The sequence below is a fragment of the Diadema antillarum genome, unplaced genomic scaffold, assembly GCF_040938485.1.
Source record: "Diadema antillarum isolate AM-2024a unplaced genomic scaffold, OU_Dant_1.0 seq00000510_RagTag, whole genome shotgun sequence".
NCBI lineage: Eukaryota > Metazoa > Echinodermata > Echinoidea > Diadematoida > Diadematidae > Diadema > Diadema antillarum.
In genome coordinates this window covers 570911-839755 of record NW_027271464.1, presented here as the reverse complement: position 1 = coordinate 839755, position 268845 = coordinate 570911, and the positions used below count along the sequence as shown (strand labels likewise).

At 38.7% G+C, this 268845-nt stretch overlaps 8 protein-coding genes across 8 annotated transcripts in view; 4 read left to right on the top strand and 4 right to left on the bottom strand.

The window, feature by feature from the left end:
• Positions 1–13597: 13597 nt before the first annotated feature.
• On the bottom strand, positions 13598–49791 carry LOC139734098 (two pore calcium channel protein 1-like). The gene is made up of 19 exons (XM_071644911.1): positions 49561–49791; positions 44570–44652; positions 43803–43923; positions 41218–41346; positions 40068–40190; positions 38961–39079; positions 36590–36694; positions 29107–29233; positions 28626–28827; positions 27599–27743; positions 26577–26741; positions 25363–25427; positions 24233–24311; positions 21860–21929; positions 19656–19887; positions 18730–18820; positions 15781–15894; positions 14818–14939; positions 13598–13746 (listed from the first exon to the last, which is right to left on the bottom strand). Exons 1-19 carry the CDS (start codon positions 49789–49791, stop codon positions 13598–13600), a joined length of 2472 nt encoding a protein of 823 aa, XP_071501012.1.
• An 8146-nt stretch (positions 49792–57937) lies between these two features.
• LOC139734097 (iron-sulfur cluster assembly 2 homolog, mitochondrial-like) lies at positions 57938–60459 on the bottom strand. Its single transcript, XM_071644910.1, has 3 exons — positions 60367–60459; positions 58784–58899; positions 57938–58112 (listed from the first exon to the last, which is right to left on the bottom strand). The coding sequence occupies exons 1-3, from the start codon at positions 60439–60441 to the stop codon at positions 57938–57940; spliced, it is 366 nt and encodes a 121-aa protein (XP_071501011.1). The 5' UTR covers positions 60442–60459.
• Positions 60460–67932: 7473 nt separating this feature from the next.
• On the top strand, positions 67933–218597 carry LOC139734110 (calcium-independent protein kinase C-like). The gene is made up of 15 exons (XM_071644927.1): positions 67933–68621; positions 123240–123300; positions 161477–161633; positions 175952–175983; positions 178136–178218; positions 182900–183029; positions 190295–190428; positions 193055–193214; positions 201454–201644; positions 202538–202711; positions 210533–210687; positions 212255–212393; positions 213071–213259; positions 214405–214551; positions 217448–218597. Exons 1-15 carry the CDS (start codon positions 68253–68255, stop codon positions 217619–217621), a joined length of 2295 nt encoding a protein of 764 aa, XP_071501028.1. The 5' UTR covers positions 67933–68252; the 3' UTR covers positions 217622–218597.
• An 11882-nt stretch (positions 218598–230479) lies between these two features.
• On the bottom strand, positions 230480–237506 carry LOC139734096 (probable RNA-binding protein EIF1AD). Its single transcript, XM_071644909.1, has 4 exons — positions 237415–237506; positions 235054–235162; positions 234048–234156; positions 230480–230902 (listed from the first exon to the last, which is right to left on the bottom strand). The coding sequence occupies exons 1-4, from the start codon at positions 237499–237501 to the stop codon at positions 230527–230529; spliced, it is 681 nt and encodes a 226-aa protein (XP_071501010.1). The 5' UTR covers positions 237502–237506; the 3' UTR covers positions 230480–230526.
• Positions 237507–240122: 2616 nt separating this feature from the next.
• Positions 240123–243473, top strand: LOC139734094 (complex I intermediate-associated protein 30, mitochondrial-like). Its single transcript, XM_071644908.1, has 3 exons — positions 240123–240727; positions 241200–241385; positions 243193–243473. Exons 1-3 carry the CDS (start codon positions 240260–240262, stop codon positions 243391–243393), a joined length of 855 nt encoding a protein of 284 aa, XP_071501009.1. The 5' UTR covers positions 240123–240259; the 3' UTR covers positions 243394–243473.
• Positions 243474–249913: 6440 nt separating this feature from the next.
• Positions 249914–258689, bottom strand: LOC139734093 (glucosamine 6-phosphate N-acetyltransferase-like). The gene is made up of 6 exons (XM_071644907.1): positions 258647–258689; positions 255680–255842; positions 254612–254674; positions 253699–253829; positions 253348–253409; positions 249914–250091 (listed from the first exon to the last, which is right to left on the bottom strand). The coding sequence occupies exons 1-6, from the start codon at positions 258650–258652 to the stop codon at positions 249914–249916; spliced, it is 603 nt and encodes a 200-aa protein (XP_071501008.1). The 5' UTR covers positions 258653–258689.
• A 760-nt stretch (positions 258690–259449) lies between these two features.
• On the top strand, positions 259450–263214 carry LOC139734104 (uncharacterized metal-dependent hydrolase YcfH-like). Its single transcript, XM_071644918.1, has 3 exons — positions 259450–259564; positions 262221–262536; positions 262602–263214. Exons 1-3 carry the CDS (start codon positions 259450–259452, stop codon positions 263212–263214), a joined length of 1044 nt encoding a protein of 347 aa, XP_071501019.1.
• A 2872-nt stretch (positions 263215–266086) lies between these two features.
• LOC139734092 (probable cardiolipin synthase (CMP-forming)) overlaps positions 266087–268845 on the top strand; it is an 8880-nt gene continuing 6121 nt past the window's right edge. The window contains exons 1-2 of the mRNA XM_071644906.1: positions 266087–266726; positions 267323–267460. Coding sequence (XP_071501007.1) covers positions 266313–266726; positions 267323–267460 — 552 coding nt within the window. The 5' untranslated portion in view covers positions 266087–266312. The remainder of the gene's footprint in view (positions 266727–267322; positions 267461–268845) is intronic.

Genomic DNA, 268845 nt, shown 5'->3' with positions numbered 1-268845 from the left:
GGTTAAAATGATATCAATGACGTAGAATGGAAGGATTATTCATCAGAATAGGACATTTGATTAGAAAGTTGTGGAAGTTTTTCGTGTTATTATGATAAAGTGATCGACGATCGCGTATACGGGGTCATCCCACGAGCCCGACACCCACGGGTCATACGGCCCATGATCTAGACAGTCGAAGAAAAAGGGGCTGCGAGTCATACGGTCCACGACCTAGACATTGGGAAAAAGGTCCGCGAGTCATTCGGCCCACGATCTAGACATTGGAAAAAAGGTCCACGAGTCATACGGCCCACGATCTTGACATTGGAAAAAAAAAGGGCCACGAGTCATGCAACCCACGAGCTATTAGACACCAAGTAAAAGAAGCCCACAAGCTAGATACAGCCCATGAGCTAGACACTAGAAAAATAGGACCCGTGAGCTCGACACTGGGCAAATAAAGCCGATGAGCTCGACACTTCTTTCTTAAAGCCCCTTGATGTAATGACGAGCTCGCGGGCCTTGTTTGCCTAGCGTCGAGCTCATTATGGGCCTTACTTGTCAAGTGTTTAGCTCGTGGACCGTGTAGCTCTTGGGCCTATTTCAGTTGAAGTTGAGCTTGTGGAACTTGTTCACTTAAGGGGAAATCCCTCCAAATATAAGTTAGTCTGATAAGAAAGAGTAAAGTATTACGAGTTCAACGGTAAAATTTTGATCGAAATCGGATGAAAAAAAGGAAGTTATGACATTTTGAAGTTTCACTAATTTTTAAGGAAACAGTTCTTGAACGGTCAATATGAATATGCAAATGGCAAAGTGAGCATGTCATTCCCTCACAACTTGCCATTTATAGTTTGTACATACAATTTTTCATTCAAACGCAATTATGCCCGAGGCTCAAATCCCGATATATCTAACTGATCACTATTCTGAAGTTATTCAACCAGGAATAACATCATGTTTCAGACTTTAATGACAGAAACATTGAATTTTCGTCATTTTTTGTTGTTGTACAAGATCAATGGAGAATTGTGAGGTTATGACATGATCAGCTCACTCACTTGCATATTCATATCAACTGTGCAGGAACTGTTTTGCAGAAATTAGCAAAACTTCAAAACTTCATAACTTCCTTATTTCTTTCATCCGATTGCAGTTGAATTTTTACTGTTGAACTCGTAAGATTTGGCTGTTTTTATTAAACTAACTTATTTTTCGACTGGATTTCCCCTTTAGTGTCTAGCCCGTGGGCTGTGTGACTCGTGGGCGTCGAACTGGTGACGTGCACCCGCATCTATACAATATCAGTGTAAATGAGAGGAGGCAACGGCGCAGCGTCATCTCCTCATAAGGTTCTCAATGACACGTGACAAAAGGTCTTTAATCCTTCGTGTGTTTTAAGTACCGATTGGCACGGAAAACTCGATTGCATTGTACACACTGTCGAAAGTCCCTCGTACAAAACGGTTAAATCTAACTTTTGGTTTTAAAGGGAAATTAAAAAAAAAAGAGAGAATGAGTTCTACCTTTCCCGTGAAATCACACAACTGTAATGTTTGAATAGACTGCTAAAAGGAAAATTGTTCCAGTTTTAAGATTGTCATCTTCAAAAAAAAAGGGAAAAATACTTGTCAAGTAATAGCCCGTTTCCCTTTTCCATTTCGCGTACGAATTACACCTAGTATATTGCGACTAATATCATCGTTTAGTGCATAACCTTAACATTCAGCATGTTCAGTAACTTTCTTACGTGCGATATCAATGAAATGTCCACCTTCAATTTGAATATGGTGTGACAATGGATTTTAATCCGTTATATGGTTTCAAGTGTTTTCATTAAAAAGGCAACCATGGCTACATCACGGAATTCGACCCCCCCCCCCCATACAAACAAATTAATATATATATATATATATATATATATATATATATATATATATATGATGTCTTTCAAATCAGTTTAAATTGGGCTGTATAGGACTCTGTGTACTAATTTTTTTTTTTCCGGTTAGGATACCACGGATACATGTGACGAACGAAGATATTACACTATACCGAAGCCTCAGAATTCCAAACGTTTTGGCCATTTCAAGGAGTGTCGTCATAATCGTGTCCTAGCTGTATTATTGTAGAATTAGGAGCAGTCGTGAGGTACAATGAATATCAGTAATTGCGATTATATCTCGATGGATCTCGCGATGTGAGTGTAATTCTAATATTGTAACAGTTTTCTTGAGTGTTACAAAAAAAGGGCTCCAAACATCAGATTAAACTAGAAATGTCGCTATGGCGACTGGTATGCCTCCGCCATAATGCATGATTCTCCTAATAGGTCTATAGTACATGTGGACAACGTGTGATTACATTTTCACAAAATTGGCAAAATATTAAAATGACATGTTTGTCACAAATGTATTGAATGTTTACCTTCCTTGCCCTATATTTAACTGGATGAATAGGAGAGCATGTATTTGGGGATTTAAGAACTTTAACTTGACTTTGACCCTTTCATAAGTTTATGCACTGAGTAATTTTCAAGGTAAGGAGAAAAAGTGCAATTTCTGCATTGAACAGTAATCATTTTCATCTCGCCTTTGATTTATAAGAGAATCACTGTCAGGTAGAACATACATAAATATGTATTAAGTTTCAAGATAACTTGAGCCACTTCAGAGATATGGAGAAAGAAGTAAGTTCAGCACTTTCACTTGATCTTTGACCTTTTGACCTTTGACCTTCTTGGCACAAAAAAAAACAACCAGAGAATCTCTATTGGGTTATACATGCATACATCAAGTTAAAAAAAAATAATCCTGCTGGCATTGCATAAATATAAGGAAAATAGTAACATTTTGAAGTATTGCCCTTGACCTTTGACCCCTGACCTTTGACCCCATGAACCCTAAATTCCCTAGATAACCACTGCCAGTCAGTACATGCATATACTATGTTCCATGAAGATACCTTGAACAATTTCCAAGATACAGAGAAAAAAGTGAAATTTTAACATTTTACTTGACCTTTTGACCTTTGACCTTTTGACTTCATGACCCCAAACTTTCACCAGAGAATCTTAATTGGGTAATACATGTATACACTAAGTTTCAAGAAAATATCTTCAGGCATTGCATAGATATGGGGGAAATAGTGAAATTTTAAGCATTTGACCTTGACCTTTTGACCTTTGACCTTGAGCATGTGCACCCAAAAGTTGATAGGCACAACTTCAACCCCTAATACACATACATGCCAAGTTTCATTAGGATACCTCAAAAGGTTCTGGTAGTTACCCTGTCCACAAAATTCATTACGGACGGACGGACGGACGGACGGACGGACGGACAACCCGAAAACATAATGCCTCCGGCACCACTTCGTGGCGGAGGCATAAAAAAGGAGAAAGGAGTGACGCTGAATACTGACCTTTTCTGATATTATCTTCGAGAAAACAAAGGGTTCCACTTTTTTTCATTTCATCTTCTCAGCAGTGACAACAAGTTGAGAAGTGTAGGTCCACCCTTGCGTGTTAATACGTCACTAATTAAAACACAGGACCTTGCGATTTCTCGAGAAACTGCAAATACAAAATGCGGAGCTGTTATGAGAAATATATCGGCCACTATTGTATACACGCTGCTCTAAATATAGCCCCTTTCCGTTCCAATTAGTGGAGTCTCAATATCTTATTCTCTCTCCCACAATCTCTTTTCTTTTTTTCTCTCTCTCTCTCTCTCTCTTTCTCCCTCATCCGTATATACTCATTATATGTTCAGAGATTGTCGTACAAGGCGAGATTGTAGGATAGATGCGGTCTCAGTAATAAAGCACAGCACTGCTGTGACGTTTTGACAAAACAATTAAATCAGGCTATTACCTCGTACTTTGTTCGAGATATATCTCTAACACTTATAGTAGGCTCTTCGATCAAAAAAAAAAAACAACAACAACCCGATGATGTAAGTTTATTATAATAAAGATACATATAGATATGAACATAGCTTGTGTATGTATACATTATGTTTGTACATATACTGTATATATGTATAAATATATATATACATACATATATATATATATATACTGAGTTTATATATATATGTCTAACCCTCTACTCCCGACCCAACACACCGCCCTGGGCTGGGGCTACCAGCGGCAGGGGATGGCTGGGCTCGCGCCCGGTCTGTAAGACGCGAGGGGATTTGGTTAGTGCACTCTTATAAATAGACACACCTGCCACATCATCAGCAATTCATTAAATTAATTTACGGACAAAAATTAAGAAAACGTTACATCAAATTCATAAAATTGATTGCCTTTTATTCAAGGGGAAAATCTCCTCTTGTTCAATCAATTTCTATCAATGATTACTTGACACTGGCGATTCAAACACTATTTCACAATTTAACTGGGCATGCGCATTACAATCTCATCTCGGTTATTGTACTTACATACAGCTTCGGGTGCAAGTGCAAAAAGGGGGGGGGGTTAATTGGGAGGGGAAATTGTCCGTGGATAACTGCAGTCATGTACGGAAGTCCTTCCTTCGCTCAGTCCTTTTCGCTAGCGCTACATGTAACTCTGCTGATGGCTGCCTTCGTCGCCTTCGACCCGTACCGCTTCCGTCGCACCGGCGGCTCGTCGCAGCATCTCCCTGACGGCTAGTATGCGGCTGCGTCGATCTGGCTGTCTGGGCTTCGCTTCACCTGCTCCTCGGCCTCATCGGGATATTAGTGGGCATCAGGGGTGGGGGTTGTGCACAATTCACAATCACTTTTTACACGGCAACTCGTCGGACAGTGGTACGGACAGGCGTTCCCATTCGCATCAGATTCCGATTGTTCCGCTAATTATATTGTCATTCGGAATTGCAAGCCGTTCCCCACATCAGAAATTAAAGTCGGCCCCCGGCACTTCATATTAATAAATAATCTGGCAAAAATCAATCATTGTTCAGGACGACACCCCACTGTAATTCAATTCAGTCCACCCGCGTGTTGCCAAACTCGGTCTTTCCCCACAAACGTTCAGAAGGAAATTATGCCAACGGGCTACATCTTCAAATCTGCTGCTCTGAGGACTTCATCTTTGCTAAACTTAAATATCTGACAGAGTTCTCTCTCGAGCCGGGCAAAAGTTCTCGCAAAAATTGCTCGCAGAAATCTCTCCAAAATGTGTGCGGAAATCCGGGCGAAATTTCCCCAAAAGGGGTGCCGAAAGTTCCGTCCACAAAATCTGTGCAAAAATCTATCTCGAAGTGTGCAAAATTCTCCTGAAATCTCAAAATCTTGTCTTCTCCCTACAATGCATGCCCTTTTAAACTAACCCTTAAATCCCTCCTACAATTCCATTATCCAATCATTTTAATTAATTTCCCACACCTGAATTATTGACACCCCTCTTTCGACCAATCCGCTTACCTGTCCCCAATTTGACCCTCTCCTCTCACCTGCGTAACCTACCTGCGTCTCGAACCCAACCTGACACTCTCCCTTCCTCCTAATATTTATAAAACAAAACCTAGCTTCGCTACGAGCCCTTTAACTTACTCCTCCAGTAGGATTCCCAATTTAACTCGCACTACCACAATATTCTCGTTAAACACCTCAACTCCTCGTCAAACATCTACTCCTAACATCCTGCCGGTCCTATCTATTTCTTTATTCCCTTAAAAATCACCTGATGTCTATCAAATGTCCTTCTTCTTTATTCCCTTTGTCTGATTCCCTACACTGTCCTACCATGCCCTAAGCCCGCTGTCTGAACCTTATTCCCTTCCCTTTTATTCTCTTTACTCCTTCACCCTGTGCTTTGCCCTATCTTCTTCCTGACCTTCTAAATTTTTATTATTTTCTTTATAATACCCATCCTATTCGGAAGCCCCCTATTTTCAGCTCGTTACATATATATATATATATATATATATATATATATATATATATATATATATGTATATATATATTATATTTAATATACTCAAACTTAGTTTACTGGTGTTATAGTACAAATTTATAAAATTTGTAATAAATACGTTAACCATTGGATAGATTTGACAATGAACCCCGAGGGTCAACATTGATCATCAATCAAATCAAAATCCTCTTTATAAAAGAGTATTTTTTTAGCAAATGCACAGTTATAGACAATTAACTCAAAATGCATTTGTGAAACAGCCTTTAATTTTCTTTCCCAAAGCAACAAAAAGGATTAAGTAAAAAAAATCCAGGTTTCGTCAGACAATATTGTTTCCGGTTACGAGCTGGCACCAACTACAATAATTTTCCACTGTATCGCAGGTGACTCTCATTCTTGCTGTAGTCGTTGTTTTTCATTGTGGTGTATCCCTTTGTGTATTTCACTGTCGGGGGAAGTGCTCCAGTGGCGCAAGTGCACATTTCGCAGTGTGTGTGATGCTAACATCTGCTGTGCGGTCAATTCGACGACGCAAACGTGACAGACGCCTGCTCATGCAAGACGCGCCCACACACTCATTGGCTGTGTTGTTGTTGTTTTTAATCGCACCCATCTGTTCACATTTGTATTCATCCGCGACGTCTCGACATCATTATAGGCGCAGGTCGGTAAGTAACAGGGTGTGCGCAGCCCCCGCCCCACCCTCCACCCCATCCCATTCCGCCAGAGAGTTCCTCTTGCCGACAGTGATAATAATAATGATGATAATGATGATAATGAAATAAAGGAATAAGAAAACAGAGATTTGGTACGCCCACCTGTGGCGGAGAATGAAGAATGACAGACCTTCCTTTATCTTATGATTATGAAAACTTTGGTACATACAACCAATACCTTGACGAGTTACGAAACTGTGCTCTACGAGATTTTCACAAGTCAGGTCGAACATAGTCCATTACGTGTTGTCAGCATGAAGGGTTTAGACAACAAAAACAGCAATCGTAAAAAATACATTAACGGCAAACTGTGATTTTTTATTCCTCACAAACATACTTTCATTGGCAAGTACAGAGAGAAAGAAATAGAGAGTGAAAGAAAAGGAGCGATCTGAAGAAGCAAAACTGCTGTTTAGACTAAATCAAAATTTTCATTTTTTTTTTTGGGGGGGGAATGGAATTTTATCTAATCTTATCATGAAAGCTTTTCAGTCACTAAGTCATATAGGGCAAGAGAGATAAGTATATATAAGTATATTTATGAGTATACATAACAAGAGTAAACAAGTATATTTTGTTTCGATCGGAACGAACAAAGTAAGACCTCTCCCAACTATTCTATGAGAATGAAAATTTTTGAATGTTTCGCTTCTAGTGTGATTATCACATCTCTACCGTGATGTAGAAAGGAGCGATATTGATCTTAAGCCCCCCCCCCCTTTCTTTTTACAATGATTTCATGCGAATTATAGGGGAAAAATACTAGATTCCCGAGACACGCGATGCATGGGTGCAGCGTGCAAGCCTATATACGCGACAAGATAACTCCACTCTTCACAGGTCTGACATGAACTAGATCTACGGCCTGACGCATAGACACAGTTAATTGTCACGGCTGGTGTCGTCACCTTTTCCTTGACCTTCACGAACTGCGCAGAGGAGCAGGTCAGAGTGCGGAACGGATTGCCTCCCACCAGATCTTCTCTCTGACCCCCCCCCCCCCCTCTCTCTCTCTCTCTCTCTCCCTCTCTCTCTCTTTCAGCTTTCTTCATATAGCTCCCTCTCTTTCTCCCCCACCCGTAGTCATTTTCGAAGGCCCTCATGCCGGTATGAGTTTTGAGTTTAGTTAATTAAAAGCAAAACACATTTACATGAAAATATCAATGCATGATGCGCACTTTTTTGGGGGGTGGGGGTGGGGAGGGGGCATAGATAAGCATGTGAGTATGACAATATCATATGATATGAATATAATAAACAAAGATTTATGCACAGATATAGATACATAATCATAACACTTATAAATTTATCTTGATTGTTTAGAAAATTGTTGTTAAAGGGAGAACCTAAAGTTAGTTCAAGTCCTAATCGCTAATGTTTCTGTAATCATTTTCTACATTGACGGAAAAAAATCATAACATGCATGTAGTTTAAACCTGTAAACTTAGTTCAAAATTAACTTCACTTTTATCGTCAACCTTTGTTGATGAGATCTTAGATTTGTCCGAAATGAGAACTTTGCTCTTGCCTCTCGAATACTTCACTGCAAAACGATTCAAAAACTTCGCTCCTGCAAAGGACATAGAATGCGTATCACGGGTTATTTAACATTCTAGGGGGTCTTAGCATGGAGTGTTCTTTGCCTATGGTTCCGTAGGTATGATTCATCATATCGCAATATTGCATTAAAGAATGCAGTAAATGCCCTTTGTGTATAAAGCGTATACAAAATTAATGTTGATAATGCAAGTTCATGAAGCTTATGAACAACCGATACCAGACTAATGAAGAGTGGCTTAAAACTTGTTTAAAGAGGAGAAAATATGATTGATCTCATGGTCATTTTCTGTGCCAGAATGATGTACAATACAGTTAGGTGGCTTAACCCCTTTCCAATATGGTATAACAGTTGGCTAGATGTGAGCCTAGTGGTACTGCTTACTATTGGGAGCAGTGATTTTAAAAATGTTCGAGATATCACATACGATGCAGATGTATAGGTTAGTTGTACACAAAACATCCCTACCATATAAAGATTTTGCAAAAAAAAAGCCTAAAATATAAGGAGATATCATTACTTTATAAACCATAACTGTAGACGGTTTAGTCTAGAAATATCTTTATCATAACTATTGTATATTTAACAATACTTAACATTGAATATACTGCATCAGATTTTTACATTGGTTGTTTCTATCCCTATCTCACATTCTAGAACTATTTTGAAGAACAAAAATGCGTTTTTGTTTCATCTGCAAATTGTAAAAAATGCCTCTAAAGCTAGAGCGCCGAAGCTGAGTGCACTCTACAGGCCTAGATTTGTTGCCGGTTCTTGCCTTTTACTGGTGGTTGTTCTCTCCAATGACGACCCTCTACTTCACAATTACGGCGAGACGGCTTTTGATAATAGTTACAGACTCTCTGTATGTCTGTCTCTTCCCTTCCTCTTTTCTTTTTCTCTCTCCTCTCACTGCCTCTCCCATCTCACTCATGCACATATCAACACCTACGCACATTATGTCTTACTCACCGTCAGAAAGGTAGAAAGTTTCTTCGCTCCAAGATCTGCACATTACGTTGCAACCTTCATTAGAAAAGACGTTCCGTTATCGACAGGTTTAATACTTACGTCAAGTAGGTCCAAACTGCATGCGGGTTTGGCGACAATAGCAATTCCATGAATTTTACATTTGCTGCCCTTCTCAGAATACCAAATCATCTTCCAGTTGAGATATCAAAAGGATATCATTTTCCTGGTATAATCTATAGTAGATGAGAAATTATCGCGTACACCAGTCATAGTTGGGTATTAATTAAAAGGGAAAATCGTTACTGATTAGTGAGATGCCTTTCACTTAAGAGGGCAACGATAACATTAACAGCTGATGGCTACTTCCAGCTAGTCATAAAAATCAATACGACGTGTGTGTGTGTGTGTTTGTGTGTGTGTGCGTGTATTTGTTGAAATACGTTAGGCGTGTGTACGCGTGTGTGTAGCCTGTGTGTGTATATCTTATGTGTGTGTGCGTGTGATGGGAGGACCTCAAACAGAATAATAATTTCCGGCAGTCCTCTGTTTTTTTTTTTTTTTTTTTTTTTTTGTAGCTTTCGAACCGTGATCGTCATGCAACTTTGGCGCCGCGCAATAAGGATTCATAGGCCCTATCTTCAGACCAGCGGGTAAGTGAACTCGAAATACGAAATGACTTAATATCTATTATCTTACTATGCTGTTGCCAATTGCCTTTATATACATAAAAAAAAAATATGTAAACGTGTTCTGCCGATACGTTAGAAGATACACGACTAAGCCTTGCATAGATTTGGAAAACGAGTGCCTCTGTCCTTTTTTTTTTTTTTTGGTCCCTGTAACGCGCGAGATGGCAAGACGAGAAAACTTAACTCTTCATCCAAAGCTGGCACAATGATGTCCCTGTGGTAATTCGTTGTTGAATCGATATCCAGCTCCCGTTCACGATGAGTCAAGGGTCTTGTCAACAAAGACGCGAGAATGATATTATGTGTACTTTGATTGGACTCTCCACATTCTGGAGTTTGCATTTCCTTCTTTCTCGAGGAAGATAGTAATGACGGTGTTCTTCTTAGAAGTCATTGCTCATCCACAAAACGAACCAGACGAATTACCCTACTTCCATGCATATGAAAGTCAAGACGCCAAAACATTACACACATCACCTCGTGACTTTCTATACTCTCTACTTCTACTGCTACTACTACTACTACTACTACTACTACTACTACTATTACTACTAAAGCTACTACTTTTTGTACTACTACTACTACTACTACCACTATTACTACTACTACTACTATACTACTACTACTACTAAAGCTACTACTTTGTACTACTACTACCACTATTACTACTACTTCTACACTGTACTACTAAAGCTACTACTTTGTACTACTACTACTACAATGTATTACTACTACCACTACTACTATTACTACAACTACTACTACAAAAGCTACTACTTTGTACACTACAACTACTACTACTCCTACTCCTACTACTACTACTACAACTATTACTACCACTACTGCTACTACTACCACTACTACTACTAATAATAATAATACAATGTACTACTACTACTTCTACCACCACCATTACTACTACTGTACTACTACAACTTTGTACTGCTACTACTACTGCTACTACTACTACTACTACTACTACTACTACAACCACTACTACGACTACTACTCTGCTGCTACTACTACTACTACTGATGATGACATTGATTATAATGAAGATACAGATGATGATGATTTTGATGATGATAATGATGATAAATACGATGATAACGATCATTATCATAATTATGCTGACCTAATTAGTGATACTATGATTATTAGTGTCATACTTGCTTATTATCTATACTGTCTTGTAAATGGTATTTCGAGATACATTAACACTGGACTAAAGAGGATGCCACACAGTATTTCATGTTTATATTAAAATGTCTCTTTATTCTTTCATTCATCACTGCCGTGAAAACACTATCATTATACCTAAAGTAATGATAAATCTAATCAAATACAGACATACATTCATTACAACTAGTAGTGTCACAAAACTGCATTGCGATGGAGGTATCAGTACTTCACATTTACTAGTAAATCAAAATGTGCCTGTATCATTTTATTTGATACTGCCGTGAATGCATCATCATTATACCTCTAGTGTATATAGTCATGATAGACATAACCAAATACAGGTATACATTCATTACAAATAGTAGTGACACAAAATTGCATTGCAATGGAGGTATCTGGTGATATTGTATGCTCATTGCACACAAAGAAATAATAAAAAATTGTGATATAACGAAATGCATCTACTACGAGATACTGTAGTACATTATATATGCAAGATGTGATACAAGGAAACTATGCAAATAGATTATCATCACATTTTCCCCCATCCCCCACCACCACCCCTCAACCGAGGGAAGACCGCCATAATTACTGTTGTATGGCTTCCTATTAAAGGCCCGTCATCTTGTCTGGCACTGAAAAAAAAAAGTCCGAACACAGCAACAACAAAAATTCCCTCCAATTTGATCACATACGCAAGTCCTCACTCTGTTAACAAAAGCCAATCCTCTGCATAGTGAGAGTGTGCATGCCTGAATATGTACACAGAAATATCTTTAATTATGTACAGTATATGGCCCCATGGGTAACAAGGACATATGTACACAGTCATTAAAGAACATGTAACTGTTGGGCAGTAACCCCGACGGCAATGGCTCTTCCTTTCCCCCTCACATCTTCTTTTTCTTCTTCTTTTTCTTCTTCTTCTTCCTCCTCCTCCTCTTCCTTCTCTTCCTCTTTGTCATCTTATCTAAACAAACTGATACAATGAATCATTTTGGTGGCTGATCCAAAAAATTAGTGTTTTAGAACTCACCTCGACATAATGATAAACTTAAATTTCGACTATGTGTTGGATGATTAAGACCTGAGAATAATAGTCGACGAAAACCGGTTGCAACTGGTTTGTAGCAGTCATCATTCACATATGCATACATGATGGCAGATAACTGGATAACATCTTTACAATCTCCACAAAAAAATTCTCCCTTTTTTCTACCTTTTAACCACAAATTGGCAATATTACCATGCAAAACACAGGAAACACAGATGCACATAATCTATCCAACTTTATACATCACTCTAAAATAATCACATGAGGTCTTAAATTCACATTCTTTTATGTTTCCATAAAACAATTCTATTGAGGAAATTCCCATACAAAAAATGCATTTTCCTCTTAAGTTTGGCAAGTGTTCTCAGAAAACAGAAGACTTCTTGTGTAAAGAGTATAAATGTGTTCAGATTAATGAAGTTAACACATTTCTGACAAATCAGTAGGCCTATAAGGAATATTCCATTATAAACTGTGTCTGCACAATTGATTGAAATGAGGTGTTTAGGTTCATGTGCCAAGTAGGTATTAGTATAAAAGAGTTGATGATAAGGACATGATCAGCTTTTATGATATAAGTACAAAATTCAAGAGAACAGAACACAAAGAACACCAGCAAAAGTTAAATAATAATTTGAAGGGGTGAAGTTTGTTTCAAAGATAGGAAAATTGTCAAATTGTGGCTTTTTGCATACTATCAAAACCATTGTGCATTTACTGGTAATTCTTCTTCTTTTTCTTTTTTCTTTTTTGGGGTGGGGGGCGGCTTTCATTTGGCTCTCTTTAGGGAAAGTTACGATCACCCTTTTTAAACTGACATCAATCATAAGTATTACATTTGAATATCACTTCATTTGACAGCAGTCCGTATAAATAGCTGTCCTCATTCCTGAAATTAAAACTGTCATCCTTTTGAAGTACTTATTCAATCCTTTCTCCTGCCTCAAATATATGTACACTTATATCACTCATAAATAAATTGATAGAGTCAATTCATGATTAGAAAATAATAAAATCAATTGAAAAAATTTCAAAGAACTGATCAAAATAAATAGGTTAATAGAGTGGTAATGCATTATATTTTTTTTATGGAACATACTTCTTTTTAAATTTTTTTGTATAAAATGATATTTTCATGGTTCAGATATGCTCTTGTGAAAACTGAATAGCAAGAGAAGTCATTGATGTACCATTATGACCATGACAAGCAATTGTAACACGTCAATACTGATGGATGGTAACTTTTATGATTATGCAACATCATCAACTCCAAAAAGAGTTTGGGGCTCAGGTGAAAAACATCAACATCTAAGAATAAGCGGACAAGCGCCCTTCAAGCCTTCATTGCAATTACAGCACTAATTCTGAAGCGGGCAGAAGTGGATAGCACGAAAATGATGTACTTTTAACTATTTCTGATTTAATGCCAAGATCTCCGCGTGTGTAATACAATAACAACATCATTCATTACAGAAAAGAATACTGTACGAAATAACTGGAACAAACAATGCATACATTTGTGGGTTGTAAAATGCTATGCAACATTGTCCAGTGAAAAAGGTACTGGCAAAATGTCTTGGACAGGAATGTCGTCCACGTTTTCTACTTCTTCTGGTCCGATGTCCTCGTCGTCGAGTTCGCCTTCGAACATGGTCTGGAGAGTCATCTGCATTGATTTGCTTCCTGTTTCAACGGAAATACAATCAACGAACTACACGTTAAGAGGGGAAAAAACCTATCAGAAACTGCAATCACATGGAGTGGACACAATTTTGAGAGGCCATCTTCAGCGGCAATTTCGAAGAAATCTAATCTTTATGTGGCGGTTGGTGTCAACACATCGAGGACAAAGAGAAGTACATTTGTATAGATGAAGTTATGTTTACAATCTTTGGAATTTTCATTAAGATGTGCTCTCATATGAGTGGGAAATATTCCCTCATGAAAAAAAAAGAAGAAGATGCATCACGTTTATTATATACATGTACAAGTATAGTAAAATGTGCTTTGTATCCACATTGCAGAATTTTGGTTGATCCCTGCTGGAAAGAAAACAGTGTCCTACAGTGTGTTCACATAGTCATGTAACAGTGTGAAGATGACTTCACATTACGGCGTGATTTTTACCAGAGAGTTCACATAGTAACGTTCTGTTTCACACTGAATTGATGATTGGCACTGCAAACTGATGATTCACAATATCAAAACACTCAAATTTAACAGTGTTAAGATATTTCACACTGTGTCCACAATGTGTTCGACTGTGTTCAACACTGTGTTTAACACTGTGTTTCACACCGTGTTCTTTTCAGCAGGAATATCCCCTTCCCACTGAAGCAAACATGAAAATATTTTCACTGTTCTCAATATGAAAGAATTTAACCCATCAAAACAAAAACAAACAAACAAACAAAAAAAGCACCAGAAGACATGTACTTTGCAGACACCTCACTCAGTTCTAATGTAATATCTTAATACATGACAGTAGACTGAATATCTGCACAATTCAAATTGCATGACAAAAGTATGGAAATAATTCCACATCTATATGACTAGAGACAAATAACAGAGTGGCGATTGAACAATTTGCTTGAAATCTTTGATACAAATAAACAGCCTGCTCCCCTTCACAGCAATCAAACTTCAGAAACACACTTGCAACAAATGTCTACAATCACATAATCCCATCTTAATACTGGATTTTCATAACAAAGATTGATCAAAGAGGAAAGTGAGGACTGAAGGATGGCTTACGTTTGCCGAGTCTGAACTTGAGGATTTCATCGGTATTGTCTGGGTACTCTTGTTCCATGTCGGTGACGAGTTCCTTGCGGTCCGGCTTCCTCCTCCTACGGTTGGCTTCTTGCAGGTCATTTCTGGAAGAGATGATGACCAGTACTAGCAACAGACTTATTTGAATGCAGTTGAATATGTAAATGAATAAACACACACATATATCAATATTATATATTTACCTTTGCTGGTCCATTTGGGCCACTAAAATCTGGATATTTGAAATATTGGTCGCCTGAAAAAAATAAAAATGTACTGGCCTAAAATAAAGGGAAACATGTTTGGCAACAATCAATTTTGAATCTTAATTGCCTGATTAGGTCACCAAAAGATAACCTCATTGGAAATTTGATGGCCTGACATCAATTTTAAGTGGCCCGAGCCATATCAGGCAACTGCTGATGTCGAGCCCTGTATATATACACCTGCATATATATTGTAAGCACACATATATGATGGTTAGAGAGAGAGTTGGAGATATTGATACAGAGAGACAGGGAGGTAGTAAGATTTTACAATATGTAAGGAAAAACATTTCAGAAGAATTGTCAAATACTATTACTAAACTTATTTTCGACCACCTTTTGACATATTTTAGTAAATTTTAGCATCTTCAAGGAAGAGAGGTTTTTAGAACCTATCAGTACTTGAGTGGCTTTCAGGTGAAGCTGTGCCAAAGTAAGCAGTAAACTTCCATATTTTGTAAATAACAACAATCACACAAAGTGTGGACAATTGCACAATACTGAAGTTCTTGGTAGTGGTTTTGAAAGTAATCTCTAATATGTCAGAAAATCTTAGATCTACAGTATGTGGGTTCGCACAAAATTAATAAATGGAAGTGAACTTCTCCCCAATGTGTGTGTGGGTGTATGTGTGTGTGTGTGTGCATGTGTGTGTGTGTGTTTTATTCATTCCTCTTACATTTCCTGACTTAATCCCAGCTCTTCAACAACTTTCTCGAGTTCACTCTCATACTTAGTCTTCGACAGAGAGTACTCTACCATGAAGACCTCCAGGATGAATGCGATGAAGATACTGTGGGGGAGAACAATGAAGTACAAAACATATTAAACTAGAGAGGGGCCGTCAAAGGCGGCAGACCCACGCCTAAGTACAAAGTCGGGGTAAACATAATGTGCATTCGGTCATCTACCAGAATTCGGTCACTTAATTGCCAGTGTGCTTTATCACCAGCCAGTGAGTTCTACCAAAGATCGTACACTGAAGTGTACGATCTTTGGTTCTACAGTCACATCACACGCAAATCACATAATTACACATACGGTATTAACACTCATTCACGTACAGGAAAGTCCTTAAGTCTCCTCCAAAAATCCATCGAAAATCCCAAATTCCACCGTCAAAAGTGCAGAATCGGAACTTTTCCAAGCGCGCGCGAATTAAGTCCAGTTTAATTGTCTACGCGACGGGTCGCGGAAAAAGCGCTAAAAATCGAGAAATACGCCGTTTTCTTGCGGGATATTTTGATTATAGCAAGCCGAGAGTGTGATGATATCAAAGGTCGTATGAGTGTACGATCTTTGATGGTATCCACAAAAGCAAAAAAGAAAAACAAAATTTACGTACCCCCTAGGCAATTACCCCTATGATTAGTGTCTACGGGAATTATTCAATGCAAGGGTTGAATGCAAATGTCTACTGCACCAGTATTCGGCCACCAACGAGCGCCGCAACGTCCCCGGTGCAATTTTGCACCAACAGTGTAGAGCGCGATGCATTTTCAGCGGCCTTGCACACGCATTGACATTGAGCACGCATATCGTGCAGTGTGACTGCGACCGAGCAAAATGCTCCTCCAACGAAAAAAACAATCAATGTTAATTTGAAAAATCATCAAATATCAAAGGTCGTATGAGTGTACGATCTTTGATGGTATCCACAAAAGGAAAAAAGAAAAACAAAATTTACGTACCCCCTAGGCAATTACCCCTATGATTAGTGTCTACGGGAATTATTCAATGCAAGGGTTGAATGCAAATGTCTATTGCACCAGTATTCGGCCACCAACGAGCGCCGCAACGTCCCCGGTGCAATTTTGCACCAACAGTGTAGAGCGCGATGCATTTTCAGCGGCCTTGCACACGCATTGACATTGAGCACGCATATCGTGCAGTGTGACTGCGACCGAGCAAAATGCTCCTCCAACGAAAAAAACAATCAATGTTAATTTGAAAAATCATCAAAATACGGGCCAGTTTGTGATGACGGAGAACGAACTTTCATAAATCTAGAAGGACATAGTCCCTCAAATAGGCCTAAACGTAAATTTCGGAATTCTTACGAACATTTGAGCAGCGAAGTCGGATCGTTGGGGAGTTTATGTCTTCGTATGGTAGCGGAAAATCGCAAAGTGAGAAACGGGAAATTTTCGGAATGGTCACTATACCATGGGGTCAAAACTTCAAGGTCACACAGAATTTGCAAGGGTCAACCGATTATCACCAAAATCTAATCGATTCTTTCCTGTCATTATCCAAACATTCCCTGAACATTTCGTGCAAATCCGTTTACCCGTTCTCTTGTTATCTTGTACACAAACAAACAAACAAACAAACAAACAAAAAAAAAACCAAAAAAACAAACAAACAAACAAACAAACAAACAAACAAACATACGGAACCCTTTACATAACCCCCTGCCGATTTTCATCGGCGTGGGTAAAAAAATCACATCACTTTAGTAAATGAGAACAAAAAAGGCAGAAATAAACCTACTGAAAACTGCTTATTGCATAGTAGGGGTGAGATTACAGAAAAGAAAGAAATCTTTGAATTGTTTTTTTTTTCCACACGCCTAATCCCAAGCTTAATCCTGGGAATACATCCAAATATTTCATACAGTCTTCCTCAAATGATCTTATATCAGATTACTGATCGAAATAATATTCTGAGTGAACTTGATCTAAAATCTACAAAATCTGAAATCTTAGTCATGGAGTAATCGCAGTGTCCTCTTTTTACAGAAAAATGAACAGCAGTGTGACTCAAAACATGCTGTCTCGGCTGCCTATGACTGTGTGAGTCCTTTGACAACTATTTGCATATTTTTCTACTTAATGGCTGCTCCCTCAAGTGCCATATGGTAAGTGATTTACATCTATGGCATCAACAATCAATCAGCCTGAATTTCAGACTATTGAATTTGCTCTGATATAAAATTTATCTAAACATTCTTCTGTTCATTTTGGTTATTTATGTATGAATGTGTGTATCTGTGACTACGTTTATTCAAATTCACATTCAAATGATTTCATTTCCATATAAAGTAATATATGGTTATTCATTATACATAATACTTACATGAGAAAAGAATTTCAATCCCATAATTTTCAATACATGATACCGTCATAGTAATTTAATATTTATTTTTCGATAAAGGAACAATAAAGCAACAAAAATTATATATTTTTTTACTGTTTATGGAAAAGAGAAATCCACAAGAAAAGCATAGCTTGTAAATTTTGTTAATTACTCTAGAAGGGCATGTCAAGATCTGTCAGGGACTCCAAGTATGAACATTTTCTTTTCCTATATCTATATTCCTATATCTTTTCCTATATCTATCTATTCTTTTCTTTACTTGTTTATATATTCTATTTTTTATGACCCACCATTATCTATGTATTAGTTACCAAAATTCATCAAAATGCCAATACAGTTTGTAAGTGGAATATTGAAAAGATATCATTTCTACATTAAATCAAATGCAGCGATGTATGTCTCAAGAATCATTTGTGTCAAGTTGTAGGGAGCCTTTACGTCTGTCTGATGCCCTGAATATATGGAGGTTTGCTCCCTTAAATGGATTTTAAAATCTACTTTTCTGCTTTTTTTCTTCTTCACCACTTACTTGATGATGACAATTACTACTGATATATGGAAGAGCAGGAAGAAAATTCTGGAACCCTTGTTTGTGACCAGCACGAAACCTTCCGAGATAAGTGTGACAAGTTAAGGAAACAAGAATATTTTTATTCTTGGATGCAGAAATGTAAGTTTCTGCCTATAGAATATACATTATTTCCAAATTATTCCCCTGGCAAATCTATTTGAATCATTATGGAGGAAAAATGAAATTTGCCTGACAGCTTTACTACAAATGAGCATAATACATAACTTGTCAAAATGATAATTACATATTATTCTTTTTTTCAGAAACATTTCTCAAAATTTATTACCTTTATTTAGATAACATTTGCAGCACAAGATCTAACCTCTAAGTGTTCACTCGACACTTCCTTTAACATAGTCCTTGCCAAACCTCCTATTACATGGCCGGCGGAACCGTGGGGGCTGTGGGGGCTCAGGCCCCCACACTTTTCGTGCATCATACAAAGGAATACATAAGGTGTCATCACTTTGGGCCCCCACACTTTTTTTAACCCGAAAGTACGTAAGTGGCACTACATAGAAATAGATGGAAATCTTGAAGTGTGAGCGCGGTAAGGTTATGTTTTTCCACTGAAGACCTTTTTTTTGTCAGCTGAAAAAAAAGTGGAAATGGAAAGGGAGAGATGAGCTGAGGACCTCTTTTTTTTTTGTTTGTTTGCTTGTCAGCTGAAGAAACCCGGAAATGGAAAGGGAGAGATGAGCTGAGGACCGTTTTTTGTTTTGTTTTTGTTTTTGTTTTTTTGCTTGTTAGCTCATGAAACCCGGAGGAAGTGGGCCCCCACACTTTTGAAAACGCTCCGTCGACCCTGTATCATGCATTAAGACTGTAACAAGGATACAAAAAGCTTCATAAAACATTAAAAAAAAAGAGATTTCAAAGGATATCATGCCACTGGTTGACGATCATGAGTTCGATGAGGGTGACGAACGCCTTCAGGATGTTGTTGAAGTTGTTGTTGCAGTAGTGGTCGCGGGCGAAGTGAGACCCGTTCAGCAGCGGGTTGCCGCAGTAGAGTTGATCTGGCGTGAGCACTGCCCCGTCTGACTCGTAACCATAGTAATTGACCTTTCCCTTATACAGTTCCATCCCAATAATAGCAAAGGCGTAGAATACCACCTGGCAAATATAGATTGCAATGGAGATTGCATCAATAACGACAAGACATACTTAAAGGCATATTTTACCATTTGCAGAAGAAACAAAAACCCAGCATAAGTGCTTTAAAATAGTTCTACAATTTGAATATGTATAATCAATGTTAAGTATTGTTAAATATACAAAATGTGAACAATGTGAAAAGAATTAAAATGGTAGGATGTTATGTGATACAACAGGCCTACAACACATATGCATCAAATGTGATATCTTGTACATTTTTTATATCACTGCTCCCAAAGGTAAACAGGACCTTTAATACAGTGCACTCCCATTACAACGAACACAGTTGTAACAAAATTCCTGCAACAACAGAGCAAATATTCAGGTCTCAAAATTATCATCTATCCATCTTTATGTACTAGTACTTTGCTGTACAGCTGTAACAAACTTTTGATATGAAGAAAGAAAACTGCCGATCCCTAGGATTCTGTTATAACAGATGTCACCGGCACAATAAAGACTACAACAAGGGTAAAGCCCAACATGCAAAAAGATAATTGCCTGTTGCTACGGTTCACAGAAAATTTCAATCAAATTAAAGTACTGTTTGATAATGTTCCCAGTACTATATGCGACAGGAGCCTCTGAAGTTGTGTAAACATGAATTCTGTGAAGATTGAAAGCTACAAATAGATGCTAACTGCTAAAATAAATTGAAAATGTGTGATTGGCATGAATAACCATGCTTAATATTTCCCACAACAAAGCACTGTTTGAACAAACCATTCAATAAACAGGACTTTTGCTTTGTGATATTTGCTCATACAGATCTCTTCACAGTGGTGCCATATTTCTCTTAACTTTGGTATGCCAAAGTGGAGTTTTTTTTCTTCTTTTTTTAAAACATTTGAACATCATTTCAAATCAGTCAACAAAGTTTTACAAGAGTTTCAAGACGAATTAAGCACCATTTTTAAGATTTCAAGTTAAGTATATCATCACATAGAGCAAAATTAAAAGCTTTCCAGTGATACCTCAATTCGTCGGGTGCCCGTGCATTGGCCGCTAACGCAATACAATTTGTATTGCGTTAGCGGCCAATGCACGGGCACCCGACGAATTGTTACATAGTAAAGATTATTCTTGAAGCTATGATTAAGAACATCCCATATTTTCCTTGTCCTTGAAAGATTTAATCACAAATATCTCAAATTAACAAGAATGGAGTTAATTCCTTTTGTGATCAAACTCTTTATATATATATATATATATATATATATATATATATATATATATATATATATATATATATTTGCATATATTACTGTATATAACTAGCTATGTACTCTTAGAGGGAAGACATATTTCTTCAAAATAAACTCAATGTCAGCTCCATTAACCTCTAGACTCCATGAATCTGGGTGATTGTGTGCAAAGTCCACAGAGATTCCAGACCCTCGTAGTGAACAGATTAACCCGTCACATGACTCTCACACTGTCACAGTTGTGATAAATAAACCTTTCAAAGCGTACTTGTGTTGACGCCTCATCTTAGGACATGAGCTTCCCAACAAATGTTTAGAGATCATATTGTGACACTAACAAGAGGTCATTATAGTGTATTCAAACTTACTTCGCTGTGACATAATGATGATATTATCAAGGTAATTACTTCCCTATGTGCAATCATTTCTGGTCTCTATTATCAATCCAACACAACTGATTGTGCAAAACTGCTATTTCTGTGTGAAGATACATTGTGTAAAACCATCCACAAATAAGCATATTGTACTTAACCCATTGAGGACGGGCAGATTTTGCTATAACACACATTCCCATATAGACACCTGCTCGAGTATACTCAAGACTGGTCTTCAACAGGTTAAGTATGATTAATACTACATGAAGGTTTGTACCATATGGATGTTATTGCCATATTTATAAAGCTTTATTTCAAGTACCATGTAATTTCAAATACTGGAGTACTTACGAATAAAATTGCACCAAAAGTTATTATGGAAGGTCCGATATTCATCACCGTGGCGACTATGACGTGAAATCTAGGAACAAAGAAAAGAAGACGGGAGTAAGAAGATTTCTTGAGATTCCTCATCAAAGGAATTCAAAACATATGTGATGAACAAAAAACTGCCACGCATATATGCATTCAGGTTCAATGTACTTTTTATGCCAAATGATTTGAAGTAAACCAAGATAATATACAAATAGTGAATGGTCATGAGTGCAATGGTACAATATTTTGCACATGGTGAAAGGTAGAGGTGCTCTATTCAACGAGGTGAAGCCGAATTGAATAGTGCGCCTCATCTTTCATCGAGTGCGAAATCTTGTTCCATTTCACAAGTAAAGACCATACACTGTTTGTTTTATATGCCATGGATGTCAACAGATGTGATCCACACAGATTTTTGAATTTCGCACAGAAATGGCAACCATTTTTGGGAAAGGTGAATGAGTAGCACAGTCAGTCAGTCCAGCCAGTCATGTACTACGTATGCGAAACCGGTTGGTCGAAATACAGTAAAACGATTGTAAGGGCACTTGTTACAGTTGAGTGCGCGCAGCAAGGATTTGTTTATTGTGACGTCAGAGCAATGGAACAAAAATGTCGATCATGAGTTTAACACTGGATTGAGTCAATGGAAATTGGTGACATCAGCCATGCGATATCCATTTTTGCTCAAACAAGATTGCACGGCTGACAACAACAGCCTGCCATGGAACTTTTAACTACATGTCACATGATGGGAAATCGACCAATTGGATAGCTACATTCCTTTTAGGTGTTGTACAAAGGGACTACAATTTCTTTTTTTATCTGCTACCAAGTCATTACATAAGAAAACAAATATGTGATACTGAAAAATTTTCACTTTTGAAAATTATTTTGTCACAGTTCTGAATATCCGCACACATTGTTTTTTTTTTACTGTCTCTGTATACCCTGGCTCACAATGTTATTTTGAGGGAGAAAATGGTTCAATAACCACATTCCTCATTATAATAAAGCAAGAGTACAGCTGCAAAAAAAAAACAACCAAAAAATCGACTATATTTATTAAAAGTGCAAAATATAGACAGTGACATTCAGGACTAATAAGATTCTTTGTTTTTTTATGTTTGCATTTAATAACAACATCAATATTGGTTGCAATATTTGCATTTGATGTGGTGTACTTGTTTACACTTGACATCAATATAACTATATAGTGTCTCCTAACAAATAACTGTAACTGCAGTTTTGCAGTAATAGTTTTTTGTTCATTGTCAACACTTAATAAATACATGAAAATATATCAATTACATATCACACTGCAATATATTTCCAAAGTGATTGATAAAGAGTTTCAAAGTGCTGGTACAAGGTAACAGAATGAGAAAAAAAAGATACACAGAAAAAAAAAAAAGTAGGCATCATGATGATTATGGAAAAGGAGAGAGCAGACAAGACTTGGAATATTATGATAGCTTGAACTAGGACAATCAAGCACTAGTAAGAGTTGTAGACAACAATGGTCTAACTCTGAGAAGTCACTTTAAAATCCCTTCTGTCCTTGGTGTTATGGAGCAAAAGATAAGAAATAAAGAAATAAGGTCATCCAGCATCAATGATATTTTTTACAACAGCTCATGTCCTTTCTAACGTTAGCACACAGGCATGTTTGGTGTGCGTGACTGAAGCAAGGATGCATCAAGCATAATTTATATATTAATGCTGTGACGTCTCTACCTGCATTTCTCACAACCTCGAGTGTAAATTGCGTTCTTCCTCTTCTGCTCGCTTTCCTTTTTTTTTCTTATGCGGGGATGTCAGATGTAAAGACTCACTAACGGCTTAACCTTGGCGTGTAAAGTGATATGGCTTTGGCAAAAGCTCTTCAAAATTCAGAATGAACCGCGAATCCCTGTAGCATCCCTTCTTCACCGCTCAACAAGTGCATCGCCCCATCACAGATACAGAATCAGAAAATAGTGTAAACACACAAAAAAAATGTGCAAATTGTCACAAAAATCTAGATTTCACTCTACAAAACAAATAGGCAGAACAAATGTGGCAATAGTTCTTCAACTGCCTGAAAACACCAATCACCCCCAAACATCAACAAATTATATGTAAACTTCAATTCTGCTTCTCAGTGTTCTGTCTCACCATTTCTTCAAAGGAATGAATTTATCCTTCTCCCAGCTCTCTTTGCTTTCCTGGAAGTTTCAGATGGTTTCATGAAGGACAGCCTTTAAGGAACACCTAATACTTTATCTGTGGTATCAACCCCTCCCCCCCCCCCCAACAACAACAACAACAAAAAATGAGGTCAGGTACCAAAAATTTGGCAAAACATACCGTTCGATGTTGTTGATGATTCTGACCAGTCTTAAAACCCTGAGCACCAACAGAATGTCAAGGGTCATTTCGGTTTCATCTAAAAAAGGAGATGTTCGTCATTTAAAGATTAATTGGAATTGACAAGTAACATATAAGTGATATTACTGTCTTTCATATAAAAAGTTGACAGCAAGAGTTGCACAGCAGCATATTTAAAAACCATTTTTTCATTTGAATCAGAAAGGCTTCTTTAAACCACTCCATTGCTAACGTAGACATGTATTCACAATATTCACAATATCCATAATAATGTAAAGAGTTGATATGTGATTGTACCTGAGACTACCTGCAAATCATTTTAATTGCCGTAATTACATATGCATGTAGGTATTTATCATATCAATGAGCATACTTTATGACACCAGTTTTTACCTCGTGTACAATGTATATTTGACAAGGTTTGATGCTACACTTTGTATTGCTTAAAACGGAATAAGAAAATAATACCCTGATCATTTTATCAACTTGTGATGACATAACTGGTTGTACAGTGTCTCAACCAGCAGGCTGTTATGTCTCTGTAATATTGTACTAGGCTTTAATAAGCTCCGAAAAAAAGTAGAGTTCTCAGTCTAAAACCAAGATTTCACTTTCCATCAGACAAGATATGGCTGAAAAATGCATATTCAACAGCACTAGCTGATCTTCCATGTAGTCTAATTGTATGAACTTGGGGTGGACCACTTCATGCAGCCATGCACCCCGCTCTTTGTGATGAATGAATGAAGTGGAATCTTTTACATGCATTTGTTGTGACTCTCTCATATACGAGATCTCAGTTTATGTCCTATCTGAGGGACAGATCGGGTATTTTTGCCTCTGTTAGTGGGGATGGCATGATAACACTCAACATTGCTTGGTAAGACTCAATGGAATTTGAATCAGTGCTTGACACTTACATGTTCGACTGAGAGGCAATTACACTACTGACTGAACCGCTTTGCCACCAAGTGCTTTCAGAGTGATTTCATGACCAAACTAATTATAGAATTTGGTTGAACTACACAGAATTTATTGTCATCATATGCATATGGGGGGGGGGGGGAAGAACACTTAAAATTTATGTGCAACCATAAATTGAAACTTACTGCTCTGCAAAGCTGCTTCGATGATAGTAAGGATAACAGCAAGGCCAATGACAACAAAGTCAAATCTGTTTTTAAAAATGTACAAAGAACAAATGTGAAATCATTATGATTATAATGCAGCAACTAAGCAACCATCTCGACTTTATTAAACACACTATATCAAACTGATCCCCATAATATTGGTTATGTAAGGCACAAATCACCGCTTTCTGTCATTCTTTTTCTCCCTCTGAATCTCACTCTCTGTTTTTCCTTCTTTCTGTCTCTTACTTTATCCTTTTCTTCAGATGGTAGAAAAATCTCTCTTGTGATCGCGTTTGCAATCTCTATTAGAACAATTGTGATTGTCATTGGGATATTGCTTGCGTATGAAAACAAATTATTGTAATCATAATTCAAGAACCTTGATTTGCAAATTGGAGTCTGGAGGTGTTTCCAAATGTTGATTTGCTTGATTCGTGATGCGCACTTTCACATCTGAAAGGCTTGTCCTCCAAGAGCATGACTTACTAGACAGAGCTTAGCTCTACCCTACATTTACATCCGCCCACAGACGGTGCAGAATATAATGCAATCTGCCAGTGCTGCACTAGCGGGAGTGTACTTTGTGAGCTTGATTGACAGGTCAGGAAGCTAATACCTCTAAAGTCAAAATCAAGATTACAATGGCGATTCATTAAGATGACAAAAGATATTTTTGTATCAGCTGAAAGTTTGTTGTTGTTGGTTTTTTTTTTTTAAACATCTGATAAGTCCACAATTTAAAATGCGATTACAATCGCATTTCACAAAGTTGATCACAAGACGGATTATAATTTTTTTTTTTTTTTTTTTTTTTTTGGGGGGGGGAGTCTGAATGGGCCATATCTCTAAGGTCTGACACAAAATGTTCAGCAAATGGGGAGTTACTTTTTGAATCTACATGGGATGAGACACTTCGAGTGTGAACAGGAACCTGACATTCAATAAGTAACATGGGTAAGATCATTGAGATCATCATGGGTACAATCGTATGAATGAACCATAAATTCTTACTTTGCTGCTGACTTTACTTCACTGAACTGATGCTTCTGTCTTGCCATTGAATATCTTGTGTATATGTAATTGGGGCTCACATATTGTTTTTGATTAAAATACTATTAAAAAAAGACACAAATATAAAAAACCTACTATTGGGGGCCATGCAAGGAGGAGGTAGTGTTCACACAACTCACATATTCCAGAAACTCTGAAAGAACTTGGTGATCCCAAGTGTGTAGATCTTGAGGACGATTTCCAGCGAGAAGAGTGCCAGGAAATACGGCTCCCCCTCATCCAGACTAAACCCAACGAAGGCCGCGTTTATGATGATGAGAACGTCAAAGGTGTACGTGAAAAACCTGCAAATTCAATACATATTTACTTTGTGAAATATTCTTTCATGGCATCACACGAAAGAAATACAACTGACGATTTTTATTATGCAATTTTTTCAAGGAACAGTTTGTATGCATGAATTATTCAGACATTGATGCAGTAAGATGACACAACAATTGTCAAGCAGAAGTCTTGGTGTTACTGGAAAGATGATGTACGGCTTACAAAATTAGCATATTCATGTCCTCCTTTGAACTCCTGAGATATAAAAAAGTACAAATCCAGAAATATAAAACCTATATGCTACTGGCATCCAAATGATATACGAGTTTGAGACTCTAAATCCAACTTACTATTCTACATATTCTAGAATAGAAAATACACAAAGCAAAACAAAGAATCAGTAATAGCACTGATAGAGGTAGTTGCAGTAGCAATCAATGAGGGATTTTGATATGCCTCATCTACTTTTCTTAGAGAACATATGAAAATGCACAATATTTTTAGATGGGTATTATGAGCAATGGAAAATATCATCAGACAAAGTAATATCTTTTACATTATTGATGCATCTTTTTCTCAATATCTATTGACCCTTTTCCTTGTTTTTTCAAATCATCAAAATGGTAAATTTTCATCAGAATTCTATTTTTTCTTTCTTGCTTGTGTTTTTCTTGTTTTTTGTTTATAAAGCATCAAAATGAAACATTTTCATTGGAAGCCTGTCTTTTCTCTTGTGACATTCCACCCTGTTAAGACTGTATGCTTGATTTCTGTGCATACCATGACATCAAATCTGGTCGATTTGTTTCTCTTTCTTCTATTTCTGATAGGGATTTCTCTGATAAATCGAAATGAATACACTCTTCGTTGAACTTGCCTATGACTGACGACGTTCCTGATGAAGAGGCTGACCTTTGAATTGTAGCAGCCCGGACAGTGCTTCTCGGACAGAGGTTTCTGGGCACTCTCCTGGATGACCGGAACATTCAGGATGTCCACTACCTTCATGAATGCCCTCTTGTCTGTCAACAGAAATTAATGTTTAAGAAATTGCTGTCATCTCTGTAAATAAAAGAAGCTTGAGAGGAGATACATGATGACACAAAGATTTCTATTTTGCTCAGCTAATTCCAATTTAGAAAAGGTGAACCTCACCAGAAGAAATTACATTTTGACTAACAAGTGTTTAGTTTTGGAAAACCCCTCTGCTCCAGAAACCCACCCCCCCCCCCCCCCCCATAAAAGAAAAAAGAAAGAAAGAAGGAAAGAAAGAAAGAAAGAAAGAAAGAAAGAAAGAAAGAAGGAAAGAAAGAAAGGAAAGAAAGACAGACAGACAGACGGACAGACAGACAGACAGACAGACAGACAGACAGACAAACAGAAAGAGAAAAGGATGCATGAAAAGGATATTGGACCTGTGAGGTATACTTCTATTGTAGACAAGTAATGGAATTTCTAATAGATGCATCATTCTTGCACAATTAACATTAACTGCATGAGACCATTTCTGTAAGTTTGCACCACAAAATCACTAGTCATAGAAACCCATGAATGGTCAATCACGAATAACACCAAGAAAGAAAAAAAAACAACAACTTAAAACCAAATACATCAAAGATGGAAAACAGAGTAAGGAAAATGCTTGATTACATACTAGGAACATTTCAGGACCTTCCACCCACAAGAAAATATTAAAGAAGAGAATATCTTGATATGCATACCAAGTCTTACCAAATAACTTTGAATGTCTACTTTGGTGAAACTACCAATATCACCATATCTAGAAAGAAAAAGATGTTCAGAATTTATGAGCAACTTGACTGTGGCATCACAGCTAATCCTGGATTCTATTCCCTTACTCAACAGACATCCCCCTCCAACTGTCTGTGCTTTAAGTTCCTCACCTATGAAATTAGTGCCATCCCGGTCCAACACCCTCCAGAACAGCCTGACCACAGCCACGCCCAGCTTGGGGGACACCTGGCCCATCAGTTCCCTCCAGCGGCCCCACGAGAGCAGGAAACGGCCCCCATGCCACTCCTTCAGGATGTCCCAGGCGCTGGCCAGCTTCCTCCGTTTGTTGAACACCGACTTCTGTACCTCATTCTGCACAGGAAAAGCAGTAGTCACAAGTCATGATGATGACCAAGGGAGGTAGTCACATTTGAAAGGGTGAGGAATGGGGTAGTCACAAATCATGATGATGATCAGGCAGGGTACCTGGTCGTCATATTTGGCAGGGAAGTCATAATCATGAGAATCTTACAGATCTAAAAAAAAAGGACCCCCCCCAAAAAAAAAAAAAAAAAAAAAAACAGAAGAAAATAAGCAAAACAATGTTACCAATGTTAAAGCAATATTGTTCGGGTTTAGCTGGGAACAGACCTTTAGATGTTTGCGGTAGTTCTTGTAGATGACAGCCAGGAATATGGACATGAAGATGTAGAGGCAGATAAAGATGTAGGTGATGAAGAACAGCATGTACCATGGATTCCTGTCGTACGCTGGCATCCTGCGGAAATTCAGTGTACAGCCAAGATGCAACATAACCATACAGGAAAAAAACACTACTCCACAAGGACTTGTCATCTTGTGCCTCATGACTCCTGGGCAACATTTCATGAAAAGCTGTCAGTCTCTGATAATCACCATAGTAACAGTTAGTGACCAGAGCTTCTATGCCGATCGAAAACAAGGATTTGATTGTCAGGACTGACAACTTTCATGAAACAATGCCCAGAACTTTAGGATCACAATTGTCTGAAACATTTATACAATTCCCTGTGAGTAATCATGACTACCATAATACCATACTGACACTCTTTAGAGTTTGTAGAGTTGGAACTTGTGCAATGGACTTGTACTGCAAGCAGTAACTGTGTACACTACATTGGCAGCTACAGTGGTAACAAAAAGAAATCTTGAAAGTCGATGGGCTGTTGCTTTGGAGTAGTCCAGTCAAAATACGACAAAAAGTGGGTTAACCCACAACTAATTGCAACAGAAACGATTCCACTTGCATTTGACCCAGAAGAGCTATTAAAATAACATATTAAAAGTTCCCTACAATTCGAGTGGTGGATCAGTGTCTAATTTGCATAAATTCAAAATGGCCGCCATACAACCTATTTATGCCTATATCTCGGGATATATAACCCACAGAAAGTAAATTCCGGTGTCTAGACCTATGTTTTTTAGGTCAAGGAATACAAATATGTTATCTTTAGCAACTTTCAAGCATCCCTTTATATAGTTTTTGCATATATTTGCATATAATTACATACAAAATGGCCGCCATATTGCCTGTGCAAGCCCGTATCTTCGTATTACAGTAATGTAGTACAACCTGACTCAGGTCAAAACCCGCAGAAAATATATTCTGGTGTCTAAACCTTTGTTTTTTTAGGTCAGTGAATACAATAATGATATAAGCAGTAACTTTCAAGCTTCCCTTTATAATTTTCTGCATATATTTGCATTTTGATTAAATGCAAAATGGCCACCATAATGCCTCTACAGGCTTATATCTCTATCTGTAAAAGGTACCCAGTGATGGTGTCTGTGGTCTTAATTTTACTGCTGAGAATCACTGATGTAGAATACGTTCCACTCAGGAATAATTACCTATATTTCACTAAAAATTTGCATATATTTATACATGAATCTATTCAAATTAAGAGTAGCTTATATCCATAAGCTACTCTACAAAAGTTTCATGCGTTTGGACATTAGATGACGATCTTGTCATATCAGGGTACCATGTCACTTACTCACTTTCTGAATAAAAGACCCAGGGGTCCAGCCCTCATCCGAGTATCTCAAGTTCCCCTTCCTTGCATGTTTACAGACTATTACTTGGGAGAAAGGAAATTTGAAGACTTTGGGAACCTGTAGGGCCATATCTGGAAGCCTTTAGGGACCTCCAGGGCCCAGGGAGGCATGATGTCCATATATGCATGACACTAGCCATAAATGCACATACAGTACTAAGTTTGTTGTAAATTTGACCATGTGTTTTCAAAAGGAGGATCACCAATCAAAAGTGGCCTCCAATAATTTGGTCCCAGCCCAAAGCCGGCCGCACCTAGATCAGATTTGAGGTGCCTTTGGGCATCCTGTGGCGGGGGGAGGGGGGGGGGGGAGGGATGGTTCCCATTTTACCGATATTCTACCAGCTTTTTTTTTTTTTGAAGATGAAAGAGTGAAAATTGGTCCCTATTTGGCACTAGCCCCAAGGAGGTCACCCCTGGATTTGCCACAATAATCTTGAAAGTATGCTAATACACTCACTGATGTATTTACTCAATGCTCTTCTGGTTTTATAAAAGCGGCAACTCTAGATAGAGAGGGGGACATTAGTGCCCACACGTAAAAAAAAGAAATATATATAATGACGAAGTAGGCTGGTATTACATTTCAGTCCAACAGTGCTATTTATTCAGACCAAATTTTCGACGAATATATTTGTCTACCTGAAGGTCGACAATGGCAATTCTGAAGAAAGACGAATGTATTCGTCGAAAATTTGGTCTGACTATTAGCACTGTTGGACTGAAATGCATTACCACCCTACATCGTCATCTTTTCTGTACTGGTACTAACACGTGGACTATATATATATATATATATATATATATATAATGCTGGTAGGGTGACAAGACCTTGTACATGTATCTGCAATTTTGGGGAAAATGATTTTTTTAGATTAATGGTCAAATAATGCATTAAGTGATGTCCTGTCCAAATCCCAACTGTTTTACTCCAAAAATGAAGGCACCACGGTATGTCAAAGGAAAGGCTTTCCCCTTTGCCACTGTGCTTTGGCCGCCATGTTTTTTGGCTCTCCTGAACATTTGACATTTTGTAGATACAAGGTCTATCGCCCCAGCGACGATATCTATATATCCAATATATATATATATATATATATATATATATATATATATATATATATACATATACATATATATATATATATATATATATATATATATATATATATATATATATACATGTATATATATATATATATATATATATATATATATATACATATATATATATATATATATATATATATATATATATATATATATATAGTGTGTGAGTCGTGTGTCATCAGCTAATGATGAACCCCTGGGTCGTCGCATCTTTTTTGAGTGTGTATGTAAACGAGAGTAAAGAGGCGGTAGACGTTGCTTAATCCTCACAAGTGAGTTTACTCAAGCTTTCGGGCTTCCTGCCCTTTGTCAAGACTGGGGACAAGATACAAAACATGGATATCATATACACAAATAGAAAATAATAATGATGATCAAAACAATAGCGGAACTGATAACTACAGTGAAGGAGGCAGAGACGGCAGGGAATAATTACACAGGTGGGGGCGAATATATGCATCAATCTTGCATAATATAACATGCAGATATACAATCACAAACAAGCATACAAAATATAAACATTTATAAATACAGTGTACGTATGACTAAACATCTACACACACACAATGGATACGGATGTGTGCGCACAATCACACATGTGAAACTCCTCGCGCATGTCAAAGCAGGCAACCATAATATAAACAATAACGGCAATTAATGAAATCATAATAGCAATTAAATCAAGGAGTGTAAGTATGAATAAGCGGAACATAGGTACACACAAAAAGAGCACATAAGTAGCGTTCTTAACCGGGAATGAGTGTATAATAATGTGACGGCAGGGAATAATTGCACAGGTGGGAGTGTATATGCATCAATCTTGCATAATTGCAAGATTGATGCATATACACTTATGTGCTCTTTTTGTGTGTACCTATGTTCCGCTCATTCATACTTACACTCCTTGATTTAATTACTATTATGATTTCATTAATTGCCGTTATTGTTTATATTATGGTTGCCTGCTTTGACATGCGCGAGGAGTTTCACATGTGTGATTGTGCGCACACATCCGTATCCATTGTGTGTGTGCAGATGTTTAGTCATACGTACACTGTACTTGTAAATGTTTATATTTTGTATGCTTGTTTATGATTGTATATCTGCATGTTATATTATGCAAGATTGATGCATATATTCACCCCCACCTGTGTAATTATTCCCTGCCGTCTCTGCCTCCTTCACTGTAGTTATCAGTTCCGCTATTGTTTTGATCATCATTATTATTTTCTATTTGTGTATATGATATCCATGTTTTGTATCTTGTCCCCAGTCTTGACAAAGGGCAGGAAGCCCGAAAGCTTGAGTAAACTCACTTGTGAGGATTAAGCAACGTCTACCGCCTCTTTACTCTCGTTTATATATATATATATATATATATATATATATATATATATATATATATAATGTGTAATATTTCGAAAAGAAGATAAAACTGCGAAACTTAAAACTATGCAATCTCCAAGATATTCATCTTTATACTTTTTACCTAGCTCTGTTATAACTGGTTCTACTTTGTGTGTGTGTGTGTGTGTGCGTGTGTGAGAGATATTTTTTTAATGATAGATTCCTTAATTTGGGGGTTCTGGGACCTTTTGGACATGGTGTCTATTTGAACAACTTGATAGTCTGTCATCCTTGGGATGCTACTTGCCTAGCTTGTTGAAAATCTGTCATTACATGGGGTCTTAAAAGAGAATCTGAAAATGGTTTTTGAAACTGCATGCATGACTGTCGACGGACTCCAGAAGATAAATGATGGCTATTTGCAATATCAGCTTGAACCTTTTTTTTTTTTTTTGCTGTCTTGAACCTTTGGCTCTGATGAATTTAAAATCTAATGAATCAAAGTCATTGGATTCTAAAAAAAACTTTCTTCCGTTCCAAGTACATCATTTTTATTTTCTGTCTTGCGATAATACAGATACTTAAGGTATGTAATCTGATCTCTGTAAATATAGATCAATGATAAAAGTGTAAAACATGTAAACTCGCTTGCACTCAAAATGTTCTATGCGTTTACCACAAACTCTGGACTATAGGATAGTGTAAAATTGCAGTTGATTAATTTAAAGCAAACAGGATCCTGGCTTCATTTCATACTGACGAAAAGAAGAGTGGTAAGTCTCATATTTGTTGAAAACTGTGTTGATGTTCACGAATGCTATTTATTCCTAGTCACCAATTAGAACAGCATCATCTGACTCCTCACATATTTTAGAAATACAACATTACAAGATGTGTCTGATATTGGCCCGCATCTGCTACTGAAATGGGTTGCGTGCATTAAAATTTGTTTGCCCTGCAACTATACCAGTTGCTAACAGCCTGTCTTGCAGTTGCATCAGACTTCCTTCAAGAGTTCCTTAATAGCTGCAGCTTTGTCTTTAGTGACCAGAACATATTTTTGATTAAACATCTCCCTCAAATCATCCCAATTCCAATGATTGTATAATTTCCCTTCCACTGTTTAACTCGAAGAAAAGCTGCTGCTGAAGTGGAGGGAAGGGACCTTTTGGAAGTGTTAGGAACAGAAAATTATGTTATGTATTTTGTTTTTTATCTGACTTCTGACTGCTTTTTCGCCTGCAAAATTGAGTTCAGTCTTCATGCTGCTCGCATTTCCGAAAAAAAAATTGTGTGTTGATGAAAATGTTATTAGTGCGAAGCCTCAATTCAATAGGAAACATTTCTTTTAATAAAGGTGCAGATACAACACGAAAAATGGTAAAAGTAACACTTATCAGAATTTATAAGCGTTTTATGGGTTTGAAGCCAATGAGAAGGATACTGTTTGTATTGGTCGACTGATGAATCCAGAGTACTAGGAATAGAAATGTTAAGGCATTTCCTTTTTCTTTTTCTTTTTTGTATCTGGCGGTTTTCTGTAAGGCATTGGGTGAAACCGCACAAAAATATGACAAAATCCACTTCCATACGAATTATCACGGTCATATGTTGCTCATTGATAAACATGCCTTTGCCAAAAGTTTTGCAACAAAAGACACAAGTATCGACTAAACATGGATGCAAATCATCGCAGGTAAGGAAAAAGATGTTTGAACAAAATCTGCTGAATGATTTAAGACCAATTTTTGTGTGGTTACACCTTAAGCACACTTTGAAAGCCATATGAGATAATTTGACAAGAACATCCTCTAAACAAATGTCCAAACTCATGAAACTTTTGTAGAGTAGCTTATGGATAATCATGATCTTGATGACTCCCCCCCCCCCCCCCCCCCCCCCCCCCCCCCCTTTGGCAAAAAAAAAAAACAAGAAAAGAAAGAAAAGTATTGCAACATAGACGCAAGTATAATCAGTAAGCATGAGGGAAAATTACACGATATAATACATTAAATATCATGCAATCATAAAGACCCTTTTAACGATTCCTACTACATAATTTGAGACTTTGCTGTTGTGTACCTATTTGAGCACACTTTGGAAGCTAAGTTGAGATTACAGTTGCTACTTACAGTTATTTTCTGTTCTGAGGCTTTATCTCAAGAAAATGTGAGTTTAATGTAATACAATGCTTTTAATCAATGCAAGAATATAAAACTGGGTGTAAGGATAATCATTACGGTTGTGAATGGAATTCTAACAATTTTGCCCTTGAAATATTGGATGTAGAAATTACAGTACAATTAACGTTCTGTAGCTCGTATTCGTATATCTGAAATTATATTCACGATAAAAATTTAAATAGATTTATGCATAAATATAGCTATGCAAATTTTTAGTGAAATGTAGGTAATTATTCCTGAGTGGAACGTATTCTACATCAGTGATTCTCAGCAGTAAAATTAAGACCACAGACACCATCACTGGGTACCTTTTACAGATAGAGATAAGCCTGTAGAGGCATTATGGCGGCCAATTTGCATTTAATTAAATGCAAATATACGCAGAAAATGTATAAAGGGAAGCTTGAAAGTTACTGCTTGTATCATAATTGTATTCACTGACCTAAAAAACATAGGTTTAGACACCAGAATCTATTTTCTACGGGTTTTATGTCCAGATATATAGCGACTTTTTCCTGAGTGTACTACAATAATGATATACGAAGATACGGGCTTGCACAGGCAATATGGCGGCCATTTTGTATGTAATTATATGCAAATATATGCAAAAACTATATAAAGGGATGCTTGAAAGTTGCTAAAGATAACATATTTGTATTCCTTGACCTAAAAAACATAGGTTTAGACACCGGAATTTACTTTCTGTGGGTTATATATCCCGAGATATAGGCATAAATAGGTTGTATGGCGACCATTTTGAATTTATGCAAATTAGACACTGATCCACCACTCGAATTTTAGGGAACTTTTAATATGTTATTTTAATAGCTCTTCCGGGTCAAATGCAAGTGGAGTCGTTTCTGTTGCAATTACTTGTGGGTCATTTCATATTTTGACTGGACTAAGGTACATTTGTGGTATGCGGAGTTACTACCATGGGATTTTTTTCCCATGCAGAGGAGTCTTATAGTAAAATCCCTCACATCAAATACGACCAAAATGATATCTATATATCTACTTCAAAGGAAAACCATGATACTCAACAGTAGGTTTTCTTAGCCATACATAAATCTTACATAATGACAATGCCTTCTCATTCTTTACATTGAGAAATGTACATATATGTACTAAGAAAAGACCACAACATACTCACAACAGCATTTCTCTCAGCTGTCAGCTAAACTTCACCTTTTAACTGCATGATTCTGAGATACCTTTACATCTGTAGCATTAATATAATTTCCTATGCAATGGGTTATATCAGTACCTGCTTTCCAAAGAATCTTAGCTGGTAGAAGTATTCAAGTTGTTGCTGTTTTTATTCTGTTTTGCTTTTAACAGTGTGTGTGGGGGATGGGGAAAGGGACAGGCATTCAGAGTTTGTAATGCCATACTCACATGATATCTGGACTGTTGGCTGTTGTCACCAGTACGTACAAATCCCACCAGATTTCCCAAAAGTCTGTGAAGTATGGCGATTTTTCATCAATCTTTGTCAATCCACTGAAAAATAAAGACAAAACAGACAGTTTTACAACACAAAGTACTCTAATTCAAATGTATTCTATGTGTATGTATCAATATGTAATATGTGAATGTTTTCATAGTTGCTAATCCAGAGATAACTCCAAAAATCAACTACTCAGTTTTGAGGACATCATGACATGTAACACAATTCAGAAAACACATAGTATGACATAAATGATACTCAAGACTTACTTTTCTCCTCTACTTCAAAGCACATACCATATATCGTTGTATGAGAAATGTGGCACTGAATGGTAATATTCAAACTCTGAACATTACTACTGATGGACGAAAACGAAGGCAGGATTTCAGCATGTGGAAAAATTAATACGGGTAAAAGTAAAATACCAGTAGTACATTTGATTGTTTTGTCTTGTTTTGTTTTCATATTCGAAAGAATGTGACCTTCACAATCTTCTCTTTACTGGACAAAATTTGTGGGACTCACTTGACACAGTCACGTGATATATGATATGAGGGACCACACGGAGTTACTCACAGCTTTTGTTGTTTTTGTTGTTGTGAAATGACAGCAAGTGGAGCTGATGGATGAAAAGATGGTACAAATACATAAAGCTGATGGGTGGAATGATGAATACAACTGCAGTTGGAAACAGTGCATTGGAAACAGTGCATTTCATTCTTTGTCTTGCTTACATCTGTGCAGAGGTTTCACATTGCTAGCACCTATAAACATGTAACGTTTAACTTTGATATATGTAAATTTTCTAAGGCTGTAACTCATCACATATTTTTACACTTACTGTAGCCCCTCTGTTAGAATGCAATATTTCTCTTCGAGGAATATCTCATCTTCATATTGCCATGGGAACTACTATATTATTGTGTTTTTGTTGTTTCTTGTGTTTGTGATGTAGTGTGTTTTTGTTAGGCAGCTCACCACAAGCTCTGCTTTTCAAGGTTCTGCCTTCCTTCTACAACTTTATGTATGTGATTTACAACATGAAAATGATGGAAAATAAATGTTTTACAAACTTGAACTTGAACTTGAAAAAAAACTGCCCAGCATCTAAAAGTTGTAGCTCAGCAACGAACAGTGCTTACTTTTTTTTTTTAGAGCCTGACACTTATTGTCTGGAGTTACACAAGAAATGAGAGTGGATGATATATGAGCAAGTACAAATATAATACATGTACAGTATGTCAAAAAAAAAATGCAATCACATTTCTGCATTGATTACTTCAATATGATTAAACTGTCTGAATGCTATTTCAGGGTCTAAAAATGTAACATCTTACTTATATTTTGCAAAATAAAAAACAAACAAACAAACATAAAATTTGGATAAGTGGTCACAGAGAAATGTGGATCGTTGTAAAGCATGTTATGGGTCTGATTCTTCCAAGTTTAGCACTAACTGGACGCTTTTGGAACTGCATATCAATGTGTGAACACAATGGACAGAACTTGGAGGGAAGGGATTCGGAGGGAAGAGATTCCCGACATGATTTACAAAGATCCAGATTTCTCTTTGACCACTGAAGCAAATCGGATAGGGTTTTTTTTGTGAATTGCATTATTGAAGCAATGCTTATAGATATGTACTGTGGTAGCCATCATTTGCATTGCATGGGACTTGGATATCAATGTACCAAGTACAAGACAGCTGCTTTAATTTGTGTTAACTGAAATATAGTTTTACAATTCCTTCGCGTTACAAAGGGGGACCACTCAATGTATGGCATTCTTAAGAATCATGGCATTTGTGGGACCACATTTTGCCTTTGGCAAACAAGACAATGGAAGGAATGACAGGAAGATTCATCTCTGGCAAGAGATTTGACAAAATGATCTGTGATGGAAATTTATGGAATATAAGATTTCAAAGCCTTTACACTGAAGAATTTTTGGGATTAGAAATGAATGGTCCACAGTGATATACAATAACAAATACTTTCAATTTCTCTCACATGCAACATAGAAAGCATGTCGTCACATCAGATGAAATGACTGTAACGGGTGACAAAACAAATTTTGAAAGCTTAATGGCTGACAAACATTTAAATGTGCATTAGCATCCATGATACACACTGTAAGCTGGACATTGTGAAACTTGATCAGATATCAACAAGTGCGTGCATGCATATCTGCATAATGCCAACTTGTACGCTTTCAAACGTTCAGTTGGGTGTGGGGCAGAAAGACATAACAACTGGAAATTGTGCAGTTTGCCTTTGCAAGAAGATTGCTTAGTTTAGTTTGCTTTATCGAGGGACTCACTCGTTTCCAAAGAGTTCTCTTCCCAGCAGTGCAAAGAGAGCAATGACCAGAAAGAGAAGGACCAGAACATTGAGAATCTCCAGCATTGTCTTGCGAATGTTGCTGAAAGCCAGTCGCACCTGTGACACAGTGTGAGGAATTCAAGTTACAGTGTTGAAGTATTTGGAGGTCAGTTCACATGAAATGTAGCACAGCCAAACTTCAGACTCAATACACGGCAATGAACATAAATTATATAGCATAGGTCATGTTTGCTTTTCATGAGGCTATTATACAGTCGTGTACGTGTATGTATGTATTATGTATGCTTGATGTATATATGCATCTATAAATAGCCCTTTATAGATATTGTGAATTATTATCTACCCATTTATCAATCCATCTATCTATCCATGTATCAATCTATCTTTCCAAGTATTGATCCATCTATCCATATGTATTTATCTATAAATCTATGCATCTATTCATCTAGCTATCAATCTATCTATCCATTCATCAATCAATCAATCCATCTATCTATGTACAAATGTATCTATTAATCAATCTATCAATCTATTAATCTGTTGTTAAGAGGGAAAACAGGATTTGTCGTTACAAAGACCTTTTTTCCTTTCATGAAATTTCTGCAATTATACAGCTCGTACATTCAATGAAGCAATCTCCCTAGGTTTGTCTGAGATTGTGTTGAAACTGGTGCATCTCAAAGACTACCAGTTCATGCATACTGAATGAACAATGCAGGGTGTAATCTTTGCCTACATTTACCATGAGAAAGCAGCAATTGTACAGGAAGGTTTCTCCTGGTTTTTTTTTTAACAATGGTTAAAATGACAACAAACCTTTTATACTGCTAAACTTCCAAAACGAATTGAAATGATCGAAGCTCATGCCTGATATTTGCACAAACATCCACTTCCTTTTAATTTCAATAGTCAATTTTGATGTACGAATCTGTACTACCAGGATATTAAAATACTTGAAGCACTACAACATAAAGGATCATAGAATTGATTGACAAAATCTTCATGTCTATTGTATCACTGAAATCTTAATGGAAATTAGAGTTTCCAAGGTGAGAAAAGATGAGGAAGGATGAGCACTTTTTACCAGCTTCATTTCTGCAAAGGAGACCATGAAGATTGGTCGGAGGGGTCTTGACCACCGGACAGCCTTGTCCTCAGCCCCGAGCTCGTACATCATTGCGTACATGATCATGTCGATGACGGTCAACTGGCAAAGGAGAATGGAGAAAGGGAGATGATGACATAAAATTATAATACGACCAATAGAACAATCTACATGTATAAATTGTGAGAGAATAACACCTTGCAGCTTCAGCCTTTAACCAGAAGTCCATGAAATGCTGTGCTACGAGTCGCCTGATTCGCGAGATGCCTCAGGATAACTTGCTCCGATTCGAGCAAAGCAAAAACGTAATTGGCAAAACAACAGACCTGCCTCCATTCTAAATGAATCTTATCTCAGAGGTTCCATACTACTTCAGGGTTTGAATATGTTTCTGTCTTTTTTCATGCTTAATAGGCTTGATGCCTTAAATTGCGGCATCCAAATCATGTTGTTTATTATCTGCTTTTACCTGATTTGATTAATAAGATGTTGACATCCCTTGGGAATGGACAAATTATGTCAGTGACATGATACATTCTATACACACCTAGACATTATCCTTTATATTTCTATGTTGTAAACTTTCTTCCACTGATAGACAGATATATATATATCAGCGGAAGAAAGTTTACAACATAAAAAGATCCTACGTCCTATACGATGACCTACAGACAAAGAGATTAACATGTGAATGACAGATACTTAAAAGCTACAGAGATAAATAAGGAGCCAGGCTATGAAAGATACATTGAGAGATAGACAGACAGACAGATAGACAGATAGATAGATAGATAGATAAATCAATAGATAAATACATACAAATACAGAAAGGTGCAGTGTAGATAGATAGATTGTTATATAAGTAGACAGACAGATACACAGATAGATAAATAGATTGATAGATAGAGAGAAAGAGAGAGAGATAGAGATGAACAGATGACAGACAGATTGATAGACTAGTAGATGTAGCAAGATCGCGGGAGAGAAAGAGATGAGAGAAAAGAAGAGAGGGAAAAAGGGCAAGAGAGGAGGAGCAACTGAACATTTGTACTCCAAAGAAAATAAGTGCAGCAGCTTGGGCAAGCTAGAGCAGACAAGCCCATAATATATCTCACAATCAGGAACTTACAATGATAATTAGAATCCCAACCAGGTTCTTCATGTCTCTGAACCACCAGTTTCCAGACGCGCAGTACCGGCTGTGGACGAGCCGAAAGACAAAGTATGTCAGGCATCCCACCTCCAACAGAATGGTTCCCTGTTATTTAGCAAAAAATATTGGGCAGACACAGTGATCATTATTATCATCATCATCATCTACTCAGCTTGATTGCATACATGACAGGCAAAGATGAAGAATATGAAGGACAAATGATGAGCAAAACTGCATGATGAGGTTTTTGTGTACCTGTAGCCATGTTTTAACAGACCTTACCCTGACAACATCAGGACAACGTCTAGAGAACAAAATTCCTTGCCTCGCCTGTTTATCACAGGAGGCCACAATTTTTTTTTTTCCATATCCACACATAGTGGTATTTTGTGAGGCAAATTGCCTAATGGAAAAGCCTTATGAACCTTGATATAAGTAGAAGAACAACAATAATTAGCCGTGTTTGTATCACATTGCGGAAACAGATTTTTCAAAAACCTGTTAAATTGGGTATATGTATGCGAGACAAGAGAGTGTGTTTGTCATTTTTTTTTTCAGTTTTCATTTTGCATAACTGCAAACCTCATTAAAGTAATAAAAATCACAACACCCTGTGACAACCACGCCAACCACTGACAAAACTTCCAAACTGCTTTATGCAAGGTTGGGGAGAAAGGTTTGGCACACTTTGGCACTGAACAAAGTACAGCACAGATAGCTTGATGATGCCAGATAAGGAATAACATGATAAAAGGACAAACTGTCTAATTTTTATAGACTGTAAGTCCAGGAATTGTGGCTTCATTTAAGTGACAAGTCAAGTAAAAATGACAAATATTGACTGATCAATGAAATAAAAATGAAATATTCTTAACTTCATATGCAAAATCCTACCCTTCCAACCTACTAAGTGTAATTGAAGGAACAATGTATCTTCTAGTTGTTCCTACAACATTCCATACACTGTGGCCTTTTATATAATGGAGATTGTATTTCATTCCACTAAATTTTAAGTGATAGATTTTATGCCTATACAGTAATCTTAATTAATTGATGAACTAAAGTAAACCTGAAAGACAATGTTTATGGGTAGGTGCATTTATGTATGATTAGTATGTTTTGGTATTTATGCTTTACAGTGTGTCTGTGTGGGTCACTGGTGTGTTTATGTATTGTTTGTATGTAGATGTAGCTACATCTCTATTGTGAGCATGTGTGTGTTCCCAATGATGTATTCTACTTTGACATATGGTCCCTCTCTCTCTCTCCCTATTTGCCCCTCCCCTCCAATCATTAATGCTTTATCTCCATAATCTACCTATGACATAACATTAAGAAATATTCCTCAATCAACATTGTGAAATTACAAAATCAATATAAAATATTTTGATAACTTTCTTTTAGTTGATGACAGATTACAGAACAATATGGGAGCTTGGATGCAATTACTTCATACATCATGGCTCCTTTCATATAAGTTTCATATTTGTCATTGTTGTTGCCGCTTACACAAACACCTTTCTGCATCTCCTGTTGTAACTGGTGTAACTGCTATCTTGTCATTAAGAATAATCTGTATTTCTGGGTTTTTTGGAATATTCACCACAGATTTTCACACCAGATAAAAGTAGATTTTGTTATACAACCACTTTACACGACTGAACTTAATAGAAAGTTTTAAATTTTTTATTTTTTTTATTTCATGAAATGCATAATTATAACAAGAGGATGCCAGTAACTTCTGCCATATTTATGAAAATATGTAAATATTGGGTTGAACTGTTCAACAGAACTGGACAGGGCAACTGACAAGAGGAGTGGGGATTCCAGTTTTATTGATCGTTGAATTTCATTTCTTGAGCTTATTGATGTGTCTTTATAGAGACTGTATTTTAAATTCTCTCCAGGTCAGCCTTGGGGTGGATGGCTTTGACCATGACATCATTATACCATATATTATGGGCTACTATCTTTGTATACAGAACCTGACTCATCAAAAATTTGATAGATTTGCCCCTAAGATATGAACAACAATAACAAAAGATGAAATACAAAAAATAGCATGATAAACTTAAGTCATATAGGGAAGAATTAAAAAAAATGATGCAACAAAAGGTACAAAATTAGCAGTTCAACTCCTGAAGTGCAAAGATTTAAAATTACATATAATCTTTTGTGTTCCAGTCAGCATTTTTGATTATGTTATGATCATCATGTAAGCAGGAAGATTTTGATGCATATCAGTTGCTTGAAGTCAGGTAAAGGAGGTATATTTATGTGTATGTTTGGTATGGAGTATGGGAAGGAGCCGGGTAAAAGTTGGTTTCTTTCTTTGTGCAAATCCAAATAAAGGCATGTTCATTTTTGTTTTGTTTTGTTTGTTTTGATATATATTGATAATGATATATTAATGGTGTCAAGCTCTTGCTTATAATTACCATTTCTGTTATGCATCTATATTGTACAAAGCGCAAATGTAATATTTGGTTTAATAATTGGTTTATTCATGAATTATCTGAAGACAAGGAAATTAAGATTTTGGAAAACGAAATGATACGAACCCAGTACTGTAAGCCGAGATTACCAACGGGCGGATCCTCGAACAGTGCCAGGGCAAGGTTGAGAAGGATGAAGAAGTAGAGAACCCATTTAAAGATGGGCATATTGTAGAGCTTGTATAACCTGATGGCATATCAAGAGAGAGAGAAAAAAAATGGCAGAACATGAAATGACATCGATGTCACGTGATTGCAGTAACACAAAGTTATCTATAGGTCTACACTTCGACCTCAACAACATACACAGTGCCAAAGATTGAAAATAGAATAGAATCCTACAGAAAACCGAAAAGACATTCATATTGGTTAAAATTGGTTTCCCATGATTGGTTTCCTGATGTCACAAACAGAATTTCCATGAAATGAGCTTAGATGTGATGTGCACACACAGAAGCACCAACAGTTATCCAAAAAGGTACACTCCGTACATAATACCTATGTACCTTTAAGCTCATATTGGTACATAATATGTACCAATAGAAGTTTAAATGTACTAACAGAGGATCCTTACTGCCCTATTGTACTCTATTGGTGTTGCTGGTGTCAGTTGGAATCCAGCAGAGGATACTAATGGTCCCACTGGTTTTCATTGGATTCCTATAGAAACTAATTTGCATATTTGTACATAATTTCATTATAATCTACATGAAGATTTTACAAAAAGTGATGACTGTGGCATGTATTGAATTGTTTTCATATATGCTGCTACAACGAATGAATGTCATCCACAGGAATCTTTCAACATATGATTTCACATCAAATATGCTTACCTGAGGCGTTTCATGTCGGTGCTGAACTTGAAATTTCGGCCATGCTTAGCATCATTGACATACGTTGCTGCTAAGAGTAATTCCTGTCGCAAGAGCATGAAAGAAACCAAGAGTGTTTATAGAGAACACATGCAAAAGAAAGAAACTGCATGTCAAATATTTAGATAGATTCATTCCATGGAATTGGTCAGGTTAACATAACAAAACAAAACCTACACACACATTCACATAAGTATGTTATCTGAACACATACTGAGCCTTGAAATATATAAACATCCTACCCAAGAAGACTGAAATAGCTCAACAAACCAAGACAAAACAACATCATCAAATTAACAACACATCTTATGCATTTGAGATATTCTTGATGTAAATATGTGCAAATTTTTCCAAATCAGCAAGCAACAAAATAATCAAATTTCCCAAAATGTATGTAATATCTGCAATCACATTTTTTTTTCTGCCTTTAGACAACACTTTTGAACTTTTGAAACAGAAACCCCATATTGACAATAATTGTTTGCAAACCAAAAGCAAGCTTTAGTATGCTTGTATCTCATTAAAATCAGCAGATGGAACACAAACACACACACACACGCACACAGATATTCAAGTATATATTTTTTTCTTTTGCTGTTCAGGCCACTCTGTGCATGAATAAATAAATATATATAATATTATATCTAGACACACATAAACACACAAACACACACACTCACTCACTCACACACAACACACACACACACACACACACACACACACACACATATATATATATATATATATATATATATATATATATATACCTACAAAAAAAGAGAGAGAAAGAGAGGATTTGTTATACGAACAGTATATATAAATATATAAAACAGTTCTTCAAAAACTATTATATGACAGATGATCAAATATGTAAGGAGACACACAGACCATGTGTATATATTTCTGTACATTGGCCAAACAGACATAAAATTTCTCAACAAGGATAACACTATGCAATAGTGGATTAATTTCTAGGAATGTTATTCTTCTCTCACTCTCTCCTGGCCTCCCTCTCTCTCTCTCTATCTCTCTCTCTCTCTCTCTCTTCTCTTACAAAGAATGATTTGTCTCCTCCAGATGTGAAAAAAAGACAAACCATAAATTGAAGATATTACAATATTATGAAACTTTCTCATGCAGGGCCAGTAAAACATTATGGTATTTGAAATTTGTAGAATCTAGCATTTCAATTCATGAAACATGATTAATAATTGACCTAAATGGATGCAAATCATAAATTTTATGAGTTATACATTAAACATATATACAGTGTACTCTCAACGTCAATTGACATTTCCCATCCAAACACTTCAGGTTCTGATCCAAGGGCTTCAATTAACATACAGCCATTTCACTGAGTGGACATACAGGGTTATTATGACATGTTGCTATTAAATGAAGTTGAGCTCATATTAAAGATGGATTTGTTCTGTTCTTCCTTCATTTTATCGTTGAATGGCATTTTCACATTAAAGGCCTGCTTGTTCTAGGTGCATGTGGACGGTCAGATTGACATCATTGCCTTGTTTGAATTGTATATATGTGATTATGATTAACCCGCTGAGGACAAGTTCCGAGTATACTTAGGCAGGTGTCTATGGGAAATGCATGTTGTGGCAAAATCAAACCGTACTCCACAGTTTAATATGATTTTTGGGGGGATGGCCTTGTTAACTTCAGAATGCATTGAATTTTAAGGTGTTTTTGTTTGGTCCAATTTTGATGCATCTTGATGCAAGGTGAACATGAAGTGGAGTTTCCTTTTAACATATTAGTTGCATCTAATGGCATAGAATCTTCTTGCAAAGTTTGAAACTCATCAGTACTGATAGTTAGTATTAATGCTAGAGAAGCTGCAGAAACAGCAAAGCAATCAATAATAATAATAATAATTGACATAAAGCATTAAAGTACATATCTAAATGTAAATCATATAAAAATGAACAGTTTTTGATCTATGCAACTTCCACAGTCAGTAACCCATTGAGGATGAGTCCTGAGTATACTTGGGCATGCAGGTGTCTATCTATGGGAAATGCATGTTGTAGTAAAATGGGTTACTGTTAAGGAAAATAACCAAGGGGAGTTTCTGCAAGATACTTGGCCCATTTTGTCACATTTGTGCAAAAGCAGAGGTTTTCAATGTTCCTGTCATCAAACTTTCCTCAATGTATCAAATCTTTTAACAGTTTTTTTTAATGACCTTTGCTTGACATGATCTACTGTATAGTGTAAATACTTCAGAACACCCAATGACACTTTTTCAATAACAAAAAGGATACAACAACCACTAAATCCCATGTGCTCTTCGTAAGTCAAAGAAGATCGTAAGATAAGAACTGAGAAATAAACCAGACTATTACAGGTAACACACGCACACAAACGTGTGAGAAAGATAGCCTTCCCATTGATAGACATCTTCTCACAGGCTAAGGTATACAAGTCTGTAAACAGAACGAGACTTTTGAACCTTATGCCTCAGCAGAGTGGTTTCACACTTCCAGAACAACTAGTTTGTAACCATGTTTCTGACATGCATTTCTTCAATGTGTTAACATCAAGGACTGTTCACACATTGAAATGAGCATTGCCAAATCTGCAAGTGATATTTCATACAACAGCTGTAACACAAACTCAAAGGCTTGTAAATTGAATATGCAACCATATTATCTTTAGGTGCACATACTTTTAAGAGTACACGATTGTATATATCATAAGCCTACCTAAATGCACACATTATGGCAGAAAAGATAACAAGCACAATAAAATGCCAACCATGTCATTATATTGTAGTATTCTGACGGTTGAAATGGTGAATTTTTGGTGGGAAACAGTATTTATCTGGCTTTGCTGCAATTGACAATATTTTCAATTATATCTGCAGTATTTTTTGCCCCCCCCCCCCCAAAAAAAAAAGTACAAAATATTGAAAAAAAAAGAAAGGTAGCAGTTAGCATCTCTGTACAAGGTAAAGGTAAGCTTCACCTCCTTTAATTACTCAGATTGCAAATATGCACAAAGAAAAAAAAAACCAAAAACCCAAAACGACCAAAAACTGGAGTGGAAACATATCCACACCATGATTGAACAAACATGACTTGAAAGATTGATTCAAAAGCATTATCATACAAGTTTGCTTTCTGAATTTCTCCAAGAAATGAAGAGACAAATTACTCGATTTGCATGAAATGTGTTTCTAAACATGTTTCAAAAAACAAGTTTTACGCCAGTGTGAAAAGGCTCCCAAAATCTGCTATCTACCTTGATTATACGCCGAGGACAGCTAGCTTGTAAAGACTGATAAAAAAAAAAGAAGTACACTGTATGTGTACCTGATGGTGCCTAGAACAGACAGGTCTGAGTGGTACTTAGGTATTAAAGGCAAGATGAACTGCTTCACTTTTATTATTTCTGCAATAAGAGGGGGGACAAAATTAAAGTCAATACACATGGGCTGGTTGTAATGTAAAATTTTTCTCCAGAAAGTGACCTTGGGAAATTTTCTTCTTTTGTTGTTTGTATTGTTGTTTACAATATTGACATCAGTATATCAGATTGTCTTTATATATACAAGTCTCGATCTTCAACAAACCAGAAAAAAATGTGTTAAATTTCACCATCATAATTTTCAATTGTCAGATGGTCTTGCTTTTCACTCTCTTGCCCCTTCATGCAGTTCTGTCAAGTTTCTTTTTCATTTAGCTCATGGCATATGATCTTCTATTCTCAATAATGATGATAATGATGATGATGACGATGATGATGATAATAATAATAATAATAATAATAATGATAATAATAGTAATAATGATAATAATAATAATAATAATAATAATAATAATAATAATAATAATAATGATAATAATAATAATAATAATAATAATAATAATAATAATAATAATAATAATAGTAATGATAATAATAATAATAATAATAATAAGAGGTGATCCCTATTGTCGTTGGAGCACTCGGAACAACGCCAAACCTGCAGCTGCGACGGCACTTGGATGATGTGGGTGTGCCCGATCGAGTGCAAAAAGCAGCATTGCTCGATCGAGTGCAAAAAGCAGCATTGTTCCAAAAAGCAGCATTGCTGGGGATGGCGCGAATCCTGAGAAAAGTACTAGAAGTCTAAGGTTCCAGGATAGAACTTGACATGATATTGATCTCCATGAGATATCTTGTGAAGATAGAGACAATAATAATAATGATAATAATAACAATAATAATAATAATAATGATAATAATAATAATAATAATAATAATGATAATAATAATAATATAATAATAATAATAATAATAATAATAATGATAAATTTCTTTTCTGCTTTCCTTTACACTTCTTAAAAAGGGAAATAAAACCAAAATGTACACCTACATGTGGAATGAGTGACTGCAGCAATTATTAGAACACATTAGCAAAGTTTGAGGAAAATCTGACAAATCATTGACAAGTTACAAATGTTTACAGTTTCTGTGCATCCATCACTGGATGAGAAGACTACTACAGTTTGTGATTTCAAGTATAAATGATGCAAAGAAAATATAAATTCCACATAATTTCATTCTTTATGAAAAGTACACCTTCCCTCAACTTGATACTACTATGTTAAGGGTAATATTATTCCCTCTGCGTTCTGAAATATGTATCAAGTCAAGTGCTCTTTCATTATGCTTGAAAAGAGAAAATATGTTGATTTTTTTTTTTTTTTTTAATATCGTTGTCCATATGTGATGTCACAAAAAGTTGTAGTCTTCTCATCCAGCACTGGCTGCGCCAGAACTTTCAAAACTGGACAGAGTTCCCTAAAACTTCGCTGATGTGTTCTACTTATATTGCTGCATTCACTTATTAAAGCCACATGTAAATTTGGGTTTCATTCCTCTCTTTAAGTGATCAATATATAAACATTCAGATTAAACCAGGAAGTAAATTCAACTCCCGGACTCACCTCTTCCTTGAGAGGGTGCAGAGAAACACTGGCATTCCTTGTCAGTCCCTCCCCATTTGCTCTCGGACCTCCGTCTGTGGATTCTACCTCGCTGCTGGTCAGTTCGATGGATACCTGGGGCTGCACATCCACTGAAATTACTGCATTCTTTTTTGAGGCCGTTTTGGTGCTGTTGGAACGGCCTTTTGTCTTGGGCATGTAGCTGTCAACATAGTCCTTGGGACCCTCCATTCCTTTTTTGTTTGCGGGTGGGGGGGGGGGGGGGGGGGAGGAAAGAACTCTAAAGAGATATTTTGAAGATATTCACTTCATTTGCCCTTTCAAATGAATACATGTCTGTGGTACTGTTAATACAGAATATTACTTTACTTTGATCTGTACCGTTGTCTTTTTCACTTTGTAAATTATGTCAGCATATTCAATACATAAATGAATAAATCCAGATGTGAAAACATAGCATATAGTTTAACAAGACGCAAAAGAAATATGCCCAATGGGTCAAATATTGTGGTAAGTGCCAGTATATTAAAAAAAAAGCACAGGAAAAAAAATGAAGAGATATAGAAATACCTGCAAATTAGAGTCGCTAATGCACACAAATGGATGTGCATATTTGCAAAGCTTTCAATGATGAAGAAACAGACAAAATTCATGTGACTTCATGTGACTATAGGGACATTATCTAATGATGTCTGAGTGGATGAAAAAAACAACAACATTTACGCATTTGAAGTCTTAAAACTTATGCTATCATTATCAAGATATTCACATACAAACATTGCCATGCTGGGAAAATATTTCCAAAATAATAGATTCTAACACTACAGTCCATCACTGAGGAAAAAGGCTTATGGCACATTCATATCACTTTTTTGCAGTATTTAACAAGAATTTTCAACTACAAGTTGCATATTCTTTTTCCTAGCTTCATTTCTACACAAAAACATGAACACTGATAGCACATATGAAGGATCATACAGCTAGAAAATATTTCAAACTGGAAACTAAGTGAAACTATGACCTTTGACCTTAAAAAAATCTAGAAATTTTACAATACAATGATAAAACCATGAAAAATGGGAAAAATGAAAAAAAAAAAAACATTGATGGAATGCAGCTTACCTCAAAACTCTGCATTCACTAGTTGCAAGACAATATGGTGGTGTTATTTCAAGCTATGCTTTCCTGAAGATTTGGAAAGAAAAATGTGGAGGTGTACACATAGACTGATTCCAAAGTTTATTCCACCACGGTATGTTACCTGCTGCTAGTTCATTGCTGGATTGCACAAGAACTCATCAGGCAAATAGCACACCCAACAAAATGATAGCCTGCGCTTTCCAGGCGAGAACCACACACAAAAGAATAAGCCGCTATAGTCGTCTTCCGCCAGCAATCATCGAAAAACGGTATGAATCCTGAATGTTCCACCTCAAGCTGTAAGATCCTGGTTCAAAGTTTGACTGCTGAACATCCATTATGAGCGGCAAATATGATGATCAAGACCACATGAAAATGAATTGCATGATTTCGGCACCACTTGCAGAAAAATCTGGCTGGGCAAACATCTTCGCCCAGCTGACCGATCGTTATGATGTTTGATCCACCGTCCATCAACAGCTCGCTCTCTGTGTTTACTCAATGCAGGTCTCAGGGGGCGGGACATTATTAGCACTGTAGCTCTATGCAAACAATCGTAACAGTTTTTGGTCTAGTCACAGTACTTCTCCCTGCACCAATGACACCAACCATAGCCCCCCCCCCCCCCCCCCCCCTTAAGAGTATGAGTGGGAACTGCAGAGGATGAACTTTGGAAAATGGCAATATAAGAGCGGTGCATTTCAATGCATTCTTTCTTAATCTTTTTTTCTACGTCTATGTCGATGATAACAAAAGGTGAGTTTTTTCCCTCTTTTTCTCTTCCTCTCTCTTTCTTTGAAAAAGAAGAGAAAGAGGTGGAATGTTAATTGCCTGTGTTGACCATCCAATATCTATTACAGAAAACAAAATACCACATGCATAAGTTGTACATTTTAGTAATATCTAAGGCTTGGAGAGAAATACCTCGTCACATTTTTACATGACAGTACTTATGACCTCTTGCCTTAGTGACGTGCGCACATTTAATCCAAACTCGTCAAATCATCAAATAGAAGAAACAAACACATAAATGTACCACAAGATTCTTTATTCTTTATATACACGTGTGTGTGTGTGTGTGTGTGTGTGTGTTTGTGTTTATCACTTTTGAAATTTGCATTAACTACAGGTATTGTTTGAGATGAGTGAATGTGTTTGACTCCATAATATCAGCTAAGTAGCCACATGCTTCAGAGCACACTAGGAAGTTATAATAAATAATAATATGAAATATTCATATAGCGCTTAACACATGTTTCAAAGCGCTTTACAATTATCAAAACAAACAAACAAACAAATAAACATATAAGTCAGCTTCGAAATCAACTAATCAACTATACATAATCATCAGTTCTGTTCTAGAAATAAATGAGTTTAAAGTTTCTTTTTGAAAATGTCAATGGAGGTGGAGGACTGAATATGAGTAGGGAGATTGTTTAAAATAGAAATGTCGCTATGGCGACTGATGCCTCCGCCATAATGCATGATTCTCCCAATAGGGGTATAGTACAATGTCTTCACAATGTGTGATCCATGACAGCTTCACATAACTGACAAAAAAATAAAAATATGACAGGTTTGTCAGAAATGACTTGAATGTTCACTTTCCTTGAACTGGGTTTGCTATAATTGTCAAAGAGTGCAGGTACACATATTTGGGGAATTGAGAATTTTTACTTGAATTCTGACAGACCCTTTTATAAGTTTATGCATTGAGTAATTTCCAAGGTATGAAGAAAGAGTGTAATTACAGTATAAAACAGATTTTTTTTTTTTTTTTTTGGGGGGGGGGCATTGAAACCTGGCCTTTGACCCTTAACCTTTGACCTTTGACATTCTGGCTGGAAATTTCCTGGAGAATCTCCATTAGGTAATGCATGTATATATTAAGTTAGAATATACTAGTGTATGAGGGAAATAGTAAAATATTGAAGAGTTGACCTTGACCTTTGACCCCATGACTATTGACCTATGACCCCTAAATTCCCTAGATAATCTCTGCCAGTCAGTACATGCATATGTACCAAGTTCCATGAAGATACATTGAACCATTTGTGAGAAAAGTGATATTACAACATTTTCACCTAACCTTTGACCTTTTGACCTTTGACCTTGTGACATGAAACTCTCTGTAGAATCTTTATGCAGTAGTACATGTCTACACCAAGTTTCAAGAAAATACCTTGGGGCATTGCCGAGATATTGGGGAAATAGCAACATTTTCAGCATTTGACCTTGACCTTTTGACCTTTGACCTCTTGCCAATGTCACTAAAATCTACTCAACTAATTGTCCCATCATACATCATCCTTGGACCAAGTTTGGTGAAAGCTGCTTCATCCAGTTTTGAGTTATCACATAAACAGATAAATTTCAGGATTTGACCTTCATCTTTGACCTTTGACCTCAGTCCGATTTCACTAAAAAACTAATCAAGTAATTGTCTTATCATACATCATCCTCCGACAAAGTTTGGTGAAATTTGCTCGATCCAGTCTTGAGTTATCGCATAAACGGATACAATTTCATGATTTGACCTTGACCTTTGACCTTTGGCGGATTTCACCCAAAATCTAATCAACTAATTGCCCCATCATATTTTATACTTGGACCAAGTTTGGTAGAATTCAAGTCAATATTACTCAAGTTATCGCGCAAACGAAAGCGGACGGACGTACGGACGTACGGACGTACGGACGTACAGACGTACAGACGTACGTACGGACGGACGGACAACCCGAAAACATAATGCCTCCGGCACCACTTCGTGGCGGAGGCATAAAAAAGGGGGGCACACACGGAGAAAGCGCAGTCACCATAACGGTTGTGGGTGCGAGGGCCAAGTTTGAGCTGAGCTGTAGATGATGATCTGAGGTCCATGCATGTACCCTGATATTTAGCTGGCCTGGGGCCCATTTCATAAAACTTGTTATCCGTGACAAGTTGTCATAACTGTTATAAGCTACTGAAATCCCTACATCTGATTGGCCAAGTGCAAATTTGTCATAGAAATGTGGCAGTTGTCACTGATAACAAGTTTTATGAAACGGGCCCCAGGCCAGTTAAATATCAGGGTGAATGGTGAATGTTGTAAGCGATGAGAAGGATCTTGAACTTAATTCGTTGTGGGACTAACAGCCAGTGTAGATTGCAGATGACAGGGGTGATGTGATCACACCTCCTAGTAAAAAACCCTGAACAACAAAATTCATGATTGTGCATGGACAGTGCCCTCTTTTGCAAACTCTCTCATATACCATCATTTCAAATTTGCTGTTAATTTGTTCACTTGTTTGTTTCTGTGAAAGTGGTATCAAATAGCATGTAAACAAATCAGTGCTGAAACTACCTACATTTTCAAAAATTCATTGTCTTTTTAAATGTCAAATCTCAAATGAATGTTTTGTGCTTTCTGCACCTTTGAATTCTGTTGCCACGCTATCTCATTGACATGTGGATAATTTTCCTTTTCTATGTCAACGGAAGTAAATATTTAGAGCTGCTTTAGCAGTAGAAATTAGGATATCTGTGCTAATTTAGGGAACACAGCATCTGTAAGACTTTTTAAAGATACGATAACCATGACAGCAATTCGTCGGGTGCCCGTGCATTGGCCGCTAACGCAATACAATTTGTATTGCGTTAGCGGCCAATGCACGGGCACCCGACGAATTGCTCTTACAATTAAACCTAAAATTACAGGTATGTCTTGCACATCTAAATCTCAGGCCAATGTGTTTGCCGGTTCCATAGCAGGGATGCTCCTGTGACAATTGCTCCAATGAAATATCTGCATGCTATTAAAGCCAAACATACTACATAAATACTACCCGCAAACATAACCCTAACCCGAATGTTAATCCTCACATCAAGCTAAACCAAAAACCCTATCACTACCCTCACCCTAACATTAAAAGTGCATAGTCCCGGTAGTGTAGAGGGCGCTGTTGATGATACTGCCGATCACCGTTAGCATTGATACAAAGATTACCGAAGTTGAGCTGTCATCAAGAGTAAAGTGTGTAGGCGTTGCTAAGTAACGTTGCCTTCGTTGTCTTCTCTGCGCATCGCGCAGTCTGTAGTAATGCCAGGGTGCGTGCATATGTGCTTGTTATTATGACATCACAAAAGAAGTTTGCTAAAGCTGTCATCCCCCCTCAGCCGAATCATGAGCCGAACTGTGATCCGACCACTGACTACAGTGAATCAGACTTTTTCGGACTCGGGGAAGTGGGCCACAGTGTAAGCGCTAACGAGGAGTCGATAGCATAGGTCTCTATAGGAAACTTGTGCCGTGCGCCCGCGTACGCATTTGACTTAAACACTGGGACCATGCACCTTTAAGTCCTTGGAGAAAATATAACTGGCGCAATTGTAACAGGAACCAATGTTGTGTCACCATGTTTACCATATACATCATTAAAATTGAGAGTACTTCAAAACTTAGAAGAAGCAGTATGACAGGGGACACCCTCAGTACTGGGTTTTGGACATGATAAACAGCCCTAGTTGGACATTGAGATATTAAGAAACAACAAAACACATAGTATTCCAAGAACATATTCTTTTATTTTATACATTTCGAATTGATAGAATTCATTCTGTGTATATATATAAATATATTCACTCGCTGCTCCTTCTAATTGAAGAGACTGAAGTTTAAAGCCAAACACATCTTTCTTCACCATCATTTCTGATCTTTCATCTGGGCCATCAATTTGTGTTCCACAAAACCAATGTGGCATTTTAACCCATTTCCCCATAAAATGCTGAAATCCCCACATACTTTGTACACAGCTTCCAAAATCCACAATAGTAATGGGTTAAATCTCAGACAGATGATACATTGAGTCACCCTGACAGCACTATATCACAAAATACAGAACCTAGATTGATTCCATTTTGCACAGAGACGAAAAGTCATCCATTTTTTTAATACGGATGTGAAGGTACATCAAGTTTGCACAATATATGTATGTTGATACAAATGTAGTTACATTTTGCAGAGGTCAGTGAATATGCTCAAATTCCTGCAGATCTAAAAGACCTACTCAAGATGGACTACATTTTGGATCACTGGTTTTCATAGGGCCTATGCTTTCACTTGCAATCTATTTGGAATATGTGTTTTGTAAATTTGTATTTTTCTTTTGTTGAAAACGAAAATGAATCAATGAAATCTGCAGGTTGGATTGTTGCTGTTAGTTTCGTTTTTGAATAAACCCCTGGAATTAATATCAAAACCACTTTAGCACTTTATTAACTTCTCTGCCCGCTGTATATCAGTTCAGAAAATTGTATGATATTAACATTGAAAAATACTCCTCAATCAGCATTGTGAAATTACAAAATCATTATTATCATTACTATTATTATTATTTTTTTTAAATACTTTCCTGTCAGTTGATTACTTGTTACATTCCACCTTATGAGTGTTTGGATGCAAAGCATACACAGTCAAGCACACTACCGGTATATGAGAATCTGTTTTGGGACTTTACATGAAGAGAACTGGAAGAGAAAGAACTACACCTCTGGATTTACTTAAATGCATTATATCGCGTGCATGAGTTGAGTATCTAGTCTTAGGATGATTTTAGATATTCATGGAGCTTCTACTCACAAGGGGAACACCTTAATGTAAGGTTACATGTAGACAGAAAAATCTGTCTGTCTGGAGGATGTTTTTAATCATTTTTTGACTTTTACGGCTCTCCTCTGCAGGGGATATCATGACGCCAGACGTAGTCTCCATGCAACATATCCCCGACAACAAGATACAGACCGATCTTTCGGTCAAGGTTACATGTACTCTCCTATACCTGGTACTAGAATAGTGTATTGTCACTGATTGCAAAAACTATTAATCCGTTGACATGCAGTCATTGTGTGCATTACTAGGTCTTCCTGCTTTAACACGCCTGCTATGCCTTGCAAAAGAGAAGAATCATTTACCTCTGATGCATCTCTGCACAGTATCTTCAAGCAGTTTTGCCCAAAATGCCAACAAACTTTGCAAGAACCGACTTGTTGATCTTTTGATATGTTATTCAATATACAAAGACATGTCAAAAAATTTTTTTCACTTACAGTTGAACCTCTCGTATCCGGACAAGTCGGGACCGGGGCTCATCCGGATAAGTGATTTGACCGGATACGGGAGACTCAATGCTTTATACATGTACATATACATACACATGTACTGATGTAGCCCATTGTAGTACCACATGTAGTAATGTGTACACTGCAACCTTTTCATTGTTACATTTGGGGATGTTTGGGGATGTTAAAATGTCTGAAGGTAAGCAATTTGGAAGGAAATTTGATGTAATGTATGTTAATCATGTTGGAAGTACTAGTAATATGTAATTCATGTGTGTTTGTGTAGGAGTTCTCAAGGAGTTGGGAATCCCCCTTTCCTCCCGTAATTATTAAAAAAAAAGATCACGGCGAGATTGCGTCCGTATAATAGAGAGATCCGGATAAAGGGAGGCCGGATAAGAGAGGTTCAACTGTATTTCAATTTCAATTCAAGCAATGGGCAATGTCTAATGGCAATGATTTAAACAGCTCATGCAAAAATGCTAAATAGTGCCCTCTCTTGTTGAAATTTTGTCAACTAACATGACACAAATGATAGTGTCTTATTTGCAATGCTGTGGCACTGATGCAGCCTGTAATAATAGCCATCTGTATTCTCTAATATCTTCATTAATAATAATGCAACCAAATATCCCAGCTGTGGAGTTCTGTTTGCAGTAGCTGGAATATAATTGATGCATTTCTATTTGTGAGAGAAAAACCACAAAATAGATTACCCGATATCCAAACATTGATACACTTTACGACACAAGTTTTGTTGTTATCATGTATAAGTGATGAAAACATATGCTTTGTGCTTCGGAGCATTTAGTGACTGGTTTATACCTAAATCACCTTAAATGAGCAGATCTGAAGAATGCCCTTACACGGCTTCATCCAAAATTGCCTCACAGGGGTGCACACTTCACTGTTGTTCTTCCGTCATGTGCCACAGGATTTCTTCATAAGGGTCTCTCATATAGGTTGCTATATAGGTTGCAAATTGGGCAAACATTGCACACAGCTTGGCTGTAAAGAAGGCAATACAGCATGCCACACAAACTATTACCGAGATTACCACTGACTTGTCTCATGTTGCCGTAGCAACATCAAACATCGTTCCAGTTTCTCATGGGGGACGAGGTTCCCCCGACTGTCAAAACTTCAGAGCAAACGAGGCTCCACAGGAGCAGCCCATCTCAGCGCTGGGGTTGTTGATGACCCGGAAGGCGGAGCGGATCAGCTCTTCGTGGTAGTCGATCGTGGATCCTTTGATGTAGTCCAGTGACACGTCATCCACCACGACTTTGGCACCATCACGCTCGAAAACCCTGGAGGGGTGGGGAGCAACAGAGAATGGGCAATAGGCATGACGTTGCATTGGATCAAATATAGTGGTAGAGTACTAATCAAACTCTGTGGTGGTAAAGTTGTAGGCAAAAAGCAGATATCAAATTCCAATGCCAATAACAGCATATTGTTGTAAATTTTTCTCCCAACAAATCAGTTAGATCAAGAAGAGCACGACTTCTGCATGGACTCAATCTCATATTTATCAAACAGTACAAATCTATGCTTCGTGCAGTGTCAGTGTATGCAGCTTTTGACTTCATTCAGGTTATTAAATAAGTGGAAGTCAAACATGCACAATGTGCCATCTCTCTTGCTTGTTTGTCTGTGGATGCAGATCATTTCATGCACAAACGTTTTTCCTCAAAATTCAAACATGAACGACATTTTTTTACAGGGCAATGGTACTTGATGGGGGCGGGAGGGGGGGGGGTGGGAAGGGGGGTGAGAATAGTCTACCTGCCACAAATCTGTACAGTCAATGTATAGACAATTATGAAGATGGGGGATGGGAATAGATGGGTCATTTACACAAATGTCACTACCCCTTCAAATTACTTTTACATTTGCATATAGACAGTGGTGATTTGATGAATAATGACAGAGATAAAAAATAAGGTGATTTCTTGGATAAATTCAATTAACTACTCACTTGTCATCTTCAGTGATCTCAGAATCCAGCTCAAATTTGTACTGGAAGCCCGAACATCCGCCCCCTTCGACAAGCACCCTCAGGAATTGGCTGTCTCCTCCAAGCTTGTGAAGCCTCTGGGTGGTAAGAAAGGTAAACAAAACAATGAGAAAACCAAATAACATTAAAGGGATGGTATAGTTTTTGTTGAGATGGGTATTCAGGTTTTAACTTTTTTTTTGAGCAAGATAATTAGACACCACTTAGACAAAAGAGCATACAATTCAAAGAGGAATTCAAAGTTCATTAGATGAAAATCAGTTTGAAATGGCTGAGATATCCCCAAACAATGTGAAGCTAGTAAATGGTAGGACCCACCTTATATTAGGACCACTTTGTTTTGCTAAAGTTGTTTTTGCATGTCTCATCCAATTCAAAACCAATTTTCATCAAATAGACTTTTAATCTCTTAGAATTGTATGTTCTTTAATGTCTCATTTATATGGTTTCTAATTATCTGGCAAAAAGTTAAAACCTGAATCCCCATCTCAACCAAAACTATACCATCCCCTTTTAAAATATCATTAACATCACTATGACTCCAAAGTCATCATTCATCAGAATAGACCTACATATATTCATATCATTTTCAACTTAATTGGGACACTTCAGATTTAACTCACAATCAATAATGTTCCACTTGCATGAAATGCACTAGCACCAGCAATTCTCAGTAGTTTCAAGTTTTCATCGTCGCTACTGGAAAATTGCGCTGAACCAAAATCCTTAATGTGTGTTTATGGCCATATCTAACAAGGTGACAAGTTCAATCTGTTCTCATCTACTCATATGCCTTATCTACCTGCAGTTGTGTTCTTGATTTTCATTGAAATTAAAAGGCAAAATTATATAATTGTAATACCTAAACTCACTCCGAGACCAACAAAAACCCTACTTTTACAGCCAACAGCTCACTGTAACCTAAACATAACATATCAGGGCCCCGTTGCAAGAAAGTTGCAATCAATTGCAAATAATTGCTAATTTTGAAACAACCATTCTGATTGGCTCAGGGTCTGCCCTATTAAGAAGACATGCATGCAACAATGATTTTGATTGGCCAGTGACAATCAGTTGCAAGTTGCGTTTAAACGCAAAGTTTCTAGCAACGGGGCCCAGATCAAGTACATGTAGCTACAGTTTGCATAGAGATAAAGAAAACCTGTTCAGAAGTGAAGGCATGATAAAAGCATTGATAAGTATGAAATAAAAATTCAAAGCCTTCAGTCATCAATTTCCCTACACAGCATTTCTCACAAAAAAAAAGAAAAGAAACGGAAAACAAGTGCTTCTTCCTCAGTCAGATGTCATCTAGATGTTCCTTAATGATCATTTCTTGAATCTTAAAACTAGTAAGATTTAACTTTAGATCTCCTTAAAAACAACCTTACCAAGGCAAAGGGTGCTACATTAGTTACTTGCCTCCTTGCCTAGGCAACTGAATCTCACTGTTTGACAAATGAAATAAATGGGCACCTGCCCAAGCATACACTTGTACATCTGGGCAAGTGGGAAAATATTTGCTTTATAATGCCCCACCTTACCTTGACACAGCTATCACTGAGAATAAGATCTGCTTGAGCGGCCTTCGCTTCCTTTGGGTCTGTTCCTGTTGACATGCACAGTGCACTGGAACTACCAAGTCCAGTCCGGTTTAACCTGTGCACTCTGCATAAATGAATGATATGAATGAAGTTGCCAAGAACGTAAAGAAGAGAAATCAAAGAGAGCTCCACTACCGCTCTCACAGTGACAAAATACAATATGGTGTCATATTATTATGCTTACAAGAGGGCATCTTTTGGTAAATGAAATGATTGAATGTTAATAATATCAACAGACAAAATATCAAAAGATGGAGAAGGTTTGCTAACTCTTAGTGTGTCAACAATTGATGCAAATTTTATCCTCTGGCTTGATTTCTCTGCTAATCAGCTCCAAAATCGTGAATCTAACCAGCAATAGACAGAAATTACACAGGCTCCTAAATTTCTACTGTGCTGCTTTGCCATGCAAGAGGGCTTATTGGTGATTTCTATCTTTAAATGGGTTTACTTTGCATTAAGTTTTACAGGTCACGTATTCATACTCAAGATGATGACAGACTAGCATACATGTAGCTGACAAGTTAGGTAGAAAAACAAGGTAGCAAATAAATGTGAACTCTCTTCAGAAAAAAAAAAGAAAGAAATGTATGGTTTCAATGAAAATAAATACAACTAAACATGGAGAAAGTGTGGGTATGAATAAATACGATAAAGATGATTCCAAGCTTAATCTTAATTCCTAAAAAACAATTTGGACACTCAACACTGCTCAAGTTTTACTTATATAATTATCACTCTCTCTCCCTCTCTCTCTCTCCCCCTCTTTCTCTCTCTCTCTCTTCAGTCTTTAGTCTTAGTTATGTGGTATATAGAGACTAAATACTTCAAAGATTCTTTTCAAAGAAGCGACAAGATATTGATAAGAAATCGTTATTCATGATCATGGAAGACCACCAAAGATGATGTAATCAACACTCACGCGATAATTCACCCACGCGCAATTCTACGAATGGGACTGTTACGAATATCATAGCCAAATGTAATTGGTTACCTATTTTGCAGCATCACTGATGACCGTCTGCATATCAACGACAGACAGCTGAATGTCCGGCAGCCACTACTCGCCATTTTCTAACCAGTATTCCCTGGGAAAGGAACGGCAAAGCTTTAACAGATAAACATTTCTCTCTAAATCTATGTCGCGTTCATTAACATGAATTGATAATAATGTTATTCACTTCCGGTGAGCCCTTTAATTTTGAGACTGGTGCCCAAACATAGTACGCTGTATTGGATATGCGCCAGAAGAGCTAACGCAACGGTGCTTCGGGTAAGAACCTCATTCCCCCCCCCCCCCCCCCCCCCCCATCCTTCGGTTGATTACTGTAGTTGTTAGTTTTTGGGTTTTTGTTTTTCTGATGAGGAGAATTGATATGCATGACCCTATACTATAAAAGTTCATTATATTTTGACTTTTTAATAATAATAATAACAATAACAATAAAGGACATTTATATTGCGCAGCTACTATAATAATATACTCTCTTACTGCGCATTACAAAATGACATGCATACAAGAAATTCAAACAGAAACTACATTACTTCAAGAGATGACTTTTTAACCTGGCCTTAAACTCATTAATTGTAACTGCTTGTCTTACAAACAAAGGGAGATTATTCCATAATTTTGGTGCATCGTACAAAAATGCCCTGTCACCAAGAATAACTCTTGATTTCTCCGATGGATATTTCAATAATGTTTGATCCCGTGAACTTCGAAGATGATAAAATATTTGAAATAATGTTTTTAACTCTACAAGTTCCTGTATGTACACTGGTGCTGTACCATGAATAGCTCTATATACAATTAGCAGAGCTTTAAATATGATTCTCTGCTTTACAGGCAACCAATGTAATGCACGTAGTTTTTAAGTGGTGATTCATGAGCGTGGATTCTACAAAGTACTTCTTTTTCAGAGACATTCCTTTGCAATTGTTCACCTAGAGTTTCCTTCTGAGATGATGATTTAAAAGGAAAGGGATTACAATTTAGGCCTTGAATTTCTGATTTAAATCTTAGCGTTAACTCATTCCAGCAAAAAAATATTAAAAAAAATATAACGAAATCTCTGCCTAAGGTGACAGTGACGATGACACTATAAAAGTAATCCTCCTCCTCTGCCTAATCATCATTAATAATGATGATAATAATATTAATATTGATAATAATGATAATAATAATAATGATAATAACAACAATAATACTAATGATAAATAAGGTCTTATTTACCAAAGGTAGCCTCTTCAACACTGACGTTTTTTTCCTCTATTGTTAAAAAATATTGTTATGATTACGATGATGGCTCTGATTGTTGATCATTACATACCATGAACCCTTTTGGGCTATTATAACATTTTTTTTTTGTTTGAACATAGTAAACCAAGATGTCATACATTAATGGTTTATTGATCATTAAATTTTGCAGCGGATTGACTGTGAGTTTAAAGTTCAAAGTTCGAATTTATTTTCATTTCCATCAAATAAGAGAGAATATGAGCAGATCATATTTGTGATAGTTGCAAAAACGTAAATAAACAAAAAATACGTGTGATAATGAGTAGCAAAAAGTTGCGTCTGATTTGCAAAGATAGAAGTACATTGAGACAAGATACATATTCTAAACACCAACAAACTAGAATCATTTAAAAATCATACATCAATAGTGGCAATATACAGCTACGCAAATCACTAACTCTCATTTCAAAAAAAAAAAATGGCAGAGTTGTGTCAAAAAAAAAATCAAACCCGCTTTATCTATCTATATCTATTCAATAAAACACACAAACACACTTTTTTTTTGTTTTATGATATTCTTTATTTGAGTTTCATTTAATATCATGTCCATGTTGACAATGAAATTAATATGAACATCAACAAAAAAGCAGCTGTATTCTTCTTTCTTGTGCTGCTAAATCATTTTTTCCAACATACAATACAATATATTTTGAGGTTTTTTTTCAAATCATACCATGTTTATATAATAGAAATACCATGAAATTCTGCATAACTCTCAGAAAAAAGCTATCTTGATTAACCTAATCAAGCCAATCCATATCTGCCTTGTTACACACACACACACACACACACACACACAAACGCACACACACACACACACAAATTGTGCTGCTAAATCACCTTTATTTTAAACATAGCTTTCTCTTCTTCTTTTTTTGCAGAGCACACGCTATATACAAAAAATTATATCAAATTAAGCATAACTCTTAAAGGAAAAATGTCCTGATCAACTTGATCAAATCAATCAATATCCGCTTCATTACATAAACTCTCTTACACTCCCTTGAGAATACAGCGTTTCCCCAAACTTGTCATAAACTGAAAAAAAAAATCATGCTTAAATTAACCAAACAAAACTCATCATTATTATTTAACCTATCAACCTACCCCCTTGTACAAAACAAAATAACCTATGTGTATAATTATCAAAACAAATCGTATTCCTACTTACAGTAACCCCCTTAACTTACACACCATTACTCTACTATACCTAACTACATCTACCTAACCTCGACCATCCTCACTTATTTACACTAACATACCCCCACCCCCCCCCCCCCCCGGAAACTATACTCTCAACCCACACCCGCATGCAAACACAAAGCATCAACAGAAACAACAACAACAAACTTACCCACACGCGCTCACTCACAAACACAAACACTCGCACACCAAATCACAAGACAGTTAGTGTGGTATCATGGTTACATGTTTCCTAGACAGTGGACACACACCAAAAAAAAAAACAACGAAACTAACCAAACGTTTGACGTGGGAAAGAAAAAAAAATGTGACCACCATAATGCTGATAAATACCGATTCCTATATAAACATTAATACGCCACAAGCCGAAACTGACCATACATCTGACGTGGGGGAAGAAAGATTAAAAAAATGACATATCATTCATACCATCAATGTGGACACCTATCCCTGCCAACAGTGTGGATAAATCAATAAAAAATCAATCTCTATAGAAAGCTTCAACTGCTCCCATTTTTTTTTTTTTTTTTTTTTTGCAAATGAAACCCAAGCTTACCTGTTTTCACCGCAATGTTCTTTTCCTCCTCTATAAAATCCAAAGCAATTTTCTTTATCTTTTCCCTCTTGGGTAACTTGTTTGTTCTCTTGACCGAAATATTACAAATGTCATCAAAATTATTAGAGCATTCACACATTTAATTCGATTTGAACTACCTCGTAAGCCCTAGAAAATATATCTCTCCATTCGAGAGCTTTTAACTCAACTAAATCAAAATACTCAATAAGAAACTGCCATATCAGCTTTACTTTAACACAATCGAAAATATATGTGAATAAGTTTCCCTTTCCAATTGGCAATAAGAACAAAGATTATCATTCACAAAACCGAACTTGAACAAAATGTTCCCTTGTGTATATTACCCCGTGTAACACCTTAAACTGAAATTACCTGTGTTTACTAAGTATAAAGTCGTACTTCGAGGTCTAAGTTTCTAATTTCCTTATCACTGAAATTATACTTCATTTCACCATGTCTTATTTCCAAAGTATACATTTCTTGTAAATCTGTAACAAAATACTCATACAATATTTTTGACTTAGTATTTTGGAATTCTGATATTTTACCACGCAAAACCTTCACCTGTATATCATAAGTTGATACATCAATTTGCTGAAACCATACCTGTATGGGCTCTTTCCATTTCTCTGGAAAACATTATAAATATCACTTATCTTACAAGTACATCATTTCCCATAATTCCTAAATTTTGAAAATGCCCAACGGGTTTAATAAAACCTGTTGGTAAAATATGGTGATACCCTTTTCATATAAATCACAATCAAAAATACTCTTTCCTTTTATACAAATATTTCTACTATTAAATATTACTGGGTTCATCACTTCATCTTCAAAATTCCTACATTTATCCATTTCCTGCCATGCCTTAACCATTTCTATATAAAAAGGTGCGATTGGATTTGTCAGTGTCAATCTAGACCAATCATAATCACATAAAACACACACACACACACACACACACACAAAAAACAAAAGACACACACGTATACACACAAACCATTAAAACAAAACAGAAAATTAGGTCAGGGCCATGTACCCCATCAGGATCAGGGTGACTTAATATAAGAGATCCATGCAGTCATCATTATAATATAGACTAATTTTGCTTCTAGCTGTGACCGATCTGAAAAGATCATCGAGACATCATCTTCTGGTGTTTGTTTGTCTCTCTTTTTTTTTTCTTTGTGGAAATATTTGAAACCTTATCATGAAGGACTTTTTTTGGAGGGACAACGTCTTCTGATTTAATTGAAATTATTTTTTTTTGGTTCAATTTGTTTTATCGTAAGATTTTATTCAAATAATAATAATAATAATAGTGGCTACTTGTATAGCGCACAGGTCCACTTTTCAGTGCTCATGGCGCTTCAAAAATGAAAAGATATCATATATTTACATGCATATACATATTCAAACATTTCAACAAAGAAGAAAATGGTAAACAAAAACAAATATATACCAAATAAAGAATACAACATATACCAATTAAAAATACAATATTGATCCAATATTAATGGCATACAGCAATTACGTATTAATACGTATTATTAAACTGTTATCTATATAACCCAGCATGAAATGAATAAATCGATAACGATAAATAGGTTTATTATTGGGTTTATTATTACGTATTATTACGTATTAATACGTTTACTGTCATAAACGTCATGTTGTTTATGTCTTTCGAAATCACCACATACTGATATTACATTGTATTGAGTTTCTTTTATAATGTGACCTCGTAATGTGTGATAATGGTCTAAGATCAAAAATTTGCTTTTACTATAGGCTGTAGAAGAGCCACTTGTTTATGAATCCAACAATTCAAGTTTAAATCTTGATTTGTTAACGAGGTGGACTTAAGTGACAAAGTTCGATGATATACACATGAGCTTCAAGTGCGGAAAGTCATTTACTTGATTTTAAATCTATTGTTCTCCTCTACACTAGCAATAGTGATTGAAAAAAAAATGCATGATTGACAGTTATGATTTGAAGTGAACGAAAAAAAAATACAACTTAATTACCCTGCAGAAGAATTGATCAGGAGTTTATGATTTAAATATAGGCCTATCCACCCACACTGCGCTTAAATCACTTACCGATATAACATGAAATGAGATGAAATGAAAAATTTGATTTACCAAACAATAACATAGGGCCTACTAAACATTTCTTCAAAATAGTTAATAGTTAAAGAACACTGTTGGTAAAAAAGAACCGGCAATAGCGTGCAGGCTAGTCGAGGCTCAAGTCCTTTCAACAAATAACTGTTGCAATATTAACAGGAGCAATGATATATATTATATTATGTACATATTTACAGGTTTTCATAGGAAATTATTTATAAATTATTAGATAAGAAATACTTTCGTAATGATTTCCGAAAAAGCGTTATAAAGGGTATTTATAGTTTTTACAACCTGTGGAAATCCTCTCCAAAGTATACTGCCCGCATGTATGACATGGTGTGTTTATCAGTTTCAGATCTTTTTTTTTTTTTTTGGTTTAGGCCTATAATTCATTTTTTTTAAACCTTGTATCACAATCACGCTCAATTTTAATACAATAATCGGAGACATTGTGCGGCAAATTTTGATGAATTAGGTCAAACATTACAGTTCCAATGGCAAATGTATATCAATCTAATAATAATCTATAAACATCTAGCATTTGTAAACTACAAAATAAAGGGCCAGTATATGCCCTCTAGGTCCTTTGAAACAGATTGCATGCACTAATTTCTTTTGTACAACAAAAATACAGATTGAAGATATGAATGATACTGTACATCCCCAAACTTCTAGTCCATGCATATACAGTAAGTGGTGACCGAAAGGATATAAGGGTGTTGTGGACTGTTAGTGTACGATTTGTCTTGAACAAGTAGGCCTATACTGAAAGTATCGAAGAACATGCGAATTATTTCTCGAGTCTGCATTGTTTCTTTTTGTTGTTGTTCTTATGCAGTGTCTTACTTTAAAGCAAATGAAAATATAAAGAAACAAAAAAAAAAATCCCCCTTCCTTTTCACAGGCGGTGCATGATGCCATTGAGGTACAAACAATTTGTACCTCCATGATCATGATGCCAATAAGCGATGTTTCTTTTGGCCTTTTGACTCATAGATGATATCACCACAACTCTTCTCTCCTCTCACAAACTTTCGCGCTTTTTTTTTTTGGTAATGATTTTAGAAGTCATTATATAGGCACCTATCCTTTCAGATCTCATTTGAGGCAAAACATCAGTCAAAGGGCGCGTTTTTCCCCCAGCGACCAAAAAAGAGCAGAAAACCGAACAGTACAAAACACCAAAGAAATGATTGGTACCAGTCTCCCAGACGTCTGGCATGGATTGTGGGAAGGATTTTCATAAACAACAACAATAGACAGAAAAAGGTAGTCGCTGACATCCCCCCGATCTGCGAAGATAGTCAGCGACACAGCTGGGAGTTCGCCACCCGAAGGCTGGGGCAGTGCGAATGGTGTTATGCTCGGAGAGTCTCGCTTACTCCCTGTGTGCATGCTGAACATCGTTGTATGGCATTACCGTAAGTGTATTCTCCACTGCTTTGGACAACGGAAATTGATGGACGGTCGAAGAGTTCTGCAAAATCCTCACATACAGAGCTGCTTTTGCCTTGCAGGCGCTTCGGAAGGGGCACAGAACCCACTGTAGAACAGTCCCTAGGACTTGCTTGTTCTATTTTGAGGATATACGACAAAGGATTCAGCTCGCAAAATGGTGGTTTTTAACGGCACTCTCCGATTGAAGGTTTGCGAGGCGGTGGATCTGAAACCAACCGACTTCGCTACGCGCTTCTCCAACAAAGATGCGAGCTCCAAGACGGTTACCCTAATTGATCCCTTCGTAGAGGTCAGTGTGGATGATTTACATATTGGGAAGACAACCATCAAGCAGAAGACATTTTCACCGGCATGGAACGAGGATTTCGAGTCTAAAGTGCAGAATGGAGAGAATTTAATTTTCACAGTCTACAACAACTCTATCATCAAGTCGGAATTTGTTGCAAACTGCACAGTGGCAATTGAGGATCTGCTTCAAAATGCCAACAGTAACAAAAACGGATCCTTTTCTTCTGATATCTGGGTAAGAACGAGGCTTTTCTCTGTTTCTTTCTTTCATGTTATTGTACAAAATATTAAAGGATTTTATATTCAACTCAAGAGCAACAAAAATCCGATCTTCAGATCAGAAGCAACAAGAAACATGAAGTGCCCTGCAGGCTGGGTGCAGCAATAGCAAAGCCAAAGGTGTTCTGGGTATGATCTGGAGAAAGGAGGTGATCATCAGAACTGGCACCAAGAAAGTCAGGCACTGATCTTTTTTTTTCCTTCTTCTTCTTCTTCTTGTTCTTCTCCCTGTGTTTGGAGACTTTACACCTACAAGCTGTAGTAGGCCCCACATTAACCATTGTGTATACATGCTGAAAGGCATGAATCACAAATGTTTGTTAAAGGTCTACAATGTACTGTGTGCATACAATCACGACAATAGGTGTTCCAATCATGTCAATTCATATATGATGCTACAAATTGTATCCATCACCTGTGTGCCTTGTTGAATTGCGATCATGGACTGTAGAAATCGTCTTTCCTTACAACTTCCTTACAATCCATCACAGGGTGCTACATAACTTTATTTTACCACTTGCCCAGTCGGGCAAGCAGATTTTCAATTTTGCTGCAAAACACTTGCTCGAACATTAATTTTACTTGCCCGAAAAGAAAGTCTAAAATAGAAGGACATAAAACAGAAAATCATGTGTTAATCGAGGGTTTGATAAAAACGCAATCATTTGAATAAACAGCAAACATTGACTTGCACACCTTAACACAATGGATTAACAATCTTGGTCTGATCAAGTGTTGCCGTTGCATTGCTTTCGGGTTTCTTCACGAAACTGTTCGAAAGTTGCTGAAATGAAATATAAAGTGCATTGCATCACTAAAAAGCCATCATCTTTGGGCTTCTGTATAGTTGACTTTGTGGGTTTGTTGGGGGAATAAGTAGGCCTACAAATGTACAAAAAAAAAACAAGGCGGCTTCAAAACTTTTTGCTTGCCCAATTCGGGCAAGCATTCATTCTTATTGTTCAAAAATACTTGCCCGAATTTGATTTTTCACTTGCCCCAGGCAATCGGGAAAGTGCTTTGTATGTAGCACCCTGCATCATTTATTCCATGTGAAGTAAAAAGCATCTAAAATTTATAGATTAAAAAATCATTTTGAGGTGCTTAGAATTGTTTCCATGTATATAGAGATCAATTATACTACATTTACCATTAATTACTTCCCCAATAGTTGTGTATCTAATCTTTCCAACTCTGTCTATCATGTACATGTACACAGGTCACAGGCACATACTTGTATGCAACATGAAATATGCATACTGTGTGGATACACACATGTGATGTGCACATATCTATACACACTTGTATGCAAAGCTCAACACAATAGCCATTGCCCGATGACCCAGGGCCACTGAAAGAAAATGTTTATACTTTATAGTGTAGAACTTTGTTATATGACACATGAAACTAGATAAATATAAATAGCTTAATAGACTGTCACAGGAGAAGTAGTAGGAGGTACCTAGATCCAGGGACTTTGATTGCTCCATAAACTACATTACTCTCCCTCACAAAGCTAGTACATGTACCGTATGTAGCTCAAGTAACGAGCAAATAAATAAATATGGAAACGACAGTGAATAGTGAAAATATCCTGCAAACAAGTATGCAGTGTATACCATGATATTGTTGTGTTATCACTTGTGCACAGTTCATGTGTTCATAGCCTCCACTATGACATTGAGTTACAACGTTTGATAATTTTTTGAACCCACACTGGACTATATTCATTGAAGGATCAAATTAAGTTGCAATGAGCTTGCTTTCTACATTTTTGTTTTTTACTTTTGTTTGAGGATAGTACCATATCTAGAGACGACTGTTCTGTGCTCGCTTCTTTACTATCCATTGATACACTGTCTGCTCGTCAAGTCTTTGAATGTACAATTACATTAATTGTTGCATAGAAGGGGCTTCAATTCTGTTTGATTGAACAAGGGTGAACACTGAAAAACATACAGATGAAGCACCAAAATAAAGCAATTACTCAGTGGCATTGGCAATGCAGTGACTGCAGTTGTCATAGGAACACACAAAAACTAGTCAGCATTGTTCTAGAATCAATATTGTGTGCTATAGAGTGTATAAGAAAGATAAGAAGTTCTGCCAGTCCACAGTTAAAGAAAACATCAGTCTTGGAGGCAGCACAAATATTCTCACCTCATGACTAGGCATGGTGAAGGTGGTTTGTGCTACAATGTATAATCCTGTATGTACATCCATTGAATTATGAGAGACATTACGTTTATCATGTCCCTGAGAACCTGGTAGAATTCCTTGATGTCACCATAGCAACATGATAATGATCAATGTAGAGAGGGAGAACAAGAAAGTGATAATGATATATTTCTGATACATTTTCTAGATGAGGAAATACTTTATGAATTGAAAATATGAAAATTGAAAGTATCTAATGTTTTCAAGAACTGTCAGTGACAACAAATGAGGAAATTATTTGTCATCTTTGATTTACATTGTAGGCTAATGATGCATCCCCCATACCTCCTCCCCTCCGCAAATATGTCCTTTATCATTGGGTATTAAATATGATTATAATTCTTCAATGTGGTGATATATAAAAGTGCCCATTTAGTGCCATCCACAGTTCTATTCTTGTCACGATTTATGAGAATTGGACCATTTGACATTGTAGAGGTTCTATTTTGACCTTAGAACAAAACAAAATCATATTGATTCACACATCCTGAATGAACAAAAGATGAGAGAGGATGTGGAAAAAAAAATCATACCAGTGATATGGCTCTTTATTGTGGTTATAATTGATTTTTGTAATATTCAGTCTCCAAAGCCCATTGTTTCTGCAAATTCATCTCCCTGGGACTGATGCAATCTAAACAAGGATGCTACTGATTGTTTGAAGGGTATTACTCACTGGAAAAGCCAGGCCATGCCAAGCATTGTTTTTGGTTGAATACATTGTTTGCAAAACAATTGTCACTGACACTGACAGTATGATAACAACGATGATAATGTTTTGCAAAATTGTAGTTTAATGGAAATGACGAAAATATAAATGAAAATCATTTGAATCAAAGTCAGGGATAGCAATTATGAATTGATGATAATCATAATTGTAACCCTGGGGGTCTTCCAATAGTTTTAGTCACATCTGATCTAAAGTAGTACCAGGGCACAACATCTCATGACTTATAAGGCAAGTACAGTACTGTAAAAGTGGAAATTTTCGTGGTGTGGAAAGTTTACCGCATTTCACGCAACCAGAAGCTAGCGCGAAAATAAAAGCACGTGAATATGTTTGCATGCAGTATGTTCCAGTAGTTGGTGTCCTGATTATGCGGAATTAAAATCACGCAAAATTTGTCTTACCCGGTTGAGCACAAAAAATAACATGCACGAAAATAACCACTTCTACAGTATTGCAACAAGATTTGTCAATTCATACTACATAATGTACAAATTGTATTTGGACTTGTTCATCTTTGTCATTCTGATAATCATAAGTTTGATTGGTGTATGCATGGGTTCTGGTAGTGTTGTGTATGTGCAGTACCAACTCATTTCTTTGCACGTTGTACAATACTGTAAAAGTGGATATTTTCGCGCCACTAATTTTTCGCGCTTGGCCGAATAAGAAGAGTTTCGCATGTTTTTTATTCCGCGGAATCAAGACATGACGCACAGGAACATATGGCCAGCAAAAATATTCACGTGCTTTTATTTTCGCGGTAGTTTCTGGTTGCGCGAAATGCGCGAAAATTTCAACACAGCGAAAATTTCCACTTTTACAGTACATCATTTCGGTCTGGTTGCACCACTTTTCTGTTAATGGATGAAAACATACTAGTGTTAAAGCAGTGGGGCAGCTTGAATTTAAGATGCCACAGATATGTTTTTGAGCCGCCCAGGGTGAAAAATTGGTCACGCAAAAATATTGATGTTTACAGTAAGGTAAAGAAAAATGGATGGATTGACCTGCTCAGCTTGACTCGACCTCAGTGGTCGTGCTGATCTTGTGAAGAGTCCAGCTTCGACTTAATTTATGATTACGCTTGGAACTTGACAGAATGAGATCAGTGAAACAACAGTCGTTGCTAATTGTAGCTAGCGTAGCCTTTGTTAACCAACAGAGAAATCGTGAACACAGCAGTGCTCAAAGTAGGGAGATGGGGGCCCCCCTCAAGGAAAGAGATTGAATGATGATGTTAGTCACTGATTGCTCAGAGAGCTGGGCAAACATACTGTATGCAGAGTTGAGGAAGCAAGTCCTATATGATATACTAATAGCATTCCCTGAAAGTGTTTTATGTAGAATGATATGAAAAGTGTGTGTGTGTGTGTGGGGGGGGGGGGGGGGGGTATAGATCCAGTACATACTTTGATTTCAAGCCATCCTAGGGCTGTAGTGTAATGGAAAGACACAAGGTGGAAAGGAAAGAGTGCGTGGTTTCAGAGCTGACAGGCAGCCAAGTGGGGCTTTATAACCCTGTCAAAGGCAAAGACAAGACTATCATGTGCAACAACAATGGAATTTGTAGAGGGTGGTTCTAGGATCAGGGTTAGATGACAAACTTGCAGAGTTATAGGATAAACTATGTACAAGATATGGTAATTACAGTACATACCAGTAATAAATAAAACTAAGTTATTTTGAACTATGCAGTTGATGTGATTATTTGATAATTCAGTATTATAAAGAATACAGTTGACCATGCAGGCATGTTGCTAGAACTTGTGTGATCTTGCGAAGTCTGTGAAGTTACAGTTCTTTACTCTGTAACATATGTGTATGATATTCTCATACCATTGGCGTACATTGTGCAGCGAGAGCAAAACCGCACTGCAGTGTCTTCACACATTAGAGAGATTGTAACAAGCTAGAACAGGTGTGTACAGTGTACATTGTATGTCTGTAGTCAGCTTGAGAACACCGGGTATGTGTCAATACAGCACACACAGACTATAACACATTGTAAACAGTTTACCCATACATGTATGTATAGGACTAGTCTCGATGCACAATATAACTGGGACTGAGCTGATTTTTCTGTAACACACATTTCTCATTAGACACCTGCATGAGTTTACTCAAGACTAGTCTTCAAAATCGATGAGTTAATGAAATATATTTGTATCATAATTTAATTCTGTTTGTATAGCATTGGGACTAAATGAAATGCCATGAGAAATTATATCCAACGTTTATTTTCCTTTGCTTATTAATGGATGTTTGTTGCAAATTTTGATTATGTAATAGGCCTACATACATGTAGTGTGAACATATATGCTCTCTACATTGTATATATCCCAGCTGCTCCCAAAATCGGATGTAACAAGATGATTACCTTGTAGAAAGAAATTTAAGAATATGCAATTGTAGGCTACATTTTGCTTATCATTCTTCTTCATAAATTCACATCATAAGCCTTCTTGAGGGGATTTGTTTTTATTTATTTTGTGTGCTTTTTAAGCCCCTATAGTCTTCCAAAAGAATTAGTCTAAAAGTTTTTAAGGTGCATTATCTGTAATTTTGGTTCATCTTGAAGCAATCAAGATTTTGGCCTTGAACTCACAAACTTTTTTTTTTTGGCAGTACAACCAACAACCTCTTGAATTTTTTCCAACAGTGCTTCCTGTAATAAGGGCAGTGAAATTTGTTAAGTGAGGCTTTTTGTGTGTAGTATGAAAAGTGAATGTACAGTATTGCTGTATAGCAACCACTTGAATGTTCTTTTCATGTCTACTGAGGTGAGAGAACTATGATACAGTACCTGTCAGACACCCCCCCCCCCCCCACAACCATGCCCTTTTAAAGATGGCACTCAGCTACTGTATCATTTTCTAGAAATTCCCTGGATGAAAACGAAAGAGCTATTCAGTGATCTTACAAAGTAAAGTAGCATTCCCTTGGCTGAGGGTTTTTTGTTTTGTTTCTTTGTACTAGCGGGATTGTTTCTCTCTTTAAGTAAGATGTGGGTCATTATTATCCATCCCTAACGAAACTGCAAAGTGAAGGCAGCCAAAGTGGCGCATAATGGAAATTCAGATCATGTATTGTAATTTGGGAGCTATCGTTTTCAAGCCAAGTACTGTGGGATGGGTCCCATGACAGGATTGTGCATTCAGTTTGGATTACAAAATTTTGTAGCCTTCAATGAATATTATCGACACTGTACTTCATGCTATAATTGTACGTCATTATAATTTTTAATATCATTCTTCTTCTTATTATTATAACTATGATTATTTATTCAACCGAGAGACAATGCAGTACATTATTACAAATACAATGTACAAGACAAAGATACACCAAATGATGCTGAAATATAATAGTAATATGAATAATCGTAATCTTGTTGATGGTGTTCATTATTTTTTGTCATAAATACAGGCCCTTTGTGGTTTTGTTTATTAAACAGCTTTTGTTCATAATTCAGCGTGGGATAAATTTAAAATTAATGCCGAATCAGTGGTGCTGGATATGAGCATACAATATACAGGCATGTGTGAGGTCAGGATGTCTTTATGAAGTACACTTATAGGCCATATTGCTCTATTTGCTTTGGATCTGAGTCATAATAACACATTCAAATTCAGGAAAAAAACCTAAACCACAAAGGTTGTATGGGGGGAAAAATGTCAGTAAGGGCATTTACCACCTGATAAACTTTTATGTATCATCAAAACTTTAGAGGGCTATGCCATTTTGTCATGCATGGTCAATTTGAGGATTTGAATATGCTTTTTGGCATATTTTACTACTTGACTCATTTAAACTTTTTTCTTTTTTTTTTTAGTAGAAGAGGCTAGCAATTTCAGAATATTCGTCTGTGTTTGTGTACAATTGCATGTGTTTGTGTATAAAGTGAAATGAGATAAAATTTGTTTTTATTTGAAACTGATATGTGATCAATATTTAATACCACTGATGAACCCTTGTCCAACTAGTTTTATAGTTAATAAACCACTTTTACTTCATAAATAGATACAGTACATTTAAGCATATAATTGGTGAGAGCAAAATGAATGAGATGATAAGTGTGTTACAGAAAAGCATTGTGAACCAACTCTGTAATGATGCCAGATGTCAGTTTAGGTGAAAGTTTATGAAAAAACAAAACAAAACAAAAACATGCTGATAATGTAGCAGGGAAGTGCATTATTCTGTAACTTACCCAATTTTTCTGTGAACTTTAAAATGGAACAAAAAATATACAGCACTTGCAACAGCTTGAGTGTTTGTTTGATGTTTGTGTATGTACAATGTGTGTGATTAATGTCCTACATGTCATACTGTACATTTACTTAAAAAGTGTAAATATATTCAGACAGATAGCCATCTTGAAGGTAAACAGAAAATACATTATAAGATACAATGTACATGTACATTAATTAGATTTTTTTTTTTTGCAAAGCATGTGTAGTGTATTCATAAAATCGTGACTTTAAATCTACATTGTATAGGACATTTGGGACTTGCCCTAACAGGCAGGAACAAACGATCAATATACGATACAAATGATACAAGGTAGTGTACAATGAATGTATATTAAATACATTCTCTTTTTAGGCTTTTAAAACAACCTGCTAAAGAATGTTTTTCTCAGCATCTTGATTTCTAAGCACTGAATGACATTCTTAAAATAATGCTGTACAGTAAAACATTATGAAAGAAAAATATTTCAAAATTCAAGGAGGCTGGTAAAACAGTGTAACACTTTTTAAACTCTGCTGTATATTTGCAGAGCAAATTTATGGTCACCGCTGATGTCAAAGAAAATAACTGGGATTTGGGAACATTTTACTGACTTTAGCACTTGTTCTAATTTACAATTGTAAATCATCAAAGTATACTAAACCAAGATGGTTGTCACAAATATTTCGTATGGTGTCAATGTCAGAATGTACACTGTAAGTGTTTCTCAGCTGTTTGTGTATCATGGAAAACAAGATCTTTTATTTGAGGTACATGTAAGTATCTTACCATTAGTCTGAATGATTGATGTACGATACTTACACCTCATTTTTATTGACCTATTGAAGATGAGTCCTGAGAATCCTCGAAATGCGTGTTGTTAAAGGACAAGTTCACCCTCATAAACATAAGGGTTTAGAAAATGCAACAATATTAGTAGAACACATCAGTGAAAGTTTGAGGAAAATTGGACAATCGATGTAATTGTTATGAATTTTTTAAATTTTTGTGTTGGAACCGCTGGATGAGGAGACTACTACAGCTTGTGAGTCATATGCGTACAACAGTATAAAGAAAATGTAAAAGAAAATTCAACATATTTTCACTTTTTTCGCATAATAAAAGAGCACTTGACTTGCCTCTTTCTAAAGGCAGGGGGAATAATATTACCCATAACATTTGCCGGTAACGAGTCAGGGGAATGTGTACTTTTTTCAAAAGATGGAATTTTGTGAAATTCTCTTTATATTTTCCTTATATTGTTGTACGCATGTGACATCTAAGTTATTCATACACTGCAGTAGTCTTCTCATCCAGCGGGTACTGCACAAAAACTTCAAAAATTCATAACTTTTGAACGGATTGTCCGATTTTCCTCAAACTTTCAATGATGTGTTCTACTAATATTGCTGCATTCTCTCAATCCTTATGTATATGAAGGTGGACTTGTCCTTTAAAAGCAAAATCAGTCCGTCCTCAACGGGTTAATAAAAAGGGTATCATGTAAACAATGCACATTCTTGAATATCAAAAGTGTAAGGAACCAAGATGATAGTCACAAACATTTCATGAAGTATCATCATGAGACTGTAACCTTCACTGTCTGTGTATCATGGAAAAGACAATTTTTGGAGATGAACGTATCTTACCATGGGTCTGAATAATTAATGTACTTGGAACTCATTTTTAGCAACATAGAAGGGCATCCTGTAAATGATGCATATTCTTGTGCGTCATGTACCGTCAAATTCTGTGAAGGCCACAGGAGGGGTAAGTGCAATAGCGTAACATGAGAAGGAAACAGATATTCTGCTTACAGGAGTACTGCGCGGTAGAGATACTCTGTGTGGCTAATCACACCAGCAGTTTTATATTTTTGACTTCTTGCTGACATGAAACTGTTTTGCAGCAAATCAGGAAGTGTGGTTGTCACTGAATTCTGATGACATCCTGGCAACGTATTCATGATTTCCAGCAAACAGCGGCACGGTGCGGCATTGGATGTCACAGTTAGCGTGCAGCAAACACACGACAAAACAGTGCAAACGGACTATACTCTGCATGTTGGTTACCATGGCATCATTGTCCGGGGACCGCGACAGAGTTTATCAGGACTCATTTCATGTTGGGATACCAACATCAGTCTCTGTATTTCCATGAGTCATGAATTAAAGGACAAGTTCACCTTCATAAACATAAGGATTGAGAAAATGCAACAATATTAGTAGAACACATTAGTGAAAGTTTGAGGAAAATTGGACAATCGATGAAAAAGTTATGAATTTTTAAAGTTTTTGTGTTGGAACCGCTGGATGAGGAGACTACTACAGCTTGTGAGTCATATGCGTACAACAGTATTTAAAGAAAATGTAAAAGAAAATTCAACGTATTTTCACTTTTTTCGCATAATAAAAGAGCACTTGACTTGCCTCTTTCTAAAGGCAGGGGGAATAATATTACCCATAACATTTGTCGGTAACGAGTCAGGGGAATGTGTACTTTTTTCAAAAGATGGAATTTTGTGAAATTCTCTTTACATTTTCCGTACGCATGTGACAGATCTAAGTTATTCATACACTGCAGTAGTCTTCTCATCCAGCGGGTACTGCACAAAAACTTCAAAAATTCATAACTTTTGAACGGATTGTCTGATTTTCCTCAAACTTTCAATGATGTGTTCTACTAATATTGCTACATTCTCACAATCCTTATGTTTATGAAGGTGAACTTGTCCTTTAAGCATGACGCACAATTTTTTACTAAATTGCAGTTCCCTATTGGTGTTTATGTTCTGTGAGGAATACTCATTGGGTTTTCAAACTTCTCATCTTTCTGTGGAGTGCTCTAAGCAGTTGTTGCTATGCTGTTGCATTTCTTAATACTTTATGTGGTTGCACTTATTAACACAATCTTGCCTTCCACTCTTTGACTTAAAGGACAAGTTCACCTTCATAGACATGTGGGTTGAGTGAATGCAGCAATATTAGTAGAACACATCAATGAAAGTTTGGAGAAAATTAGACAATCCGTTCAAAAGTTATGAATTTTTAAAGTTTCTGCTCAGTCACGGCTGGATGAAAAGACTACTATAGCTTCTGATGTCACATGAGTGTAACGATATAAAGAAAGAATAAAGAAAATTCAACATATTTCCATTTTTCTCCCATAACAAAAGAACATTCGACTTCTCTCTTTCAGAAGGCAGGGGGAATAATATTACCTTTAACATACGTCAGTAGCAAGTCGAAGAACTGTGCACTTTATTCAAAAAGTCAAGTTTTGTGAAATTCTCTTTTTATTTTCCTTATATAGTTGTACGCATGTGACATCATACACTGTAGTAGTCTTCTCTTCCAGCAGTGACTGCGCAGATACTTAAAATATTCGTAACTTTTGAACGGATTGTCCAATTTTCCTCAAACTTTCACTGATGTGTTCTACTAATATTGCTGCATTCTCTCAATCCTTATGTATATGAAGGTGGACTTGTCCTTTAAGAACTGCTGAAAGGAATACAACTCAGTACATCATGTGTGATACTTACATAGTTTGTGTGGACTAAAGGAGTGTTCTGTCAATATTTATTTGGCCTTTGCTGCTAAAAAAAAAAAAAAAAATCAAGAAAAATGCCACTCACAGTAGATGTTCACGTTCCCTGAAACACAAATGAAGTTAACCTGAAGAACATCCAAAATCTCATTTCAATTTTTTTTTTCTCATAACAATGATACTGGTCACATGCAAATTAGATGAAGCTGTTGATGTCATTTGCCCATTCCATCTCATTAATTAATGAGATTTAACAAATTGTACAGTTGCATAGCTATCAATGATTTAGCAACCATAACAAACCTTGATAGATTCATCCTTTCTACCTGAGTCTTAAAGTATCAATATCACAACAATAGATTGACTTGTCATGGAGGATATGTAACTTTGTTTTTCAATGGAAATCATGAAAAGAAAATTATTGCACACTTTTGTGTATCAAGTCCATTGGAAGTATACTATGTTAGACTTCAAAATTTGATGTGGAGATTATAACTGATGTCATTTTTTTTTTTGAAATGTGAAAGTTGGAAATCCCCCAACTTTCTTATTTTTTTATTTTATTAATTTTATTTTATTTATTTATTTATTTATTTAAATTTATTTATTTTGTATTTATTTATTTATTTATTTATTTATTTATTTTTTTTTTTTTTTGGGGGGGGGAAGGATGGTGGTGGGGGTCTGATGTAATGAAATTTTCATTATTCAACTGGTTTGATTTTGCTCTGTTCCAGAATGTCAAGTTCAGCAAGGATTTGGGGGGGGGGGACTTTCCCTTTAACACATAACCTGCTAGAGCCTGACATGGCCTGTGCATTGTGTATGGGGATTTCAGAGTTTGGTTCCGAAAGAGTTAAGAGGTTGCTGTTAGAGTTCATTGTCCTCTCATGCACTTCCTCATAACGATCCTTTCACTGTTAGCCAGCAGACTTGAACCAGAGGTCAAAGGTGAATTTCCAGCTCAAGCTTTACTTGTGGATACAATGAAAAGTCAGGTTGTGACATGCTAGCTACTAGTATTCTGCAATGCCTTCTGTCAGTAGTGAAGAAATGTATTCTTTTAGGACTGAGATGGAGGATATATATATAAGTGAAAGTGAAATGTTATGTTGCGACCATACATGTAGTATTAAACAGTGAGAGTCTTCTTCTTCTTCTTCTTTTTTTGGATATTTGTAAATGTGCAACTGTCACTCTATGCTGAAGTGAGCCTATTCCGGCTTCATTGTTGCCAATCAATGTTGGGCGTGTCATGATAAGGTACAGATTGTAAATGCACTACAGTTGTTACGTAGCTTGTATTTAAATAGCCACAAGCAACATATTTGCTCTGAACAGAAAAATAGAAATGACATCATGTGCTGGGCATCAACTCATGTCAAACACTAGCCTTGACTGCTAGTGCTAGGATCTGAGGGTTGGACGGAGCTTTTAAAAGTTGTGTATTATAGTATGATTATAATGTACACCATGTGTATGATGGATAATTTTTTCCGAAAAACTAAATCATCATTTTAATTCAAGGATTCATATCAACTTCCTGCAAATTTGAGAGCAGCTCTGAAGTCTTCAAATATAAATTGTTAGACCGATGTCAATTAAAGTTGTGAATGGTGATAATATTAGGTACATTACAGTTTGTCCTGTCTACTTGCATTTTCAGTGGGAATTTGCTTTTTAATCATCTGTTGTTTGGTAAAGTCCAATGTTGTAAGTAGCAATGAATGGATAAAACTATCCACTTCTTGCAGTACATGTACATGGCACAGCGTCATCGTGCAATGCCATGACAATTTGTATTGTCTCAGATGACCATTTCAATGAATCCAGGCGCTCATACCAAAGACATTATGCTTCATACGTATAATATGCTTAAAGGTCTGATCATATAGTTTTGATTAAGATGGGGCTTTAGGTTTCCAACATTTTTGAGAGATGAAAAACCTTCTATGAAATATCAAAGAGAATACAATTCTAGGAGGAATTCAAAGGTTTTATGATGAAAATTGGTTTTGAAATGGGTGAGATATCCAAACAAAGAGTACAATGATAAATGGTAGGACCCACCTTTTATTAGCACTTTGTTTTGCTTTGTTTTTGGGTATATCTCAGCCATTTCAAAACCAATTTTCATCATATAAACTTTGAATTCCTCTTAGAATTGTATACTCTTTAATATTTCATAAGAGGTTTCTGATTTTCCCGCAAAAAGTCTGAATTCTCTGTCTCGACCAAAACTATACCATTCCTTTAACTCCAGACAGAATACGAGTCAAACTGTGCAAAATACAATGTAGTTCCAATCAAAAGTGCGTCTTTCTGTGGTTGGCAAGACTGAGGAGTGGTTGGTGAGATTGGCGGTGAGATTAACGTCCTGGTATCTTCTTATTCAAGGGGGCTTTTCTGGAGATCTACACATTTCTGTATTAGAACACCTTGTTTGATGAATAAGCAATCTTAATTTCCACACACTGTAAAGCCAGAAATGTTCACTTGCATATTGATTTCGCAAATTTCGTGCGAGCCAAGATTTGCATAAAAATTAAAAGGCACCTTTAAGTTCATGTCTGCACTATTTACATTATGCCAGTGGCAATTCGTGAAAATTTCATGCCTCCAAAAAGCCTGATAGCTCCAGTTCGTGAAAATTTCATGCTTCACAGGTACATGTACATGTATGTTTCTGTCTGATCTTGGTCAAATGATCCCTGTTAATCTACGGGAAGCAGTGCTGTTGTGTTTGGACAAAGTTACCTGCCACTTCCTACAATTAATTGTAGCTCTGTTAAGCTCGGAATTTCTATGAAAACATTGTATTTAGCAGAAACATGAAGTAGGTCCCTGCAGTTCAAACAAACTTTAAACTTCACGTTAGTTTAAAAGAAAAAGGCTGTGAACTGGTAGATAGAAATTGCTGTGCATTCCTGATGATGTATGATGATATTTTTCTCAGTTCCTACTTTTCATCAAAATATGACAGAGCCTGAACACGCAGTCAAGTTGGATTGTTCGATGTTTACTTATAATGTATAAAGCTTAGACTAAAAAAGCAGAGGAAAACCAATTTTATTTTGATAGTGGGAGTCTGTTTGTTGGCAGTAGCTGTTACTAAGGTAGAATAACCACAGGGACTCTGTTTCCAAACTTTGGTGTTGCCATGGAAACCTTTTGAAGTTAAGTCCACTAACTTGGAATACATTTACTACAATTGAAGGTAGTCTATTCTGCAGTTACAAATGTATGTCCATCATCATAGGCAAGATATTAAAGTGTATCTGTACACAGAAATTTAGTTTTCTGACATTGTAGGTTATTGTACTGGTAATAATCCTATGAAATATAAGAGTGCAGCATTACTCACATACAGAGATATATAGCAGTATATAAAGAGACATCTAGAGAGCAATCTCTAAAATGCTAAAAATATACATGTGCCTTGATCTAAGAGTAGTCTTCTGGCCTTATGGACTGCATTCGATTGCGTAGTTCGATAATTTTCTGTACGATCAGTGTACTACGATACTCTCAAAACACGCAAACGCATGCAAATGTCCACATACGCAGCTAGGTTGGTGCTACTGCGCCGTGCCGGGCCACTGACCAGGCAGCCGCGGCAGCCTCTACAGTTCATGCGGATGCATATGGCTCGATGAGGCGATAGACAGTATTCGATATAGCTGTGTGCAGACGGAGGCGAACGAAGGAAACGTGCACACGCCGTTGGTCTACGCGCGGCTACTATTTTCAGATTTGGCTGCTATTGCAGTGCACACTTGTGCGTGCTGATTTATTAGAATTAATATGTCACAGTTTGGGACATTTTTTGTGATGGGATAGAATTTTCTCTAGAGTTCTTAGGACATGCTCTCACACCTACTCAAATTTAAATTTTAGGGATGAGATTCCTTTTAATTCTTTGCGACAATTGTTTGAAACATCTAAATGAAAATTTTACAAATCTATAACTTCCTTGCATACATTATAGGAGCACCAGTGGGACCCTGTAATGTATTTAAACAGCTTGTTGATGTACAATTTTTTGTACATGTACAACATGTACTTTCAAACTCATGAATATTCTGCTCTTGGATGCATGTACAGTACACTGTAAATGACCTACATTGTACATAACCGTTTACATTGTAGGGCCTACAAACTTGTAGTCACACCCTCTTCTATTTACCTGTGTCTATGTATGTAATGCATTTCATTGCTGGGAATCCAGCTTGCATGCATTGGTTTGTTTGTTTTTGTTTTTATTTTGTGCCATGGTAGGCAAGCCTTTGGACAAGTTTTTTGGTTGTTGGGAATTCTTTGTTACAAAGGTCTGCATAAAGTTTGCATACAGTTGATAAACCTTCCTGTTCAAAGCATGTTTATATCTAATAGACTTAAACGGTGTATTTGTGATTACAAATTTTTGACGCTCTGTACCAAGTAGATCATAAACGCTCAATGTGCATGCTATTTTATCATGGTTAACCCTTAAGGATGGGCTGATTTTGCTACAACATGCGGTTCCCATAGACATTTGCCCGAGTACACGTACAGTGTATATTCGGGACTCTTCCTCAACGGGTTAAACGCTGTTTTCAGTTGATAGAATACAGTGACACTTATTAGGTCTGGTAGCAATTAAAGATCCCCCATCAGTTTCATTGATTTCATCAGGTTTATTCAGGATTAGTACCCTACTCCAGAATATTGTTCGTTTTTGTTATACCCCCGCCAAACTAAGTTTGAAGGGGGTATATAGGAATCAGTGGACTGTCGGGCGGTCGGGCGGTCGGGCGGTCGGGCGGTCGGTCGGGCGGTCGGTCGGGCGGTCGGTCCGTTGCAAATCTTGCGTCGCGAACTACTTCCTCAGTTTTCAACCGATTCCCATAAAACTTGGCACAGATGTGTGCCTTGGGTTGTAGATGTGCAAGACGTATTTTTTGACAGTACCCAAAAGTACATTGCCATGGTAACGGCATATTATGGGCAAAAATGGGTACAAATCTTGCGTCGCGAACTCCTCCCACAGTTTTTGATCAATTTTTATGAAATTAGGTACAGATGTTCATCTGAATATGTTAATGTGCAAGACACATATTTCCGCAGTGGCAAAAAGTGCGTTGCCATGGTAACGGCATGTTATTGGTAAAATATAGGGCAAAATGCTTCATGGCAAAACTGCTTCATCAGTGTTCTTCCAATTCTCATGGAATTCATATTGAATGATTGTCTTAGGATATAGGTCAGCATGACACATTTCTTGACAGTGACAAAAAGTATGTTGCCATGGTAACAGCTCACATATTATGAGCCAAAATGATGGAAAATTTTGTGTTGCAAACTACTTCCTCAGTTTTTGCCCAATTTCCATGAAACTTGGTACAGATGTGTGCCTTTGGTTGTAGATGTGCAAGACGCATTTTTCGACAGTACCCGAAAGTACGTTGCCATGGTAACGGCATATTAATGGCAGAAGATCAAGGAAAGATCTTGCGGATTTAACTACTTCCTCAGTTTTTTGACCAAAGCTTATGAAATGTTGTTTTGACCAAAGCTTATGAAATGTTGTTTGGCGGGGGTATAACCAGTCGCTGTAGCGACATTTCTAGTTTTTTTTTTTCATAGCAAAGTCTGACCCATACAGGCAATAGAGTATAACCTACAGTTGTACTTTATCTCTGCAATTACTTATAGATAATGTTTGGAAAAGTCACATGATCAAGTGAGAAATTCCTGGCATTAAAGGCCCAATAAAGATTTGGAACATCAGATATTAGATTGGAAATTGAATATATTTGTGGCTATGCAGCTATGCCTATATTATGAGAGATGTGGCTGACCAACGACTGAAACAAGAACTGCATTTACATCTTTTGAAGAGTATGTACTATAGAGTCTTCAGAAAATTGTTGTATAGATATGTATGAACTACTGTATACACCATATATTTCGCTAGTCTAAATTTTCATGAATCGGGAATTCCCGACGATTTCGCGAGTGGTTAAATTCGCGATCATGGAGTCCTGTACGTCACATTCACATCGGGATCAGAGTCAGTATTTTCACATGTCTTTAATTTCGCGAATAGCACCCGACTCGTGAAATTCGTGAAAATAAAAACCTCATGAAATATTCGGTGTATACAGTATCAAAAAGCTTGTCGAACACAGCTCCAGTACTACAATTGTATTCAAGTGTGCTCTGATGTATCCATATACAGTCATGCTATGTATTGTGACAGTTAGATCTTTGTTCCTCTTTAAAAGAATGTGATGGTCATTAGGTTACTGAAATGTTGGTCCACGAGAAGTTTGTGTTACACTACATGATACAGCCTTGTCATCTCATAATGTCCTGTAGGATGTGTTTGGTGAGAATGTTGTGCCAACACAAGCAACACTAATGGTATCATGTTAGTGGCTTTTGTTTCATTGATTGTTTTATACTGATATCTATGGCCTGGGAGCCATTCAGCCCTTAAACTGCATTGAGTCTATTGTTACTTTGATTGTTTTATACTAATAGTTGTGGTCTGGGAGCCATAAGTCTATCGGTGCATTAGTCAACACACTTCTGGTCTAGAATGAAGGTTACTATACAACTTTCAGGGAGATTTTGGCAGATGATATGAATATGCAAAGCTATCTTTATTATGGGGTTAGAAACACCTTTCTGAAATGGTGAAAAAAGTTGCGATCGCAAATGCATTTGAGGCAGAACCACACAATTCTGTGGAGATAGGAAACGTCTTCATAGCTCTGAACTGCCCATGTCAACCACTGCCAGCTACACATCTTTTCTCCTCGGGTCAAACTGCGCAATGGAGCTGCGCAGTGACAAGACCTCTTAACCCGTTGAAGACGAGTCTGGAGTAAACTCGTGCAGGTGTCAATGAGAAATGCGCGTTGTAGCAAAATCAGCCTGTCCTCGACAGGTTAATAGACTTAACTACAGAGTTGATAAATGCAACAACTCGAGAAACGTGATCCGAAAGGGGTTTGCCAATGCGTATTGATGGTGGGTATTAAAGGGTGTGTACAGTTCTGGTCGAGGTGAAGATTTAGCTTTTAACGTTTTGTGAGGTATTCAGAAACCACTCTATGAGATGTCAAAGAGCATGCGGTTCTAAGGGGTATCAAAAGTTAATTCGATGAAAATCGGTTTTGAAATGGCTGAGATATCCAAAAACAAGGTGAAACAAGGAGATACTAATAAAGTTGGGGCATGTCGCCTTTTATTATTAGCAGTTTTTTGGATATCTCAGCCATTTGAAAACCAGTTTTCATTAAATAAACGTTGAATCCTTCTTAAAATTACATGCTCTTTCATATTTCATAAGAGGCTTTTCATTATCTCACTAAGGAATGTTCAAAACATGAATCCCTACCTCAACCAGTACAGTACAGTCCCTTTAAAGGACAAGTTCACCTTCATAAACATAAGGATTGAGAGAATGCAAAAATATTGGTAGAACACATCAGTGAAAGTTTGAGGAAAATTGGACAATCGATGCAAAAGTTATGAATTTTTAAAATTTTTGTGTTGGAACCGCTGGATGAGAAGACTACTACAGCTTGTGAGTCATATGCGTACAACAGTATAAAGAAAATGTAAAAGAAAATTCAACATATTTTCACTTTTTTCGCATAATAAAAGAGCTCTCGACTTGCCTCTTACTGAAGGCAGGGGGAATAATATTACCCATAACATTTGTCGGTAACGAGTCAGGGGAATGTGTACTTTTTTCAAAAGATGGCATTTTGTGAAATTCTCTATTAATTTTCCTCATATTGTTGTACGCATGTGACATCTAAGTTATTCATACACTGCAGTAGTCTTCTCATCCAGCGGTTGCTGCACAAAAACTTCAAAAATTCATAACTTTTGAACGGATTGTCTGATTTTCCTCAAACTTTCAATGATATGTTCTACTAATATTGCTACATTCTCTCAATCCTTATGTTTATGAAGGTGAACTTGTCCTTTAACACATGTTCAAACATAAATGCAGCCCTTGACTGGGTAAAAATTTGTCTCCATGTCCTCTGCACAGGATTTTTCTTGCAAGGGGTATGATGTTTTGACCATGGCTACTCTTTGTTGATTTCCCAAAACTGAATGCTTATTGTGCTGCTCTAGGTGAGACAGTAATTGGACAGGAAGGGGGTACAAATTAGATTTTGAGCAACCCCCCCCCCCCCATCTTCAGTAATTGACCATCCCTAAAGATGTAGAATTTAGATAGCAAGCATCCTTTGCTCTCTTCAGTGGACATTTCCTATACCCGTTACCTTGGTCCTACAATTCGTACATGTGTATATAAGATGTGAAAGTCCAGTCCTACCCCCTTGCAGAGTATACCTGCGATATATTGAGTAGCCCCGCTGGTGACAACCAGGGCCCCAGTCTTTCAACGAGGAAGTCGTCGCACAAAGGGGGTAGTTTACCACAAAATCACTTCCTCTTTGATCCTGGCTTGTGCGTGTGTGCGTGCTCCATTAAGAAGGGATTATGTGAGCAGGTAGGAGAAGGTGCCAAACACTATTATGCTCACAACTGCAAGTGATAGTGTTGTCATTTACAGTGAAATGCCTGATCTGTGCGGATGTCCGTATACACCTGCTTTGGTTCTGTGGTAAGCCCTTTGGTGGCAAAGGTCGTGGCTCGAGCAGAGAAGGGTTTTGTTGTGGCGTAAAGCCCAGATGCATAATGATAAGTTCTTGCAAAGTAACCCCCAAAATTATAAATCTATTCTCTCATCTTTCATCATGGATTGAGGAAAGCGTCAGGGAAACGTAAACGCACACGCTATGCTCCGAGAAGTATTGCTCAAAGACTGGCAGTTAAAGTAATCATGACGACAGATTATTGTGCTTTTTGCATTAACCAGCAAAGCAATTCCCAGCCACAGTGCATTGTCCCTCTTTCCCTACTTGTAAGGTGTCAGTCGCCATGGTAACGGATGTGTAAGAGGATGTGGTCTTCCCCTCCTGGTTTTGTTGTTTTGTTTTCATGCTTTTGTGTTGCTGTCCTGCTAATGGTTGGTTCATCAAATCCTTTGATACAGGAAATCCATGCATGTACTGTATTACAGAGTACTTTGCCGCACATATTATGACAGATTTGTTTCTTAATTACTGAAACACAGAATGTGTTCTTAAATATCAGATAGGTATCGTTTTAGTGCCAACCGTCATTGTCAGACTGAATGCAGAGAAATTTGAAAACATTGCAGAAAAAAAGGCAAGTTCATGTGCTGTTCTCGCCTCAATTGTGTTTGAGCAGAGCTTTAAAGAAAGTATCAAGGACATAACCAGGCACATACAGTGTAAAGGGGAATGTGCTTTCCAGTTTGTTTGTTTGTTTTAACATGAAGCTCCTGGGGTGTGCTTTTTGTGTTTGTATCATTGTAGATGTAGGTTGTTTGTGATCATTTCCTTTTCATTGTAATATGGAAGCACATTTTTTTTTTCAAGGACTATAAATCAGGTAACCCTTTTGGCTCCTGTTAATCTGAAAAAGACAATGAATATCAAAATATATATTTTAGATTTATCTGAAAATCTTAAGTCCATAGCATAAATTTTGAGGGCTCGTTAGCAGCATGTGGCATTCTTGTTTTCTCTCCAGACAGAAACTCTGGTCTAAGTACAACCAATTCAAAAGTTTGCTGATCATTCTGATAATGTTCAGCTCCTTTTTTCCAAGAGTTGATGTACAAGTGTACTTTGCAAGCCAGCCCTCACTATTCATCTTCAGGGGGCAGTTGGCATGAGAAAAGTGTGCATCAAAGTACAGATCTTAAAAATCACCTGGTTGAGGGAAGAGAGAGAGAGAGAGAGAGCTAAAGGGGAAAAACAAAATAAAACAAAACAAACACCTTTGCTGAATTTGACTTCATTGACCTGCAGAGAGACCAGTAGGTATACATTGTACCTTCCATTAGTCTTGAGATGAAGCTGTGTAATTTCTCAGGAAGATGAATATTATCTCAAGATATATGTTCATTTGTGAACTTATGACTCTCTTATTAGCCCACAGCTCAGCTGTACAATCTGTATCTATCATTAAAAAACACAATAACCAAACAGTGGTAAACAAATAGGAACACCAGGTAAAATTAGCTCTTGGTTTGTTATGCACAGCTCTTGCCGTCATCTCAGCAGAATGTAGTGGACAACAGGTCGACGTCCGTGTGTTTTGTTATTGTTTGCAAGCAAGAGAATCACACTGTTATGAGGGTTGGCGAGGGGTTGCTCTAAAATTAGGTTAACAATGTCCTTGGTATCGTTTCCTGTCGCCTTAACGAGCCCGGCCTCTTCTTGCGAGGAAGAGGAAAGCGACAATGGTTGCCGCAATGGCTGGAGAGGAGTAGGCGGCCGCTTCCGATTATCCTCTGAAATAGCCGCGATGTGACCATTAAGCCTTTCTCCCTCAACTTCTATAGTGGAGAACCGACACGCTACTGCTCGCACTGTGGATCTGTGTACATCCGGTCTCTCTGCCTTTCTCTTGTATATCCTGTTATCTTTCACCTTTATAAGGAGTATTAGAGGGATTATTTTTTTTCTTTTAAGACTAAAGTATGCAAAGTTTTTGGGGTTCGCCCATGGTTGTAGAACTACAAAGGAAACTTGCATGCTTGTCTTTATGGCTTTTCCATCCCTCATCTTTCCATATAGACACATTGTATTTGTGATCATTTGTTGCACATGGATTTAGTGTCACTGGCTAAAAGATCAGGAGTTTATGTTTTACATCCAGTCCAAAAATTATTTTGAGAATGCACACTACAAAACAAAACAAAACAAAACAAAACAAAACAAAACAAAACAAAACAAAACAAAACAAACCACTTGAAAATATGAGCAACAAGTCAGTTTAAGTTTTTGAGGGCACATCCAGTTTCTTTTATTGGAAGCTGTTTATCAATGGAATATCAGTTAAAATCATCTAAAGTGCACATTTGGTACATGTCAATGGTGTCTTATTAGAGGATTGCAATATAATCTTCCATGACACAATGTTGGTAAATGGGAATTATTTGTGTTGTTTTGTTTGCGTCAGTGCACCTCGTCATTCCTTGTGATGTGCAGCGATATTTAAAGGTAATTTCCATGAATTTGAGATATAATTTGTGAAGAATATGGTGAGCTATGCTTTTGTCCTCATGCAGTGTTCTACAATATTATGCATGTTGATTCTTCATGGGGCTTGGCATGACATATTTTGATGCTTGTAACCAGGAATGTGCGAGTTTCTTTGTGTGATACGGTTTGTGACATAAGTTGTTCATGTAGTCTCAGAGGCATGGGCTCATGCTGCTGACGCACAACCATGCACATCTTTCTTCTTGAATGGGCAGGTCTGACGGTCTTTTCAAGTTAGCCATCATAACTTAACCAGAAATACCAATAAGGAGGTAGAATAGTGAAATGTTTCCTTTCCACCACACCTCCCCCCCCCCCCCCATCCCCCTCTGCTCTTCTACCTTTCCAAATTCAGTACTGTACTTTATTAATTTAGTAGTAGAACATGGTATTTTGTTTTGTTGCTGTGGCTTGCATGTACGAATGTGTACATGTATGGCGTGATAACTAAAAACCTTAATAAAGCATTCCCCCCTCCTCCTGACTCTGGTTCCAGAGCAAAATTCTGACAAGTTTAATGTACATGAAATGTAAGGTTAATAGAATTTGTTTCAGCGTTGCTTCACAAATCTAAATATATAATACATTCAATGATTGATTTATATTGTGTATCATTTACTGCAATGTGTAGAAGTACCCTAGAACAAATGCTGGGGTAGTGTGAATGCATTTTTACATTACCGATCATAAAGCACATATCTAGTTTCTCACCGCCTCTCCCCATGCAAGATAGAGGGGCAGTGGCTACTTCAGCTCTGTATCTCATTTCACTTTAATGCTGGTAGCAGGTTTGTTTTTTGTTTTCTGGCTGAGTTGGGGGAACACTTTGAAATTGCCGAGTACATAGAATCACAAAAGCCGGCCTGGTTGAGTTCTATCTACAGTCAGCCATGAGCAAATTCATGTTGGGTGAGACTGAGAAACGTCGTCTTGATGAAACCTTGCACCCCTTTTTCTCCTTCTTCATCTTCTTTTCACGTCTTCTTTTCCCTTCTCCTTCTTCCTTCTTTCCTTCTCCCTTTTTCCGAGCAGATGGAGGAGATGTTTGAGGAAAAGGACAAATTATGAATGCAAATGCACATTTTGACATGCACGACTTCTGACTGGAGCGGAGGGGCCAAGCGTGTTTATTTAGCGGAATGCAATTCATTTTTTTTTTTAAAAACAAGTTTGCATCCCAGGGACAGCGTCACCAATTACGTCAGTGGAAGGGTGGATTTATTCAGAAAGTCACGGGTGATCAAGTCAAATTGAATCAAATCAGTTGTGTCATCGTCTTTTTTTTTTTGGGGGGGGGGGGAGCATGCACATACAGTATGTCCTCACAAGTGATATTTGGTAACTAACATGATATGTCAGTCTTTACTCGCCGGAAGGTTGTCATTCTTTTTTACCCATTTTACCAGCTCAGTGAAAGGTTTGCAGCAGCTAAAGATGAGAGGCCATTAATGACATTTCCACCTTATATTCAAGGTGACTCTTCTATTATAGATTGGGTGAAATCAATCAAAGTGGCAGAAATTTCATCAAAATCAGATTCTCAAAATGCAAGCTATGGAATTCTAAAGTCGCATAATTTTGCTGAACAGTAATATTAGGTGCGACAACTTACATATATTACACAAGGTAATGTCATCACCTCACAGATCTTCATTTTGTTTCCTGCTCTGAAATAAGATTAAAAGGAACCTGGTATCCTTGAATTTAAGTATTGTTCTGTTGTACTTTAATAATGAGCAATGATGACCGTCGGTTAAAAAGGAGTTATAGTTGCGAGATTATGAATAGAAATCGTAAGTGTAAGTAAGATTTGTTTTGAGTACACACCAAAGGAAGATTCTATAGTTGATGACAGCATCACCTCAATTAAATTGTGCTTGTGTTTGCAACAATAGCATAACATGAGTAAAACCCCTGTGATGTCCAGAACCAATGAGAAGGTGGGTTCCAATTTTTAGTAGGACCACATTGTTTTGTTTTGTTTTTGGATATCTCGGCCATTTCAAAACTGATTTTCATCAAATAAACTTTTAATTCCTCTTAGAACTGTGTGTTCTTTGATATTTCACATGAGTGTTTTCTAATTATCCGGCAAAAGTTAAAACGTGAACCCCCTTCTCAACCAAAACTATATCATCCCTTTACTAGGCTTCTTGCTCATCAACAGAATGATTACGCCAGGCAGACCAAATTTATATGGTATCTATTAAGGGCAGGGCCTGACCTGAACTAGTACTCGCAGGACGACTCATTCAGCAAATAGATGGATTCATAATGATTGTAAGATTTGGATTTCTCTTTTGATGGTTTATATACTTTTTTTTCCCCACCATATGTTTGGAGGTTTGTTTTCTGTCTTAGCTTTTTGATTAACCTGTACTAGTGAGCAGAGTATACAAAATGTAATATGACATAATGTTTGTCAGAAACATGCATTTTCTGTTACAAACCAAGGGTGAAGAAGTAGAACCATAACCTGTGAATCACAGAGTGTCCTAAAAAGTAAGCATGCTTTGTGAGATCCCCTGTAAGGTATTATCTTAGTGGAAGCTATGTGACTTTAGCAATGTTTCCTTGACTTTGCTGTTTGTCTGTTAAAGCAATTACATTGCTATATTTTTCAGGTTCTATAAGTATCAATGCCCTAGTCATTTTTTTATTCCCTTTACTTCTTCTCGTCTTAAGCTCTTAACAGTCTTGTGGTATAAAAGAAGACCCTCCCCCCCCCCCCAAAAAAAGGAGAAAAACCTAAATTACTTGTTTTTTACAAGCTGAAAGTTTGCAGGTAGTCTTTAATAGTGAGGGAGAAATTACAGTATATGGCTTATGTGAATACTGTCTTGCTGGATGCATGGAAAAGTTAGATCTCATTGACAAACAAGTAGTGGGAAACTTGGGATCTCCTCATCTTGAAGTATCGCACAACATCCATAAGCTAATTCTGTTTTGCTGAATGCGCGTACACATCTTTATGCGGTTGTTGTTTGTTCATATCAGAGCTAAGGGTTCTATTCTGGTCCGCGCGCATATTGCCCCCGATCACAGCCCATCAAACCTAATCAGATAATTTGCAGGATTCCCAAGCCAGAGCCAGCTCATCTCATGGACTCTCCGCTGGAAGCATGGCGAGCAATAAAGCATATACACGAATGGAGGGCTCAGAGGCTAGGGGAGGCCCCCCCCCCCCCACCTCCTTACCCTCCTTGTGCCCCCTTATACCGCTCCCAGGCACGGCTCTTACAAGCCTGACTGGTCTCAGATTTAATGAAATCAGATCAAGCATCAATTGCCCAAAATCTAATGCTTGTCAGCCCATACAAGCCCTGGGATGAGGAAAGGAGAAGAAGATGAGGAGGAGTAGGAGTAGGAGGAGGAGGAGGAAGAGGAGGAGTAGGAGGAGGAGGAGGAGGACAAGGATGAGGTGGAGGACAAGAAGGAGGAGGATGAGGGGAGGATAAAAACTGGGGAGTGGATGTTGGGTGGGGTCAGCGACTCATTATCGGGAAGAGGATTACAGTACTTGGTGCATGGTATGTCAGATGCCAGGACAAAATGTTAAGATGCAAAGATTTCCCAGCACATTTCTTTATCTGTGGGACAAGTATACCAAAACAAACTGGGCAATGTGTGCTTGTGGCTTCAATGATGAAGGTATTTTTCCTCTTTGCTTCCTAGGGAGTGCCACTTGCTTTACGGAGATGACAGAAATGTCATTTTGATTGGGAGAATGTCAGCATTTTTTTTATAGATTTTACAGCTGTTTACCTTTTGCTAATCTACGAAAGGAAGTGTTTGAGCCCTTGTGTTGCGAGTTAGTCTCTTCTAGATGGAGTGCCGAGACCATTATCAAGATCATTAATGTATGAAGTGCTACACTGTGACTGTTAGGGCAATAAATCAGATTTGATGGGCGGACATAATGCTATGTGACAGTTACTTCAGCCTCCGTACCACTGCATGCAATGCCACGTGACATTTTGATGCAATCTTGTGGAAACCCTTGATGGTTTTTCGTTAGGGTGTGGTATCCTTGCAAATCACATGCAATGACTTTTTAAAAATATAATTTCTTCTAAGGATGCTTTGTGGTGATAAATGACAAATCAACTGATTGGCTCGCCTTCATATTTTATGCTTACACTTGTATGGATTTGTATCATCATGGCAAAGGGGCCTCACTTGAAAGTTTTCAATTCATTTGTCACAGAGTTTATTCTCGTCATGAGAAGCCATCAGTTATAGTATACTCATGAAAATGAGTATGACTCCAGAGTAGGAACGTCTGTATTTCTGATTGATTCTCCTCCACATTCTATGACTACATGAAATTTTAGGGGGAATTTTCTAATTTTTTGACAAATGTGGAAAGAAAGAGGGGAGGGCAGTTCTGCATGTACACAGATGAAAATGGCTACTTCAGCCCATTAAAGGCATTATTTACCATTTGCAGATGGAACAAAAATTCAGCTCTCGTGCTTCAAATTAGTTGTAAAATGTGAGTTAGGGATAGAAACAACCAATGTAAGAATTATAATAATTGTAATCAATGTTAAGTATTGTTAAATATACAAAATGTGAACAATAGCTATAATAAAATTGTTTCTACACTAAACTGTCTACATTTATGGTTTAGTTAGAGAAATAGTGATATTTCCTTATATTTTTAAGCCTTATTGCAAAATTTATATATGATAGGATGTTTTGTAACACAACTGACCTATACATATGCGTCAAATGTGGTAACTCGAACATTTTTTTAAGTCACTGCTCCCAATGGTAAACTATACCTTTAAAGGATCACACCATTCATCTGAGCATCACTTGAGATGATTCTCAGTCACAAATGAGATCATTACGACTGAGTACGGTGATTCTGCTGAAGTAGTAAATTACCCCAATATTCCATTCCTCATGTTAGGTTTCCACCAGATGATAAACAGGTTGCAGTGTTCTACCCAGAAAAATATGAGAGAGTGAAAAAGACTTCGAATTCTGTATAACCGCCTTTCTTGAGGCTCTTGTGACGAGTGATATTCTGAAGGCACAAACCATCTTGAAATGAAATTTGCCCAGAACAGGACCGGTGTGATAAAGATGGATGCTGCCTCTCAACCTCAATGTTAACTCTCTCATTACCGCTGCCCTCAAAACCCTGATGCTATTTCACACAATAATGCTCTCGCCTTTGGGTGAGAAAGGGTTAAAGTGTGATTTGGTTCACGATATATCTGCTCATCAGGCTATGGTAATGAATTGAACTCCATATCGCTCGTCAAGATCTGGACCCTTGTTCCACGACAAGCTCGGCTGCAATCAGTGTTCAAGCTGAAGAGCAAAATCATTTTAGTAACCATAGCAACCACTGAAACAACTCAGAGCTGATTTGTCATTGGTGAGTGTGATAAGTGAGCACTGTATGAAACATGGCCTTGCTGGTACAAAAGTAAAAAAAAAAGCCTTTTTTGCTCACAGAGAAATATTGCAATTTTCAAAATCACAGTTTGACATCTCTCTTCCCACGATGAAAAATTGTGAGTTTTGCCACCATGCACGAATTGACTCTGCAGTTTGCAATGCATTTTTCTGCTGAGTCTATGTTTCTAATGTAAATCATTCCAGCAAATTACACATGCAAAAAAAAACAAAAAAACAAATCATGCTCTCGTCTGTGATATTTCTAGCGATGTTTTGGGTGGCTTTTGGGCCCAATATTGTGAGCAAATTTTACTGAAATCTGGGACTTTCCAAGGTCACATATTTGTTTTTGTTCTTTTGATATTGTGAATGACCCTAGAGAAAAACGATGTGCTGGTATGTGGCAAGAATAACCCAATAGGCCTATCTGCTTGTGTGTCGTGTGCCATATGTGTGTCTGCCATTTGTGGCAGCCATTTTTAAATTGCAGCCATTTAACTTGTTCCATATACAGTACGGGAACCTGGTGGCTAGTGTATTAAGTCTGTAGGCATTTCAGAATTTAGTATGGAACAGGTTAAGATGGCCATTTGTAGCAGCTGCCGTACACATAAGACTCCAGGAACTGCAGAAGTGTACAATGCTGCCAGGATCGTTGGGATGTATCATTTAGCAGTTGGTGAATCAGTCGTGCAAACGTGTATTCAGATCACGAAATACTGGGGCTAATTATCCAGTGCCGAGTGATGGGCGTAAATGTAGGCTGTACCGGTATATCATAAATTATGCTTTGCTGTAGATTTTGCCGAGTATGGTTAAGAACATTGAACGAATCCAAGGCACAATCATTGTCCCCTCATAGGCATCATTTGATTCGCAAAAATGTATGACAGCTTGATATTTTTCCCCATCTTTTCTTCTCTGTACGCACTGCTGTCTTCATTTTGTTCGGCGTTCCAGGCTTGCAGTGAAAAGTGACAGGCCACGGACAGATACAGTATGTGAAGTCTGTGTATATAATGCAGTGGCAATCTGGCCTCTGCTAAAAGAGGAGAAAAAAAATGGAAGCGGCCGGGCAAAAAAAAAAAGACACAGAAAGAAAGAAAGAAAAAAGAAAGCCATTGCTGCAGTAGTTCCTTGTACTGGAGCGAAGACAACGGTGATACGTACAAGGGGGCCCCTTCCGTGTCTTTCTCTATCCCGCTCTCTCTCTCCTCTCTGTCATATTCTCTCCCCCTCTCTCTTTCCTCTTCTCTCCTTCTCTCTCTCTCTCTCCCCTCTTCTCTCCTTCTCTCTCCTTCTCTCTCCTCTTCTCTCCTTCTCTTTTCCTCTCTTCCTTCCCACGTCCTTCTTCACGTTGGCACCGCTTCGCGCTGACTGCATCGCTGTTCCTCAAAAGCTCCTGCACTCGCTTGCTCCATAAGCTGATATGCACATACTGTAGTGAGGCATGCATGCTTATAGACACCAGAGGGAAAGGAGGAAAAAAGCACATGATATGTCAGTCTGTGGACTAATGCAGCGTATTCAATTACCAATGTGCTTGATGCATTGTGTGTGTGTGTTTGTGTGTGTGTTTGTGTGTGTGTGTGTGTGTGTGAATTGAATAGAGTTAGCAGGCCACTCGGCCTATAGACTGTGTGTCATGTTCATTATCTTGTTGGCGCATGGGATAACTCTCGTCTGGATGTGAGGGAGAGCTCTTGTTTTGAAAATGATTGCTTAATTGACTTCTCTGTGCCTCGTGCCTTCACCTCCAACAGCACGCAGGCATTGACTCCCAACTACAGTCAGTTGACTGCTAGGTCAAGGTGGCCAATAGGAGAAGTTATGATTTGATTGTTATGATTCATCTGCAAATGATTGAAATGACAATGATTTTTGTTTTCTAATGCCTGAAAATTGTTACCTGTAAAGTCACAATCCATACTTTGAGATGCTCGTATGCACCTCATATTAAAATCTAATGCAATCTTCTTGTTTGTAATTAGTAATTTTTTCTGGCAGGTGTTTAAAAAAATGGATTAAAAAATAATCCACAAATAAGCAAAATTTTCCCCATCAGTCAAAGGAAAATTTGGTTTGTACAAACTTCACCTCGGCATAAATCATGCAGATATATGTATTTCATATATGACTCTATGTGTTTGTGTTTGTGTGTGCACAAGTGTGTAGTGGGAAATGGGAATTATTCATATGAAAAAGAAAGAAAAATAAAAGATTGACAAAAACAAACAAAAAATATACACTGAGTTCATGAACAATATTCCTTTTTTTTTTGCATTAGTTTGTAGAAAGTAACCTTATTGGATATATCGAGAAGACAATACTGAGAAATGTAGATATGTATTGATTGCTTTAAGGGAAAATGCTAAAAAAAAACCCAACAACTAGGAAGAGAAAAATGTCAACAGTAGAAAAAGAGCCTATCAGGTACTAAGAGTCAAACTTCTTTATTGGCTCTTTAACCTTGCTCTAAATTTACAAAAAAGGCAAACAAACAAACAAAATTCCCCCTATTCGTGGCCATTTGTGGCTCATACTGCTCATTCCAGCATGTTGGTATGCAGCGCAGTACCACGGTACAACGACTGCGGCCGCCCGTAATCAGGTACACGTAAACCGGTCGTTAGTCCAGATGATAGCATTTGACGTTCTCTTCATCCCCCCCCCCCCCCCCCCCCCCCATCCATCCATCCCATCAAGGCTGTGTGTCTAGAAGATGTGCACTGGCTGACTGGTGCAGAATAAGGCAACCTGTTCAAGATGCAGTCATGGCACCACATGCATCGTAGGTCGTCTGTCTGTCTGTCTGTCCGTTCATGAGGACAATTTTATTTGCATTGAACAACTCACATAGTACATTGTATTATTCAATCACATTTTCCATATTTTTTTTTTTAGTGTTGTTGCGAAGGCTGTTATGTTGAAGGGCACTCGACTGATTAGATTTTGGGGAAAACATGCATGGAAGTCAAAGAAGGTGGGCAAAGTGTGATTATAGTTAAGGGGCAGTGCTAAAATAATGTTCAACTGTTGAAACTGTTCAGTCCATAGAAGAATCAACATTTTGATTTCATTGAATTTATGTGACTTATAGATGTAGTATGAAAGATATTAGTACCGATTAGAATTGGTGCTGAATCTAATAAAAATCAGGTTATCAAGGTTGAAATTCTGAAAATATCGGTCTGTATATCGTAAATCAAAAAGTGAAGATTGTGTCAGTAATATGTGATAGTCACATATCGTGTGCAAATGACAGACAGGATAATAAAAAAGATTAAATTCAGTTTAAAAGCTTAGAGTTGTTCTAAGAGTTAAGATGAGGAATTGCACTATGTACATTGTATGCAATTATTAAAGTGTAACCCAACACCAGGTTAGGTGACATGGTACATGCAAAGATTATGGCAAGGCTATTGACTAATCAGATTTTGTGAATAGCTAAACTAGTCTGAAAGTCAAGATTGCGTCATCACATGGAGGAGATACAATGTGGAAGGCAGATATAGAGAAATATATATGGAGGAGAATTTGGACTCGTTCTACATTTGTTGTTACTTATGGTGGATATCAGCGAATATCAAAGTTTTATCTATTTCCAACAAATTGGGCATGGTTCTTTTCATTGTTGAGTGAGGCCAGACTTTTTGGAACTTAACGTTCCTGTTCTCACTATGCAGGCGTCTTATGAGAGGTATCATAGCCATGAGGGAGTGGGCGATAATCACCTCTCTGATATCCGCTCCACATTGTACATTCTGATTGGGGGTGACCGTGTGCAGAAAATAAGGGAAGTCGTGGGGAGACCTCGATCTGGCATGAAAGAAACTGAGAGCGTGTGTATCACTTGTGACGCGGCGCGGGAACAATGTATGTGTGATGGGTAAATGTGCCAAAGTCACGCATCTTGCAGGAGGTAAAGCCATCAGAGGTAGATGGAGAGAATATGACATGGATACCTGCCGTCACTCCCGACGACGTGCTGGTGCATCACGATGTTCGTATTTAACAGCATTTTTCATGAGTCTGTGTGTGTGTCTGCATCTGTGTGGGTGTGTGTGTGATAAAAAATGTAGAGATACACATTCTGATCAAGTTTCCTATCGTTGGATCATAGGCAGTCCGCAGGAAATATGAGAAAGCGCATGATATTTTGTGCATCTCTGCCAAATCCCCCAACATTGATAATGGCATTTAAGCAAGACTGAGATCATCTCATGCACATACACACACACACACACACACACACACACACACACACAAAACTGCACACACTTTAAAATTGATAGCATTTTATTCAATTGACTTCAGCGCAGGGCGAATCATGCAATTAGTTACGATAGAATAAATCTGATTCATAGTCGAAATTGTGTCTTTTCGAACATTGTGTGTCAAATTTTCTTCCAAGCAATAAAATCATCTTCTGTTTTGGGGAAGCAGCACATAATCTCAGGCACACAAGATATATACACATACATACACACACAGACACACACATACACACACACATACAAAAACACACTTTCTTTCCCAGACATACATTGTACACATCCTAGACAGAGATACTACACCCATGCACACACATTTTCCCATACACACATTCTCACATACAAACATAGATGTGCACACACATACACACACACAGACACAAAAACCCACATACAATGTGTGCACACAAACACACACACACACACACACACACACACACACACACATACACACGCACACAATGACTGACACACTGTACGTACACACTGTCAAACTCCTTGCCACTTCACTCCCTAGCTGTTGCCACACTCTCCGTTTCTCATCCTCTGCCTCTCATTCGATCGCGGCACCCAACGCAAAAAGAAAAGAAAAAAAAAAATCGTGCACATGAAAATCAACTGCCGAACTGCATGCATAATAAGCCCGCATGTTGGTTTAGGCTGTGGAGGGGAGTGCGGCTGCAGCGGCGGCGCAGGGCAGCAACGAGCAGCGAGCAATGCGAGGAATGTGTTCATCTAATAACGGGCCATCCTCTCTGTGATCTATCTACCTCCTGCATGCGTAGTGTGTGTAGTAGCTAGCTACACCATGGCCTGCCACTCGCCAAGTTCTGGGCTCCTCACATATGTTTCAGATAGCTCCCGTCTTCATCTCCCTCTCTTCCTCTCCATCCCACTCTCTATCTATTTTTCTCTCATCTTCAATCATATCTCCCTCTCTATCTCTCCCTATGTCTCTTCATCTCTCTTTTTCTCTTCATATATTTTTCTCTCATCTCCAATCATTTCTAGCTCCATCTATCCTTCTATATGTCTTTTCATCTCTCCATCTCTATATCTCTTCATCTCTCTTTTTTTCTCTTTATATATTTTTTTCTCATCTCCAATCATTTCTAGCTCCATCTATACTTCTATATGTCTTTTCATCTCTCCATCTCTATATCTCTTCATCTCTCTTTTTTTCTCTTTATCTATTTTTCTCTCATCTCCAATCATTTCTATCTCCATCTCTCTTTCTCTACGTCTCTTCATCTCTTCATCTCTTCTTCTCTATTTCTCTGCACCTCTCTTTTTCTCTCTATCTATTTTTCTTTTATCTTCGATCATTTCTCTATCTCTCCCTCTCTCTCTCTATATATATAAATATATTGTGTCTCTCTCCATCTGCCTTCTCCTTGTATCTTCAAAGCTTCCATTGTATCTTTTCTCCATGATAAGCCTGTGTGATAGATCCCCAACTGCAATGACATGACCCTCCCCTCCCCCTTTATCGTTCTAATTCAATTCAGTAATGGTTTTATTTGATCTTAATGCAGTCAGTGGCTGAATTGCACGATATACATTGAAAAGATAATGCATATGTACAAGATTTGATGAAAGGATTGTAAAATTACACAGAACATTAAGATACATTCAAATATTCATACACGATAGGGACTCTGGAGGACGGGAGAGTTCTTTATTAGATACAGCAAAATTAGTGATACCTCACTTTGTTACATAGCGAGAAATATTCTTAAAGTCATGTTTGAAAATATCCCATATTTTCTCATTATTTTCCATTTTTTAGCAGTTTCAATCAAAAATATCTGAAATTAACAAGAATGGAATTTATTCATTTTGTGATCAGACTCTACGTGTAAAATATAATATACAATTTTCATTTCAAAACTGCTCGAAAAGCCAAACAATCATATAAATTCTCAAATTGATTGTACCGTAATGAAATGACATGTACAGAAAATGAGTAAGAGAAAATATCAAGTATGATAATGCAACAGAATGATTTGTACCCTGAATTTGAAAACATAATGGCCAGAAGCATGTTCGTAGTAAGGTAGGGGAAATGTAACCATGTTCTGATGATATTGCCAGTCCTGCAAATTGTGCAGCAAAAAAACAAACAAAAAAACAAAAAACAAACAAGCAAACAAACAAACAAACAAACAAACCAACAAACAAACAAAGTGAAACAAGACAAATACAAATAAGAAGATAAAGATCCATCAAATGCTGGACATAAGATGAAGGCTGAGATTTCTTTAATATCTGTTTTTAGTGGATGTGATATCTGGAATAACTAGAATGTCACTCTGAAATGAGCATTGAGTAAAGGTAGATGACAGAACTGGGAGTGAAATTTCAGATGTCTTGAAAATGAGAATTTTTCTGACTTCTCGGATAGATATGATTGACAGTGTATATTATGAACCAATCCAAACTGATGAACATGAAGCTTGTCGTTGCAAAATATTTTGGCATAGTCAACAAAATTGGAAGCTAATTTATATTGTAAATTTTGTCGTGTGCATCTGTGAACATTATGATAAAAAAAGGGAAGTAAAGGACCTCCGTGATTTTGATGTCATTTTTGATTGCCAGTTACTGCAAGATAGGGTCATCTCAGGCGCTAGTGATTTCTGCAGAGATATGTGGTGGCTGCTACTCTTTTACTGCAACTAATGAAGTGAGAATGGCTTGTTGTCTGACTTATGCATATTTCCTCTGATCTACCTGCTGTATTGTTCTGTAAAGCCCTGTGTTAATGCTGAATACTGTAAATGTGCAGTAGTTTACAAATTAGATGTTTTCATGCATTCCACACATGATGCCATAGTGAAAATATATTGTATGCAAACATTTCGTTTACATTATTATTCATCCACATGAATGGACACTTATACCACTGGCAACATGTCAATGCCAAGAGACTTGAGGAATAAAAAATGTGAAACTCATCTCACCTGACCAAGTATGCAAAATTGATTACTGTAAACGTGGAAATTTTCGCGGTACATTAATTTTCGCGGATTTCGCGCTACGTTCAGCTAGCGCGAATTCAAAAACGCGCGAATATATCTTCGCAATTTTCTACGCACATTTTGAACGGCCTGAATTGTGTGCGCTTCGTCGATGATACTGCTACGTAGTACAGACATGTTTACGCATATAGCAGTATCATCGCACGCACTGAGCCCACGGCCGATTTGTGTGCTACATCCCCGCGACTACAGTACTAGTACTACAGTACATGTATCGAGTAAAATACATGTACAGTGTACTACGTAGTTGAGCGCTTGTACTCGCACTCGCTTTTCATACGCTGGCATCGCTGGATGAAAACAGTGACTGTGTATTAACCTGCTGCGGAGCGCGAATTTAAGAACCCGCGAATATGTTTTCGAGCCGCTCAGCGCGAAAAATTAATCGCGCGAAAATATTGGCGTTTACAGTATATGAAAATTTAAGCATTCACCGGAATAAGAAAGAAAATGAATCATTGTATTCACATGTCTGTCATGTGTGCTGCCATAGTACAGAAATGCTGGATTTTATCATCACTCACCTTGAATTCATTTTCATCATCTTTTGGGTAGCATTTGAATGGAATGTTAATTACTTGTAATATTCATTCACATGAGACAGTGAGATTGTAAGTCATCCAGAACACTGACAGCAGAACAGCAGTGTTGAAAGTGATACCTGAATATGATATCAGAAGGAATGTAAAAAATGAAGCAGTTATAAGAAAAAACAAACAAACAAAATAACTTTGAATCATTTACAGCAAACGGAAGAAGAGCCTTTTTTTTTGTTTAAACTTTTCAACAGAATTTTGGTTTTAAAAAAATACCACAATTCTTCACCATCATTTTGATAAGGAATAATTCAAAGACCTACAATGTATACGCCCCTTGTGGTTGTTGGAGCACCCCCCCCCCCCACAAGAGGTACTTGCCCTGTTAGCCAAGTCACTTTCAGAGACTACATTTGTATGTGGTTTACTTGCCCTATCCAGAAGTCTTCAAGCCTGAAATGTGCATGTATAGAATCCTTTTGGTAAGGTGTATTGAAGCAAGAGTGCTTGTATGTATGTATGGCCTACGGTATATTGCATTGTGTGCAATAGAAACTATCATACAACAACTAAATGTAGTTACCTGATCAGTCAATTGCTCATCACATCACATGCAGTTAAAAGTTCAGTTGCACGCTGTTGCTGCCAGCCATGCAATTAGTTTGAGCAACACGGCTGACGTCACCAATTTCCATTGACTCCTGTGTAATCTCTTGAGTGACTCAAAGATTTTGTTCAATTGCACGGCTCTGATATCACAATAAACCTTTGCCGTGCACACTCAACAATTACAAGCACATTTATGAAAAATGGTTGCCATTTCTGTGCTATATTCAAGAATCTGTATGGACCACATCTGTTGGCATCCGAGGCATTTTATAAAACAAATAGTGTATGGTCTTTACTCATGCAATGGAACAAGATTTCACATGGTGAAAGATAAGGTGCACTATTCAACTCGGCTTTGCCTCGTTGAATAGAGCACCTTTATCTTTCACTTCGTACGAAATCTTGTACCATCACACTCAGTCACTATAGTAGTATGGCTATGGTGATCAGGAGAAGATCCTACAAGGGCATCATAGTGTCAGATCATCATGATACTGTCTAGAGAAGGTGATTTCTGCCTTACTACTTTTCATGTTTGAGAATTAAAAATGTATTGCCCATGTCGGGCTGTCAGTCTTGATAATTTCTATACCACTTCATTTTGAACACGTGAAGAATTCTTTGGTAAGAGCCGTGAGTCTCTGGAGTGAGAGCTATTTTTCAAGTAGTAACCCTGATGTTACCATCTGCTTATTATCCACAGGATGTAATCCATTCATGCTTCCACACATTATGTCGTGTAGCCAGGGCTCACTCTTATTAAGTGGCGATTTTCCGCGTAGTTACGCACTCACGCAGCAAGTTTGATGACTAATTACCATCCATTTACACTTGTTCTCAACCTAGCTAGCCTCGCCTCCAGACTCTCATCAGCAAATCTTGAAGTGTGTGAGTGTATAAATAGATATTCTGTGTGTAAAAGTAGAGGAAGAGTGACGTTTTAGCCACTCCCGGAGGAAGCCTCAGCTGTCATTGCCTGCCTGCACACAGGATGTGTGATCTGTTGTCCAGCACTCTACCAAGTTGCTGCTCTATACATGTGGGTGGAGAGCAGAGAACTTTTACCAGGGTACTCCAGAATCTACTAGAATGCCCCTTTCAGACCTTAGAAGTTTGACCATGTGTACCAGGTTATATGTTATTAGTGGGAAATACCCCCCTCCTCCCAATCAACTTTTATTGTAACACTGATGGGTATAGCACTAAAATTTTTGAGGCAGAAATCACCCTTCTTATACACCTAGAATAATTCCACAGTTGTGCAATGATGATTCAATGTGGATTGTGGTTCTGGAATTGTGGAAAGCTCTTTCATCGACTCAATGTTAAAACACTGATGAATGCTCATTTTTATACTGTAAAACCAGAGATTTTTGTGTGCATAAAATTTTCATGAATTTTGCAAGGAGCTAAGATTCGTGAAATATACGTTGTGTGCACTATGCATGCCTTGCATGACAGTGGCAATTTTCTAAAATTTCATGTAGCAAAAAAGGCCATTGCCTCCAATTCATGAAAATTTCACGCTGCAAATATTTCTGGTCTTGCAGTACACAGTGTAATATGCCTGCCCAGTGCCGAGGCGCATACTGATACAGCGCTATCCATGCCGTCGATACATGCGCACAGGAGCTGATGCTCGATGGGGTTCATGTTTTTCTGTTTTAGAATATGATTTTAGTCGAACTTTGCCACCGGCTGGTCCAAAAGATACATATAGGTGATGAAATTAATTGCCATTACTGATCAGAACTCTCCCTCATTCAGTATCTGAGAGTTCTGCAGGTAAAGCAACATGGAAAGTTGGTGTGAAAGGGATATACAGTATGTGGGATTCTAGTTTCCTTAGAGACCCCCAAACAAACTTTGAGCATGGACAGGATATAGCTTAAATCGCGGAATCATGAATTTTTATCAGGAGAATTCATGTGCTCTCGGTAGCTGAGCAGACGCGATCAGTCATCGATTGACCTTTGAGCTTGCCGGCGTCACGTACCGTAGTAGCAGGTTGAGAAAGTGCTGCGCTCAGGCGGCAGCATAGGACATCGGAACACTTGATATTCACGGCAGGGAAACGAAGCCGTTATGTGTCTAAAGTATGGGGAGATTCGTCTTTTCATTTCAGCATCGCTTGGGGGGAAAATGCTTAACAAAAGGTCGAGCCACACTGGTGGTTTATACTCTCTCGGTAAACAACAGAGAATCCGACATTTAGTGAGATTCTTCACAGTGAGTCATGATATCGTGTCAATATTCCAGACCAATTTTGACTAAATATTAGGAGTTGTCTGTTGCATACATTGTACCTTTGTGGCTCAGAAGCACACACCCAGCTTTAATATGTCATGTGGTTTGTGGGCTTGGAAATATGCAGTTTCACAATTTTCTACACTCATACCAAAGAATGAAGGTGAAAATACATATTTAAGATGACTCAAATATACAGAGTGAAAAAAAACCAACAACTTTAAAATCACTAAGAATATATGACATTTTAGGAATTCAAAATGTCACATGTCCAAGAGGAGCAATATCAATCTGAGTATGCATATGCAAATTAGCTGAAGTAGTCTTGCCCTATCTCCCATTCGCTGCACTTAAATCCTCACAAAATATCTACTTCCATGTCAATTCAAGATAAAGAAATTGTATACTCTAAAACATGATATTTTCGCGGCATGAAATTTTCGCGAATTGGAGCTGACAGCCTTTTTTGTGGCATGAAATATTAGCGAATTGCCTTTAACATTCAATGCATATTGTGTAGACAAGAACTTTCACATGCATTTTAATTTCGCGAATCTTGGCTCTCACGAAATTCATGAAATTAAAATGCACGCAAACATTCCTTGTTTTACAGTAATTTAGATCAAATTGGAACGAATTTGTGACAATTTAGCGGTGACATAACTCTCAAAAGTTCAGGATGTAGTAGTATTTCAAATTATGTAAAAAGAATGAATTTATGATGAACTATGGTGTACATGTACTGGCCCAACGAGAGAGTGCAATGTCTACACACTATTTTGACACATCATTAGAAAAATGTTTAACATTAACATGATTTTATTTCATACTTTTGTATGACTGAAGTGAAAGCTTTACCACTCCATTTGCTTGATGTTATCAATCTTATCAAAGTCATTTTGGAGTTGAAATGGACTTCTCCTTTGAGAATAATAGGGAGGCTTAGATTTGTGACGCCAATGTTTAAGATGACAATTGCGTTGGCCGTTCTCCTCTCTCCCTGCGTTGTGTTGCAAAGTAGCTTTAGATTATGCGAGGACGCAACCTGTAAAAAGTCAAATGGTGCCCCCATGTGATCGGTGCATCAAATAACTCTTTGCATCATGAATTAAGCAGACGCAAAAATAGCCCAGAATGCTAGTGAAAACTCAGAGGACGCGAGATATAAATAGAACAGGGTTTTTTTTCCTCTGAACATCTACATCCCGAAATGTAAAGCTCCCTATTGGGCCCTACCCCTTTCACGCTTAGCAAATTTCACCTGAGATTTCCCGGGAACTCGAGGATGACACTGCAGCATGGAAGGTATTGTGGGCAAACTCCTGGGTAAAATGCTGGGTGACTTTTCAGAAATCGTACCCTGGAACTGTCCCTGGTAAACTCATAGATGTCACTGCGAACTCCTGGGTGATGTTGTAGCAAGAAAGGCACTGCGGGTATACACCAGATTGCACTTCCCGGTATTTGAATTGTAAAGCTCCCTACCTGGAAAGAGGGGAAAACCCCTTTCACACCATTCCCCCCCCCCCCCCCCTCTCCTCGGTCATTTCACTCCTTGCAGTATCCCATTCCAAACTTTCACACAAGGTTGGCAGCCCTGTTTAAAGGAAAAGGGGAGGAATTGGAATCAGTGAACATTAGGGAAGACACACTGTGTATTTGTTTATTTGTTATAAAGTAGGGTTTTTATTTTTTTTTGGGGGGGTTCTTGGCTTTAATTTTCTTTCCTTTTTAGACAGTTTAGACGAGTGTGAAAGAGACTACTCCTATGCTCGAGTGAGATGAGTGTGAACACCTCGTGGGGAAGGACTTGCCTGACCGTGGCCAGTTTGATGATGAAAAGTGGCAAATTAGGATCATGTTTCTAAACCCTCCTACTGTAGTAATTTGGCTAAATGGGCAAGGCTAGCTATTACAGGCCATGGCAAGGCTGCTTGAGGTAGATGCCCTCTGTCCCAGACCTGTCAGAACCACCGGCACTTCACATCACCACTTGCCTGATGAATTCCTGTTAGAGTCGGGGGCATTTCTCATACCTTTGGGCGTATAAGTTTTAGGTAATGGGAACAGTGTTTCACTTACAAATCATTTGCATGGGTAATATTGCTATGGCACATCTATATGGGTCTGGGCATGAGACTAGCAAATCCTGTCTAATACAGATGTCACAGATGAACAGATCTTTAATAAAAAGGGCGGGCTGTATGCCCTGATCGTGATTTATATCACATGTCGAAACAGTTGTTTACTATTTGTCGATGTAAGCGTAGGTTTATACACTTATAAAATTTAACTGCAGTTTCACAGAATTCTGTGGCAGTATATTGTACTGCTTGTTGCATACTGTTTCATTCAGAAGTATTCTGTTATCACACTGTCGTCTAATCTTACATGTTTTCTTGGTTAAGGCATGACGGTACCCTTTATTAGTGAGGAGCAACCAGCAACCAGTGCTGTATTCATCAGCTAAGTGACACTTTTCTGAAATGGCTATTCTATAAAGAGATCTAGAGGATAATAAAGATGACATGATATGAATTATTACAGGGGTCAACATTAGTAATGGCCTGGTAGCCAGTGGTCTGGCCCAGTGGTCTGGGTCCACTGAAAATCGATGACGTCCACTAAATTTACAAAAGGTTTTGCTTTTGTAGCTGAGTGAGCAGCTAAGGTTAGAAATGCATTATTATGTTTCCTTTTATATGAGGCCACTACATTTCTTTATTTGGTCACAAAAATTTTAAGATCTGAATATTTTAGTGGCCTGAACAGACCACCAGAGAAATAAAAATGTGTTGAGCCCTGCGTTGTAAATGAACACCAATTTGTACGTTTGTGATGCCCTTTAAACAGTGCACCCCACTGATAGTATTCTTAGCTTTCTAGGAATTGTCAAGTGTATTCCTGTGCCTGTACAGTAGTGCTAAGTACTGGTAGTCCTTCATGATCCGCCTGCAGCATATAGCCATTTGGAAGGTTGTAAATTCGCTGCATATGGCTTTATTTCCTCTCTGTGGACGGGAAGAGTGATGGCAGCACGTAATTTAGGATTGGATCCCTGCGCAGCCGGCTTGTTGTGGCGTGTCAGCAACTGCGGCTGCGGCTGCGGCTGCGACTACGGATGCAGCAGGCCTTGATGGCAAAATGTGCAAATGTTTCTTGTCCCTGAATGATCGCCCTATTTTGAGTGACCTATATCCTGTTGGTGATATCCAAAGCCTCAGCAGTTGAGCTGCTGGAAAGGTATAGACCAGGCCCCCATTTCATAAAAAGTTGATACGATAGCAATTCTTGCTGGAAAAGCAGTTGTCATTTATAATAATGACAAGAGTCCAGCTTCCTGATTGGCTGTCACTATTAGAAGTTGCCATTCCAGCAGGAGTTGCTATCCTAACATCTTTTATGAAATGGGGCCCAGATCCTCGGGTTGGGACATGTTTGCTTGTATCCATATAATTCTCTGTATTGTGAATGTTTGTTTATCTGTGTGTCTGTATGGGTGTGGATATCACAGATACTAATTAAATGCACTATATGTTGTATAAATGCACATACAGTGTACACACCTATTTACATACCAACACGAATGTACAAGTGAATGCACAAATTCCATCTGTGGGATTCACACTGATGCAAATTACCATGATACAAATCTCAAGATTTGCATGAGGATCCATATGGCACAATTTTTTTTTTTGCCTGTGCAGACATAAAAATCCCGCAAATAACACAATCAGCATTGAGGTCCATCTCCTAAGAAATCTTGCTATTATTTTGGAATTATTGCAACAATTTGAAAAATAGCACAATAATTCTCATCGGAGTGAGTTTGTGAATGCTACAGCAAAAAAAAAAAAAAAATCTCAAGATTGTTTGTCCAGTCATTCAGAACACATCACGACAACACACAAACACATGGACAAAGGACACCATTCTGATAGATTTTGGGCACGTGCAGTTTGGTCAACAAATTATTGCGATTGGCAATGAATTGGATATTCTGTCTGAACAGCGCAAAAAATCTTGGTAATTAGATTGCAATCGCTATCCTGCAGTTTTGTCTGTGCGTATGAGACTAGTGTGTGAAATTAAATGAGAATGGTAATTTAACCATGTCAGTGCCAAACATGTTTTTTTTTTTTCCTGAACGAGGACTAACTTGAGATCTGGAGCTCACCATTAAAAATTGGAATGACTGTGTTTCATTAATTCTCTTCATTTTTACCTTGAAAAGCCAGTATTGGGTTAGTTTTGATAGATGTAGAAGGCTAAGTAGCATATTAGCCTGCCCACTCCTCCCTCTGAATCTCTCTCTTCTTTTTTGAAATTGGATCAGACATCAGCTGAATTGCAGTAAAAGCACTAATGAAATGATGCTGCTCATTTACTCAGTCTTTCCAAGAACACATATGTTGTAGGCACAAAGATGATGAATTTATGTGCAATTTGTTGGTAATGGTGAGGTAGAAATGGATCAGTAAATATCAAACCAGAGTCGGGGTTGAAGCGAGTGAAATATTATGGAGTTTCCTCCAGTGTTGCAGCCCCAAGCTACACACAGTTGTCTCGATATAACAAGTGAGGCGTGCTTTTTTAACCATTTCCAAGCTTGGTTCGCCGATTAGCATGCAGGCTGGAGTGTTTTTGTTTTGTTTTATGGGTTTTTTTTTTTGGCCAATTAGTGCAGATGTCTGGAGAGTAATACCCCTGTTCAGACGCAAGCCAGTTTATACCAAAACTCGATGAACAAACGATGTATAAAGAATCATCGTATAGCGGATAGACCGTTAAGACACTAATCTGGACCGTTCTGGTAAACGTATAGATGTGCAGTTTCCCACTGCTCTTGCTGTTATTGTAATGAGTGACAGCTATGGGGTCACCTTTCATGCGCGCTCCCATTAAGCCCCGCCCAGTTATACAGTTCTATGGTTGCCATACGTTCAGATGCTCAAATGACATGATGAAATGCTGATTCGTTATCTAGTTCTAATTCGAAACGATGCTCTGACCGTCAGTTCGTCATACGTCGTTTCGTTATGTGTCATTTCATTAGTCAGTGTTCAGACGTGTAAATTCATCGTATAGCTATACCGTTTTGGTATCGCTATACCGTTCTAGTATAAATTTGTTGCGTCTGAACACCCTGATAGTCATTGAATAGAGTTAACATGTAATCGTTAATCTGTGATGTGTCACCATTGTCTTGCTGCTAGTCTAAGGGTGCGCTTATCTAAAAATCTTTTGAGGCAGAAATATGATGATTAATGCATTTGAGGCATTTTTGGGCTGTAGATACAGTAAATGCAACCCTGTTTTCAAATGCATTCACAAATGCCGATTCAAAACGCCATTCAAAGCATGATTTGAAAGGCGTTTGAGACCACAATTGCCTTTCTGCAAGTAGATAATCGCAAAGCTTTTTTGCAACATGGTTATATGTCTTAGCTGCCAAGGTTAATTTCCAATGTACATACATGTACATACTGTCAGTTAAGAGAAAAAGAAAACACGCCCCTCATTTGACCTCTACTTTCCTAGTCGAAGGGTGCAAAGCAGCTCTGTAGTGACAACACTTGAATCACAATTATATGATGTCTAGATGAAAGTGGCACCCTGAGAGTCGCGTTTCACACCATGCTTGTAAACGCCATTCAAAATACATTTTGAAACATGATTCTTTCTCTCGAGTTGCAGCCTAACACACATACAGCTGTAGCTAAGTCCAAGTAGGCTTGCTAATCTACAACTAGGTCAAGATTGGATGAATAACTTAATGCTGATGAAAAAGATTTCCAAGTTTATTAGCCAAGTTGAGTGCTTGGACACATAAACTGTTAATAATCAAATGAAGAAATTTAACAATTGTTGAATTTTTCTTCTCAAGTTTCAAACAAGGAGATGATTGATCTCACCAAGTAATATGAAAAGCACCTTTTACCCATGGCAGAGTAGATTCAATCACATGAATGTGTAATATGATACAAATGTAAATTTAATGCGCTGTATGTCTAGCTTTATCATTGGCATTGGCCATCATAGAATTTGTCATTTTTTCTCTTAGAAGAAGCTAGTGTGTATGTGGTGGTGTGGGGGGGGGGGGGGAGGGGGAACATGTTATGTTTGTGTTAATCATTACAATCGTCAGCCAATGTCATCCTAGAAGTCCTTGGTTTGCAGGCGTACCCTATGTACCGATTATCCTTGATGTCAACTCTACAGCCCCCATATTGTCGTCATCGGTTGTTGAAGGATACACCATTGTACAAAGCAAGTAATTTATCTTCTGTATGTGACTGTGTAGTCATACTGTATGTTGTTGTTAGTAGTAACAGGTATCATTTGCTGCATACAATTTTGAATTCGCATATGAATATATGATAAACTGTTATTAGCTTTGAAATGACGACTTCTGTGGCAAGCACTTTATGGTACTCGATAGACCAGCTATAGTGTAAAGTCTATGCATTTCTTTATTGTAAAGGCTGTTACTTGACAGCCGGAAAGCTTGTAAGAGGTTGCCTGCCATAGCTACTGATTGTGCATGCAGATGTAGATCCTAAGTTTTGACATTTTTTTTTTCATCTGCAGAGGTTGCTAGCCTGGTGAATGAGTTGTGTTCATTCATCATATGTATGTACAGTACCTCCTGTCCAATTGTGTAATGCTTGCTGGAGATTAGTTGTGGACTTCATCGTTGTAGAGACTGTGACAAGCCTCAAGTACTCACAGCATGAAAGGAGATGTGACTATGTAATAATTAAAAAGACCATTGTAAGAGAGGGTTCAAGCCGGTGCATAGATTGAACGATGCCCTTTCGATACTAATTGCTGGCAATGTCCCCAGAAATAGCTGTTGAAGTCGATTAATACCTGGAGAGGTTCAACCGTGGGTGGGCAATGATATGTAACAAAATTATAGTAAATGATGTGCGACTATGTTATGATAATTTATCATTTTTATGGTAGGACATGTTTTAATATGATATGATAAATGTGATGTGATACCTGCTGTGGTATTGTATGACATTGTATTGATTGTATTGCATTGTAATTGAATTGATATATTAGTAGGATAGGTGTAGCAGTATCCAGTGCCGTTTGGATCAAGGATTACACAAATATTTATGCTTACTAGTTTTCTTGATGAATTGACATTTTCCTTGGCAAAAATATGATGTTGCCAGTACAGTGATTGCTGTTGCCAAGCTATGAAGAGTTAGGATGACCAATTTTTTTCTTCATGATTCTGCAAGCTGGCTTATTTTACTACCCACCGTTAACCCGTTAAAGACTAGTCTACAAAGTACATTTGTACATTCAGGCCGGTGTCTGGGAAATGCGTGTTGTAGCAAAATCAGCTCGTCCTCAGTGAGTTAAATGTGGCAAGCATTTTGTGGGACGAGTTTGCATGTTCTTTCTGTTATCAAATATGACTCAGCTGAAATACATCTAGCCATTATTTGGAGCCAAGTAAGTCGGCAGCTATCATTCTACTTATTAGGTGATACGCTTTTAGCGTATCACCTATTGTGTTTGTCAAAATCTTCCTTTCTTTCTTTTTATTCTTCTTTCTTTCTGGCACATTTTGTGTCGTGAATATCTCAACATTGACATGACGGAATAACATGATATTTTCAGTCAACATGTCTCATGACAATATCTAGCCACAATAAGGTTTTCATGACGGTAACATATCTATGACGTCATCTAGGCGCCATTTTGTGATTTTCGGACCATGTTACATGATCGATCATAACTTCATAACTAAAGGTCATTTCTGTATCATTTTCGTTGGACATAAAGTTCAGGTCACGCTCTATCTTACTTTGTAATGCTAATTACCCAGGACATCATTACGCGCGCATTAGCGCGCGTCAAAGTTTTTAAATGCTTAAAACGACTTCCTAATGGGAAATCTCGAAGTTTCAGACAATTTTAAGCGTTCCGCGCGTTCGCGTCCGTCCGCGCATTTCTGCGCGCAGTGCGCGTAAGCAACATGAAAATGCACATTTTTTGACAGATTTGGATTCGTGATACATTAAGTAACAATATCCATTGATTTCCGATCAATTTTGACCTATAACAAAGGAATGCGCTGGCGTCAAAGTTGAAATTTCGTGTGCGCGTCTATGTGGAAATATAGCGAAAAACATGTCTTTGTTTATTTCGCCATAGCTCTTTAAAACGTCAGGTGACCCTATGTTTTTATTGCATATTACAAAAGCATATGAATTGAAAATAACGTTTCAAGTATCAATATTTCCCTAAATACATTATGACGTCATCATATCATCATCTGAAATCAAAAAAGTGGAATTAATTTTTTTGAGGTACTGTTTCTGACATTCATTTGCTCGTATCTCTGTTGTTTAAGCTCAATATTATCTCAAATTCAGATATGTTGTACTTTGAACATTTGCCTTTTAAGTCCAAGTCATGGTTTTGAAATTTGATGACGTCATCATACCTTAAATTGTGATTAAAGGTAAAGATGCAAAATCGGACAAGTTTACGTGTTATGTCTATGGGAGGTGATTTTTTTTAAAACCATGCATTGACTTGACAACGTTTAAGCACCTTTATCTCACTTGATTTTGCTTCATTTCCTCTGAAACTTAAGTATGTTGTAGCTGAGACAATAAGCTTCAGTAATCATGCATTTTATTTTTTGAAGTCTCATCATCAGGTTGACAATTTTGCAGTTTAAAACTGAAAATGAGAATGGAATGTGGACAAAACGATTCCCGATTCAGCTTTCACATACATAAGTTTACGTTCCTCATATTTTCTCGCCGAGACGTATGGCCGAGTGGTTAAAGGCGACGTCTCAGAGACGTGATGTTGCGGGTTCGAACCCCACAAGATCACGAAACAAAATACTTAGCTATTTTACTTTTTTTCTTCAATTTTGTATTACATATTCGTCCATGTAGAAATCACATTCGTATATAAACGCACCTATACACACACACAGACACACAGACACACACCATATCCCTCTTTTTCGTGTTGGAGACCACATTGCTTCGACTGCTGCAAAATTTTGCAGGCTCACTTTGTCTAACCGATCATAGTATGTAATGACGACGACGGAGGTGTTGTACTTTGAACATTTGTCTTTCAAGACCATGTCATTGTTTTGTACTTTGATGACGTCATCACACTGAGAATTGTGATTAAAGGCAAGGTATCAAAACCAGCCGATTATAGGCTTTATGTCTACGGCGCGTATTTTTCCCAAGTTGCCAGAAATGGCATAGCGTCATCAGTCGTTACAAGGCCGCATTTCCGTCTAGCAATGTAATACATGTTCACGCGGCCACGATTGTTGATTGGGCAGCGACTTTTTCCCCCTGTAATATCCATACATTTCTTTTTTGCCTTACCATTTCCGGGGATGTCCCGTGGCCGAGTGGTTAGAGAAACGGTTTTGCATGCACGCTCAATATAACTTCAAGGTGCCTATATCACATTCTTTTCTTTGTCGATCACAGATGACCGACACCTGATGACCCCAAGCGTATCACCTAACTCGTCAGCGTGACGAGTTTCATATCTCGTTCTTCTTTCTTTCTGGCACATTTTGTGTCGTGAATATCTCAACATTGACATGACGGAATAACATGACATTTTCAGTCAACATGTCTCATGACAATATCTAGCCACAATAAGGTTTTCATGACAGTAACATATCTATGACGTCATCTAGGTGCCATTTTGTGATTTTCGGACCATGTTACATGATCGATCATAACTTCATAACTAAAGGTCATTTCTGTATCATTTTCGTTGGACATAAAGTTCAGGTCACGCTCTATCTTACTTTTTAAGGCTAATTACCTAGGACATCATTTCGCGCGCATTAGCGCGCGTCAAAGTTTTTAAATGCTTAAAACGACTTCCCAATGGGAAATCTCGAAGTTTCAGACAATTTTAAGCGTTCCGCGCGTTCGCGTCCGTCCGCGCATTTCCGCGCGCAGTGCGCGTAAGCAACATGAAAATGCACATTTTTTGACAGATTTGGATTCCTGATACATTAAGTAACAATATCCATTGATTTCCGATCAATTTCGACCTATAACAAAGGAATGCGATGGCGTCAAAGTTGAAATTTCGTGTGCGCGTCTATGTGGAAATATAGCGAAAAACATGTCTTTGTTTATTTCGCCATAGCTCTTTAAAACGTCAGGTGACCCTATGTTTTTATTGCATATTACAAAAGCATATGAATTGAAAATAACGTTTCAAGTATCAATATTTCCCTAAATACATTATGACGTCATCATATCATCATCTGAAATCAAAAAAGTGGAATTAATTTTTTTCAGGTACTGTTTCTGACATTCATTTGCTTGTATCTCTGTTGTTTAAGCTCAATATTATCCCAAATTCAGATATGTTGTACTTTGAACATTTGCCTTTTAAGTCCAAGTCATGGTTTTGAAATTTGATGACGACATCATACCTTAAATTGTGATTAAAGGTAAAGATGCAAAATCGGACAAGTTTACGTGTTATGTCTATGGGAGGTGATTTTTTTTTAAACCATGCATTGACTTGACAACGTTTAAGCACCTTTATCTCAGCTGATTTTGCTTCATTTCCTCTGAAACTTAAGTATGTTGTAGCTGAGACAATAAGCCTCAGTAATCATGCATTTTATTCTTTGAAATCTCATCATCAGGTTGACAATTTTGCAGTTTAAAACTGAAAAAGAGAATGGAATGTGGACAAAACGATTCCCGATTCAGCTTTCACATACATAAGTTTACGTTCCTCATATTTTCTCGCCGAGACGTATGGCCGAGTGGTTAAAGGCGACGTCTTGGAGACGTGAGGTTGCGGGTTCGAATCCCACATGATCACGAAACAAAATTCTTAGCTATTTTACTTTTTTTCTTCAATTTTGTATTACATATTCGTCCATGTAGAAATCACGTTCGTATATAAACGCACCTATACACACACACAGACACACAGACACACACCATATCCCTCTTTTTTGTGTTGGAGACCACATTGCTTCGACTGCTGCAATATTTTGCAGGCTGACTTTGTCAAACCGATCATAGTATGTAATGACGACGACGGAGGTGTCGTACTTTGAACAATTGTCTTTCAAGACCATGTCATTGTTTTGTAATTTGATGACGTCATCACACTGAAAATTGTGATTAAAGGCAAGGTATCAAAACCAGCCGATTATAGGCTTTATGTTTACGGCGCGTATTTTTCCCAAGTTGCCAGAAATGGCATAGCGACATCAGTCGTTACAAGGCCGCATTTCCGTCTCGCAATGCAATACATGCTCACGCGGCCACGATTGTTGAGTGGGCATTGACCTTTTCCCCCTGTAATATCCATACATTTCTTTTTTGCCTTACCATTTCCGGGGATGTCCCGTGGCCGAGTGGTTAGAGAAGCGGTTTTGCATGCACGCTCAATATAACTTCAAGGTGCCTATATCACATTCTTTTCTTTGTCGATCACAGATGACCGACACCTGATGACCCCAAGCGTATCACCTAACTCGTCAGCGTGACGAGTTTCATATCTCGTTTCTTTCTCATTTTGGTTTTACTCATCAGAATAAAAAAATAAACATTTGTAGCAATGTTTTGAAAGGACAAGAAATGTCCCACTATATTGTTCAACAGGATGCAGCATAATTCCAATTATCTATAATGGTTATGATTTTGATTTTGGACGTTGATGTGGAATCCATTATAAAAAAACAGAAAGAAAGAAAAACATTGTGAAGGCAGGTCTAGATTTGAAAGTTGAGCACTGTACTATATATATGACAGAACCACAAATTGAAATGTATGCAGGCTGTCCCTGGTTTTTAACCCTACCCTGAGAAGTGGGACACTGCACTGTGCATGGTTCCAGCATGATAGTCGAGTAGTCAATGCTCCATGTTTGTGTGCGGAGGGAGGGGCTGCGTAATGCGGACATTCGAGGGTTCGCCGCCAGCTTCTCTGGAAACAGGATGGCTGCCTGTCACATGAAATCAGTCCCAGGGATGCACCGATGTAAACGCTCCGTCGAGATTATTGACCAGATATATTGATTTTCATCAGATTCTCATTTCAGCGTCTGCCTGTGAGTCTCTACAGTGACCTCACCTCATGTAACATACAAATTATGAAACAGACTGTGTACGCCGTGTATTTTGCTGGCATAATATTTCGCATATCAAGACTAGAAAGATGATTATTGCAAGGAAGTCAGCTTCACATTTGAGAACCACAGCGCAGGAATGAGAAATGTGTGTTATCCCTTTTTAGGAGGACGATATACAGTGTACGTTGTATTTTGACACTAGAGGCAAAATTTTGCAGTTGTTGATTTCTCACTGTATATTAATCAACACATAAAATTTGCAGAAATTTAAAGACTGAAATATATAGCACATAAAATGCATTTCTTGGTAATTTTGTAATTTTGAGACTTTCACTCTCACATTCAGAATGCACAGGAATGAGAAATGAAACTTGTCGAAGTTCACTTGAATGTAGTGTTAATGTACTGTACAAGTTGAAAATTTGCCTTTGAGTCATTTTTTTGTTTGTTTTTGCATTCTTGAGTAAAATGAATTTTTATTTGTCTGTTGCATGATGTAAAGTCGTGTAAATAAAAGACTGGACAAAGAATCCATTTGTTTTTTTAATCATTTTGGTATCATACAAAGCAAATGGCAAAGAAGTTCTTCGTGTTGGGATACCATGAAATATTTCACATTTACAGTATTCATTATATGCAAAATAGGCAAGGAACTAAGTAGCTAAGAATAGTTTTTGTTTGTCTTTTGTTTTTTCTTGCGACTGAGTTCCCTTCGAACAGTTTCGTTGGTAGTGAGAGATTCTGCAAATTTCTTTGCCGGTACGCCGCTCTGCATAGCAAGTGTGCTACAAATAGACCTCGTCTTTATTCAAAACTTCAATTTTGTGTGATAACAGGCGTATTCTAATCCCCAGGGTGGTGTAATGCTATCATATGATCTGGAGCAAGAAAAACAAGCAGAAAAGAGCCAAGACAATATCAAAAGGGATTTGTGTAACATGCTTAAATCATGCATCATCGATCACAGGTCCCGTGGCTCAGTAACATTTTAGTGACACAAGGAAGCGAGAATATGTATGAGTTGAGTCATTATTGTACAGCAACATTTTGTGATATATTTTGTGTATGTTTTAAAGCATCTTCCTATTAAGTTCAGATCACATATTTTAATTGACAGGAGTATGCTGTTTGATTTTGAATACCATATCAAGTATTTAAAATCAAAATAAGTATGGAAAATTTGCAATTTGTAATTTGCTATCGCAATGCACACTCTCTGGCTTTCATTCCAGTGCCACAAACGTATCATTTCTTTTCAAACCAATGCGAGATGACAAATATTTTTTGTCGTACTGAAATCATATGTAACTAGAGAGGGGCCGTCAAAGGCGGCAGACCCACGCCTGAAGTACAAAGTCGGGGTAAACATAATGTGCATTCGGTCATCTACCAGAATTCGGTCACTTAATTGCCAGTGTGCTTTATCACCAGCCAGTGAGTTCTACCAAAGATCGTACACTGACATCGTTGACTGAGGTGTACGATCTTTGGTTCTACAGTCACATCACACGCAAAGTCACATCATTTCACATAGGGTAACACTCATTCACAACAGGAAAGTCCTTTAGTCTCCTCCAAAAATCCATCAAATATCCTGAATTCCACCGTCAAAAGTGCAGAATCGGAACTTTTCCAAGCGCGCGCGAATTAAGTCCAGTTTTAAGAGTATTGTCTACGCGACGGGTCGCCGAAAAAGCGCTAAAAATCGAGAAATACGCCGTTTTCTTGCGGGATATTTTGATTATAGCAAGCCGAGAGTGTGATGATATCAAAGGTCGTATGAGTGTACGATCTTTGATGGTATCCACAAAAGCGCAAAAGAAAAACAAAATTTACGTACCCCCTAAGCAATTACCCCTATGATTAGTGTCTACGGGAATTATTCAATGCAAGGGTTGAATGCAAATGTCTACTGCACCAGTATTCGGTCACCAACGAGCGCCGCAACGTCCCCGATGCAATTTTGCACCAACAGTGTAGAGCGCGATGCATTGTCAGCGGCCTTGCACACACATTGACATTGAGCGCGCATATCGTGCAGTGTGACTGCGACCGAGCAAATGCTCCTACAACGAAAAAAACAATCAATGTTAATTTGAAAAATCATCAAAATACGGGCCAGTTTGTGGCGACGGAGAACGAACTTTCATAAATCTAGAAGGACATAGTCCCTCAAATAGGCCTAAACGTAAATTTCGGAATTCTTACGAACATTTGAGCAGCGAAGTCGGATCGTTTGGGAGTTTATGTTTTCGTATGGTAGCGGAAAATCGCAAAGTGAGAAACGGAAAATTTTCGGAGTGGTCACTACTAGTGGGGTCAAAACTTCAAGGTCACACAGAATTTGCAAGGGTCTACCGATTATCACCAAAATCTAATCGATTCTTTCCTACCATTATCCAAACATCCCCTGAACATTTCGTGCAAATCCGTTTACCCGTTCTCTTGTTATTAGCTCACCTGAGCCGAAGGCTCAAGTGAGCTATTGCGATCGCTCTTCGTCCGGCGTCCGTCGTGCGTCGTGCGTCGTGCGTCGTCCGTCGTCCGTCGTCCGTCGTCCGTCGTCCGTCGTCCGTCGTGCGTAAACTTTTTACATTTTCATCTTCTTCTTGAGAACCCCATGACCGATTTTCACCAAACTTGGCAGGTAGCATCCCTAGGGGGATAGGATCTCAATTTGTTCAAATGGGCACCATGGCCCACCTGGGGGGCCCCAGGGGGGCCCAAACCCCCTAAAATTAAGGAATCTTTAAAAATCTTCTTCTCTAGAACCAGAAGTGATAGGGCTTAGTTAATACTATGAGTTAGTACATGGATGACTGTAGTTTCAAGTTTGTTCATGGGGGAATCAGGGGTGCCCCCCTTGGGACCCAGGGGAGGGGGCTTTAGAGGGGTCCTAATGGGGCCTAAATTGTACATTTTCATCTTCACTTTGAGATCCCCATGTCTGATTTTCACCAAACTTGGTAGGTAGCATCCCTAGGGGGATAGGATCTCAATTACATCAAATGGGCACCATGGCCCACCTGGGGGGACCCCAGGGGGGCCCCAAACCCCCTAAAATTAAGGAATATTTAAAAATCTTCTCTAGAACCAGAAGTGATAGGGCTTAGATAATACTATGAGTTAGTACATTGATGACTGTCTTTTCAAGGATCAGGGGTACCCCCCCCCCCCCCCCTTGGGACCCAGGAGAGGGGAGTGGGATGGGTCCTAATGGGGCCTGAATTGTACATGTTCATCTTCTTGAAAACCTCATGATGAATTTTGACCAAACTTAGCAGGTAGCATCTCTAGGGGGATAGAATCTCGATTACTTCAAATGGGCACCATGTCCCTCTTGGGGGGCCCCTAGAGGCCCCCCCCCCCCCACATTAAGGAATATTTAAAATCTTCTACTCTAGAACAAGGAATGATAAAGCAAAGTTAATAACATGAGTTTGTACATTGATGACTGTAGTTCCAAGTTTGTTCATTGCAGATCCAGGGCTGCCTGCCCCCCACTCCCTGGAGTTGAGGGGAGGGGGGGGGGGGGATCCATATGCAGACCTATGTAAGTTTCCAATGTTCTCAGGTAAGAGTGTGCAAGAATGCATGGAAGGTGAAATTGCGATACTCAGGTGAGCGCGTGACCCGCGGGTCTCTTGTCTTGTACACAAACAAACAAACAAACAAACAAACAAACAAACAAACAAACAAACAAACAAACATATGGAACCCTTTACATAACCCCCTGCCGATTTTCATCGGCGTGGGTAATGAACTTATTTTTGTAACAGACAACAAATGTGACAATTCCAACTTCTCTGTATCTGCAATTAAAAAAAAATTGATGTATGTCATTGCTCACAACCAAGTTGTAGTCACAATCTTCATTTCATTGTTACTCGATGCTCTCTCTCAATGACGTGGTAGCGTGGGGATTAATGGGTGGCATGAATCATTCGTTGCCCACCAGGGTACATTCAAAAACCAAGAATATAGCACCATTCTGTGAATACTGCGCATCGAAGCGTATGCTCATCCGTAAATGGTCGACTCCTGTCGAGATTCTTGGGCTGTATGTATTTACAGAGAGATTAGTGATAAAGCTGTACGCAGTTTGTTATACAGGTATTCTCGAATATATCCGAGCCGGGCCAGCCTTCCCACTCTATAAATGCTATCCCCACGTGCTACCGGGTCTTTAAGTTTTTCAGTCAGCACAGCAAAGTTACCCTTCCACAAATATCTCAGTGACTAATCATGCTTTGCTATCACAACAGTCAGACAGAGGGCGTGTTTGTCGCCAACGACTTTACCCCCTCCCCTGTGCTATATCCCCATCCTACAGTTGTACCTTCCTCCTCCCCCCCCCCCCCACCGTGATGCGGCAATCTTGTGAACGTTGGCCCCAGTTGCGGAGGTTCTGATGATGTCTATCTTTGATTTCTTCCTGTTGTCACCCTAGATTGACCTGGAACCAGCAGGGAAGGTGCACGTTGTCATCGAACTGCAGGGATCCTCAGAAGGTGAGACTCGAGCTGTTAACATATTCTTGGGGGTGGGAGGGGGTGGGGTGGCAGAAATGAAAGGAGTGATGGTATTAGGGTGGGGAGGAAAAAGATACAGGGTTGTAGATGTATTAATACTGAAGATGTCTTCTCTGCAGTGTAGACCATTCCGACCTGGCACCAAAGTCTGCCATTACCGCGGTGTCCCATGCGTGCATACATATGCAAATGCAAATCTACATGATGCATCATGCCTTCAGCATACACATATGGACACCACAGTAATGGAGGATTTTCTGCCAGGTCCGATTGGTCTGTAGGGTAAGCAGTCTTTATTCTTTTCATTATCTGACAGCTGATTTGTCATTCGAATGTATGATTTTGGATGACAGTATTGTTGTGATGTAATCATGTGGTGAATTAGCAAAGATGGTATCTTCATGTTCACAGGTTGATTACAGTAGTGTGGTTGTTAATTGACGAATTGATTTATCAAGTTATTGAATAATTGATCTGTCTGTTTGATCAATAGGGAAATTGATAGATTGCCAGTGATATGAACAGTTGATCAATCCTTGACTAACTTGATGGACTAGTAGAGTGACTGACTGATTTGATTGATTGATTGATTGATTGATTGATTGATTGATTGATTGATTGATTGATTGATTGATTGATTGATTGATTGATTGATTGTTTGATTGATTGATTGATTGGTAGATTTACATGGTAGACGAGTGACCAAATGAGTGAATGGATAGTGCTAATGATTTTTGACTGGTTGGTCTGCAGGTTGCTTGATTGGTGTATTGATATAAAAGTAATGCAGCATATTGTATGGAAGGATGCATAAAAGGATTTGCTGAGGTCTGATGTCAACAATTCATCGACTTATTAAATCTCTTGACAAGTTTGGCTCAGGATGTCCATGATCTCCATGGTGCAAGGTTCGTGTATTGTAAGTTGTACATAGAGAGAAGGGGTGTAGAAAGTAAAAGATTAAGAGTATATGCAAGGCAGCTAAAATGAAATTCAGTGCATGGATAACCTGTTGCTGGGTAGTGGCTGGTTGGTAAGTTGGTTGGTTGGTTGGTTGGTTGGTTGATTGGTTGGTTGGTTGGTTGATTGATTGATTGATTGATTGATTGAATTGATTGAATTGATTTTATTGAAAACTAATTGGATGATTGCTCGCATGGCCATTGGCTTGCAGATGACATTGATAAAGGTCTCACAAATAACAAGGTTTTTGTCTTTTGTTTTAATCAATAGATTAATAGACTGATCAATTATTCTAGGGCTCTTCTATTGATTCAGATTGATTGATTATTTGTAATTGCTGAATTGGTGTATTGATTGATTGCTCTAGGGCCAACTGATCAATGACTTTGTCATTTTTTTAACAGTATTTGCTGATTATTTGATTGTTGTTGGGCTTCTTGATGAATTTATTATTTGATTTACAATTTATTGATTGATCATTGATTCACTAATCTATTGTTTGATGATTGATTGAATGATTGACTTGTCAGTTGATTTTCTACATCCATTCACTTGATGATTTACTCACCAATTGTGTGAGGAATTCTTGGTTGAGTGATCAGTTGATTGGTACTAGATGCTGATAAAGTGATTGATTTATTGATTGTTTGATGAAAATTGGTTTGGAAATGGCTGAGATATTCAAAACAGAGTAATCTGAATAAAAGTTGGGTAATTGATCAATTTTATTGTAAGTCAATAGCTCTACCATTGTTGAATCTCTCACCAGTGTTGTTGTTGTTTTGTATTTTTTCTCAACTGTCAGTGATATCTTTGACACATGAGACGGGGATGATTGAAAGGTTTTTGAAAGAAAGCGGGGATGGTGGCGTTATTGCAGGAAGAACACACGGGGCAGCTTAGGTGTAATCTGGTGTGTATGATATGTTTACATGCTTCTGAGACATCACCATCACTCCTGGAAGTATCCCGGGGGATTGGGATCGATTTTGGCGGCGGATTTGGCCGGGTGATCCGAATGCGCGGACGAAAATGGATGGTGTTACGGGCGGGATGGACGAGATGACTGGGAGATAGATAGATGGACGTGGAAGGGGGTCAGACTGGCTGGGATCAAAGGCTGTGGGTGTAAGTGCATCTGTGGATGGATGGAATTTAGTGTTGATGGATGGCCTGATGAATAGATAGGTGTCAACTGTTCAAAGTGGTGGTACAGGATGGGGTGGGGGGGGGATGGGGCAGGGGAATGGATGGGGGAAGGGAATGGAGAAGAAGAGAATGATCAAGCCCTTCTCTCTTTGTTGTTGTTGTTGTTGGATGATTGATGCAAATCTATAAATGATTGAGTACATATGTTGATATCATGTATTTACAAATGATGCAATGTTTTGTACCTGATTTTAAGCAATTACAACTTGCAGAAAATGCACATGCATAGTGACAAATCAGCTATTGGTAATCGAGTGTTTACAGGCCTATACAATGTATACCTCAGCCATTGCTATGTTAAAAACAATTAAGGAAATCTATTATTTAGGCTTCCTCCAATTAAGTACAGCGTAGTTAACATTATTTTTTTTTTGTAATGAAATTTGAATATATGTTTATGTTGATATAAAAGGCTAGGATTAGAGCATGTGGAGAAAGAAGAGTTCAGTCATATGTAATGACTATAGGCTGTCTTTCAGACTTTGGGCTGTTTTTCTCATTTTTGTACCTATTTGCTGCAATAATGATGCTTGCATTATCTCGGGGAAAGTCATTCTCTCTCCCTATCTCTCTCCCTCTATGATGGAAACACTGATGTAAGAGTAAAATGTCAAGACATGACTGATGTAAGTTTTTGTTGGATAGGTTTAAAGATGAAGGAAATGCTGCCCATAGACTTTATGGAAGGCTGAAACGAAGGCTAAGACGAAATCTTTTGGTGGAGACCAGTGAGAAAGAACCTCCTCTAAGTAGGAAGGTCATGTGTGACTTTGAATGATTACTTACCTCTTACAAGTGGTTTGTACAGTCTAAATGTGTATGTATCGATTTGATGGCAGTACGCCCTTTTGCCTTGAAAAATTGGAGAGCATGGTCATCGATCAAACCAGCCATGGACTATGGAGTTCCAAATGTCAAGAGACATGAAAACATTCATTGTCAGTGAAATGGGACCTGTGTGGTATAGTGGTTATGGCTCTGGACTCTAAACCTCCCCAGTCCAAATCCTACCCTGTGCGTACATCCTTGGACAAGATACTTTTCATGCATGTCTTGAGCAATCCTGTGTAATTATGGGTACCGTACCTGTTAATGGCAGGATAATGGAGATTATATGTGTGCTTCTAGAACGCTTTGCTGTTGCGTCTCTTTTTTTGGGGGGGGGGGGGGGTTCATATCTTTTACCATGTGGACTTGATGATGGATTGTTTCTATCTATTATGATGATTAGGTAGAGTGTTAGCCTGGTAATATGAGTTTTGAAAAAAAAATCACTTTTGGATCTTTTCTCATATGCAAATAGCAAACAAACAAACAAACAAACAAACAAACAAACACTATGCACTTGTTACCAATCAAAGCAGGGAGATATGATATACTTGGATGAGAATTAAGAACTAATGTAACCTTAAACCCTATGGTACCCTACATTGTATGTCTGATAATGTACACATCTGTAACATGATTTGCAGATTTAAAAGCTGTAGACTACATTTGGAAGCCCTCTGTGTATTTCAATACATTTTTCCCCACCTACAGTATCTATGGCATATGTTTGGCATCAGAGGTGTTTATGTCAACTCGCCCTGTTCAAATTTCCTCTCAAGCCCTTTTTACACTTGTGTTTCTTAACCCCGTACTTTCTCTGACCCAGGACTATCGTTAGTCCCGTACCAATTTTTTTCAGCTTTTTACACTCGCCAATAAATCCCATACTAAGCTCTTGTCCTGGGCTAAGGAGAAAACTGACCTTTTTACACTCATATTTCTTAGCCCCGTACTTTCCAAACCACATGAATATTCATGATTACGCTGTGCACTGTACAAGTACACGCACGCACCGGCAGCACTTGATTACCTCGTTTCTGACTGGTCAGTGGGGGGTCGGACTTCGTCTCCGTCGCTTAGCCCCGGATTATTTTTTCGTTCTGTGTACACTCGCTTGCTTGGTACCGCAATTGCGGTGCTAACCCTACTATTTGCAGGGCCAGATAGTACGGGATTATCGGTGGGGCTAGCCCACTTTCGCAAAAACAAGTGTAAACAGAAAGTGGGCTAAGGAAAGTCCAGTACCAACGGTGGGGCTAAGGCCCCCCTTAGCCCCACCATTGGTACTTGACTAAGCAAAAGTTTGCAAGTGTAAAAAGCCATTCAGTCTTGCTCAACAATATCCTGGTGGCAAATTTTTTATGTCAACCATAAAATTTTGGAGAGGTTTCGCAATTAGCCTTGTCCTTTGCAGTTGGGTAGAGTGAATTGTATTGTGTAAATATTAATGGACATCCCATCAAAATAATCACTGTTTTTAGCAATAACGTTGCTGTTATTGTTATCATTAAGTATACATTATTATTGTTGTTATTGTTATTACCATCATCAGCAGTATCATCATTGTTCTTATTTGTTGCATTAATTAGCTCTATATTATTTGTTGCTATCGTCATGCAAGTATAAGGCATTCTGCCTAGTAGCTGTATTATAGCATTCACAAAGTACAGGGATAATGTGACATGTGCAATATCATAACCGAGATGTGTTGTCAACATTATTTGAAATCAGTCAGGTGACTTTGTAGATCCGGAATTAAAGTAGAAATTTTAGCGGACATTGGGAAGTGATGTTCCTGAGCTGCCATTTTCCAGAAAGGTGCTTTACAACAAGTTTCAAGGTTTGATAAGAGCTACCCAGTCCCGCCTTTGGTATCTCCTCCAACCTGGCCAAAGAAAAAAGAAAAAAAAAGAAGAAAAAAAGAATGATTGTTTTTTCCACACACTGAGTCACAGCAGTACAAGAATTATTTTCCCCAAACACTTTTGTATCTGAAGGCATAAGATTTAGAGGCAGGTTATGTTTGCTTGCTAGTAAAAACCCACTCCAAAGGTAAGAGACAGACTCACCAGTTCTAACAGCTCATGTTCTTGGAGACTTCATATTGTAAATACATCTTGTATCATGTTTCTTATATGTGATGTGTTCCTCGTTATGTGTGGAGTTTCAAGCTGTTCACCTCTTCATTTGGTGTTTAAGAGGTTACACTAGTCAATTGAATGACTCTTCCTGACCACAATTGGCCAAATTTGATAAGAGAAATACATTTTGGGGAGAAAAGTGATTCAGGTGTGCTTTCAGACTTAAAAAAAAACCCAACAATTTGATAAGCCTGAAATGTGTCTTAAAACATGTTTACAAGCAAATTCATCTGCAAGTCTGAAACCGCTGTTTATCTCATGACGACGAAGAGGAGTAGGAGGGAGGCAGGGAGGGAGGAAGCAGCTATGTTGTGTTGCCTTCTTCTCTGAGCACACATTAATCTCTGCTCTGGATGGTCTCGCTGAGAGCTAAACACTCCATACTGCCAACTCTGTCTTTCACCGATGTTTTAGCTTGCAGTCCCCCCCCCCCCCCCCCCCCCGCCCCGGAATTTCTACATATATTTTTATGTATGTATTCTAGTTGAGAAGAGGAATCAACAGTATGTCTAAACTCTTGAGATATCTAGTAGGCTTTATGTATCCTCCAGAGTTACAAATTGGTCCTCCCGTGATTTGCAGTTTATGCGGTGTCAGAATTCAAGTGTGAAGATGTTTTTGGTTTAGATTCTTTTTCATGGGTTGCGACTTTGCAAAGTGTAGCTACAAGCCTGAAGTGCATTAGAGTTTAACTTAAATGGTATATATATATATTTTTTTTTATGAGTGCACTCTTGGGTGTCTCTTAAAGCAGTGTTCAGAACTTATGTATAAATCAATTCATCACAAGATTTTATTTGTGAGTGATAATAATGTATAAAGCATCTTTTTCTTTTAATGCCAAAATGTGAGTAGTATAACCTATATCTGATGCTGTCATAACTAAAAGCAAGACCAGCATGTTTCATAGCATTGGAAATTTGTCAGGAGGCCTGAAATCGTTAATTCAGGCCGTGTAAGTAAAAAGAGAGAGGTGATACTTTGCTCAAAATCACATGATAAGAGGCATGTGATAATTTGAATGCTAGCACTTCACGAGCTCAGGTGCTTTCATGTTATTCACTGTACGTGCATTTCTGAAATTTTGTGACAGAATATCTTTTTTCTGCAGTAGTGTGTCCTTTAACACTACCATGAGCAATTATATCTTCATTAACAGGAAATTGCCTAAGATCCCCATGGAAAAATTTAGAGAATTTTTTTTTTTCTTTTGGTTGCTGCTTAGTCCAGAAGGTTTTTATGGTACAATTTGATAAGTGCCCTGTAGGAGCTAATCTTTTCTTGTTCAAAAAGAGATTTTATTTGAGGAAACGGTTAGAAGAGGGGCTGACATTATTCACTCAACTGTAGGGAAGGCCTTCATTTTGATTGGCTTAGATCCCATCCATAGCCTTGGTTCCAGTCCTCCACTGGATGCTCCTCATCAACTCTGGGGACAATGAACCATCATTCAGGAGGGCATCCCCTGATGTTGATCAAGGGGCAGAAAGGATAAGGGGAAAAAATTGTCTTGATGGCATTGAGAAGAGGCTAAGGCAGAGGTGGCTCCACATGTGAGTGACCTACTTCATCAGCCGGGCCAAGCGGCCGACTTCCCTTTCCTTATGCACAGCTCATGCTGGCATGACTCTACAAAGCAAACACCAACACTGCCATCTACTGTAGTTTTAGAGATGTGATTATGTTGGTCAGTCACTAGCCCCCCCCCCCCCCTCCCTTGTCCTGTGATTGCAAGGGATGGCTAAGGAATAGATAAGAATGAGATGACAGTTAATACATGTGATGGATGTGGCATTACATACTGTGTGCGTGGTATGTATGATTTTAATTTAATTCAAATGTGCACACATCTATTTGTCTCTTCAATTTCTCTCTATCAAGTGATATTGTGATGAAGCCTTGTAGAAATCTCTTTGTCAACTTAGTGAATTACTAGCTCCTTAACTACTGATGATGCCATTGGGTTAAACAAAAAAAGTGTAGAAGTTTGAATATTCCAATATGGGTGATATTAGTCAACACTGTATACTCCAGCTATTCCTGCAATACCAGGCACACTTTTTTGTTGTTTTAGAAAGTGCAACATGAATTCTTAAAGAGACAAATATATGAAAAATATGATACATATTATATATACAGTAGTTGAAAGTACATTCTTTCATCTGTAAATTCTGCCATTCAAGTTTGTATCCATGATACTTTGTGCCTGATACTTTGTCAACGTGCAACCAGTACAGAGGGTAGTTCACATTTGCTTTTTTTTGTGGGGGGTGGGGATGGGGGGGGGGGTATCTTAAACAAAATGTGACTCATATTCAGCTTCCCAGGGAAACTCCAGATTTCCTTGCCAATGAGACCTTCAGGAAATACACAGAATAGGTGATTAGTTACTGATTTATAGGTCTTGCAACGCTTTGTTTTTACTGACAGAACTATGTACGGTGCATATAACTACTTACTGCACTTTGGGAGCCATGTTGAAATCATGCTCACTCAAGATAATTAATGGTAACTTCTGATTGTTTTTCTGTCGAGGCAAATTCATTCACATAAATAGGAATGCTACTGTATCATTTCAAACAGTCTTAACCCCTTTGAGGATGAGTTGAGTTTGCTGTAACATGCATTTCCATTAGGCACCTGCTCAAGTATATTCGAGACTAGTCTTCAATGTGTTAAGCATGCCAGCTTGCTGTTGTATTATAGCTCCATTTTGAATCTTTTATGACCCCCCCCCCCCCCCTTACGCATTTTATGTTCCACTATCTGCTGCCATTTCTTCTGGAACTCTTTTACCCCTTACCCCCTCCTTGACGAGCCGTCGCCGTCCCCTGTGAACCTCGGGCGCGGCAGTGCCCGGGGGAGACACATTTGTTAAATACTGCAATCTCGAAATTCGGAGTGACAATGAATGTTACCGCCACGGTCTGCCCGCCAATTACGCGGATTAGCCGCAGCTTTGTTGCCATGGCCGCATAACCAACGATTTGCTCAAGTTCGGTGGGGGCTATATTTAGTTTGCCCACATTGGATCTGGGGACAGGTGCATCTGATTTATGTAGGCCTTTCTCTCTTCCTTTCTCTCTCTCTCTGTCTGTTTCTCTCTTTTTCTTTCCTTCTCTCTCCTTCTTTCTTTCTCTCTCTCTTTTGTGATAAGTTTATACCACTTCCCTCTGAGGCAGGGAAGTGTGTCCCTCACACGGCCCTAGAATGAGCCATTCTCGTTCCCTGGATCTTTGGGAGTTAGAATGTGCATTACAAAGCAAATTGTGCTCTTAAAACTACCCTTTCCTTTCTGTCCCCCCCCCCTCTCATTCTCTCTTTTTAGTTCAACTCAATATATCTGAAGTCCTCATTATCCTGTGGATCAATTCTTTCAGTTACTCTAAAGAGAAATTTTCTTGTGGCATGAAACTAGCCCGAAAATATAAGTGTCTGAAATTTTTGCTTTTCTGTCTTATGTCATGCTATGTCGATAATCTAAAGGTATAGGCGCATTGTAGGGGTATGACCGTATCCCAGAAAAAAAAACAAAAAACAACAACACATGGACGGATCCAGGAATTCCGCAAAGGGAGGGCACCTTTACAAAAATTAAAGGGGGGCACATGCTCCCCCATTTTTTCCTTTTTATTTCTTTTGTGTTAACAAAAATTATAAGGGTGGCATGTGCCCAGTGCACCCCATCGGGACCTGCCACTGACACAAAATTTACCTTACCTGGCTGAGCACGAAAAAACTTTGTTGAAAAATATGTTTAAGGGCATTTTGCCATGTTGGTCATGATGCTAATGCTGAGTATAGAGATCACATCTCAATGATGCTAATGCTGAATATAATTCCACATATAGTTCAATTCAACTTTAAAACATTTAATACCAAACAAACAGAATAATAGGAATTTCAAGTTTTATCACAGTCAGACATAAGATAATGTAGCTGCAGAATTTTAGATTTTGTGTTTTCACCCCATTCATATCTCACAACTTTCCAAGCAGTTTTTACTAAAATATCTAAATATTATGGTTTTGAGATCTATGATTGAGCAACGATGTGACCTCTTTTCCCCTTTATCATGATCATTGGAAGGTTATTACAAGACCACAATGATAAATCCTGTTCTCTCATATTTCATGCCAAAAAGAACAACAAACAAAGAAAATAATTTATTGAGGGTTTGGTATGCAGTACAATGACACTTCTGAGCAATAACCCAAATTTGGGTATGTGGTTGCAACTGATATTAATGAGCAATTTGTGAAAACATGGGAAACTTTGAAATTCCTCAAACTTTCCAGTTTATGATGCAACCTCTTCCATTCCATTTGCCTGATTTTGCTCAAATTCATGAAAGCCAGCAGGAAATTAAAGGATGTGGAAAAATGTACTTTAATGATAGAAATAGCAAATGAGAAGGGTGATGATGTGCCTACGTATCATACAACAACTGACGGAAGCAGGGTCTCATAAAGTATCCATTAATCTAGGTCACCAAAACTCTTCTTAAATGCTTCATTGACAAGACCACAGCACGTCTTGTCTTGGTGCTGCAAGCTGTATTGTATCTTTGTCATCCATGGATGGATGTAAAGATGTTTGGGTATGTGGTTATACGGTATTTCCTGCAGGTAATATTATATTTCCAAACAAAGACATTCAAAAAAAAAGAAATGGGAAGGTCAAATTACTTCCTATTGTGAAAGGTGAGAAGTGGACATCCTACCAGAATTTTTTTTTGCCAGTATTTTCTCGCGGCTATCACCTCGAGCAGCTTTGAAAGACAAGGGATACATGTCATCTTCCAAACATTGTGAAATGATTGTTTATTAAACATACAACAACCACAAAAATCATTTGAGGTAATGGTCTATGGATTTGTTGTTGTTGTTGTTTATTATAAGTAATTATGTAATCCTCTGTGTATGATCGCTAGCTCTGCATGTACTTTGTGAAATGTTCGTTTCATAAAGGAGTGTGAAAAATTGGTTCTGTGGTGAAATAATATACCCTGTACTACAAGGACAATATTACATCACCTGTTGGTATGATTAATTTTGAAAAAACATGATTTTTTAATATTTTTCTATGAACAAATTCCAAATGAGATGCAAATCCCCCCTCCCCTTGTTTCCAGTCTGATACTGTGATGAAATATATACTTCCTCACCCCCAGGCCCCATTGATGGTTTCAAATGGGTTTATATCCCATTAACAAACCATCAGTTGCGTATCAGTAATACCCATTTGGCTAATTAACAAATTGAATCCCTCAGACCGTACAATGATGCCATTTGAATTGCCAGAAATGTGTCGAGTAGATGCTGTATAATGTATCACAATCTTGATAGTCGGCATATACTTGATGATGATGATGATGATGATGATGATGATGATGATGATGATGATAACAACAATAACAATAATGGTAATAATAATATTAATATTAATAATGAAAAGAATAATAGTAATAATAATAATAATAATAAGGTCTTCTTTATCGTGGGTAGCCTCTTCAGTGTTGCCACTGTTCTACCAGAGGGTCTTGCCATTACAATTTCCTTAGCGTTGCCAGGTACCCATTTGGACACTTGGGTCGAGAGGGACATTGTGTGTAAAAACATTTTGTCCAAGAACATCAGCACTGGGCAGGAATCGAACTCAGGTCCTCCGATTGGGAATCGGGAGTCTTATCCACTATGCCACATCGCCCCCATGATTTAATCTTTGTGATTGAAACTGCATTTTGTGGCACGCAAGTCACAAAAAAGACATTTGAAAATAGACTGATAGTCTTCAGGAAGGTCCAAGGTTATGATTTATTTGCACAGCAATCAGGAGCATGTTTCTCCCCCATGAAAGTTTATAATAGTTACGTTCAGACGGCAGGCCCTAACCTCGAGGTTAGGAAACCTCGAGGTTTAGCTCTTGCCCCCTAACTACGACGTGTGTCCACACGACGAATCTGAACCTCGAGGTTACGAAACCTCGAGGTTAAGCTTCTGCCCCCCCCCCCCGTAACTACGAGTGGGTCCCACTCGATGTTAAAACCACAAAACCGGCAGTTTCAGCCCACACTGCTAACAAGGCGTCTATTTATTCTTTATACCAACCCTGTCGGACTCTCTTACAGGTACTCTTTTTCTCTGTCATGGTATGCAGAGATAGCACTGCACTGATGACTTTATGTCTTTATGAAGATATTCGTCGAAAACATTTTTTTTTTTTTTTTTTTTTTTTTTTAGCGTCGGAGAAGAATATAGAATACAGTAGCGAGTTCGACATGTTCAGTTTCAGAGATCAAGCGCATGGGAAGAAAAGATGATGTTGTTTTGTCGTGCGTCATAGGCGTCATAGGTTTTTCACGTGTAGTGTATTTGTGGTGTACGTTTGGGAGGTTGACCCGGAAGCAGAGGGAAATTGTGGGGGCTGGAGTTTACGGCGAGGTCACTATTAACTTCGAGTTCGTTGTTTTTTGTGTCCACACGGTGCTTAACTACGAGTGGGGACCCCCTGCGGCTCGTGGTTAGAGCGTTAACCATAAGATTTCTCGTGGCTCGAAACATCGAGCAAACTTCGAGGTTTGCTAACTACGAGTGCGTCTTCACGGTCCCTAACTACAAGCTCTAACCTCGAAGTTTCCTAACTTCGAGGTTAAGGGCTCCCGTCTGAACGTAACTATTACCTCCACCTCATGAATGACATAATACTAGTATACACTCAAGACGTGTAGAATTAGTCCATTGTACGTACACAGAATGTGGAATGATTACATGGTGCAGTCAAACACGGCGTCATGCAACCTTTCTCGACAAACGTCAGAAAAAAGCATTTGTTTCCCATCCCCCAATTCTTTAATGAGTAATAATAGGGAGCTTTAGATTTTGACACGCGGACGTTTGAGACGACGAGTGCGCTGGACGTTCTCCTCTCCCTGCGTCGTGTGGAAAAATAGCTTTAGATTACGCTGGGACGCAACGTATAAAAAATACAATCGCGCCCCCATAAGATCAGTGCATGAAGTAGTTCTGTGCGTTGCAAACTGTGCGGACATAAAAATAGCCCAGTATGCGTAGTGAAAAACTCAGGCGACGCAAGCAAAAAATAGATTGACTTTACGCGTGCTACTGCGCACGCTCAGAACATGTTTTTTTCCATTGAACGTCCATGCGTCTAAAATCTAAAGCTCCCTAATACCTGAACAGAACTTACATCAGATCTTAAACTGATATTCCATATTGATAATGACTGTTTGTGAGAGACAGTTTTACTGTATAACATTGACTCAGTAGCCTTAAAACCATGTCCACTCGTGAATATGTTTTTCCCAGCTTATGTTGCATGCCCACATTTGTTTATATATCCATCAATTTGCAAAGTCTCCTTATTGGTGAAGCGCTCTTCAGGATTGTTTGTTCACAACTTTGTTTACCAGGGTATTCAAAATTCTTGTGTTTACACACGTATGTAAACACATTCAATAGAGTCACACAAGTATCGGCAGTTTCATTTATTTGTATTGAAACTTGTTATCCCATGCGAGCAGAGTTTCCAATATTTAGTTTGTGGTTCTGTATATTTTCTGTTGTCGTACTCGATTCCAATTGGAAATAAATTGTGGTTGATGATGATTGTTTTCTTGATAGCCAACCGTGGCAAACAAAATTCTTGAGGTTTTGAGACAATCCTGCACCAACATACGCAATCCCAACCAGCGTGACCTTGTTTACACTGGATATGAAGTGAATATTGACTAAATCTATCTATTATGATTAGTCAAATGGCTCTCAACGAGAGATGACCACAAGAATAATGCAATATTCAGGGCACAATTTGTGGAGTCATCTTCAGCACACAGTAATTCGCGTTGAATGGGCTAGTATGGACTACTGTTCTTTTGTAATACAGCCATTCTCATAGGCTGGAGCAGTTTTTCATGACTAAAAATGATAGCCTGCTTTCTCATCACCTCCCTCATGCTCTTTCTGTCACACATACAAAGTACAACATTCTCCTTCTCTGTCACACAGTGGGTGTTTTCAAGTTCATACGTGCTAGTGCTCATGCTATCTCCCAAACAACTGCCTCAAATCGAGCTCCAACACCGTCGTTCAGATTAACGCAACAATACCTATCATAATTATCGATTCCCAACACTAGGTGTAGGAATCACACCCCCACAATGTCCGTGGGAATTGCACGACGAAAAAATGATGCCGTGTGATTACAGTCAAATATTGAAAGATGTAGCCATGACTGCTTAGATGTAGACACATAATGAGGAAGACAGATTAAAATGCCACAAATTTCATCCCTTCCCTAAAACACAATTATCTTAATTTTGTTCCCAGGCTCAGATTTGCGTAGCCATGTCTAGAGTGTTTTAATGTGTACGTTACGAGGGCGACCATTGCATTATAGCATAGACTTTGCACGTAAAACATGCATCCATTACACACAAATTTACCTCTCATATACACTTGTGGGTTTATTTGTGACAGTACGTATCACATTGATTGTGCATAACACAGCCTGCAGTTTGTTTTTTTGTCTGTTCCAGGAGGGATTTGGTATGGATACTGTGTACTGACAATTGTTCCTGGTTGTTTTTACGATGAAACCCAGGGGAAGTGACTGGCACAATATGCATTTCCTGTATGGGGAAGCTGTCCAGTGTTGCTGTGTAATGTCAAAACCAGCCAGCGCTGGTGTTACGAGTTCCATATTGCTTCATCAAATGTGCCCTGGCAGAACCGGATATAAGACTATAGTTATAGATAGTAGATAATATGTGTGTGTGTGTGTGTGTGTGTGTTTTTACATGCATCTCTCTCTCTTTCTATATTCATATATGTATGCGTTTGTGCTTGTGCCTATGTATTTGTAGTTATGCAGCATATATATCAGCAATGATACCTTCATGAGACAATGTCATTCACATTGTCTTAGCATCATGTAGTTGTTGTTTTTTTAAGGCTTTTGTAGCCCTCATTAAAACCACGTATTTGAAATGGCGTAGAATATTGTGCATAAAACATATAAATGTACCCCTAGCACTGTAATATGAATTTATGCACCTGGGAGATCCGTCCTTTCACTTCCTGGTGAATGAATAGTTTTAGATGGCACTTTCTACTCGCTACTGATGTATCCACAGAACACTCTAGATTTGGAGACATGGAAAGTCATTATGCCATATAAGTATCAAATGCTATGCAAAAGGGAACAGTTTGCATTTTTTTGTTGCATATTTTGCACCATTACCATTTAAAGGGATGGTACAGTATTGGTGGAGATGAAAATTGGGCTTTAACTTTTTGCGAGATACCGAGAAAACACTTATGAAATAGTACAGAGCATACCATTTTAAGAGGAATTCAAAGTCTATTTGATGAAAATCGGGTTTGGAAAAGCTGAAACATCGAAAAACAAAATAAAACAAAACAATCGTAATAAATTGTGGGTCCCACACTTTATTAGGATCGCTCTGTTTTCGATATCTCAGCCATTTCAAAATCAATTTTCATCAAGTAAACATTGAAATTGTCATGGAATTACATGCTCTTTCATATTTCATAAGAGGTTTCTCACTATCTCACCAAAAAATGATAAAAACCTGAAGTTAAGTCTCAACCAAAATTATACGATCCCTTTAACCCAAGAAACGTTAATACTATTATTTGAAGCAGACATTTTTGCACAAGTGATTTTGTGTACTTGGCCGAGTAAGACAAATTTCACACGTTTTTGATTTCGCGAGTGGTCATGATGATGAAGCGAGCACTTCAAAGAGCTCCCGGATGCCACAGCAGTTTCAACATCTTTGGCAGAACTTACTATGGCAAAAGGTAACTGGTCCACATTATGACAGTAGATCATGCCACTGGACTAGAGAATGTGAGGAAAATTATAATACCATAACAGAAATCACCCTACAATCTATCGTCAGCGATCATCCGAACCGTCATATATGCAATTTTTGCGTAAGAATGACATTCCAAGATAATCGTGTTTGAAGATTAATCATTTTTCTATCATGATTGCTACACTTTTATGCCTGGCATTTGCAATTATTTTTGTAATACGTAAGACTTTAATTCTTACTCTAAGGTGTGATGTATTCGTCGAATTGTATTGTTAGGAATTAGGCGAGAAATCACAAGAGATCTACATGTATTTTTTTTCGGTTTGCAAAGACCGTTGTCATTTACCATGTATACGACAGTTTTGTTGATCGCGCGGACAGTACTTGCAGTCAACAAACCGTCGTATATCACTAATATATATTAAGCGCAAAGTCAGTGCGCCCGATATTCGATGGTTTGTTGACAGCGTGCACTGTGTTTGCGGTCATCCGAACTGTCATATAGGAGAGGACAGCGTATCGCTGTGTTTTAGCATGCATGCCTATGATTGGGAAATGAACAAAATGAAATGACATGACGCTATAAAAGTGATAGTTACACACACAAAAAAAACCCCATCAAATTAGAAACTGAAAATTTCACATTATGTATAACAACAGAATGTCTACTTTCGAAATGACTGAAAATCTCAAAATTGAAAATTTGATAGAAAATCGGGACATACGACGGCGCAGATGACCGCTGACGAGATATACTCTGAGATCAGAGATAAAAAATGATATTATATGTACTAACAAGCAATATACAAGCTTTTATTTCTTTTTACCGTAGTATCATGTCGTGCAAAATGTGCAAACAATTCTGCTTTTACAGTAGTACGACGTCAGTTGAGATGCTGGAACTTGAAGGCATTGTATCCCTCTCTCGTGCCCTTCTACTGTAGTCATCCATAGACACTATGAATCAATTTGCCCTTTGAAGAGTGTATAATTAGTTTCAAGGTTGCCATGTTGTTGTTTTCTTACCAAGAGGTGGCAGGTACTCATACCTTCGAGCAGGTGTAAAATGTGTATAATGATAATGTAATGTATACCGACATAGCGGTGTTTGCCCAGGGTAGCCTCCTCAGTGTTAGCACTATGCTTTCCCCCCCGGAGAGGGTCCTGCCTGTTCATTGTTACCCCGGCGTTGCCGGGCAACCATTTGTACATCTGGGTCAAGTGGAACATCATGGAGGATGAAAGCGTCTTGTCCAAGGATGTACAGTTAGGGCAAGACGGCAGACTAACAACCTCCATCACCCCCTATCCACTTTACCACAGCACTCCGACACAGCCACAGGATTTGATCATTGCCATAGAACATTGTGAACATCCAACAAGAAGACCCACATGTCCGCATCCACGATAAAAGGTTGCAGCACATTTGGCAAACTGCCACATGTGTTCTGCTGGTGCGCCGGTCTCGTCAGTTAATGAGGGATTTCAATGTCTTTTACGACATGATCGTGTCAATCAGGATGAAAATCAATTTACGCTCTTTTCATTGTGTTGTCAATAATGCATATAGTCATGTAAGCCTTGTACCATCATGTATTGTTACAGTGTAGAAATTGAAGAGGAGTCTTATTGACTGTATTGAATATAAAATATTCATACATACCTAATGTGGTTTTTACCAAGGGAGCAATAATGTGGGTAAACACTGGATATGTGAGGCTCATTTACTGAATTCTTAAGTCCAGCACCTACTATATATTATGTACTGCATGCATTGTAAACTACAGAGGACTGTGTATGTAGTCATTTATTGGTGTTTTTTTCTCAATCTAATTGCAACAGTGTATCACAAGTGTCTATTACACATACCAAACATCTAGTGTATGTATACTTAAGTTATACTTTAGTGTGTGTTACTGCTTGCATAGCAACAGGTACATTAATTGAGCTCAATTAATTTGGATGAGTGAGGGGCTGAAGGCATTTGGGATGTAACCTTTTGCTTGCACTGTGTCTGAGCATCGTGTCTCACATGCAAACGAGTGAGATGTTCAGCGCAAGAGGGGCACTATGATATGTTTGCACCTCTGACCGAGTAAAATCTCCTTGCAATGCATAACACTGAACAGAGTATTAACGCTTGTGTAGTACAGTACAAAGATGGCAGTCATTGGATTGAGTGCAATGAGGTAGTATTGTACATATATGAAGCAGAAATACTTTCATTGCAGATACTTTTCTATGTATTGCGTATTAGATGATGCAGCCATTTGAAAGGATATATTAAAGAGCATTTGAATCATTTGTCCACGAACTTACAGTATGGCTGCATAAGACTGCTGTTGAATAAGATTTTTACACACAAAATTTCATACTTATCATTTTTTTTTTTTTGGGGGGGGGGGGTGGGGGGGGGGGGGGTTAGGGGGAGGGGGACTGAAAAGAAGGGCTTTATCCTCTCCTACTGGTGTCTATAATTCATGCAGTCTGAAAATCACACATGCATGCACACACCCTCACCCCCTCCCCCCCCCCACCTTAAAAAAAAAAAAAAAGAGATAAAAAAAAAAGGGGGAAAGAGTCACACGCAATCACAGCGGCTCTCTGCACTGCCGCTTCAGTGATGAACTGAGGAGGGAGAGGGAGCCGAAGAAAAGTCTGCCTTTCGCCCAAAATGTCAAATGTCAAGCAGTGAATGTTACGGCATCTGTGCACTGTGTGTGGGGCACAACAGCAGGCATGCAATCTGTGTAGGCAAACACATGCTGTAATTTTGTTCCTCCTCCGTCCCACGGACAGCCATATGCACACACAGACAGACAGACATGCACACACTGACACACACACACACTTGCACATATGGACAGAGACAACCCATGCATTAAATGTATGATGTATAGGGATAAATGTCAGACTTATTTGAAATAATAACAGAAAGGAATGGTCTGTGTTCATGTCAGAGTCTGATGGTTATTCGCTTTTTATAGATGCTTCTCACTTTATATGTTGGACAACCCATCACGCAGTGTTCGATTGATGCACACTGTAATACACAGGCCAATGACAATGCATGCACAATCAAGTTTATTACGTAAACATGCACAGGCACCCGACTTCATTGCCTTCATGTAACAAGCTCTGCAGTCCGCACTTATGTATTTGGTGGCATGCTGCATCTTTCGGCCACTGTTTGTGTATTACCATCCCACCAGTTTTGGTCATTACATTCAAGAGTACTATAATGTGGGGGGGGGGGGGGGGGGGGAATGGCTAATTTGCACGGGCTGCACAGCAAAGAGTTTCCCCTGTCCCAGTGCAACAAATTAAACATCTTAGAGATGGTCATTAAAATGGTGTCCATGAAATGCCACATTGATTGACTTATTAACTGTAAAATGGTGTCAACTTTTAGCACTTCTGGTCTTGTTTTGCTGAATTCTAACCCAGTTTTGTTCATGTTCACTGCATTTGAGGTGGTTATTCAAGTGGGCAAAATTTTCAGTTAGATTATTCCAAAGTACTTCAGTGTATGTATCTCCTGTGAAGCCACTTGTTAGCTTCAAATCTCCCAAGAAGTAGTCACAGTGTACCTGATACGAACCTGATGCTGAAGTGTAATGTACGGTGTTTAGGCTTGTTTTTATTTTTATTCTTTTATGAAAAATGAAGAAAAGCAGATGGTTTATGCTTCAAAGAGTCACAGAGATTGCACAAGGAATGCGTTTCAGAGAAAAGCATGTGGCCCTGAGGTTGTTTATCATCATCAAAATAGTCCACTTTGAATCATTTCTCACTTGCAAAAGCACTCATAAATATATATTCCTTGATTGTGATAGATGCTACGTGAGGGTATGCCAGCTGCCTCCGTTCAGGGAACAATACCATGGTAAGAGCTCGTACAGAAATAGACTGCTTCTTTACCCAAAGATAGAAACTCATCAGGCAGACTCATTACCCCGACTTTCGATTCTCGACAAAAATCAAACATCAATGCTTAATTTCTGGAAAATTTATAGCTTTCGCCCATCGGGCATTTGCCAGGCACCCTGTAATATGCAAAGGTGATTATGCAACTTTTATGGGCATTTCAGGTTTTTTCATATCTTAAAGGACAAGTCCACCTTCATATACATGTGGATTGAGTGAATGCAACGATGTTAGTAGAACACATCATTGAAAATTTGGGGGAAATCTGACAATCCGTTCAAAACTTACGAATTTTTTAAAGTATCTGCGCAGTCACTGCTGCATGAGAAGACTACTACAGTGTCTGATGTCATATGCGTACAACGATATAAAGAAAATAAAAAGAGAATTTCACAAAACTTCACTTTTTGAATAAAGTGCACATTTCTTGAACTTGTTACTGACATATGTTAAGGGTGATATTATTCCCCCTGCCTTCTGAAAGAGAGAAGTCAAGTGTTCTTTTCTTATGCGAGAAAAGTGAAAATATGTTGAATTTTCATTATTCTGTCTTTATATCGTTGTACACATGTGACATCACAAGCTATAGTAGTCTTCTCATCCAGCCTTGAGTGAGCAGAAACTTCAAAAATTCATAACTTTTGAACGGATTGTCCGATTTTCCTCAAACTCTCACTGATGTGTTCTACTAATATTGCTGCATTCACTCAACCGACATGTCTATGAAGGTGAACTTGTCCTTTAAGAAGTGAAGAGATACAGACTTCAAATTGTATCATGATGAAAGTTCAATCAATCAATCAATTGAGAAAATTGTTGCATGCCCTTCTCCACCTTGAATTATTTTGTCAGCTGAACCCAGAAATTAGAATTATGATAAGAAGAGTCAAGTCATCCAAATCCATGTATATTTATGTTAGTGTGCTATTGATGCCAACTGAGTACTGTATGCGCTAAAATTTTGTGAAGTGTTTATTTTTCGCGAATTTCGCAAGTCAGGTGCTATTCGCGAAATTAAAATCACGCAAAAATATTAACTCTGATCCCGACATGAATATAATGTGCACGTATACATTTCTCCCCTCAGGACTGTAATCCACAATCACTATATCAACCATTCGCAAAATTGTCAGGAAGTCCCGATTCGCGAAATATTAGACTCGCAAAATATATGGCGTATACAGTATATTATGGATGTGTGTATTTTTTGGTATGTGTGTGCTATCTTTATCTTCATGATCACTTCGCAAGGGACTGTAGTTCAGTGTGAGGAATGCTACTTAAACTAGAAATCATTTTAAAACAACCGAGCAACAACCTGTCTATAACAACCACCTGCCCATAATGACCACATTGGAACCCCCAGTAAAGAGACTGCATAGCTATGAAGCCATGTATAGTGACCATCTGTATGTTGTGACCAGCGTTCACAGATTTAGTTTAGTGAAATGAAGATTAATCAACTGTCTGACATGGCAGATTAACTCTTTATGTGCCAAGATGCTTAACCTTAACTTATCATGAAATTCTCTTTTTATTTAATCACCATTCATTCAGTAATCCAGCCAAACTTGATCTGCTCGTAGACTACCAAGCCCACTCAAGCGTAGCAATGTGTCTCAGTCCTACAGGAAAGCAATGGGGACACTGTAGGTATTAGAGGGATCATAGGTAGTGTCTATTCAGTGATAATTGGTTTCCCCAGAGATGACTGTGCCAGTAGGCACAAAAAGCACTGTAGTGTGTGTGCCAGTCCTCCCTATCATATCTACATTATCGTCAGCTGAGAACCTGATGGGCGCTATCGCGTTCTAAGATTTGAGTGTAAATAAAAACGAAGAGCAATCACTTTTCATGAAATAAAAAGTTTATTTAATGAGAAGTGGGTAGGTTTATAAGCATTGTTCCTGATATAGGGTAATATAGTGCCCTTGTGGTTCTAGTTTTTAAACCCGTCGAGGATGAGTCCCGAGTATACTCGTTCAGTTGTCTATGGGAAATGCGTGTTGTAGCAAAATCAGTCCATCCTCAACGTGTTAACATTTTACTGAATATGAAACTGATTTGAAATTGATACCATAATACAGAAGAGTTTGAGCTTTGCAACATGATACTGATGACTCAGTACTCCCAAAAATTGCAATGAAGCTCTTCTGGTTCTCGGCCTACGATATAATTGTCAGAAGTCAAACTGTGGTGGCGCTACTTGATTACCGCAACAATGTGTTGACAACGGTGCGCCAGTGCACATTGGAGCACTGTTTCTATCTCCAAATTACCATAGTTTTGTAGATTTTCTCAGCAATTGTTATATGTTGGGAAAAGAAATATCAAGTCATCAGCTCTTAAAATGAATTTCTGTTGTGAGATGGCAGTGTTTTAGTCATGACAAAAAGGGCTGAATATTGGATGCGATTATTGCATAATATATGCTCTGCCCATGCGTATTGCACAGACCCGAGTAAGCTCCGCTTTACCGGAAGCACTCTAAGGGTGCGTTCGAGTGCTCTCCTAAAGCGAACTGTATCGTACCGTACCCGCGCCAGAGGAGTGCTCGAACGCTCCTAAAGTGTACCGTACCGTACTGTACCGAGCCAAAAATGGACCACTTCCCGATGTGCTCCAAAAGCGTACCAAAGTGTACCCAAAGTTCGCTGTAAAGCATGCGTGTATCATGCGCATACGTCACAATGCAAAGACATCGTTCTCTTTGTTCGGGACAGCTGCAAGTAGGTTCAAGCGCCAGGTGGATGACATTCTTGCTACAAAAATGCGCGACCTTTTCTAAAAACAACTTGTGAGGTACGCTTTCTCGACAGAGCGCTCGAACGCTTCAAATCTGGCACAGTTCGGTACGGTACGCTTTGGTTCAGTTCGCTTTGGTTCGCTTTATACGGGAGAGAGTGCTCGAACGCACCCTAAGGGTTAAGAATCAAATTCCTCCCTCCCCCTCCCTACTCCCCCTTCCTTCCCCCACCCCCCTTCCTACCCCCACCCCCTTCCTACCCCCCCCCCCCCCACACACACACACACACATACACAAGTGCGAGAATAGTCTCTGACCGGGACAAGAGTGCATCGGATGAAAAACTGCATTTATGATTATTGTTGGTTTGGGAAGAAAATCGTTGCTGGGTGATATTTTTAGCACAGGAAGGCTGTTGGTTGTGAAGTTTTTATGAGTGCTTTGGCGAGGAGCACTGGATGGACATGAGTATTAAAGCCATCGATGGCAACGAGAGGCAACCTGATATCGAATGTATGCAGGTGTTTTGGATGTTACAATTCTTGTCTCGCTAGAAAAACCTGAGCAATCTGTTCGGACAATTTAGTGTCCTGTGCTTTCTCTGTTTAACACAGAAACATGTCGCCTGTTTATCTCCATTTGCACTATTAAAGTCGTCCAGTGCACTTGTAGGTTGTCTGGTGTGCTGGTTAGAATAAAACATGCTTTAGAGTCTAAATATGAAAAGAGGTGAGCAATAGAAATCATGGTCATTATAGCCTTTGTTGATGATTATACCCCCGCCAAACGAAGTTTGAAGGGGGTATATAGGAATCAGCGGACGGTCGCGCGGTCGGGCGGTCGGTCGGGCGGTCGGGCGGTCGGTCCGTTGCAAATCTTGCGTCGCGAACTACTTCCTCAGTTTTCAACCGATTCCCATAAAACTTGGCACAGATGTGTGCCTTGGGTTGTAGATGTGCAAGACGTATTTTTTGACAGTACCCAAAAGTACGTTGCCATGGTAACGGCATATTATGGGCAAAAATGGGTACAAATCTTGCGTCGCGAACTCCTCCCACAGTTTTTGATCAATTTTTATGAAATTAGGTACAGATGTTCATCTGAATATGTTAATGTGCAAGACACATATTTCTGCAGTGGCAAAAAGTGCGTTGCCATGGTAACGGCATGTTATTGGTAAAATACAGGGCAAAATGCTTCATGGCAAAACTGCTTCATCAGTGTTCTTCCAATTCTCATGGAATTCATATTGAATGTTTGTCTTAGGATATAGGTCAGCATGACACATTTCTTGACAGTGACAAAAAGTATGTTGCCATGGTAACAGCTCACATATTATGAGCCAAAATGATGGAAAATTTTGTGTTGCAAACTACTTCCTCAGTTTTTGCCCAATTTCCATGAAACTTGGTACAGATGTGTGCCTTTGGTTGTAGATGTGCAAGACGCATTTTTTGACAGTACCCGAAAGTACGTTGCCATGGTAACGGCATATTAATGGCAGAAGATCAAGGAAAGATCTTGCGGATTTAACTACTTCCTCAGTTTTTTGACCAAAGCTTATGAAATGTTGTTTTGACCAAAACTTATGAAATGTTGTTTGGCGGGGGTATAACCAGTCGCTGTAGCGACATTTCTTTTTTAATTGTTTATGTTCTTATAGTTATCTCTATAAATTCTTAGTATATTTGTATATTTATATATCATTTCTTGATTTCTGTGTAGTCACAGTCCACCTGATGATGTCGGTATAATGAATAGTCTGACCGATGTCATTTCTTCATGTGTGTAACTTTTCAGTATAAAATTTATTTATCTTAAAATCTTTTCACTCTTACTTTCATTCCACATGAAACAGAACAATGGGGATGTATGTTTATGCTAATAAATATCTAGTATTGATATCTGTCATTTGCATTGGTATTTTTCCATTTTTTCACCTCCAAAAGGACCTATGTGGATGTCTTTTCAACATTTCATCACTAGAATAAGTGCGTTCAAGCTGAAAATATTTTTTTACATGTATAGATGTTATATTTTCTTTAAAAAAAAAAAAATTTGTTGGCTGCATGACAGTGTGTGTGCATACTTGTTTGTCAGTGCATATTGCGATTGTACGTCATATTAACCTCTCGTCTTCTGATGATATGGAAGTGTTTAAATGACAAATTTACAAAGAAGCCCAGCAAGTGGATTGTAGCTAAATACGTATATACACAAAAATAACCTGCACAGAAATCTCGATTGCATCTAATGAGCAAACATCGTCACCTTGAGAGCACAGTTCTTAATATGACCGCTTTGCCAGGCATTTGACATTTCTGCCCAAAGTGTCCGAATATGTTGTAAATTGTTTGCGCTGACCTCCCTTTTTGTAATGAATGCAGTATGAAAAATGTCAGAATATCAGTCTGCGGTATACAACATGCATCAATGTGTTTATGCCATACTGCTACAGTATTTCATGTTGCCCTGTCACCTCATTTCGTGGCAGTTGTATGCCCTCGACAAGCAATTTCGAAAAATGAAACCTTGTCTTCTCACACGCATATCAGAGACTTGAAAATGAAAGACAGGATGTAATCAACAAGTTCCTATTATTCAGCCTGCCGACTGACACAATGAGATCGAGTCATTTAATGACATTCCGAAATCAGTTCTCTATATATATCTATGAATAGGAAGAGAAGTAGACGTACATGTAGGATGCTAAGCCAAAAGATTACTTCAAGCTAGTTTAAAGGCTTAGTTTGGTAGGTTAAAGTTTAAGGGGACAACTCAAGCATCATGCATGCCATATCAATTGAACCATGAGTGTGATGTAACATATGTCTCTGAAAGTAAAAGCAGCATACTTGGGAACAATATCTGGCACCCACCTTGCGATGGTAGAGAATACATCTTGGTTGTCTATGTGTCCTTCCCAACTAGGTCTGATCTGAATCTGTTTCAACTTTAGGTTCATTGTTTGGCTTGCTGTAGCTCCCATGTTAGTGAAGGGCTCTGAACCCCTAACACTGATCGCACATTAGTTTTTGCACTGGAAACTAATATCATGTTTTGTCATTGACCACTACATCCTGGGTTTGCAAACAGAAGAGTGAAGATCACGTATCGACTGTTTGTTTGTTTTTTGTTTTGTTTTTTTAGAGTAGAGTTTATTTGTTTTTGAATTGTATTTTGTTTGTTTGTTTTTTCTCGTATTCTGGCCTTTGCAATATGTATGTACTCCACACTGGCAGTGTAAAAGCCTCTCAGAATTCTTTTGATAATACATATTGGCGTGATCGAGTTGCGTATGTGCAGCTCAACCTCATGCCTTGGGATATGTTTTTACATGGCAAGATTGGGGCCTGGGGGTATTGTTTGGCCTTTCTCTTTCAATATTCCCCCTTTGGTGATAATGATGAGATGCTGTATCTCTGGTTACTCATGGCAGTAGGCGGGTTAAAGACATATAAAGAAGAAAAGACATGCTAGCAGGTCACTCACCGCCCCCCCCCCCCCCCCCCCCACACACACACACACACTGATCGAGGCATTGGGAGGGAGGGCTTGGGTCTCCAACATTGGTTGGCACCAATCTAGAGGCGAAAACGGCAAGCAAGCGTGGCGGAGAGCGAATTTCATGTGTGCTCTGAAAACAACTGGCGTGTTTTTAAAGGCGGAAAAATGTGCCAGCCATGCACAGCAAAGAGGGACACTTCGAAACGAAAGCTACTGAGGCGTGACATTGTTGTTTCCCTCCAGCCAACGGGGGTGTATTCACTCTCGAGGTATTGTCAGTACATCCCATCTCACTCTCCTCTACAATCTTTCCTCAGGAATCAGGCTGTAATCATTGTCACTGGGATGAGCATGCTGAACTAAAGAGCTTCAAGGCTCCATATTCTTCAAGTATTTGCATTTGAGGGGATCTGTTGCTGTAATTAAAGACAGAAAGGAAGGTATTGGCAATTTTTAGTGAAATATTTCACAATGTGTGCATATTAGAGGCATTATAGTTAGCTTTGTCCTCCTGTCTCTGGTTACCTCTTTGCACAATTCATTCATTCACAATATGTCCATCGTTCTTTCTTCCTCCTCTCCGTGATTATAAATGAGCGATGAACAAAAGTTTGTTCATTATGGATTTCAACCCGTTGTGGTGTCATTACAGACTGCAGTTTACCACTTGATTTTACTTTGCACAAAGAATTAATTCTAATGTTGGCTTATGTTGATTTTGCTGAATTAAAAACAAAACAAAAGAAGAATCAAAAGTCAGTTTGTGTGATGGACTTGAGCTACACAATAACAGCACTGGTGGACGTGTACAGCAGAAGCAATGTATATTGAGTATTATGTGGGCAATGCATGATAATTTGCAGAAATCATCAACCTTCTTAGATAATAGCTCTATTCAGAATTAATACCTTTCCGCAAAATGAATGTACATAATAGCATCATGCTTTACCGACAGATCCTTGATTTAATTACATCATGCCTGCTTAGACCTCATCCTTGCGTATGTGTGTGTGTATATGACAAACATAAAGACTTGCACCTGTAATGAATGTGCAAGCATCTGCATTATATTATTAGTCTTGTGTGCAGACTTTCATTCCTACCTGTTGATTAGCGGTAACCTTTTCCATCGTGCTTGCTGTGCAGGGACATGCGGTTTATGACAATGCAGTAATTAATTCTCAGTGTCTGCTGTCAATGCACTATGACAGAGGCTTTTTTTTTTTTTTTTTTTTTTTTTTTTAACTGGAATGTGTGATAGTCTAGTAGTTCAAGATTTGTTTTCCCCCCAATAAGTCTTTCTCAAAGTGACTCTCATAGTATGGTCTATGTTATACTAGTATATCATATTATCATCTCGTGCACTGCTGTGAAGTTAACCTGTTGAGGAGAGACTGATTTTGCTATAACACGCATTTCCCATAGACACCTGTCCGAGTAGTCTTGGGACTCGTCTTCAACAGGTTAAGTGCATGGGGAAGAAGTTTGCATTGCTTCAGTTGTCCAGGATCAAAGTTTCCTTTTACTTTTATAAGGGTAGTTTTATGTACACACCAAGGGAAGACCCATGATATATGTGCTTAATTTCTTCTTCAGGACATGTGTTGATCTTCATTCTCAATTTTGTTATAGTTTTGTCATTTTATGTCTTATACTGTAAATAGGAATATCACATTTATGTATGACAAAGTATATGTGTATATGTACAGATATATTCCTCATTATTATGTGTATACACCCTTGTATGTATAATTATGTTATATAATGTATATGAAAGTATTAGGTATACATCATGTTTTGTTGCATTCAGGTCCATTTGTTGAGAATGTCAAATCTTCTTATAAATTCAAGCATTAAGCTCTATACAGTACCAGTCTCCTCTCTCTGCAAATTCGCGGAAGGTTTTCCAACCTCTCTTAGAATATCGTTGCTATGTTTCTCTCCCATATCTCTTTTATTTTATTTTCTTCTCTGTCTCTCTCTGCTAAAACTGATGCCTGCATTACAAAGTCCACTTTTGTGCAATGTATTCCCCTGGCGTCGTATCTTTGTAGCCTTTTCTTTGGGAGCCGGGTGGGACTGTTGAGTTGAAAATGCTAATGCACACGTCCAAAAGCTTTTATCACTGAATGCAAGACCAATATCCTCGCATGGTGGAATTGACTCAGAATCTCTCAGCCCCAACATAAAGCCACTGTTGTGGTGCATCTGTAATTCGGTTATGCTAATTGGGTCCTTCTTTCCCTCTTTGTTTCGTGTGGTGCAGTGTTGAGGTAGGGAAAAACATCATTGATGAGTGAAAATGCATTTGACAGCAGACATTGTCGTACATGCAAGTGTTTTTCTTCGCTGGGGAAAGATTGAAAGTGAAGAAAGTGATCTGATGCATCTTTGAAGTGAAGCCAAATGTGCCGCAGCGTTATCAGCGTGCGCTAGAAAGCCATGACTACAGATGATACCAGATAGTGGTTGATTGTTTCTAGGGAGTGGATGTCCCCAGGTTTAACCTCTTGTGTTGTGCTCTAACAGCATTATGGATGGAAAGGTGACACTTGTAGTCGAGGAACGTCCACTGCAATGCAGGAAGATAGTATTTTAATTCAGTGGTCATCACTTATTCAAAGGCCTCGTAGGACAAGGTGGCTTTTGAAACGAAGAAAACTGCTCTACTTTATCACATTGAGACTGTATGAAATTTATCACATTGTTCAGTCATTATTTTGAAATTGCATTCAAGTGGGGATGATCCGGAAAACCAAACTGATCGTAATGATGGCCATGATAATGATGCTGGATCGGTGAAGACAGTGACAATCAAAATAAATCATTCCTTGGGCATTTAATCTAGTGTGGAATAGACATTCCAATGTGTGATATATACCAGAAAGATGGCCAACATGGCATTAATACAATGTGCATTGAGTAAAACGTTATGTGTGGAAGTTGTTTTTGTACCCCCAGAACAGATGGGGAGGAAAGTAAGCTGTGTTTGACTCTGGCATAAATGAAGAAAGCATTGCCAAGTAGTCTGAAGAGCTTAAGTCCTCCGTTGCAACCACAGGTTTGCAGCATGGTATGTTACAGGTGTACATGCCAGTATTTCCATGCTGTAGTTTGCTCTGAAAATGCACACTAGAGCCATTTGTCAGGAGATCTCAGAGGCGCAGAAATTATGTCACTCATATGAGTTTATTGGCATCAGCCTGTATCATTTAATCATGATAATGCACATTGTCGATTGATTGCGCGCTCTTCATGTGGCCTTGCTTTTTTACTGCACGCCATGCGCTCTGCTTGGGTGTGAAGGTACATGTGGGGATGTCTGTGACAAGGACTATTTACTGAGTGCTGATGGCGCTAACACTTCATTACTAAGATCCCATAGCGAGTAGCCAGTATCTAGCTGCCCATTCGATGAGTGTGCCACCAGGGTTTCATGGCAGCTGTGCGTTGCCATGGAAACAGGATGCTCAGAATAGGAACTGGCAATACCAGGTGCATTGTTCAAGTGGGCTCTCCATTAAGCTGTGCTTGCCAACAATGCACCTTCACTTACACAATCTGCTATTGAGGATGCTAATTGCCTGATACCTGTTATTTAAGTGCAGTGAAATACATCGCCACACTTGCTCCTGTCGGGATCTCAAATTTGTGTTCAGTTAAGAAAATGTGTGAACCAATGTACTAGAACAATGAAACAAATTCACCATTTTAACAAATCAACTGTGAACATTTGTTGTCTTTTTTAACTTTTCTATTCAAGAGTCAAGCAGATTAAATATATGAGAGAGTCTGTTTCCATTTTTGTTTTAGCCTTTAACATTGATTAATTTCAGATCTCTACAGGGTTATACTCAATGTGTTGATATCTTCATAAGATATCAAATTATCACATCATGTAGGGAAAGCCCAAAACTGTGTCTTTCAATTTAGCCTTCATGCAGAATTAGAAATGCATGATGAAAGTATGAAAGTGAAGTGAACCTAAAATCTCTTTTCATATGCATATATATTTAGAAATGCACTTAATAACTAATATACTCTTGATATTTTACTATGCATCAGACTTTCTGTACAATATTCATGTCAGGATGATTAAAAATTCAGATGTCAGAATGTGAATAGATGGACCAGAATACACTTTCTGGCAATGGAATAGATTCGTGGTAGCTTGACATTTATCAGCAAGCAAGGGAAAAAGTAGTTTCATTCCATTTGATTGAGTGTGTGTATACCTGTTGCAAAATCTTTTTCCCAGTTTTAGATAAGTGACAATCTTCTTGCACTTTGTCCAATTTGTCAATTATCTGTGGAGATGGGATGTTCTTTAAATGTTGATGATATCAGATGTAAAAGCTTACAGTCCTCCTCAAAAAGACAAAAAACAAAAAACAAATAGATAACAGAACACAATTTTCTGTGGATTAGCCAGGCCAGACCAAATCCATATTCATTGAAATGTATATCTTAACCTCTTTCCTGGCTACGCTCAGATACTTCCCCAAAATGTCAAAATACGGCATCTCACTGTAAGCCCCTAATCCCGAATCTCTAGTGGTGAGGACATATTTGCAGCATACTTTGATGACGTCATGCTGTGATTTCTTCCTCTCCCCTCCTCCCCTCCCCCCCCCCCCCCGCATCATGTAACCGTAAGGAGGACAAGGAGGAACACAGTAATGGGTGTGGCCGAGCTAGGAAAAATCTTCAAAGAGGGGGGGGATGATGATAAGAGGGACGTGGGGATGAAAAGGTGTGATCTGAAGGCAGATGTGGAGACAACAGAGAAAGATAGAAGAGACCGAAGTGTCTAGATGAACAACATCCAGTTAGAAGCTACTGGATAGTTACTGTACCATATTTTTTTTTCTTTTCTTTTATGTTTTCTTTTTTGGAATGCTTTTCTTGGCAGATTTTTGAACAACATCATCACATTTTTCAAGCTTTAGGAGAAGTATTGATTCACTCTTTTGTAGAAATTGTCTCCTCTTCAGTTCAGAGACAAAAGTTGAGGTTGGGTAGTCAGTTGTCTGGATTGGAATGACCTGTGGATATGCTTGTGATGAGAGCAGCTACACCACCAGAATATTGCCTGCTCATAGCAGAACGTTCTGTGCTCTGGTGTGGCTTGAACATAAAGTCATTTGAGATTGGAAACGCAGGAGAATGCTTCGGTAGGGAAGGGATATAATCTAACAGCAAGCACCAGCTTATTCTGCAGAATTCTAGGGCTCGGGCTTGAAAGCAGGTACGTGTGCATTAAATCATGTAAACTTCAATCATGTACGGGCATTATAATGGAGTGCGTAGTTCCCGATCCAAAGTGCTGTCGGGGGAGCGGTGCCCATCAATATTTTTCGCGTACTTGGGAGATCATTCATATTGCAACAGTGTCGGCTAATGGGTAATGGGCAAACTGCAGTTATGTGCGTGCGAGGTGTGCGTGTGTGTGTGTCGCTATCTCTGTCAGTGTGTCTGGTGTCTTGTGTGTGTGTGTGTGTGTGTGTGTGTGTGTGTGTGTGTGTGTGTGTGTGTGTGTGTGTGTGTGTGTGTGTGTGTGTGTGTGTCAGTAGTATAAGAGCAGAAGAAAATGTGGAGCATGAATATGAGACGGGACTGAAGGGAGGTTTTCGGATGGCAGACGACGTGGTCTTATCACTGCCCCTGCCCCCGTGGTATGGGCATAAACACTCATTTCTTACCCTCACCATCTCACTTGAGTTTTTTTAGTTCTTGTTTTTGTTTTTCTTGCCACAGCTTGCTTTGGCCCACATCTCTAACCAGCCGACTTCTTCCCTTTTCTCCTTCGATGCTTCTGGAGAGGGAGCTAATCATAAATTTCATTATGGGTGCAGACGAGACCGATGAATATTAAAGCCCTCCCAAAGGGCAGGTAGCTATCTTCTTTGCCAAAGATTTATTAATTCACATACATTTGGTCGATTCCAAAGTATGAAATGTCAACGGGGTGCTGCGTATCATAACGTATGTGAGCCGTGTGCCCCAGCCAGTGTGTGTGTGTTTGCAAAGAGTGTATATGTCTGTGTGTGCCTGCGTCTGTCTGTGTGTGTGTGTATATGTGTGTATGTGGGTGGTTATGTGTGAGTGAGTGTGTATGTGTGTGTATATATGTATGTGTGTGAGTGTTGGTGCGTGGGCATACATCTGGTCTTTATTGGCGATGTTGGCGACTGGGTTACTAGGGTGGATGCTTGTATGTATGTCTGTTTGTTTCTCTCCTCATTTGTCTGGGGTTACAGCAGCTTGAATGCATATATGGAGTTGAGAGATACTAACCATCCAGTCTGCATGTGCTCTGCATTACCGTGACAGAGGCTAGTGGTTTGTGTTCATTGTCCACACATGATAATGTCCGCCTATGTGCACCACCTGTCCACACATTCATGCAGCAATTACTGTCTGCAATAGGTGTGAATGTTGTTCACATTCCATCCCTGCCTTGCAACAAAGATATTAATAGCCAAATCTGTGTCATTTTCACAAGCTCTTTATGAGCTGTTTTCCAACATTTTGTTTTACTTTACATTCAATCAGGGAACCATAATGTCTTGTCATCACTCAGCTTCCTTTAAGAAATAGAATTATTGAAAAAAGAAGCAAAAAAGAGAAAAGGGTGCTCTAACTAAACAATATTAGGTTTCCATGTCTTAAAATGCTTCGAAAGGACATCATGCAGTGTGCTAGTAGATTTTAAAAATGGTAATTCTTTGTCATGTAATTGGTGCATCTTTGTATAAATTGTTGTGCCGCAGTATGTTGCATCAGTGACAGACACCACTTTCAAAGTATAAGTTATGAAGAAAAGAAACTGCACTTCGGGTAAATAAGTTGATAAACTATTAATTTTTCTCAACAAGAGTATCAACTTAAAAAATAGCCCATCCATGTGCCTGTAAAAATGACAAAATGTCTTCTGTGCCCCTCTTGCAGTCTTGCAAGTTGAAAGAAAGATGCGGAAGGAATTTTGTTTAGGGTCAGTTTTCTTTCCTAATTGTGAACCATTGAATTGTTTTTGCTACATGCATGCTTTCTTGAGGTGCTACTTTTGGTTTCTGATACCACCTCTGGTCACTAAGAAGGGAGCCTACATGAAGTGTACTAGTATTCATGAGTGACAGTGGGTGATTGTAAGTCATTAGATTTGCAGCAATGCAAAATTGGTGTAAAATTGTGTATGGCATCTGAATAAAAATGTGATGAAATAGGAGCAGTATCATCTTTGAAATTATGTGGTGCAAAGAAGAATTACCTCACCCTTCAGTAGCTAGAGTTATGCAGAAGAAATAAAAAAAAAATGTATGGATGCTACCACATGGAGTTCATCATTCTTTCCCTGAAAATCCTAAGCCTACCCCCGAGTCTAAATATGCTTGTTTGCACAGAAAGCGCTGACATTAACTTGTGCAAACAGCGCGGCAAGAATTCCTCATGCAAAGGTTACTTTGGTCATTAAGGGAACAATAGTAGGCGTAGTAACTGGCATTGCATCGCTGCGAGCTGACTCAGGGACTCTAGAGACGAATTAGCGATGTGCAATCAAGGTCCTTTTCTCATTTCGTCTCCTTTTTTTTTAATGGAGGTATAAGAAACAAAACAAAAAATGGAAATTCCAGCTCTAATAACACAGAAGACACTATGATATGAAATATGCATCAATGTTTGATTACTTTACACTTGTCATGCTAGGAATGCATGTCTGGCATGCGGTACAGATTTTTTAAAGATGTGTTGTATGAATATAATGATAAAGATTACATACACACACACGAGGGGGTATGGGGAGGGATACAAACATATATTGATATATATGTTAATTAATTTGTAGTCCATGTGTTGGTCAAACAATATCAATAGCAGAAAAAAAAAGAAAAGAAAAAAAAAACTCCTCCAGAAACTAAACATGCTGTACACCAATAGTTTATATGTTCAATACACAAATTTTGGGGCACCTTGTCCTTTGTCAAGTGATTCACAAACAAGGTGATTTCTGGGCAAGGTGGCCAAAAATTTGTGTCTTGAAAATAGATTGTTGGTATTCAAGCATAATAAGTTTCCGGAGGAATTATTTTGTTCTCCTGCTATTTGGTAAATCACTCACTGTTTAGGATGTAGTATTGATGATAATTAGATGATAGTAATGGTCATTTGATATCAAAGGAAAAGGGAGAGGTGAAACTTATGGTGGTCAAATACTGCACAAGTGACAAGTTTTGCTCCAGATAGGCTGCTTGGTAGGAGCAAGAGTGAACTCATTTTCTGTACATCATCATTTATTGATGTGTCAAAAGCTGACGTAAATCACTCTGCATGCAGTTCCTGCTTGTATGTCCTCTATACTTAAAAACAAGTACAATCTGTAAGGTGTTTTTTTTTTCTTTTATTGTAACCTGTAACATATAAACTTAGTGTTAAACAAAGATCTAATCGTAAATAGATTAGGATGTATATGATATTGATTTTTGAATGATCCACATTTTACAAGCTCGGCTTTTTAGTAGATCACTCTTTTCCATCGCTGTATTTATTTATTTTTTTGTCACCATTGCAAAGTATGCATTGTGTCTATGCATTCATTTGTGCATTTTGTATTAAACTTTGTGATTTATAGGTTTTTTTTTTTAAATTGTGAACAATATGATTTATTAAAGTGTCTGTATATTTTGTATTTGTATTATCTTTTGTTGTTGAATGGAAATGAAGAACAATGGAATGGAATGGAATTGAATTGAATTGAATTGAATTGAATTGAATTGAAGTGAATTGAATTGAAGTTAATTGAACTGCTTGCAAAATTATTCATAAATGCATTTCCATGTATGACTTTTGCTTAGGTCTGTGGCACAGTTAACGACAAAGCTGGCTAATGTTATGTTTTCAAGTGTGTTCACATGAGAAGAGATAGAGATTAGTCGGTATAACCAACACATTTTTAGCAGCTTGTTTACCACCTGTGTGTGCACCCCATAGAGATATATACTAAGAACACTAGAGGGCGGACTCCGTAAAATCCCTGTGACCGATAGAAGGAGGCGTTCGCCATTTTGGTCCGGGCGAATTTCAACTAGCGACCGTACCGATAACGTGTAGCGCTAACGGAGCATGCAGGGAGATCGACGACGGGATGCAACGGCAGTAGGCTAGCATCTATGCCAAGGTCTCCATCGGAGTTTGGAAATCGAAAATGTACCTAAATTCGCAAATTCTACTTAAAGTAGCATAGATCTATGTTGCAAAATGCCTCAACGGGTTCATGTGCTTCTTTTGGATGTAGAAACAGGAGAAAAGAAGGGGAGCGGAGTTTCCTTTCACAAGTAACTAAAATTACATTTATAGTGTGTGTTAAACAGATTGATTCAAGACACAAAAGAAAAGAAAAAGAAAAGAAAAGGTCTTGCAAAATTCGTCAGGGGCACTCCGCCCTCCCTCAGCTATTCTCGATCTATTGCTACTATATAGATAGCTAATACAGTACATAATTATGCAAGGTCGGCGGAATGGGGGGGGGGGGGGGCATTTGCCCCATTTCCAAAAAAAAAAACCCTCCCCTTTTAAGTTTAAAAAGTGCTCATTTCTAAGTGCCCTATTTGGCCCTTGAGCCCCCCCCCCCCCCCCCAAAAAAAAAAAAAAAAAAAATTGTTCCTCCACCCTTTGCTATACTAGCAGTTAATTTCACTAAGATAGAGTGAGAAAAGCTCAGAATACATAATATTTATTATGCCTGGTGACAGGACATATGCTCCGGCATTGATATCTTTCTGAAAATAGAATTAGCATCATGGGTCTGATTGGGCTTTTGGTTAAGGCAGGGCGGAGGATTAGAATTAGGGTTAGGTGTTATGATTTGGGTTAGGGTTTATGTAAGCTTCAACATTAGCATTTCGAGCTTGAACATAATATGTCATGAAACCAATATGCCTACACTTACTTATAAAAATGATTTATTTCATTTCCATCACCACCACCAAAAAAAAAAAATAGAAATACAATGAAACACTCGTATGTATACACAGATAGGACTATAGAATGCAGTTCCCTCATACAGAAAAAATATAATTGCAAAAAAAAAATACAAAAATTTACGCAGTATACTGTATCACAAGGGCATCCGGCTGTCTAGAGACCAAGAGAACCCTTTGTTTTGCATGGACCATGGTCGTGTTGGTCGGCTTGAAAGTATTACCTCGTTGAGAATAAAGTAAAATTTTGTTTGATTTTCATTTTCTTTACCACTCATAATAAGAGATTGCTAGCAACTTAAATTTTTGAGTTGTTTCCTTCTCTCATCTCCGACCCCCTCAACTTCTTGCTGAAAGCCAATACGTGTTTGAGCGCTTGTGGTATACGTGTTCACGCGTCCACCACTACTACGCTGCCCGGACGCGATGTTTGTTTTTGCCCGGACAAAGATGGCGCGCGGCCTCTTCATCTCGGCACACCAGCACTGCGTACGTGCCACACGCAGTCCGCGCTCTAGTATATTATTAGTATACATCTCTATGGTGCACCCTTATCAGGTTCTGTGTCATAAAAATGACAACAGTGCATCAACATCTACCTTAGATTACCACCCAGTTAACCAGTAGAGGGCGGTTTGGTGTTGCTGTAACATGCATTTCCCATAGACGGTTGCCCGAGTATACTCGAGACTCGTCCTCAATGGGTTAATTTCTGTCTTTCTCTGTTCAAAGAGAAGTAGATCCTAGTTGACCCATTCTATTTTTTTTTCTTTTGGTATGCCTGCATTATATTTTGCCATCTGCATAAGAGGTTGATACACACATTTGATTTGATTTTGATTTTGATTTATTTCAACATCGCAAAAAAACCTGCCAATCAGCTCTAAAGCTGCTTTTCAGCAAGGCCATGCATGAGAATAAACAAAACTTAACCATACATAAACAATATAACAGGTACAAAAAGAAGAGAAAATAATTGATTAAACTGATTTAATTATGAATGTACAGACCAAAAGGAAAAAAGGATTGAAAATGTGATTTTTCTTTGCCAGCAGCTTTAGTATTGGTCAGCAATTGCAGAAACAGATTTAATTTTTCTTGGCATAATTGATTTTCACTTTTACTGTGACACGCCGTACATTTAACGATTCTAAGATTTCACGGATTAGGACATCCCGACATTTTAGTGAGTGGTTAGATTCACTATCATGGAGTTCACCAATGCACAAGGATATATACACGTGCATGCAACATTTATGACGAGATCAGACTTAACATTGTTGCTCATTTTTAGATATGTGAATAGCACCAAACTTACAAAATTTGTGAAAACAAAGACCCTGTAAAATGTATGATGTATGAAGTAGTTCTTGTAAATTTCTCATCTTAATGGATGGAAATACAGAGAGAGAGAGAGAGAGAGAGAGAGAGAGGATTTTGATGTTGTGTGCAGAAAGTGTATGCTCACTGGACACTGAATTTCATGCTAATATTGTCTTCTGGATAGCAGCGCATGCAAGTAACCCAGCCATGTGTCAGGGCCATGTCATGTCTGACAGTCCTTTAGAGGAATCCACATTTAACAAACTTAGTACTTTTTGGTGGGTCCCTCCATAGTTGGCAGAACACACGCACACACATAATGTCAACTATTTTCAAGCCTTATATACAGTATGATTTTATGTGATCAAATGATGCTCTCGGCAAAGTATTGCATTCATTATCTGTATACATTTACTTGATGTATCTTGAAAACTGAAATAAATACTGTAAAACGAGGAATGTTCGCATGCATTTTAAATTTTGCAAATTTCGCGAGCGGCAACATTCACGAAATTAAAATGCACGCAAAAGTTCTTGCCTACACAATATGCACTGGATGCCAGCGGCAAGTCGCGAAAATTTCATGCTGCGAGAAAGGCCGTCGGCTCCAATTCGTGAAATTTTCATGCCGCGAATATATCGTGTTTTACAGTAGTCAAATTGAATCAAGTTAATGGAATGTATAGCCGTATGTGTTGTGAAAAGATATTTTGGTTAATCAGATCATACTGAGCATAGATCTCTTTTCCCCCTGGACATATACAGCTCGGCTGTTTTTTGTCAGGTGAGGATAGTGATGTGGGATGAAGTACAGGTGGTTGCTTTTGACATTTAATCTTGTGGAATGCTGACATCTTTGAAAGTGGTATTCCTCATTACTGCATGTTTGCCTCTCTTATAAAGAAGCTACTATTGCTAAAAAAGATATCTGTTTTCATTCCCTCTGTATCTTCAAGATTACAACCTTATCATCACTTGTTTGTGAATGTATAATTTTTTTTCCAGTTACATGATATTATTAGTAATATTTAGAAAAAACCCCCAATTATGTTTATGCGTTCACTTAGAAATATAAATTTTTGGTTCAAATTGTGTTGGGAAGTATGCATATGTGTATGTTTATTTTTAAAAGGATCGTATAATTTTGGTTGAGACCTAATTTCAGGTTTCTAACATTTTTTTGGTGAGATATTGAGAAACCTCTTATGAAACATGAAAGAGCATGTAATTCCATGAGGAATTCAACGTTTATTTGATGAAAATTGGTTTTGAAATGGCTGAGATATCCAAAACAGAGTGATTCTAATAAGTGTGGGAACCACACTTTATTACGATCGCTTTGTTTTACTTTGTTTTTTGATGTTTCAGTCATTCCAAACCCGATTTTCATCAAATAAACTTTGAATTCCTCTTAAATTGGTATGCTCTGTACTATATTTCATAAGTGTTTTCTTGGTATCTCGCAAAAAGTTAAAAGCCCAATTCTCATCTCCACCAATACTGTAGCATCCCTCTAATGCAGAACTCACCTAGAATAGAAACAAATCAAATTTGAGCATTTTATTGCCAATAAAAGAATCTACGATTTTTGTGTATCATCATCAAGTATGTTGGCATGGAAACTCTGTATTTAATCCCTTTGCACATCTTTCTCGCTCCGTTTTTGCCACAGAACCGCCAAAGGAGAAGGTATTCAGAGTGCGTGAAAATGCCATGCACAAAAGGCGAGGGGCGGTCAGGCGGAGAGTCCACCAGGTCAACGGCCACAAGTTCATGTCCACATTTCTGCGCCAGCCAACATTCTGCTCACACTGCAATGACTTTATCTGGTGAGTGGGTCACTACATTTTGCTTTGTTCCAATCTCTATTTTTTATAATGTTTCTCTCTCTTTTTTTTAATGATTTGTTGTTGTTGTTATATTGACGGCTAAGAGCCAGAAGGTCATTGTCACAATTTTAGGGGGTATTGAGTTATTGGTATCACGTTGTAGAGCTTGATCTCCTCTACACTATGGGGGCAATTTTAGATTATTTTGATTTTCAGTGAAGTGTTGGAAAGCAAAACCACAAGGGCACTATTTTACCCAATATTTGGAACAATGCTTATGAATCTGCCACTTTTGATTAAATAAACTTTTTAATGAAATCAGTAAATTTATTTCATCATAATTAATTGCTTTGCTTTTATTTCCGCTCAAATCTTAGAATGCGATAGCGCCCTTCTTGCTCTCAGCTGACAATGTGTTTGTTTTGCCGTTGAGTTGGAGATGAGGATTGAAAGATGCGTGTTCAGAAAAAGTTGTGATTTGACCATGACTAGTGATGTAATGTTGACTTGATCGAGTGTAACAAAGCAGTAAGTCATCAAAATAGATTTTTAAGGCTTTGATATTGCGTGATATCCAAAGGTGTTTGATATCTATTGTAGAAGTGCTCTCTGCTCTAAAGGAGCAAGGAACCACATCTCCATATAACCTTGTCATTTCATTATGATCCAAATTTTCTCTTAACAAAGTGGTGCAAGAGAAAAAAAAATTTGTTGTTTACAAAAACCTGGGCTTAGTTTCTGTAGCATAACTTTGGTTTTGTTGGTGGTACGATGCAAGCTTGTTCAACCCCTCTCGTTACAAAAGCATTTTCTGCAAGATGTTCGCCAGATATTTTTGCCCCGAGCAAACTTGCCAAAGCATGGCTCATTAATTTGAGCAGCGACAAAGGCTTTCAGTATATACCTGGCCCGAGTCTTATTGTTTCTTGACAAAGGGGGAAAAAATCCACCCATGGCCCTCTTTGGAAGCAGAGAGGGCATGATCAAATGCTAGCATTCAGCAAAATAATTCCTGATCCATTAGCAGCTTCTCTCTGCCCGATACCCCTGTAGTGATTTTTTTTTTTGCTGAAATCCTTACCTTTGGGATTGTCGTAGGAGCAATACTTTCCCCTCTTAACCTGTCTCTCGTCATCACTCTCTCAGACCTTCTTGTATCGATGCTCGTCATCACCATCCATGTTTCTCTCCTTTTCTCCATCTTTCCTCTTCTCCTCTCCCTCTTCATCTTCTTCCTTTGTTACTCCTTTTCCATTTCTTCCTGCGCTTCTTCCTTCATTCCCTCCTTGTCTCTTCTCTCCATCATGCCTCCATTTTCCTGTCCTCTCCTTCCCTCCTTTCCTACTTTCCTTCTACTGCTCCTTCTCTTCTCCCTTCCTTCTCTCCTCCCTTCCTTTATACCTTCCTTCTTTCCCTGCTCTTTTCCTTCTCTCTCCTGCCCTCTGTCCCCCCTTCCCGCCTCCCAACTTTCCTTCTTCCCCACATCCCTACCTCCCCTCCATCCTTTCTTTACTCTTCCCTCCTTGGTTCCCTCCTCCCCTCTTCTCTACCTTTCCCAATTCTCCCCTCCTTCCCTTCTCCATTCTTTCCTTCGTCACCTTCCGTTCTCTGCTCCTTGCCCTTTCCCTTCTTCCCTCTTTCCTCCCTCTCTTCCTTCCCTCCTCCCCTCTTCCCTATCTCACTATCTTTCCTCTATCCCTCCTTTTTTCTTTCTTCCTTTTCTCTTCCCTCTTATCTTCCACTCCACCTTTTCTCATTTTCTCTTCCCTCATTCTCACCTTTCCTATTTCCCCTTCTTCATTCCTTCATTGTTCTTCTCTCGATCCCTTCTCTGCTTGTTGCCACTTGCCTGCTTCCACCATCCCCACCGCCCCTCCTTCCCTCCCCCTCTCCCTCTCGTCTCCTCTGTGCTTCCTCTCCTCTCCCCCTACATCTTCTCCTGTTCTCCTCCTTCCCATTCCCCATCCCCCCTTCTCTCACCCCCACCTCCTACCTCCCTACATATACCTCCTCTCCTCCCCTCACCACCAACCTGTCCTTTCCATTTTTTCATAGCCATGGATTGAGAGTTGGTTGAACATCATAATATTGCATATCATCATCTAAGGCTCGACTGATATACCATTTGTACATGCCATATTCCTGAAGGATAAATTACTTTCAATGAGCTACCTTTGCCATATTCCAGAAGGACAAATTACTGGCAATGAGCTACATGTAACCAGTGAAAAAGTGATAACCCCCCCCCCCCCCCCCCACACACACACAAACCACAGACCAGCATGTATGCGGGTTTCTTTAGCCAGGTTATTTTCAATTTCACAATCCATATTAATGTCAGATGAAATGTTCACCAGCGTACCCAATCACCTCCATGCATAATGAATGAGAAATTGCTGAGTGATTGCTGATATCTATTCACACCCCATCTTGCTGCACAGCAGGTCTGCAGCTATTATGTGGTACAAAAGGAGTCAGCCATAGAATTAACTTCCTTTGTATGGAGATTAAACAAAAAATGTAAATGAGTTTGTTGGGGTGTCAATCATTCATGTCATACAAGCATTCTGAAACAAGAAAGTGACTTGGCCATATAGTAGATTTAAAGGGGCATTCCAGACGATTTTCATAATTTCTCATCATGTAGTACATAAATCAACAACTCCATGTATAGATTCGTGGAATCTATTGTGGTTCTTGAGCAGAGAAACAATACTTTGAAAAATCTTTAACAAATTACACTGAACAAGGACGATGACATAGGAGGTTCACATATTTCAGAAATGTAGCAGTGTAAACCATTGCAATACCGCTTGCCTGCGAGTTCACCTGTGTATAATCTATGTATGCCTTCTTCTTTTGTTCTGTTTCCTTGAGCCCTAACTCATGCATTCTTATGATGACTCTGCCATGTCATCATCTTGTTCATTGCAATTTGTTCTAAATTTTGAAAATATTCTTATTCTTCATCCCAATTATCACAAATTCTGAAACTCTGTCCTCAGTGTAACTAATTTATAGTTGTTCAAATGTAAAAATCTGAAAATCATCCGGAGGTCTCCTTTAACTTTACCAGCAGTGATTGGGCAGTATTTTGTGACAAATCTTTCAGACTGAAATCAGAATATAGATTGCAATATCATATTGTGCTTGTAGGTGTGAAAAGAGAAAAAGGCTTATTCATTGACTATAATGAATGGGCAACTCTGTGTGTGTGGTGGTGGTTGGTGGGGGGGGGGGAGGGGGGGGGGGGGGGGTGGAGGGTGTTCCAGCTATAGCTGGTACCAGACAGACTCTATGGAAGTGAAATTTACTGATAGTTGTCACAAAATGTCTGCTTTCAACCCAGTGATGGAATTGTGAGATTTTTTCCCCTTAGGTGTAGAATTACAGGGTATTTTGTCAATACATATTTTTTTAAACTGTTTCTTTTCTGTAATGACAGAGTAAATTCACTGCCTTTTGCTTTGATTTGCTTTTAATATCCGGAAATACCATGGTATACATGTATCTATAGATGTCTAGCAAATCATGCAGAGTAACAAGTGATATACAAGTATATGAATACCACCATGTACCATAATTTGCAGAGGTGACATTTTCTGACCAATCAGGTTATGGTGTCCGTAATGTATTCTTTGAAAAAAGAGGTTCAGCCGTAAAGTATGGACCTGCTGCACATGTGGATTATGAACGGAGGTCCTTCTTTGATCCATCATCACCACCGCCACCTGATTATGTGCTTCTCAATGAGAACATGCAGTTGTTTTGGACGACGACGATTGTGTAATCGTGCATTGTCAATGACAAAAGAACTGTTTACCATCACTTCGGTTTTATTTGAAGAAGATTGGGTTTGCATTCAGCAGGAACTTTGAGATGATAACATCAACGCCTTTGCACATTAAAGGACAAGTTCACCTTCATAAACATATGGATTGAGAAAATGCAACAATATTAGTAGAACACATCAGTGAAAGTTTGAGAAAAATTGGACAATCGATGCAAAAGTTATGAATTTTTTAAATTTTTGTGTTGGAACCGCTGGATGAGGAGACTTCTACAGCTTGTGGTTCATATGCGTACAACAGTATAAAGAAAATGTAAAAGAAAATTCAACATATTTTCACTTTTTTCGCATAATAAAAGAGCACTTGACTTGCCTCTTTCTAAAGGCAGGGGGAATAATATTACCCATAACATTTGTCGGTAACGAGTCAGGGGAATGTGTACTTTTTTCAAAAGATGGAATTTTGTGAAATTCTCTTTATATTTTCCTTATATTGTTGTACGCATGTGACATCTAAGTTATTCATACACTGCAGTAGTCTTCTCATCCAGCGGGTACTGTACAAAAACTTCAAAAATTCATAACTTTTGAACGGATTGTCTGATTTTCCTCAAACTTTCAATGATGTGTTCTACTAATATTGCTACATTCTCCCAATCCTTATGTTTATGAAGGTGAACTTGTCCTTTAAAATATGAAGTTGCATCTGTCGTCACAGACTTGTGAAAACATGGGAAACTTTCAACGTCTTTAAAATTTTGGGTCCAATTTTGATTGATTATCTTCCATTCTGATCACGTGGATTTTACTCTATTTGTTATATATATATAGTCAACTCAAACCCGATGTGGGTATTGTACTTTCTGGCGTTAGATGCCGTGGCTGAGCGCAGATTTCGGAGAATTAAAGGCCAAAAGTGGAGGCACCAGTGAAATGATAGAGATGAGACTCCGTCTGTGAACAGTTTATTGACTGTGCTCAACTTCATCTGAATCAGTGGCCGTAATCCATAGTGACTGATCAAAAGCTGCTTATCAAATTACCAGCTGCCATGTAATTAAGCACGATGGTCTTCCAGTTCTGTTGTGCTCAGGTATTTTCTTCTTTTTTTTTTCTCTCTCTCTCTCTCTCTCTCTCTTTCCCACTCAATCAAAGCTTGAGATTTTGATAACTGAAAAGGAGAGAGAAATTACCTCCCAAGCTATTTCTCAACTGGGGCTATTGTGCCGCGCAAACAATAGGGCAGCAACATTGGGAAGCTGTTCATTATGATTTTCGGCTCCTAGCTGCAGCCGGAGCGGCGTTGCGGTGGTGGCAGTGATTTCGCAAACCTCAACGTTCCATTACACTGATTAATACTCATTGATCGGCGAGGGTCATTGCTATGGACAGGCAGTAGATGGATCTTCGTGATCTGCGGCGGAGGCACACGCGTTGGCCAGCTCCATCACGGGAGAACTGCGGACATTCCGATGTCATGCAAGATCCGAGTTGTGGCTTTGGCAGTGCCTGATGAGATGTCATCAGGAGTTACTGTAGCAATGAGAACATTACATGCAGTCAAGTGCTATTTCATATTAAGTTGGCTATAGTGAAACAGAATGATAAATGTTTCATCTTACCTTTGAAGAGTTTTTAAACAGAGATACGTGTATATTACCAATGCCATTTATTGAGCAATACTTTCTCCAACATTTTTATTAACATGGCAGAAATTCCAGAAATAACCATTGACTTCCAAATAGCTTCTGGACAAGCAGCTAAAGCTTGAAGTTGATACTAGAGTGGAAATCATACCACTGAAAATCCAGTGGTGAAAACATTAAGCAAATGAAAATGTGTCTGTGAATTCATGTGAATGATTTGACAGATTGAGTTTGTATCATAAATGTGGTGCATATTGTCTTTTAAAGTGTTTATTTCTGTGTGAGTTAGGATCCACGAAGGCTAGAGCTTAGTTCCGATGAATACCATCTATTTGTGACAAGTGATTCCGAGCAGGATAATACACTTTGGACAAACTTTGTAGCTCATAAAATCTGTGAATCGCTCGCCCCCACTTCCCACGTGTATCCTATATCACCACATGCGGAACGAACTTCTTTGATAATTTAGCATGACGTATGCCAGACATGAACAATTCCCACCTGAGATGTATCGGTCCAGCTCGAGGCTGGGTCGTTAAAGCAGTCTCGCGTGTATTTATCACCGTTGAATGTTCTCTGTACGGTTTTTTGGCGAGGTTTTTTTTTTTTGAGAATGTTGTCCATCGGCTGCGATCTCCAGAGGATGGAGCTGGGGAAGTGGCATTGATCTACTTAAGATGTAAACACATTAGCGGTGACCCTGCACGGGGAACGCGGAACGTGACGTTGAGGTACGGGGGAGGTGGGTGGGAGGGTGAAGGGCGAGCCATGATCAAGAAGACGCGGGGGAGGAAATAAATGCTGAATGTTACAGGGAATAACTGGTTAAAAATTTGTGGAAGAAATATTACCAGACATTTTGGCAGCATTTATAGATGCTTTCCGAGAGAGGTGGATGAATAAATCAAAAGAGGGGTTTTTTTTGTTTTTTGGACGATGATTGTCGGGAGAAATAATTACATATGTATGTACTGACTTGGTGACTTCTATATGCATTGTTACAGGGAAATATACAATGTAATAGCAAGGTGATCTAGTACAGGTACGACAATATAACTTAGTGGGATCGGATGTCAGGTGCCATATATTTTTTTCTCTGTTTGTTCATTGATGAAACAAATTGGGTATTGGGAATTCTGATGGGGGACTTTCAATGCCATAAATGACCTGTGCAGCTGAGTTCTGCGAGAAAGATGTGGATAAATCACAGAAAATCAACCATTCTTGCAAGCAAATTAGCTAGTGTCTGGTCTTAAAAGACATGCCATTGTCTTTCATTATTCTGTATTATATATCCCTAAATACAAATACACACTTACAACCTCATGTCCACATGATTATACAGAAGCGCACAGGCACACAGGCATACTCTTATTTTAAGAAATACATGTGGGTAATTCCATGAAGTTAGGGCAGTGTCCATGTAGCATCGTGATATTTGAAAAATACATTTCAGCATAACTCAATATTAATTATGCTATACATTTATTGTTTGTAGGCTTTACATTTACATTGAGGCCACACATTTTCTTGGAAATTTTGTGCCATTCAGACTCAATTTTGATGAAGTTATTAAACAATATGTAACGGTGTCCTGTAGCATCGTGACGTGTCCATGTAGCATCGTGATATTTTAAAATTTTGTCCTAAGAGACAAATTATTGCAATTAGCTTGACCAAAATTTGATGCAAAATGCATATTTACTAGATTAGTCAGATAGCTAAATATCTCAAATTTCCTGTACACAGTTTTAATTTTAAAAGAAAATTACAAAATGTATCACGATGCTACGCGGTGTCCTTTTTTGTGACATTTGGTGGACACCGCGTAGCATAGTGACACATTGTGTAATTTTCTTGTAAAAGTAAAACTGTGGAAAGGAGAGTAAAGATATTTAGCTATCTGACTAATCGAGTAATTATGCATATTATATCAAATTTTGGTCAAGCTAATTGCATTAATTTGTCTTTTAGGACCAGATTTTAACTATCACGATGCTACATGGACACGTCACGATGCTACAGGACATCGTTACATTTTTTAAAAATAACTTCATCAAAATTGAGTCTGAATGGCGCAAAATTTCCAGGAAAATGTATGGTCTCAATACAAATGAAAACCTATAAACAATATATGTATAGCATAATTAGTATTGAGTTATGCTAAAATGTCACACTTTGTGCCCCAACTTCATGGAATTACCCATATACACACATACACACAGTTACTCCGTTTTAAGAAATTATGTAGAACTTTTCATACAGCAGTAACTATACTATAGCTGCTGCAGTGTACTCAAGCAATCTTAGTTTATACTAGTAGGGCATCCCTCAATCTTCCCTTCTGAATGTTCATTTTGAACTTGTGTGGACTGTGAATTTGTAGACACATACTGTTATTGGGGTGACAAGATCTTTGTGTTGACATATATCAAACACCTCCTAGCTCAATTTTGTATATCAATATTGATTGACCTCTAAGACAGTAGAATTACTGCTGTAATCCAAAACAATGTTTCTACATTATTTGATATCAACATTGATGCTATTCTCCCCCCCCCCCCCCCCCACAACAACATAAAAAAAAAGATTTTGCTGAATTACTTTTGCTCTCCTGATGAGTCAAGATTTTTGAGATACAAGGTCTAGTCATGGTTGGGACAATATATTACATGCTGAACAGCTTTTATGATTATGCAGTCTCATAAGTTTACTAACGGACATGAAGAATTTATGTTGCCTATCAAAGTATGTAACACTTTTAAAGAAGAAATTTGGTCCTCATTAACTGCTTTTGACTTTTAGCGAGCAGACTTCTAACTTACTCCCCTAATTAGGCACTTGGGGAAAAATTATCTCTTACACTCCCTGTTTCTGTACTGCTCCTGTGCATACTGAGTGGTTCAATACGTCAAGACAAACAGAATGCATGTCTGTTGCCAGATGAGTGGGAAGTCTGCAGAGGGATTTTGCACAGAATATTAACAAACCATGACTGCATGTTTGGGGGTGGAGTGGAGAGGGGAGGGGGGAAGGGTATGATGTAAATTATCAGCAAGATGCATGTATTATAAAGATCATGAAGCCCCAGAATTTGTCTGTAGATACACTCAAGACTCGTGACCGGTGAGAAAAGAAGGTTAGGAGGCAGTACATTACTACTGACATGTGATGTAGGAAACGTGGTTGTCATGAATGCGAGACCTACTTCTCATGTTAGCAGTGTTAACATTTGTGGAGAAGGGAAGGTTCCTGTGCACATTGTTTGGGGGGGGGGGAGGGGGGGAATGACTGGAATGTGGAGGATTTGGAAAATTGTGTCATAGAAATCCTCTTGCACACACCCTCGTTATTTCCACCATATTAGATCAAACCACCAATGAGTGAAGTCAGATGTAGAAAATACCATAATTTTCACATTCAGATTCATCTTTATTGATGATAGGACATAGACATTTGTTTCCATTGACATTTGTACAACATTACTAACACATCTCTTTTCATCTTGTTTTGAATGACTGTGATGTATTTTGATTGCCTTAGAATTTCTTGACCCGTTCAAAAGTAGATTTGTTGACTTGTTTCCTTATTTGTTTGCTTTTTTTTTCATGTTTTCAAAGCCATGTTGAGACATTCTGATCTTATAATAGTTTTTTTTCTGACCAGAGACATTCAGACCTTAGATTTTCTGCAAATGAGCCTGTGGTCAGGGTAATAATGAGGGTCAATTCATGTGCGCAAGCACGTGTATACACTCAATAAATCCCCCTTAACCCACTGAGGATGAGTCCCGAGTATACTCAGGCAAGTGTCTATGGGAAATGCATGTTGTAGCAAAATCAGCCCGTCCTCAAAGGGTTAAGAGGGAAAAAAGAGAAAGGAGACAAAGAGAAAAAAGAAACAACCACCAAACAAATCCCTAGGTAGTTGATAGAAGAATGTCATGAGCAAATCATGCTGACAATGAGGTATCCCTTCTCCGTCCTTCTTGGCTGGTTTGCGAATGTCCTGCATTCATGAGGGTTCCACACTCCCTGCATCCTATGGAGCCTTGGGAGCTACGAGAAGACTGCGCAGCTACAGAACTCCTTCCGGGTCACTGATGTTATGTCTAGGGCATAGACCCGGAACCTGCCTCCAAAGACCACGCCCCACGAGACCACATCACTTTTGAAGTAGAGAGAGAGAGAGAGACCCAAACTGGGATATCAGAGACTCACTGAAAGACAAGATGGTGCCCTAAGTGTGCAGAATCTACATCACAGAAAGACGTGGCCATCATAATGCCATGTGCAGAGTGATAACAGCTAGTCTTCTTTTGAAATTTTAACAGCTATCCATCTGCTTGCTAAATCATATACATTTCAGTGGTGATGAGGATGTTTTAAGAGTAAAATTGATGTTAGGATTCAGTGCGATTAGTTTCATTAACTTTTGATTATTTTTATTTCTATCATTATGCTCAATTTGATTTGCTCATTGATTGATGTTGGTTTTGTTCATCTGACGAATGGGAAAGTACGGATATCTGACTAAAGTGGGGATCTATTCTTCATTTTGCTGTTTACTTGATACACTTTTCATTAAATCAAAGCATACATCTTGTGTGTTTCCAGCATTCGTCACTCATGCATAACATATACGCCATCTGCTGGAGAGGAGATTGGAGAGAGAGAGAGAAAAAAAATTAAAAAGCAGTAAGTGGGTCACTTTCTAATCGCAGGAAAAATTTTTCTCAAATTCATTCCCAGTGCATAAAGTCTTCGGTTTCTCACACAGCAGTTATGGCTGCCTCAAGGTGGACCCGCAATTGTTTGTAAACATTGTGGGCTAAATTTAAGCTCGGCACCTGGCCATAGTTGGGGCATATGACAAGGGAGCCTTGTATTTGTTACAAATTATTCTTCCCCCCACAACTGCTGGAAACCTGCCATCTCTTCCCCTCTTTGTCTGCCTGCTGCACAGTAACCTAACTAAATTCAGTCTCCAGTTTGATGGCAGCCGGCACCCTTCGTGTGGGAGTAGCCGGCTATAATTAGGCTCTTCTCGTGTAAGTGAACTTGCACCCGGTGGCGGTTTGTATTGAATTCATACCCCCCCCCCCCCCCTCTCCAGGAGGTAGAGAAAAAGATAGTATATGAGAGAAAGAGAGAGAGAGTGATGGTGAATGAGTGATAAGGAGATGCAGAGATAGTAAGTGAGGGAGAGAGAGGGAGAGATAAATATATAAGGCCCAGATTCTGTCATGCTCCAGTCATTGACTAGTCTCTGCACAAGATTGGATTAGACTAGACACCTCTGCATCATTTTGGAATAGAGACACATTAACTGCCAATGAATCATATACAGCAAGAGAGATATATCGAGAGGGAGAGAGGTTGGCTAGCCACTAGATCAAGATTCTCTTTGCACAAGCCAGGGACGATATGCTCTGCACTCAGATGGGTAAGATCTGACATCTTTAAAAAAAAAAAAATCATTTTTTAGGAGAGAAACTGGTGATCAGATGTACCCATCCAGAGATTGTTTTGACTTGTAGAAGGATGGAAGTTTACTTCAGAACTGAAGTTCCTCTCTGTTTCCTTAATAGCATACATGATTTTTATCTTGTCTTCGAAGGGGACTACAACCCCATACTGTATAAGCTGTAATTTTGACGAAGGTTTAATTTTGCGAATCACAGTTGGACCGCAAATTTAACAACGCACAAAAACGTCCCCATGCGCAAACGTAATAGGGCGGTTTGATTGACTTCTGTGTCGATTCACAAAAACGACATCTCGCGAAAATATCTGTGACCTCCTCTTTCCCGAAAATATATGTATGTGAAAATAGCAGCATATAAGGTTTATTTGATTATCTAAGAGATATTGAACTTTTTTCTTCCAGTTTTCCTATTTTTTCCTATTTGCCTTTTGCTTTTAAAAGTTCTTTTTCTTTGCCCTTTCTGTCATGTTTATTTTGCTATATATTTCTGTGTTTCCTTCGCCATCAAATATATTTTATATATGTATGTATATATACACTTATAATGTATGTAGATTTATGTATGTTATTCTATCTCACATGGTGAATATACAGTATCTTGTTGGTGAAATGTTACCTTGAAAATGCAAGCTGCTGAGAAGCTTTGAAATGCACTTAGTTATGTACATTGGTATTCAAGACCTAACAGGGATTGAATACACACCCTGCACTGTTTTTAAGAAGAAAGAGGGTGGGTGGGGTAGAGGGGGGGGGGGGGAAGAGAGAGAAAAGGGGAAAAAAAGAAAAAGAGAGAAATCAACGTATGCCTGATGACGCTGAGCTTACCAGCCATATTTTTGGAGAAGGAGACTGTTATCCAGGCACCTATGCCACCACAGAGATGCTGACAAGGCTTATTGATGTGCTCTGAATGCCATTTAACAATTTCAGAGGGGGGGGGGGGGAGAATGGAGGTAAAAAAACAACAACACAGAAATCCCAGCTCGCCTTTTTCTTCCTTAGCTCGTACCTACGTCATGAGTCTCTGTACGCTTTTGTGGCAGGCTATTGTGATACTTTAACAGTTTGTTTTGACGTCCAGTGCAATTGTGCTTCAGGTGAGGTGACCAATATGCATATCAGCTCTCAATCAGAGAATTATTGAATTCCCCCCCCCCTCCCATTTTATCCTCTATCTGGTAATTTAATGTAATTTGGAAAGGAAAGGGAGCTATTAAACCATGAATGTGATGTTGCTGTATCCATTAAAGGTGAAACATAGTTTCCATGTATGGCAGTAGGAACTGTTGATTTTTGCCCTAAAATGGACACATATGCTCATCAAAGAAATGTGTGAAATAATGCCGTTATAGCACAATTTTGGTTGGGTAATGAAGAAAATACAAAAATATTAGCCAAAAAAAGTAAGCCAACAGTATTGCAATCTCAGAGCATGCCCAATTGTGGTCGCTACGTAATATTTTGTAATTGATGACAAATCGGGGACAAAGTAGTACCCATCTTCTGCATGGGAGCGAAACCCATGCAGCTTGTTTTGAAATACTACTGCTAGGGCATGATCAATCATCATTCTGCCTGACCACTATGCACAGGGAAGGCACTTCAGGAATAAAAGTCATGTACATGCGATTGAAATTATTTTACACTTTTTTTTTATCTCAGAGTACTCCAAAACAACTCATTATCCTGGCAATCGAGTCAGCCAAACAAGTTTCTTGGTAGACCCTTTCAATAAATTGTGAGCATATTCCAAATGATGAAGATGAATTTTGAGCCCTTCTGAGATCTATGTTTTACCTTTAAGTCTGCAGAATCTGATGAGTGATGCCAAGATGTTTAGGAAGATTGCGAGAATGTTATGATTATCAAGTATTCAATTAGGCCAAAAAAAGAAAATTGTTGCATTGGCGTAACATGAGATTTTCAAATAGGGTCGGTCGGGCGGATTTTTTTTTTTTTTCTTCTTTTTTTGCTACCTGCATTTTACATGTAAAACTCGTGCTCAGCTCAGTAAACAGTTACAACTGCTGCACCGAATGTGCTGTGTTCATCTATTCTACAAATCATTTATGAGGCCGATATTACTGGAATTATACCCCTTCACAGAATTTAAAGATGTTGAAATCCCTATCCTGAATGTTTTCACTTCATATTTTACTAGTTTGACTTAGATAAGATAGATGCAAATTGACCCATATGTACGATCTTTTCATCGCACATGGCGATCTCTATTACAGTCCCACATTTACAGATTCGTGTAAGTTCTCCACACAAGAAACCTATGGCAAAACTGTGCACAATACATCACAGTCTGAATGCTACGTATACACTGAATAAATCTTGTTAGAGTACGTGTCCGTGTTGGAAACAGATGACGTACTGATCAAGGAAGGCTTATGCGAGGCGCTAGATCTCTCCCTCGTACATCCGATATCCCCAGAGCCGTTTCCACTTCCGGGTTTGTGCGATCGCGATCGCAATCAACAAGATATTTGATATCGATAGCAAAAAATAAAAATAAAAAAACATGGGGTCGGCGGAATTTCTAGGGTCGGGCGGGTTACGCCAATGCAACAATTTTTTTTTTTTGGCCTTACTTTGGTTTTTTGTTGTACAGAAAAAATAACCTATCAACAATTGCAATTTTGATATCATTTTTAACATCAAAATATCCTGTTGAGATAGGTTGAAGGCAAATGATAAACAAATATGGTAGATACCCCAAGGTGTAAAAGTTTGAGGGAAATACATACACCCCTCACATATAAATACACAGAATCTACCCATTCAAATACAGTGTCTTATTTATTGGTCCATATGTGATCACATATAACTTGTATTCTATCCATACAGCTTACGACAGAATGTCATGCAGCAGCAGCAGCAGCAAAGAACAAAAAAAAAAAGCTGATACACTGAAAACAGACAAATTGTTCTTTTTTGCTTCAGTGCACTTGTGTTTTTTATGATAAAGAAATTTGCACACAATTCTGGAAACTGATTCGTGATAAGTGGGTACTGATGATGATGCGGCATAAATGGTTCGATGTCATCCACGACATCGAAAAGCAGACAAGACAGGCTTAAACCCAAGTGCTTGGAATCTCTGAACTATGTGCCTTTGAAATTTTAATTTTAAGAATTTAGAAATAAAAGATACTAGTAAACATTGATATATTATCACCTGTGTAAAGATATTTGTTGGCTTCCACACACATAGCAAGAATTGGCAAATTTCGGATGTGGACGGTTTCTCTGTTTTCTGCTGTATGTATCATTTTATGCACTTGTTATGTTCTTATGTCTATGGACTTTATGTACTTATGATGTCTCTATGAGATAATAGTTAATTTGTATTATGTTTTCATATTATATTACTTTGTTCTTTATTACAGGGGTCTCTATAGGCAAGGATATCAATGTCAAGGTAAGCCTCATGAATATATTCATTGTGATTTTGTGGCGAGTGATTTGATAATTAAAACAGACACCTTCAAAACAGTTTTCACAAAGTTGTGAGAGATATTCGTGATTAAAGAACCTATTGGAAAGTATTTTTCCATAGTTTTACAAGTGATGGGGTGTCAGTGGATTTGATTTTGGACCAGTTACTACATGTAAGTGTTCAAAGAATATATCCGTGTGTCCATTTCAGCTTGAGGCTTTGTAGTTTATTGCTGATCATTTTCTATAGTACTGTAGTTTGATGATGCTCTGTGCAAGTGGCACACTTTCCCTGTGTCGAGATCAGTAATTCTACCTCAAATGTGCCAGAGGATTTGTTGCTCAGGTCTAAGAGTTGCAAGGAATTTTCTATATGTGTAATTTAATGTGTATGTTTCTAAAGAATAAAAACTGGATATGTTTGCAAGAAGATTTGTAATTCACAGAGAAATCAACCCTTTCCATGCCAATGAGTCAATTGTGTACAAATTTCACACACATACCTATGGATGGGAAATAGTTGTGGGACACAGAGGGTTAGAGACCATTAAAAATGAAATGTGTTTATGGACATGGGTATAATTGCTACCTTTACTTGTATTGACATTTCTTGAGCTTAGTCTCAAATTGACCCCATATTTATACCCTATATTTACGAACTGTCTATAGAATAATTTTTATCATGTGTGGTAATAATACTAATTATAATAATAATAATAATGATAATAATGATAATAATAATAATAGTAATAATGATAATAATGATAATAATAATAAGAATATTAATGATAATAATAGTAATAATATTAACAATAATAATGATAATAATATTAATATTAGTAATAATAATAACAACAATAATAATGATAATAATAATAATAATAATAATGATAATTATAATAAAAAATAATAAGATCTTCTTTATCCAGGGTAGCCTCTTCAGTGTTGCAACTGCTCTACCAGAGGGCCCTGCCATTATTATTACCCCATCATGGTAGATATAACATGAGAAGCTCAACAGGTGTATAGCGATGTAACTGAATTTAACAACAGTGAGGGATCCTTCAGTGAAAGCAAAGTCGGGAAGACTTAATTCAATCACCAGAATTTTTTTGTTCGTATTGTTTTTGTTTACAAGGGTAATGATTAATTGATATTCAATTGAGAGCCTCTTTCTAGGTGGTTTGGCACTGATTCCCCCCCCCCCCCCATTTTCACTTTCCATTTTGAGTTTCACCACAAAATAGCATTTATACCTCTTCTGTACAGAACTAAATGGGGGAATACTGATGACAACAGATTTTGGGAAAGGATGGTGCCCAGTGTTTGAGCTGTTTCTTATATGTAACCCCCCCCCCCCCACTTTCTCTTTAGAAAAAAGGGAGGAGAGGGGAAGGAAGTAGTTTTTGAAGAGTACAAACAGGCTGACGTGTAGTGACATCAAATTTCCATCCTTGATTTGGAGAGAAATTATAGTTTGGTTTTGGTTATGTCTTCGTCCCATCCAAAGATGTCAGAGAATCAGATTTCTCCTTCATGTGCGTGCACAGAACCCTTTTTCTCTATTTCTCTCTGTCAATCATACTAAAAGAAGGAAGGATGGTGCTCTAATATTTCTTAAAATCATGTCTGTCCTGGAATGATGCCGGATGTGCTGTACAGTAATGAGTATGCCCATCACCCACATTAGGCTGCTTCTAATCCAGATTCTATTCCCATAAGCCACCTGATGACTTGTATAAGATATAACCATCTGGCATTTGTCGAGCAATCACCATTAAAATGGGAGACTAAAAGGAAATATAATGCATTGCACAGAAATACATATATTTTGATAGATAGAGAAATTGATAAATAGATATACAACATACACCATGATACCAGTGTAACAACATAGAGGGAGTGCAACCTTTTTTCTTCCTTGCAGGAGAAAATTCATATTAGTAGGTTTGTTACAGTGACTTCCATGATGTCTATGGCAAACTGGCATTATCCTAATGTATCAAAGTTCTAACCCTAGCAGAGCTCGCACCGGGACTGCATTTTGTCATGGAGTTTACTTGTCTGCCTTGTTTTTCTTTCTCTGTACCCATTGGTTTATTTCTGTTTGCATTTTTTTTTTTGGTCTCCTCCAGTTTGTACAGTTGTCGTCCACAAACGATGCCACGAACAGATTATCACCCGCTGTCCAGGCCACAAGGATGAAGGGTGCAACGATGTAAGAACATGTTCCCTGTCTTGTAATATTCTGTACGAAAAGAAAGAAACTTCTTTCTCCTGTACAGCTCTTCCTATTCTTTTCATTCTCCTCTTTCTTCTCCTCCTCATCCTTTTTCCTCTTCTTTTTCACATCTTTCTTCTCTCCTTCCTTTCACTCTTATTCTCCTGATTTTTATTCTGTTTCCTTTCCCTTTTCTCCCTCTTCCCTGCTACTTTTAGCTTCTTTGTTTCTCGTACTTGTACTTTTTCTTTGTTTTTCCTTCTTCTCTTGTTGTGTGTGTGTATATGCATGACATTTTGGAGCTCAAAGTGAACAGATTTGGTGTCAAAATGCTGATTTATAAATCAATGATATGACAAATCAGAAATTTAAACTGTGTTGTACAGACATAGGAACTATTATCTTGGTAATGCAAGGGCAGTCAGTCTTTATAACGATGCATCTCACTGAGCATCGGAGGATAGTATGCTGGCTAGAAACGATTGCAATTACCATACTAGTGCAGGTGTCTTCCAGGGGCAATATGGAAACGGTACTGCCATTTGAATATTCATGAGCATGGGTCAAGGAAATGTTGCAAAAAAAGAAGTGTAATCTCCATACATGTATTTCAATGCTGCCCTTCTTCCCATTAAGTACCCTGACCCCCACCCTAACCTTTCATCTCTCCCCCCCCCCCCCCCCCATCCACAAGAGGGGGGGGGGGGGGGAATAAAGAAGATATCTGGTCAAGTGAGAATGTACCCAGAGCTGAGGAATTTGGCCTGTGAAAATGTGCAGTGAGCCTCCTGAGCAGTGCAAAGCTATCTAAAAAGCGTGCCTAGTACCTAATCCATCTAGCCTGTGCCAAAGCATTGTCGCACATGCTAGCTCTGACCAGTTTTTCAGTTCTTGTGGCTTGTCTGTGCATGCACCTTGTGCATGCAAAGAAAACCAGGCACAGGCTGTGAATAAGACATGTTAGGTTGATTATGGAATCAGTGGAAATCTGAGTGACTGGAGCAAATAGTGAAAATATTCTGTCCAAAAACGAGTCGAACAAAGAAAATTGGACCACAGGATAAAGCAATACCCCCCAAAATCCAGTTAAATGTATTTTGGGCAACATGCATTGGGTATCTTGGTCATGTGAGCTCTCTGCCATGAAGAGTATTTATTATTGCACATTATATATACAGTGTATACTTATAATGATAGTTATTTTGATTTTTCTCAGATGCAATATTAGAATTCTAGCCCTAGTCAGACTAAGAAAGGATGTCATATTTGTTTATTTTTATCCCAAATGGAGCAGATCTGTTCTGTAATAACAGTGTGCCAAATAGAAATCAAATTTTCAAAGCTTTACTCATACACGATATCAAGAACAACATGCTTATATGATTTGTTATTTGGCACTGTGGTTGCATACAAGCAGGAAAGAGATTTTGCATAAATTGTTGGTTTGCTCGTATTCTATATTATTTTCTTGTTTCTGTAATTGAATAACATCTGTACCAAGAATATGCTGATATAGGTAACCCCCCCCCCCCCCCTCCCATTTTAACTATTAATCACCAAAGATCATGGGAAGCTGCCAATCACAGTATTGCCTGTGCCATCACAGCATGGAGCTGGGACATATTTCTGCTGCCACCAGATTAAAGGAGCTCTGGCTGGTTTTAGCACCATGTCTTATCATAATAATGCAGTGTCCATAAGCAATAGTGTGTCTTCCACCAAAAAAAAAAAAAGAAAGAAGAGAAGCAAAACAACAACAACAACAACAACAATAACAAAAACACTTCTTTAATCCTGTCCTGAGATCCAGTAGACAGAACCTGTTATTTCCTTCAACCCACAAAGTCCCAGAAAACAGACATGTGATTTGGTGTTTTATCTTTTCCTGATGATTTTTTTTGTCTTCAAACCATTGTAAGTGTTTCATAAAGTAGAGTAAGACATTTTCTTTCATTTGAGGTATTAATTTGTTGTTCAAATAAAGATGTTTTTTTCATGCGGATTTAATGAATTTATCCACTTCATCTAATCTTTCTCCAATATGAGACATGCTTGAAAAACAGAGAATTCAAGCCTAATTGTGGTAAGAGTAGGATTTCGGCATTAAAATTCCCCTCCCCCACAGTAATCCAGGAGATACTTGAGAATAACATTTCTATGTATTATAATGCTAAGTCACTTCCAATACTAATTCTAGATTAATTAGAGCTAAACTCCCATTGAGGAAGAAAAGGAAGCAGATGGTAGTTGTTCTATATCTTACCCTGAAGTGATGTTCAACAATTAAAGTGTATGCAGGCTATCTCTATGCCTTTGATCATTTCTTACTCTTGTGACAGCAGACACATTTAGCATAGCCTGAAGTAGTGAAAGCATGATATCTAATCCCTCAATGAGTATTACATTGCTTAGCAATGACTGGCTCTCCAAACGGTTCGAAAAGTAAAGCTACGGACATTTTCTTTTTTCACTTTCTCGAGTAGTATAGTTTGACTGCAATCACACTAGAATGTCTGAGACTGGGGAGAATTGGTTCAGGGCCCTTTATGTGACAATGATATTCCTGGGATGTGTTGTGATTTCGCCTTAAAAAAAAATACCAAAAAAAAAAATATCCCAGTCCTCGTTCGCCTGCTCGCCCATCCGCTGCAAGAGTTACTCCTTTGTCTGGGTGCTGTTTGTATAGGCTGCATGTTCTGATAGATTGGAGTGCTTGTCCGAGTGTTTGCCCAGAGATAAACATCGCAAAATGAACATCTCGGCGGGACCCTAATGAGGTTGTGATGGACCCCGCGCATTCAAAGAATAGCTATGCATGCAGAGCCTGGACTGGGAGAGCTAAATTGTTTCTTGCTCTGCAAGGATATGTAATTGTTGCAACAGCAAAAAAAAAAAAACATAAACAAGAAAACAAAGAGGGGAGGAAGATTTGGTAAATTAATTTGAGATAGATATGATTTGAGAAAGATTAGATGGAATTAGTTATATATTCATAAAATCTGCAGAAAAATCTGAAAAAATACACAGAAAACTGTCAATCTTGAATGGAAAGAATAACTTTAATGTTCTTATAAATATGTGTTGCAAATTTAATGATAAGAATGCAGTTTAGTGATGTAAAAGCTTTTGATAATCCTTTAGACAAAATATGCAATTACATATGAACAACAAAGGTCTCACATGCAAGAGAATTTTTGGCCTTACCATTTCTGCATGGCATACAGTGAATAGTGAAAATTACATTAAAAAAATGACACGTCAAACCATAGAATTGTTGTGTCTTGGACATTGTGGATTGAGATCCGTCAGCACACATCACAAAGTGTTCTCACAGGGACAAACATTCCTTTTATTTCACAAAAGGGAGAGGAAGGGGAAAAGAAAGAACCACGTTGATTATTTTTCGTCTGAATTCTCGGCGATGAATTAATGTGATGCGAAGCGATGTTCTTTTTTTTTTTTTCCTCCTCTATAAACTTGGACCGTCAAATTGTCACTCCAGCCAGAAGCGAAGGCAGTGGCGGGGTGATGATCGGCGTGGTGTGTTAATCGAATGAATTTGTACGGTGATGTGTCAATAACGAGACGTGACAATGAATATGATTACTTTGAGTCTAGAGGTATCAAGTGAGGATGCCATTTACTTGTCTTCCCTCTGAATGACATGACCATTACACTCTTTAAATGTCCTTTAAATGAGGAACAGTTACTGTTTTTGTTCTTTTTTCAATTTTGGTTACATTGAATAGACATTAGAATACAGATGAGCCCCAAACTTGTACAAATTCTGATGAAACCTGTAAGGGATTTTCCAATACAATTTGGTTGGTCCGAGGAATGGTAGTCAATGAATTCTTGCTTCTAAAATGATTTTTTAAAGGTCCAGTTTACCTTTGGGAGTAGTGATTTAAAAAGTGTTCAAGATATCACATTTGATGCATATGTGTAGGTCTGTTGTATCACAAAACATCCTACCATATAAAATTTTTGCAGTAAAGCCTAAAATATAAGGAGATATCAGTGTTTTTCCCAATAAACCATAACTGTAGACGGTTTAGTCTGGAAACATTTTTATTATAACTAGTGTTCACATTTTGTGTATTTAACAACACTTTACAGTGATTACACGGATTCAAATTTTTACAGTGGCTGTTTCTATCAATAACTCACATATTAGAATAATTTTGAAGCGTTAATGCTGGGTTTTTATTTCATCTACAAATGGTAAATTATGCCTTTAAAGGTGAATCATATATTAATTAGTCACTGCACAGTAGGGTTTAATATCAATCTGCAGGAAAAAAAAAGTAAAAAATTGTACTCAATGTGAAACCATGACTGAAAGAAGAATAGTGAGAATAGTGTGTTACGAGTTCAAAACCAAAACAGTTACTATTTCGTTCACGAATGTCGATGTTCTGTCTGAAGAACATGTGAAGGAAAGAAGAAATGAAGGAAGGAAGAATTTGTAAAGAAGATACACAGCAAGATGGGTTAGTGTACAGCTGTACGTAATACTCTTAAGAAAGCAAGCTTTTTTTCTTACCACGAAAAAGTATGCAGCGAGAATCAAGTTGCTTTCCAGAGCGACTCTGAGATTACTTTTCAATCCATTAATTATCTTCTTTTCCTTGTTTTTGTTTGTCCTTTTGCCTCGTGCCTTTCGTTTCCTTAGCAGGTTGGCTCGCAACGATTCAACATCAACATACCGCACCGCTTCTCCCTCCACAACTTCAGGCGGCCCACGTTCTGTGACCACTGTGGGTCGCTACTCTACGGGCTCTTCAAGCAGGGCGTGCAGTGTGAAGGTAAACAAAACAATGTTCCCACAGCCCCCCCCCCCCCCCCACTTCCCCTGATAACACAACCACACTTTCATTAAGATTGTCAGAAAAATCTCTCTCATTTAGTATACCTAATTCTCATTAAGCAGTGACAACAGTGTACAGTCAAACCTGTCTATAGTGGCCACCCAAGGGAGACGAAAAAAGTGGCCGTTCTAGACAGGTGACCGCTATAGACAGGTCATCCAGCTTAGTGTGCATTGGTAATGTGTACATGTATCATCATTGTGGAAGTACTTACACGCACATGTATGTGTGTACGTATGCACACGTGTGTTTCATGCATTGAACAATGTCGGTGTTCATGAAATTGTTGCACAGTAGCATAGTGTACATTCGTGAAAAAAAGCTTGACACTAGTGCATTACTATGACTGAACGTTGCCTATGAATGACTGGCATGGCTAAAAAGCAAAAAAACACACTGAATTATTGGCTCGGCTACGGCTCCATTGGGTCTTTGGCCGCTATAGACAGGTTAAAATCTACTGCGGGAAACAAAATTTGTGGCCGCTGGCCGCGTTAGACAGGTGGCTGCTATACACAGGGTCTTTAACAGGGCTTTTCTCTCGGGGGGATTTTTCAGTGATCGCTATAGACAGGTGGTCGCTGTAGACAGGTGGCCGCTAAGACAGGTTTGACTGTATTTTCTGAAAAAAGGATGGGAATTCTTGTCTCTCTTTTTGATTGTTACACAATAGCTAGAGGGCAAAGATTATGGGTGTATGATCTGTGATAGAAACTTGGGGCATCTTATCTTGAGATTGCACTTGCCCCCCGCCCCCATCCTTGTCAATACATTCCGATATAAGAGAGTAATGTGCACCATCCCTACACATTTACACAACAGGGTATGCCTCATGCCCACTTTCATAGTCTGTAAGGTTCTTATTGTCGCCTGCCTGGCAGAAGGGCCCTATTATGAAATCTTGTCCCCCCAATCAGATTTTGGTTTGTGACATAATATGACCGTTATGAAAGCTCTTTCATATGATGTAACCATCATTTTTTTTTTTTTTTTTTTTTTTTTGGGGGGGGGGGAGGGATTTTTCAAGCGCACAGGCCTGAAGGCTCGTCTTTTGTTGGGCAGGTGATGTTGTATCTTTGAAATGACACATTCACATTGGCAGAGATAGGACGGATGCATAATCATCAGTGAGGGTTCCCACATGATTCACACCTCATTGGGGAAGCAAATGGAAGCTGCTGTCATTCTCTCCGTGGGAACATAAAAATGAAAGCCCTGAGGAAATAACTAGTACGTGAACTCCTCCTCTTCAGCTCAAGGGCATTGGTAGCTATTTGTGTTCAGTTTAATACGCTACTCTATTCCCCACCATTCATTATTGAAAGGTTTATTTATTCATATCACATCTCGTAGCCCAAGGGCTAAATTGCGTGTAATATAACATAAAATATGTACATACAAATTCAAACATTCAGACAATTACAGAATAAAGCATTTACACGTGTGATAGAAATAAGTGGGAAAATATCATAATTACAGAAATCAATAAGTTGAGCATTATGCAAGATAAGAACATATTCCGCATTTGTCAAAACAAACAGAATTACACAAAAAATATTGTGACGACTGATTTGCCTCTACTCCATTAAAACTACAAAACATCATACACAAAACATCAGGTTTACATGACTGATAAATAAAAGGTATTTCGAAATGTGATTGCACAACCCCAAATATAATTAAATCACTGTTTTTACATTTCATAACAAAATTTCATTCTGATGGCTGAGTTATCACATATGACTTATATACCCTACATATAGCACTCTCAACCGACCCTTCCAAAGCCCCGTAACCCACATTCTTCTTTAAACATCATCAAAATAACATCAAATTCACAGAAAAATTCGTCTAACTGTACAAAAGTATGGATACAAATTTCATATTTCTCCATTCAGAATTTGCAGAAATATGGGGAAAAGATAACGTTGTGAGAGTGATTCTCAACGTAAGTATCAATACGGAAGAGATGTGGAGTAGAGATACGAGAGGAATAGGGGGAGAAGGAGAGATAAAGATAGGAATAAGTAGATATGTGTATACAATACATATACAATATGTACAGGTGTACACAATACACACAAATACACAGTCATTTGCATGTACACACAACGAACCTTTCTAAGGGGGGGGGGCAGAGTTAAAAAAATAACATATTTATGTTCTACATATAGCTTTCTCAGTAAAACAAATATCATAAACCACATCTGATTTTAATAGATATTGAAAAAATAGAAAAATAATCGGTAATGAACAGCAACATAATCAGAAAAATAGCCCCATCAAAATAATAACATCAGTGAAAAAATTCGCCTGCCGGAGCAGATGGGAAGGACAAGGCAAACTGGATAAAAAAGGGTCTAACCAATATTTTGATGTTTATGTAATACATGCATATATAGGTATAATCATACTGTACATACATACACAGTCATATGTATGTACATAAATGGAGACGTTTGTATGGGGATGCAGAATGCAAAAATGACACATTTATATCCTATTTAGCTTTCACAGTAATAAATGCATACATACATATTATCATGGACCGCACACTTTAAAAATTGCAAAAATAAAGAGATACAACAACGTGAAAGGGAAGGTGGCCCCATCAAAATGATAACAGAGTGAATGAAGGCTTTCACCTGATGGTAAAACAGATGGAAAGACCAGGGTAGAATGGGTAAATGAGGGGTCAGGTAAAGATAGAGTAGGAGAAGGAGAGATAAAGAAAGGAATATGTGAATGTGTGTATACACAAATAGGTATACATATACAAACACAGCCATAGATGCATGTACAACCTTACTCAGAAGTCCAATAGTGACGTGATCGGGAAAGTTATCCATTAAGAAAATAGCATGATAGAACTCATTTGTATTATGTAATCGGGTAATGATATAAAAATTATGACCTTGATGACATTTTATGAACAAGAAAGAAGTAAAAGGCTGAAGGAGAGAGAGAAAAATAAAAGTGTAAGGAATGAGTATGAGGGGCGTGTCATCATTCACCACACAGAGACTTATCAGTAATCTTAACCCGGGATAACAATTCAAAATAATTTACATTAATTTAGAATTCAACAGCCTTGTGAGGTAAGGAATTGCACTATTCTCAAAGCGTTTAGTGCGACATCTTTTTTCCATGTAGCGCTTTGTGTGTCTGAGTTTTCGAGAGGACGCGTTCAACACAAACCATTTCTGGAAGTGTACAGAGTTTGCCGATTTCTGCGCAAATTTCAGAGACAACTCCTCACGTCTCACTTCATCCAGATAGATTCTCATAGACCACAACTGTTCGTGCTGGCATAGTTGTGGGTTTGGAACGAAAGGCAAAAAATGTCCGACATGCTATCTTTTTCACTCAAATGATCAACGCCAAATGTGTATGCCCAAAATGATTGTTTCTTGGAAAAAAAAATTGAGAGAAACAAAGTGAGGTCAGTGAACAGGTCGTAAGCACTGCCGAGCGGTTGATAGCGGAATTGGGAGCAACTTCTCTCATTATGCAGAGCTGCTTCATGATGAGAATTTTCTGTTTACCCATACTTCATCACAGGGAGGGTGATGCTTCCCCAGTTGAAAGGCACAGTGGGTCGAAGGAGGGGGGGGGGGGGAGGGGAGGATGGAGGGGTCTGTCTTTGATTGGGAATGAGGAGGGGGAAGGGGAAGTCTCCTTGAAGGTGCGTTTGATTTGGTGAATCACTAGTAAGATTACTTAAGTGCTGAACTTCTTAGTTATTAGATTGTTAGGTTGTATGAGATTTAAGTGGTGACTGTCTCATGGCAGAAACTTGTTCCAGTCTTATTGGCAGGACAAACAGATGATTAACTTGGAAGACAAGGACTTTGAATACTTTTTTCCTGGAAGATGCGATATACACATGATTTTGTTAAACTTTTTTTTTAGAGCATGTGGGAACCTTCCCCCCCCCCCAAAAAAAAAAAAAGAATTATGCGATGTAACAAACTTCTTAAATGAAAGAAAGATATTATTCAGAGGGGTGAAGGTTCAGGTGCGAGTTTCTTCACTTTGTCTCCCTCTACAAATTAAATTTGTTAAGATCGCAACTGCTGATCTGTAAAATAACAAATATGACGGAAATTAACAAACATGTCGAGTCCCACTGGTTCCTTTTTCTGACATGTTTGTTAATTTACAGATCAGCAGTTGCGTTCTTAACAAATTTAATTTGTAGAGGGAGACAAAGTGAAGAAACTCGCACCTGAACAAACTTCTTCTTTCTTTCTTTTTACTGGAACATGTTGAATACACATGATTATATTCTGCATATTATACCATGTGGGGAAAAAACCCTGAAATTTTGCATTGTAATAAACACAATGTATTTTTGTCTAGAACATGCATGATTATATTTTGCATTTTGTGGGGGGTGGGGGGGGGGACCCTGAATTTTTTAGAAAGGTCAATATAACGTACACATGCTTGGCACTCCAGGAAATTGCATTGATTCTAGGAAATGGTTTTCCCAACATCTATCCATCTCTGCCAGTGCATTCTCTCATCCAATCAATATTTGGGTTGCACCCAGAGCATTTTCAAGCAAAGCAGCTCTATGACAATTATATGAAAATGTCAAATATTGTGTGCCTCCACGATGATTGAGTGTTCAGAGTAAAGAATAAGCTTATTCCGGCAATATCAAAGTTATCTATATATAGGCAGAGCATGTTTATTTTGGGGCATATGTGTATACATGTATATGCTCAGATATAAAAAGAGAGAAAAATGCATACATATACACTGTATAATGTGTGCATGTACGTATATAGCTGTATCTGTACGCAATGTGGGGTGTGTCTAATTATTGGACTCATATGTTTGTAGGGTTTGCAATTCCAGGAGGGGAAGAGATGAAATACTTTTCTTTTTCATTTTTTTTTTCATTTTTTTTTTTCAGTTATAACATGAGAGAACTTCCTGGCATCATTGTAATATTTCCCTTTTCCTGTAGCTTTATCCTCATCTGTCTGCTGTGGGCCAGCCCTTCTGCAACATCACATTTTATTCCTTCCTCCCTACATCTCATTCTATCCCTCCCCCTTTTCTCTCTATCTCTCTCTCTCTCTCTATCTGTCTATCTATACATTTCTCTTTCCCTCTTTCTCTCTCTCTCTTTTATCACACATACACTCTTTCTCATACCCATTTTCCCCCTCTATCTTGCTCTTTTGTACAATTTCTCATCATTCCCCCTAACTGTATTTCTCTTCATAGTGTTTGCAAGGACACGCCTTCTCTTCAAAAGAAAACTAAACCCTAAAGAATGTTAAACCCTCTCAATATCTGTTTTCTACTTTCTTCATTTAACCATCTCCTCTTCCTACCCCCATCTTCCCTCTTTTGATACTTTGATACTTTGTGGATTCAGGGTGTGATTTGTCCTGCCAAAGAATCAAAAGTCCTTCAAACATGTAGAAGATGAAGTCAACACTACCAGTCATAGCATTTTCTCGCCCCTTCACTTTATCTCTCTCCCTCCACTCTCTCCTCCTCCATCTCTTTGTCTCTCACTTTTCTTACCTCTCCTTCTCTTCCTCTTCCTTTCTGCCTCCCTCTCATCCGGCCTCCCGCTCTCCTCTCCCCTTTCTTCCAGCCAAATGGATACAATAGCCTGGGGGTATACGTGCAGCTTTTTGCATAGATACGCTGAAACATGAACTATTTTTGTCCGGCAAATTGGCGTTGCCATGGTTACCGTACTGTTGTGACGTGTTACCCCTCGGAGTTGACTGTACCATAGAATATCTGGATAGTGGAAGTGTGACAATGTTGAAACAAACAGAGGGGCAGTGAAAGAGAGGGGTGTTTTTTTCCCCCTCTTTTTTTGTGTGAAACAGTGTTGTACTAAGTAGCACTTGCAAAGTAATTCAATGGAAGGGCAGATTGTTGAAGGAGAGGAATGGAAGGGGGGGGGGGGAGGGGTTGAGGGATGGAGTGGAGTTAACTGAATTGCAATCACACATTTCACCCTGGGAAGATGGAGTGTCAGTGGAGTGTTTGGGAAAGGGATTGAATAATTGTAAAATCCACTTACAGAGATGAGATATGGAAGGATAACCTTCGCCACTGTTTGCCAGTGTTAGGGATAGGTGGGGAGGCAGGAGAAAAGGGGGGGGGGGGAGGGAGGGATATGTGTAGTGCCACAAGTGCCTTTCCTGACATTTGATGCGTAGTATCATTGGAATTTGGTAGGAAATTGTATTCGAAGTTGAAAATCTGGACAGATCTACATGCGTACATACATGATATGGTGCAAGTCCTTCAGAAAAAAAGTAAATGCTAATTAAATATTTGTCATTTATTGAGCTGTATGTATCCTCAAGATATATTAAACAAATATATATATATATATAAACATATATACATATATATATATATATATATATATATACAAATATTCATTCCAAATTCCTGTAATGATGTTCAGTAGTTAATCTCTATTCAGTTTTTGCAAATACTTCTGCAATATCTTGTGATATCATTGGCTTAATTCCAAGAGCTGAATAGTGGGAGGTTCACTTGTGTACTCTTGAGGCTCTAAACAGTTTAGGAATTGTTGTTACCTCTATCCTAGGATTACTGTATATGCCATATATGTAGCATGTTTATTTTTTCACGAATTGGGACTCCCAGTCAATTTCGCGAGTGGTTAAATACGCGATTGTGGAGTAAAGCAATAGATAAAGAAATGTATGCATGCATGTCACATTCATGCCAGGATCAGAGTTGATGTTTTTGTACGATGTTAGATTTTTAAATACGTGTAGCACCCGACTCACAAAATTTATGAGAATAAAAACCCAGTTACAAAATATATGGCGTTTACAATATTACTTGAAATGCTGCTTCCAGAACATGGTTCAGTTCTGCACACAAAGACAGTTTGCCATGAGGATGATAGTTATCTATCAAGTCACTTTGTGTTTACATTGTACAGTGCTTAAGAGACATCAATTATCAATGCTACATCAATATTGCATGCATTTGTATGTGATACATGTTCCATCTTTGCTGATGAAATCCACATTTATGATGATAATAAACTGCCAATATTTCTTTCTCCTTATCTCTTCACTCCTCAACTCTCATCTTGTACATTTTCCTGTGTTATGGGTGTTTTTGCATCTTCCATGTCCATCACATCGCTGATCCACAACCCTCTGGTGCCCTCACAGTGTGTAAAATGAATGTCCACAAAAGATGTAGCAGAAATGTTGCCAACAACTGCGGCGTCAACAACAAGGAAATGGCCGACATACTTAGGGAAATGGGCGTTACTGGTGACAAGCTTTCAATAAAGAGGAAAAAGGTAAGCATAGTGGAAAAATGGCGACAACATTTTTCTGCACCCGAGAATCAAATCAAACAAAGAAGACAATCAAGAAAGCAAAAAGACCTTGCTATCTAAATGAAATATTTTGTTGATCTTGCAGCTTAATTCATAATGTAGTTGACCTTAATGGGTCACTGCTGATAAATGATAATGTGAAAGCTGTCTAATTGTGTGGTCTTGACGATCACTTGATATCAGCTTTATATCAGTTTTTTCAGCTTTATAAGCTCAATTTGAATTTTGTTTTTCTATCTATGATTATCTGTGACTGGTGTCTGTGGGTTAGATATTCAGTGTAATGTGATTGCCACAATGTGTATTTTCCCCTCAGCATATCTAATAGATATGTTATTGGGAGGACTTCATATCATAGCTTACCAGATCTATTTGCCATACAACTTTTTGTTATGTTTTAATGTATTGTGATAAACGGCCCCTTTCCTTGAACTCAAGACACCTAGGAGTTTGATAATATAACACGAGGATTCCATGAAAATTAGTTGCAAAAAAAAAAATCATGTTTTCTTGAAGCCCAAGTCCATACAATAGTATATCACATCTGGAACGTCAAAAAGTATTCATGTTTTAATATATCTCTTGACTAAATTTACAATCATTCTTGGAATTTCAGGGAGCAGTTGATATTAAAGCAGAATGATCATAGATAGATTTTTTTTTTAAATTGTGCAAGACGTGCTGACGTGCTAAAGTGCAAGTAGGATGGACTCCCCTAAAATGCTGTGAGATGTTTGTGTAGTGAGTTCCGTACGTGATCCGGTTAAAATGATGTATCAAAATCTCTTGGTTGCTAATCGCTGGGGAAATTCGTCCCCAGGCCATTGTGAAAGATTCCGGGAGCACGTCAACAATGTCGACTATAAGTGAAGGGTCCACCAGTTCTGGAGAAGGTACACAGAAAGCCATTTTGTCCACCGTGATGCACCAGCCCATATATATACCTACACAAGTCTGTGTATGTGTGTATAAATGTGTATAGATATATCTACCCTTTCCCCAAGTATTGTAACCTATTCCCTACTTGGAACCTGGCTCGGTCCTTTAGGTCCATATTCACCAAGGTGGTTTGAATCTATTCCGTGGTTTGTGCAAATTTCTTCTACATAAATACGCGAGACAGATTGCATATGCCGTTAGACATAACTGCATGTTAATACGCGCATGTGAAAGGTATGCCTACATGTGTATACCATGCCTATTTTAGTCCATCGACTAAATCCAAACCATGGTTTTTATCTAAACCGTCTTTGTGAATATGAACCTTAAAGTCCCTGCAGAATTCAGACTCCAGTAGGTGATTGGTTAAGGTACGTTTGTGGAAATTTTCTTTGCTCCGTGTCCGTATCTTTGGCAGCTCTAGGTATGGTAGTTTGATCAGAGTGGTAGTGGCTATCCTTGGTGTAGAATAGACTTTACTTTAGAAGTTTGTTTATTTTCCATTCTCATTTTTATTTTGTATGTGTGTACAGTTTTTAAACCTATCCCCCATTTTTCCCCCTGCATTGCAAATTTTTTTTTTAAAGATATATAGTACTAGGTTGATGTTGATGTCTCTTGTATTTATTCTCTGTGTTCCTCCATGGTAACATATTGTTGTTTATGTTTTCTCTTTTATATCCCTTGTTCACCTCCTTTGTCTTTGAACCTGATATTTGAATCTTCACCTTCCACTGCCTGTCCGACACATATCTATTATCTCAAATTTGTGTGTCAATGTTGATGCACTTCCCTCTCCCATCTCCACTTCTCCCCTCCCCCTTTTTGTTTTGTTTCATGGAAATTCCATCAATTAATATTAATACTCTGCAATTACACCCACTTGTTATAAATGGGGTCATTTGTGTAATTGCCTTCCAACCTTTCCCACTCCCCCCTCTCCCCCACCCACACAATCCCATGCACTGAACCCCTATGTGAACATTTTGGCTTATATCGAATGCAAACTGTTGCACTCGCTGCCTTTATTTGATGTATTTGCACCGCATCATTTGTCTGCTTTTGGTCACCGAATTTCTCTTCCCATGACCGACACTCGCTTGTTCAACTTTGACCATGTGGGGTTTTCTTCTTCCTGATACGCAAATTATAATATTTCCCCCACTTCTGAAACTGATGAAAATAATTTCAACTTCCTTGCCTGGGTTCATTGTCTGAATTTTCATGACCATATTAATGTTTGAAATCCCAACAAACTGGATGTACTGAACTAAATCTCACACTGATCCATGGTCGTCAAACTTATTGCACACGTTTTTGGTCCTTCAATTGAATACCCACATAACCCATGCCAAACTCATGACCTGCGCGGCATCTCAAAACTGGGTCTGGCATGATCAAAAATTGAAAATGGAAAAATTGCTTATATCATATCTAATCATTGTTAATTCTTTGAATGTCTAATGACCCCTCTTCCCTAAAAAAAACAAAAAAAAAAACAAAAAACAAATAAAATGGTCAACTAACTCAACAATGTGCAAATACTTACACCCTGCCCTTATACCAATGTCCCCCTCACCCCCTACCCGCCTCCTCTCTCTCCCTCTTTTTCTTTTTCTCTCACTCTGTCTGTCTCTCTCTCTGATAGTCTTCTATCAGTGACTTCCGTAGTCACGCTCCCCTCAACAACTCGAGATCCCTCTCGCTCTCGACGCCCCTCTCTCCGCCTCCGGAATTGGAAGGTACCTCCAACCGTCATTCGGCTTTTGCATGTCACCAGCCCTTTAGCATGCACATCCTTGATCAGAGTACGTAAAAAAAAAAAAAGATTAATAAATGCAAAAAAAAAAAAACATCTTTACACCGACACCTTTACATACACGCAACCATCACACACACACACACACAATACACAAACACAAACACACAACTTACACACCTGTAATTCCCCCATTCACACACATATACTTAATAACACACGTATGTGTGGGTGTGTAGTCATGTTACCTGTATAAAGTTGGAGATCATAAAAGAAAGAAAAAATGTGCGTAAAGCCAACTTTGGCAAGATAACCTTTACAGTTTTCTGACTTTTTATTCTTTTGAAAGATATTTTCCTTGTAATGAAGCAAGGCAAATTGTATATCAATTTTAAGCTTTAAGCATCTGACGAATTCATATATACCAAAAAAATTATTTTCCTGACATTATATAGCTTTTGTGATGGTGCATCACATATGAGCTTTTCATCAATATAATCGCATGCAACTGACTTGACTTTCATACAGAGTCACATCAAACTGACTTTATTTTCATGCACTGTCACATCAAACTGACTTCACTTTCATGAGAGTAACATCAAGCTGACTTGACTGTAGATGCAGAGTCACATCAGACTAACCTGACTTTCAAGCAGAGTCACATCAAATGGATGTGACTTTCATGCAGAATCACATCAAGCTAACTTGACTTTCATGAGTCACATCAAACTGACTGGACTTTACATGCAGAGACACATCGAACTGACTTGACTTTCAAGCACAGTCACATCAAACTGACTTCACTTTCATGAGAGTCACATCAAGCTGACTTGGCTGTAGATGCAGAGTTACATCAGACTAACCTGACTTTCAAGCAGAGTCACATCAAATGGATGTGACTTTCATGCAGAATCACATCAAGCTGACTTGACTTTCATGAGTCACATCAAACTGACTGGACTTTACATGCAGAGACACATCGAACTGACTTGATTTTCAAGCACAGTCACATCAATCTAACTTGACTTTCATGCGGAGTCACATCAAACTGACTTGACTTTCATGAATCACATCAACCTGACTGGACTTTACATGCAGAGACACATCGAACTGACTTGACTTTCAAGCACAGTCACATCAAACTGACTTCACTTTCATTAGAGTCACATCAAGCTATCTTGACTGTAGATGCAGAGTCACATCAGACTAACCTGATTTTCAAGCAGAGTCACATCAAATGGATGTGACTTTCATGCAGAATCACATCAAGCTGACTTGACTTTCATGAGTCACATCAAACTGACTGGACTTTACATGCAGAGACACATTGAACTGACTTGACTTTCAAGCACAGTCACATCAAACTAACTTGACTTTCAAGCGGAGTCACATCACACTGACTTGACTTTCATGCAGAGTCGCATCAAACTGACTTGACTTTCATGCAGAGTCGCATCAAACTGACTTGACTTTCATGCAGAGTCGCATCAAACTGACTTGACACATGCAGAGTCACATCAAACTGACTTGACTTTCAAGCAGTCACATCAAACTGACTTGACTTTCATGCAGAATCACATCAAACTGGCTTGACTTTCATGCAGAGTCACATCAAATTGACTTGACTTTCAAGCAGAGTCACGTCAGACTTGGCTTTCATGAGAGTCACATCAAACTGACTTGACTATAAATGCAGAGTCACATCAAACTGACTTGATTTACATGCAGATTCACATCAAACTGACTTGATTTACATGCAGATTCACATCAAACTGACTTGATTTACATGCAGATTCACATCAAACTGACTTGACTTTCATGCAGAATCACATCAAACTGACTTGACTTTACATGCAGAGTCACATCAACTGACTTGACTTTCATGCAGTCACATCAAACTGACTTGACTTTCAAGCAGTCACATCAAACTGACTTCACTTTCATGAGAGTCACATCAAGCTGACATGACTGTAGATGCAGAGTCACATCAGACTAACCTGACTTTCTTCAAGCAGAGTCACATCAAACGGATGTGACTTTCATGCAGAATCACATCAAGCTGACGACTTGCATGCAGTCACATCAAACTGACTTGACTTTACATGCAGAGTCACATCGAACTGACTTGACTTTCAAGCAGAGTCACATCAAACTAACTTGACTTTCATGCGGAGTCACATCGAACTGACTTGACTTTCATGCAGAGTCACATCAAACTGACTTGACTTTCATGCAGAGTCACATCAAACTGGCTTGACTTTCATGCGGAGTCACATCAAATTGACTTGACTTTCAAGCAGAGTCACATCAAACTGACTTGACTTTCAAGCGGAGTCACATCAAGCTGACTTGACTGTAGATGCAGAGTCACATCAGACTAACCTGACTTTCTTCAAGCAGAGTCACATCAAACGGATGTGACTTTCATGCAGAATCACATCAAGCTGACGACTTGCATGCAGTCACATCAAACTGACTTGACTTTACATGCAGAGTCACATCGAACTGACTTGACTTTCAAGCAGAGTCACATCAAACTAACTTGACTTTCATGCGGAGTCACATCGAACTGACTTGACTTTCATGCAGAGTCACATCAAACTGACTTAACACATGCAGAGTCACATCAAACTGACTTGACTTTCATGCAGAGTCACATCAAACTGGCTTGACTTTCATGCGGAGTCACATCAAATTGACTTGACTTTCAAGCAGAGTCACATCAAACTGACTTGACTTTCAAGCGGAGTCACATCAAACTGACTTGACTTTCAAGCAGAGTCACATCAAACAGACTTGGCTTTAATGAGAGTCACATCGAACTGACTTGACTTTAGATGCAGAGTCACATCGAAGTGACTTGACTTTCATGCAGAGTCACATCAAAATGACTTAACGCATGCAGAGTCACATCAAACTGACTTGACTTTCATGCAGAGTCACATCAAACTGGCTTGACTTTCATGCAGAGTCACATCAAACAGACTTGGCTTTCATGAGAGAGTCACATCAAACTGACTTGACTATAGATGCAGAGTCACATCAAACTGACTTGATTTACATGCAGATTCACATCAAACTGACTTGACTTTCATGCAGAATCACATCAAAATGACTAGACTTTACATGCTGAGTAACATCAACTGACTTGACTTTCAAGCAGAGTCACATCAAACTGACTAGACTTTACATGCAGAGTCCCATCAAACTGACTAGACTTTACATGCAGAGTCACATCAAACTGACTAGACTTTACATGCAGAGTCACATCAAACTGACTTGACTTTCAAGCAGAGTCTTATTAAACTGACTAGACTTTCATGCAGAGTCACATCAAACTGACCTGACTTTAATACAGAGATACATTAGCTGACTTGACTTTCATGCAGAGTCACATCAAACTGATTTGACTTTCAAGCAGATTCACATCAAACTGACTTGACTTTCATGCAGAATCACATCAAAATGACTAGACTTTACATGCAGAGTCACATCAACTGACTTGACTTTCATGCGGAGTCACATCAAACTGACTTGACTTTCAAGCAGAGTCACATCAAACTGAATAGACTTTACATGCAGAGTCACATCAATCTGACTAGACTTTACATGCAGAGTCACATCAAACTGACTTGACTTTCAAGCAGAGAAACATCAAACTGACTAGACTTTATATGCAGAGTCACATCGAACTGACTTGACTTTACATGCAGAGTCACATCAAACTGACTTGACTTTCAAGCAGAGTCACATCAAACTGACTTGACTTTCATGTTTAAGAAAAAGGGGCTTCTTCATTGATTTTGTATGTCAGGAGTTCACTGATCTTATTGCTTGTGGTAGTGATGTATTGTTCTCTAAAAATGGGATGTGAATACTTATTTTGTAAAGGATACATAAAAGCATACTTCTGTGGTCAGTATTATTATTTTTTCCTCTTTTTGTTCAGTGAAGGAGCTACAACAACAAGTAATTATGAGAGATTACACTCCAGAGTTGCAATATTTTGTTGCTGAAAACTTGGAGAGCCAGATGCTCCCCCCCCCCCAAAAAAAAAAGAAAAGAAAAAATAATAAAAAGCAAAATAAATAATAAAAAGCAAAAAAAAAATAAAAATTGGATTACAACATTAGTGATATCTCATTCGGGACAAGGTTGTTGTTTTGGAGAAAAAAAAAAGACCCTGAATGCTTCCACATATTCTTGGCTTATTGATCAAACCCCAAATGCTCTACAAAAGAAAGCAAATGTGTGGATATCAGTATAAAATGTATTCCTTTGATTGCCCCTTCAATAGCCTTAGCATTCTGTGAACTAATCTTTAAACAGGTTATTGCCACAACCTCATAAGAATTTCTCTTTAATGAAGAGTGGAGGTAATTTGAGAGATTCATAGGCAGCAGGTTACCCCAATGACCTTTTTTTTTTTTTTTTTTTTGCATAATGACAACAGGAAATTCAAACTTGTATCATTCTTGAATCACATCCAAATCCTAGCTAGTGGTATGATTTGTTTTTGTCATTGTTTCATTTTTTTTTTTTTGTAAATAGTGTCTTGCGTAGCATAGACCACAAAGGCTCGGTAAGAAATGACTCATAGCAGAATTGCTCAAACCAAAAGCGACACGCACATCATCTTGCCAACAAGCGTGCACTTGCCCCATCAAATTCACACATGTACCTTTTTTTTTTTTTGCCCTCCACATGCACTATTCCCAAAATATTCTTTTGTAGAATTGTGGTTGAGATGAAAGTTCATAGCTCTGATAATTGTAAGCGAATAAAGGCGTGCAAATATGCACGGCTTGTTTCATTGAGCTCTTTTGATCAGATTCAGAACTGAGGGAAAACAAAAATGTAATGAAGGAATTTCACATACGTTTCACTACAACACCAGCCGAACATGCACAGGTGCCGAGTATTGCTACTTAAGTTCTGTGAAGCTACAGAGGGTGTATTTGTTTTTTTACATACCTGTAGAAATGTATGATTGTTAGAGATACCTTTAGAGGTCGACTACCATGCTCAATTAGTGCTTTGAATGATGACATATTCAAGAACATTGAGTATAGTCAAGACACAAAAAAGGGGAACACCCTAGAAAAAAAATGCACAGACAAATCACCTATCAAGCACAAATCATTTGTTTTTTGTATGGTTTTATTTTTTATTTTTTGTGGTATCACTTTAAGTTGCATGTACCTGTTTGGTGCCCTGTAGTTTACCACTTGTGTGTCTGTTTCCTTCAAGAATGATGTATGTGTTTTTGCACACATGCATTTCACACTTACTATGCATGATGTGAGATTTTACAGAATGATTTTACTGTCTTTTAGAGCGGTAAAGTAATTAGTTTGTTTATATGCATACATCTGTTGTGTAGATCAATCAAATTAAAGGGAAAGTCTCTACAAAATAATTTTGGATTCTGCCATTGCAGAAAGGTAAATGCAACCCCCAGAGAAAGTTTGAGGACAGATTGGACACTCCATACAAAAATGTTACAAAGCTTTTGATAATTTCATGCGCTTCCTTCTCGAGATGGGAACACCACAGCAAGTTGTGATATTGTGATGTCACAAAAGTAGAATGATGCCAAAGAGCTTACAGAGTTAATTTCACAAATCTTCGTCTTTTAATGAAAAGCACATAACTTGACCTGTAAGGAAGTAGCAGGTGCTTGTATGTAAGCAACCATGGGATTGATGACTTTTAGTCCCCTCCAAAGGAATAGGTAATGATTATAAAGTGCCTCGGCTCCAGAGCACAAACTTCTGCCAGGGGCTTGAACTGAGGACCTCACAATTGAAGGTCCATGGTTTTATCCACAAAGCCACAGCAGCTCCCCACATATGGTGACATCTTGAGGCAAATATCACTTTTCATGTACCTTCTGTAGGATCTACACTGTAGATCAAATGCTCTTTTGACGTCCTAGAAACATGAAGTTTTGTAAAATGTCCTGTATATCGTTCTGCCCCTGTGACATCACAAATTGCAGCAGAGTTCCCATGTACAGAGAGCAGCTCATGGAATTAACCAGTGAAAACTTCTGACAATTCAAGCTTTGAAACAGATTGTTCAATTTTCCTAAAACCTACACTGAGTGTTTGACTTACTTTCTGCATTAGTAGATCCACAATGTGTTTTGGGGACACTTCCCCTTTAAAAGTATCAATTATGTTGTAGGATGTGGTCATTACTACCGGGAGAATGCTTGTTGGTGAAAACTGCTTCCTTTTTCACTCTTGGCTCCATGATTATGGAGTGATGGAGCGACAGCCGACAATTTAAGAATTCACCAGGAAACCGATTTCTATTTCTCGCTTATCAATTGTTACTACCAGTCAGCTTGTCAAAAGTTACAGACAAATTTATATCACTTTCGGTGAACTCACAGAAAGCCTTTCGAGTAATTGAGTCAAAAAGACTGGATTAAAGTGGCTACATGTGACATTTTATCATCAGTTGTACATCGCTAAGATATGACCGAGGATGTTTGTACAGAGTCACATCTTACAGATGCAATATTTCTGTTTTCTTGGCGCCGTCATATCTCTGCCTGTCATTATATGACTTCTCAAAAGTGGGGATTATTATGCCAGCTTCTTGCAATTTTTGTGTGCAAATACAAAAAAAAAGGAGTTCATCTCAGCATGAGATAGCTGCTTCCAAAAACCTCTAGATTCTACTTCCCTTGGTGGAGAGGGTCGTAAGGATGGTGGTTTTCCCAACAAGCAGCGTTCCTTCGCACATCACCCATAATATGATAGATGCGTGGGGAAAAGTTTGCAATAACATCTCAGAATGTTGGTGAGCCATCTGATGTGGTGTTCAGTTGGCACCTTGAAGTAGTGGTAAACAAATTTTGTGCTCACACAAAAGTACAACAACCTTCTTGTTGTTGAGTCCTCATTTAGTTCATGTGGTGATACGGCATAACTACTTGTACTTTGTCACTCTTCTTACAAGTTGCAGAGGACATGGTAACAATATACATCCTCCAACAAAGAGAGAGGATGTTGATTGGATTCAAACAAATTTAAGAAATATTTGTCCTCAGCCAAAAATGTGCCAAAGTATTCCCTACACACTTCTTTACAGTGACCTCGAAAAGTTGACCGTTTTAAAGTCTCCATAGTACACCATGTTAGATGCATCACTGACATTCAGATGATCGTAATCTAGCTCAAGCTTGTCCAACTTCTAGCTTTTCCCTTGGAAGGTTAATAATATGCCTGCAATTTAATATCAAATTTTGTTGAACTGTATTCCTAATCTCAGTCAGTGCATGCTCGCCCAATTAAATTGCATCGGAAAATACAGAACCTCCTACAGAATGAGGTTTTGCACAATGTTTCAGCATGCAAACTTGGAAGATTTATTTTACCTTGTTATAAAGTACTGTAATAAATCACTTTAGCAATGCCCTTATCAGTGTAATAACACTTTCTCTTCAATAAACTTAATGTATTTTTGTTGTTGTTCTTTGCTTCACTTTCTTTTCTCTAACACAACTTGCCATTGATGCCAATGGCAAATCCTCTCTAATCTTTCTCATATTGTATTCCATGCATCTAATATGCTCATTTATGAATCACATATCACACTTTGTTATTTCTGTACGTTGGATGACGTTCTCATCCTCACATTGAATTACTCACAAATGTATTTGAAATTATGCAATCTAATCAATACCATCATGATTTCCTCTTCGAATTCTAACTTCTCTAACCAATTTCACATTCATTGTATTTTTCTCATGAATCACCACATACTCATTGCATCAACAATTCTTTTTTTCCTTCTCACCTTTTTCCCGTTATTTTCATTCCTATCTTTCTTTGGCTATGTCTGTTTACATATGCACATTTCTTTCCTGTACACGCACCTGTTTTCTTGATTCCTGATTCCTCCCTCAACATTATGCCCAACTCAATCTCTTCCCTACATTCTCTTTGTTCATCTATTCTTCCATGTTACCTCTCTTTTTCTCTACCTCACATATCCACTTCTGTTTTCATATGTCTGTCCTTTCATTCCTCCATTCATCAATTTATTTACCATTCTACTTGTTCATGTATTCATCTCTCACTTTCTTTCTCTCTATCTCTCACGGCAATGTTCTTTTCAACTACCACTTTTATTTACCACCACCACCACTTCCACCAATGCCACCTAATCGTCCCTTCCTTGGCGACGCCCCTCCCTCTTTAACCCCTCTTACATCTACATCTCCGCATCTTCCGACCTCCTCCTCCTCCGTTCCTTGGATGCGGGACGAGTAGGCACCAGCAAGATCGAGGAGCTAGGGGAGGCCACAGGCAAGCTGTGCATGGACGAGATGACCAAGAGCCACGTGGGCTCCACCATGCGGACGCCATCCCTCCAGGAGGAGCTGGAGAGGAGACCGAGCAAGCGCTACAACCTGGACAACTTCACCTTCCTCAAGGTCCTGGGCAAAGGCAGCTTTGGCAAGGTCGGTCCTCATCGGAGGGAGCTTCTTCTTCTTGTCACCATGGTGATGAGAATGGGTTGGAATGGGAGAGTTAGAGTGAATGAAAGTTGATTGTCCCTTGTTTCAGTTTAGACAATACCGCAATATCTGAGTTTAGCACTTTGATGACCTTCCAGCTTTAATTACTTGTGGAGTTTCTTACGATATGCCTCCTGTTTTGTTATCGTGCCTGAGATGGGAGAAGGGTAAGCCAGGGAAACTTAAAAGTCAATTACACTTTTTTGCTGGCATTGCTTATGTAATTGAATTCATGTAAAGCTCTTTAAAGAAAAACTTTCCAATGTGTACCCCAATGCTAACATTATAGAACTAATAAGTGGCAAGAATATTGCTACTTAATTTGGTTAGACTCTGAGTAATCTCTGTATACATTGAAAGTTTCTATTGAAGAGTGTTCGCCTAGTTTTGCGTGATTGATGTTTTTAAAGCACCGTGCATGCAAGGAAAATGTAAGAAATCAAGACAGAAATGATGCCAACATATGAATGTTGGATATATATCACATAATGCATGGAATCTGAGAATAAAATGCTAGGAGTAACCTGGAGCTTCAGTTAGATAAGTGGCAGAAAAAGAAAAGGAGGAAGCAAATTGTAAATTAATAAGTTATTCTTGAGTCTATTCTTGAGTTATTCTCAATTTCAGTGAATGCTAACATATCAAGTCTGCAGAAAAAAACAAACGCGAAAAACTGACAAAAAAACTGAAATCTTATCAGAGGAGCTGAAATCAATCCTGCTATGACTGCTCTTCATGCATTGCTCATGAGACCCTGAATATAGAATCATTCCAATGTCTAACCTGAGTGTCCCTCACCCCCCCCCCCCCCTTCTTCAATCTCCGGTCCCCGGCAGGTCATGCTAGCGGAGCGGAAGGGGACGGACGAGGTGTATGCCGTCAAGGTCCTCAAGAAGCACGCCATCATCCAGGACGACGACGTCGAGTGCACCATGACAGAGAAGCGAGTCCTGGTGCTGGCCAACCGCCACCCGTTCCTCACATCGCTACATTCCTGCTTCCAGACCAAGGTGAGCAAAGAAAAAAAAACCCTCCATAATACAGTCTAATTTTCTCCTCGACTTAAGCCCCCGCACACTATACGATCAGACCGGTCGCATGACACTTGGGCATACGACCAGTCGCACAACTCGACACCGCACACTAAAAGATCGGATCGCACAACTAGGCTTATGACCATTATGGCGCCAGTACATTTTACCAGTGAGTATAGAAGCGTATGCAGTGCACATTGCATGCGCTCTTATACTCTTCGCATATCATGATTTGCTGAAAGCCCACGACCAGTCGTGGAAATTTGACACATCAAATCTCTACGACTGGCACTAAGACCCAGTTGCACGACTGGAAACTGGCTAGGCTGGTGATGTCACACTTCTGGTCGTAAGGTCATACGACCGGTCTGATCACACAGTGTAAGACGGGCTTTACCTACTTTCTTCCTCTTTTATTTTCCAACTTTTCCTTACAGCCCAACGGTCCTTTTCAGGAACACATCACTTCCCTTTCTTTACATTTTTTTTTTCTTTTCTTTTTTTACAGGGACTAGTTAGGCTAGTGGGATTGCTTTGAATGTTTCTCAGGGAAGGTATGTTTGTTTAAGTACCTGCTTTCCGCATCTTTGTTGGAGGTTCATCCAGTGAAGATATGAATATCCTCTGGTTTTAACACGTTCCTTCCACAGTTCTCCAAGAAGCTTCAATGCCCCAAAACAAGATTCTTTTTGCCTGTCCACAGAGAATGGACAGGTTGGTAATCTGCCTGTGCGAAAGTGGTCAAGCAGTATGTGTTTTCCCTTTTCATTGTCAACTGCATGTGCCATCGAACAATGCAAAATATCGATTGGATGTGAGATATGAATAGAGCATGCGCTAGAGTCGCCAATTCTTCGTTATACGCTACAAGGGCACCCAAATTGGGTAAGCAAACGTCAATATCTAGTGGGCCCAGCCTCGATTTCTACATACATCTTCAGAAGAATTTTGCAGCAAAACAAACACACTATTATGTTGGAAAAGGTTAATTATGCCAAAAAAAGAATGCAGTCCTATGACAGAAAAGAACAGATAATGATAGCAGAAGCACTAATCTTTGTAGTAAATTAATTTTCGAATCACCGTAATACTAACAAATGTAAATTTATGCCGCGAATGCACACTCTAGTGTACATTTTGGAAACCAGGTTCCAGTCGATGAGTTGATGCTACAGGAAACTGGTATACCAGGTTCCAAGAAGGAACGGGATAGAATCCTTGCATCATCGACCATTGCTATGACGTCAGGGGTAGGGGCTGTTTGACCAAGCCTTCCTACTAAAGCAGGAGAAACAGAAATGAAAAGAGTGTGTTTGATCAACATCACATTCACAACTCACTCGGTAGGGCTAGTAGGGCTAGAGGGATTACTTTGAGCGTTTCTCAGTGAAGGTTTGTTTGAAGAAGCACCTGTATTCCATGTCTTTGATGGAGCTTCAGCCAGTGAAGATATGAATGTTTTCTTGTCATACAAATGCCAGGCATTTTGTCCCAATATTTTACACATACTCTGCTTTGGAAGGGGACACACATTCTGCTTGAAATTTGAACTGTTCTGTAGGAGGAGCATGTGTAGTCCGCTGGAGGAGGGCCTCCAGAGAGAGCCCTTAGGGTAGTACCTTCACCTCTCATTTTATGCAAAGCTCAGGAGGTGATGAGGGGGAGGAGAGTGGAAGAAAGCCCCAATATTTGGGGATGGGGCTTGCCAAGTAGGGGGTCCTCTTCCTAACTTTGCTCAAGATGCATCTCATGAGTCAACGTAGGAGGAAAGGAGACCAGATGGCCCACGTGGTATCACGTCCAATCTAAGACTCGTGCAATTCCCAGTGGTGCGGCTGCCGATGCCAGATTTATGGAAATAGACCTTCCCTTCCCCCTCCCCACCCCCCCCCCCACCCCCATGCCAAGAGGCAAAGCACACTGCAACATGCAACACTTAGGGGCATCTTAGTTGACTGCATGAATGTGTGTGTTGTAGCTGTTGTTTTAAGAGTTTTCTCCTTCCTTTTTTTTTGGGGGGGGGGGGAGGAGGGTGGGGTGCCAACTAGTGCCAACAAGAAGACCCACATCACCCCTTGTACAGAGCAGGGGCAAACACTCGGTGAAGCGGTCAGTCAGACGCACACTCGCCAGAATTTGTGGATAGTCCCCGCCTTTCATGGTTCATCCACATTAAAAGACATAATGCGGAAAGGTCAGCAAGAGATATCTGTCATACATTATTCAAAAAGAGGAGGGAAAAAATGGCAAAACAATATAATGAACACAGACTGCAACTAAGAGATTTGTGAGTGAGCAAATGCCTACGTAGCCCATAAATATCTCCTCATGCATTAATTTTACACCGACAGAGACATTCTTTCTTTTTCTTTTTTGGTGATGGTAATTGGATGGTTATTCATATTTAGCAAAGAAGAATCTGCTTTCTTCCACAAAACATGCCAAGAGTAACACCTAAAAGTTGAAGTGAGTTACTGTGATTACACCTGGTCAAATAAATTAAAAGCAATGTATCAGTGTCTACAGATGAATTTTTAAAAGAAGAGAACCATGTCACTGGAATGAGCTTTCTTTTCGTGTTTGTTTTTGGAGAATGAAGTATTGTCTCTTTGAAAGATTTTAATTTGACAAAATCTATCAACAATGATTTAGCTTTGTTCCATCACTTATAATTGATACTTAAAGTTTAAATAGGTAAAATTTGACCAAAATACTGTCACGGAAATCAGCAAATGTCTTCTCGATGTAGCAAGTCTGAAGAGCCGGCTTGGAGATCTGTTGATGACATGTTTTCATGATATTTTGAAGCATGGAGAGAGAGAGAGAGAAGGAGGGGAAAAAAATTGGGAGAGCATTATGTCCAGGAGGGCAAGAACTGGTTCATGTTTGATAATTTGCGGTGGTGTAATGTGTCCTCTATTTTGTGGATCCCTCAGTCTGGCCTGATAATGCTGTCTGATTAACTAGTTCAATCAAGGAAAAGGACTCCCCAGCGGTACCAGAATCTAGCCTGAAGATTGTGTTCCACATACCTTGTCTTCTTCTTCTTCTTCTTGTTATCAAGCCAGTTATCTCTGTTCCTCTTCAATTTAATCGTAACCCCCCCCCCCCCACCGCCATCTCTTGGAGTGTTGACATTTAATGTGCCATAGCTCCCTCTAGAGGTGTGGGTCGGGTGTGGGTCGGTGGAACTTGAGCCAACTGTGCAAACACGCTGCCGCAGCGAGTGCGCGACGATGCTCCTCTTTCGCAAACCCACAAGGAGGTGTTTGCACGCTCTTCGGACGGCGGGGATGCTCAGAGGAGAACGGTGTCTGAATGCGGCGCATCTCCACAAGTGCTTCAAAATGTGAGGGTGCTGGTTGGCGAGCTCCCCCCCTCCTCCAGAGGATACCACCTTTGCATACCAGTCATTTCACATTGGATGTCAGTTCTAGTTACTTTCATTTCAGCCTATATTTGCGTGTTCTGTTTTGTGTCATTTTTTTTTTCCGTTTCAGCATGGGTTTGAGATGGGCAGAGATGTAATTTTGTCCTCTTGCCCTGCAGTTGTAGTATACCAGGTTAAGAATGTATTCAAAATTAATCTTCTGGAGACCACCCGTCTGAAATTCCTTAGACTTTGTATATGCTCGCGCAGTTAACAGATGTTTCTCTATTGATGGCAAAGTGACAAACCATCCCATGAGACTTTTTTTTTGGAGAAGAATGTTTCTACAAGCAGAAAGCAGATTGCATGTAAGACTTGTTGCTATGCCAGACAAGCCTTTTGGGGAAGGGGGGGGGGAGGGGTAAGATTATATCAGCTTCGGATCATCATCTAGTTTTCATAGTAGCTGTTATCAATTTTCAAGCTGCAAAAGACTGGTTTATTCATGGATTCAAATTCTTTAATTGTTTTTCTAACATTCCTCTTGGATTCCTGGCAATGAGCTAGTAGTTTAATTTTTTCCCATACATTTGAATACTTTGGAGTCCTGCATGTTTATATCAAATCTTGCTATGCTGGGCAGGCACTCCAACTGTCAGAAACAACCTTTGCTCTGAAAGTGTCTGTGTGGAACTTAAATGTGGTCTGTTGTTGTAAATGCTTTATGTAAGAGAGGGGCCTGTGATTGTCAAAGCCTGTGAACTGAGGAATTAAAAATCAGTGCCACACATTCACTTACAGAGTCATGGCCCCATTGCAGCATTCTCTGCACCACCCTCTCTTTCATGCTCTGCCCTCCTCCAGTTCCACGGGGTGTCGGCATCGCCGTGGAGCGGAACGCTGTAGCCCCTCTTAGTCACAGCGAGAATCGAGAATTAAAATGTGCACCAGGGGATCGAGGAAAGCTCACAAATGCCCTTAGACAGCAAAAAGATGCTACAAAAGTAGAACACACCGTAGTCACATTGGCCAACTGCAAACTGCTGCCAGAAAGTGATGCTGCCGATTTGTCCAATCCTAACCGCCGTTTGAGCCCTCCTGACGGCTGTATACAAAAGACGAATGCCCATATACCAGTCCCCACACTCATGGCATTTTGCCCTGTCACTTTCTAATTGATTTGCCTCCAATTGCTTTTTGTCCTCTCAATCCACAAGGGTGAAATATATGTCGAGAGAGGCTTTTAATCTATTTGATGCTCTGTGTTCCATCAAGTAGACTTAAAAATTTAGAACCCTGCAGCGATGTTTGAATAATACATCTGGGCGAAGACAACAATGTCTTCACAGTTTTTCCTATACCATTTCTCTACCCCTTCCCCCATCAATGCTTGAGGCATTTTATGTATGGGTAGTCCATCTGTCTTTTGAAACACCTCAGACCTTTTCAACTCTGTATCTTTAAAAATAAATGCAGGGAAGATTTCTCCTGCTATTTGGAAACAATATGTTTTGTCGGGTGTGGATAAACATGTCACACTTCAGTCCAGTTTTCAAGGGGGGTTGAGGATCAGAGTCAGAGGTCAATGAAAGCTTGTCAAAAAAAGTTGCCATTTGTCTTGTGTTATTGCAGCCCGTGATATTTAGAAGTATGTGATTGGAAGGAAATGGTATAGCTGTAAGTATAACTCAGTCAGACCGCAGTGCCCTAGTTAATGAGGCATACATGCACATTTTACTTACAAGTCTCGTTCAGCTAACATGCGCTCAGAGTGTGCAACATGAGATTTGGCGAGATTTTCTAGAGGGTCAACAAAAAAGCGAGCAATTGATCAGGTGACAAACTTAGTGTCACTTAGTATGTGGATAAATAGTCATATGAGATTTCACTCTTTATTTCCATTTGAACTTTTTCAAGTTTGCATGTCATTGTATAAATCTACATTTCATTGAAGGTAGATGTAAAATACTTACTTTGGAGTGAAGGGCGTTTGACATATGATATAGCCACATGTTGCTGGCTCCTGACCCTTTTTCGAGCTAAGGATATTCGTAAGTCGAATTTTTTGACAGATGATAAGTTAATGGATTGTGGAAATTTGATGATCTTGTTAAAATGAAAGGATATGTCTTTTCTAAATATGTGATGATATTTAGTGTTGAAATCACAAGATTTTCGTTTTGAACAGCCAGAAAGCAACACAGCACGTATGCATATGAGGTGCACGCACGGACTCCTCTTCCATATAGCATAGAAATGTGTGGAGCTCAACGCATGCACAAGCGCGCAGGGAAAAGAAGGTGCCTGGCCGCGCTCGCCTGATCACCCGACTCACTTGCGATGACTTTCCAGCTGCCTGCCCACCCACCCACTGCTGCGGTTCACGCCATGCCTGGCCCACTGGCGCATGGCTTGGCACCCTGGTCATGGCTGGCGCAGCCGGTCCAGCATGACAAACGGGGGTAAGGCTCCTAGATGTTATGTGGGAGCGTGATTCGCACAGGCTACTGTGAACGCGTACGGAGATGGTGTACAGTCTGACGAGGCTTTACAGGAAACAGGTCCCAGATGCGTATATGACAGCACTCCCCCATGCGCTGTTGCCATGAAACCGATAATATGGCTGTCTTTGGAGTGACATGAGCTAAAGTTTTGCTAGCTCCTGACCCTTTTAAGAGCTAACCTTGTAATCTGTTATATAATTTAATGAATGCATACTTCAAGGGAGTGAAAAATTGGTATGACGTTTGTCTGAAAGCTTTTATCTAGACCCTAGAGGCAGACACCTGAATGACATAAACATTATCATAATCTGGCATTGGTTTTGGTCCTAATTTTCATATTTTCTAATTTGATTATCTAATTTCAATGTAATTCTGACCCTGCTAAATTTCTCTTCTCCCCCAGAACATTGTTTGCCAAAGAAATCCTGTGATATCTGGAGAGGAAATTACGATTTCCTTGAACCATGCTCTAGCTCATTATGTATGCAAGTCATCTCGCGTTCATGCATAAAAGATTGGAAAATAGAGCACTTTTCTGTGTGCTGCAGTCTGACTGATCTAGGGATATATATGCATGAAGCAATAAAGGTGAAAGGTCAAAGTTTATCATCGGTTACTGTGAAACATGATATATTCCCGGCATGAATTTTTCGCGAATTGGAGGCGACATCCTTTTTCGTGGCATGAAATTTTTGCGAATTGCCACTGGCGTTCAATGCATTTCACGTGCATTTTTAATTTTGCAAATCTTGGCACTCGCGAAATTCACAAAATTAAAATGCATGTGAACATTCCTCGTTTTACAGTATCAAACCTTTGCCTGATATATCACTGTTCAGTTGTGACTCTTGTAAAGAATTTGATAGTGGCAAATTGATTGTGGAGATGTCTTTGAAAGAATTTGTGTAATTGATTTTAGTAATTTTTGGTGAAATATATCACAATTTCTTGGTGAGATAAGAAATATAAAGAAAGTTCATTCTGCATTGTTATTTTGAAACTAAAACTGACCAGCTGAGAATGTCTTCCTGTTGTCTGAGCACTGTTTGTTGTATAATTATATTCAGTTTACAAACATGAACGATATTTATGATGTTAATGTGGAGTGACTAGGAGCAGTCATAATCTTCTGACAGCAATAAACTTCAAGTCTCTTTGCTGTTCTCTCATCCTACATTTCATTATAAATGTTGAATTTTGACATGGTAGAAATTTTGATGAATTTCAGACTCTATTGAACAAGCACTGACATAAGAACTTGCAAATGATTATGTGAGATACCTGGTATTAACTCGTAGAGAACGAGTCCCGAGTGTACTCGGGCAAGTGTGTATGGAAAATGCATGTTGTAGCAATATCAGCCCGTCCTCAGTGGGCTAATGCCTATGGAAGATATGTACAGAAATTTGCACTTGGAGAATCATAAATGTATGAAGTTTTCTGAAATTTACCCGTGCAAAAAGAGGAAATAGATTATAGAGTTTCTACTTTTACAGTGTATACCTTTCTGATAATGTTGGTCATGCAAAATATATTTTGATATACTCCTGGGCAAAATCTGATGTACAAGAAGCAGAGAAGTTAGGCATTTGTGTAAAAAGATGATTTGCTCAAATTTTCCATCAATTCTCATTGCATTTTATTCAAATTTTCACATTAGGTCTCTTATCTAGCTTGTTGTTTTTCGCACACCTACCAATGTTCATTTCTGTGCAAAAGATGTTTATTTTTCATTTGTATTTGTCTGCAGTTTGTTTCTTCTAACATCTCTTTGATTCATTTCTCTCAATCTGTCACAATATATAGGAAAAAATAGTAATAAAATCATATTTACCATGAATTAGCATGCTTATCATTGGTAAAATGCCAGAAAGTCATGCCTCAAATCAACTCTTTGTTTCTTTCAATGTTGTTTCTTTGCAGGACCGATTATTTTTTGTTATGGAGTATGTCAACGGTGGTGATCTAATGTTCCAAATTCAGAGGGCCCGGAAATTCAACGAGCCGCGGGCCCGCTTCTATGCCGCCGAAGTCACGTTAGCATTAATGTTCCTTCATCGACACGGTGTAATATACAGGTGAGCTAAGGCATTCTGTGTATGTAGATTAAAACAAGGATTAATCCTTCAGTGCATAGTTCAATTGGAAAAAGCTTAGATGAAACTGGTTAGATCTTGTCAAATCTGCACAAAATCAAAAAGAAGTTTCAGAAATATGCCAGTTTCAGAGATAATCTGGAACTATAATCTTCTTGAATGTGTTGCTAGTTTGATAATCAGTTGTAAATTTAGGATTTTAAAGACACAAAAGAAAAATTCTTCAGCCCCCCAAACAAGAAAAAAAAACAACATATATATGTACAGCAGAAGTCTTAAATGAAAGCAAACATTATATAAAATGATGGCGAAGATCCTAATCAAATGACCAGGCATTTATTTTGCGTAACACGTGATAGTAATTATAATTGGTCATTAGCACTTTCATGTCATGATGGTGACCAGGTGAGATTTCATTATTTTATTTACTTGTGATGAGGATGATTTATCAAACAACAAGGATCTGCTTCATGATTTTATAAAGCAAATAATACACGTCCTTTCATTTGGGCATAAGTGTGATTGCCCACACTCAGTGCCTTCGAAACAGTCCAGAAGCCCTAGGCTATCACCTTGAGTGTGTTGAGACTGTTCCAAAGATACCTTATGTTGGTAACTGTTGCTATTATACCCTCACTGATTTGTTTGTATGCTGACAATAGATTGTCAAAATTGTTAAAACAGAATTGAAACAGCATAAACCAGGAAAATGTGTTTTCTGAGCCTTCATAGCTTCAAAGGCACAACAGGATGAATTGGCCCTGGTTCTGAAACCTTTGCCAATGTTATTGTTGCTTTACAGCTTGTTGTCGCAAGTTGTTTATTCTCATGGTCGGACATCCGGGTATTTTGCGTGTCAGGGGGTCATGGATAGCGTTGGAGTGAAAACAAACCACTCGCGTGAGCCTGGAGTGAACGCTGTACGTGTTTTCTGCCGGGGCGCCCCGCGAGCATAGCGCTAGTGCAAGCTGGTACTGTAACTGTGCGGGCGGCAGGATTAGGCCCTAGGCCTACTCTAAATTAGGCCCTACCCTAAGTACTACAGTACTAACGTTAGACCTACCTGAAGTTTCTATGAGGTACTAAGTAAGCGTAGATATCGGGGTAGGGCCTACTCAAAGAGGTTCTACTGCACATCTGGCCATTTTGTCGGGTCGTTGATCCAGAGTCCTGCCGCGATTTCATACGGGCACAGGTCCAGTCCGGCCGCCTTAAACTTGGCAAAATACCGGGACCGATCGATTGACAGGATCCAGATTTTTAGAATATTGCTGGCAAGACATGATGCATGTATCTCATGAATGATGGCACAAATGACAAAATGAATAATGAAAAACAGTCCCCATGTCTGAGCTGCGTAGAGTTGCACATAAATTATACGCGTCGCACATGCACAGCATGCAGTATGCGCATTATGCAGGCTTAGCGCTTGCAAGCTGTTTATTTTCACTCCAGTCGACCGGAAGTGACGTGTAGCCGATCGCAAGAATACATTCATCTTCATCACTACCGTCTTTCCATAACCTACCCCCCCCCCTTCTCTCTCCAGGGATCTGAAGCTGGACAACATTCTACTAGACATGGACGGCCACTGCAAGCTGGCTGACTTTGGTATGTGCAAGGAAGGCATCCTGGATGGCCGCACCACGGCAACCTTCTGTGGAACTCCCGACTACATCGCACCGGAGGTGAGTGAGAATCGGGTCGCTGGTCTGTCGCCAAGGAGACCATGATCAACTGTGACAGTCATGCCAGCTTCTTATACTATCTACATGTATTTTCTCCTACAAGTGTATGATATCATCATAATCTACTTTTGTATCAATCTAATTGTGTGTGTGTGTGTGTGTGTTGTTTTTGTCTGTGTATATATTTACATGTATGTACCTGTATGTATGTATCTTTGTATGTATGAATGTAGGTATCTACATATTTATGTTATGTTTTAAAATACCAACGAACAAAATCTTCTTCAGTTCGACAAAAAAAAAAAGGGAAGCTAAATAACTTTGCACAGTCTTTCATGGTTATGTCTGCTCACAACAACACACATTTTACTCCCCCACCCCCCCCCCAAAAAAAAAAGAAAAAGAAAACTATTGAGAACCTCTATGTCTTTATTTGTCTATTTCTTCATAAGGTGCAAAATAAATAACAACCACAATGAACTTTACCACTATATTAAAACAAAACAAAACAAGGTGCATGTATATTTATGTAGTTTACCACCAATGCAATTGATACCTTTGCAAAATTATCAATACCGGTACCTATATAGAAGCCGCATGGAGCTCATAAGAGAACAGGGCAGTGACCCAAATAACCGACACCTATCTGTGCCCTATGCGGCCATTTTGCTCTGCAGATCCTCCAAGAGTTGGACTATGGCCCCTCGGTGGACTGGTGGGCTCTCGGCGTCCTCATGTACGAGATGATGGCAGGACAGCCACCCTTCGAGGCCGACAACGAGGACGACCTCTTCGACTCAATCCTCCATGACGACGTGCTCTACCCCGTCTGGCTGAGCAAAGAGGCGACGTCCATTCTTAAGGCTGTGAGTCCCAGGGTGTTAGAGAGCGAGAGTTCAGAAGGCTTAAAGAAGGGCACAGAACTGCCAACTAGTATACTTTGATGATATATATTGTGTGTTTTTTTTTTCCTGTCATCTAAAGATAACATGTTTTTAAGAAAAGGAATAAAACATTTTTTTTTTTCTGAAACTTGGCTTAATTTGCATAGCATGGGCAATTTTGATGATGGGGTGGGGAGGGGTAGTGAGAGGTTTATAGGAATGAAATGGCCACTTTGGTGGGACTAATGAACTCCTTAGCATTGGTGTCAATGGACTAATTGCACTTAACCACTGTATTGTTGAAAAAACCAATGTATTGATGTATATATAATTGACCACAAATAAAAGAAAGCAACTGCAGTATACACTTACTTCAAGGTGGTTGTCACTATCCATAAAACTCTGTCACAGCTACCCATCCAAGTGATGATTACAATTATCTAGAGTGAGTATTTGTGTTTAGTGTGAACACTCCTGTTGCAACTGAAAACAGAGTGTAATAGACAGTACACTGGACAACAGTTGTTGGTAGGTCTGCAGCCACGCTAGAGTAGTGGTTTGGAGGAAAGGTGGAGGTGGACATTCCTCCAGCAACCACCCATGTTATATCATTCAGTAACCAAAAAAGACATAAAAATCATAGAATTGGTTACAGATGACTTGCATACATTCCTGTCAAGTGTTGTAATATAAATTAGGTATACGTGTAGTTACATCAAGGTCATGTGCCTTTCAGCTAGCCATCGATGAAAGGAAATCCCCCCCCCCCCCATAAACTTTATGGGGTAGATATAATGTGAATGAATCAAGCTGTTATTGCTATATCAATGCTGAATACTGGCACTGGTCCGATGGTCCCAGACCGGTAAATATTACTGTCACACCAGCAACTTTTCAGGGATTACTAAATATACTGGTCCAACATGGCAGGTAAAATAACAAAAATGACCTCATCGGGGCCAATTGAAGAAAAAAACCCAGAACCAGTAGATTTAAGGTTCAGACCAGTAGGGAAAACGGATTAGTTTGCAGCCCTGGCTATATCCTAATACCATTTTTCATTCACATCTTTAATTTTTCTCATGCATATGTACCTTTTTGTCCCTTGTTTCACTTCTCCTCGGCAGTTCATGACCAAGAACCCCAGCAAACGTCTTGGCTGCATGGAGTCCCAGGGTGGAGAGAGGGCCATCCTACAGCACTCCTTCTTCAGGGAGATCAGCTGGCAGGATCTGGAAGACCTCAAGGTGGAGCCACCCTTCAAGCCCAAGATTGTAAGTTCCTCTTTTTCTATCTCATCTCTCTCTCTCTTCTTCTGTAGAACTAGTACCCTGTATCATTCCGTCATGGTGGTAAAAGTAATTCCTTCAGCTCAATGAGTTTTGTGTCAAGTTGTTTTTTGGCCGGGCATTGTGGCGTACGCCAGTAATCCACCTTCACATCCAAGAGTACTGGGTTCGATTCCCGAGTCTTACTGAGCAATGTTGTGTGTAAGCATTCTGTCCCCTCTAGTAAGAGGCAAAACGCTGTGTCCCTTGGATAGGACATTAAATGGAGGTCCCATGTGTGTGACAGCCATGATACACACACATAGAAGAACCCACTTCATACATTCCTCGCAAAGAGCAGGGTGCCAACCCGGTGAAGTGGTCCCCCTACCCACCCACACAAGAAAACGGGCAAATGATGCCGACCCCTCGTGGTTCTCCCCAGGTGACTAGCAATAGTCAGCAAACGGTATTAACCAGGCACACTGTGCCATACGCTTGAATGAATGAAGTTGTTTTTGTTGCCACTAATTGATGAATTGCCCACATCGACATAAATAAGCACCGCTTGTTCATAAATCTGAATAGATATGCAGTATCCGCAGCTATAAGGGATAAGAGCTAGCACTGGCTGTTGGGTAAAAGCTTGGTAGTCTAGTGGATACACGACACCTGTCTAGTGATCAGGAGATCGTTGGTTTGAGTCCAGCCCGAGTATGTATGCCCATGATGTGTTTTCATTACTCCTACTAAAACACTGAAATATCAGTGCTTATTTTTTCGCCACTGTAGGGCAATTTTTGAATTCTTTCATTTTGATTCTTTCATTATCTGTGGAAGCTGCTACATTTCCCACCTTCAGCTTCCATTTCCTTCCTTCAAGCCCCAGATTGTAAAGTTTCCATTTCTCCTCCAGTCACACGGGCACCCTGTAGCATTCTCTGCCGGTAGTAAAAGGGATTCTTTCAGTTATCTTAGAGGCTGCCATGTTTTTACCCTGTCAGATCCAATGGACAAAGTTTCTCGAGGATGATCATTAAACTGAATCCATGAAGCTGCGGCGTCATCCTCCTTTATTCCTTCCTCTTGCCCCCACCTGCCCCACTCATTGCACCGACGAGGGCCAAGATAATCAGTTGTAATTTTGAAAAGCTTTTAGTAGCTGCCAAAGGCAAAGCAGATTTGGGTCTGCTCGGGACTTTCCTCAAGTTTGCATGAGTTGCTTGTGTGAAGATAGGGATATGCTTCCATGATCTCCAATCTACAAACCTCGTCAGGGTGTTTGGGTTCAAATGCAAATGCAAACAGATTCAGGTTGACATGAATAAATGGAGTAAAATTAGATGAGAAGAATGATAGTGGTATGTCTCATCAAACTCAGAGGTAACTTAGGAAAGTTATGAAAGTTTCAGTTTTTTGCCAAAACCATGCATATTGAAAGAGGGGATGATGACGTGACCCTGTAACTTCCCATGTTTTGGTTGTTCACAAAATCATGAAATTCATGACTTTGGTGGATGATTATTCATTTGCAACCTCCTTTCCCACTAAAAGTCAATATGTATGGTACTCTGTACTCCTATTGACTAAATGTCAAAGAAGGAAATTTGACAAAGGTTTGTGATACTGTTCGAAGGGAGATTCCAAGACAGTCCTTATTTTCGGCCTGATATTGATGAAACTCCCATTATTCAGTTCACCTGATTTTAGTCCATGTATCAAAGCCAGCCCAAACATGATGTAGAATAGCATGTCAAATGCATCAAGCACTATGCTTTAAATAAGAAAAAAAAACATGATTCACGCTATATTGTCCTGTGAGCAATGTTTTTCTAATCATCTCTGTATATCCATAATTTATACTGAAACTTGGTACAGTATGAAGTTAACTGCAATTGTGGTTTGTACTCTATATGCCATATATTTAACGAGTCTAATTTTTTGCGAATCGGGACTGGTCGATGATTTCGCGAGTGAATGGTTCAATTCGCGATCGTGAAGCACAATATTGAATGGAGAAATGTATGCGTGGGCATCATATTCATATCGGGATCAGAGTCAATATTTGCCCTTGTCTATAAATTCACGAATATCACCTGATTCGTGAAATTCATGGAAATAAAAACCTCACGAAATATTCGGCATATACAGTATTTGGCCTGTGTTAGCACTGCTGCATCTCCCTGAAAATTCAGATATTTACCTCCGCCAAGGAAGAAGGTTATGGTTTCATCGGCATTGATTTGTTTGTTTGTCTGTGTGCAAAATAACTCCAAATGTTGAGAACGGATATGAATGAAGCGTGCAGGAAAAGTTGATAATGACACTAGGAACAGATGATTAAATTTTGGTAGTGATCCAGAAATTGTTATGGATTTTTGAGGGATTAAAAAATATATATATATATATTGGCAGATAGGGTCAGTGAACATGGGAGTTCAAGCTGCGTGCATTTGAGGTTTGCGTATGTGCACTAGGAAGCATGCTCTGCTCGGGCTAGGCGCCACGCAGCTGGAAGCTGATGACATAAACAAAAGGCTTCCGTATTTGAAAATGGGACGATTTTCAGCATGCATATATGAGTGGAAATCACTGATCTCTGTGGAAGAGCAAGATCAGTGGTAGAAATGAGCTGCCTGGCAGAGGTCTGTGCTCCGAGATTGTTTTTCTACACTGTAGTTTTTTTTTTGTCCTGGCAGGATGTATTATTGCCTATTGAGATGCAAGTAACACACAAGAACCTCCCTGATCGCTCTTTTGAATGTGCCCTGATTTTTTTTTTTTTTTTATTGGGGGGGGGGGGGGGGGAGAGGGGTTAATGTTTGCCACCCTGCTGTGTGTACCAGAACTTGTCGCCCTCTTATTAATTTGTGCTCCATATGTTCTCTCTCACCTCCAACAGAAAACTAAGAAGGACTGGAACAACTTTGACACTGACTTCACTCGGGAGGAACCCAAACTGACACCTATCACCAGCAAGATCGTGGAGTCCATCAACCAGGGCGAGTTCTCAGGATTCACCTACACCCGCCCCACTGCCGACGAATGCCAGGCCACCACCACGGACATCGACTAGAGCCGGCGCACCGACCGGTCGACTGACGACAGGGCATCTTTTCACAGTGGAAAACACACGCAAAAAAAAAGGAGAGAAAAAAAAAAGTATGTGACGGCCGTCGTCTTCATCATGCAGCATCAGTTATCCGGAAGACAAGAATCACAGGAGAGCCAAGAATGACAGGTGTTTTTCTAGCAATTCTTAGATACTTGAACGAATGTGGAGGAAGGCGCTGACGTGCAAGGTGGAGGGGAGGCTGAGGTTTAGAGCGGCTGGCTCGCGACAATCGCCGACATTTTGTGTCTGAAAATCGCCAGGCGAGGCTTGCGCAGACAGAGGGAACTTTGAGAGACGGAAGGAGAGTGAGAGAGAGAGAGAGGAGTGGGAATGTGTCTTCATCAGACAGAAACACATGTCTTTCTCAGCGAATGGACTTATTAGAGGTAGAATAAGTAGTGTCGGCCACACCTTCCCACATCAGTTTGCACATTGAGTGGTGTTCCCACGTCACGCCGTATGCCGTAGTTTGCAGTAGTAGTGAAAAGAGGGTGATCAACAGATCTTTGTAGTTATTATTATGGGATAAATAGCAAACTAATGAAATAGTCTTGACAAAGAATTATGCAACCTTTACATTCTTCTGTTAGTTTCAGAGGTAAAGAGGTGTGTGAGTGCGAGGGGAGAAATCATTGATGTGTTAACTGTAAATTCTTGGGTGCATCGCATGGCGAGCGCTTAAAAATGAGGGTCTTAAGTCTTTGGATGTTTTTGAAGCAAAAGCGTTGTGACAATCCTATATGTATTTCTATCAACTCAGCAAAGAAATCCATGCAATATTCAGAGTTTTCTGATCATCACCACAAAAGTGGTATCTGTCCTTAGATATTGTGCCATAATTTTCATCACTACTCAGATTTTCAGTCGCGTGCGTTTTCAAAGGATATAAGCTCGTATTTTGTCAATCAAGGCTCCAAGCAATAGTCATGTGCATTGAATCAGGAAGGTATTCTGCATTTGTGGCACACTTTTTTTTTGTCTGTTCCATAAACTGTCTGTAGAATTTGTCGATTGTGACAAGCATCACTTGTTGCATATTTTCGTGCTTAATATCTGAGAGTGAAATCAGCCTTCAGGCAGTAATAGCATCGTGTTGGGCTACTTATTGCAGTGGGCATAAAAACATACAGAAGGTACTGAAAACTGAACAAATTATCAGTTTTTATCCACTGTAGACAGATGGGCATGAGAAGTTTTGGAGTTCGTCATGTTCTGTGTACCGTAAAACATGCTCCATAGGAGCAGCAGAACGTGATGAATTTGCATGGCGACTGCGCGAACGTTGGTGTTCGTGTGCGTCCGGGGGAGGACAAATCTGATGAAGACATGGTGCTGGAGGAGTAGGAGTATCTAATCCATCATGTTACATCAGTTCAGATTCTTCCACTTATCATTCCAATATGTGAACACGACACACTCAATCCCAAGAAATTCCAACATAAACTGTTCGGAAGTGATTTCTCACGCACCCCGTCAAAATCGTGTAAATGACTTGCCATTATTTTCTCATACATTTTTGATACCATGGAAATCTCTGTATCTCATTTATGATGGCAATTGGACTTTTTTTTTAAAACCAAATGCACAGATAGGGAAAGAAAAGCAATTGGAATGTCCATGTATTGTAGTGGCCCAGAAGTAAAGGGATATTTTTATGCAGTCAGTCTGTTCATGCTTTTCATGAATTTATACCATGGCAGGTCTAGGTGAAGAGGAATTAAAAAGGATTTTCAACTGTGACGATGATTTTTACCTGCATACATGGGAATAACTTAAAAGATTGCAAAGATCTGAAGAGTTAACTAACTGGAGAAAGATCTGATTTATCTCTTAGGATATGAAAACAGAAAAAAAAAATGACATGCAATGAGCTTGTAGCAAATTTAGGTAGCAAGTTGGCATGTGTACATGCAAGAATAGTTTTAATGATCACAATTTGGTAGTCAAGATGTAATTAGAGGAGAGAAAAAAAGAAAAGTTCAAATCTGGGAAGATTATTTGTGCCATGACCTTTATTACGTTTGTTTAGATTTCATTCTGGAAGCTGGCGCCACTCTATTGTTAAGGATGAAAAAACGAAAAACAGTAAGTGTATGTGTGTGCTGTGTATGGGAGCTATAAATATCGTGTCTCATGAATGGGAGGAGCAAGGAATCCCACGAGTGAGTGACATTCTTTAAATACTATGATAAATTCAAAAATATGACAGATTCGACTGCTAGAAGATGTGTAATATGTGTGTACATATGTATTTGGAAAACAAAAACAATGGAAAGGCACAAATGTGACTACATAATGAATATGCCAACGTGTATATATCATCATAATATATATAAATATATATAAATCTATAAATATGAATATATTATTTCATTATAAGTAGTAATGGAAATACGATGTCTCTCTTTGTATTGATGGTGGATTATTTATTGAACTCGGAGGCAAAAAAAAAGATGTGTTTTCGTTTTCTTCAATTCCTCCTATGTGATAAAATAATTCGCTGTCGTCTTGCTGTATCTCTCTTGTTTCTTGCCATCACAGATGCAATCTCCTTTTCATTTTATCTCGTGTTTTTTTTTTATGTTTGTGTACATAATATGTGTGATCGACTGACTTTTAACGAAAATGCGTGTTGCAATATCCTGTCCAAGATGACAACGTTTTTTGACTTTCTGCCGTTTTATGACACAGATGCGGGGAAAACTGTCAGTGCAGCCTCTAAACGTAGGAAAACGGTTTCCCACCCGAACAGAGTGGATCTTGTTAAAAGGAAGCACTATCTCACAGACTATTCTGACTGACTGAACATAAAGTAGAGAGCAGTTTAGGTATATGTGTGTATGTTAACGATATCATGTGTGCTTTCAGAGTTGATTTGGGGAGAAATGGTTCACGCTGAAATCTTTGCCTTCAATATTGCAGAGGCCATCCACGTTGACCTTTGACCTCAACACCTGTGCGATGTATAGTCTTGGGCGTGTCACTCATAGAGATGAAAGAAGAGTGTAGCCCCTTTGCCAAGGGTGAAAATTCACTTTCACCTCCCAAGTGCCATAAAATCAGTTCCTATTCTGTTACATCTCACAAGTAAACACCACCAACTCTTTTTCTTTTTATCTGTCCCAAAGTGTGGAAGTATTTATCGAACTTGTATCATACAGATCAATGTTCCCACAGGCTAACACCTGCCATCTAAATGTTCTCTTGTAGTATGTTGCCATAAACCCCTTGGAAACTAATCCAGGGTACACTCAGGCAGATGTCTATGGGAAATGCGCGTTATAGCAAAATCAGTTTTGTTCTCAACAGGGTGAGTCTGACCTGTTAACAAAGGAGCAGCTCTTAACTTTTTTTCAGTTGTTAAATATCAGATGTGCTTTCACAGTGCAGGGCAAAAAGAAAAAGAAGAGAATACAGAGAGACTACAGATGAGGAAAGAAAACAAAGTATGATAACAACATTGCCTTTGTACAGCTTTTTTGTTTCTGTCTTTGACTGGAATGTTGACTGTCTTCATGTGAATGTATAATGACACAGACACCCGTGAAAATTCAACCTTGATCTTATTTTTGCTGTGACACATTACCAAAGCTAGACTACAGGGCTCCAATGATCTCCTCTTATTGATCTTGAAATCTGTTATTCCCCAGCAGTTTCAACTCTGAAAATATTTGTGGGTTGTTGTTGTTTTTTTTTTCTATATAAAGTGAACACATTTGAAAAGATGACCTATAAGTAACACACACACACACACACACACACACACACACACACACATGGTAGAAAGAGCACTGAATGACAACAGGGTAAAGTGGGATATACATTGTATCTCTTCATCAAAAATTATATATTAGTAGCCCTTCTGAGCCTAAAATAGGTTGTAAAAAAAACCAACAACACAAAAAACCAAACCAAAAAACTAGAGAAGCACGCTGAGAGCGCAGACCTCCGCCAAGCAGCTAATTTCCTCCAATAATCCTGTTTTTCCAAAGATCAGTGATTTCCACCTGTACGTATTGCATGCTAAAAATCGTCCAAGTTCCCAGATATCGAAGGCTTTTGTGACGTCATCAACTCTGAGCTGCGCGGTGCGCCTCGCAGTTGAGCACGCACTTTAGTGCGCATATGAAAACCTCAAAAATGCGCAGCCTGAACTCCCAAGGTACTACCTGCCAAAATATTGAAAATCCTTCATTAAATCCATAAAAGTTTCTGTATTACTGCCAAAATTTAGTTATCTGTTCCTTGTGTCATTCTCACCCTTTCCTGCAAGTTTCATCCAAATCCGTTCCCAACTTTTTGAGTTATTTTGCGCACGGACAAACAAACGGTAACGAAAACATAACCTCCTCCCTTGGCGGAGGTAAAAAGACCAGACTTCAATTGGCGCTTGGCATACATGGGAGTGTAGATGGGTCAGCAACTCATGGCTTCTAGGACTGAGATTAGATGCTACTTTTAGAGTTCCTGCAATCTTTGTATGTGTTTGTCTACTTTTTATTTCTTTAAACAACCTACTTCATAGGGGATTCAGACAAAGTGCAATGGTAGTTTAAGATTTGTGGTTTGCGAGAGTATCAGAAGTAATACTAGCTTTTTCACTTCATATCTCTGACTCTTTTTCGAAAGTATGTTTAAGCCCTTGCTGCTTGACATATGGTAATTTGCCATAGAAGTGATACATGGCAAATTTGGTTTCTATAGCTAATGGGTTAAAAGGCTGCAAAAAAAAAAGAAAGAAAGAAAGAAAGAAAAGAAGAAGATAGGTCTTGTTTGTCCAAATGCACAATTGACTTGTGAGTGAGGTACATTTCCTGTTTGAACATTTATGTGTACATTTATTTCTACTGCAGGAGCATTCTATCATGTATCAAATTGTAGGCCAGTGCCCGGTTGACAAAGAACAGATACCTGCCCTTTAAAATGCAAGTGGTCCATGTTTGATCATACTGGCCCACACTTACAGTTTCTGTAGCCTTGCCTCCAGGCTTTCGACTGTTTTTCCCTTCTGCAGATATATATCCACATTCAGTCTGTATTAGGGCAAGTCTTGATTTGAGGATATTCCACCAGAGCTGCTTTGCACACGGACATATCTGAACATTGAGGGGTTGCTGTAAACTAGCAGTGCTTCATCTTGCTAGTGGGGCATGCACAGTGGTAGGAGAATCACTCGGTCCAGTAGTTCCGACCACCTTCACCGGCGAGGGAGAATCTGACCAACACGCCCAGACACCCGTTTTCCACCCTCTATCCAAGAAATTGCATTCTCAAACAAAAATGATGGAAGAGAAAAAAATATTTTGATGTGATTTTGTCGGATAGCATAATTTTTGTGCTTGTTTCTTTGTTTTCGGCAGTATTATAATCCTATGAAAAATGCACCCATTCCCAGTTGAGGCACTGTTGTTGCTTTCATAATGATTATGTTTACACATTGCCACCAATTGCACAGTATTTGCTCATGTGACTAAGAGATGCCCAGATGTTACCAGCGAAACGTAATCTCATCAGAGTGTCTTCAACAGAGTTGCTGTAACAGTCGAGATCTACAAACAAGGAAGTTTTCTCAACTTGAGACTCCAGTCTTCGCTACAGAATCACATGTGTCTGATATGCAAGCAGGGTACCCTCATGTAAGATGTGCTCAAGATTTCTTACATGAGCATCATGCATTTCAAAATGTGACTGCCATTCAGTGTTAATTATGGACTTCTAATATGTACATACTGCATCTAGGGAAAGCAATCATTAATTGTGGTGCACACTAACTTCTTGTCATGCACAAATCTCTCTTTCTTTTCATTTGAGAAAGTGTCACAGTTTGATGCGAGGGTCATTCATGAGCCAGACGCACCCGCAGAATCAACGGATTTGTTGGAACAGAGATCTCTTTGCACAATATGTCGGGAATCATTTGATGGATTGATTGTGGTCACTGCAACTTTCAGCCACTTCTCTCACCCAATCTTCACATCCCCAACCCACTCACCAGCCCACTAGCCAACCCCTACCGACTGGTTTGCTGTATGCATTGCTTTCTGGTGCAGTAATGTACACCCTCTCTGCACCCTCTGTGCAGCATTCCTGCCGCCTGTTTTTTGTCGACAAAGTTGCGGCGTCCAAGCACACAAGGCTTCGTACCTTTCCTCTTGCCCATTCTTGCACCAGAGTAGAGAGGAGCAGTGTTAATCCTCATTTAACAACCTCACACATTGTGGTCTGGATTCAAATCCCCAGGATCAGCAACGAACAGCCAGTCAAGTGTGCACAAACTATTCAACCTCCTCACTTCGTATGATTGCCAGGGAGATTCAAAGTCTAGTGCTGTCCCGTCAAACATCTATTTCCTCAACATTATGTAGCTACGATTTAATACTCCTCTCATTCTTTCTCTTATCTGCCAATTGATGCTTACATTCAAGATAACTTGAGGGCCTCTATTTTTCTCTCACTTTTTATTTCCTTTACTGCATGAGGCAAACTGTTACATGAAAGAAATATATATATATATCTTTTTTTTTTTTCAAAGGGTTGATAGTCGTCACAGTGATGTAAATGTACACAAAATTATGTTTTTTTTACTGCCCTTCAGTGCAATTGTATTTAACGAAAAAAGAAAAAAAAAATGACATTGAATGGTGCAAATCAAGGAGCTGAAAACCAGCATGGTACTTTCAGACTTGAAAGAGAAAATTTGTCTTTCTGTTTTTATTGATGTCACTTCTGCTCAACCCCCATGGCCACCCCCACCCCACCTTTCCAATTTTGTTGAAAATATATTGATGCCCCCACCACTATTGGATTCTGTTTAGAGAGGATGCTAAGCTAGGAGGAGGAGGGGGGGGGGGGGGGGTGTAACACAAGATTCAAATTCATGGTACATTGTAGTAGAATGGACGGTTGTGACAGAATCAAATTCAAAGACTGGTCCCACTCAAATGACTTGTAATGAGCTAGTCATCTCACACCACTTCTAGATTCTATTTGGTGACAGTTGAACTTGGGAGCAAAGTTGTTGCCGCTCCGGCAAACATCTCACATGCATCCATGTTGCCATGGAAACCTTCTGATGAGGATGCGCATGATATGATTTTTTATATGATTTTTTTTTTTCGAACACCATATCAATGCAGTCTGCGTGTCATCATGTAGTGATGTGAACTTGTATCGCCTGACAGCAATAAGTCAAAAAGAGTAAGATTTGTTGCAAATGTCAGTGTTAATAAAAGAAGGCGGATGGGGGAGGGGGGGAGGTTTAAAGAATAACACATACACTATTTCACGTATTGTAGACTGTACATCTGATTCTGTCCTCACTTGTCCTGCTTGTTGTGACCTGAAGATGTTATCTTCTCATTTTTTTTTTCTTCATTTAATGTCTTACTTGGCAAAGAGATAACTCTATTTTTATGATCATGATAATTGTTGGAGTATTATTTTCTAACTCAAGTTCATTTTTGCTGTTGTTCTTATGTAAATACATGAGCTGATGTAGGTCGCGGATAAAATCATGCTAATTGGTTATTGATATCTCTCTTAAGCATTATGTGCTCTTGTAATCACCTTTATTTTATTTTATTTTATTTTTTTGTACTGGAGAATGATTTTAGTCTTTGAATACCCGTATAACAACTCTAAAGGAGACAATGTCCATTTGGGGAAAAATACAGCATTGTGTTGGTCTGTTTTGTATTTGTGTATAAAAGAAAACTTTGAAAAAAAAAAGAGGCTGCAACAGGTTTGTGTGCAATCATATTTTATGGACCGAGATGTAAATGAGAAAGCTTTTAGAGTAAGAAACGTGATATATCACGGATTGAAATGATGTTCGTGTACTTATTTTGACCATTTGAGGAGCCCATTTCTTCTCTCTTTTTTTTCTATCTCTTTTCAACAAAAAAATATAGGTCATAGTGTGCCGAGCATTGACTCGTAGCATTTCACCAATCAAATATGCCATTCAAATTTGCTATGTGATGTTGTCCATGCAGATAGTGCAACGAACTTGCCGGAAACTTTACAGTTTAAAAAAAAAAACTAAAACAAAAAAGCAAAAAAAAAAATGTGTTTAGTGTCAAATGAAGAATAGTAGTAGGTAAGTATGTCAATGCAAGACAGGACAACCAGATTTTCACAAAGCTGGTGGGCAATAAATTGAGGGAATTCATCCTTGTCAATTGAAAGAGCAATGAGGCTGATGCTGTAGAAGTAATATCCATTGTACAAAGACCATTCATGGCTCATGTGTTTTTTCCAATTCTTCGCAGTGTCAACATTCAATCCTGTCAGCTTGTAGGCGTTCCTAGATGAATGAGCGGCGTCACTCAAAATTTTGTAGACATGGATGTGTAGCGTTAGAATATCGCGGACCTGCAGCGGCTGCTTTGGCACTGACTGCCAAAGAAGAGGCTGCACCCAGAAATCGGGCATACTTGTGGATGTGGTAGCTGCATCTGTTTTTAAACTTTTCATTCATAGTTAAATGCTAGGTAGAACATGTGTGTAGTGTGCAGGCAACACATTCAGAAACGAATGGCAGTGTAGATGTTAAAGGTGCTGGAGATTCTTCAAAAAATCGGGGGAAAAAATTGTCGAGGAAATTTTGCAGCAGATGTATGTACTCTTGAGTGATTGTGCTATAAATTATACAAAAATTTGTAAATACAGATTCATGTTTTTGTTTTCGTTTCTGGAGAGGGAGAAAGAGAGAGGGAGAGAGAGAAATATACTGTCCTGTTGAACTTTGTTATCTATGTGTGAAGATTAAAAAAAAAAGGAAGCTCAATTACATTGCTAATTATTTGAGTGATGGTCATTGCCAATTTGGATGACGCTCCTCTTGTATGTTTACCTGTGGACCTGTTGCAATGATAATCGGCAATTGATTAGGATTCTTCACCTAGCACACTATGACAAACATTAATTTTTGTAGAGATATTGAACGCGATATTTGAGAGTAACTTGGATCCATTTCTTTCTTTACATTGTATTTGCGTCGTGAACTCGCATGAATTAAGATGAAGCCGAGAAGATGGTGGCGTTTGTTATGCAATGCTGGTCAAAAAGCAGACGAGGGCAAGGTTTCTATTGTGAACGACTTGTGGCATGTAGCATCTACTTTGACCTAAAACTTTAGCGGACTTTACGAATAACTTTGTGGTTCATGTTTGCCTTAGTGGATTTTTCTGTTTCTTTGACTCATATACCAATTAGATCTGTGTGTAACGGTGACTAGCTAAGAACTGCATCTCCTATATATATATATGAATATATATCATGTAGATGTTTTACTTCAACCTTCACAGTTTGACAAATGAGAATACATTTGAAAAAAAGAAGAAGATAGATATTGAACTTGACAAGAGAAGAAAAAGAACTGTCAGACGTCCTTGCGTTTGTTGTACATGTATTGTAGTTTTATGAGAAAAGAAAAGAAAATAAACAGTTGTTGCACCACATCTGTACAAATGATATCGGTGTTTATTTGTGTTCATTTTTAGCTGTACTCAGTTCCATTTACAAAAAAAAAAAAAAAAAAAAGATATATATATATATATATATATATATATATATATATATATATATGTATATATATATATAATGTATTATATAATTATATAAATAATTGGTAGTAATAGTAATAGCAATAGTAATATCAGTGATATCAACAGTTGATATCACTGTAAAGATTTTTAAGCACTTTCATCTGGTATGATCCCTGACGAAGGGGGAGGCCCCCGAAAACTTGAATTTTGAATAAAAACCAATTGGCATTTAATGCATTCCTCTATCGTGACTTCACTATTACTATTTATAATTATACAGTATACATATGTACATTCAAAACTGTATGATAGACATTTTTTACATGGCACCTTCCAATCATTATACAGGTGAATAAAACCCCATTACAAAGAGATACTTGGACCGAGAGAATTTCTCATAATCAAAGGGATGATACAGTATTGGTGGAGATGAGAATTGGGCTTTTAACTTTTTGCGAGATACCAAGAAAACACTTGATATACTGTAAAAGTGGAAATTTTCGCTGTGTTAAAATTTTTGCGCATTTCGCGCAACCAGAAGCCAGCGCGAAAATAAAAGCACTCAAATATTTTTGTTTGCCATAATGTTCCAGTAGCGGATGTCTTGATTCCTTGGAATTAAAAACATGAGAAACTCTTCTTACTGGGTCAAGCGCGAAAAATTAGTCGCGCAAAAATATCCACTTTTACAGTAGTACAGAGCATACCATTTTAAGAGGAATTCAAAGATTATTTGATGAAAATCGGGTTTGGATTGACTGAAACATCCAAAAACAAAGTAAAACAAAGCGATCATAATAAAGTGTGGGTCCCACACTTTATTAGAATCGCTCTTTTTTTGATAACTCAGCCATTTCAAAACCAATTTTCATCAAATAAACGTTGAATTCCTTATAGAATTACATGCTCTTTCATATTTCATAAGTGGTTTCTCATTATCTCACAAAAAAAAAGAAGTTAGAAACGTGAAATTAGGTCTCAACCAGATCTGTACGATCCCTTTAAATCCAATAAAACAGATGCCCAAACATTGCTGTAAAATACACACGTTTAGGACTACAGATAGTCATGACACATTAAGCCCCACTTGTAGGTTAGAGAATTGTTGTTAGCAACTTTGTGTCTAACAGAATATTGTGAAAAAAAAGAATGTACATATTTGTAAACATGTTTGAGTTTCAAATTTGATCACCCCCCCCCCCCATCTCTCATTTGATCTCATTGTAATGAACAATGTAAGTATGGGAAATAATGATGGTGTCACCAGTAAAATCCTCTTGTAGTACTAACAAATCTTGTTATAAGTTTCAAAAATAAGCCCACTACATCAAGGGAGTTGTGCCATAGACATTCATGCTAAAGATTTGTGGTGGGAAAAATCTTCTCATAATGATGAAAGAAGGGAGATGTGCAGGAGTCTCTGTCACACCTCCCTGATGAAATCTTGTATCCGTGTTTCTTAACAGGGTTCACTTGTATACAGTAAATACGATTGTAATACAGTCAAGCCTGTCTTAAAGCAGCCAACTGTCTATAGTGGCCACCTGCCACATATGGCCACTAAAAAATTCCCTCTGAGAGAAGAGGCATGTTACAGACCCTGTCTATAGCATCTACCTGTCTATAAAGGTCACTTTTTCGTCTCCCTTGGATGGCCACTATAGACAGGATCGACTGTACATACATGCTCACACATAAGCATGCAAGCATTACATATTTGCATTTGTGTCAGGGTTGCTAATTGAATATTTTACAAAAATATATTTAAAAAATAATTAGAAAAAAATATTAAACCCTGAAAGTATTTCAAGAGGTGTCATCAATTTCAACAATGAATCCTGCTTGCAAAATGCAATGCTTGCAAAAGACACATGCAACCTTGGTCAAGCATCTGTATACTGTAGGCAATGAGTATGCAGGAAAAAAAAGGAAAATGTGCAATAACAACATTCATATTTCATTTGTAATTTGCATTTAATGGCATGAAGAACATCACACAAACATACACTTGTACGTCAGTATACTTAAAATGAACATACAACTCACATGAATACTCGAGAAAATACAGAAGAACATTTGCAACACTGAAATTCCTTCACTCTACTGGCAGATCATGGGCTGGTAGCACACACGATTGCTTTGGACACTGTAGGGTTCAAGAGTGGGCCCACCTTAAAACCAGCCATGCAGAACTCAATGGAAGGTGTGGGGCCATTGGCCTGCTGCAATCTCAATGCAGACACCATTGGGCTACATGCACATGAAATCCACCATTTTGTTCAGTCATCTATCACTCAAACCTCTCTACATTTTTTCAGGCAAAGACTGCCAACAAATATGAAAGAGATGTGTTTACACAAACAAAAACAAAATACCCATCTACAGTAAAACAGAGCCGTGTTTCATCTGCGATTAATTGGCATTACGCAATCTGTCAAAAGGCTTTCAAAGCTGCAATGCATCTGAAGTCTACCAATCTGACAACCTTATACATAGTATTCAACGCAATACGAATGGAACACAGGGTTTCTCACGACAGTGGACTGTTGTTGAATGTGACACACAGCTCACAGGAAAAGAAGGAGAATGGCACACAATATTTCAATGGCAATAGCACCACACTCATTTTTGGAGTCTGATACACAGCGTGGACATTATACTTACGATTGTACAAGAGAACCTACCCTTGGAACTTTTGGTGTTTGTTTGTTTGTTTTTTTTCAAAATGAGCAATACATAACAATATGTGAAAATGTGACCGAAATCACACATTTGAGAGCCAATACAGAATCAGAATGAGAGCTCGTCGTTTAATATGTCACCCTGCGAACATCCCATTACAAGCTGTCTTAGGCATGTGACTGTGATGTCACTTAATAAGCAGATAGTAGTCCTCGACAATTTTGTACCCATAGGGCTAATACCATCACACTTCTCTGATAAAGAATTGCCTTCTTCTGTCATGCAGGATGTGACAGGTTCCCAGCAGTGTCCAGATGAAAAATAGTTACAGTGTTGTTGTTGTTTTTTTTAAAACTAAAACAAGAGTTGCTGTCACTTCATGCAGAGAACCACGCCACGTCACATGGTTAAATAGCCAGGGTAAACTTGAGGGAAATGTCATATTGGACAACTTACATTGTATCAACATTCATACTGCTCTTTGCTCTTTGATAATGACATAACTTCCTCTTCACACATATGTATCACTAAAATGTCAGTGTTCTGATGCTCTCATGTCCCTTCCTTCATCAAGACACTCACCCCCATGGGAAGAGTTCCTCACTTGGCAACATGAATTTTTGCGTCATAGTCTGCCTACCGGTCTGTGTCATCACCATAGCTACCGCCACTACCATCTCCCTCATTTCTGTCATCATCTGCATCATCTCCGTCGTCATCCCCTTCCCCCTCCTCCTCCTCATCTTCCTCTTCTTCCGAGCTCTCCGAGTAGTAATAGGTGACTGTCGGTCGGTTGGTATTCACGAAGAGGTCATCGTCATTATCTTCGCTGCTGTACTCATCCTCGTAGCATTCAACCTCCTCGCGGTTGTCGCCATCTTCCGTCAGTCCCTTCTCCCCGTCTCCAGACAAGTTTGCAGCGTTGAGTTGTCTGGTCAAACCGTCAATCCCTGCATCTGATGAGAGGTCAGATTCTCTGGCCTGGTTTGGCTCTGCATCAAAACCCTTGGGCCTGCACAAAACATATTTAGACCTCAGAATAAGTAATCATGCACATAGAGATGCAGTTAAAATGTGATTTTGCATATATTGACTGCCATTCCATAAATGAATGTATTTATCTCTGAGGTTAGCATGACTCATTTAACTCAAAAAACGTGCACAAGAGGAAAAACAGATCTATCAATGTGTCTGACTGTAGGTTAGAGAAAAAACATACTACTAAATGCATATAAAGTATTTGTTAATCACAGTTTGGCACTATAAGGGGCCTGAAGTCAAAGAATACATTAATCCCCAAATTTCTTCTGTATGGTATATACCAACTCAACTTCAGAGTCATATACTTGATTCTAACAGATTATTCATGAGAATTACAAATCTTTTCAGTTTTCAGAATTAGTTTTGAATTTTTGAGTTATTTTTTATTTCTTAAAATAATGAATAGTTTCAGTTTTTTAAAGAAATAAAACATCATATTAACAAATGGAAAAGTCATGAATCATGTCTTTACAATCACAGGGGTATTATTACCTCTGTCAAGGAGGTTATACTTTTGTCTGCATTGGTTTGTTTGTCTGTCTGTTTGCAAACTAACTCAAAAAGTTGTGAATGGATTTGGATGAAACTTACAAGAAAAGTTGATAATGACACATGAAATGGATGATTGAATTTTGGTAGTGATCCAGACCACCGTCTTGATTTAGGAATGTTTTTCAATTTATTTAAAAAGGTTTTAATTGGCAAATGGGGCCAACAAATGATGGAGTTCAAGCTGTAAGCATCTGAGGTGTACATACGCATACTTAGCGTGTGCTCAAGACACAGTGTGCAGTAAGCTGACGAGGAAGACTGAGACACACTGTGACTGGGAAATAGGGCAATTTTCAGAATGTGTGTATGGGTGGAAATGAGATGCTTGGTAGAGATCTGTGCTCTCCCCAAGTGCTTTTCTAGTTGTATCTGTAACACGGAAGTCCCCTTAACCCTATTTTAACTGACCCCCCCTCAACATTTCGCGCCACGATTCCACAACACGCAAAGATTTTGCCGCATCGTTTCATGACTTTTTTCATTGAAGTCTCGCGCATATTTTGAGACCAAATTTGCGACATACGGGTACACCATTCAGAAGTTACGCAATGTTTTGCATATGCATGTCAACCCCAAAACAGCTCAAATTCATGATTTTGTGTGCAAATCCAATGCAAATTGCATTTTTTTTGTTTAATTGATATGAATTAGATTATTTCAACTTTTAACCATTGAAATCAATCAATTCTAATGTAGATAAGCCTGAAAAAGTGCTCGCAACAAAATTTGGCAAAAAACAATAGAAAACAAAAGGTCGAAAAAACAATAAAATACAAAAGAAATTAACAAAACAATAAAAAAAAAGAAACTGATTTTGATCGCGCTATTTTTTTCCAAGGAAATTGTTTCATGTGTCTTGAGGAACTCTGACACAAATATTAAGCAATCCTTCAGTCTTTTTGATGGAGTTATAGGTGAAAATATGATTTCATACGTAAATTTGCATAATTAATTTATTTAAAAATATAAAATCAACATTTTTCTATTGTATGACCATGTAATCTTGTAGTTGACAACTGGTTCTATGTTCAGGCAAAATTTTGCAGCGATTGCGCAATCGGCGGCCGAGATCTGAAGGGGGGTCAAATTGACCCCCCCCCCCCCAGTAAAAACTTGGTCTCAAATAGCCCAGTTAAAATAGGGTTAAAAAAGGACTTATTCAATGAGTTCTATTTTACTTAAACATTTCTTGATAAGAAGGGGGCTTTTCTACATGTACTACACTGTACAGTACAAGTAGGAATACACCCCCCCCCCCCAAATATCAGTTATCAAGGTAAGACAAGTCACAGAAGAAATTCAATCTACTTGTTCCAACGCAAATATGACATGCACATCCATATCAACTGCATTGCAATATCAAAACCAAGACAACTTCAGGGTTGTTGTTGTTGTTGCTGCTGCTACATGTACATGCCATGGGATCCTTCATACAACATTCCATCTTCCCTTTATACAAAGGATATATTATGTGTAGAGCTGTATACTCCCTAAATGTTGAATTTACATAAACTCGCCTAAGTCGACATCGCATATGTCGAATAATCGCGCAAGTCGATGATTTAAAAAAGTCCCGATTTTTCCCCATTGACTTACGTGTATTAATTCACTCACAAGTCGAATTTTGTAAGTTGAATACTCGGCTAAGTCGATGAAATTCCAAGAACACTTTCACGGAAAAACCATTGAATTCACTGTGCCTAAGTCGAATACGATTTTATTGTGCAATAAATCACTGTCAAAATCACGAGATGCCAGTTTTTGTTTACATAAGAACTAGCCCGACCAGACAAGTGACAAAAAAAAGATCTAAAGTATCAAAATTCAAAGCGATCGCACGCGATTGTTGAACTCTCTTCGTGTTTGGAGCGGTCCGCTGGTCCAGCCCTGTCGCGCTAGCGCTAGGTACGTACAGCGACTCGGCTGTGTAATAGTTGTGCGTACAGCGACTGGGCTGTGTATAGTCTGTGTATGTTTGCAGTCTGCGCTGTGCAGTGGATGGATGAAGCTGCTGAGTTTTCAAAGCGGAAAGAAGGGGGAAAGTTACGGGCACAGGTAAATCAGAATTACACCTCTAAGGTTACACGCATTTCAAGCCACGGTATGGTAAACTGGAATCAATCACTGCTCAAATATCGTTCATATTCACTTCCCCAAGGTTTAACAAGGGTGTAAAGTAATCGGACCTGTGCCAATACTAATGCACTGTCCATGCAAAGTTAGCCGCGGCCCTGCCGGGCGACCTGCGCTGCGGCACACCACCTCTCCAGCTCTCGGCTCCAGAGTAGACAACATACATGTACATTTATACATAATGTACATGTGGTGTAACTGTTGTTAAGTCGATTTTTTTCGACTTACGCACAAGTCGAAAATCGCTTAAGTCGATGTGTTTTGCTCAGTCCCGAGAAGATCGACTTATGCGAGTTTAACTGTATATCATCTCATATTTACACTGACAATATAGAAGAACGATCTATCAAACATTACCGAATACTGCAATACTGCTAGCACAACACAAAACACATTCAGATAGTGCTACTGTATAATGATATAGATCTTACCAAAGGCCCTCATGCTTGATGTACTTGATCTGCTTAGGATAGAGGATGGCTACAATCTCTGCTTTCACTTTGTCACCTTCAGCGATGGGGTCCGCAACAACATAATCTCCTGTGTTACAGACAACAGGTAGAGTTGAATTTGATTTTGACTAGAGCGTGTTGTAGTCAATGAAGAGATGATATTAAATCACAGCGTTCAAACCATTACTGAAATCAAATATTTGACTTTCACTTTTAAAAAAACACAAAAAATACATCATTTTGAAGCAGAGTAAATTAGTAGTATATTCGACACATATACAATCAGATATGTATTAAGTATGAATGTAAGATTTGATTAAACTATGGCAAACTTCATGGGAGGCTATAATTAGTCCCTTAAAGTGTTACTGTGTACATGTAAACTGACAAAAACAGATGCCTCACATCTTTAATAAAATACCGCCAGTTTTTACACGGTAATAAAACATACCCCTTACAAGGATTCACAGATAATATCAATGAAAAACAAAGACAGTGATTAGCAGAAAAAAAAAATTAATAATTCAGTTAGTTTCAGCTCTTTTTTATCTTTTATTATGTTGTTTCATGTTAGTTTGAGTTAGAGTGGATTGATTCTACATAGCAAATTAAAAGGATACAGTTCAAATACACTTTAGGAGCAAACAACCAAGATACTGCAGTACTGGCACCTTCAGTACCTGTTGAAGGACTGAGGAGGAAGTGCCTTGCATTGGGACATTAACACTGAGGTCAAGAATACTGGAGTACTGTAGAAGGGAGCTAAACAGAATTGCAATGTTCAGCTCCATTGAGAGGGCCCCATGGTGGGGGCATGGTGTTTACTCCCTCCCCCCCCCCCACTCTTGTTAACTTTCTTCATTAAAAAAAAAATCATAATAATACAATGAAAAGGAAAACAAACATACTTTCTTGAAATATGTTCATATGTTTTTAAACATTTGATCCCAGTCTGAAACATCTGTGCTATGCACATGTGTCTTACCTCGCTTGATCCACACATTTTTGCGGAATCTGGTGGGCATGCTGATGAGGAATTTATCCCCCGAGGAAGTCTGGGCCTCATGGAGGTTGTTCCCCCTCCCTCCGAGTATCTGAGATTGAGACACACCGATCATTTGCATATTAAAAGAACACTTACTAAAACGCTTTCATATAAATAGTTGAAGACTATGGTATTGCAATACCATCAAGTTTCATACCATCTTATTAGAGCCTACTTACCTTAAATGAAATGCTGCCATAGATTCTACTCTCTAGGGCCAACACATGTATAAATTTAGGTGGACCTATGTACTATACTACTAGACCCTATTTATAGACCACTCTTTGATTAAAGATACAAAATAAGGGGGAAATTACAGAATACCGGTTTTGCGTCATATAAATTAGCATATTGGTGCGTATAAGAGCCACCAGAGATGCCTCAGGTGGCTCTTCCTTTGAGATGAATTTCAGCCCAAAGGGCTGAAATTCTTCTTTCCCGTCGTCTGGGGCCTCAAAAAAGTCTGGGAACAGAACGACTGTCAAAAAGTTGGTTGACCACACAATTATTAAGAAAATTGAGTGGTTTCGGAGGAAAACTGCTCTAAATCAAGATAACTTGAGTACGGTAAATCATCAATAAATTAAATCGAGCCGATTTTGGCGGAACTACTTTAAAGGTGATGACGTCATCACAGCTGGCATCCTTCTTCCTTCATCTCTTTTTGACACAAGTCATTCACGATCAATCACACTACACTAGTTTGGCAAGGCAGCGCGTATGATACGCGTTTTGTCATGAGACAACCGCGTGCTCAACCACTAGCCCGTACACTATATACTAGTAAACATGCGCGCAATCTGCAGACTCAATACGCACACGTACTTGTACACAGCACAATGTACATGTACGTATGCTGTATATTGAGTCAACATGGTAGGCTGTCAAACGCACCCGCACAGGGCGTAAAGCTCTAGCACCAGCAATTAGATAAGTGATTGTTTTCCAGTCTCACCTAAATTGCCATCATTTTCCAGTTGTCTACATGAATACGGACTAGAGCAACTGTGGCAGTAAGCGGCCGTGCAGCCGTTCGCGGCAGGTGCAACATACACGGTAATATACCGCTAAACACAGCATTGCACTGTTACATGCACACTACACATATACTAACACATTAGCAATCAACAAAAACCAACCGATAAAATGGGCACGATCTCTGACAGTGTGAAATTTTCTCACCTAAATGACAACATATCGCATCAAAAATAAAATTTTCGGTACTTCTTAACATAACAATTAAGAAATAATGGTCCAAGAAACTTGATTTTTTTGTCGTTTTCCCGATGCTCATGGATTTTGAAAACATATCCTCACATAAAATAGAACTTTCGCGAGCCGATGTGGGACACCATTTTTGTTCGGAAAGTGGATTTTACCATCGAAAAAATTCAGAAAAACACTAGAAAGACATCAACAACACCGCCAGAATTGCGATCTTGTGTGGCCAATGCATGTGCGCCCGCTATTTTCACGTGCTTTCGCAATGGGAATTGGCGCTTACGAAATGTTCGCGAGACATGCGAAGGCATTCAGCTAAAGATCGCGGAGCATGCGCGTATTGCATAGGGATTGTACATCGTGCCGCAAGCAGAAATACTACGTCGCATATCGCCCTTATCGGCGAAAATTGTGCCGGGTTTTGCCCTGGTAAATCATGAAAACTGCGCTGATCAATGGTAAATTTCTTTTATGAAAACAATTGCGTTAATGAATAATCTTGTCTATGATATATCTGAAATGGTTGAAAATAATTTGCCTGATTTGTTTACAAGTTGGAAAACCCCTTTAACAATGCTTAAACTGCCGCAAACGGGATATTTTGCTCTATCCTCAGCCCCTAAAATTCAGGAAAATTTTAACAGCTAGTCTAGACTAGGATCGTCAGGATCTACATGTACAACGTGTACATGTAGGTAGAAGTATAAACGTTAGAACTACATTATTCGGATCAGACAGGGGACACACCCGAAACCCCCAAGAACAACGTAAGATACACTGTGTGTACCATTACTTCTCATCGCACAGATTAAAGAAAATACACGTAAACAAATGTAATTGTCGACAGCCGAATCACAGACCGTATCGCAGATCAGATTTTAATATTTCAGATGGTTCATGGTTGCTATCGGCAAGCGTAATTGCGCTCTTTTCAGAGCGATTTGCGCTCTCCGTGATTGGTTGCCAGTATTCTGTAATTTACCCGAAATAAGAATATAACATTTATTTTATATCAATAAGCAACACTAGCATTACAACTTTTGATAAGAGTTTATTCCAAGGTAATCTTAAATGACCAACCTTTAAGATTTGCTGATTCTCCTCTGGTAAAATGTAATCTTCTAACACTTCCCGCGTGACGTGTTTCCGCTTTGTAGCTTTGGACATGATGAAAGTAGACCTTACTTCTATTCTAATTTCTAGGATACGCTAATTGTCTCCTGGTCACCGAGGAAAAAAAATAAATGAAGGTCAAGCTGGAAAGATACCGAATGTTTGGAAAAGGGATTGCGTATCAGGATGGAGCAGCGAAACAGACCAGACACACGACACAGATGTCAGACAGAGCGTGCGGCACAGACTGGTTCTGGAAAGACTGCCCTGTAGCTACTCGATCTCGTAGTCCCACAATATTGCTTTCCCTGTAATGTTAGTTGATTTGTCACACACTGAAGTTGACGTTTATTTCTGCTTATCGTATCGAGACAGTTCGGCGAATTACACTTTCCTTTCACTTCTCTCAGAAGACACTCCGCCGACTGCTGGAACCTAAGTCGCCATAATTACAATGGTTGGCCACAGTTAGGAAGAAAAAAGCTGAAAAATGAAGAAAAATGAGCGAACATTGGAAGCTGAGTAACGATTCCTTGTCATCGTCGCCATTGCACAATCAGCGTGTAAACGCAACAGCAGTACGCACACGTATCACACGGTACTTACACACGTAACACGCACACAAAAATGCAAAGGTAGCGAGTGAGAGATCGGCGAGCGCATACGCAACGTGCATGCATGGCGATCGCATATTGCCGTGCTGTACTGTGCTAGTACTGTGCTTTACCATTTCGCAACACGCGCGCTACACGTGTAAAATACTGCTGGAAAAGGTTGATAATAATACAAGTGTACTGTGCGAGATCTGAGTGATTGGTAAGTATTTCCAGAGATTTTAGTACAATTTAACAGAGGGGGAGCAGTGATGAAAATTCCTATTTCCTGGTTGCTAGTTTAGAGAAACTTCATCCAAAATCTTTCTAATTCTGGATGAATATAACGTTGTTTATTGACTAGGCGTAGGTCACCAGGTGGACGTGTCTAGCGTTAGGCATTTAGGGTCCTCATCTTACTGTAAATTTATTTGGATTTCCTCTTTCTCCTCCAGCTTGACACCAACGTTTAGTAAGGCTATGTGATTATAAATTAGTTTGGTTTGCTTGCTCGGGGTTGTCTTTCAGGATACTCTCATAGTCATGACTCAGGGTTTTACACTTTACAAACGTAAATTACATGATATTGGTAAACTTAGTTGGATTAAACAAGTCTAACATTTTAGTAAATTTAACAAATAACATTCAATTTAGTAACAAGTTTACAACAGTGTTCAGTATGCAGTGAATGCATGTCTGAACATATGGTGCATGGTGAAAATAAAAATGTAAAATGACCCAACATGTATGTCAGTTCGGGAAACCCACTCACAAGGGGGGCCCCTCCTTCCAAGTAACCCGTCCCCCTTTTTAAGTAACCCCGTCCCCCTTATAAATAACCCCTGGGGCACCCCTTATAACTTTAGGACGGAGTCTCCACGCTTTTTTGCAATGCAACGCGAAAATGAAAGGACTGCGGTAATTCGCTTGATTATGTCCATAAAGCTTCACAAGTTTCCTAGTTACTCACGAAATTTGAGCAAAATCGGTTTGAGGCATCATACTTGTATCTAAAATCATGGATTTAAATGCGATGTCAAACGACCTATGCGTCTATTTCGTACTCGGTCGCCACGTCTGCACTCAAGCATTGCCGCGCCGCCGCGCCTGGCGACACTCACGCCAGTAATCGCTCGCATTTCAGCATTCGCATGGGTCGTTTGACATCGCATTTAAATCCATGATTTTAGATATGATGCCTCAAACCGTTTTTGCTCAAATTTCGTGAGTAACTAGGAAACTTGTGAAGCTTTATGGACATAATCAAGCGAATTGCCGCAGTCCTTTCATTTTCGCGTTGCATTGCAAAAAAGCATGGAGACTCCTTATAAGGGGTGCCCCGGGGGTTACTTATAAGGGGGACGGGGTTACTTATAAGGGGGACGGGTTACAGTACTAAGGAGGGGCCCCCCTTGTGAGTGGGTTTCCCGAATTGATGTTGTTTCAGGTTAAATAAGATAAAATTAAAAATGGATATGACTATAGAATACAATCCACAACATACAGTACATGTATCTTACTACTAGTTTGTGTGATTGTATGGTACAGAGTGAATTTTTCATATACCGGTACAATACCCTGACCGAAAGATCGGGTCTTAAGTTTGACTCTTTATCTTGTTGAAGTCGGGGATATGCTCCACAGAGACTATGAGTATATCTGGCTTTCACAGGATCCCCTCTTTCCGATCGAAGGAGGGCCATAAACTTAAAGTCAAAAAGTTATTTTTTTTAAAAGCCTCCAGAGGACAGACAAATTATCTGTCTGAACAGTATACATGTATGTATATATCGTATATTTAATTATACACAGCCCTAGCATCGCTGTACACAAGTGTCGGTGCTGGCGCACGGCGTCTGGTTGGGCAAACGTATGTTTAATATAAATTTACTGGTTAAAATGAGTGAATGTTTTGTATTAAGTTTTAAATCTATAGTCTACCCTTTTAGTTTTTCCCCCTCCAGGGCAGGGCCAAGTTTCATCTTTTTTTTTTCTTACTCCTTTTTCATTTTCTTATTTGCAGGTTTAAGAAATGTTCACAATGCAGCAGGAAGCAGAATGCATACAAAATTCAAAATGCATTGGTGAGCAGTGCATGATGTCATAGAATCTGAATGTACAAATGACTGCACTGTAATCATCCAGAGCAGAGGAGTTTAATCAAGCACACGGTATTGTTGATTAGGATTTATGTGGAGATCTACCTAGAACTGTGCACCATGGCTCTACTACAACGAAAGTGCCCTGCCCTTGTCAGACACTTATTCGGGAGAAGAACACTAGAACTTTGGGGAAGGACCCCTCCCGTCTGTGCTGGGTGTTGCAGGTTGAGCAGCACAGGTTCGGATGGCAGAGATGGCCAAAGTACACGGCGTAGGGAGAGTTTACTCAAGTACTTCAATCGGAATGTGAAGATGTTGGGGGAGGAGATGATGACGAAGCTACGCAGCCCAAACCTCGATACCATGTTCGACCAGAATCGAGTGCTGTGGCACTTTCGCGGCCCGGAGAGCGTGGACGATTTCACAGTGCAAACGGACAAGGATATTGGAGGCAGGAGCACGGCAGCCCTGTCTATCAGCCGGAACAACAAACTGCTCTTCCATGGTAACCTGTGTACCGAGGTACCCCGTGACGGAGAAACTGCGAGAAGTGGTTACTGCGCTATTCGATCAAAGCAGGTCTATGTGAGTAGATTCTGCCCGTCAGAGTCATTCTCTCTATATCATTTGATGTACAGTGATAATTTGATAGGTATGTAGTGTAAAACCTCTATATGTCATTCATTCCCCAAATTTTCATTTCTTTCTCTTATCTCATAAATGTTTATTTTCTATTTGTACAGTTATATTCCTGTCAGAATACAACATGATTGTCATACAGTACATACAAAGTACAGTTAATGTGTAATTCAGTAAATATCTATTCGCAGAAGTCGATGCAGATTAGCTACAGGATTTGATTATGATGGCAAGTGACATTAACAGGTGATATCAGCCCCCCCCCCCCCCCATCTTCCAAGGAAGATGAACTAGTATTTAGATGTTGTGGATTTCACAAATTGCTGTTATACTTTGCAGTCTGCTGAGGGAATTATTGTATTCCCTTTCAGTTTGCCCTTTGCTGGAAATATCAATTTTTTTTTTTGGTCTGCTGCAGGGGTCCTTCAACAGAAAGCTTTCGTTTGATCTGTCTCCATTCAACGTGTTGCGGATGAGGGTCAGGGGCGATGGTAGGGCGTATATGGTGAATCTTATAATCAAGGGTTATTTCACGGACACGCATGATGACGTTTGGAGCTACTTCATGTTCACAAGGGGCGGCCCATACTGGCAGGATGTTTCGGTAAGAGAAGTGACTCATCCAGTCTCATTAGAAAGATATCAAGCTTTAGCTCAAACTTCCAAGTTTGTGCCACATAAGAAGGTTCCATTCACTCCTTTGCTCCTGCCGTAAGGAGAAATTCCCTCCGTCAGAAAACTTGAATGATTTCAGTGGCATTGCAGAGATAAGGATGTGCAGATTTGAGTAAAATGGGACAAGGGGAAGTCATCCAACACAGAACAAATTCATGAGCAGTATGCAAATAATTTCAGTCATCTGACCCAAGATGACAATTTCTTTATAGAGATCACTTTAGATGCTCTTGTATTATTCAAATACTGTACAAGCTGAAATTTTTGCGGTGGTTTTATTTTCGCAAATTTCGCGAATCGCCTTTGAACCACGGAAATAACAACACGCGAAAATAACAACGCGCGAATAACTAAGTTCAGTTAGACCCTCGCAACCGCGAAATTAACAACACGCGAAAATGTCCTCCAAGTACATGTAGCAATTCGCGAAAATATCTGTACGCGAAAATTTCAGTCTTGGCATTTGTCCAACTTCTACAGAGCCCTTGCAGAAATGTTGCACCTACTGCATGTAGGTGTTACAAAAAACGTTTCCCACTTTTGATCCTTAATAGCTCGAAAACTACATATCAGAGAACACTGTCATTGATATGAGTAATAGTTGAATTATAGTGTACAATTTTATTAGAGGTAATTTGACTCTGAAAACATGGATCAGTTTCATTATATCCATGATTGATTTTAAAGTTAAGTTCCAGATTTTTGTTAAATTTGAACCCTCTGCACAAAATTGAACTTAACACAGAAACATGTCAGTGTGTGCTTACAATGACCCTAACAATAGACAGGAATACCACAAATATCATTTTTTGCAGAGCTCTGCTGACTAGGCTTCTGGTCTCTTGCTCCAAGGCACATGAATTCTTTATTAATAATTCATGAATTGCCCTGAGCACTGCTATTCTGAATTCATGGTAAAGGGTAAAATGCATTCACGTGAAAAAAGCTAGCACATGCCATGTGCTTGCATACACTACATTTAAGGATGAATAAAGACTAGCTGTGATATCGGAATTTCTCATGAATATGTATTAGAGCATTCAAACCGTGGCCATTATTCACGACCATTGCCTGGGTGTTAACCACACACTCTCATACACACCAATTGACCCCTGTGCAAAGTTAAAGTTTTGTACAGAGGGTTGAAAGTAGAGCAAAATCTGAGCCCTAACTTAAATATAAAAAATTTATATACAAATTTATATATAATTTAAACTTAAAAATGACTATATGAATTTAATGAAAGTGGTTTTTATGATTTTTTACTTTCGAATTACAATTGTACCTCCAACAAAAGTGCACCCTATTTAGCTATTGCTCATATCAATGTCAGTGTTATCTGATATCTAGTTTTGGAAGTATTAAAAACAATAAGTGGGAAATTGTTTTTGTAACACTTGGTATTTTATAGACCCATGACATAATTCTTCTTTCTTTTTCAGCCTTCTCCTCAATAATGATTAAGTTTCAACTATGAGGTTCATTACTATAGACTCATTTAATGTGCAGTGGAAGCTTGTGAAAAAAAAAAAACTCTTTTGGATTAGTGAATTTTGATACATTAGATTTTTGTTACATCATGGTTTGCAAAACAATGAAATACAAAGAAACTTTGAATTTTTGGGGCAAGAAGATGTTTTGGAAGGAGCTTGTTATGTATCAGTTTACAATATAAATGTAATTGTGTATCAAAATGTTTATTTATATGCAACCTGTCCCTCTTCTTTCTGCCTCAGATACCCTTCACCAAGTTCTTCATGTCCAGCAAAGGCCGTGTCCAGGACAAGCAGACTCCTCCTGACCTTGAGTCGGTCACTGCCATCGGCCTGACAATGGCTGACGCCGTTGACGGGGAGTTTGCGCTGGAGATTGACTCCATATCGGTGTCCTTTGATGCGACCCACACGGAGCAATACACATATGAGATGTACAACTAATGAGCAACAGGACTGCCAGCGGAGATTTTTGCAATTTGCCTGTATGGGAATGATGTCGTACCCAAGGAAGTGTGAGCGTGTGAGGGAAGTTGTGTTTCATAAGCCATCTGCTGCTCTTAGAATAATTCCATGTTTTCATATCTTGAGCATGACATTTGGGCTTGCGTGGAGGCTTGGAAGAATTCACCGTAGCCTTCTTCTGATGATGGTGTAGGAACACTCATATGACTTCATGTGGATTCGACGAATTTTGGATTTATGTTGCATGTTTTTTCAAGTGTGACATGGACGTGACAATGTCAGCTGCCCATATGAATGAAGCATACATTCAACGGTTTTGTCTTGAAAACTGCTCAGAATGCCTTCGTGTAATGTCAGGACTGCGAGGAGGGTAGTGCCAATTACGAAAAGAAGGACAAGTCAATTTCCAATTTGCAATGCAGCAAAGCACCACAGGATCAAATTAATGAGCAAGTGTAGTCACCCACCGAGAACATGCCAAGATGGAAATGTGTAACCACATCAGAAATTTAGTATACCAGAAGTTGTAAGCTTTGTGGATATGACACCATCTAGTGAGAGATCCCTATAGGATATTCTCTGTGGAAACAAAGTTGAAAAGGTATTCATGACGTCAACAATAATAGAGTTATGTATGCTTTTTCATCTACAAATGTCCTCCATTTTCTTTGTAGTCTAACTGCTCATCCAAGCTACTGAGACTTCCACTTGAGAGAAGTGATCATCTCGGTCCAAAATAAGTGTTCAGGATGGTCCACAAAATGTTATTTGTTACTTCAAAAGCTGAATAATCACTTTCCAATTTGCCCTCTCCCCTCCCCCCCCCCCCCCCCAAAAAAAAGAAGTTTTGATCACATTGTATGTTGTATGGCAGTGAATGACTTTCAGGTTCTCTATCACATACTTCTGATACAGTGAGGAAATGTATGAGTTCAAATTATTGAAATAAAAAGATATTCTGAAAATACAAACGTCAGTCTTTTATCTGTGATTTATTTATGGAAGATAGGTGATTTAATTTAAAGGACAAGTCCACCTTCATGTACATAAGGATTGAGAAAATGCAGCAATATCAGTAGAACACATCAGTGAAAGTTTGAGGAAAATCAGACGATTCATCCAAAAGTTATGTATTTTTGAAGTTTCTGCACTGTCACTGCTGGATGAAAAGACTACAGCTGTACTATGTGCAGTGTATGATGTCACATGCGTAGAACAATATCAGAAAATGATAAAGAGAATTCCACAGAATGTTATTCCCTCGACTTGCTGCTGACATGTTAAGGGTAATATTATTCCCCTGCCTTCTGAAAAATGCAAGTCAAGTGCTCTATTACTATGCGAGAAAAGTGAAAATATGTTGAATTTTCTTTATATTTTCTTTATATCGTCCTACGCATATGACATCATCCACTGTAGTAGTCTTCTCATCCAGCAGTGACTGAGCTATTGAATGGATTGTCCGATTTTCCTCAAACTTATCACCAATGTGTTCTACTAATATTGCTGCGGTCTCTCAATCCACATGTTTATGAAGGTGGACTCCTTTAAGCAAGGAAGAAAGTGTAAAATGCAATGGTGTGTGTGTGTGAGTGTGCAGTGGTGATGTGAGTTTACATACTGTATACTGGTATGGCTCTTATTGTCCCCGCCGAACGAGTTCGAGCAGGGGACTATGAAACGGGCTCCGTACGTGTGTGTGTCCGTGTGTCCGTCCGTCCGTGTGTCCGTCCGTCCGTGTGTCCGTCCGTCCGTGTGTCCGTCCGTCCGTGTGTCCGTGTGTGCGTCCGTGTGTGATCAAAATCTTCAATTTGCTACTTCTCTGTCATTTATGAGCCAATTTTGATTCTGTTTGCTTTATATGATAGCACTACATGGGAGCTTTGAAACTTCTACACAGAATTTCAGTCGTGACCTTTGACCTTGACCTTTGACCTATATTGTACATTTTGCTACAAAATGCTACTCCTTCGCCATTTCTAACCCGATTTCGATTCCGTTTGCTTTATGTGATGGCACTAGGTGAGGGCTTCAAAACTTCTACACAGAATTTTGACCTTTGACTTCTTTGACCTTTGACCTTGATTTTTGACCTATATTGTACATTTTGCTACAAAATGCTACTCCTTCGCCATTTCTAACCCGATTTCGATTCCGTTTGCTTTATGTGATGGCACTAGGTGAGGGCTTCAAAACTTCTACACAGAATTTTGACCTTTGACTTCTTTGACCTTTGACCTTGATTTTTGACCTATATTGTACATTTTGCTACGAAATGCTACTCCTTCGCCATTTTTAACCCGATTTCGATTCCGTTTGCTTTATATGATGGCACTAGGTGAGGGCTTCAAAACTTCTACACAGAATTTTGACCTTTGACTTCTTTGACCTTTGACCTTGATTTTTGACCTATATTGTGCATTTTCCTACAGAATGCTACTCCTTCGCCATTTCTAACCCGATTTCGATTCCGTTTGCTTTATGTGATAGCACTAGGTGAGGGCTTCAAAACTTTTACACAGAATTTTGACCTTTGTCTTCTTTGACCTTTGACCTTGATTTTTGACCTATATTGTACATTGGCTACTAAATGCTACTCCTTCGCCATTTCTGACCCAATTTCGATTCCATTTGCTTTATGTGATGGCACTAGGTGAGGGCTTCAAAACTTCTACACAGAATTTTGACCTTTGACTTCTTTGACCTTTGACCTTGATTTTTTACCTATATTGCACATTTTGTTACAAAATGCTACTTCCGGCGGGGACATATGTTACGCACCGCGTAATTTCTACTTTTCCTTGTTAGGTGTAAAATGAAGGCTCGCACATGATGTTGGAGTTGACATTCTAAATACACTTGCATGTACACCACATACTGTACCTGCATAGAAACTTGTTGGTAAAGTCAATACAGTGTATTGAGTTGATGAATTTTATTCAAATGCAAGAGCACTACAAGTATTTTTCTAAAACCAGGATATAGTTGTTATGGCCACAATATAAGCATGTCTGAAGCTATACTGCTTTTAGTACCGTGTATACCGAAGGTAAATGGCAAAACAAACAAATATAATCTGTCAAAAGTTACATTATGCTTACAAGCAAAAGACAAGCAAACATAATGGGAATCCATGTTGTATACATTTTCCAAAAGTGGTACAATTTCAAGGTGTACTTAACTTTAGTGTTTCTCAGTACACTTGTATGTGGTTATTAATGTACCCAAACACATAAATAATTGGCAATTTACCCCATGCCTTTTGATCAGCAAGTGACTGGTTTGCAAACTACTAGTATTCTTCATACTGCACCTACTGTTGTATGCTAACAAAAATGGTACTGGCAAAAAAAGTGTGCATAATGCACTTGCAAAATAGTATTGACAGATAAACTGTACGATCAAACAAAATAAATTAACCTCTTTGATTCTGGTATAATGTATAACTTATTTGTCCAACATCACCTATAAACACACAGTCATAGAAATATTTTGAAGTAATTAACTCTGAACATAAAAGCAAATTTGCACAACATGTTTAAAGTACACACTACAAGTAATAGACTCTACGGAATGAAAGACTTTTCAAGAATTAACATGTAATCCTTTGCTGGCACACAGTCACTTTGAATTTCAAAACATCACTGAACAATGTATGCCATGATAGTTCTATAAGTTAATCTACATACTTTCTGTAATATACTTATGGAAATGCTCATAATAAACACACATACACAGTACATATATTGATTTACATTTTTTTTTTTCCAGGCATTGCTATAAATCTTGTGCGAAAGTTGGGATGGACATCAAGCAATAAAGCAATATGAAAGGAAAGCTGTTTTCCCTTTGAGAAGTTGCCAGAAAAATCAGACTGTTCAAAGCAACAAGGGTTTCCAGTTTCCTTAAACTAAAAAGCAGGAAATACTTCTGGGAATGGAGTGGACCAGAAAACTGGTAAATCGGCCCATTCAGCCGACATTTGCTAACATCACCTTTGATTCAAAAGGTGCATTTGAGTGCTCTGCTATTAAAGCGAACTGAACCGTACCGAACCCGTGCCAGAGGAGCGCTCGAACACTTCTAAAATGTACCGTACCAAACTGAACTGAGCCACAAGTGGTGGACCACTTCCCCATGCGCTCCAAAAGTGTACCAAAAGTTCACATGTTAAGAATGCATTTGTCATGCACAGACGTCATAACGCAAAGAGGTCATTCTCTTTGTTCGGGACATCTGTTAGTAGTTGAAGCATGCAAGGTGAATGACCCTCTTGCTACAAAATGTGCCACTCCCTCTGAAAATAAGTCATGAGGTACCCTATCTTCACAGAGTGCTCAAATGCTCCACATCTGGCACAGTACAGTCCGGTACACTTTGGTTCGAGTCGCTTTGGTTCACTTTGGTTCGGGTCGCTTTGGTTCACTTTAGAGCGCTAGAATGCTACACGAGACACATGGCCATATACATGTAGTTACACTAGAGCAAATTCTCCCGTACAGCCATTCTTGGGCAAGTTAATTCCATACTGACTGGGTTAACAGCAACAACACATGAGATTACACCCCTGATGCAGCTACATGTACAACTCCATGGTTTGTCTGTCAGCTATGGACAAGACCAGGGGTCCATTTCATGAGGTCATCTCATAAAAGTCTACATAAATCTCAGAATGGCCAAAGTTGCTCATACATGTATGTGTAGTTATTAGAGACTTAAAAAAAAAAAAAGAAGAAGAAGAACTACATGTATTGTAAAATCCATTTCATAAAGTTTCTCATATGAGTATGTCCTATGAGTGAAAAGTCTCACAAAACTTTCATGAAACAGACCCCTGGACTTAGATGTAAGTACATGCACGAGGCTTGGGTATATACATTGTACATACTCGCTGGGAAAGGGAATATGAAACTTACAGCTAATGCAGCAACACAAACTTTGGCAAATTATAGTCCCCACAGCACCTACTTCATAAGGCACTGAATTATTCATTTTTTCCCCAACTCTTGAAGTGGTCTCTGGCAACTTCTTATGACTTTGAATGAGTAAGCAACATGACAGTATTGTTTAAAATGGTCTATAATTTACATAAATACTTTATAAATAATCTGCTTTAAAAATGTAACTAGACTCTCAAATACATGAGACAACTGAGTTGTCAAGAATCAAATACTAGTTGTTAAAAAAAAAATTGTTGCAAAAACAGGTGGCAGCTCTGTATCAAGATGTGAATGCTACCATTTTCACCACTATGCAAAGAGTTGTAAGGTCTGTCTGGGGTGAAATAAACATGAGGAATTTGAAAGTCTGTATCTCAAAATCTTTCCCTCATTGACTGATAACTGGCCCAACAGTCTCTGACCTGTTAGACCAGTAACTTTTTCAGGATTGGACCAGTAAAAAATGGAAAAAAGGGTACCTGACTGGTCCGACAGAGAGGTTAGACCAGCATAAAAAAAAAAAAAAAACTTAGTGTGCAGCCCTGTATACACTATACTATCTTTTTTTAAGCTCTGATATTACAGGAAAATAACATTCTCATTTTGAGCTACCTGTATTTCATGTTAATAAATTTGTTTAAGTTAAAACAAATTAAAAATTGAATAATAGATGTACAGCTGCATGAAAAAACAACCAAACAAAAGAAATCATTATAGCAATCGCTACTGGGCCATTCAATACAGGGAACAAGTTAAGGACAAGGCTCCATTTTGTCCATAAACAGTTTTAATTTCTATATTTTTGCTCTTTTTCATTAAAATCGGTGGATTTCATGGTTTATATACAAGAAGTCATTTTAAATCAGCTCTGGCCATCATTATGCTTCCAATAGTGGTCCTCTCAAAACCGCAGTAAAATAGCCCCTCTGTTCTACCTTTTGTCAATCCTTAATGGACATGATTATTCATTGCAAATTCATGATTTATTGTGTGTCTGCAAAGACATAAAGCTCACTTTTTGTGCGTTCTAGGGTCATTTTTTTTTTCTTACCTATGTTTCCCCACTGTACACATTTTTTTTTTGCCCTTGTGACCCATGTCGCCTGGAACAATGCAGCAACATTAGATGTGACTGCATAACAGTAAAATGAAGATAGCATACACTGTAGAACAAGAGCATGTTACTTACATTAGCATCCTCTTGTTTTGCCATCACATCGAAACTAATGAAGAAGAGCAACATACGGTAACAGCTCAACACATGGAAGTGATTTAATCCCGTAATGAATACTGTTATCATACAGTGTATCAAATTTTCTAGGTATTACATCAAACATTTCCCTGAGCTAAGGAAACTTAGAGAATTGTAGTTCATATTCTTGGAAGAGTTCAAGGCAAGAAAGGAAACTGATGAGGGAATGTGTGATGCACCTTCCATTTGATTATTTTCCAGACAAAGATGTGGCTACACACAGGAAGAATTGATGTATCTGGTCACTCGTGATCTTTCTTTTTTCTCCAAAATTCAGTCTTCAAGGCTGATCAGCGTCAGGCAAGCATCAACTGGATGTTTCCTCCTTGTTTTTGGAGCAGTGTTCGTGGCGGTACGTCATGTAATTTTCACGGTCTTTGACATATCCAAACTTGCCGTAGAAAGGCATGTTTTCTGTGGTGCACTCCAGCGCAGTCTTGTAGCATCCCATCCGCTGGCTCAGCAATGTCAACGTCTCGACGATCCTTGAATGGAACCAGAAAGAAAACATGATGACTGAATAAGAAGTTTCTTGAGGCAAAAAGGAAAAGACCCATATTCTGATACCACCTGACCATCTTCACTACAAGTAGAGGCTGCACACAGTAGGTGACATACATGTACATTCCCCTTTTACAAAGAAGAAACAAAATTACTGTCAACCTTGCTGATCTACCTTCTGATCTTCCTTTACGATCTCAAGAATATCATCAAGGAGTTTGAAGTTTCCACTGCTGTCAAGCCCCATAAAACCAGAAGAAGCCTACTGGTCAACCCAAAAGACAAACGGAAAGTAGACGACGTAGCAGGAGTTGTATTATATGAGATTCCCTGCAATGTAAAGCTACATACATTGGGGAGACAGGCAGACAATTTGGTATAAGAAGAGGCGAGCATGAGGATGAAGTTAGAAACATCAGCCAAATCCCTTACACTCGATCTAGAAAATAATCGGCAGACAATATCATTCACAAATCAGCCGTGGGGGATCAAGTTGCTATCAATAACCATTCCATCCAATGGAACAAGAGCCATATTCTTACAAGAGAAGATCATCACCCATCAAGATGGATAAGGGAGGCAATTCACATCAGGAAACCCCTAACACAATGAACAGAAACTCGGGCCAATATATCCTTTCGCATTTATATGATACCATTCTCTCACATCCAGCGTCACACCGCCATCTACGACACAGTCTGAAGAAGCCACCAGTTGGAGGTGAAAGTACTCACTAAGGTACAAAATAATTTTCATGATTGTGAAACAAACAAGAAAACATATTTCTATGAAATCACCAATCGGATGAACCTCATTGGGGGTATGAAATTAATTTCAATATACTGTACAGTGGAAACTCGATATAACGAGATGGTCGGGACCGAGTCGTTTTCCTCGTTATAGCCGATATCTCGTTATATCAGTAGGTATAAAATAAAGCATAACATAAAGACATTAATTTGCACATGTGGGACTACCCATCATATTTCAATCAATACTGATAACTTGATATTGCGTGTGAGGGAATTACTCACCTTTAAGGGTAAGAAGATGTTTTTCGCCAATGAAATCCAATATCAAGAATGTGTTTCTTATTAATTGTAGGTTTTTGAATTTGTAAATTTATATAGCTTGCGATTGTGTCAAGATCGTCTGTGGATTGGTACACGTGTATGAGGTTATGGTATGGGTGTGTGTTGTGTGGAAAGATTGAATTATGGTCTGCACAGTGCTGTGTGTGTATGTGACACATTCTGTATGTACTGTACATAATGACTGCGTGTGTGTGAAGATGGGGATTTCCCTACGTAGAAAACCAATCACAGCATCAGATTGCCTCACACCTGCTAAACGTCATGATGATGTCATGTGTACATATGGCCGTCCCACCACATTTTCTGCATGTATCAGTGTGTGCGCACACACACACTTACAGGTACAACAGTGCTAGCTGGAGTGCACTGAAAGAAATAATTATGTGTGTACAAGACAATTTTCGGCGCATCAAGCTTTACAATCTCGGAAGATGATAGCACAGGCGACCTAAAGCTTTACCGAAGACATTTTGCTTTACCTCGTTATAACAGGTTTGATTGGCTATGTTTTTCTTTGTTTGGAAGTCACAAAATTTATCTCGTTATAGCAGTTATTTCGTTATAGCCGATCTCGCTATAAGAGTAGCATTTTACATAGACTTGTGTGGAAGGGAAATTGGGACCGGGAAAATTTCCTCGTAATAGCCGATATCTCGTTATAGCAGTGTTCGTTATACCGAGTTTCCCCTGTACTAGAATTCCACATCTTGGACAGGATGTATCATAATGAAAACAAGGAAAAGTAGAAATTACGCGGTGCGTAAAATATGTCCCCGCCGCAAGTAGCATTTAGTAGCAAAATGTACAATATCGGTAAAAAATCAAGGTCAAAGGTCAAAGAAGTCAAAGGTCAAAATTCTGTGTAGAAGTTTTGAAGCCCTCACCTAGTGCCATCACAAAAAGCAAACGGAATCGAAATCGGGCTAGAAATGGCAAAGGAGTAGCATTTTGTAGCCAATGTACAATATAGGTCAAAAATCAAGGTCAAAGGTCAAAGAAGTCAAAGGTCAAAATTCTGTGTACAAGTTTTGAAGCCCTCACCTAGTGCCATCACAAAAAGCAAACGGAATCGAAATCGGGGTTAGAATGGCGAAGGAGTAGCATTTTGTAGCCAATGTACAATATAGGTCAAAAATCAAGGTCAAAGGTCAAAGAAGTCAAAGGTCAAAATTCTGTGTAGAAGTTTTGAAGCCCTCACCTAGTGCCATCACATAAAGCAAACGGAATCGAAATCGGGTTAGAAATGGCAAAGGAGGAGCATTTTGTAGCCAATGTACAATATAGGTCAAAAATCAAGGTCAAAGGTCAAAGAAGTCAAGGGTCAAAATTCTGTGTAGAAGTTTTGAAGCCCTCACCTACAGACTGTAGTGCCATCACATAAAGCAAACGGAAATGAAATTGGGTTAGAAATGGCAAAGGAGTAGCATTTTGTAGCAAAATGTACAATATAGGTCAAAAATCAAGGTCAAAGGTCAAAGAAGTCAAAGGTCAAAATTCTGTGTAGAAGTTTTGAAGCCCTCACCTAGTGCCATCACATAAAGCAAACGGAATCGAAATCTGGTTAGAAATGGCGAAGGAGTAGCATTTTGTAGCCAATGTACAATATAGGTCAAAAATCAAGGTCAAAGGTCAAAGAAGTCAAAGGTCAAAATTCTGTGTAGAAGTTTTGAAGCCCTCACCTAGTGCCATCACATAAAGCAAACGGAATCGAAATCGGGTTAGAAATGGCGAAGAAGTAGCATTTTGAAGCAAAATGTACAATATAGGTCAAAGGTCAAGGTCAAAGGTCACAACTGAAATTCTGTGTAGAAGTTTCAAAGCTCCCATGTAGTGCTATCATATAAAGCAAACAGAATCAAAATTGGCTCATAAATGACAGAGAAGTAGCAAATTGAAGATTTTGATCACACACGGACGCACAGACAGACAGACGGACGGACGGACAGACAGACGGACACACGGACACACACACGTACGGAGCCCGTTTCATAGTCCCCTGCTCGAACTCGTTCGGCGGGGACAACAAACTCAGAAATGGAAATAAGTTTGTCATGACAGAAGTCACGGAAGCAACTGTCTTCCGAACAACAGTCAAAGTAAAAGTTAAGAAAGAAGCATGTATAGAAAAACAAACTTTCATACTCACAATTTTCCAAGTTGTTTCCCTCTGTATTCCTCTTTGACCACAATCTCATCTAGTCTTCCTTTCTGCAATGGAAAATACAATCTTTTTAACCAACAGATTAAATATTGCTGCATATTCATGATCACTCTCAGGAATTGTATTCAAAAGTATTATTTTATTTACTCACAGAAAAAAAAGCAATGAATCATTTTATTATTTTTTCAGTGTTTCTTACTGGTAAAATTGATAACCATAAGTCTAGTCATGGGTCAGTGAAAGTTCGTCAATTCTTTGAAAACTTTTCAATTTATGCTAAAGGTCCCACTATGCCTGTCCAGGTTTTCCTTCATTCCTGTTTGTTGCCCAGCTTACCTTGGAGCACAGGTGGATGAATTTGAAATCAATTCCCAGGGTCCCACATGCCACAATCTGCTGCAGGCTGGTGTCTTCGATGACAATGATGAAGTATGAGTTTGGACAGGCTTTGAAGGCACGGAATTGCTCTGAGCAGTGCATAACATGGGTTCGAAAAAAAAAAACAAAAACAAACAAAATTAGTTCCTAGGGTGATAAACCAATAACTGAGTGCTTGGACAGTGTGTCCAATAGTTCTCTGAACACATAATTATTCAATTGTATCGTTCACCTGCATGGGTGACTACTGTTTTCATATACTGTATTACTCTATAAATTATAGAATTATCAAAATTACATACTTTATATACGGAACTCTATATACAAACTTCAGCTTTTAAAAGTAAAAGTAAATTGATACATAGATAAATGAAAACATTGATTTGACATTCCCCACATATCCCAACTTGATGCACCCTATTTTGACTATAAATTCATACTCTTCGTGAGGATGATGGTGATGAGTTTTAACCATAGCATCATAATACAAGTAGCTGCTGCACAAAATGCCATTACTAGTACTTTAAAGAAAAATCAACGTCCAAAGAATAAATATTTGGTAACACAGGATGTGTCAGTTAAAGTTACATTCACAAAATTCATTGCAACAAGATAATCAAGAGTTAATTCTGTGTACAGGGCTTTTATACTGCTACATCACAATTATTCTACTTTCATTGTTTGTTTGCTTACATTTTCCCCTTCTAAGGAGGTAAAGAAATGGAATAAGCAGGAATGACAGTCTGTGAAACATTGCTTATAATGACAATGAAACCAAAAGAATAAAAGCACAATATAAATGTAATGCCATTTTGCAAACAAACCTCCTCATAATCAAAATAAATATTTTCACTTGGCCAGACAAACAAACCTTCAAACATCTCCCTTGGAATATTGCCAACTTTGGTTAATTGAGCCAACAGCTGGAGATATCCTGAACATCAAAGAACAAACAGAAAGGAAAGGATGCATTCTAAATGTATAAACTTTACCGCAGAGCACTCTCAATCAGTGTTTTAATGTGCACAGCATACCTACATACAGAAGCCCCGTTTTAGCAGAGCCTTTCAAACTAGTTACCTCGGCAACATCTGGGTAATGTCAGGGTAATCTTTTTTCACCCTGCCTGTAAAAACAGTCCCCGCAAAATGTTGCTCGGATGCTGTCCCGGTAACTTTTGCCAAATTCTACACTCTCAGCATTACCCTGACATTACCGCGACACTACCCTGGCAACCCTTCTATTAGCATGCAACTGCAGTATAAACATTCCCTGACCCTAACCTTAACACTCAACCCTCATGAACAACATTGCGGACAGAGAATGATTGACACGCCACGCATCGATCATGTGCATGGATCATAACCACTGATCTCTAAAATGTACTGTAGTTGAGATCAGTGATTGTATGTGCATAATCTAGAACAATAGACGGCGCTGACCAGTAGGTATGGTAGACACATCAGTGGACACACCCCCTTTGTGGAAACCTACATGGGTAAGGCATTTGGTGTGTGTCTGTTGAAACAGTACCCCTCACTCTCTCCTTCGGTTTTACTGGTTTTTAAGACAAATTTTGTTCTCTGGACGTCGCAACTTTGCCGAGGTAAAGGCCTCTTAAAACAGGGTTTGAAAGTTAACTTATTGGCTATAACAAAAAAATGTACCTTACAAAGTGACTGAGCAAAAAAAAAAAAAAAAAATGGCGGATATCAGATTGAATTGACTAAAATAATTAACGCAAAATATACAACAATCTCATATAAAGTAGTTGGTTACAACAAAGCACCCCTTGCATCCTCTTAATGATACACAACAAGGAAATTCAAGAACTTTAAACCAACCCCCCTCCCCATTACATGATCAATTCTCACATGAGAGGTATTATACAAGTATGTCTATATACGTGACAGAATAAACTATCCCCCTTGTTCCTTACCCTTGTCATAGTCTGACATGTAGAGCGGCCTCATCAGTAAAGACTCTCCTGGATTCTGAGGGGTGATTGGTGGATTGAAGGAAACTTTGCTGAGATCTGTAAACTGGGCTTTAAGTTCCTCCAACACTTGTGGGTCAAACATTGGGGCGTCATCTGCGTGGTTCTACAAAAGGAAAAATAGATAAATTGCATTGCAGAAAACAAAAACGCATGGTCAATTTTCATTATAAACTGGGTTTATACTGTGAGGGTATTGAGGAACAGGACTTATCTTGAATACTTGGTCTCACATTTACTTAAACAGTAAAACGTACAACTTGCAGTACAAAAGCTTTCTTTTAATCTGACAGAAATAAAAAAAAGCTTTCATATATAACAAGCACATATCTATCAGAACATACTGTATCTGAGATAAACTAGATAAAATAAAGTATATGTGTGTGTCCATCTGTCTATCCATGCATGAATGAGCATGCTTGTATGAAATTACCGGATACATGGTTTTTGGGGGGTTTTTTAATGAAAAGTACACATCCCCTCCTGATCATGCGGATACCCCCTGCATGCTGAAAGAGGCAAGTCAAATGCTTTTTCATTATGAAAGAAATATAAAAGTATCGGCACCCACAACAAGGTTCGACCTCCCATGCCAAGGTTCGACCATGCGTAAAAGCATATAGGTTTCTACATGTAGCAGGCAGTCAAATTTTGGACGACATTATGGACTTTTATATCGCTTGTCTATGTGAGACATCGCAAAATGTTGCAGTCTTCTCATCCAGCAATGGTGGCACCAAAACTTTAAAAACTCAAAACTTTTGAACGAATTGTCCAATTTTCCTCAAACTTCACGAATAATAAATGTGCGCTACTAATATTGTTACATCCATTCAACCCATATTCTGTAATCTCGACTGTACAATAGACAAATGTACATTTGGGTTTCATTTTCCTTATGAGTGACCTAATTCAATTTAATTGGAAGTATTAAAGCATATACTAATAAGCTGAACACTTGCACTTCATGTAATTTTAGTGTGATTAAAATATCAAAAGTCAAGTGAATGCACACACATTGAACAGTATTTTGTTCAACTTTGCCTCAGTTTGGTGCATCAGAACTTGACATACTACTAGCATTTATGCTGCATTTACACCATGTTCCTAGTGGCCATGGCAGCCCCGGCCCCCTTTGCCTGAAATGCAGTGCGCTGTGGGTAGATGAGACATTCTCCTGTTTTTCCCCTTCGTAATCTAGACTAGTCTTGGTCGTTCCAGCCCTCGCCCCCGTGAACATAGCTCTATATTAGACGCTATTCTCAATTCTCACGGCATCTGATCAGGCTAGACAATCGATATTTTCTGTCGCATCCCCCTATTATGGCCCTACGTTACGGACCACCTCCAGTTTGTCTTTAATACGGTCCATTACAGTGTACGTGCCACCATGTTTTGTAGCGTTGACCCCGTTTTATCATGGCATACAAAATTCCTCATTAGCACTGGGACTGCCGTACGTGGCAAATTTTTTGACATTTTAAAAATCTGACATGGCCACGCCCACGGCATCCACGGTAATCACCGCCTGCCACCCCACGTTTGACAATCCCGTCTCACCGCGTCGTTTCACGTCCATCCCGTTTTTGCCACAGTGGCCTGAAACGTCTGAATTTCGAATGTTTGCAGATGATTGTCTCCTTTACCGACACATTAGCTCACAGACGGATGCAGACAGACTCCAAGAAGACCTTACCAACATCCAAGGGTGGGAAACCAAGTGGCAGATGTCCCTCAATCCATCCAAGTGTGAAGTCCTGAGAGTGACCAACAAGGTGAAAAATGTCATCCATTCTTCTTATTCTCTTCATGGAGTCAAGCTTCCAGTTGTGGACAATGCTAAGTACCTTGGAGTACATATCAACTCAAAGCTAAGCTGGAAGACACATATACATTGTAGACAACACATGTAAAAAGGCCAACAGCACACGAGGATTCCTCCAGAGAAACCTACATGGCTGCCCCAAGAAAATAAAAGAACAAGCCTATGTGACATATGTCCGCCCTATCCTTGAATATGCATCAACAGCCTGGGATCCTCACTGCCAAGACCAAATCAGGAAGCTTGAAATGGTTCAAAGACGTGCCGCTAGGTTTACTCTGGGAGACTTTCACCCTCGACACAGTGTCAGTGAAATGCTACACTCCTTGAAATGGCAATCTCTTGCAGAAAGAAGGGCCCAGCTGAAAGTCATCATGCTGTTCCGCATCTTACATCAACTGATTGCTATTCCACCTGAACCACCCTACATCTACCCGGTAACACGATCATCTGGACGAAGACCTACTCAATATCGACAACAATTCTGCAGGACCTCTGGCTTTCAAAACTCCTTCTTCCCAAGTGTCATACTCTTCTGGAACCAGCTCCCAACCAGTGTGACAGCTGCTTCTTCCCTCGAACAGTTTAGGAGGCAGCTGGTCGGGGTGACACTGCGTCAAATCTAGTTGGAAGAGGAGCTAATTTTACTTGCACAAAGAGCACTTTTTACTTTTTATAGTGTATATTATATCAATTGTAACAACAAAAAAAAAGCATCAAACAATGCAGCGTGGCACACTAGTTTCAGCACTGCACAAAGTACGAAAATACTCTTTCCAGAGGTCAGTACTTCACCCGGAAGAAGAAGAAGAAGGAGCTGCTGTGGTTGCCAGGAACATGGTGTAAACGCAGCTTTACTGTATTAACTACACTAGAGCTCAACCCCATTCCCTCCCTCACGTCACCTCACCATCATTCATGATCATGCATCAACATCCCACACTATTCACAGCAATTGCAATTCGATTCTCGCTACCACTACCAGATTTCCCTGAGGCTGAAGAAAAGTTGAATAGATTAATCATATAAGTGTTGCTGTGGGCTGTGTGCTTACATTAAAATGGCGGCACAGAATACAATCAACTTACTTCCATTTTCTTTGAAGATAGGGGAGCCGGGAGTTAAGTTGTCCAGGATCAACTACAAACATAGATCTAACGCTACAGCTGTGCGACCGGCGTCTGTCCCTAGTCACGCAGAGTTAACGACAGCTGTAGCCCAAAGACGTGGACGTGTAACGTTTACACTTTACAAGCTCAACCCACAGCACAGCCACAGGCACTCGTGCTTGTTTGTGTACGTGGAATTGTATGAGTAATTTTAACCTGAAAATAATTTTAAATTTTTTCTATAACACCTCAAAAATCATGAAAATCTTATACTTTTAAAAATATTTATTATTTTTATTGAGATTAAAAAGGTTTGACTTAACTTAAGATTGGCTACACATCTGGATCAGAAAGTACTAGAGCATGTACGAGCCAGTGCATTGAGTGCACGGAGATATCAACATGGCGGCGCCCATGGACCTACTGTGTACCTAACCAGTGCAGTATGGACCTACTGTATGTAGAAGCATAAGCAAATGGAACAAGTATGGGGCAAGTTCATATCATCCTCTATTGTAATTCTAAATGGTGACTATCTATTCTAATACTCGGCACACTGCACCGGCGGGTCTCCGGTCTATTGAATGTTGGGTTATTTGACTTGCTAGTTGTAGATAGCTGTTACCGCGCATCCCGCGCGCGATCCCGTTCTACTTCTAGCTCGTGAATTTCGTGTAACGTTTCATAGTGTAGTGCTACGGGTACGGTGCGGCGCAGTGAGTGGTGAGCCCGCGCCGCCGCGTTCAGCATACTCCCCTCTCTGCCCTAAGCTGCCTCGAGCCATGCCAGCTCCCGCCGTGCGCGAGCGATGGGGTGTTCGACCCCCTTCGACGGGGCGGGCAGACTTTAGCGTGTTGAAAGCCAGGCCAACTGGCAACACACATGGCAGCAACGCACGTATGACCAAGGTATGACGTAAAATGCATCTTTCTCACAGGCGCGGCGCAGGCAGGCCCACTCTAAAGTCAACTAAATTTAAATTACTTTGTTCAAGTCAAAGTTTGCTTGCCTAATCATGATGATCATGAAACGGTTATCATGCACATGGTTATCACACTGCACTGCACAGAGAGTGAATGACAGAACTTCGCTGAGTGCTGAGAAAGCAAGGACTCGACTCTAACCGTCTAAACTCTTAAGCAATCGCTTAAGCATAAGCTTTAAGCTAAGCTAGGAAAGTTCGAGAGTTTCATACTTATCATCATGTAAATTTAGTCTACTTACTGTCTAGATAATTTTCTCAATGTCTTTGTGAGGGCATACTCGCATAGGCAAGTACTAGTATCTAAATTAAAGGAGTGTAAATTGAAATTTACCATTGTGGTGATTATTGTTAGCTTTCTTTATTTAGTCTAGACTCAGAGTCTATACCATTAATCCGTGTTTTGACCACAACCTACAATTGTATCGATTTCTAATCGTGGTACTTGGTACAGTTGTACATGGTAGTGATCCTCCAAAAGACCCCAAGCGAAGTTTAAACTGGAGATGGCGGCAGAGGGTGGACTCAATTTGGGAGAATATATTTTGAAACCATGGTCTTAAAAGTAGCTGTAGCTGAGTTAATGTGAGAGATTACAGTTACACATTGGGGAAGGCTATTCCATGTCCTTGTGGTTTGAGGGAAGAAAGAATTCCAGTACATATCTGTGTTGCTAGTTGGTACCTCGAACTAATTTGAATGCCCCCGTCTACTTCTATCCGGTTTAGGGTAAATATAGTCTGTATGATGTATGTTGATTTCCTTGCCGAGCATCTTGTGAAAACAGGATAGTCGGTGTATTTCCCATATGTGTCAGAGTGAGTTCCATTTGAGCGAACTAAGCAACTGGGTGACACTTGCTTCTTTGTCGTATGTGTTTGTAAACAAAACGAGCAGCCTGTCTTTGAACTTGTTCGATGGAGGAAATATTCTTGTTAGTCCATGGATCCCAAGCAGTAGTACTAGTAGTAGCATTTAATCAAGATGAGGATGAACAAGGGTTAAATATATCCTTTCCTTCACAGATGTTGAACAGTTTGAAAAATTATGTCTGAGGAAGTTTAAAAAAACCGATGCTTTCGTTGTTGCTCGGTGGGTCTGGCTGTTCCAGCACAGATCATTTTGAATATTAATGCCAAGATACTTAACTTGCTTTGACTCTTCGAGGGTGATGCCAAGAATGTTTTATGATGTACATTGTACTGCCTGGAACTCTTTTCCTGGTGACACGCATTGATTCACATTTAGAAGGATTAAATTTCATACCCCAGCGGTGTGACCATTGTACTGTTGTATAAAGTAACACATGGATATATATGTTTGCCCGTGCGGCATATATGCCTGGCCCAAAACCGGCAATTATTTTTTTTTTCTTTATCCTCCTTCGAGGGACTTTATTTCATTTCAGATCTAGAAAAGTTCACAAAAAACATACAGAGAGCAAGATGTATGAATGTAGAAAATAAGGTTACGAACAATTAATTGTCAAAATTATATCAGCACATGAATTTCGATTCCTCTGGTGAAAGTATACTTCAAATATATCCAAGATACTTGCTGAGTGTGACATATACCTAAACATATTAATTTCTGCATCCCAGGCCAATCAAATATAAATTTTGTGATTCAACTTCTGCTCTAATTCGTAAAGTTGCCTTTTCGTGAAGTCAAGTACATGTAGCTTTTTTTAAACCAAAAATTTCAAATTCATAATGAGCTCTGTTCTAAAATCTGTCAATAATGCGTATACTTTCGTTGCTTTTGTGGTATAATTGCTAAGTATATACAATCGAAAATATTGTATATTGGGCAAAAACTAATATCAATTCAACAACATCAAAGATTTATCTCTTACATTGAATCCTGTTAATATCATTCGCTCATTTACAGTGATTTTATGAAAATATGCGCATATAAAATTTGATATTTTTTCCCAATATAACTTGTATCTGGGCAATATAACATAACATGCCAAATCGATTCAGTTTTGCTGCATCTTGTACAAATCATGTCAGACATAATTTTTCATTTCACTAAATTTCTTTAAATGGTGAGATTCTACAGATTCTAATAACTTAAAACTTATTGCTTTTTTTTTTATTATTAGATAATTTTCCAAACTGGAAATCAAACAACACCTTCCAATCAAATTCTTGAGGTATGTAATATTTTTGTCCAAAAGTACAAATTTGTATATCACACTTAACTCAGATTTATTTTCATCCAGCAGTAGCGAATAAAACTGTTTTGTTTTTAAAGCTACCAATTCAATTATATCCCCAGTATTTATATGAAACAATTCTTTATTGAACAAAACATCTCGGGTACATTGCCTGTTACACAAATAATCAAACCACACCTGTGGCAATGCCTTTTTGATTCTTTCATATTGAAACAAATCAATTTGTTTGTTTGAATAAATATTTGAAAGGGTTGTAGAAGCTTGCATTTTTGAGAAACGCCCCTAGTATCTATTTGAGGGTTTTGCGGTGTATTCCAATCTCCCCCACAAATGATCAAATCATTATTTCTATAAAATATTTGTTTTATTTTTGCATTTCTGTGGGACAGTCAGGTTGTCCACACAACAGAGGGCGGCTGTCGCGGAGGTAATTGGTGAGCCAGGCCCACCAGCACAGGCTCCCTTACCTGCAGAGGCAGTTGAGGATGCAGAGACAGCAGTGCCCGATACTTCAACACCGGCACTGGCCACAACCGCGCCTCGGGAACCTCCAAGAACTAAACGGGTGGTCGGGTTCGATACGCATTACCATCTAGACCGGCTCCAGTTGGTGGCCCACCAGCCAGGGATCATGACCACCGGCCGCGGACCCAACCACCCATTTCCAATCACGGGGGCGGTCCTGAACTTCTGCAATCCAGAGCGGTTCCCCCCACCTGGATTTTGAAAATGACCTCATGAGGTCGATGAGGCGTGGTCCCCATTTTAAGGTGGCAGGAGGGATCCATTGAAAAGGCAGCAATCTACACGCCAGCCCAGTGGGATGGATTCCTCAGGCTTCTCTGCAACCCCCGAGTGTCTGCCATAAGTGAGGTTGGTTTCGACTTCTCGGCACTAAAACATCTCTGGTGCCCTCAGGAGGAGTTGTTTAACCGTATTCTTTCACTGGGGACCTTGGGGCGTATCCTCGTCATGTACCTTCGAGGTGCCGCAGCAGACCTGTGTGGCAGCACTGTAAACCGGCTGGCCATCCGGCTCCTAAAGAAGAAGTATCTCGCTCACCAGCGAGTTCATCTACACTCCTTTAGTGGGGATGCCGGTATGGTTCGGGCCTGGGTAGCTGCCTTCCCTCACTGCTATTTCGGGGTCTTGGGGCTGATTCAGTCCTTCAACCGAGACCAACTCCAATCAGTGAGGGAAATCCACCTTACCCGGCTGCTGCTAGAGACCGACTCCCCGCATCTCAAGCTGCACGCGGAGTGTCAGTACAACACTCCCGTGTATCTGGGGGATGTGGGGCAGCACATGGCCAGGGTTCGGGGGATGGCTCTGCCTGATGTCATGCAGACCACCTATGCAAACGCTGTACATTTGTATGCTTAGGGGCCCGCTGTCCCCCAAGGTGTATACAGTGTATATATTAGTGGGTGTGGTATTTAGGTAATTTTCGGTTGTTTTCCTGAAAGTCCGGGTATTAAGTAAATTTTTTTTTTTTTTTTTGAGATTGGCAAATGGCCTGAAATGGATATCATTGACAAAAAGAAGGAAGAAATGTGGTCCAAGAACCATCCCTTGCGGAGTACCACTTAGAACAGGGTGCCAATCGGAACACTTCCCGTTGATGCACACATGCTGAAGACGCTTGGTCAGGAAGGCTGATATCCATTGCTTTACGCCGTGATGAATGCCGTAAAACTCCAGCTTGTGAAGTAGTCTTTTGTGAGGAATACTGTCAAAAGCTTTGGAGAAATCCAAGGCGACCAGATCTATTATTGTATTAGTGTCGAGACTCTTAGCCAGATCATTAATTGTCAGAATGAGTTGAGATTCACACGACTGATGTTTCCGGAAGGCATGTTGATTTTCCGCGAGGATGTTATTCTTTACTGAGATGCTTCATCAAATTACTATCGATTATATGCTCCAGAAGTTTGCAACAGGTGCTCGTCAAAGAAATGGGGCGATAATTTGCTGGATCAGTGATTGAACCTTTCTTAAACAGGGGGGTGATGTTAGCTCTCCTCCAGTCAAGAGGAAGGTCGCCTGTGTCCAGCGATTGTTGAAAGATGAACTGGAGGATTGGGATAACTCTTCAGCTGCGATCTTGAGAACTTGGTTCTGGATCAGATCAGGTCCTATAGCTTTTGTTGTGCTGATATCAAGTAACAACTTCTTAACACCTTCTAAATCAACTCTGATGGGGAGCATGTCAGGATATGGACTATCTGGTAGATCCGGAAGTTGGGAATCAGTATCTTCCATGGCAAAAACATTCTGGAAATGCTTTGCAAATATTTCTGCTTTTTCCATATCCCCTGTCACAAGATCATTGTGTATCTTCAACATCTGAACACCTATATTATTTATCCATTTAGACTTTATATATCTCCAGAAAGCCTTGGGATTCTCTTCCTCTAAAATATGAGCAACATACTGCCTGTGGGCGCGTCTGATAGAACAATCAACAAATTCCTGCACCTTGATGAATTTATTCCAATCAGTCTTCAAACCGCTTTTCTTAGCTCTGATATAAAACTTTTCTTTTTTACTGCAAAGATGTTTGAGTTTGCTTGAAAACCATGGGGGGCGAACACGACCCCTAATAAGCTTATGCAGTACATGCTTTGTGACAATATTATTCAAAGAATTCCTTAACCATGTCCAATTCTCTTCAACAGATCTCATATCAGGTTTGGAATAAAAAAAAATCATCTTGAAGTTTTCCACCCAGTCCCTTGAGGTGCTCACAGTTTGCTTTCTTCCACAGGGGTATTTTACGGGGAACTTTACTAAATACATTAATCTTTACACAGAGATTTGCATGAATGATAGAATGATCACTAAATCCCACTGCGAGGTGGTACATCTGAGATTGAATCCGGGTGAGTAGTTAATAATAAATCTAGTGTATTCTCCGTGCCGGAGGTTTCATCACATCTAGTGGGGAAGTCGACTTTCTGAGTGAGATGATCATTTGAGATCAGACTTACTATCAAGCTTCCTGAAGAGGACCCTTTGGTTCACTATGTACATCGTTAGACCAATTTATACCCGCAACACTGAACTCACCTCCAAGGATGATGTGTGGTGATCATGAAGAAGCATTGATTCTAGAGATGCGTGTTTCTAACTCCCCGAGGGGAGACAGTTTTGAATCAGGTGGTCGATAAAAACTGCCTATTAATAATACGTGACCTTGGAGATTGGCTTGACACCAAATCTGTTCGGAATCAAGAGTCTAGATCAGTCCTCTCAAAACTAGGGATGGCCTTATTTATCCCGATGAAGACACCCCCACCATGGGAGTTCCTGTCCTTTCTAAAGATCTGGAGGTAGGGTGGAAAATCTCTACTGATTTGATGGATGGGTCAAGCCAGGATTCAGTCTCAATAAGAATATCTGGTTTTTCTACTTCTATAAAATTAAACTGTTCATTACAGCAGCTTTTCTGCGCAAACTATGACAGTTAATCACTGCATTAATCTCTTTGTTGCTGCTCTTGAGGTGACCACGGGGGATAGCTTCTTGAGTACTGCTACTACTAAAACTATTAAACTCCTGAATAAAGTTCAAGTTGGACCTACTACTCATTGACCACTTTTTGATAAAATACCTTGTATCTTAGAAAATATCCTTCAGTTTCACCTTAATTTCATTCCACTCAAGACAGAAAATACCACAGATTCATATCCTGTGCTCAGATTGTTGACTCGTACCATACACTCGGAACTCTTGGCAACAAACACAAGTGACATTTTTTCCTGAACACCTGCGCAAGCTCATCATTTTAATCGTCCGCCCATTTTCCCATTCAAAAGCACGTAAATCCATAACTGCGACCAGCCCAAACACAAAGCGTTCACTGTATAACTGTGTACGAGGAGCGCCCTGGGGTTAGTAAATCGAGTGAATGGGCAAATGCGTGTTAACAAGAATAACGTGTATTACTAATGAGGATTTTCTTCACTTCTTTTTCCTCCTCTGTTTCCTCAGGTTATTTACCTGTATCCCCCTAATTTCTCTTGATTTGTATTCATGTTCGAATGTTCCGGCGTATTGTGCCCCGTCTACTTTTGATTTTATACGCGAGAGAGCCATTGCGCGAGGGTGGTCAACTGATATATATGAATAGGTGGTTGATGACTAGTAGACTTATACTGGATTTCTCTTCAAAACTTTTCAAAACTCTTCCAAGCAAACCACCAATAATTCAAATATAGAGCCATCCAAAATTCAGCCACTGGAATACATAGTATAAGTAGTAGCCTATGCTTCACTATTATAAATGCCTTTGGCATGCGGTCAAATTTTTGCATGGGAGGTGGAACCTTGATGCAGGATTTTTATTTCAAATTGTAATAGACAAATTTGTGAACTACGTTCTTGACAAATAATCCCCTTTATTCTACTTAAAATACCGTTCTGTCAGCAGATGGATTAATCACAGAATTGTTCATTGATGGGAGACAAGTGCTGCCAAGATGTCTTGGACAAGACTAGCAACACTGACCAGGGTCAGAGGTCATGGAATCAGACTAAATCCAGTGTGGACGAGTGTGACAGGACTGGACTACATCCATGGCTGTGGCCTGCAGGACCCACGGTCAAAACAGAGACCCCGTGAGGGCAGTATTCCAACCTGCTGGACATGCCTGCATTCATTTTCCAGCTCGGCTCACGGTGCAGGGAGCAACCAGCGGCAGAGGCGTGGGAGTAAGCGCATGCGCGAGGAGGCGTTCCATGTGAAACTAGGTTACGCCTTGCTCAAGCAAGGGGGCGTGGCCGTGGGTCTGCTTCGGAGGGCGAGGAAGAAGGCAGAGAAATTTGAATTTGAGGAAACCAAGAAGAAGATGCAAGCTAGAGTGGAGCAGAGCAAGATGAAAGTGAAAGAACTGGTGAGGCAACAATACTTATGAAACACAACACAGTCATAAAATAAGAGGCCGTGTAGATTTAAGGAAAAAGAAAAGTAAGCTGTATGTCATGGTGCAGCTCAAGCTGTGTGCAAATAAGTATAACATTGAACTGACGAAATGCTGCCAATATGCTTCCAAGTTTTGTGGACTATCATGTTTTGTATCCAGTCAATACTGTACCGTTACACATTACATTATTGCGCCCTCTGGTGTCCGGCCAGCAATCAAAATATCCAATCATGAGGCAAAGTCCATTAATAAATGGTGTGTAAAGTTACCCATGACCATATGTAGAGCAACAAGGCATAATTTTTTTTTATTCAAAACCCAGTTATTTGAAGCAGGTGTTGTTGCTTCATTATTTAGTTGTAGTAGTTGTAGCAGTATTAGTAGCGCATTATTACCATTATTATCATTATAAGTAGTATCTAATATTCATGATTACTATCATCGTTGTCATCAGTATCATTAGTAGCAGAAGTAATAGGAGCAATTCAATATGAACAGATGAAAGATGTAACCTTGATGAACATAGACTTTGTGTCTTTACTTTCCTTTTCACTTCTATTCTGAAGAGAGAGAACATCTTCACCATCCCAAACCTTCTGACAATGTCCCGCCTTGTGATGTCGCCAGTCCTGGGATACCTGGTGGTCACGGAGCAGTTTCTCCTGGGCACTGTTCTCTTTGCCTTGGCCGGTGTCACAGACCTGGTGAGCATCCGTTGTTATACGTAACAACTCAACCCCGTGTTTATTATTTGTGCGGTGAGGCGGCTGAGTTGGCTGCCTTGCAATAGATCCAAAAGCTCAGGTTGGAGTACCATAGGCCCTATTTAACAACTTGGTGGTTTAAAGGACAAGTCCACCTTCATGTATGTGTGGACTGAGTGAAAGCAGCAGTATTGTTAGAATGCATCAGTGAAAGTTTGAGGAAAATTTGACAATCTATTCAAAAATTGTGGATTTTCAAAGTATCTGCACAGTCACTGCTGGATGAGAAGACTACTACAGTGTATGATGTCACATTGTATGCATATAACAATATAAGAAAAATATACCGGTAAAGAGAATTTCACAAAATTGTATTTTTGGTAAAAAGTGCACATTTCCTTGACTTGTCACTGACGTATGTTCAGGGAAATATTATTCCCTCTGCCTTCTGAAAGAGGCAAGTCTAGTGTTCTTTTATTATGCAGGATAAGTTAAAATATGTTAAATTTTCTTTATATTTTCATTATATCGTTGTACACATGTGACATCACAAGCTATAGTAGTCTTCTCTTCCAGCAGTGACTAAGCAGAAACTTTAAAAAATCATGATTTTTAAACGGATTGTCTGATTTTCCTCAAACTCTCACTGATGTGTTCTACCAATAATGCTGCATTCACTCGATCCTCATGTTTATAAAGGTGGACTTGTCCTTTAAATTTAGATCATAGTCTAAAATGAAAGTGAAATAGGTGTACCTTTGACACGTGTGCATAACAATGCGCATTTGTCATTGGATGTCTGTTGGTGTACTCAATCTGTCAGTCGCATTTACGCAGAAGAAATTTGCATATACCATGGTGTAGAATCAACCACCTTCATGAATTTGGGCCAGTGAGTCTAGCTGAGCAATGCTATGTGTAACTATGCTGCCCTCTCTTGTAAGAGGCAAAACTGTCTGTTGGTGAGATACCCCAATAGGACATTGAATGGACGTCTGGTGGGTCAAGAATCAAAATTCACACATGCAAAGATCTCATTTGTCCTTCTTACAAAGAGCAGGGTGCAAACTTAGTGAAGTGGTCCATACCGTGTGCACATCTACCTGCACCAGAAAATCAGCAAATGAAGCTGACCCCCATTTGGTTTGCCCCCAGTGACAGGCAAGAGTCAGCAATCATTATCAACTCAGCACATTGTGCCCCTCGAAAAGTTAAAGTATCATTTATGTGTGTTTACCAACTGGAGGCTGCGGACTCAATACACATGACCAACTACAGATGTACTGCAATATTTAGAATTAGCCCATATAAATTTCACTCATTACCAACTTTTTTTTTTAATGAACATGCATGCAAGCATGCACCTTTAACATGATGAACTTACA

Excerpts from the sequence above, each read along its gene's own strand:
- LOC139734098 (XM_071644911.1), bottom strand. The coding sequence starts at position 49,791 with ATGGAGGGTCCCAAGGACTATGTTGACAGCTACATGCCCAAGACAAAA. Across the intron at positions 36,695-38,960 it reads AGAGAACTCTTTGGAAACGA|TGGATTGACAAAGATTGATG; the intron begins GTGAGTCCCTCG and ends TTTATTTTTCAG. Across the intron at positions 27,744-28,625 it reads GGATGGCACTAATTTCATAG|ACAAGAGGGCATTCATGAAG; the intron begins GTGAGGAACTTA and ends TTCTGTTGACAG.
- LOC139734097 (XM_071644910.1), bottom strand. The coding sequence starts at position 60,441 with ATGTCAACAGGAACAGACCCAAAGGAAGCGAAGGCCGCTCAAGCAGAT. Across the intron at positions 58,900-60,366 it reads TCAGTGATAGCTGTGTCAAG|AGGCTTCACAAGCTTGGAGG; the intron begins GTAAGGTGGGGC and ends CTTACCACCCAG. Across the intron at positions 58,113-58,783 it reads GAGATCACTGAAGATGACAA|GGTTTTCGAGCGTGATGGTG; the intron begins GTGAGTAGTTAA and ends CCACCCCTCCAG.
- LOC139734110 (XM_071644927.1), top strand. The coding sequence starts at position 68,253 with ATGGTGGTTTTTAACGGCACTCTCCGATTGAAGGTTTGCGAGGCGGTG. Across the intron at positions 190,429-193,054 it reads TTTCAATAAAGAGGAAAAAG|TCTTCTATCAGTGACTTCCG; the intron begins GTAAGCATAGTG and ends TCTCTCTGATAG. Across the intron at positions 214,552-217,447 it reads CACCCTTCAAGCCCAAGATT|AAAACTAAGAAGGACTGGAA; the intron begins GTAAGTTCCTCT and ends CACCTCCAACAG.
- LOC139734096 (XM_071644909.1), bottom strand. The coding sequence starts at position 237,501 with ATGTCCAAAGCTACAAAGCGGAAACACGTCACGCGGGAAGTGTTAGAA. Across the intron at positions 234,157-235,053 it reads AAATGTGTGGATCAAGCGAG|GAGATTATGTTGTTGCGGAC; the intron begins GTAAGACACATG and ends TCTGTAACACAG. Across the intron at positions 230,903-234,047 it reads ATCAAGCATGAGGGCCTTTG|GCCCAAGGGTTTTGATGCAG; the intron begins GTAAGATCTATA and ends TGTTTTGTGCAG.
- LOC139734094 (XM_071644908.1), top strand. The coding sequence starts at position 240,260 with ATGGCTCTACTACAACGAAAGTGCCCTGCCCTTGTCAGACACTTATTC. Across the intron at positions 240,728-241,199 it reads TTCGATCAAAGCAGGTCTAT|GGGTCCTTCAACAGAAAGCT; the intron begins GTGAGTAGATTC and ends GGTCTGCTGCAG. Across the intron at positions 241,386-243,192 it reads CATACTGGCAGGATGTTTCG|ATACCCTTCACCAAGTTCTT; the intron begins GTAAGAGAAGTG and ends TTTCTGCCTCAG.
- LOC139734093 (XM_071644907.1), bottom strand. Across the intron at positions 253,830-254,611 it reads TCCAAGGGAGATGTTTGAAG|AGCAATTCCGTGCCTTCAAA; the intron begins GTTTGTTTGTCT and ends TGCACTGCTCAG. Across the intron at positions 253,410-253,698 it reads TCATCCACCTGTGCTCCAAG|AAAGGAAGACTAGATGAGAT; the intron begins GTAAGCTGGGCA and ends TTTCCATTGCAG.
- LOC139734104 (XM_071644918.1), top strand. The coding sequence starts at position 259,450 with ATGCCAGCTCCCGCCGTGCGCGAGCGATGGGGTGTTCGACCCCCTTCG. Across the intron at positions 259,565-262,220 it reads CACACATGGCAGCAACGCAC|TCAGGTTGTCCACACAACAG; the intron begins GTATGACCAAGG and ends TCTGTGGGACAG. Across the intron at positions 262,537-262,601 it reads AACTTCTGCAATCCAGAGCG|GTGGCAGGAGGGATCCATTG; the intron begins GTTCCCCCCACC and ends CCCCATTTTAAG.